At 41.1% G+C, this 288,358-nt stretch overlaps 3 protein-coding genes and 2 pseudogenes across 5 annotated transcripts; 3 read left to right on the top strand and 2 right to left on the bottom strand.

The window, feature by feature from the left end:
- Nucleotides 1-26,667: 26,667 nt before the first annotated feature.
- Amotl2 (angiomotin like 2) lies at nucleotides 26,668-44,269 on the top strand. 2 transcript variants are annotated; one of them, XM_004834265.4, is made up of 10 exons: nucleotides 26,668-26,948; nucleotides 29,454-30,246; nucleotides 33,162-33,435; nucleotides 34,546-34,690; nucleotides 35,067-35,159; nucleotides 38,851-39,146; nucleotides 39,746-40,053; nucleotides 40,503-40,720; nucleotides 41,527-41,703; nucleotides 42,467-44,269. In XM_004834265.4, exons 2-10 carry the CDS (start codon nucleotides 29,516-29,518, stop codon nucleotides 42,523-42,525), a joined length of 2,301 nt encoding a protein of 766 aa, XP_004834322.1. In that variant the 5' UTR covers nucleotides 26,668-26,948; nucleotides 29,454-29,515; the 3' UTR covers nucleotides 42,526-44,269. The 2 variants fall into 2 exon arrangements, with proteins under 2 accessions (XP_004834322.1, XP_021100965.1); XM_021245306.2 differs by lacking the exon at nucleotides 26,668-26,948 and adding an exon at nucleotides 27,576-27,702.
- Nucleotides 44,270-54,690: 10,421 nt separating this feature from the next.
- LOC147825244 (U2 spliceosomal RNA) lies at nucleotides 54,691-54,810 on the top strand (annotated as a pseudogene).
- A 113,104-nt stretch (nucleotides 54,811-167,914) lies between these two features.
- LOC101722683 (large ribosomal subunit protein uL6-like) lies at nucleotides 167,915-168,554 on the bottom strand (annotated as a pseudogene).
- A 2,262-nt stretch (nucleotides 168,555-170,816) lies between these two features.
- Nucleotides 170,817-174,242, bottom strand: LOC147825243 (uncharacterized). Its single transcript, XM_087186171.1, has 2 exons — nucleotides 173,699-174,242; nucleotides 170,817-171,599 (listed from the first exon to the last, which is right to left on the bottom strand). The coding sequence occupies exon 1, from the start codon at nucleotides 174,240-174,242 to the stop codon at nucleotides 173,706-173,708; it is 537 nt and encodes a 178-aa protein (XP_087042297.1). The 3' UTR covers nucleotides 170,817-171,599; nucleotides 173,699-173,705.
- Ryk (receptor like tyrosine kinase) lies at nucleotides 174,241-279,652 on the top strand. Of its 2 annotated transcripts, none has more exons than XM_004834262.3 (15): nucleotides 174,241-174,463; nucleotides 204,836-204,957; nucleotides 223,560-223,659; nucleotides 225,754-225,888; nucleotides 228,129-228,182; nucleotides 229,136-229,280; nucleotides 235,888-235,988; nucleotides 238,654-238,779; nucleotides 241,513-241,599; nucleotides 246,324-246,393; nucleotides 263,255-263,387; nucleotides 264,603-264,712; nucleotides 264,876-265,035; nucleotides 277,575-277,711; nucleotides 278,575-279,652. In XM_004834262.3, the coding sequence occupies exons 1-15, from the start codon at nucleotides 174,241-174,243 to the stop codon at nucleotides 278,684-278,686; spliced, it is 1,815 nt and encodes a 604-aa protein (XP_004834319.1). In that variant the 3' UTR covers nucleotides 278,687-279,652. The 2 variants fall into 2 exon arrangements, with proteins under 2 accessions (XP_004834319.1, XP_087042296.1); XM_087186170.1 differs by having other exon boundaries at nucleotides 235,888-235,989; nucleotides 238,646-238,779.
- Nucleotides 279,653-288,358: the final 8,706 nt, after the last annotated feature.

The raw sequence follows: 288,358 nt of genomic DNA, 5'->3' as shown, positions 1-288,358 counted from the left end.
ACCACTAAAAAAAAAAAAAAGGCTCTTCTGGGCTTTAAGTAAAGCTATCTGGTCTAACCTTTCCTGTATGAGAAAACAGACCAAGAAAAGCTCAGAAGCCTGTGAAGTGCAGATAAACACCTCAGACTATTAACAAGGAATAAGAGGATTTTCTTTTCTCTCATGTTTCTTGTTTATTTGAAAAATTATTTTCCTTTTTAAAAAAAATTTGTAATATAGGGGTTTTAAAAAATTCCCTTTTCTTAATTTCTATCTTTTACTTTAAAAGTAGGATCCAATTTTTTTTACGTCTTTTAGTTTATTTCACTTTTCTATTTTGTAAAATGGATATTTAGTTCCTTTATTTTTCATTTACTTAAGTAATGAAAACATTTTAAGCTTTAAAATTTCTTCTACTTGTAGCATTCATTTTGTCCCATTGGTTTCGTGTGACTTAAATATATTATTGCTTTCTAGGTTGTTTGTGAGATAACTTTTTATCCAAGAGCTCTGTGTGTGTGTGTGTGTGTGTGTGTGTGTGTGTGTGTGTGTGTGACATCAGTTTTGGATTCAGAGCCAAGTTCAGACAAGAATACAGAATCCTCATATACCTACCATAACCTCCCATAGACACAGCCTCCCCCTTTATCAATATTCTACACCAGTGTTATACTTGTTAATGACTGAACTTAAAACATATTGTTATCACCTTCAGTTTACATTAGGGTTCTCTCTTGGTGGTATACATTCCATGAATTTGGCAAATGTATAGTGACATGTATTCTCCATTCTTGTGTCATACAGAGTGGTCTCACAACCTAAAAACTATCTGAGCTCTTCCCATTCATCTCTCCCTCCCCAGTCGTTTCTGGAAATCATTGTTCTATTCACTGTCTTCAGAGTTTTCTCTTTTCTATAATCATATAGTTGAAATTATACAGTATATGGCCCTTTTAGATTAGCTTCTTTCACTTAGGAACATGCATTTCCTCTTTGTCTCCCTATGCCTTTGGAGATTATTTCTTTTTAGCACTGAATAATATTCCATTGTCTGGATGCACCACAGTTTATTTATCCATTCACATACTAAGTGTATCTTGGTTGCTTTCAAATTTTGACAAACACGAGTAAACCTGCTATAAACATCCATGTGCAAGTTTCTGTGTGGACATAAATTTTCAGCTCATTTAAGTGTTAAAGAACACAGCTACTGAATTATACTGAATTGTACTGAGTTTAATAAGAAACTGCCAAATTGTCTTTCAAAGTGACTGTACCGTTTTTTCTTTGCCACCAGAAATGAATAAGACAGTTCCTGTTGCTCTAGATCCTTGCCAGTATTTTCAGTGTTACAGTCATTCTAATGGGTATGTACTTGTGTCTTCTCATTGCTTTAATTTCCTATTGATGTCCAAGTATTTTCAAAGAGCATGTTTCCACATTTTCCAGTGGATTAGATATTTTGGTCTCCTCTTAGTTTTTTTTTGTTTTGTTTTTGTTTTTTGGGGTTTTTTTTGGTTTTCAAAACTATTTTAGGTTTATAGGGAATTTCAGCAGATAGTATAGACAGTTTCCTCCTCCCATGACCTCATCCCTCATCATTTCTCCTATTATTAACACCCTACTATGGTACATTTGTTATAACTAATGAGCCAATATTGATACATTACTATTTATGTATGCTATTTACTATCTACTTAGATTTTCTTTTAAATTAATTTTCTTGGTACATTTTAGGTATACAATTTGTTTACATTTATCATTGGGTGTTTGTACCTATACATAATATATCTTAGTTCTTATTTTTTTCCCCCATTACCTGTGCACCCTTCACCCCCTCTGCCCTTACCTATTTACATAGATTTCATTTCCTTATTTTTTCTTTTCTCATAGTTTTCCCCTTCTCTCTTTTCCTTTCCCCTTCCCCTCCCTTCACTCCTTCATCTTTGGACCTTTTTTTCCTATTTCCTCTCAGTTATTTATGACTGATTTTATTGAATTTTGATCATAGAATGTAGTGAGTAACCCTAGCACTTATCAAAATTTGTTAAGGTTTTCATCAAGTCCATGATGAATTTTGGTACTTGTTTCATGAACTTGGGTATTCTTAGTAAGTTTGTTTGTTTTTTGGTATCGGGGATCGAACTCGGGACCTTGCGCTTGCAAGGCAGGCACTGGAACCACTGAGCTAAATCCCTGGCCTGAACTTGGGTATTCTTAAGAAAAGAAGGTTCTATTTGGCTACTGAATCAAGGTTATTAAAGACATTAATTGATTACTCTATGTTAATAAGTATACAATTAATGATGACACAATTTACAAGTTTTTGAGTTGATGGTGTGAAAAAAATATGTATTTAGCAGAAACCATTCAGAATTTGAATTTTGATCTTTTCCCGGGTTAGCTATATGTAATGTGATAGCTCCCTTGCAACACTGGGTAGTGGCAGTGAGTGCAGCTCCCAGGCAGCTGCATGTTCACCGGGAAACCAGCAATGCTCTATAGTGTGGTGTAGGGCTGGGCCACGATGGTCACTGATGGTTAGGAGGATTAACTCATGTATTTTCAACTTATAATGGACTTATTGGGATATTGTAAGCCACAAAGCCTCTAAAGAATTTTCAAAAAGTTGTAAGTGTGACTCATACAAATATAGAATAGATAGCTGTTGAAAATTATATTCAATTCCTCAATTAATAATTAGTAAAATAGTAAGATGGCTCAAAGGAAATTTGAAGGCTGGATATTTATAGGGACTTTGATAGAGAAATGTTAGAATAAGATTGCCAGATTAGATGGCAAAACTGGTTAATGTCCTATAAGGCAATAAATCATAACCTTTGGGGTTATCTTTTCCAAAAGTCAGAAATTATTGTTATACTTACTGGACAAAAATCTACAAGTTAATCTGTAACTACACTATGTATAGGAGTTTTGTTTTTAATTTTGTTTTGTGCTACAGGGGATTGAAACCAGGAGTATTCTACCACTTAGTTACATCCCTAGCTCCTCAACCTTTTTTTTTTTTTTTTTTTTAACTTTTTGAGACATGGCCCAGGTGGGACTCAAATTTGCAATCTTCCTGCCTCAGCCTCTCAAGTATTAGAATTACAAGCATGTACCACCATGCCTTGCTTGTGTAGGAGCTTTAATCAATAGTAAATAGTGAGTCAAATATTCTCCTAAATAATAATCTTTAGATGATTTTTGTGCCCTTTGACTTTGAAAAGACATGTCACCCAAATTTTTCCCTTATTTCCAAGTTTTGGCTAATTTTTTAAACAATGTCATTATCAGATTTTCTATCTGATCTGTATTTTTATATCTGATTTAATGCATCTTAAAGCCTCTTATAAGAATTATATTTTTCAGGCCGGGGGTTTAGCTTGGTGGTTTCGTCACCTGCTATGCAAGCGCAAGGACCCGAGTTCAATCCCCGGTACCAAAAAAAAAAAGAATTATATTTTTATCATATTCTCCCTTTATTTCTAACAATTTTGATTTATCTATTTAGTTGTCATGCTGTTCATTACATACAAGTTTACATTTATTTTACTACTTTATTCATGACACAGTTTCTCTCCTTATCCTATTTAGGCTTTTGATCTTAAATTCCAACTTGTCTAATTAATATTGTTAACTAATTAACATTGTCTACTATATTCTTTATCTCTTTTGGAGAAAATCTCTTTATCAATATTCTTATCTTTAATGAATGTAAGATCACATTGTTTTGGGCATTTCTTGTAAACATTATATGCTCTTAAAAAATCTAGAAATTGTCTCTTCATTTCAGTCACATTTAAAGTAGTTGTACAGACAAGTCTCATTAGTCAGAGAAGTCATGGTATATGAAGTCTCTGGAACTTCACTGAACCAGTGAACCAGGGAAACACAGAGTTAGTTTCCCATGATCCTCTGGGCACAACATTTCATCAATTGATACTTAACTCTGCTTTATGTGTATTTCTGCTTAAAGACACCTGGTTTAATACACATTTGTTGGTTCATAAGCACTGAACTCACAGCTGACAGCGCTGTAACTCATGGCTGAATGGAACTTGTCTGACATGATTTTCTCACTTTTTAAAATCTTATTTTGAGACAAGATCTTACTAAGTTGCCCAGGCTAGCCTCAAATTTGCATCCTCCTGCCTCACCGTCTCAAGTATACATTCATATAATTGAATCTACAGATAAAGAATTCACACAGAGGACTAATTGCTTGGGCCTTCCTTGTAATATTTTCTCTTTATCCCTAAAGTTCAGGAATAGGCCTAGGCATTTTTCTTGTCAACTCAACCTGTTAAGTCAGAAAGACCTTTTTATCTATAGATTCAATCCTTTTCTATAGATTCAATCCTTTCTTCAATGCTGAGCATTCTATTATGCTTATTATTTTTGTCTATTCCTATTTTTCTTTTCTGGAAGTCTTGGTCATGTCTTCAGATCTACCCTCCCAGACAGACCTTTTCTCTAATTTCCACCTCTATTGTTTTGTTTTCTGTCTTCAACAGAACTGGATTATTAACCCTACTTTTTATGCTACTTACCTGAATCTCTTCAAACACCATTTTCTTTTTAAATTCATCTGATGGCCCATTTAGTTGGGAAATCACATATTTTTAGCTCCATATTCTTTTTGCTCTATTTAAGTATCTGCAGGTGCTTGCCACTACTTTTTTTTCTTTTTTAGGTTTGTGTTGTCATCTGCCTCTTTTAGCTGCCCTGTTTCACTGAGTAGGTGCTGTGTTTGTCTCTCCTGACTTCCCTTTCTCTGCCAGCTCTCTGGGGCCCAGGTCTGAGTACTGTAGCATCCTAACAGCTGTATTTTCTACCGATGGAAAGGGAGACAAAAGGCTCTGTCCTAACCAGGGCAGCTGCAGGCTTGCAGAGCTGCATGGGGGAAGTGGGCAAACTGCTACCCATCTCCTGCAGAGGCATCTGGAAAACGTTTCCCTGGTCTGGGCTCTGTAGAGTCCCCCACCCTCGGGAACAAGAGAACTCGGCTCTCTGGTTCAACAGCTTACTTCTGGAATGGGAACCAGAGATCAGATATCTTCATCTAACACAATGTCAAACTTCCTCTAGAGGCCCCCAGGTCTGAGGTCCAAACTTTCCCCCAAGATTTATGTCTCAGCCCTTGCTGAACTAATGGTACAGAACAGCCAGCCCTGTTCCTCCCGCTCATCTCTATGACTGTTTCACTTGAGAGGGACAGAAATTCATTGGGAAGTAGAAGGAAAGGAAACCATGGTAAAGTTACTATGTTCCCAGAATCACTCCTAAAGTTTCCTTTTAAAGAGAATTTAAAATAAGGATTAAAATGATTTAAATGAATAATTGATAATTTGAAATAGGAAGAAATAGAAAGAATTGATAATTTGAAATAATTGATCATTTGAAATAGGAAGACATAGGGGAGGGGGCTGGGAGGGGAAGGGGAAAGGAAAGAAGGGAAAGGAAAAATTATGAGAAAAGAAAAAAAATGGAAATGAAGTCTACGTAAATAGGGAAGGGAGGACAGGGAATGGGGAAAAAATAAGAACCAAGATACATCATGTACAGGTACAAATACCCAATGATAAATGTAAATGTATTGTATACCTAAAATGTACCAATAAAGGAATTTAAGGAAAAAAAATAAAAAATAAATAAATGTGGCCTAACATTTGGGAAAAAAATAAAAAACAAAAGGAATTTAAGTTTAAAAAGAAGATTTGCAGAAAAACACAAAGTGAATAACATAACAGATGGCACTTGATATGACAGACAACACAAAGGCAGTGTGAACCACAAAGCCTGAGAGACAGCACCAGAGCAAAGCTGGGTTCCCCTTCCACGCTTGGTCTATTTTTCCCAGCAGTTATTAGAAAGTTCTAACAGGATGTGATGTGTTTGCGGCTGTAAAGAAAGAAAAAGAGGGCCCTTTTTTCATGATTAAGCTAGTTAAATGATGGGGTTAGTGACTTCTTCCTGGTCAGATGAGCCATGCATATGTACCACAGGTATACCCTATGCACAGACAGACCTCAAAGTGAAGGAGATAATTAAAGAAAGCAAAAGGATGAGAATTACAATGTTTTAGAAATAGTCCAGTTGAGTGATTTAGCAAGGACACCAAACTCTAGGACTATTAGGAAAAGGCAGGCAGGAGTCCTGACCATCATTAGGACCCCTGCTCATAGGGCTCCTTCTCTTTATAAGAGTCTCAGTTAGGGAGACTGACATGACTACAGAGGGAGACATTTTTTTTCCAAAATAAGAACCTCAGGGTCGGGGATGCGGCTCAGTGATGTCATGCCTGTCTGGCAAGCGCAAGGTCCTGAGTCCAATTTCAAAAAAAGAAGAACCTCACCTGTTTCTTCTGTTGTGTCATATTTATTTTTACTTGTCAACACCATGTGGGGACTTGGAGGAGGTAGTTCACTGTGGCACCTCCTAAAGCGCAGCTGGCACACACGTCCTTCTCAAAGCCACAGTCATATAGGTACTGTAAAAGGTCAGAGCCCCCCAGTCCCATTAGCGCTTCAGTAAAAAAAGTCCCAGCCCATGATATGGGTGGCCCCTGCCTGCATCTGCAATGCACCTGCCCAACTGGTCAATGTAACTCCAGAATTAAGCAAGTTCCTTTAAGCACTGAGCCTAACACTCAGATGGGGTTTGTAAAAATGCACTCCAGGCCTCCAGAAAGCTTCAGTCCTGAGGGCCTGGTCAGAAAGCACTGCTTTCAAGGACCCCTGCTTTGCCATTTGCTGTCATTTTGTTTGAGATGGAACAGAAAGCACTGGGTGGGGACAGAGCCCATCCTAGTGGTAGGGAAGGGGGCCTACCAGCTTGGCATCCCCCTACCACCATGTGGCAGAGCCATGGCCTGGATGCAGCACCCCAACTCTACTCAGGAATCCGTCTCTGTCCCTAACTTGCCTGAGGCTCCCAAGCTTCTGTGGCTTATGACACAGAACTCATTACTCAAAATCAAACATTATTTCTTTGGGCAGTGTGCCGTGGGCCAGGGAAGAAAACTATTTCCTAGTGCGGTTCGGATCGCCACACCTGGGACTTTTTCAAGAACTCAAAGCCCAAGGTAAGTGTGCGTTGAGTGTGTGTGTGTGTGTGTGTGTGTGTGTGTGTGTATCCGAGCGCACACGAGCCTTTGGCCCACACGCAAGCCCAGGTCTCTTGGGGGGAGCGCTGGGTGCACAGGGGCGCCAGGCTCAGCCAACTCGCAAAATGGTCTGCTCTCCGCGGCTGGCGCGTGGCCGAGCCCGGGGGAAGGAGGTCGGTCGCTTTGGAGAAGTCCCTTATTGTTGGCGAGGCGAGGCTGCCGCCGCCTGCAGCCAGTGGGCCGCAGATCTATTCACCCGACAGCCTGGCGTCCTGCGCCGCGTCTCCCCCGCGCACCTGCCCGCGCCCCCAGCCCTCCCGCCCGCCATCTGTCGTCTGAGCGCCATTGTCAGACCGCGCCTGGCGTCCTGGACGATACCCAAGGGGACCCGGGGCTTAGGTCCAGCGAGAGGCAAACAAGGAGGGTTTATTCCAGTCTCGTTTGGAGGTGACCTGGAGCAAAATAGCCAGACCCGGGGCATCCGCCCGCTCCCGCCCTCAAGCTTCTTGTGCAGCTTTTCTTTGGGGGCTTCTCTTGATCCCAGCGCCGAGGGTCCGCAGTCTAAGCCCGATGCTTCTGCTAGGCTCCCTGGGATGTTACCCTCTCCTGGAGGAGCCCTGGGAGCAGATCCCGCCTCACGCCTGCTCGAAGAGCTCCCAGGAGCGCGTTTCAAATGCAGATGTTGTGTCAGCCTGCGCTTCTGATCCCGGAGTGTATCCCAGCTGTCCGCTCCCGTTGGGAGTCTGGGTTGAAAGAAGAGCTTCTTTTCTGCGACCGCAAATGCAGCCCTTTCAAGTCCCACCAGCCAGTCTGTTTCCCCCGCAATTTGTTTTTTACACCCCTCCCCTTTTTAAAAATTATCTCATCCTCCTTTACTATTAGTGGAGATTTCAAAAGCCTTGTGGTATCCCGACCAAAAGAAAACAACAAAAACAAAACAAAGCTGTGGACACTGTGGGGATGGTGAAATTTCCCTCTGAAACTATAGCCTTGTCTCCAAAATCTCCTAATCTGCCCCCTCCCTCCTGTGCATCTCCACACCCCAGTTTAGGGATCGAGCACCCCTCCCCACACACACACACACAACAAGCAATTACCTCTACTTAGATGGGGAAACAGCCCAAAAGACAGGACACGTTATGGCAGCTGTGCACTTCTCTGTACATGTAGAACAAAAGGGACCGGCACCCAATTTGGACTCTTACTAACAGGCAAAGAAAGGAATCAGGGCTCAAGCCAGGACACTTAAGGCTAGTTTCTCCAGGCTGACACCTCCGTGGGCCAGTGGCTCCCCAACTGCTCCTCTCCCCCACCCCCTCTTTCTTTGGCTTTATTGGGGGGGGTACTGGGGATTGAACCCAGGGTCTTCACACCATGCTACATCCTCAGCCCTTTTTTTTTTTTTTTTTTTTTTTGGTACCGGGCATCAAACTCAAGACCTTGTGCTTGCGAGGCAGGTGACAGAACCACTGAGCTAAATCCCCGGCCCAGCCCTTTTTATTTTTAAAGACAGGGTCTTACTAAGTCACTGTTAGCCCAGGCCCCACTTGAACTTGCCATCTCCTGCCTCAGCCTCCCAGAGTGCTGGGATTACAGGGGTGCACCACCGCACCCCGCTCTTTCTCCTCTTGACTTGGCTGCTAAGAAAGGGGAGCACTGGGACCACCGAAGTTCCACACCCCCCAGAAAAAACTCACTCACACAGGCCCTGCAGACTCCCAGGGAAGCTGGGGCCTTCCCCTTACAGAACTATGGTCATATGGGTGAATTTGGACACGGAGCTCAGAAATGAGAATGCAGAAGCCTCAGGGTACATGATATCACAGATCTCCCTCTTGGGCAGAGCTGAAAGGGAAAGAAATACTTCCCAGAATCCCTTCTTCTGCCACTTTCAGTTCACAGATGGCTTTTCTCTACATGTGTTATTCCTGGGCTGTGTGGGTTTGTGTGTTTGTGCACACAGCTAACACACTTGGCACAGAATTCAAAAGGAACACACACAGCTGTTCGATGAGCAAAACGCTTCCCTCCAGTCGTGTTCCCACATGGCAGTGTTTTCTTTTCTGCTCCTTGGTAGCCCCAAGAAGGCCTCTGGTTCCATCTCTGTCCCTGAGATCCTGTCTCACCTCCAGCCATGGGACTTGGGGGATACTCTCTCTTTGAACCTGGGCTGCCTTCTCAGTCAAACAAGGATAAGAAAATCTACTACCGTGGCTTTAGGACCAAATAAGAAAGTGTTGATTAGAAGGTCTGTGCACTCTTGTGTTAACACTGTTTGAGACAAAGGTCTGATCTCTGACTGAAACTGTGAGTGAAAAGAAAATCTCTCCTCTTTTAAGTGGTAGGTATCAGGTATTTTGTCTCAGCAATGGGAAAGTGACTGAGACACCTTTTTTGAGCACCATCAAACACATGATACATATGTGTATCTAAACACATGTTAGTAGCTTATTTTGTGTATTTTGCACCTCCAGTGGGAATAATGTATGCTCTGTGTATGGTAATCATCCCAGTTTACCCAAGGTGGTACCCATTTTAGCAAGGAACTTAGCATGTCCCAGGAAAAACTGAGATGGTTGGTTACCCATCCCTACATCCTCTCAGAGAAGGCAGAGGCATTTCTGTTTTCTTCACTATTCTATATCTATTCTTGGTGCTCGGTGCATTGCACGATACTCAATAAATATTTAAATAATGGTTGAATGAATACATGAACAATTTAAATGATTATCTAAGAATTTAAACCAGATCATCTTTCTCCCTTGCTAAAATTTTTTCCATAGCTCCACATTGCACTTAAAACAAAATCCAACTCCTGACCATGGCCTCTGAAGTCTGCCCTTTCTGGCCCCTTCCTGCTGCATCTGATACATTTTTTCCCTCTGCTCACTGGGCTCAGGATAGCCTGACCCTTTTTCAGCCTCCTCAAGTGCACCCAATCCTTCTCTATCTCCACTTTTGTTGTTGCTGTTTGCTTGGCTTCCCTTGGAGCCCTCCTGTTTCAAGTTTCAGATCAAAGAGTGTCTCCTCAGAAAGGGCCTTCCAAGGAAGGCGTCTGCCAAAGAGACTTCCTCCAGGTACTCCAGCCCTTGGTCCCATTAATTTCCTGCATGCCACTCAACACTAAGTATAATTACACCTATTTGTGTGTTTGTCACTTGTCGCCCATAATCTCAGGAGCCCTGTCTGCCTTGTTCTCTACCACACACCTTCACCTAGAATACCATAGTTGCTCTTCTGTGTCTGCTAAGTCAGTGTTTTGTGGTCAGGAAAGGAGGAAGAAGAATTGGACAGATTTCATGCACAGAAAAAGAAGCTAATTTCAACATGGACCAAATGGGCTCTTGACCAATAAAGGCGTTTCCTTGGGTCTTGTCAAGGAAGATACTAATCTTAATGGAAAAAAAAATATATATATATATATATATCTTTTATTGGATACTTAACATGGGCCAAATATGCTACTAAGCACCCTCTGTACATCACCTCATTTAATCCCCATGATACCTTCTTCTAATCTCCACTTTCAGGTAAAAAAAAAAACAAACTAAGTGTGAATGCCACCATCTATTGACTACCTTATATTCATTCTCCACATCTTTGCTAATAAGATCTATGTTTTGTGTAGGGTGAGAATATATGCAGCCCTAGGTTTCTCACTGGTTAAGAAACCACAGGCTGGAAGGAGTCCTTTGTAAAGATTAACAATGTATATTCAGAACACACAAAGAATTCCTAAACTAAAAATAAAACAAAACAACAACAGCAAAACAATTTAAAAGATGAGGGGATTAAAACATTTGAACAGATACTTCACCAAGAAGATATAAAGTTAGCATATGAAACATTAGTCACTAAGGAAATTTAAATTAAAATCACAACAATATACTACTCCATGCCATTTGGAATGGTTGAAACAAACAATTGGCCACTCCAAGCTCTAGTCCGTACATGGAGGAGGTGACATTCTCATACATATGGGTGAGTGTACAAACCACTTTGGAAAACTGGCAATTTCTTTAAAAGTCAGCCATATGCCTAATGCATTAACCAACTATTTTTCTCATATGTCACAAGACAGAAGGGAATACATGTCCATAAAAATGTTTGTACATAAATGTTCATAGAAGCTTTATTTGTTTATCAAAGGATGAATGGATAATGGATAAAGAAATAGAAGTACATCCATATAATGGAATACCACTTAGCAATAAAAAGAAACAAACTATTGATACACATATTGTGGATGACTCTCAAGGGACTTTTGCTAAGTGAAAAACAACAACACAAAAATCACCTACTTGGTGATTCCATTTATATAAAATTTTGAAAAAATAAAATAATCTATTAACAGAAAGCAGATCAAGGATTGTCTGGTATGAGTGGGTGGGGATGTACAAAGGGATGAAAGGAAGAGTTACATGGGGCACAAAAAAACTGGAATGGTGGATATGCTCGCTGCTTTGATTGTTGTGTTAGTTTTCCATTGCTGTAACAAATACCCGAGATGATCAATTTACGATACATTTATTGTGCTTCAGTCTTAGAGGTTGAATGCTTGGGCCATTGCTTTTGGGACTGAGGAAAATCATCACATTATTGCAGGAGCATGTGGTGGAGCACAACCACTTACCTCATGACTAGGAAGCAAAAGAGAGTAAGGAAGAGATTTCCATCAGTCTCCTTGGAGAGCACATCTCTAGTGACCTCTAGACTTCCCAGTAGGCCCCACCCCTTAAAGGTTCCACTACCTCCCAAGAGCATCCCTTGGGGACCAAGTCCTCCATGGGCCTTTGAGGGAATTCAAGGCTCAACCTATGGCAATTGTGGTGATGATGTCATCTTGTACATTAAGGCAAAACTTAGATTGTGAAGTGTAGTTTACTATATGCCAATCGTATCTCAGTAAAATTGCTTTTACAAAATACCCAAGAGCACACAAGGAATCAGAGAGAAAGTCAGGACCCTTACCAAATTTTCAGGGCTCTGGAGGTCAAGCTCACACCACCCCGAGATAGCCAAAGTCTGTTGTTGGCAAGAATACACATATGAAAATTATGGTAAAAATATCTGGAATTCATATAAAGTCCAGGAAATCCAGGGGATTCTGGACAGCATATGAAAATGTAAAAGGGAAACAGTGGCTTTTTTTCTAAGAAGGAAGCATATCTTGTAGGATCATTGGAGCTTCTGAAACATCACATCTCCAGCTCTCTTCCTTGGCACTTAGGATTGGGATGGGTACTGAGAAGAGAAAACCCCAGTTCCACATGCTATTTTCAGCAAGGGTCTCATGCAGGTGTGGGCATGGTGTGCAATGAAGCTAGCAGGGGAGGAATAGAGACAGCTCCTACAGGTAACCCGGGAAGTGGGGGAAGGCTGGCACAGGGCTCTAGGCTGTCAGAAGCCCCAAATACAAAGACATGAGAAGTTAAAGTGGTGGGAGGAGTCCAAGCAGAGGCCCTTGTATGATTTAAAGGAAGCCTTTGCCACCTGTAGTTTTTTCTGGTACCCAGGCAGAGGTGCGGGGTGTTCCTAGCAAGAGCAAGTTCCGCTCTGTAGGTAACACACACATAACTCATGCAGCTACCCTAGCTGTGGACAAGACAGCAAATCAACTACTGCAGTTCTCTTGGGCAGATCAAACTCAATTAGCAGAGCTTGTCAGTTTGTAGCTAGGCCTTGATCATATTATTACACCTTCTTTTGTACAATAGATACGGACTGCTCGCTATATACCAGGCACTTTTGTAGTCTCTTGGAGTTCTGATCTTGTGTTCCAGTGGAGAAACAAGATTATACACAGGACAAATACATGTACGTACAATGTGTTTGATGTTGATAAATGCAGTGAAGAAAAACAGCAGGGACAGGGGACAAGAAGAGAGGAAGGAGTGTGAGCAGAGCTGGAAGGAAGAGGGGATGAAGTCACACAGTGCTAACATGACCCTGCTTTTGGTTTCTTATGATGGTTTTTCCCCCATGATCTTACAATAGACCGCAAAGAATCAGGGTGAGCTTTTTTGTTCCCCTGGCAGCTGTATCTAAGGCCCTGTCGTATTCTCAGCAGCTTCTCCCGGTCAAGAGAATACATCCTGTCAGCCTCCACCACTGCCCCATCACAGGCTACAGCTGCGGACTTCTGGCAGGAACGAGCTGATTGCCCCCCAGACGTGCGTATTTTCCTCATCTCCCTTCCAAAGACCTGTCCCACTAATGTTACCTCCTACACTTTGAAAGGTCCTGCCCCAAAGTCTATTTTCTGAGTCCTTGACACACACCTTCCATTTATTTAGGTTTGTTGCTCCAACATGTACATGCTGTGACAGTTACAATTTTCCTCTTGCCCCAATCCCCATTGTCTCTTCTGCACTGTTCCTCACCTAAAATGTCTTCCTCCAACTCAAAGGAGGAGAAGCCTACTGATTTCCAGAATCCCTCCCTACCCATGTCAGCCCCCAGAATCCCTCTTCTTTTTTTTTGGTGTCAGAGATAGAACTTAGATCCTTGCGCTTGCGAGGCAGGCAGTGGCACCACTGAGCTAAATCCCCAGCCCTAAATGAAATTAGGTTGGCTTTTTTTTGGTTCCGGGGATCGAACTCTGGACCTTGCACTTGCGAGGCAGGCGGTGGCACCACTGAGCTAAATCCCTGGCCCCAGAATCCCTCCTCTTGATCTCCATATCTACACCTCATAATGATGCAGCAGTATCTTTGTGCTCTCCTATCTGTTAGTCTCTGGTCCCTCCACCCATCTCAGGGGTTCTGCATGTCTTTATTTCTTTTGTATTCCTGAATTGCAAGTTCATGCTGAGCATGCAAAAGCTACCCCACAGAGTTCATTCCTCCCCTAAGAACAAGGTCCTGCTTTGTCCAGATGTTCTCCTTTTCACTTGAGACAGAAAAGGTTTGGAAAATTCCAGTTAGGGAATATTCAACTCTATTTGAGTTGTACAAGTGGGAAAAAATGTACTTTTCCAAAATTTTAAAAATTCCCCAGCCTTTCCTCTGAAAGCAACTCATAAATCTCTGAGCCCAGTATGTAAGTTCCCCAGTTTCTTCATCTCTCTGAGGAATGAATTGTCCTCCTGTTTACATGTTGTGTGTACACATGCATTTGTGGGCAAATGAGGGGAATGGAATTAGAGTGGGTGTTAACAAATCTTGAAAATGAAGCATGTGACAAGTGGAAAGTGACAAACTCTTCAATGCCTATAGCCTCTGTTTTTCAGTGTACAAAGAAAACCATTTTTTGAGAGCAGTATGCCCTTCCTGTCTCTACTCTTCCTCTCCATCTGCCCATGTTCACTCATTCATTCATTCATTCACTGAACAAACATTAACTGAATGTCAACTGTGATTGGCAGCCTCTCTAATGACTACCAGTAATTTTCCATTTCCTGGGATTTAGACCTTGTGCAGTCCTTTCCTTTTGAGTGTGCCCCGAACTTCCTAACTGGTGTCTCATCAACAGAATAATGTGAAAGTGATGAGATACCATGGACACCATTGTTACAAAGGGTGGTAATTCCTTCTTTCCCCTCTGTGGTTCTTGCTCACACGCTCTGATGAAGCCAGCTGCCATGTGTGAGCCACTCTATGAAGAAACCTCTATCCCAAGGGACTGAGGGTAGACTCCAGCTCACAGATAGTGAGGAACTGAGGTCTCAGTTCAACAGCCTGCAGGAAACCTAAATCCTGCCCATTCTATGTGAGTTTGGGAGAAGATTGCTGTGGTTTAGATGTGTGCCCCAAATCCATGCATTGGAAGTGTAATCCCCAATGCAGTGTGGCATTGGGAGACTGAGTCATGAGGGTGAAGCCTTTGTGAATGGATTAACACCATTATTGCAGGGTTGGGTTAGTTATCATAAGAGCAAGTTATTATAAAATTAATCTTTCCCTGCTGCTTTCTTTTTTGCACACCTTCAGCTAGGTACTATTATGATGCTTTACTCATTCTACACATGAGAGTGAGGCTTATTTTCTTTCAAAGTAACAAAGCCAGTAAGCAGGGTGGGAAGCTCTTGTGATAGGTGCCCTCGCACCTTGCACAGCCACCCCTCCTGTCTCCAGCTACCGCCTCACACTCAGGGAATGGCAGAAGCTGAAGAAGCACTTCAGCTTACAAACAGGAAGATAGGACCCCAAGAAAGATTCGGCTTCTCTTGAAATCTGGGCTGAGAATTTCCCTCCTCCTCTATGATATTGAGAGGGACTTTGGAGGTCCTGGAGGCTGGTGGCAGCTGTAGGTGTTGGGGTCAATTGGCCAGTTGGGCCTCAGCATTAAGGGCTGTGCAGTTACAGAGATCAGGGGCTCCCCTCTTCCCCACCCAGTGCTGACTCCCTTCTTAGCACTTTCCTCCTTTTCTCATAGTTCCTCATGAAAAGAAGGTAATAGCTTTCTTGGTGGCATCTCCAAAAGGAAGTGGGCTGGAATGTGCTGGGGATAGTAGGTTTTCCAGGGAACCAGCTAAAATCAGAACCCATCAGCCCTGCCAGTCTGCTCACTATAAACAAGACACTGGGCCACCAGGACAGGGACAGGGACTGGACCTGCATGTGCTGGGATGTGAACACACATGATCAGGGCTGACCCCAGGTTTCAGACACTTGTCAGGGTTCCACTCCTCTGAATGGCAGGGAGCGGGGAGGAGCAAATGAATTTCCCAGTTAGTGTGCAAGGAGGAGACCCAAAGTCCTTTTTTTCTCTTTCTAGCTATTGTGTGATTCTTCAGTGCCAGGGACCGTGGTAGCACTTTTAATCCTCACAAGAGCATTGTGAGAGTAAACTTATCCCAGGGCTTTCCTTGAGGTAAGGAAATTAAGTGACCACAACTGAGGTAATAACCCTGTCTCCTCCCCACTGTAATACAGTCTTTCTCTTTCCTCTCTCCCTCTCCATTTTTCTCTTTCTGTTCTTTTATTCCTCCTCCTTTTCTTCTTTTTCTTTCTTCTTTATAGTGATTAATCCAATAAATATTTATAAGTTAACTATTTTATCCTTTGGTTCCATGCTTGGCCCTTGGAATAAAGTAGTGGAGAAAGATAGTCTCTCCCCACCCAGTTTACACTCAATTGGGAGTAGACTTATAGTAAAGAAACAATCAGCCAGACACCATGGCACATGCCTGTAATTCCAGATGCTTTGGGAGACTGAAGTAGGAACATTGCAAGTTCAAGCCTAGCCTGGGCAAGTTAGTGAGACTCTGTCTCAAAATAAAAACTGAGAAACAGTTGGGGATGTAGCTCAGTGCAAAGGCCCTGAGTTTAAGTCCCAGTACTGGGTGGGGGGCAGGGAGAAGGAAAGAAAGAAGGAAGGAAGGAAGGAAAGAAGACTGAGAAGAACTCTACTTTGAGCAACTGGGGGGGAGCATACTCCAATGTAGGGATCCAGACTGACTCATTCATGGAAGAACCAGGGCAGCTTTTATGAATGAACTGATATAGGCCAAGAACCAATAGATCATCATCTCGGTTTTGGTCTCCTAGCGGCAGAGGATTCCCTATGGCTTCAGGGGTAATTCAGTTCTCATAGGATGACTGTTCTTACTTGGGGTGGGGGGGTTGATCTCATCCTGGGGCGGTCTGCAAAACTGTGCTTTTCCTGGAATCTGAAGTGATTGTGGATTTGGAGATTTCTAGACATTTCTTGAAGGGAAAAGGTCAGGAACTGGACATTGTAAGAACTTACAATTTGATATCCCTGAAAACCCTGAAAGTTAGTTACTCTTATCTTGGTGTCCTCAGTCTTGAAGGGGGATGAGATAGACTAGGTAAATTTAGAGCTAATAAACCTTGTAATTAGTCCTTAAAGGATTAACATGTGTATGTGCAGAGGTGAGAAGGGATGTGACTCAAAATTTTAAGGGAATAAGGGAGACAAAAATTGAGGGTTTTTTGTATTATTTTTACCTGACTGTATTTCTTCTATCTTATCTCAGTATGTTACAATGTTACACATATGTTTACCACTTGCTGGCAATTTTATTTCTAGCTATTCACCAGAAGAAATTAAAATATATGTCTACATAAAGACTTGTATATGAATGCTCATAACAGCTTTGTTTATAATTATCAAAAACTAGAAATAATCCAAATATTAGTCCAAGTATCTATTGGCTAGCAAGAGGACAGACTGCATGCAGCATACCCATACTATGGAATACTACTCAGTGATTCAAAGATACTGAAATTTTTGTTTTGTTTTGTTTTTTGGTACCAGGGATCAAACTCGGGACCTTGTGCTTGCAAGGCAGGTGGCAAAACCACTGAACTAAATCCCCAGCTACACACAATAACTGGAATGAATCTGAAAAGAGTAACACTATGTGAAAGAAATCACCGTACATACAAGAGACTGCATATTTGGCACACTCCTAAAATCCCAGCACTCTCAGAGCTGGATTGCAAGTTCAAGACCAGTTTGAGCAACTTAGCCACTTAGTGACACCCTGTCTCAAAGTGAAAAACAGAAAAGGGCTGGAGATGTAGCTCAGTTCAAAGGCTCTGTACTAAAACAAAAACATTACATGTTGTATAACTAATAATTCTATTCATAAAAAATGTTAGAAAAGGCAACATTGTAGTGTGAGAAAGCAAATTAGTGGTTATCTAGAGTGGGGGTCAAGGGAGGTAATTGGTCATTGCCTACAAAGTCACTCAGAAATGTTTTAAATAGATAGAAATTATTTAAATCTTTATTAGCATTGTGGTTATGCAACTGTATACAATTACCAAAATTCATCAAACGCTGTACTAAAAAGGTTGGATTTGGTTATATATTATCTACCATAATATACTTTCATATTAAATTGTTATCTTATTTAAAATGCAGGTTTGACACTGTCCAAAGGTCATAATAACTAATCTGTCTCGTTTCCTGGGTCTTAGTGACCCCGACTCCTACCCTCTCCTTCCTTCCTAGCCTGGGAACCTCTGCTACTTCTCTCTGACCTCTAAAGAAAATTGCCCTGTGGCTCTCCAGGGTTAACTCCTTTGTCCAAAGTCCAGATTCCACAGTGTCCTCCTGCTCCAGCCACTTGGGATCCAGGCTGAGGTTGGGCAAAGGCCTGCCAAAAGGGTCTGACAAAGCAGCCTGGGGAGCCAGGACCCACCAGACCTCTGACAGAGTTTAGCCAAGGCCCAGCATACATATGGGCTGCATTACGCACAGTCTCCAACTCTGGTGCCATATTAAATCTCCACTAGGATGTTAGAGTCTATAGTCCAGTTTGTCTACCACCTGATACTTTTTGAGGGCAGTCTGATTTCTTTGTGCCTGTCTCCACTTATGTGGATGCCTTAAACTAAATATATGGCTTTTTCCCTGTGGGTATTTGCAGACTCCTTGAACAGCCAGGTCAATAGTGGTGTTAATCTGTAAAGGACCTCTGCTGATGGTGACTCCCTAACATATCTCACCCATGCTCATGCCACACACCTTGACAGCCTCTACGCAAAAGCTGAGTGTAATCATGTCTCCCAAGAGACACTCCAGCTCCAGCCTTGCCTGGCAAAGTCCTCTTTCCCTACCTCTCCTGCCTGCTCCCAGGAGGGAATGGGCAGGACACAGAGCAGAGGCTCACTGACCAGCTTGCTACTGCATCACCACCAGCTTTGAGGAAAACAAGGTGTGTTGAAGGGAGTACCAGGAGCCTTCTGAATTGCAAGGTCAGCCCTGGGCTTGTAAAGCCCTAAGCCTTGGGTCTACAAAGTGTTATTTTTTTAAAAACTATGGTGAATATTTACATTTTTAAAATAAATTATTATAGTAAAAGACACATTGCCATTAACCCTCCTCCCTCAAAATATTCCCCCTCTCTTCAAACACACTATCAAGAAAAGGGTTAAAATAATAAGTGAGCCAAATGCATGTGTTCACTAGGTCAACTCAGCTATGTGCCACTTCTTACAAGGAGGGGCTGGCTACCCTGCCTTGGGAAAGAAATGTTATTTACAGATAGCCTTGAGTGTACTATCAGTGTGTGTGTCCTTGATTCTAACCAAGGGTGGGAACGATCCTTTCAGCTGTGCAGGTCTATTGGTACCAAGTCACTTTTGTCTGAACACAGTATTTAAGAGACTGAGTGTGGTGTGGCATTTTCTCTTCCACCTGCTGAAGGCTCCATCTTTCAAGATCCTTCATCTTTGGTGCTGTCTCCTCCCTCATTGTGTGGCAATACATTTTTTGATTATGCTCATATCTGCTGTACTTTTGTAATAAAATTACTTTCATCTTTTTAAAATCACTATGTGGCTCTTCTCTGTTCATGCAGACGTGAACCTCAAATTTCTGTGGCCACAGCCTATATGTGGCTCCTTGCTGTGACACACACTTATCCCATCATTCTTGCCACTTTCTGAAGCAGTTCTGAAAGTTCTCTTGAATGTTTTTAATTATGCTGTTGAAGCTGCCTCCATGTCCTGAATCATTCAAAAATGTTTACCTTTCATGGTCATTTTGACTTTGGGGAAGAGCCAGAGGTCACATAGTGGCAGATGTGGTGGATAAGGTGGACGAGGACACACTAGTATTTTTATGAGCCTGCCTTTCTGTTGGATGGCACTGGGCAGCAGCATTCACCGTGTTTTTGATCACACCTCAGAAAGACAGTCATGAAAGAGGACTTCCAGAGCTGCTTCAGAAAGTGGTAGGAATGTGAGATAAGTGTGTTCAGTGCCGGGGGAGTATTTTGAGGGGGATTGATGGTAATGTGTCTCTTAGGGTAATAAATCTTTCAGTGTACATATTCACACCAAATGTCTTTCCAAGGTCTCGGCTGTGGCCCTGGAGAACTGGAGTGGGAGAGTGAGCGCTATGCCAAGCGCCCTGCCCCTGGGCTTATCCTTGGCAGATGGATGAGAACACAGCCCACAGAGAAAAGCAATCCCTGAAGTGGTAGAACCAGCAGAACAACCCTGAGCTTGCCAGCTTCCTGCCCCAGGTGTCCACACCAGCCCTGACAAGGCCTGCAATGAGCCACCAGAGTGGGAAAAAGGAAGAGGATGTGAGAGGCTAAGCATACACAGCACCTTCGCCTGGTTCTGCCCCCAAGCCCCGCCCACCGGAAGAGATGCATTGAACCAAAAACCCCCGAGGCCCAAGTGCCTGGAGCCTGAGAGGAGCACTGGACTGCAGTGGCAGCGCAGTTCTGGAGGGTGGAAAGCAAATTGATGAGACTTTCACTTTCTCCCACAACGGAAGGTTTGGGGAAGGGGAAGAAGCAAGCTCAGCAGAGCTTCAGACAGTCTCAGGAAAAGGAGGCACCAGATTTCTCTAGGACAGGCTGACCGTGAGGCTGACCCGGGAAGGCTGATTGAAACGCTCCAAGATGCCCTCCCTCCTCACATTAGGGAAGGTGGGCACTGTAGCCCAGATCATATGCTGCTATATGGAGAGGCTGAAGGTGGCACGGGAGTAAGTTGCCAAACCTGTCATCTTCCCTTCTTGTTAGCCTCTTCAACCTGGCAGCCAGGATTCCAGCCGGAAGTCAAAGGCTCTTTCACCGAGAATCTGAATGGCCCAAGGGAAATGACCTACATATGCCGCTACTTGGGGGTCTCCAGAAAACCCTACCCCATCCTCTCCCTATGAGACCAGCCAAGAAGCCAATTCTCCCCCAGTCACAGGGCTTCCGTTGGCTGCTAAACACACCTCTCACTTAAAGGGGAGCAGACAGCCAGTAATCAGTCATTTGAGGGAAGATGTGACCATGAAAAACAGAGACCAAAACAAACAAAAAAGACAAACTCCAAGGAAACAGATAATTCGGAGATCAGAACAAGAAAACAATTTTCATTTGAATTACTTCTCCCAGAGGAATGAGGGAAGGTAATTAATTCATGAAACAAGAAAATGATAATAGAAAAAGAACCCTGAACAAGGGGCAGCTCTTGAAAATTAAAAATGATAACAAGAATTTACAAAGGTTGAGATAAAACATGAAGAAAATTGCCCAGGAAAAACAAAATACTGTACTGTAATCGAAAAAAAAGAAATATTAGAGAATCATTTTGGGATTTCTAACATCCAAATAGCTGAAATTCCAAAAGACTGAACAGACAAACTGAAGAAAAACAACAAAAATCTCATGAGAAGACCCCAGAGCTTAGAGGCATGAGGTGCCAGATGGAAAGGCCCATCAAGGGCTCAGAACAAAGGACAAAAACATATGAAAACACATCACATGTATTTGGGACACCAGGCATGCAGAGGAAATCCTAGGAGCCTCCAGAGAAAACAGTTTATAAGCAGGGATCAGCACTCATAATTGCATCATTTTTTCTCAATAGCAGCACAAGAGGCAAAAAGACAATGAAACAACTCTTTCAAAATTCAGAAGGAAAATTATTTCTAACCTAGAACTTTATACCTAGCCAAGTATCAATACAGTGTGTGAGGGTCAAATAAAGACACTTTGAGACAGGAATAATTTTTTTTTTTAAATCTGCCTTCCATAGATCCATTCTTGGGAAGATGAGAAATAGCAAATCAAAAAGAAAGGGCCAAAGAAGTCAGTAAACAAGGGACCAAACAGAAGGGAGTGGAGGGGAAGCTCTGCAATGAAGAGGAAAGGAGATGTCAAGAGGAAAACTATTTGCTGAGACCAGACAGCAGCCACTGTCCCACTCTGCAGGAGGGATGCCACCAAGACTGAGATGGAGCTAATGGAATACTAGTAGGTCTGCATTCATGGAGGGGAATTTTAGAGTTCTGTGTATTTGGGCACAAAATAATGCTAAGTACAGAGAACACCAAGCAAATGGAAAATGAGGCAAAACTTAATTTTAATAAAAACAAAAGTTGGATAAGAAAGAAAACTGTAGTCCTGGCATAGTAATGTGAGTCAGCTATGAACACTGTTTATATAGTCACAATAATATAAACACTGGAGATTAATTTAACAAAAAATGTCATTTAGCCATGTCAAGAGAATGGAGAAGTATGTGTATGTGTGATCCTAATCTTTTGTGGTGGGAAGTGGATAGATAATACTTAAAATAGAGACCAGCAATAGAAGAAGAAAATATTTTTAGAAATCTAGGTGTAAATACAGGCTATCTAAAAGAATTTAAAGTGATTGTCTCATTTAGTGGAGCTCAGTGGAGGGAGCAGAGTGGGGTGATATTTTCTCATATAGTACTATCTGATTTTTGAAAATGTTTTTTTAATATATAACAAAGCACACCTACTTAAAGAGCATAATTTGGTAAGTTTTATCATATGAATACCACAATCTAAATAGTAAATATATCCAACACCCCAAGTTTCCTCATGCCCTTTAGGATGCTTCCCTCTCAGTATTACTCCTGAGAAGGGACATATGGGTGGCTGAAAGTCAGTTGCCTCCTAGAAATAGCCAATACTTCCTGCTTTGGTTTTAGTGCACCAAGGAATTTGTGCTGTTTCTGCAGGTTCTGCAAATGCCAGCCTGGGGAAGACTCCGCCCAGTCCAACCTGGCCTTTGGCACTCGGCTTGAGAAGCACTTCCTCAGGGAAGCCTGCCGTGGCTGTACCCCCTTCCTTCACTCTGTAGTGTGCTTGTGTCTTTCTCCCTTGCTCCCAGAGACCTGTGAGCCGCAGCTGGGTGGAGATCGTCTTAGACTCAGAGGGGCTGGCTCAGAGTGGGGACTCAGGAAATATTTGTGTCGAATGACCGTATGAAATACGGAACAGAAGAGATGTGTGGAGGGTGAATGGGGTGAATGCAAAGTGTTTCCCAGTGTCAGTGACACAAAGCTGTGGTGATAAAGTCTCTTTAAAGGCCAGGTGATAAACCCAGGAAAGGCTGAAGGGTGGGGGGATGCAGACACGGGACTCAGAAACACACCTGGAGCCACCAGTTTACTCCTGGAGGGGTCTCAGAGACATCCGCTCCAGGACGAAACCTTTTCCCAAATGTCTCATTCTTCCCTCTCCTCTCCACTCCCATCCCCATTCCCAACCCCAGGACCCAGGACCAGGGAGTCTCTTGCTGAACTGACCCCAGCAGCTGGGGATGCGGTTCACTAGGGGGCACTCTTCCATCTTACTGGCCCTACACCCAACAGGCACAAAATCCTTCCCTGGGCTCTTTCTTATCTGACTGCAAACCGGGGGGGCCACCTCACATTTCCTGCAGTCTTTACCCAGAGCAGAGGGTCTTTCAGGGCAGCAGCGGCACATCCACTAAATCAGTATTCACAGTACAAGGCAGCTTTGCAGAAAAGGCAATTGCTGGGGGCTACACTGATATTCCCTAATGACCTTCCTTCATCCATTGGTCCAAAGCTATCAGTTCTTAGATTCCCGCCCCAGCCCTTTCTCCAGCATAATGGCTGCCCATACAGGAATAAACTGAGGGGTATCCTGCTGTTTCTCCATTTACTCACCATTGTCCACACAGGACTGAGACATATGTTCCACGAAGGACTGAGAGTCATGGACTTTCTGGGCACTCAGAGACCCCAGAAGAAGGGAAGGAAATGGGGACAGGGATTGGCTCCCTCCATATTCTGTATTCTGTCACCTCACCTTTTGCAAGAATCATCCCAGTCCTGGCCTGCAGAAGCACCAGAAGCAAAGGACCACAAGAAAGACCAGAGGCTCAAGGGGTGTGAAGAGTTTCATTTTTCTTCTTCTTCTTCCTCCTCTTCTCCTTCTCCTTCTCCTTCTCCTTCTCCTTCTTCCCCTAAGCCTATGTAGCCCAGGCTGGCCTCAAACTCTCAGCAATACTCTTGCCTCAGCCTCCTGAGTACTAGGATTACAAACATGTGCCACCATGCCCAGCTTAGTTTCCTTCATTTTTAAGAAAAGTACTCTCATGGCCGGGGATTTAGCTCAGTGGCACCATGCCTGCCACTCAAGTGCAAGGTCGTGAGTTCGATCCCCTGTACCAAAAAAAAAAAAAAGAAAGAAAATCACCCTCTTACCTCAACTATTATGGGGCCTCAATTCACAAATGTTCTACCTTTGGAGGATTTAACTTCCAAAGACACAGATCCTGTGAGCCAACTTGTGCCTGATGGAGATTCCAGGCCTGAGGCCTGGGACTGAAAGGGAAAAGGGGCAACTGTGAAAGCGGAGGACTGGGGAGATTAAAGCTAGAAGCAGTTGTAAAGGGAGAGGCGTGAGAGGGAGGGAAGAGGGAACAGTTTTTTGCAGAAGGGCAAATGGAAGGAGGCATTCTCTTGGCTTTTATTCTGCTCTTAGAGCTGGAGCATGGGCACTTCCACCCCAATGTCCAGACTCTTCCTGTGATTTGCTTCCTGCTCCAGATTTTGGAAGGCTTCCCGTTCCCATAAGCTGTCAAAGAGGAGGCTGGAAGGGGGAATTTCACAACTGAAAAGCAGACTTCCTTTGACATTGCCACCTGGGCCTTGGAGTCCTTCTTCCTCCAGTCAACCATTTGGAAAATGATGGGGATCATTCCTTTCCCAACCGGGGCTGTGAAAGGGAAGGGATCCACTAAGAACTCTTCATATTCCAGTCTGAGATGCAACTGCATGGCCAGGCTGGGGCTGTGTCACAGCACAGGCATAGACTCAGGCTAGGGGATGAGGGTGCGGTTGCCTGATCTCTCACTGAGCCCTGTACACACCTATGATGCAGCCATGCCCCTGTTAGCTGCACACTCCAGAGTAAAGGCCTGGAGCCTGGCTTAGTCTGAGAATTGGCTCACCTCTGCATCTTTCCTGGGCAGGATTCCAGAAACAGTGAGCAATACTGTCATCTGGGAAGAATCATTACTTGTGCTGGAGGGGAGTGGATAAGAGAGAGGGAACAAGGCTGGCTGAAAAAGACAAAGGTAAGAGGGAGAAATCCCTGGCTCACCAGGCCAGTCTCTTACCCTGCTGTCCATGAAAACTGGCACGCAAGCAGGCTGGCCAGCCAAATGCCCACCTGTGCACGTCTCCCTCTGGCACCTTTCACCATTGTCACCCTCTCACCCACCCAGCCATCCTGCAAGCCAGGTGGGGCTGCAGCTCAGGCAGGCTCTGCTGAGACCCCTGGCTTTGCCCTCCATTATTTTACAAACGGAAGAGAAAAAAAAAAACCCCATACTGATACTGGAATGGCACTCCCTTTTCTGCCCCCTTAGGATGCAGAGATGAGCAGTCAAGGGGCCTGACTTGGCCTGCAGCAGGCTTGCTTACCCCAAGATGTTTCTCTTTGACCCCAGCTGCCTCAAACAGACCTGGTTCTGCAACCATCTCAAGAATGTCTGTGAAACATTTTCTTAGGTGTCCCCTTAAAAGCCCCTGAAAAACAGAACTGTACCATGTGGCCTTTCCCCTGATTTTGCAACCGCAGAGTGCGCAAGCCTACACCCACTCTCATACCTCTATCAAGTGTTTCCAAGAAGAATGCTGTCCATAAGGTGAGGCCATCTGGGAACTTCTCTCTTCCTTTTCATTCATAAGATTCCTACCTACCAAGTTTAGTTAGGACACTGGTATCCTGGCCATAGCTTCTCCTTGTAAGGTGACCTCTTTGTTTGGCCCAGGTGGCCTATTTTCTCATTTGTATTGGTTCTGGTCACTATTTGAAATGCAATATTTGGTTTCCAAGTAAACCACATGCACACACACACGAACTTTTAGGAGGTCTTTATTAAAAATTAACAATGTTGGGCTGGGGATTTAGCTCAGTGGTTCCAGTGCCCGCCTTGCAAGCACAAGGTCCCGAGTTCGATCCCCGGTACCAAAAAAAAAAAAAAAAAAAAAAAAAAATTAGTGTCCTCAGCCATTGAATTTGCAAACTTTCCTTGGCCCTGGTTGCCTCCAGCAAATCTAGGAATTGCAAACTCCAGGCTGAAGAGAGGGGGAAGGGTACAGCCAGGGGTAGAAATCAGCCCGACTCTCCCTGAGTGGAAGGACCCTGACCACCCACTCCCGTACTCCTGCCCCATGATCTGCAGAGGCCCTGTGTGCCCAAGTCTCAGGAAGGGCATAGAGAGCTGTGAGGGCGGCGTGAGGAGGCGTGGTGCGGTAGAGCGTCAGAGCAGGCGTCCACCTGGGAAGAGGCGGACCAGGCGCCCAGTGGAGGGCGATTCGGTTGGGTAGGTGAGGCAAATTCTGCAGATTTTTCCAACCCAGATTCACACTTCCTGTGGGGACAGTTCTTTTGAACGGCTGTAAGGTGTTTGTAAACAATAAAAGTGCAATTTTCGATCCCCGGTACCAAAAAAAAAAAGTGCAATTCAAAGGTTGCCGCTGGGAGTGAAAACGGCGGGGTTTAGGGGAGAGGCTCCGCAGCTCTTGACCAGGGAAGGGGTCCTAGGGGGAATAATACGGGTGTCTTTGCAGTCGTCCACCCAGATCCCTCGCGCAGCAAGACCCGGGCGCGCGGTGCTCGCCTCCAGGCGCCCAGCCGCCCGTAGGTTTGGGGATGACAGGTGAGAGCGAGGCAGGGATGGGGAGTGGCAGTCATGCGTCGAGTTGGATTAAAGCTTCCCCAGTGGCTCCGACGTCGAGGCTGGGGGAGGGGGCACCTCGCGACAGCGAGCCCGAGCGGCAGAGGACGGAGCTCCGGCCGGGCCCAGGGCAACCAGCGCCGCCTCCCGGGGAAAGGCGGGGGCCAGAGGGGGAGCGGGAGGAGGCGGAGGGCGGAGGGCGGAGGGCGGCGGAGGGCGGAGGAGGGCGGCGCGTCGAGAGGTTATTTGTGGTTCGCTTTGATCCCGAGGGGGAACCTGAAACTCTCACATTCCTGGCATAGCTGCCGCCTCCACAGCGGACCGACCTAGGGGCTGCGCGCTGGGGCGCGAGCGGCCAGAGCGTCGGCGCCGCCGCCGAGTGCGCACCTCTGCAGCTGAGCAGAGCCGGGCGAGCCGGCCTGGGACATCGGGGCTGAGAGCGCCAGGCACCCGCAACCCTCAGCGGTAAGCAGCGCCGCTCCGTGCTCCACAGGGACGAGCCCCGCGAGAGTCCGGGTACCCGCGCCCTGCTTTCTCCAGGATCCGGAGCACTACGCCGAGCGTTCGTCCCCCGGGTGCAGTGTGCTTTTTCGAGGCGGTCGCTGAGCCGGGCAAGGGCTGCTAGCCCAGGGAGCAGTGCGCTTGGAGCGGGGTCTGGAAGGCTCGCGGATCCCCCGGGGCTGGAGGAGGGGGCAAATTTTGAGAGCGCAGGGAGGTTTCGGATTGTGGGTTGCGGTTGGGGGGCATGGAACGTGGCTGCAGGCGCCTCAGGCTGTAGGGCCCTAGTGGCAGATTTGGCTAGGCGGGGGATACAGGTGTCATTGTCCCCCACTAGCCCAAGAATTCCTCTTTGTCTTCCTTGGAAAATCCTCTCTGGAGCCACGAACTGGCTCTCACTTAGAAAGAATGCAGCCTGCTGTCCAGCCCGGTGACGTCAGCGCTGGAGTATTTGGAAAACAAAGAGGCCTGGAAGGGAGCGAGGGAGGCGGACCTGCGAAGCTTAAGGACCTCTCCGGGCCGCGGAGTATCCTCTCCAGCTCTCCCGAAGTGCACTGGGGTCTGCCAGGGTTCGGATCCGCCCCGCTGTGATCTGATTTGGACACTAGCTGTGGTTCTTTCGGAGAGTGTGAGCCCTGGCGAGGCTGGAGGTGCGCGCTTGCTTGGCAAGGTGGCTCTCAGAGGGCGCAGTGCGCTACCTCGGTAGAGGCGCTCTGCTCTGGTAAGGGAAACCGAGTTTAGTAACAGCTCAGACATTTGGTATCCGAAAGGTTGTGCATCTCAGGCTTGACTGGGACAAATTTGCGATGAGAGGCCTCGGAGATGTGCCTATCTCACGGTCCTGGAACACTGTTGGCGCGCCTGGAATCTCTGGAAGGTTTCTGCATTCTTTCTCACCGCTCCCGGATCCTCCTCAGCAGGAGTCAGCCCAGACAGTGATTAACTTGGGAAATGCCCTGCAGATGAAACTCCATACGAATTGATTCCTGCTTGCTTGTTTTGCCCCTGGTACTGGAGTCTTGGGGGTGTGGACGATGATTGGGTGCACGCTCACCCCTCCTCCCAATCTAGGAGGCCTGGGAGTGGGGAGTGGATTGGGAATGGCTGCTATGCCAACATGACAAGCCTGAGGCAGGGCACCAGGGCTGGTTTTGTGGTGGAGGAGAGGCCACATTCCGCTCTCCCTCCACCCCCCATACACACAGCCTGTGGCAGCGTGGAGTTTCCTTGTTTTTCCCTGGATCTCAGTTTAGAGGTTTGTGTTGGAGGAGGTTGTGGAAATGAAGCTGGGTGAGGGCGGCAGGCAGCTTCCCAGGCCCTGAGCCATTGGGAGGCCAGTCACAAAAGGGACCCACTTCCTTGGATACGATCTCCTCAAACCTTTGACTCACAGTTCCTATCCTTCAGACCTATAAGGTTGTTACTGATGTCAAGAACGATACTGAGTGTCCTAGTGGGCTTTTCCAGTAGCAAATGTGTGCAGAGAGGGGATGATCATAATTAGGAGGACCTGCAGTTCTTTCTTTCCCCTGGCTCCCATGCTGTTTCTGTGAGCACTCACTAGGTGGCTGGCCTGCTAACCTTTTTGCCCCATCTCACAAAACCATTGTCCCATTGTATTCGGTCTTTCTTTTGTCATCCCTTTTCCCCAATTCAGAGGTGGTTTCTCCCTCTTCTTGTTCACTTTGCACAGTGATTGCCAAGGTCATCCATGACAAGGGTTCTCAGATTCGTTTTATCAGCAGCCTTTGATGAAGCAGAGCCCAGGATCTGTCCTCCAGGAGTTGCGAGGTTCAGCAAGAGTTAGGGAAGCCTGTATATGGCTTATGGGGGTAGACGGGAGTACCTTGTGCCAGGGCTGGCCACAAGGCGTCTTCATTCTAGGGGTACCTGGGAACTGTCGCCCAGGCTCCTATGGGGTCAGTTCATTCTTTAAACAGGAGTCCTGTTGATTTCTGGTCTGGGCAGCTAAGTGGTTAGATCTGAGCTAAGCTGGCCAGAGGGTCATCCATGAAGATGTTTGCTGGGTGGCTGACTTCAGAGGGCTGCTGTTTCTGTTGGATTACTTTCTGGTCTGCTGTCATATTTCTCTAGGGTTAATAAGTCTCTGTGAATGTCATTACAATGGTAATCATTTGCCAAGGATTTACAGTGTTCCAGGAGCTCAGCGGTTATTGTCTCTCTTAAATCCCAACCGTGTGGCAAGCAGTATTCATTCATTTCATTTTTTAAATGAAAAAACTGAGGCTTGGAGGTTAAGTAATTTGCTTTAATCAATTGGGAACAGCACTGGCAGTTGAACCCAGGCTTGTGTGAAACTCACCTACCCCAGTATTGCTGTTTACCATTATGCTTGCAACCAGACTGTAATAGAATGTTGTCCCCTTTCTCATGTGATCTCTCTCTCTCTCTCTCTCTCTCTCTCTCTCTCTCTCTCTCTCTCTCGCTCTCTCGCTCTCTCTCTCTCTCCAGGTGCTCTGGGGTCAGGTGCCTGCTGGCCATTGTCTAGGCAGGTGTGTGTAAGCCAAACAATCATGAGGACCCTGGAAGACTCCTCTGGGACAGTCCTGCACCGCCTCATCCAGGAGCAGCTCCGCTATGGCAACCTGACGGAAACACGTACACTGTTGGCCATCCAGCAGCAGGCCCTTAGGGGTGGGGCTGGAGCTGGGGGCACAGGGAGCCCCCAGGCCTCTCTGGAGATCTTGCCACCCGAGGACAGTCAGGTGCTGCAGCAGGCCACCAGACAGGAGCCCCAGGGCCAGGAGCACCAGGGTGGTGAGACCCACCTGGCAGAGAATACCCTCTACCGGCTGTGCCCACAGCCCAGCAAGGGTGAGGAGCTGCCTACCTATGAGGAGGCCAAAGCCCACTCGCAGTACTATGCAGCCCAGCAGGCAGGGCCACGGCCACACGTCAGCGAACGGGATCCTCGTGGGGCCCCTGGAGGCAGCCGCCGGCAAGATGAGGCCTTACGGGAGCTGAGGCATGGGCACGTGCGCTCGCTGAGTGAACGGCTTCTGCAGCTTTCCCTGGAGAGGAATGGTGCCCGAGTCCCCAGCCACATGAGCTCCTCTCACAGCTTCCCACAGCTGGCTCGAAGCCAGCAGGGCCCTCTACCCCGGGGCCCTCCTGCTGAGGGCCCAGAGACCCGTGGACCCCCACCACAGTACCCCCATGTTATAACCTCTCATGAGACTACTGCTGTCACTGACCCGAGGTACCGCGCCAGAGGTAGCCCGCACTTCCAGCATGCTGAAGTCAGGTAACTACACCCATTGTGGCCTTTCAAGCTCCTCGATTTCTTCCAGTGTAGTCTCCCAGGGAGGAGAGCTTCAGTGTCCTCTCCTGGCCAGGAGTCTGAGCTGATAAGATCACTAGCCCGCTCTACCCCTTCCAGCTCCAGAGGCTGCCTGATGTAACCCCCTCCTTCCTTGAAGAGAGAAGGCAGACTCAAAGGCTGGAGGAGAGGAGAATTTAGCCAAGGTCACATAAGTTAGCATCATTGCTTTGGTTCAGAGATAGATACCACTGTCTGCTTAGCAGTAGCAGTCAACTAACTAAGGTTCCCAGGGGTTAGGAAATGTAGCAAGGGTTAGAGGCAAGATTGCAGAAAGAACCTCCTAAGGACAAAGAATGAGAGTCATTGGCAAATTGTTCTCAAGAAGAAAGAAGATGGGACTTCCCCTGGAGGTTTTGTTTTTGTTTCGGTGGAGAGCTTGCTTTCTGTGTCAGGAGAGAGGTGTTCCTAATGAGACTGAAAGATCCAGGTGGCCACCCTAAAGACCACTTTGTCAGAGCTGTCCTGTCACTGTGTTCATTTCCTTTTAAGCTTTTCCATGTGCCTATAGCTAGTAGTAGGACAGGAGTCTGGAGATGAGTTCCTTTCTGTGGAGGCTCAGAAGGGATTGTTAGAGTTTGACTAAGTATGAAGGAAAGCCACGAGAGGATGTGCTTTGATTAAGCTTCAAAAGCTGAATCCATGGGTAACACATGTCTGCATGTAGAGAAAAGGAGCATAAGGGCCAGAATGGAAGGGAGGGACCTGGGAGGCAGGAAGCCAGATAATTGCAGAAATGAGTGTTCCTGGAAATGAGGGTCTGCCTCAGTGATCTCAGCTGGCTCAGCGCCTTCTCCAGAGAGGCAGACACATCCATCACTGTTGCATCATCCCTTTGGGACATCCAGGGAATGCCACCAGAGGGGCCTGTGGATTTATGAACTCCCCGTGGTGGCTCAGGGTCAAAGTCTGATTCTCTTCACACCTGCTGAGTCTTCATTTAGTCACTCACTTTCCCATCATTTGGTCTACTGGGGAAGATGCCTTTCCTTGCTCTCAAGAAATGAGTAAGTAGTGTGACAGCATTGGTGTGGAGGAACCATGGGATGAAGCCTCATGGGCTTTCTCCAGCTCCAACCCCTCCAGACTCCCACTTTATCTCCCTTCTCAGGGCTGGTCAGGAAGAGTTTCGGAAGCTGAGTCGTGGTTTCTTCTTTTGGACTAGCCCTATTGAACCATGTCAGGAAATGATAATATCATAGCAGGGAAGTAGACCGAAGGAGAACAAAAAGGGAAGGGGGAGAGCAAGGGGAAGGGAAAGCAAGTGTGGCGGGAAAGGAGACACTATTCTTTCTTGCAGCTAAGTCATCCCCAAAGAATGCTACTGTGTCTGCCTGCTCCCATGCAGAGGCAGCAGGTTTCAGGAGCCACCCTGAGAATGGCCACATTATCAGAGAAAGCGGAGTTTGGACATTCCATGGGGCATGGGGCTCTGCTCAGCTGTCACTGGAAGCCTCACTTTAGGTAGCAGGGAAATGCACCTGCTGCTTTCTCTTTTCAGCTGACAAATGAAGACTGTTGGGTGTTGGGGACAGGGACTTGAGCCTAGGGTCTAATAAGAGCCAAGGGAGCCCTGGGCTGTACGAGTGGAATGGGTATAGGTGTTGAGCAGATGGATCCAGGAGTGGAATTCAGTTTTTATGTGCTTCTAAAACTTGAAAATTTCTTTATGAATGGAAGCAGTTGTGATGCTTGGAGTCACAAGGCCTTTGAAAGGCCCTGTGACTTCCCATGCCTCTCTTTGCTCCTTCCTTCAACACAGAGCCCTGAGGGTGATGTTATACCAGTAGAACATTATCCCTCTGCAGCCTCCTAACCCAAAGGCAGTCCTCAGACTTTAAACTTAGAGGAGGCTAAGGTCCCTCCTGGGAAAGCTGAGATGACCTGCCATTAAGGGAGTGCTTGCTATCTCCCAGCAACTACCAGTTCTTACCTGTGAGGCCGGAGACCCTCCTGATACAGCAGAGAAATAGCCACACTGTGGGCCTGTGGCACTTGCCCAAGATCTAACAGCTGGAGCTGAGATTTGAACCCTATGTATCACACTCTTACCCTGACATCTGTCTTACTGATGTCACCTTAAGCAAAGCCCTCTAGGAATGTTCTAGGAGTTGAGAGGATGGGTACTAAGACCTGACATAGGAAGAAGAAAACTTGAGTGTGCCACTTCAGTGGACCTGAAACTGAGGACTTGTAACAAACACAGGGTAGCTGCTGGGCCCAGCTACTCAACTGCCCTGGGGTCTTGGAAGACTATCTGTTTTGTTATGAACCATGTGACCTCTAGAACCAAAACGAAACTTCTATTGATTAGAAAGCTCAAGGGTGCATTTTCTTTTTTGAGGCAGGGTCTCGCTCTGTAGTTCAGGCTGGCCCTTGAACTCACTATATACCCCAGGCTGGCCTCAATTCTCGATGATCCTCTTGCCTCAGCCCCTCGAGTGCTAGAATTATGAATGTGCACCACCACACCTGGCCCAAGGGTGCATATTGGGGGGGGGGGGTACCGGGTCCTTGTGCTTTCGAGGCAGGCGGTGGAACCACTGAGCTAAATCCCCGGCCCTCAAGGGTGCATTTTTAACAAAACCTTATCGGAGCACTAGTTCCTGTGAGGCCTAGGATGGCTTAGGGTGATCCTTAAGGCCTTGGCCCTAGTGAGGCAAGGCATGACATCCTGGCATTCATCCCCTCCAGCCCTGCTCTCTGGCTCAGCCACCATTTGGGAAGGACCCTCCCTACTGGTCACTGCCTAACGCGGGAGATGCTGTGTAGTTAACAGTTTATTAGTATTAGCAGTGGGGAATCTGAGGTCTCTGAGTGTCATGTCTTCTATTCCCCAGGATCCTGCAGGCCCAAGTACCTCCTGTGTTCCTCCAGCAGCAGCAGCAGTACCAGTACCTGCAACAGCCCCAGGAGCACCCTGCACCCCCACATCCGGCTGTTCTCGGTCATGGGACTCATGGTCTGGGAGTGGAGGGATCAGCAAGTGTCCAGGCCTCCTCAGCCACCGTGGGGAGTCCCCATCTGGCCCAGATGGAAGCTGTGTTGAGGGAGAATGCCAGGCTCCAGAGGGAGCTGGAGAGCTCAGTAGAAAAGGCGAGCTGCATTGAAAAGGTAGGCTTGCTGGGATCTCAGGGTAGGAAAGGTAGGGCCCTCCAGGGTCTGATGAGGGAGTGGGCAGGGTAAAGGGAGGCAGAGGAGTCTGAGAGCCTACATCTGGCTGGATTTTTGTGTTTCTGGCCCCTATCCCCCCTTCACTCCTCATGCACCTCCCCAGCTGACTCCAGACAGCTGGGGAACAGCCGAGAGGCCAGCAGAGCAGGCCTGGAGCATGAGCAGTTGCTGGCCAGTGGCAGTTAGAAAGACCTCATTCACGAGCTCCTTGCTCACTCACACCCTGCCTCTGCACACACCGCCTCCCTTGGACACCTCCCACAGAGAGCTCTTTGTGTCCCCCACACAACAGCTAGTCTGTTCCAGGCCAAAGAGAAAGTCCCTCCTCTTGGAAAAAAAAAACGACTTGTTGGCATGGCAAGCCAGCTAGGAGCACGTGCTGGACCTGTGGCCGCAAAGTGGGAGGGGCAGTTGGGACCAGGGTGGCCCTCTTTGTGGATAATGGCAAAGGGTGAAGCAGAGACTCCAGAGAGGTTCAGGCTCAGGTCTGGTGCCCCCTTCTTTAGTGAAGGCTTAGAGTTGTGAGCTAAGGTCCAGCTTCAGCAGATAGCCTCAGGCCCGCCTGTCATGTTTGGTTGAATCAGACCACCCAGAACATGCCCATCCTAGCCCCCTTGTCCTCAGATTTCTCAGCAGACACCAGCCAAAGGACAATGGGAATAGAAAAGCTGTATTTAGGTGCCTTGGAAGTGGTCCCTTGCTGAGTTCCTGGCCCAGGATACAGTCAGCATCTGGTCCTTTGGGCACCAGGTGGGACCCTTGGTGCTGGTCCCAGCAGTCTGGCCCTCCTTAGGAAGTTGCAGGCTTCTGACTATCCCACTAGAGCCACTTAGGTTTTTTGCTTGCTTTTTGTCTTTTTTGGTACTGGGGCTCGAACTCGGGACCTTGTGCTTTCAAGGCAGGCGGCGAAACCACTGAGCTAAACCCCCGGCTTTTGCTTGCTTTTTATCTTCTCCTCTCTCCCTTTTTCTGGTGTAAAGTGGGAGGTCTGCCGAGGATCAGTACCTGGGAGCCCTGTCCTTCCTTCAGCTCTGCTTGTGCCTCTTGCAGCTGGAGAATGAAATCCAGCGGCTCTCTGAAGCCCATGAGAGCCTGACAAGGGCCTCTTCCAAGCGTGAGGCCCTGGAGAAGACCATGCGGAATAAGATGGACAGTGAAATGAGGCGGTTGCAGGACTTCAACCGTGATCTTAGAGGTGAGAACCAGGCACACAGTGGAAGAGCCGGGGAGCATCTGCAGAGCTTTGCTGTTCTGGGGGAAAATCCCTAATCTCTGTTCTCTGCAAACCTAAGTGCAAGTTGACTCCAAAGCCAGGCTGAGACTCTTTGGGGGACACCCTGATGGAGAGATGCTTGTCTCTTGTGTTCTGGGCCTTGGAGCGCCTCATGGGTCCCCAGCATGTGGTCCCAACAAAGGATGTTTCCTCCTAGGTGGCTGAGTTGGGCCTCCCCTCCTCGAGCTTAGAGGAGGCAGCTTAGAGGAGGCAGCGGCATCAATAGAGCCCCAGGGAAAATCCCAGGCAGGCAGCATTGCCTGACACTAGAACATCTGTCTTTCTTCATTTGAAACAGAGAGATTGGAATCTGCAAACCGCCGCCTGGCAAGCAAGACCCAGGAGGCCCAGGCGGGCAGTCAAGACATGGTGGCCAAGCTGCTTGCTCAGAGTGAGTAGGGGGTCCCACTAAGAAGCCTGGCCAGGTGTGCAAATAATGATACCACAATGGCCCCTCTGGATGGTGAGGTGGCCCTCTCCCTTGCAAAGTGGTACTTTAGGTAGAGGTTTACTAAATGGGTACTTTATGCCCAACACAGGACCAGACCTCAGTGAAGGGGTGGCTTCCAAAGAGGAATAAGGTCTGGTTCTATATTTGTTGGGAAGAGCAATCAGTACCTGTGAGAAAGCTGGGCAACAGTGATGCTCTGAGCTGTGATACTGACCATCAGTGTAGGGTTGTCCAAAACAGGGACATGGCAGGGGGAGATGGGGCAGGGAAGCCCTGGCAACCAGGAATGAAGAATCAGAGTTTCCTGGGGACTTCCAAGCAACAGAAAGCCTTGAAATGGGAATATGAGAAGCTTCTAAGCCTAGTGGACCTGGGCCATAGCAAAGCTGCCAACAATCTATAAAGAAGGGGTTCAGGAAGCTTCTCTCTAAAGGGGGATGTGTGGTCATCCTTGAAGGACAGATCATTGCCCGGTCCGCCCCTTCCTCCCTCCCTCCCTTCCTTCACTCATTTGTTCATTAGCAGAATTGGGCTAAGCATCTGGCAGGTATTTTAGCAGAGGGAGAAAACAGGCCCAAGAAATGGGAAGGTCACAAAAGGTGCGATGAGCATGAAACAGAAGCATGAGACCAAGAGTGTTCCTGATCCCGGAGACTAATAATGAGGAGGTCCCTGGTGGACTGGGCAACCTGTGGGACCAGCAGGGATGGAGATGCAATTAGATGGCTCCAGTGAAGGTGCATGGAGGGGCTGGGGGCCAGAGAGGGAACCCTGAGCTCAGCGGTGGAAAGAGGCTCAGAGTCCCACAGGGATGAGAATGGCTGGTTTCTGGGTAAGGTGGCTTGGAGGAAGGAACCCATCAGAAAACCTACTGTGAGTGGTAGAGTGCCCAGAAGCAACATGAGGGCTGTCTGCCTGGCAGCACCCCTTTCAAGACCACTCAGCCCTGGACAGCGCCTCCCGCTGTATCCCAGTCCAATGCCAGGTTGGGAATAGGAAAACAAAGGCTAAGGGGATTGACGAGATTGGCAGGAGGTAGGCTAGCCTGTTCTGGCCTGGCTAAGGGTCTCTGGAAGGGAGTATGGGGGAAAGCGGTACAGACCTGGGGGTTACCTTGGGAGTCTGGAGAGCTGGAGCTGGTAGGCAAGGCAGATGGGGGTGCTCTGTGGGGGAGGGAGGGCTTTTAGAGCCTGACTCTCCCAAAGAAAGGAAGTGGAGGGGGGCGGTTGCTGGAAGGCTGCGAAGGGGAGAGGAGGGGGAGGCTGCCCGGGAGGCGTTTCCGCTCCCTGGGGAGTGAGCGAGCGCCAGGCTGTTCTTGGCTTCGCGCTGGAGCCATTAATCTCGCAGGCAGCCGCGGGTGACCTGAATGCCTGGCATTCCTGAGCCGCTGGGCTGTTCCGCTCCCGCCCCGCTTCCCCCTCCCGCTCGCTTCCCCCTCCCGCTCGCTTCCCCCTCCCGCTCGCGCTCGCGAGTGCCAGAGCCTGGCGCCCTTCGGCCCTCCGGGCTTTGGGAGGCTGGGAGGAGGCAGGGAGGAAGCAGGGCGAGCACAAAGGCAGACTGGGCCTGGCAGTGGGGAGACTCTTGGCTCAAGGCTCACCTGCATCTCCCTGTCCTGTCCCTTTTTTTTTTTTGGTACCAGGGATCGAACTCGGGTCCTTGCCCTTGCGGCTAAACCACTGAGCTAAATCCCCGGCCCCAGTCCCTTTGGCAAGGGCACATTTCTCACTAGCCCACTCACACACTGTCTTCAAGGTGCCTGCTGGCAGCAGACCACGGTTTTATTAGGTCCTCTTGGCCCCTAAGGGCCAGCCTCCCAGCCCCCACCAGGGCACCTTAGAGGTTGTACAAAGCTGCAGGAAGTTTCTGGAAGCAGAAGGCTGGATCCCCTGCCTCCACCACTCCAAGCAGTTCTCTGGGAGGATGTCTGGTCGACCGTTTTTGTTCATGGTGTCAGGCAGCACTAGCACAGAGTGTAGCCATCACATACATTCCTATCTGCTTTTCCCCCTAAGCAAGCTGTGCAGCCCTCAGCACCCTCCCTGGGCATCCTGAAGTCTGCTTGCTCTGCTCCCTTGTCTTCTCACCCAGAGCCTCAGATTCCTGGACTTTAAGATGGAACAGTGTTCTACTCCCTGGTCATGCCGAGGTTGGGATGAGATACAGGCTTTTTTCCGTTTCCAAGCTGTAGGGAACACCATCTGAGTCCAAACCTGCCTGCTCCCTCCCCGCACCGACTGAATGTTAAGGCAGGAGAATGTGAAGGGTTCCATTTCTTTATCATCACCCTTCTACATCTTTTCCCTCCATGCCAAAGAATGAAACCAGCCAGCCTTCAGAATTCCAGAGTAAGCCAGGATTGCCTGTGTCCCCTTTCCTGCCCTGAGTCAGTGAATGCCCTTTCTGTGTGCTAAGGGCACTGTTCAATATGACAGGTTCAAACATGGCCCAAAGATTAAAATAAATGAGAAATAAAGTTAACATCCAGGTTCCCCATCTTGCCACATTTCAAGTGCCCAGTAGCCACATGTGGCCTAGTGGCTACTGTTTGGATGGCACAGTATAGAATAATTCCACTGTAACAGAAGAGTCTACTAGATCAGAGTGCTGCTCCAGAGGCAGTGCTTTGGGTTCATTAGGCAGGCCCCACAGCCTGTTCTTTCCTTCTCTCCAGCAGGGTAGGCATCTACTCCTCAGGAGACTAGTCTGACACGTCCAGAGGGCAAGGCACAGAAGTGGACTTAGCTTAGAGGATGGACTGAAGACCCAGTGATTTGGTCAGGGTCTCATTTGGGCCAGCTATTTGGAGAAAGTCTTTAAGCATAGTGCCCCTGGGCAATTAACAAGATGATTTAAAAGTCAAGATAGCTGGAACTTCAGGCACAAATCTTTGGACCAGAGTCATTTTCACTGTGCTGTAGAGTTTGCATTCCTTTGTGAGCTTGGTTGCCTACATCTAGATTGGAAAACCATGAACAGAAGTGTGGCACTTAATAGGAGAGGCCTGGGTTTACAGAATAAGCCCTGGGGCACACATTGGGAGGGAGCCCTTTAAGGGCAAGTGTCTCACACTACAGCCAGACAGCCAGCCAGGACCTTTGGAATCAGTGCAACTTGGGTTCCCATTTGGCAGTACCATTCTCTTCTTATATTTCTTCCTCTATAAGGGGGAGGGGGCAAAAATCCTACCTGGAGAGGCTGGAGGATTCAGTGAAATAAGATGTGGGGCAGCAAATGGTGTTTTTCTTCTTCCTTCCTTGTCCTCCCACTTGAACACTGACCATGCCACAGTCCTCTTGAGCCTTCATTTTCTCATCTGTAAATGGGAATAACAGACCTGTCTTACCATCTCTAGTCATCCCGAGGCTCAAGAGAAATGGTGGCTGTGTTTTGGAGATGGTGACATCTGGCACAATTGGAAGTGTCTTAGCAGAGAGATAGTGTGGCATAGTTGTTACCTCAAGGGTCCCGCTGCCTGCCGTGTCCTCCTCTCCTGTGAAATAGGGTTGATCACCCGACCTAACTCCTAGGCTTCTTGAGAGGGTGAGAAGCAGTTGCCAACACACAGCCTAACAGGCAGTGGAGGCAGTGAGGGTCCTCACCATCCCTGACCAAGCCCCTCTCCTCCCTGCAGGCTATGAGCAGCAGCAGGAGCAAGAGAAGCTGGAGCGTGAGATGGCACTGCTGCGCAGTGCAATCGAGGACCAGCGGCGACGGGCCGAGCTGCTCGAGCAGGCTCTGGGCAATGCACAGGGCCGTGCAGCACGAGCGGAGGAAGAGCTGCGAAAGAAGCAGGCCTATGTGGAGAAGGTTGAGCGGCTGCAGCAGGCACTTGGGCAGCTGCAGGCTGCCTGCGAGAAGCGAGAGCAGCTGGAACTACGTCTGCGGACACGCCTGGAGCAAGAACTTAAGGCCCTGCGTGCACAGCAGGTGAGCTGGGCAGGCCAGTGAGGAAAACAGAGCTAGAGCAGCATCTGAGGTGCCAGCTCCCCAACTACCTCCCCAGTTCTAGGTTTGGAGGCCAGGTCTGAGGGCCCTGGGAACCCCTGGCCTAAACGCAGGCCCCGAAAAGCAAGGGCAGTTGATCTGTGTCCTAACTTTGCTGCATGCTTCTGTTCATCCACTTGTCACAGCAAAGACTGCCACTTGGCCTGTGTCCAGGCTTGGGAGTCACCTTTCCTCGGCAATAGCACAGGTTGGCATCAGTGATAGGTAGAGAAAGTAGGCTGCTATTAACCTTCATGTAGAAGACTGGCCAACTCTCATCTACCTCCCCAAGATAGAAAGGAAGTTGGTCTCCCAGGTCCTGGATCTTTATTTTCACTTGGGCTTCTGTGTAAACATTTCTCAGTGTTTACAAACCAGATAGTTCTGTCTCCACTCCCATCCTTACCTTACCCACAGAGGTAATTATTGATAGCACTCCTGGTCCAGTCCAGAGAATTTATTATATAAACTCTTATGTCCACAAGGACCCATAACCACCATACCCCAACCTCCACCTTGACGTGATGCTCCTTGTTCTGCAGAGACAGGCAGGCACCCCCAGTGGGGGCAGCAGTAATGGTGGGTCCCCTGAGCTCAGTGCCCTGCGACTGTCAGAACAACTGCGGGAGAAGGAGGAGCAGATCCTTGCACTGGAGGCCGACATGACCAAGTGGGAGCAGAAGTATTTGGAGGAACGTGCCATGAGACAGTTTGCCATGGATGCAGCCGCCACTGCAGCTGCCCAGCGTGACACCACTCTCATCCGACACTCCCCCCAGCCCTCTCCCAGCAGCAGCTTCAATGAGGGCCTACTCACCAGTGGCCACAGGCATCAGGAGATGGAAAGCAGGTTCGGCATTGCAGACAGGCCAGGGCACTTAAGACACAGGGTACAGTCTCTGCCCTGTCCTTGATCCCTGGTAAACAGGTCCCTGTCCCTACTCAGCTCAGCAATCCCTCTGCTTCTAGGCTGACCCTGCATGTTTGGCACACCAGGAATTGTAAGCATGGTCTGACTGTGCAGGTGCTGGGGCATCCAGGCTGTGCACCCCAATCCCCAGTGTTGCCCTCCAGGATGAGGGTCATGTCCCTCATGACCTGCTTAGACAATGTGAGAAGGGCCCAGCACCTCACGTGCCCTGGCTCTAAGAGCATCAGCTCCACTCCAGGTCCGAACTGTAAGGGCAAGACGGTCCCATGTGGCTTTAGGGAGGGCTTTCTCACCACCTTCCACAAGGTGGGAAGTCTAGAGTTTCTTGACTGTGGGTCTGATCATGTGGACATGGTCTCCTTTCCTAGGCTAAAGGTGCTCCATGCCCAGATCCTGGAGAAGGATGCTGTGATCAAGGTCCTTCAGCAGCGCTCCAGGAAGGACCCTGGCAAAGCTGCCCAGGGGTCCCTGCGGCCAGCCAAGTCAGTGCCATCCATCTTCCCGGCTGCAGTGGCAGGGACCCAGGGCTGGCAAGGGCTCTCATCAAGTGAGCGGCAAGCAGATGCTCCTGCCCGGTTGACGATAGGTAAGAAGAGGCTGATAGTGTGTAAAGAAAGGAGTTGCTATTGGGCATGGGCACAGATTATCAGACCTTTCCTCTCAGAACCAAGGCTCCTAGGAACCAGAGCTTCCTGACTCCTACTGAGACTGGCTCAGTGACCCTACAGCCTCTCTCTTGCTTGTGTCAAGAGGAGTGTCAGGCCCATCTCCATGCATTCCATCATCATAGGCCCCAGCCACCTAACCAGCCAAGCAAAAATGAAGTTTTCTGTATAGATACACCTTCTAGGCAAGCCCTTTCTCCTCTTCCTCCTTAGCAGATACCACAGAAATTCTAGATTTCATTTACATAGAAATGTTCTACCACTCTAAACACTTGGAAACTAATCCAACCTGATAGTTACTCCCTTTTTAAAACAAGTGTTCGCTGGATGTGGTGTCACATGTCTGTAGTACCAGCTACTCAGGAAGCTGAGGCAGGAGTTGAAGACCACCCTGGGAAAATTAGCAAGATCCTGTCTGAAAAGAAAAAAAGCCTAAGGGTGTAGCTCAGTGCTCCGTAGATTCAATCCCCAGCATAAGGGGCTGGGGTATGGGGATAGAAGCATTTAGCCTTACCAGAGTTGTTGCAGATCAAGAGATGCCCTGGGCGGGGGATTTAGCTCAGTGGTACCACCTGCCTGGCAAGCACAAGGTCCTGAGTTCAATCCCCAGTACCAAAAAGCAAAAAGAAAAAGAGATACCGAGTAGGTCAAGTTCATTGAGATGTTCTTCACTGGGGCTACATATTTAAGCCAGGTATTAACCACCAAACTCCTTCCTTGCCTACAGACAGGGCACCCATGGAAGAGCCAGTGGTTGCAGCTCCCCTCCCGACCCATGCCAAACATGGGAGTAGAGATGGGAGCACACAGACCGATGGCCCTTCGGAGAGCACCTCTGCTTACCTGACATCAGAGCCCGACAGCCTTCCCAGCTGCAGCAGTGGCCAGAGGGCAGCCTCTCTGGGTGAGCCCCCACTCCCTCCTGACTTCAGTGCTGAGCTGTCTGAGTGTGTGCTGGGGTGTGAGCTGGGATGCCAAGACCCCCTCTTCCCAAATGCTTCCTGGTCACTGCCCACCCTCCACGGGGAGCTCTACATGGTGAAAAGTGAGGAGAGGTCTGGCTTACTCCAGTGTGAGGATGAGGCCTGTTGGTGCATGAGTAGAGGAATTGGAAACCCCGAATGGAGATAGATCCGGAATTCAGAAGCACAGCGGCCCAGTGGAAAGCACTGTCTCTCCTCCTCCATCCTTTCCTTACATATTTCACTGCCAGTCTGCGTACCTAAGATACTGGAGCTTGTCAGGTTATCCTGATGGCACTCACAAGTTGGAAACTGTGTAAAAGGAGTCTGGGAAGGAGAAACTTAAGAAGAGGGCCTTTCTTCTCTTGCTCACTCCCCTTTCACATTAGCTTCTGCATATTTGCCTGGGCCTCATGATCTCAGAAAGCCACAGGCATGAAAAGAATGTTGCAGCCTCCCTCCCTCGGGGCTCTCCATGGCTTCTTTCAAGCCCTCTAACCAGTTCAAAATCACAAACACGTCATCCAGGCTAGAGGGTGGTCTGGTCCGAGAGAGTTGGGAAGAAGCAGAGCATTGTGCCTGGTTGACCAGACTGTGGGAACCTGGGTACCTGGTCTTAAAAGTTTTTAAAGGGCAAAGATTTTAAAAAGAGCAGTCTAGTGACACTCATGGCATGTACCTGTGTTCTTGTCCCTCTCTCTCCAGACTCTATAGTTACATCCAGAGTCCAGGACTTGTCGGATATGGTGGAGATACTGATCTAAAGAAGGTGGTTCCTTGGAGACCCTGAATCATGCCCTCCCTTCTTCTGCCACTCTCGGCCATTCCAGTGTCCCCTAACTCCAGCTTCCCTACTTTCCCTACCCACTGACCGTCTGATCCCAGGAGCTCAGAGAGGAGTGCTGCAAGGCAGAGGGAGCTGAGAGAAACCAGCACCCCAGGAGGTTCCACTTAAGCTACATTCTACCTGTGCCAATGGAGAATGCTGATTCACCCTTTACCTGCTGCTGGGGTAGCACCAGAAAACCCAGAAGGGATCTGAGCCCCCTCTGCCCTGCCAGTTGGCATTTAGGCAAGAAATGAGAGGGGATATGTTGGTTTGGGGAGCAGATTCCCAAGGGTGGTTGCCCATGGCACCAAGCAGGGTAACCAGGCCAACCATGTTTCTCTCTGGCTAAATGTAGTTCCAGCCAGCCTCATCTGCTCTTCAGCTCCTCACTGCCTTCTTGGGAACACAAGACTTGAATCTTTTAGGGACTGTTGAGGATGTGAATCTTGCAGAAGTCACAGCTTCACCCCTCACTTGGAATGGATTAAGGCCCATTCAGTGGACTGGGGGGACAATATGTGGTTTGTATATAATTCCCTTTCTTATGGAACAGAACATTGTGGCATGTTGGTTCAGGTTGGTCTCCATGGGCCATGCTCATTGTCCCTGCCACCATGATGTCTGAAACTTCTGACTGACTGCCCAGTTATTCCTCCTTCTTGACTTCTTGGTCCATGGTGTTTGACGTGGGTTGATTCACAGGATGTTGGTTCTTTTTGGCTGTTTAGATCTTGTCTTAAATACGATCCCCATCACCAGCCTTTTGAAAGTTCTATCCCTGGGACAACCTATCAGTTTGATTATAAACTCTGAGCCAGATGAAATGAGCCGCCACACACAGACATCTGCCATGCCCACCGGTGCACATGGGTGGCCCTGTCCAGTACAAGTTCTCTCTGAGGAAACTGGAGAAGTTGTCTTGTTCTCATAAATCTCTTTGTTCCCACCTGGAGGGACTGGGAAAGGGAACTCTGCTGTCCAAAACGAGTCAATTAGCTACAATGTGTAACTCAGATCGTCCTCTTAAGTGGAGTCTCTCCCCCGTGAGGCTGGCCCCTCAAGCTCCCCATCCCAAGCGCTGAAGCTGGGCCAGATACTTGGAATTAAGGTAAAAGCATCCCACCTGGCAGCCTACAGCAACAGTGACTGACTTCTGGTCTTAAAGTCCCCCAATTCAGCCATAGGAGCTATTGGTGGGTTTTAGCAATTTTGTCCTTTCTCTTTTCAGTTTTCCTTAAAACTTGTTGTTGTATTTTTCTTCACTGTTTTTAGATTCAATATGTCTTGTTTTATTTCCATGAATTTCTTTTTTAAACATTTGCATTTGCTGGACAATTGCATATTTTTTTTAATTCCCCCACCCCTGTTTAAAGCTGAAAAATACATTTGGTTCATGTGCATTGTTTACAAAGCAAAAAGAAGGAAAAAAAAAAGGCAAAAAAATATTGTGAAAGGTGAAAAAAAAAACTTAATATATTTTGGATTAATATTTGGTATTTCTTTTAAAGTATTTTTTGTGCTGTGAACGTTTTCTGCCAAAGACCATGATGTGTGTATATGTTTAAGTTATCATAAATATTTAAAATGTAAACATGGCTGTTTTGTTATGCCACCCTTTACCAGGACTGCTGCTGCATTCCACTGGGTATAACAGTATTTTAATAAAAAAATTATTGGCATGGGTGAGACTTTTTGCACTGATAGGAAAGGGGGTGAGGATCAGGACACTATAGTCCTAGACGTTTGTGAAGCTGCTTTAAGGAGAGTTGGAATGATGGCATGGTTCTTTTTCCTACTCTTACAAAGAACATTTCTCAAAGGTTATGTGGTAAGTAGCAGCCTCCCAGCCTCATCAACTTTGGCCAAACACTGGCTGCCTACTACATAGTGTGAGTGGATGTCCAAACATGCCATTATCCTTACCTTGGTCCTACCCACCCCCAGCACACAGCCTCCTTGTCCCTGACCACCCAAGCATCTAGGTACCATGCCTGTTCTGCTGGGACATGTGCAGAGGACATCCAAGTGTGTGGCATGTTCTTGGGCACCATCTCCTTGCCTATAGCATCACCACTCTTTCCTAATGCTTAGGAAGGTATATTGCTTCAATTCAAAGGAGAAAATGATTCTCAATCTTGCACATCTCATCAGGAGAAGGCGGGTAGAAAACTGACCATGAAGCAGCAGGCTATGGCGCAAGTATTAGTAAACCACCCCATGGGTGTAGGCAAGTATCTTCAGGGCAGCAGCCCCATTACTGACTGATCAAGGTGGGATCCTAGAGAAAGTGACCCCTATGACAGCCTACCTGCCCACAGAAATGGAAGCTAAGAGATGGAAGACTTGCAGCAACTTTGCAGATGACCATGGGCCCTACTAAGTGGGGAGCTCAGCCAGTCCCCCAGCCTGCCTCCTGCTACCTTGGCAGCTCCCATTGAGCCCTGGACTGGGGGTTCAGCTGAGATTCAGGATGGTTCCGGGACACAGCCTGAACCCCCAGGGCTCTTGTTCCTATTCTCTAATGCTCCTATGCTAGGATCTGGTATCCAAAACAAAATGCAGTGACTATGGCAGAGGACTCCAAAAAAAAACAGTAGGAGGGCCGGTGATTTAGCTCAGTGGTTTCGCCGCCTGCTGCACAAGCGCAAGGACCCAAGTTCGATCCCCGGTACCAAAAAACAAACAAACAAAAAAAACAGTAGGTAAAAGAGGTTCCTGTTCAGCTCCACCTGAATCCGAGAGCCATGGGAGAGAGGGACATCACAAACCCCGGAACAGTAAGCTCTGACAAGAGCTCCATCCCACACCAGCGCTTTTGGCCAATGGCTTTCAAAGCCTCTGTACATTCTGTGCCATTTAGTCTATTAAGAGCCACCTCAATATAGTTTCTTGGCACAGAACAAGGTGTGAAGAAATTGATTCCATTGTGCCTTTCATATGTACATGGTCACACATTTGTGTGTGCACATGTGTGTACATGCCTCACCATGTGTCCTAGTAAAAGGTTCAAGGGATACCAATATGTTCTGGCCAGCGTCCCTATAATGGACAGAGGCTCTTCAATCACATGCATCTCAGGAAAAGACTGAGCTGGCTGCTCCATGCACTTGGAAATGCAGTCTAACCATGCTTCAGGACTGGTGGAGCTACAGACTGGCAGGGCTGGACAGGCCCTGGTGAGGGAGATGTTTGTCCCAGATAGCTGAACACCTGTGAGAGATGGGGCCCACACCTGAGCCTGGATGTTTCTGATGAGCCCCTTGGAGGCCAAGTTCTTCTCTGAGGGAAGGGGAAGTAACCCTAACCTGCCTGCTCCTCCCTCACCCAGTGCTGCCACCAGGAGGGCTGGGAGTGTGGCTGGGGGGGGGGGGCAGCACAGGGCTCTAGGGCGCAAGTGCAGCCCCTGAGCTCTGAGTTGCTGCCCCAGCTTCTCTCCTTTCTCTCACTGCCTGGTTAATTGTTAATTCTTCCCCTGGTTTTCACAAGTGCCAGACTCATAGAGCTTGTTAAAAATATGCCAAGATAAGGGGAGCGAATCAGGGCCCAATCACCCAGAGATAACCAAAGCCACTTCACTGCCCCCAAGGACTTCACCTGCCTTGTCTCCTAGCAAAAGTGAATACTTGTCCCTGAATAGCCCTTGATATGTGCAACTAAGCTCTCTGGAGACGGTGCGGAAACCCCAGCAACACATAGTGCCTTCTTGGACCCACCATGCCAGTATCCAATACCTGCAAAAAGTGTCACAGCAACAGAGCTCTCTGCATCCTGCTGTAAAAGAGATAGGATTCACATGCCTTAGATTCGCCCTTCCCAAATGTGTGATTGATTGAGTAGTATTTTATATCACAGCACCACTCTAAGCCAGTGGCCAATCATGGGTTATTACCAAATGCCCCCCTGGTGGGTCATATGGACACCACTCTCAGTGTATTTGACCTGGCATGTTCACACTTGCCATTTCCTGGGCTGACACTGAACTAACTTTCTGTAGCTGCAGTCTCCTTCCACTCCAGTGCCCAATGGCTCCAGTGCATCTCTGCTGGGCTGCAGTGAGAACATCATCTGTTTTGAGCTGAAGGCTTCCAGCATCCAACCCCCAGAGCTGTCTGGCAAGGGTCCTGATCAAAAGTTTGGAAAGGAGGCCAATGAACACTGGGCCCCAAGGTACCCACTCTCTGCTCACAGTTTTCCAGTCAAGGATAACAGGGGTGGGTCCAGCTTTGTGAGGCTGAAACTTACAAATGGCGGCAGGGGTGGGGGGGACAACTATAAAAGAAAGAATGCAAAATATGGAACTTAAAATTAGGTCTAGAGTCTTAGGAGACGCTTGTTCAAGAGAGAGCTCCAAGGCCTAAGGTTTGTTAAGCTTCACAGTAAATCTGCATCTGGGTATTGAGCATCACAGCTCACCAGAGGAATGAAGCTCCAGGAGGTGCCCATGACTTGGTGGCATCCTCTTTCTTCCAGGTGAAGTTGATGCTGCAGTTCAGTGAAGCTGCAGTTTTCTTCCTGGGGGCCTGGTAGGAGGAGGTCACCACAGAGCCTGGACAGCAGGGCTGCCCAGCTTGCAAAGGCCCAGACCTGCTCCTGGCATGTGCCTGCACCCTGCCTTCACCTACCAAGCAAACCTCCAGCCCCCAGCAGAAGTGAGTGGGAATCACATGGACAGACACCATTCAGCTGTGGTAGGAATGGTTCTCCCCTCTGACAGCCATCAGCTTTCCATTCTGAGCAAACCAGATGTCATGATCTGTCCTCATTAAATGCCTCCTGCAAGTCCAAAGGCTCCTACCTGGGGACATATCCCACGCGTGTTGGGAAATATGGCCGTTTCCCTGCTCAGGTTTGCCTCTTGCAATCATTCTGGCCTTCTTTCCTAGCTCTGATGGCCCTGCCCAGATTCTCAGCCGCAGCCTGTGCTTGCTCAACACTATGTGCTGTGAAAGCCTCATAGCATATTGCAACAGAGGCAAAAACACCAAAATTCCTACTATAGAGTGATTAACTGCACAAGCCACAGTGAAGGTCTGTCCTGAAAACTACAGTAACTTTTCTTTAATTTAAAAAGAAAGAAAAATAAGCCTTTTCCCCCAAGGGCTTTTGCCTAAGGTTTGGGTTCTCTGCCTCAGCACAGCTAACTTCTTTTTCCTTCTCTCTCTTTCTCTTCAAGTGGCCATGCCATCTCTTCATTCATACATTCCTATTCATCCATTGTCTATTTGTGTTACAGATTTCTACTGAGTGTCTTTCATGTGCCCAGGACTGTGGCACTAACCAAGGACATGGTAACAAATAAGGCAAATTATATGTTCAAATATCTTTATAACCCTATTGTCTGTTTGATCTTTACACCCTATCCCAAGCCAAGCACAGCAGTACTGGAAGTGTTGGACAAATGAATATTCTTTTCCTCCATCTCTTTCTCTGGTTCCAAATTCCATCACCCTCCTGCCCACAACCAGCCATACAAATAACTGGTGGATTGCTCTGAGCACACTGAGGTCCTCCCTGCCAAGTCCTTGTGCATGACAACCTTTTGCTCTAGAATGACTTTCTCCTCTTGTTTCTTCTCCACCTTGAAGACCGCTTCCTCTTGGCAGCCTTCCCTCCTCAGCTTCCTTAATGTTCCCAGAGACCGTGAGAGGGAAGAAAGATGGCACTTGCTGGCTAAGTCCTTTGTAAATGGATATTAATCTGTGGCTCTGCTCAGTTGAAAAGGAGCCACAGGTAAGAAGACATAACTAACCTTTTCGGTTGTACTGAGGTTTAGTTCCTGTCCCTGTGCTGGAGTCACAGGTGGCTCTGAACACCACCTGGACAGTAGCCCCTGCGGATATTTTGACTAGAGGCCCCAAGCCCCTCCTCCTTAGGCAGACTCCACCATTCCCCAGAGGTAAAACGGGATGAAAGGGACTCTGGGTGGAGTCTTTGGTCAGAAAAGGAGAAGCTGAGCTGGAGGCCTAGGTTAAGGCGAAAAGGAGTGGATAAACAGGTGGCTGTGGATGTGTGAGCTCAGAACCGGCCCTGCAGCATGACTGGCCCCTGAATCAGGCCCAGGCGCTGACAGCCATGTGGGTCTGGGCCAGGCCAGCCATGGGAACAGCAGGCGGAACCAGAACTCCCTCTACCCTAAGAAAGCCACTCCTGCTGGGCCCTGCCAGCCCCGGCCAGGAGCAGGGGCAAGGGTGGGGTAGGTTCAGGCAGGGGCAGAACACTTTTTATCAGGGCAGCAGTTCCCTATGGGACTTGGGTCCCCAGATTCAGAGGAATTTAGACCAAGAGCCCAGGGCTCAGAGCCAGACAGGACCAAGCTCCATCCTCTGCAGCCTCCAGTTAACCCCAGGTGCCAATCTCTCTTTCCTTCCTCCCTGGAAGCAGAAGCCCCACAATCACAGGAGGGAGAGGAAGCTGTTGGTGCTCTCCAAGGGACAGTGGAAGAGTTCATCTCCCAGCCTATGTCCCTCCTATTCCCAAGTCCCCAGGAAAGTGGGACCCCTCCTGTACCACGAGAGAGACTCCAGCCTTCCCATCTGTTAGCATCATTCTGGTCTGGCAGCCTCATTAAGACTTGTGTCCAAGGCTGGCTCCACTTTCTTAGCCCCAACACTGGTACCCCAAGGCCTAGATCCAGAGAACAATGGGGCCAGGACAGGTACAACGTGGTTGAACTTTGATGCCCTCCCATCCCATGTCCAGCCACAAATATTCTCCCTCTCAGATAGTCTCTTCTGCGTGCACTCATTCAACAAATACTCACTGAACACCCACTCTGCACCAGACACTACTCTAGGTGCTGGGGAGACAGTGGGGAATAAAGCAGACACAGTCCCTGATGGCTCTGTGGAAATTACATTCAAGCAGGGGGTGGGATTGAGGGGCAAATAACCAGGAGATTAAAGAAACTCCACAGAGAATATCAAATCAATGCTCCTGTGGTGAAAAGCCAGTTGATTTTTTTTTTTCCATTTTTGGGACATGTCAAATTGCAGGAGAAGACTCTGTAGTGTCTATAAACACTATATTATGGAACCTTCGGTTTCTATCCTCATGTGTCCTTGTGGTGCTGGTCACACTCCTGACAAGCTAAGAGCTTCAGGTAAGCAGGAGAGCACAAGAGACAAGGAGTTTAAAGCAAGCTGGCAGGGCTGGGGCATGAGTTGCAATATTTATTTACTTACTTACTTACTTACTTACTTACTAGGGTTTGAGTCCAGGACCTTCACACTGAGCTACATTCCTAGTCCTTTTTAATTTTATGGCAATCTTGCTAAGTCATGAAATAGCCCAGTTTGGACTAGAATTTGTGATCCTCTGGCCTCAGCCTCCAGGAGTACTTGGATCAGAGGGAGGGGCCACTGTGCCTAGCTGAGTTGCAGTTTTAAAGGGTAGTTATTGCTGTTTGCATGATAATTTGAAGGAGTTAAGGGAGTGAGCCACAGGCACTGAGAAAAGTGCATTCCAGATAGGCGCTTCAACAAAAGGAAAGAGAATGTATTAACTTGCCCTCCTCCAGAAGCCATGGGGAGGGGCAGGAAGTGAGGGAACATGGTAAGGAGCGGTGGGAATGGGAGGCCCCAAAGACAGCCATTCTGAATCCTGCAACTCCCAAGGTGGCTCTTGTACCCTGGGCAAGCCAGGGATGATACAAATCCCCTAAGGGTCCATGCAGCATCGCCAAGCCCAGACGGGACTTCCTCGAGCCACTGACATCCTAAATTGGAGTCTGGTTACCCTCTACCCATCTCCTCCCTCTTCTCAGATTCTTCCCCATTCCTGAGCCAGCCCTCAGCACCTGATACTGGGGGTATCCAGAACACCAGACCTGGGCCATTTTCTCCAGGAGATGACCTTGCTTGCTGTGCTCACTGCATCCCCTTCCAACTGTGAATAAAAGAGGTGCATCTAGCCCAGGGGGTGGTTTGAGTACTATTCCTGTGTCCTCATAGGTGCAGAGCTATAATGGTAGAGAAGGACCCATCAGTCTAACTCCTGCATCTGATCCCAGGTTATGGGGCACAGGGTACATGTGGCAATATGGAGATTCCTTCCCCCATTCCACGCCTGCATATGTGCAACCCAATCCCATGCACACACTTCATGCCAAATACACATACCTGGGAAGTGCCCAAGGGCTTGGGCACAGGCACCTGCCCACAGACCTCCTTCACAAGCCCTGCACACACAATATGAGCATGCACACTATGCACACATATGTGTAGTGCACATACATGTTTGCATGGGTCTGTACTGATACCCACACCAAACACACACACCCTAGACACGCACACATGTGCCCCTAAGCACAAGCTCACTCCCTACAAGAGAGTTTCTACTCTAAGCAAACATCAGCATCTGCAGTGAGCAGCAAACAGGTGGACGAGATAAAGTTCACCCACAAGTCCAGGGGGCCCCACCATTATAGCCATGAAGGAGCAGGCCCGTCCCCTCTCCACTGGCCTCTGGGAGGGCAATGATAGGGTGGGGCCAGGTTCGGTCAGGAGTAGGGTCAGAGCTCCTGGGTGCTGACTCAAGGCCAGGAGCAGACAGCCTTGTGCATTCTTAATAAGCAGGTCACCATGACTGGCCTCCATGCAGGGACGTAAGGTTGACTAGGAAAGACTTGGGGAAAACCCAGTTGTTGTGAAGCAGCAGATGCTAAATAGGCATAGGTGTTGCCTTCCCATTCTAGCCTGGGTTGGGTTAGTTCTGTGCAGACTTGGAGCTGGAGAGTGTGTGTCCAAGTCAGGTGCTATGACTCAGACCTAGAAGGGGCGAGGCAAGTGGGCACGTTGCTGATATTGTGACTTGGCATAGGAGCAAGTCTGTGTGCTGGGCATGGTGCTGGGCATTCTTTGTGGTTATCTTACAGGACACAGCCCTGCAAATTAGCTTGCATGGCCTCCATTTTAGAGATGGGGAAACTGAAGCTCGGAGTGATTTTCTCTAGGTCCCCAGCTAATCCAGGTGGAGCAGGGATGAGTCACAATACTTTCTGCATCTTCAGGATCATAGCAGGATTTTCTCCCCCCACCCCAGCCCAGTACTACAGTTTGAACCCAAGGCTTTTGCATTGAGCAATATCCCCAGCGCTTTTCTTAAAATTCTTTGTTTTTTATTTTTGAGATGGGGTCTTCCTAAGTCATTACATTGCCCAGTCTGGGCTTGAACTTGTCATACTCCTGCTTAGCTTTCCAGAGTGCTGGGATTAAAGGTGTGGGTCACCACAACTATTTTAGAATTTGCATTTTAAACTGACTAGCAAGTGGAGCCCATGGAGACACCACATCTAAATGTAACATGGTATCCTGGAAGAGAAAAAGGACACCAGGGAAAACAGAGTGACTGCTTAAAGCATGGACTTTAGTGGATGACGGTGTATCATTATTGGTTCATTCATTGTGACAAATATATCATATGAACACAAAATGTTAATAATAGGGAAACTAGGGTCATATAGGTTACAGGCGATAGGCCTAAACATCACACAACTTCTAAGCAGGTTCCTTCAGCTTGTCCTGAAAACAAGATTTAACGTGAACCCTGGGGGCTGATGCAAGGGTTAAATGAGATGATACATGAAGACCCCTTAGCAAGATGCTTAGCCTAGAACAAGGGTTCCGGAAATTAGGACATTATTATTTTGATGCTAATTGTTATTTTTACAATTATTCTACATGTAAAACCACTGACAGACAGACTCCTTTGTAGCTTCATTTTATTCATAAATTTTAAAACCTGGGAATCTCACCTAGTAGGTGCCACTTGGGCTAATCCAAGACCCAAAGAGCATAACATACCCCTCCCCGGGGAAAGCTGACAGGACACCACCTGTACCTCCTACCTGGACATACATGAGGGCTTCTTCAGAACAAGCAGGAAAAAAAGTTTGCCATTGCCTCCCTTAGGGACAAAGAAAGCTGCCTTCCTTCTCCTCCACTTAGTCCTCCACCAATATCAGTCTGGATTTTGACTCTCAGTGAGGACAATCCAGTCCCAACACAAAGGTAGTGGCACAGAAGGACACCATAGGAGGAAAGGTATGCATGGCCAGAGAGCTGTGGCAATTGGCCTGCCTGTTGGCTCTAGGAGGAGACCCAAGCTTACCCCTCCCCTCATGGGGGTATTCCTGTCTGGAGTCCAGCACCAAGGTCTAGTCCCTTGTCTCCTCCAGACCAGTGTGAGAGGAGCAAGGCTGTGTAGGCACCAAGGATGCATTCACTACCCTGTGAGCGATGGACCTGTCCCTCCCAGGAAGCGGACCAGTGGAGCTCGTGAAAGTCCCCAAAGACCAAGAGCAGCTGTGCCTTCAGGGGAGAGCCTGGAACCTTCTGTGGGACACAACCAGATAGAGTCCTTACTAATCATGTGACTCCAGCATGGCCACAGCTGGCATTGAAGAAGACCTTGAAAGAAACTGAAAAGAACTGAAGGAAAAAGAAGAGAACCAGGGTATCAGGGGGCCACAAAGGACTATGGAGGGTGAAAGAGACAGGCCTGGACAGGACATAGGATCTGCAGTTGAGAGATCACAGTGGCCATCTGGAGCAAACTTCCATAGCTAGAGAAGATGTCAAGATTGTACAAAACTGTTTGTTGCAGCATTGTTCATAACAGTGAACAATGGGAAATAATGTCAAAGTCCAGCCATAAAAGACAGACAGATATACTGGGTGTGGTGGTGCATGCCTGTTATCCCAGCACTCGGGAAGCTGAGGCAGGAGGATGGTGGTGAGTTTAAGGCCAGCCTGGGCTTCATAGTGAGTTCAAGGGGGCCATACTGAACTTAGTAGTGAGACTCTGTCTCAAAAAGGGGGGTGTTGGGGTGTTGCTCAGCAAGAAGACCCTGGGTTGAATTCCTACTACTGAGACAGAGAGAGAGAGAGAGAGATGAATCACAATTTAGCCATGTACAGATGGCTTTTGCTCAGTGTTTAGAGACAATGGTATTACTTGCTGATATTAAAAAGATTGAGAAGTTTTATGGAAGAAAAAAAAAGTGACCAGCTTCTCTTGAGCACCAGAAACTATGGGAACACTGGCCTTCATTTTCAATTGAAGTGATTTTTTTTTCCACTACTGGGGATTGAAGCCAGGGTCTTCACACTGCGCTCCATCCCCCCGCCCTTTTTAATATTTTATTTTGAGACAGGGTCTAGCTCAGCCACTAAGTTGCCCAGACTAGGTTTGAACTTGCAATCTTCCTGCCTCCACTGGCATGACTTTGACTGGAACAAGAGCAGCTGCCTCCTTCAAATGTCGAACCCTTATTGGGGAGCCCAAGGTTTCTAACCTACCAAAGTCACCCATGCAATCTCATCTGTCTCTAGCAGCTATGAGTGTGACATTTTGTGTGTTCTTCTCCCTGTGCCTGGAACATTCTCTCCATTCATTCCAGCCCTGTGTCCTGATAAATCTTTTGGATCCTCTAGGAGCCAGCATAAATGTTACCTCTTCAGGGACAATTTCCCTGACTCTCTCAGACTGAGTTATATCACCCTGTATTCATATTCTTACTTCACCCTCATAAAATTCTTCACTGCTGTCACTAGAGAACTATTTGTGATAGCTTTCCCTTACGGGGAACTGTACTTAATAAACACAAAAGGAATGAGGAAATACAAAGTCATCATCAAGATACCAGATCTCCAAGGCAGGATCCACCCATGGATATTAAGCTCAGTGAGGGAAAGTTTAGGGAACATGGAATTGCATAGTCTCAATATGTTCTCCTCAAAACAATTTTTATTACAATAAGCCCCTGATTAAAAAATGAGTTCCATTCAGGAGAATGTTCATCAAATGTCAGATTTGTTTGTAAGTCCAGCAAAGTGAATCTTATATACCTTTGACACAAATGTACAATGTATATTTGCTTCGTGCTTCTTAACTGTCCCCTCCACATCACCACTGCTTTTCCTCTTGCTTCAGGACCTCCTGGGCTCTGACTGAGCACTGTACTACTATACACTGTCGCATTCTACAGTAAGCACACAGCAGCACAACTGTGACACTGTCAGGCAGACATGTAAGCTACTTTCATAATTTGTTCACGTCTATGAATGTTCATAATTCAAGGCCTGTTCATATCTGTGAAAGTGTTGCTTCTCAGCCTTTTGGCTAAGATCAAGTGTAGTATCATATCTGTGAAAGTCCACAACTTGAATGTTCTTAAAATGGGGACTTACTGTAGTTACAGAAGGGTAAAATAGTAACTTTAGAAATGAAAAACCACACCGGTGCCTTAGCAAAGTGGCCAAGGTTAATGTCACTAGTAAAAGACATATTAACATCATGGACCGTGGATTGAACACCTTAAGCAAAGTAGGTCACATCAGTGGTATTCTTTTTTTTTTTTTCTCCAGTGGTATTCTTCCCATCCAGGCACAACCTCAAACTGTGAGAAAATATTAGAGGAACCCAAACTGAGGGACATTTTACAGAATAACTAACCAGTACTCTTAAAAAAGTCTTAAAGTCCTATGTCCACAGATACAAAGTAGCCCCCGGGATAGAATCAACAAACTGAGCCAGCAGCACAAGACCCCAGGAAAAGCCCATGGCTGTTGTAAACTACAAAAACAGTGCAGGATTTTACTCCAAAAGTGACTCCTTCTGCACTGCAGGCTAGATTTGGAGAAGAAATCCAGTGCAGCATCAGCCTTATTGCCAAAGTGTTTAGTCAGAAGCCATTTTGGGGAAGGGCTGATTGTTTAAGATTGAGCCACAGAGCAATTGAAAAACAACATTTCAGGGCTGGGGATTTAGCTCAGTGGTTCCGGCGCCTGCCTTGCAAGCACAAGGTCCTGAGTTTGATCCCCGGTACCAAAACAAAAACAAAAACAAACAAACAAACAAAAAAAAAAAACACAAAGAAAAACAACATTTCAGGGTTTCGAGTGTTACCATGCCACAGTGACTGGGTGAAAGATAGCATAGGAGACAGTTATAAGTGGGAGCAGGCTGTATATAGAACCCCTGAGAAGTATAAGCTCAGAGGCTCTGTTCTCCATGATGAAAAACCAGGCTGAGTGTGTGTAGCTTTTAGTGGTGTCTGGGTCTGAGAACTGGCATTAAGTCCAGTGGTCTGCTTGAATGCCCACTCTGCTGCCTATATCCAGCACAGATTCGTGGTTTAATTGCTTTTCTCCTCTATTAATATGAGTAAGGACACAGCTTAGCTTGAGACTGAGGTATATGGACAGAGGGGCCTCTGGAGCATCGAGGGTGGGTGTCACCCCTCACAAACCCATACGCCATAATGCTAGGCAAAGAAAATCATGACTTGCTGGATTCTTTTTTTTTTTTTTTGGTACTGGTTATCGAACTCAGGTCCTTGCGCTTCCGCAGCAGGCGGTGAAACCACTGAGCTAAATCCCCGGCCCGACTTGCTGGATTCTAAGACTGCAGATATTGGGAAGAAATCAATCCTTTACAAAGACAGAGGGAATTTTTTTTTTTTACTCATTCCCCCACCCCCCCCACCCCCACGCACACTGGTTTGGGGGGTTTTCCTTCTTTTTTTCTTTTTTTTTTCCTTTTAATTTTCTTTTCTTTCTTCTTTTTAAATTTTTTCCCCCTTTTCTTGTTTGTTCTTTTCTGTGACCTTTATGTAATTCTATTCTTTACTCCTTAATAGGATCTTTTATCTCACTTTTCTCTCCTTCTCATCTTCCATTGCTTAATTTTTCAAATTTTGCTTTTTTCGTTCTCCCATTTCTCTACCCCCTCTATCTTTACTAGTATAACCATTAAGCTTTATTAATCTTTAGATGGTTAGTTAACTCTTTGTTACTACTGTTGAATTCTTTTCTATTGTTAGTGGAGGTATAGCTGTTATATTTAGTAGATATTTACTGTATGTCAATATTAGGTTTGTCTTAGTGTTTATACTGTAGTTACAGATAGATCTCTTTTCTATAGTTAAGGGTGGTACATTATTGGGTTTTGTGGTATGTAATTTTCCATTTTGTCTTTGATGCTATTATTGTTGCTGATTCAGTTGCTTTTGCCAGCACGGCCCAGTTGTTGCTATTAATTGATTTTATCTCTATGCCAATATCTGAATTGCCTTTGCATCATTAACAATACAGTAAGTCCCCAACTTATGAACAAGTTCCATTTCAGAAGAATTGTTCATACAATTCACTGTATCTTCTCCTCCCTAATGGAGGTGGTCAGATCTTGGGACAGAGGCAAAGGCCCATAATTAGTCATGCCCAGAGTGTACCACTGAAAAGCAGACATTAACTAAGGAGATCTCCACCATTAGCAACAAAGTCTTTCTACTTATAAGCACCTGCAAACCTCAACACACACACACACACACACACACACACACACACACACACACACAAAACCAAAATAGAAACATGAGAAGACAAGACATTAAAATACCTCCAAAATCTCCCAACTCCCCCAAAGCTGATCCCTAGGGCAGCAAGGGGGAGGAAATCAAAAGCCACACAGCTGAATTATTTGAAATGATAAAAGAGGAGATAAAAATAACAGATCAATAAGGTGCTCATGACCTCAAAGAACATATAACTAAACAGATAATGGATAAAAACAATCACCAAATTTATAGAAGACACCAATAAAAAACTAGCTGAGCTAAACATAATGATACAAAACATGAATGACCAGTTTAACAAAGAATTGGAGTCCATGAAAAGGTACCAAACAGAAATCCAGGAGTTTAAAAACTTTATTGGAATTATGGGCACCAAAAGTGACCAGTGTGAGGAGAGAGTGTCAGAACTAGAAGGTAGGACTGATGTTAGAGACCAATTATTTAGAGATACCTTGAGAACAACAAGAGATGAAAAATAGATTCAACAGCTGCTAGACACAAAGAAGGCTAATCTAAGATTATTGGAATTAGTGAAAAATCAGAGGACAGAACAAATGGCATAAAAAACCCTGTTTATTGGAAAAAATAGCAAAAACTTTTCCAAATACGGGGGAAGAATTTAACATACAGACTAATGAGGCAGATAGAAGCCTATATAGCCACTATCAGAAAAGAACCTCTACATGACATATTATAGGAAAAATCCAAGAAGTCCAACACAAGGACAGAATCTTAAAAGATGTTAGAGAAGAGCAACAAATCACTATAAAGATAAACCCACTAGAATTACAGCAGAATTCTCAACACAAGCCTCAAAGGACAGGAGAGCTTGGAGTAAAATGTTTCAAGTCCTAAAAGAAAACAACTTCCAACCCAGATTGATATATCCTGAAAAACTATCTTTCAAAATTGATGAAGAAATAAAATCTTTCTATGACAAAGAGCATCTTAAGAATTCATGACCACCGAAGCAACACTACAAAAAATTCTCAAGGATATCCCAGAAATAGACAGTGAAGCCAACAATGCCAAAAAGTCTAATAGAAAGACTGTACCAGGCAGGGGGAGCAGTTAAGCCAAAAGGAAAAAAAAAAAAAAGGCAATCAGCAACAGGAAAATAATGCAATAACAGGAATAAGCCAATATCTTTCTGTAATAACTCTCAACATGAATGATCTCAAATACTCAATCAAAAAACACAGATTGATATAGACATAAAATCCTCAACAAGATACTGGTGATCAGAATGGAAGAAATTACCAAAAAGATCATACACTATGACCAAGTAGGCTCCATTCCAGGAATGCAGAAATAGTTCAACATATGCAAATCAGTTTATGTAATACATCACACAAACAGAAGCAAAGAAAAAAATTATATGATCATATAAATCGATGAAGAAAAAGGCTTTGAAAAAAATTGAACATCCATTCACAATTAAAAAAAGAACCAACCCTGAGGAAAATAGGTGTCGAAGACTTTGTTTCAATCTTATGAAAGCCGTTTATGATTACCAGCATCAAGTGAGGAAAAGCTGAAAGCTTTCCCTCTAAAATCAGGAAAAAGACAAAAATGACCACTATTACCCCTCCTATTATTAATATAGTACTTGAAACTTAGCCAGAAGAAATCAGGCAAGAGAAAAAAAAAAAAAAAAAAGGAAATATACAGGAAAGGAAGAAGTAAAATTGTCATTATTTGCATATGATGATAGTCATTATACACAAGACCAAAAAAGCTCCACAAAAAGACTCCTAGAATTGATAACCAAATTCAATAGCATAGTGGATAAAAAATCAACACACAAAAATCAATAGCATTCCAGTACGCCAATAATGAACTCACTGAGTGAGAAATTAGGAAAACAATACTATTCATGATAGCATCGAGCAAAATTAAATACTTAGGAATTAATCTAACCAAAGAACTTTAAAACCTCTACAATGAAAACTACAGTACTTTGAGAAAGGATGTCAAGGGGACACCAGAAAATGGAAAGATATCTCCTATTTTTGGATAGGCAGAACCAATGTTGTCCAAATAGCCATTTTTCCAAAACTGATACACAGATTTAATGCAATCCCAATCAAAATACCAATAACATTCTTCACAGAACTAGAGAAAACAATTCTAAACTTTATATGGTACCAGAAGAGACTCAGAATAGCAAAAGCAATCCTAGGCAACAAGAGCAAAGCAGGAGGCATCATAATCCCAGAATTCAAGTTATACTACAAAGCTACAGTGATAAAAACATTGTGGCACTGGCACAAAAATAGACATGTGGATCAATGGAACAGAATAGAGGACATAGAAACAATTTCAGCCACATTCATCTATCCGATCTTTGACAAAGGGGTCAAAAACGTACTTGGTAAGAAAGATAGGCTCTTGAACAATGGTGCTGAGAAAGCTGGGTATCCATATGCAGAAGATAAAATCTAGATCCATATAGCACAATGTACTAAACTAAAATCAAAATGGATCAAAGATCTAAATGTTAAAACAGCTGGAAGATAAAGTAGGTAAAACTCTTTTTTTTTTTTGGTACTGGGGATCGAACTCAGGTCCTTGCACTTGCAAGGCAGGCGGTGGAACCACTGAGCTAAATCCCCGGCCCAAGTAGGTAAAACTCTTAAAGACATAGGTATAGGCAAGGATTTTCTGAACAGAGCCCCACTTGCACAAGAAATAGCACCAAAAATCAACAAATGGGATCATATCAAATTAAAAAGCTTCTGTGCAGCAAAGGAAATAACCAAAAGAGTGAAGAGACAATGTACAAAATGGGAAAAGAATTTTGCCAGCTATTTATGAGATAGAGGACTAACATCTGGAATATGAAAAAAACTCAAAAAATAGACTCCCCAAAATAAAAGAACCAATCAAAAAATGGGAAACTGCAATGAATAGACACTTCTCAGAAGAAGTACAAATGGTCAATAAATACATGTAAAAATGTTCGACATCTCTGGCCATTAGAGAAGTACAAATGGAAAGAAAACAGAGATTCCATCCAGAAAGAATGGCTATCACCAAAACATCAAATAACAACAAATGCTGGTGAGGCTTCAGGGAAAAAAGGAAGCCATATATATTGTTAGTGGGAATGTAAACTGGTACAACCACTATGGAAATCGGTATAGAGATTCCTCAAAAAATTAAAACTAGAAATTCCAGTCCACTTAACCATTCCCCTTCTAGGTATCTTCCCTGCAAAGTTAAAGACATCATATTACAGTGATATATGCATACCTATTTTTATAGCAGCACAATTTATAATAGCTACATCTTGGAAACAGTCTATATGCCCATCACCAGATGAATGAGTAAAGAAAATGTTGTCTTTATATACAGTGGAGTACTACTGTGCCATAAATAGGATAAAGTTGAGTCATTTGTGGGAAAATGGATACACCTTGAGACCATAATGTTAAGTGAAATAAATGAGACGCACAGCTTAAATATCACATGGTTTCCCTTATATGAGAGACCAAAAATACAAATAAAGAGCAAAGTAAAAGATAGATAATAGGAGATACAGAGGTAGATGTTTTGCAAAAGGGAAGGGAGCGGGGAGAGAGAAAGGGGAAAGAGAAGTAAGAAGGATTAAGATGTGATATGTGCATGCACCAAGTTTCCACAAGGAATGTAATCATTATGTACTGCAAGCATGTACAAACAAAAAAAGGTCTGAAGTTCATGAGAGACAAGAAAAGCAAAGGCTGTCACAGATTGGAGCAGACTCAGGAAACATGACAACCAAATGCAATGTGAGACATGAGATCAGATCCAAGGGCAGATATAAAAGTGGAACAGCAAGTACTAACTAAACAGTGTGTTACCAGGGTGCGTTTCTTAGTTTCATCAATGCAGTATGATGAAATTATAATATGTGAGATGTTCATCTGAGGGAAGCTGGATGAAAGTTATATGAGAAGTGTGCTTCAGTTTTGCAAGTCTTCTGTAAATCTAAAAGAGTCTCAGAATCTTCCACAGCAAGATGCTATTGGTGTAATTACTTTGCTTAATGTTTATGTCCTCTGCTAGGCTGTAAGCTTCATGAAGACAGGGACTATGAGTGCACTGTCTTTTCATCATTGCTTCCTGGCATTATGTAGCAGACACACAGTGAGCTTTCAATTAAAATGTGCTGAACAAACAGACCCATAGTAACAGACACGGATCAATGTCCATGATGTCTTGTTATGTGAAAAACATAGGGCACAAGACAGCCCACATGTCATGATCCCACTTGTAGCTTTGAAAAAGTATATGTAAATATTTGTATAAAAAACATGCAAAGATTACTTCTTTCCTCTCCCTCCTTTTCTCTTCCTCTTCCTATATTTTCTTCTCTCTCTCTTTCTCCCTCTCTCTCTCTCCCTGAATTGAATCTAGGGCCTTCACATTGAGCTATACCTTTTTATTTCTTATTTTTGAGACAGAGTCTCATTAAGTCATTAAGCTTCCCAGACTAGGCTCAAACTTGCTATCCTCCTGCCTTGGCCTCCGGAATGCTTCAGATTGCAGGTGTACACCACCATGCCCAGCTGACTACAAGGATTCAAAAGCAATATGTTGGCAGTGGCTATGACTAGAAGATAAGGGCATAGGTAATTTTTCTTTACTTTTTTTCATGTAGTGTGTGTGTGTATGTTTGTGTGTGTGTGCTGTGGATTGAACCCAATATGTTATGCATTATGCATACTAGGCAAGTGCTCTACCACAGAGCTACATCACCAGATCTACTTGGTATATTTTCTAAGCATATTTAAAGTTTCATAAACTACTTTTATGTGCAGAAAAAAGTATACACACACACACATACAAGCATCACTTCAAAGAAAGCCCTGAGTAGTACACTTGGGTTCCTTGGCACAGACCTGGGTTCTGGTGTGGGCACAGACCTGGAGCCAGTCAGTAGGGCCATGTCACTAAGTCACTAAGTTGCCCAAGATGGTCTTAAACTTGTGACCTTCCTGCCTTGGTCTCCCAGAGCGCTGGAACTATAGGTGTGCAACACCACACCCAGCTCAGTATGACCTCATCTTAACTTGATTATATCTGCGAGGACCCTATTTCCAAATAAGGTCACATTCAATGGTGCTAGATTTAGAATTTGAACATTTCTTTTTGGGAGACACAATTTAACCTATCACAGCTAGGAACTGCCCTGTACTCATTGTCTCTGACTGCCTAACACACCACTTCCAAACTTAGCTACTTAAAATAGCGACCATTTTATTTGCTCACAGTTCCATGGATCAGCAATCAGAGCAGGGCTCAGCGGGGAGGTTTTCTGCTGGTCTCAGTTGAGGTCATTAGTGTGGCTGTAGTGTTCTCGTGTCTTGACTGGGCCTGGAGGGCCTAACATAGCTTTATTCATGTGTGTGGCTCTTGATGCTGGCTGTCATCAGTCAGTCTGGTGAGCCTGGACTGGGATCACACCTGTTCATTCCACATGACCCCTCTTGCCAGAGCAGGCTAGCCCAGGAATACTCACCTGCAGCTGAGCAGACTCAGGGAGGACAAGAGCAAAGCTGCAAGGTCTCTGAAGGACTGGGCTGCTTCATTCTAGCAGTCAGAGCAAGTCACAGGCAAGCCTAGATTCAAGAGATATAGACATAGACTTGACTTCCTCATGGAAAAAGTAACAGAGTCAGGCTGCAAAGTGGCAGACAGTGAGGAGACACTGAAGTCACCTTTGAAAACCATTATAAGGCCATAGTTCTCAGAGGGTGTATGAGTAGATGCAGGCCAGTGTAGCAACTGATCAAGATACACTGGGGACAGTGCCACAAATTAGAGTAAAGGTACAGGAAAAATCAGGGGATTCCCTGGTGTATGTCACAGTGAGTGGGAGGTAGAGACTGAGTTAAGCTTCAAATCAAGGGCTCTCTCTTTTATGCCTGATTCTAGACACTGACCCCCATGTCCTGATCCCTATGTCCCCAGTCACAAGCTAAGATAATCATTTCTGGGATCATAGTTTAATTCTACAACTATTCCAAATCCCAAAGGAAGTAGCTAGGTTCTTATGTGCAGTGCTGACAAGAGAATATTTGCCAAAAATTGGTGCAGAATGCATTGGGAGTTAGCCCTCAGGAAAGGATCTTTCCTTCTCTCACAGGTGATCACTTCACTTGCCCTTTTCTCCCATGGCTGCCCCCCCCCCCATACTAGGGATCAAACTCAGGACCTTGCACTTGTGAGGCAGCACCACAGAGCTAAATCCCCAGCCCCTGGATGCCCACTCTTGTGTGGGAGGAAAACCTCCAAGGACATGCATCTAGTGCTAGGAGGTCAAATCCTGGCTGTGTGATTCACCATGTGACTTTGAGCCTCTTCCTCAAAGTGGGCTCAAGGGGCTTTTGTAAGAACTGATGAGAACAAACACTCCATCATCTGTATGGACATGCACGTCCCTGGCTCACTCATTCATTCATATATTACTCATGCAGTGGTCAGCATTGTTTTGTCTGCCCAGAGCACCCACTCTGTCCTAGGATCCTTCTTTATCCTTCTCCAACCATCTCTAAGCATGCACTTTGAATAGAAGCTGCCATCTCCTTCATTACCTTCCTCGTAGTGGGTGCATGGCTGGGCAACTAGCTCAAGATGAGACAATTCGTATGCTGAGGATGGAAGCCAGGGTCTCATCCATGCAAGGCAAATGTTCTACAACTGAGCTACACCTCCAGCCCTTCCTTAAGATTTTTCAATATGTGAATGTAAAAAGGTAGATCCATTCCCCTCTGGACTGGAAAGTAGAAAGCTCTGTAGCTATTGGTGGTCATGTCTTTCACCATGAGGAGGAAATGAAACAGGGGAAAAGGTCCTGGTGCTGTGTCACACCTTCATTCCAGCTGTCTCTGAGTCTCACCCACATCTTCCTCTTCCTGTACTTATCAGACTCTTCCCAAAGAAACTTTTTTTTGCCCAAACTTGTAACAAAAGGAATTTTGATGATGACAGTTGATTTGTCTATTGAGGAATTCCATCTGCCAAGTCCTGGAGACAAAACAGAGAAGACCCATATCCTGTCCTCTGAAGAGCCATGATGAGAGAGAAGACCATGGGCAGTGTGATTGGGCTGTCACAGTCACAGCACAGAGTAGGCAAGCTTTGCTTTGCCTACGGCTATCTGAGAAGGTCTAACAGTGGAGGCTTCTGCCCTGGGCCTTAGGACTGTGCGTAAATCTCCCTGGAGTGTGGGTCATGGGAGGGATCACAGAGGACTGGAAGCATTTTAAACAAAGCTGTAACAATTGGTATGAAGGCACGGGATGGGTCTCAACAGAGTCCTGTTGGGGAATAGAGGCATTTCCTGGGACTAGGGCCCAGGTGGAGAAGGAAGCAGAGTCAGATAGAAGAGCCTGTGGTCCAAGCTTGAAAGCATGATGGTAGCAGCCAGTTTCTGGAGAGCTGAGTGTGGTAAGGGCCATCTGTCTGTAGAGGAGGCACACCAGTACTGGTACTGGGGCTGTCAGGACTTCTTCAGCACACTAGTGTGGCAGCCCAGTTTAACCCTATAGCATGCATCCCACACCTTGGGTACTCACCTGGAGGGGGCCAGCAGGTGAGAAGGGAGCTCAGCCATGCAGACAAGCTCAGCTTCTCAAGCATCTCATGCCTGGGTTCTTTTGCCAAGATCAGTCCCTTTGCACATCCTGAGTGTGACACCCAGCAGCAGGCATAGCCGACAATTTCATGGCAGGCTGGCTTCACTGTAGGTGCCATGCTCTCTGCTCCCAGCTTCCAGAATCAAGAGTGGATGGCCTGGCTACAAACATATTTGCTTACAACTTTAAAGGCTATAAGTGAGCCATTTGGTTCACATGGGGAGAAGGTAGAGAATTTGGAGGGAAGGACCTCCATGGAGGCCTCAGCCACCCAGGACCAGAGAGGTAGCCTCCTTCTGGAGGTCAGAGCCCTTCTTTCTCATGCAGTCATTGAGCACCAGGCACCAGGCTGGGAGCTCAGTGCACCCAACAGAAGGGCCCTCCATCCAGGGCAGCCAAGAGGTCATGTGGAGTTCATGATGAGAAAAAAGAGCAGGAGGTCAGCTCCAGACAGAGAGGCTGTCTGGACTCATGCTCCCAAAGATATGTTCAGTGACCAACAGATATCACAGAGGTCATCAGGGGAGGGTGTGGGCAAATGAAAGGTAGAGGTCAAATAGCCAGAGAATCTGCAAAGGCCCTGCTACATCCTCCTGGACATATGGAATCCATTTGCCCACCAGCCCCAAAGCACCTTGCTCAGCCTCCTTCAATAAAGGGCAATGATGAATATAAGATTTTGAAAGTTGTTTGTCAAGACTGTGATACTCCTGAGATGAGGGCTTGGTTTGTCCATGCTACAGCCCCAGCTCCAGCCTTGGCTTGCTGTGGAGCGGAGGCTGGGAGTAAGAACTGTTAGTATACAAATGTCCACTCACACCAGCTTTCACAAGAACCTTTGAGAGAGCCAGGAGCAAGAGAGCAGGGTGGGCCTGGACCACCCCAGACACTGGAAGGCAGGATCATATAAAAGAGCCACAGGATGCACAGCAAGCCCAGATCAGGACAGCTTGATCTGAGACGGGTTCAGAAAGAGGGAAGAGATGGGTCAGGCCAGGAGGAGTATCCCAGCAGAGGAGGCCAGAGCAAGGAGATGCACGGAGGTGATGGTCCTGGGGTAGGAGGAACCCACAGGTGAATGAGGACTCAGAAGACTGGACCCCCATAGAAGAGCCTAATAGGAACAGTATGAAACTCTCAGCTCTAGCTCTGCAATACACAGAGTGATCAAGTCCTCACATCTAGGCCCACCAAGCCCCCAGAGCAGGGCAGCCAGCACCTATACTTAGGAAGCTGGGTGACCTGGTACCTGGCACAGCAAATGAACCTTGCAGTCAGGTGAGCAGGGAATTGCTAGGCAGAGGCCATTGCCACAGGCTCTGCTGTGACTTGTCACAGTGGTGCATCTGGGCTCCTCCAGCAGGGTACTATGGGCAGAGGAGAGGTGGCAGGAGCTTCAAGGCTGCAGGAAGGGTGGAGCTTCCAGCCTGGATGAAGGCCACAGCACTCTCCTGTTGGATTAGCAAGTGCCAGGTGAACAGGATTTAGGTGGCCACTAGCATGGCCTTTGAGTACCACAGCCAAATGCTTAAGTGCTTGGGACAGGGAATGAGTGAGAAGTATGGCTGGAAAGGGAGTCAAGACTATCATGGAGGACCAAGTAGGTTGAAGTCAGAGTTGATGCTGTCCTGCTGTCTGCAGGACACCGGGGCAGGGTTGCAGGCAGTGAGTGGCAAGGTCAGGTTGCATTTTCAGAAGAGCTGTAGACTTATCCTCCCTGCCCCACACCCCCACTTGAAGGCCCACACTGCTACCCTATGTCTTTGGCAGCTTTGGCCTCAGGATCTCAATGGGGACCAACAGGAGGGCTAGTTGAAGCAGCCAGAGACACAAGCAAGAAGTTGCCCATGGGCAGCTTTGCCCCTGGAGAACCCACCCCTGCAGATTCCCATGGGAATTCCCATGGGCAGTAATCATGGGAGGGATCACACCCAGGCTTGGCCAGATTCAGAATCTCAGGATATCAGACACATGGCCATCAAGTCTTGGGCCTGTCCCATTGGCTTCTCAAGGTTCTGGGCCTGGGCTGCAGGCCTTTTCCACCCTGCCTAGCCCTTCCAGCCTGGCATCCCATTGGGCTGGTCCTGACAAGCTAGAAGGCCCCAGGGCCACATTTTGGGCCCGGCCCTGCCCTGTACCTGCGTCAATGTTTCTGCCTGCCTCCTACCTCCATTTTAAGGAGGGTGCTCACCCTGAGCTTGGCTCCTCCTCAGATACCCAAAGTTCCCCTGTGCCTATCACCTGCCAGGCAGTCTGAGCTAGGCTGTACCTCTGAGCCAAGGCCTGCCCTATCTTTGCCACTGCTTAGCTCAGCACCTGCCAGTGATGCCTAGGTTCCCAGGCCTGCTTCAGCTGAGTTACACCACCACTGCCTGCACAACTCCAGCTGGCAGAAAACAAAAAGATGCATGAGGCAGGAGGGTGGGACTCCCCAGCCCTGCTCCTTGTATAGCACCCTGCCACTCCTCACTTGGTCCTTGTGGCAGTGCCAAACCACAGTCTATCACATTCTCTGTGCTCCCAAGAGAATATTTGTATGATGTGGGGACTTGAAGACAGGGCACTTATCATTTTCAGTGGCAGAAGGATGTCATAATCTGTAGTCCCCCATAGGAGGAGAGCAAGAGGTCACATCAGGGACAGGCCCAGAGGGGCAAAAGAGAACAGGAAGCAGATGCCCCAGCACCACTGTCAGCCCCTCCTCTAAAATCTTGTACGGTGCCGCCGTTAGTGCTGCAGCTCTGCCCTGGAGGAGCTCAAGTCTGCTGCAGGTGGACAGTAAAACGCTGACTGTGCCAAGAGGCAGAGGTTCCATAGGAACTCAGAGCTGGCACTGGGGATCCTGGAAGAGCCCTAAAGTCTCACAGCAGAAGAGCATCCAGTGGAGAACACAATGAGCTCGCCAGGGAGAAAGGGGAGTGAGGATAGAAGGAGCTGGGCCAGGGTGAGGGAAGGATAGGCAAGGGAAGGGAGAAACAGGTAAGAATTCAGTATGGCTGGAGAGAGGGTGGCCCAAACAGGCAGACCCCTCAAGTTCCTGCTGCCTGAAAGGGGGCTCTTTGGTCAGCTGACCTTTGGGAGGGTAAAGGGGTCATGGCTCCTGCTGGGCTCCTGGCCATGCTCCTAGGGTGAACCTCCCACGCGCTCACTCCTGCTTCTGTCCCATGAGCCCTAGACCATAACCGAAATTTTAGAACCACAGGAGTGTGAAGTGGGAGCTCTTCTGGTCCAGGGACTCTCAGCAAAAGGTGCACTTCACTTTCTTCACCACATAAGCAACTTATTTTGCAAACAGTGTCTGAGATTCAGAGTGGCTCAGTTATTTGACTGAAGTCATGTGGCACATCAGCCAGAGAGGAGGTTCAAGCCTGTCCAATGGCCAAGCTCTGAGCAATGTAAACAGTTGTCATACACATGTCCTACACACACGGAACAGATTCCCTGCAGGTAAGCTTGAGAAGTGCTAGGTTCAATGAACTTAAACAGATACTTCCAGCAGGACTTTCCATAGCCTTTAATGTGCTCATGGGTATGAGGCATATATAGCACGGAGAAATGCATTTGGATGTGGGTTCCTTTTGTCCCTGATGGAGCTGCTGTCTTCAAAGATCCCACTCTGGGACCTACTGATCTGGACTGGGAGGAGGCCTCCCTGGTTTATGCTATTTGTATCTTCAATTTAGAGCTGCTCTTTCCTGGTTTTCTTTGCATTTGGAAGGGTTAGCTTCTCCTGGAACATGTTGCCAGAGCTTGGGCAGATGAGAACAAGGGAGCCAAGCTCCCATGATCCAATCACCTTCCAAAAGTCCCACCTCTGAACTGGTGACTTTTGGGGGACATTTTAGATTTAAATCATAACAAGTCCAATCCCTTGTTGTCTATGAGCTCTCCACCATCAATAGCAGCTCCTTTCCTGGCTTTTCCTAGTCCTGGATCCCCAGAGCCCCTGCTCTTCCCACAGCTGTGGCTCCTGTCTTTGTCCTTAGCCCCTGATCTTTGCTCTTCTGCCTATGCTTCACAATAAAATGGCACTGCCTCCTGGAGGCCTTCCCCAAATGCACTGGTGCCCTGGGTGCCCAGAATGGGTCCTTCATCTGGGAACAGCCCTTGTAGAACCACACACACATCAACACAGGTGGTTGAAGCTTCTGGCTTGAGACAGGGGATTTGACCAGATTCACAAATGGTTGTAGCCTGGATTCCTTTTTGGCAGGATTCCAGGCATCCCTTCCTCCTGTGAGCTCCCAGGACCGGCCCCACTCCCTTCATCCCTCCACCTACTGCCTATTCCCGTGCCAGCTCTGACCCAGCCCATGCCACCTCCTGCCTTGGCCTCCCTCTGCAGAGTCCTAGGCCCAGAGTCTTGGTCACCACAGCTTCTGCTGGGCCTCTGTAGATGGCCTCACACTGCCCTAGACACAAACCTAGCACTGGACTGTTTTCATCTGCTTGTGCCACCTCTCTGTTCACCAGGGAAGGAGGACTGAGCTCGGGGCCAATCACCAGGATGGCAGGAAAATGCAAGCAGGAGGTTGACTACTCCAGGCAGCACAGATGACATTCCTTGGCCCAGTCTGCTTCCATGCTTCCAACTCTTCTGGAGCCCATCCCCACTCTCTGGAAGAGGGCCTCATCAATCAGCCCACAGACTGGCTAAGGCACACACAAGGCAAGCTCGATCCTTGTTTCACTGCCAATAGGCAAGTACCAAAATCTGCCCAGAAGGGAGTCAGAAGAAAGGGGCTGAGCACAAAATAATCTTCGGCCCCTACCCAAGGTGGTACTGTACTGGTTGTTGCCAGGGCTCTGACTGACACATAATTTCTTTGATGGATCAACCCTTTGATGTCATTGTCCTCTGGCTTCAGAGAAGTGGGTTTTCTCATCTCTGCTAGGCTCCTGGGGATCAACTTGCCTGGCCAGCTAATGAGATTCTCAAGCAGACTGATGTTACCAGGACCTCTTTCTGCACAAGCCTCTTTCCCCAAATACCTGATGCACTATACATTTTCCCGGAATTCTCTCTCCCATGGCTTACAGGAAGGAGCAGGGGCCTGAGAACCTCCTGAATCTGTTGTCTGCCTTCCTGCTGGCATGCTAGGTATTTTTACAATTGTTCTAAATCCCATCATCTCCGCCTCTGGGTGTGTTTAGTGGCTCTTGCTGACTGATACGTGCCTGGCCACCAACCATTCCTTGCTGCCTTCCCTCCAGGGAATGCCAGGGACAGAGCCTTGGGCTGAAGGCCCACCATCAAAGTCCTCTCCTCTCCTGAGGCCTCGGCCACAGGAAAAGCATGATGATGACAAAAATGAGAGGAATAATCTTGGCCATATAGGACAATTGTCAACACTGAACACTGTTTCAAAGAAAAACAAAAGTAAAATGATAGAATTGGGCTGAGAGGACCTCAGAGTTCATTTTATTCATTCTCTAAATCCATTTTACTCATTCTCTGAATCCAGCACTTACCACAAGAATAATTCTACCCTTATCTGTGTTATTATTTGCTCGATTCATTCAACAAATACTGATCAAACACTCACTACATGCCTGACACTATTCTAAATGCTCCTACATCCAGAAGCAAAGCAAAGCTCCTATTTTCCCAAGGGCTTGCACTCCAGGGAGGGACCCAGAGACTGGTGGGAAACAATAGACACCATAAATAAGGAAATGACAGGAAATGTCAGAAGATGGTAAGTGCCAGGGGAAACAGAGGCAGAAGAAAGAATAGGGTAAAGTGGAGCTGGAGGGGGTGGTTGTAGCCACTAACAGTGAGCTGGGCCCCACAGAAGGAACATTCCCAAGGGAGCAGCTAGAGCACAGGCTGTGGAGTAGGCAGAGTGGCACTAGGAGCTGGTAGAAGAGGCCAGGAGCTCAGGGCCCTGGTCACTGACTCTGGGTTTATGAGAATGAATAGGGAGCACTGCCAGGGGTGGAGTGGCATGATCATCTTTCTTGGCCATGGGAGCCCCAGGAGGGCAGGATCAGTCTGCAGCTCCATGCCTACCTCAGGGCCTGGCAAGAGCTCCAAAATTCCATTGGGATGAAAGAATAAATGAATGGACAAATGAAGTAACCCAAGTGGGAGACTCTGCTCACACTTTCCCAGAGAGATAGGACCTTCTGGATGAATGTACACTAATCTGGTCAATGGATCTGGATCAGACATTCATGCCCATATTGCCTGGGGAGCTTTCATAGTCCTCAAACCCAGACCCCATCCCCCCAAATCCTGATTCAGGGTGGGATCCAGAATGAGTCTCTTCTTTCTCTTCTCTTCTCTCTCCTTTCCTGCTCCCCTCCCTTCTTTTTTTCCTTCTTTCTCTTCTTCTCCTCCTCCTCCTCCTCTTCTCCTCCTCCTTCTCTTTCCTCTCCTTCTCCTCCTCTCAATCTGTCTCTCTCTCTCTGCTGTGGATTAAAACCAGGGCCTCATCCTCATGCATTCTAGGCAAGTACTCTACCTGTGAGTTACATCCTCAGCCCTTTTGAGACAAGTTCTTGCTAAATCATCTAGGCTGACCTCAAACTTGCAATCCTCATACCTCAGCCTACTGAGTAGCTGGGATTACAGGCCCTATAAACCATCCTGTCCTACCATAGTATGTGATTCTTGTGGATATTCACTCCCTAGTGAGAAACATCAATCTAGACATTCTCAGATACTTCCAAATAGGACCTGATATCATACCCAGCCCCAAGGCTCACTAATAATAAATGAATAAATATTTGTTGACTGAATTCAGAGATGTATAAATCCATGAGTAGAACTGATTGTTCTTTTCCATTTTCAACTCAGATATTTGGAATTTTATGAACAAGAGAACAAGAAGCCTCAAGCTGTTATCCCCTGCCCCTAAAACTGCCACCAACCTGTGCCATGAGCTCTTATCTGCGTCTCTTCTGATTTATTGACTTTGACTTTATCTGCCTTAACTAAAATGGAACACAGAGATTTCGGGAATTCTGAAAACAGTTTTGCTAGTATAACCCATGTGTTTCTGCAGAGCTCTGAGCTGGCAGGATCCCTCCTCAAATGAAAAGGCTGCTAAGGAAGAGGCGCTGCTGTACAACCTTCTGCCTCCAAAACAAAAGGGTGCCTAGGAGCAGAGGCTGAGCTGTCAGCGGGTGGAGGAGACTGCTGTCCACTTCCCTTTCCAGGGAGAAGGCGCCACCCACATTCCAGGGCAAGGCCAAAGGCTGCCTGCGGAAGTGCTGGGGCTGTGAGCACCATCTTGACCTCCTCTTCCTGTCTCAGTTCGCCCCACCTCAGCCCTGCTGGCCCCAGCCTGGGGCTCCAACTCTCAGCTGGCATCTGGATCTCACAGATTCTTGGCCTTTGGCTTGCAGGTGCTGGCTGCCAGAGATTTCTTCTTTTGTATGTAAACAGTAAAGAGCCTCTGATTGTCTTGACATACTTGGAATAAGCATAACCTCTTCTCCCTACTCCCTTTCTCTCCCCCCATCCCCAGAATTTGATAAAGGCCAGAGATTCCATATGCAGAAGGCATCTGACTCAACTCTATTTCCTCCTTCCTCTTGCTTTTCCACCCTTGTGACCTTGAAAAGCAGCACATAATCCTGGGCTCTGCAGCCAGAGTCCCCTCACCCTGGTGGAGTCAGGGACCCACCTGATACATCCCACCAAGTGGACAGCTCAACTCCAGGAATGTGAGCTATAGGTAAAGATCCAGCACAAAAGTTAAGCACTCAGGGTTCAAATTCTGGCTCCTCCTTTTCCCAACTATGTGATAAACAAGTTAATCTCTGTGAACCTTAGCTCCCTCTTGTATAAAACGGGAATGTCACTAGTTTCTTTCTCTTAGGGTGGCTGTGAGAATTGAATGAGAACTTCATAAGCAATAGCTATAATTATTGTACTTCTATTAGTACTGAACAGAAACCATTGCAATAGGAGTTCCAGTATCCTGCGTTAAATAAGATATATTCCAGGTAAGGAGATAGACAAGGGAAAAGGAGCTCTGGATGATGTGTGATTGAATGTGGAATTTGATTAAATGTGTCTTTTAAAACAGAGGGGAAGATGGGATTAGCCGATTACCAAACAAATTAAGACTCACAGAAGAAGTCCCTGAAAAGGTTTCAGATAGGCAAGAGAGGGTGGGCATCACAGGGATAGGAGACAACACATCCCAAGACTCAGAAGCCCAGCCAATAGGCTGGATTTGGAAGTCTGGGTGTAGGAATATAAAATGGGAAGAGGGATAAGGAAACAAAGTTGGTGGAGCCATCCTGGAGGGATTTTCAGGCTTTTCCAAGGAGAGATCCAGCTTTGGCCAGGGGCCATCCAGTGTCTCAGTGTCTCTCTCCCTCTCTCTCTCTCTCTCTCTCTCCCTCTCTGGGAATTGAACCCAGGGCCTTACTGATGAGCTGTACCCCCAGCCCTTTTTATTTTGAGACAGGTTCTCACTAATTCATTAAGATGCCCAGGCTGGGCTTAAATTTGTGATCCTGCTGGAATTATAGGCACGAGCCACCCCACCCAGTTAACATTTCTCTTTATGCTAGTTCTTTCTTTAAGTTTCATGTAACTTCACTGTATCAGCAAAGCTTTCATTCATATTTACCCAATACACACAGAAATGCTGTGCTCTGGAAAAATATAGGTCCTCTTGCCGCTGGAAGTCACCTCTTCCCCAACCAGTGCCATGGACTCAGGCTTGGGGGCCACTGGTCCTAATAGTGACAAAGAGGCCTGATGTTGGTGGGAGCTTGGGAAGATGTTGGCCAAAGAACACAGAATTCAGTTCACAGGAATAAGTTCAAGAGACCTATTGTACAACACTGTGACTGGTCTATCACAACATATCATATACTTGAAAATCACTAGGAGAGTAGCAATTTTCTCACCACAAAATAATGATTAAGTATGTGAGGTAATCCATGATAATTCTCTCCTCAATTTAGCTGCAATATGTGTGTGTGTGTGTGTGTATATATATGTATGTATATATATGTATGTATATATATGTATGTATATATATATAAAACTATTGTGTTTTACTTCATAAACATAAACAAATTTTATTTGTTGATTGAAAAGAAAAGAAAAAAAGAGGGCCTGAGGCAAGGCCATTGCCACAGAGTTGCTGCTCAGTGTATAGCAGTGGTGACAAACCTATGGCACATGTGCCACAGAGGGCTGCTAGTATCATTGAAAGCTCTAAAAGGTTTGCCATCACTGGTGCATAGTGTTGGCTAGGCTGGCTCCCAGATATTAGCCACCCTGTTCTTCAACTCTGAGAGAATTCATGAGTTTGCCTGGAGCATGAAAGACAAACCATTGCTGCCACTCTGAGGGAGGACAAGGGGCACCTCAGCAACTGTGGAAGCTGCCACCTGGCTCCTCTTCTCCAATTCCTGGCTCCAGCTCTGCTCAGGTTCCAATAGGCAAATGCTCCTCCCCTACAGGAGAGAACTATAGCAGACAACAGGAAGGCTCAGCTGAGGAATCTTGTGGATAACTGGATTATACTTCTTAGTGAAAAATATGCAGGGGAAGGGAGGAAGAGGAGAAAGGAAGGCAAAAGGGAAGGAAATGTACTGTCTGATATGATCATAAGAATCTGGTGAAGCAGGAATTACTGTTTTACAGATGAGGAACCAATTGCATTAAGCTACTAGATAAGCTCATTTCCAGTAAGAAATAGAGCTAAGCCATTAGTCCAGACATTTTGGACTTTCTTTTAAAAGAGCAAGGTCCCTAAATCAATTCTGTGTGTGCTTGTGCGTGTGCGTGTGTGTGTGTGCATGTGCGTGTGTGCTGGGAATCAAACCCAGGGCCTTTTTGAGACACAGTCTCACTAAATTGCCCAGGCTGGCCTCAAACTTGCAATCTTCCTACCCTCTGCTTCCTGAATGGCAGGATTATAGGCATGCTCCACTGAAGTAAGATAGAAGAAATAAAAAGTAGAAGGATGACAAAGAAATCATAACTGAAAAAATAGTACTTTAAGAAGACTGCAACTTCTGGGACCCAGTTGAAGTTACCCAAGGCAACTCATGTCAGCATTCCCCTGGCTTTCCTTTCAGACTCATCACATCCAAAATTCTCAGGAGTACAGAAAGTCCATAAACTGACTTAACTGAGAAAACAAAGAACAGAAACTTTATCCTAAGTAAATAACAGGTTGAGAGAATTCAAAGAATGCTTAAATTATTCATCTTTTAAAAATTGGGTTCATACCTGCAATATGGGTTCATACCTGCAATATGGGCCAGTACCTTCTGGGGGGCAACCTTCCCTGAGTTTTCCTCAAGAGAACCATAAATATTCCCACATCCAAGAAATAAGACACTTCTTTCTCTCAAGAGCCTGCACTCTATTTCTTTGATTGCATAATAAATTTCTGCCTAGTAAATCCCTGACTGTGCCTTGTACTGATAGTACCTAAAATTCTTTTTCTGTGACTGGAGTCAGCAAAACTGTAAACTTATTCTACAGGTCAGATGGGTTAGGTTCCTCATCTCAGAGTCAGGAACTGTCTCAGACCCATTCAGTGACACTTTCTCTTGGTGAGCCAACCAGGAGGTAAAAGAAGTACTGAGGCTACTCTTCTCTCAACTCCTTGCCCTCTGAAGTGCAGCTTATCCCCCCCCCACACACACAGATTTTTTTCTGTCTCCCTTTCTGCAAACCCCTGCAGTGCAGTCCTAGGGTTTTTTTGTTTTGTTCTTTTCAACAGGACTAGAGGCTCTCAAGTCCCTAGAAAAATGGGTGCTTAAATTTAAAGCACCAAAGATAAGAGGCACTACTTCCGTCTAACCAGATATGGAAAGAGTTGTTGAGAGGTATTCATTATGATGTATAGCAGCCTCATTAGGAATTCCTTTAGGTCAACACTCCTGGGTCAGAAGGAAATGAAAGTTTGCTCACTAAAGATACACATATAAGGATGGATCCATCCAGTGTCTCAACATTGGCTTAGACACTGGAGAAAACCAGCTCTGGTGTGGCAGTGCGGAAGCAATCTCCTTAAAATATGCACATCTTTGAATCCTAAACACATCAGGTAAAAGGAGATCTCTAAACTGCTCCCTTAATCCTCTCTATTGCCCTCATTTCTCTCGCTCTCAAAAACTGAAGGGCATAGGGCTGGGGGTTTAGCTCAGTGGTTTCCCTGCCTGCTGCGCAAGTGCAAGGACCCGAGTTCAATCCCGGGTACCAAAACAAAACAAAACACTGAAGGGCATAAACTCAATCTACCTGATGCCATAGCTTCCTTTTTGGGTGGCTAGGAACATGTCCTAAGAAGTGCAGATTAATGTGCTCATTCGTGTGACATTAGCTTTGGGACCTAGTAGAGTCTGTGGACTCAAACAAAAAGAACCCACTGGGGTTGTGTTTTTTTTTTTCTCCTCTCTTTCCTGAAAAACTCCAATCCCTTTCTTGTCCCTTCTCCTCTCTTACTCTGAGGCTTTCATGTGTCAGAAAACTCAAATCCTTTAACTCTTTCTGATATTAATTAGCAGGCAGGGTGTTGGGTGGAGGGTATCAGTGGGGCCTGGGAAACTCAAGAAACTTCCTCAGGGCTCCAGGAACGGCTCCTACAGTGTCCCACCTCGGGGCAGGGGCAGGGAGAGAGGAGCCTTGTGGTCTCTGTGTTCGCCTGCTGGTAGCAGAGGCTCCGTTTCAGCCCTTCACAGCTGTCATGATCTCCCTAGGTCCTAGCCCTGCTTATAGGTACTTTTCTGAGGGCCCCATGGGGTCACTTCTCTAATGCAAGCTAGTTTTAGCCTTACATTTATCTCCCTGTCTACATTGATATGAGATTTATGGTTGCTAAGTGGCCTCTCCAAACTTTTTAAAGCCTCTGTGAGTTCTTCGCATGTGTTATAGATCCCTAAATATAAAGACCTTTGGGATGAATTATTGAGTAAAGCGCAACTCTTGTGTATAACTTTTTTTCCTGCCTTTCTGATCTGTTGTTGAAGGTTGGAGCATCTGTGTGCCAGGAACGAGAACTCTTGTCTTGCACATGAGCAATCAATTTCTCCACGACCAGCAGAGGTGCCTAGACTAATCATGAGACAAAACAGGGCCCAGCTGCCACTTGCAGGCAGTTCCCACCTGGGGTAACTAGGCATGCTTCCATTTGGGAAATCTGATGCTGGGATTCTGTCCTTTCTCTTTCTCTCTCTTTTTTTCTTTTTTTTTTCTCTGTACCTCTTTCCAAAACTACCGAAGGTAAGTCTTAAATGTGTGCAGTGTATTTTAAATGATTACAGGTGACTCAATGTTTGTCCTCAAAATGTCACCTTTAGGCTGTATTTTACAAACTTGGAACCATGTTGTAAAATGGAGGATTTTAAAAGTTTGATTTTCCTCTAAACGTAAGTAAAAAAGTAAAGAGACAGGCCCTCAAACTTGGTTTTATAATAAAGAAGGAAAATGAACAAGAATCCCATCTAGCAATCTATATTTTTTATCTTTTTTCCTTTCTGACTCTTATTGATTAAAAGTCTAGAGTTAACTAATAGGAAAAAGGTATTCAGAGTAGCATAAAATACTCAAAAAAAAATACTGTTATGACTTGTATAAGAAAAATGGAGTGCTAGTTTGTGATAGCTAAAACTTGGAAGCAGCCCAAATGCCCATCAACTGGAGACTGGATTAAAAAAATATGGTTTTTTAATAAAATGGAGTACTACTCAGCCATAAAAAACGAGAAATTAGAGACATTTATAGCTAAGTGGATGCACATTGAGGTGATACTCTTAAGTGAAATAAATAGGATGCATGTGTATAAATACTGAATAGTTTCTCTCGTGTCAGAAACTGAAAGCGTAAATAAGCACTAAAAGGTATAATAGGTAATGTGAAATAGGAAGAAAAGGGGCAAAGGGGAAGGAAGTGGGAGGGCTAGGGGAAAGGATAGAAGGGAATGGGATTAATATGAGAAAATGGAAAAATAGGAACAAAATCTTTGTAAATAGAGAGGAATGGAGTGGTTGAAGGGAGGGCTGGGCAAGGGTGAAAAATAAGAACCAAGAGAGATTATGTAAAGGTGCAAATTTCCAATGATGAATGTCATTATATTGTATACCTAAAATGTACCAATGATTAGAATGAATAATCGATAATGCAAAATAGGAAGAAAAGGTCCAAGGGGTAGGGGTAATGGGAAAGGCAGGGGAAAGAAAAGAAGGGAAAGGAAAAATGCTGAGAAATGGAAAAAATGGAAATAAAGTCTTTGTAAATAGGGAAGGGAGGAGGGGGTGAAGGGGAGCCTAGGAATGGGGAAAAAATAAGAACCAAGATGCATTATGTAAAGGTACAATTCCCAATGAGAAATGTAATTGTATTGTATACCTAAAATGTACCAATAAAAGAATTTAACAAAAAAAAAAAAGAAAAATGGAGTGCTAAGTGATAATACCTGAGGAAAATTCTAACCAACTAGTTTATCCATAGTTATAAACCTAAAACTAAGAAAAGAATTGTTGTAATTCAGCATGGCTAAAGCATCTAAAAGTGCACTCAGATTTAATGTAATTGTTTTATGTGTTGTAAATGTTTTCTTGTCTGCCTGCTTGTTAATTTGTTTTTTTGTTTGTTTGTTTGTTTTTTATTAAATTATTTTACTGGTACATTGTAGGTATACAACACAATTACAGTTCTCATTGGGAATTGTACCTTTACATAATGCATCTTGGATCTTATTTTTTCCCTATTCCTAGCCCTCCCTTCACCCTCTCCACCCTTCCCTATTTACAAAGACTTTATTTCAATTTTTTCCATTTCTTAGCATTTTTCCTTTCCCTTCTTTCTTTTCCCCTGCTCCTCCCACTACCCCTACCCCTTTGGACCTTTTCTTCCTATTTTACATTATCGATTATTCATTCTAATCATTGGTACATGTTAGGTATACAGTATAATGACATTCATCATTGGAAATTTGCACCTTTACATAGTCTCTCTTGGTTCTTATTTTTCACCCTTGCCCAGCCCTCCCTTCAACCCCTCCAGTCCTCCCTATTTACAAAGATTTTGTTCCTATTTTTCCATTTTCTCATATTAATCCCATTCCCTTCTATCCTTTCCCCTAGCCCTCCCACTTCCTTCCCCTTTGCCCCTTTTCTTCCTATTTCACATTACCTATTATACATTTGGTCCTTATTTACACTTTCAGTTTCTCACACCAGAGAAACTATTCAGTATTTATACATGTGTGTCCTATTTATTTCACTTAAGAGTATTGCCTCAATGTACATCCACTTAGCTATAAATGTCTCTATTTTCTCATTTTTTATGGCTGAGTAGTACTCCATTTTATTAAAAAAAACACATTTTTTTAATCCAGTCTCCAGTTGATAGGCATTTGGGCTGTTTCCAAGTTTTAGCTATTATAAACTGTGCTGCTATGAACATGGGCACACATATATCACTGTGGTATGATTCTTTTAATTCTTTGGGGAAGATCCCCAGCAGTGGAATAGCGGGGTCAAATGGGACTTCCAGTCCTAGTTCTTTGAGGTATCTCCATACTGATTTCCACAGTGCTTGCACCAGTCTACACTCCCACCAGCAGTGGAGAAGGGTTCCTCTTTCCCCACAGCCCCGCCAGCATTTGTTATTGGTTGATTTCATGATAGCAGCCATTCTTTCTGCAGTGAAGTGGAATCTCAGTGTTGTTTTCATTTGCATCTCTCCAATGACCAGTGATGTTGAACATTTTTTCATGTATTTATTTACTATTTCCACTTCTTTGTCTGAGAAATGTCTGTTCATTTCAGATGCCCATTTTTGGATTGGGTCTTTAAATTTGGGAGGTCTGATCTTTTTAAGTTCTTTATAGATTCGAGATAGTAGACCTTTGTCTGAGGAAGAGCAGCTGAAGATTTTTTCCCACATTGTGGGTTGTCTCTTCACACTGCTGGTGGTGTCTCTTGCTGTGCAGAAGCTTTTTAATAGGAAGAGATCCCATTTGTTGATTTTTTGTCCTAGTTCACGAGCAACTGAGGTTTTGTTCATAAAATCTTTTCCTACACTGATGTCTTCAAGGGTTCTACCTAACCTCTGTTCCAACTGGTTCAGAGTTTCTATTTTAATATTTAGATCTTTAATCCATTTTGATTTTAGTCTAGTGCACGGTGAGAGATACAGGTCTAGTTTTAATCTTTGGCAAGTTGAAGCCCAATTTTTCCAGCACCATTTATTAAAGAGGCTATCATTCCTCCAGTGAGGGTGTTTGGCTCCTTAATCAAAGATGAGATGGCTGAGTGTGTCTGGCATTGTTTCTGCATCTTCTAATCTGTTCCACGGGGCCTCAGGTCTGTTTCTTTGCCAGTACCATGCTGTTTTTATCACAGTAGCTTTGTAGTGTAGTTGCAGGTTGGGGATTGTGATACCCCCTGCCATGTCTCTGTTACCTAAAATTGCTTTTGCTATTCTGGGTCTCTTCTTGCTCCAAATGAATTTTTGGATTATTTTCTGAAGGTCCATGAAGTATGCTGTTGGAATCTTAATTGGAATTGCATTAAATCTATATAGCAGTTTGGGAATTATGGCCATTTTCACTCTATTAATCCTTCCTACCCAGGAGCAGGGGATGTCTGTCCATTTTCTGATATCATCTTCAATCTCTCTTTTCAGAGTGCCATAGTTTTCAGAGAAGAGGTCTTTGATTTCTTTCATTAGGATGATTCCTAGGTAGTTCAGTTTTTTGGATGCTATTGTGAAAGGAATTATCTGCCCTATTTCTCTCTCAGTGAGTCTGTCATTGGTGTAGAGGAAAGCTATTGATTTTTGTGTGTTGACCTTGTAACCAGCTACTTGACTGAATTTGGTTATTAAGTCTAGAAGACTTTTGGTGGAGTTCTTGGGGTCTTCTACATAGAGTATCATGTCATCTGCAAAAAATGACAATTTGACTTCTTCATTTCCTATCTTTATTCCTTTTATTTCTTTCTCTTGTTTAATTACCGTGGCTAATGTTTCCAGAACTATATTGAACAAGAGTGGTGATAGTGGACATCCTTGTCTTGTTCCTGATTTGAGTGTGAAGGATTTCAGTTTTTGACCACTTAGTATGATATTGGCTGTTGGTTTTTCATAGATGGCTTCTATCAGTTTGAGGTAGAGACCATCTATTCCAATTTTTTATAGGGTTTTTGTGGGGGGCCTTGCCCCCCCGCTAGAACTCTTGAGTGCCTTTTACGGGCATATCCGGGCCTGCTGCAAATCTACCCGGCAACAAGGAAGTAGCCCCAGTGCCCTCCTCTTGCTCCTCCCCTCTAGCCCTACGGTATATATGTTGTAGCAGCTTCCGCAATAAACAAGACTCGATCAGAAACCTGTCTTGTCTCCATCTCTCGTGTCCCCTGTCCTTTGTCATTCTCACTCCCCCTCTAGGGTCTCCGTTGACTTACCCACAGGCCGGGACAAGTTTTTATCATAAATGCATGTTGGATTTTGTCAAATGCTTTTTCTGCATCTATGGAGATAATCATATGGTTTTTGTCCTTGGCTCTGTTGATATAGTGTATGACATTGATTGATTTGCATATGTTGAACCATCCCTGCATCCCTGGGATGAATCCCACTTGATCAGAGTGTATGATCTTCTTGATGATCTTCTGTATTCTGTTTGCCATTATCTTACTAAGGATTTTTGCATCTATGTTCATTAGTGAGATTGGCCTATAGTTCTCCTTTTTGCTTGGGTCTTTCTCTGCTTTGGTGATCAAGGTGATGCTTGCTTCCAGGAATGAATTTGGGAGTATTGCTTCCCTTTCAATTTCATTGAAGAGTTTAAACAGTAGTGGCAGCAGTTCCTCTCTAAATGTCTTGTAGAATTCAGCAGTGGAGCCATCAGGGCCCAGGCTTTTCTTAGTTGATAAGTTTTTAATTACATTTTCAATTTCATTGGTTGATATTGGGTTGTTCAGAAGTTTTAGGTCTTCTTCATTCAACTTTGGTAATTCATATGTATCTGGGAATCTGTCCATTTCTTCTGTGTTGTCCATCTTATTGGTGTATAGGTTCTGGAAGTAGGTATTGATGATCCTCTGGATTTCTGCTGGGCCTGTTGTAATTTCACCCTTTTCATTCCTAGTTGCATGGATTTGGGCCTTTTCTTTCCTTTTTCTGACAAAGTTGGCTAAGGGTTTGTCAATTTTGTTGATTCTTTCGAAGAACCAACTCTTGGTTTCATTTATTTTTTGTATCATTCTCTTAGTCTCCATTGCACTGATTTCTCCTCTGATCTTTATAATTTCCTCCCTTGTATGAGCTTTGGGGTTGTCCTGCTCTTCTTTTTCTAGAAGCTTGAGGTGCAGCATCAGGTTGTTTAATTGGGCTCGTTCTGTTTTCCTAATATGCATATTCACTGCTATGAATTTCCCTCATAAGACTGCTTTCATTGTGTCCCATAGATTCCGATATGTTGTATTGTCATTGTCATTTTATTGAAGGAACTGTCTGATTTCTTCTTTAATTTCCTCTGTGACCCATTGGTTATTCAGAAGTGTGTTGTTCAATTTCCACGTGTTTATGAAATTTTTCCAGTTTCTTTTGCTATGGATCTCCAATTTTATTGCTTTATGGTCTGATAATATACTGGGGATAACTTCAGTTCCTTTGCACTTACTTAAACATGTTCTATGCATGAGTATGTGGTCTATTTTGGAGAATGACCCATGTGCAGCTGAGAAGAATGTGTATTCTGATTTTGTGGGGTGGAAGACTCTGTAAACATCTGTTAAGTTCATTTGTTCAAGAGTTCGATTGAGTTCTAGTATTTCATTACTTATTTTTAGTCTAGTTGATCTATCTATTTGTGACAGTGGGGTGTTGAGGTCCCCCACTACAATTGTATTAGTGCATATATGGCTTTTCATGTCCGTTAGTATTTGTTTTATATAGTTGGGTGCACTAGAGTTTGGTGCATAGATATTTATGATTGTCATCTCTTCCTCTTGGATTCTTCCCTTTACAAGGATGTAGTGTCCTTCTTCATCTCTCTTAATCAGTGTTGGTTTGAAATCTACTTGATCTGCAAAGAGGATAGCTACTCCTGCTTTTTTTCGGGTTCCTATTGCATGGAGTATTGTTTTCCACCCTTTACCTGTCAGTCTATGAGTTTCCTTTCAAATTAAGTGTGTTTCTTGTATGCAGAATGTTGTTGGATTTTGCTTCTTGACCCATTCTGCCAGTCTATTTCTTTTGATTGGTGAATTGAGACCATTAACGTTGATGGTTATAACTGAAACGTATTGACTTGTCATTGCCATGACTTTTTCTTTTTGTTGGGTTCTCCCCCTTTCCATTTAATTTCTTGTCATGCCAGATGAGTTCATTCTGCTTTGCTTCCTGGGGTTGTGATCCTCAATGTCTGTTCCTAGGCTATTGTGTAAAATTCTTTGGAGTGCTGGTTTGGTATTCACGAAGTTCCTAAGGTGCTCTTCATCATGAAAGTATCTTATTTCTCCATCCATTTTGAAAGATAGTTTTGCAGGGTACATGAATCTGGGTTGGAGGCTGTTTTCTTTTAGGGCTTGGAATATGTCACTCCAAGGTCTTCTTGCCTTGATGGTTTGTGTTGAGAAGTCTGCTGTGATTCTGATGGGCTTTTCTTTGTATGTGATTTGTTTCTTTTCTCTAACTGCTTGTACAACTTTGTTCTTCTGTTGTGTTTCTGGAATCTTAACAATTATATGCCTATATGTAGATTTTTTTTGATCAAGGCTATTTGGAGTCCTATATGCCTCACTTATCTGTAGGTCAAGCTCTTTTCCCCTGCTTGGGAAGTTTTCTGCCATTATTTCTGTGAAGAGATTTTTATATCATCTGCACTCTCTCCTGTTTCTTCATTGACTCTAATCAGTCTTATGTTATTCTTCTTTGCATCATCTAGCAGCTGCTGGATTGATTTCTCATGTTCCCTTATAATTTTGAAGCAATTTTTCTTTTCCTGGTCACTAATTGCAATCTTATCTTGTATATCTGAAATTCTGTCCTCACATTGGCTCATTCTGCTGTGTAGACTTTCAATGGAGTTTTTCATGTCCTGGAAATCCATTTGCATCTGTTTTATGGATTTCATTTGTTTCCTATTTTGGGATTCCATCATGTTCCTGAGCTCTTCTCTAGATTTATTAATCATGTCTTGCACTAGGGGCACAATTTCTCCTGTTATCTGAGAAATATTTCTGATTTCATTTTTTCCAGATCGTCTTTTGTTGCCAGTTCAGTGGGTCCAGGTGGTTGGGTATCAGAGTGTTCCATCTCATTTCCCTTTGGGGTTGCTGTAGGTGATCTGGAAGTCTGGTTTTGAGACTTATTGACGTGTTTTCTCGTTTCAACTTGGGGGAGGCTGTTGGTGCCTGCACGGATTACCTCCTCTGAGCTGGGAGAGGTTGGACAGGGGCCGGGAGCAGCGGTAGGGATGGTGGCCCAAAAGCCCTTTCCTGTGGGCTGGGAGCAGCGGGAGGGATGGTGGCCGGAAGCCCCTTCCTCTGGTCCAGGAGCAGTGGGATGGCAGCTCAGCAGCCCCTACCTCTGGGCCGGGAGCAGCAGGGCTCAGTACTGTGGTCTGGTGGTCCGGTGTCCTCTGCATCTTTGTAGTGTGGAACCAGGTGGCTGTACAGAGGAGCAGGGGGTGTGGGGGTGGGGGGGATCCAGTCTTGTTAATTTGTTTTTTATAATTGGTTAAAGTACCTCTGAATGCCTCATTGTAAAAATAGTTTTTGAGCTCAAATCAATTTTAATTTTTAATTTTTGCCCTTGCAGATTTCTGGCTTTTAAGACCTTCCATAAAACAAATGAAAATATTTAAAAATTTGGTTACATACAGTAGATATTCAAGGGTTACCACACTCACATAAACATTAGAGAGCAAAACAAAACAAAACAAAACAAAAAACTGCTAGGCCCAAGGCTTACATAAGACTTACAAATAAGAACCTTAAAGTTTGGTAATATAAAGGTTATATGATTTAGGTTAATATGTATGTTTTTGTATGTTGATTTTAAGGTATATGTCACCCTCCAAAAGTTCTATGTAAGTAGGCTTATAGATAAATGGATACTCATGATACTAGCCCAAATACTTTTTGTTTGCATGGCTTCTAGTGGCTAATTTAAATTGATTGGTAAGATAAGAGCACAGACATCTTTAAAGTTGGTGACATATTTTTGCCCAGGTTGTTAGTCAACTAAGATAATATTTATCTTAAAAATCAGTTTTACAAACACAATATCTATTGTTTTTTCTATATAACTTAAAATGGTTTTTTCTTGATTAAAAATTGTACATATATAGTACATTAAGATTATATGTTATATATCTTAAGATTATATATTCTATGCCTTAAGAATGTTAACTATACTATGTTTTGGGTCTCATGAGCAATCTAAAGTAACTCTTAAAATAAATAAGTAAATATATGTTTTGTTTTGTTTTTGGTACCGGAGATCAAACTCGGGTACTTGTGCTTTCGAGGAAGGTGGTGGAAGCACTGAGCTAAATCCCCGGCCCTAAATAAGTAAATATAAATGGGACTAATGCTTATAAATGTTCATAGCATCTGAGTCATCAGATGCTAAATATAAATTCAAGTGTTGACTTCTTAAAGTTTATAAAAATATAATATGTTTGTTAAATGTTTTTATAAATTACTAATACATATAAAAGTTTAAGGTTTTTTTTCTAAGTTTACTAAAAGTTAAGTATCTAATAATAATTCTATATTAAAATAATATTTAAAACTTTTTTTTCTCAAAGTGGAGGCCCGCCAGGCCTGGGGCGCTACCAGGCAAAACTCCTCTCTTTGGCCAAACAAGCCTTAGCCAGTTTGACTCAGTTTTCTCCCCTGATGAGTGACTTCTCCAGTTTTCCCCAGTCTTATTATGCCACACCTCCAACAAATGTTATTTAAAATTTTTATTACTATGATATGTAATTAAAGATTTTCTTGATATTAAAATTCTGTTGATTAAACTTATAAAAACTAGATAAAAAAACAAAGTTTTGTGTTTTTCAAGGTAACTTCTTGTGTTTTCTGTTAGCCTTTTGATTACTTAAAAAAATGAACTTTTATATGTATTAATAAGAGTTGAAGTTTATTCAAATGTTGGTAAAATGTTTCCAATAATCAGCTTATAAGTGGCTAAATGAATAACTATTAACTCAGGTTATAACATGCCATGTATATTTGAGACATATTTTAAAATATGCTGAGTCTGAGCTTCACCTACTGTTAAAAAGTTTAGAGAGTTAAGACTATGTAAGTGTAGGGGCCGGGGATTTAGCTCAGTGGTTTTGCTGCCTGCTGCGCAAGTGCAAGGACCCAAGTTTGATCCCCAGTACCAAAAAAAAGACTATAGGGCTGGGGATTCAGCTCAGTGGTTCTGCTGCCTGCTTCACAAGTGCAAGGACCCCAGTTCAATGCCCAGTACAGAAAAAAAAAAAAAAAAAAAAAGACTATGTAAGTGTAATACATTATACATTGTATCTAGACCTCAAACATATAAAATGATCAAAATTTTCTGACATCTCTTTAAATTTGACATTGCCATTTAAAACTTGATCTGTATCTATTGACTTTCACTAAACAAGTATTCTGTTATTAAACAAATTAGATATGCTTGTACTCTGAGTAATAAGTCTATTTATGGTCATTAACGCTGTTTCCTGAAGTATTAGGGAGTGTAAAAATAGTTTTAAATTCCTGTTAATGCAATTTGTAAACCTGTTAAAAGAATCTTAATTCCACCTTAAGAGTAAAAACTAAGTTAATATATATAAAAGATTTCTACATAGCTGGGGTGCTAGTTATTGCTAACCTCTTTGTATTTTATATGCATTTATGTTCTCCAAGTGTACAAGCCCTGTGCAATATAAAACTTAGGGACCTTGACATACTGGTGTCCTCAAGCAAAGTTGTTTGTGATAGAGTTTTTTAGGCTTATGTTTATGTGACTGTAATGTAATTGTACTATGATAGTCAGATGTGTTTAAGCAATACACAGGCTGGGCATGGTGGCACATGCTTATAATCCAAGCACTTGGGAGTCTGAGGCCATCCTGGGCTATGCAGTCCAAGGCAAGACTGAACTAAAAAACAAGACCCTGTCTCAAAAAAAATGCAGTCCAGACTGTCACTGTAAAGAGCAAAGATTGGGCATTAGTTATTTATAAAGCACATCTGTAAGCAAGTAAATTCTACTTAGGAACTTAAGTTTTTTTTAAAAAAAAATGTTAGCAAATTTAGATGAGAATTTATCCATATCATTAAATATATTGTAATTGGGTAAGGGTACCTTCTATAAGTTAGGTCATACTAAAATGGGAATTTAAATGTATTTTAGAGATAATAAAAGGAACCTAATGGTTCTGTTATAACAATGACATTATAATTGTTATCCCAAACTGCTATATTTGCTGTCTTTCTTTTTCTTTTTCTTTTTTGTTATCTGTTAACATTCTTCAGGAATCTGACCTCTAAAGAACAACCTAAACAGTATGTTAAAATAATAGGCCACCACCTACAGCACAGATGAATAATAGTTAAGGTTTTACTTACTGCTCCCTCTTTTAATCCTATTATAGTCTTTTCTGAATAACAGGCATTTTGAAATATAAAGTATGACTAGAAATATAAAGTATGTCTAGAAATATAAAGTATGACTAGAGAAGTATGACTTGTCTATATAGAGATAAATTAGTTTTGATTGATACAGGTCTGACTTTGTCTTAAACACCAAGGAGAGAGAGAGAGAGAGAGAGAGAGAGAGAGAGAGAGAGAGACAAATTCAGAGATAGAGAGCCAGAGAGCCAGAGAAATAGTAATATTAAACAAAAAGCTAGGCTAGATATAAAAAGAAACTCCAAACACTGTACTAGCCAGCACTGGTAGTCACCAGCTGCATTTATAACTTATTGTCATAAAAAGTTTTGATTCCCAGTTTCACTAGCTATTCCAAAAAGTGTCCCTCTGCCTCTCTTATTATATTCCCATCATGTTATTTTAATATACTTTCGAGTACCATTCAGGTAAAGATTTAACTTCTTATATAGGTGTGCCTACAGAACAAATGGCAATATAAATATTCTACCTACTAAGCTTTGTTACCCTTGTGGTGTAAACTAACTTTCTGTTATTTTCTTTAGACTTTATATGTTTATATTACCTAGAGCCAGTCATTGAGAAAAATCTTCATGTGTTTAAAATAGACCCCTATGTTAAAAAAAAATTAATGACCCAATGGTCACAAAAACACAGATATCTTTATTTAAGTGTATTCATTCACCATTGTTATAATTAAAATAAGAAAAAATTAGATTTCTTTAACAAGCAGGAGAGTCTGTATGCTCTTTAACTCCACCTGTTATATTTAGGTAAATGCCTCAAAATAAATAGAGGTTAATATTAACCTTAATAGTAGCTTATGCCAAATTCTACTAACTTCAACCATTGCCCGCCCCCCTCCCCCCACCAGGGATCAAACTCAGGACCTTGTGCCTGCAAGGCAGATGCGGTGCCACTGAACTAAATCTCCAGTTCAACCAGCTTTTTGAAGCCACTGTTCATCAATGTTCTATTTTTGATATTTAATTCCTGCTTATTAACAAGGTTATACAATGAAGCTTAAGCATCAGTGATTTGTTATTGCCCTTGTTCTTTTTTCTAGACTATCAAAAGATGATAGTTCATCAAACAACATAACCCATCTTCCTTTGTCTCCTTTGGATCATTTGGAGCAAGACTTTTGAGCCCTGGCCAGGCAAGATCAATGCCTGAAGCTGTTAAAAGAAGGCAGACCCTGGACACTTTTGTGGCCCTTAAGATTAAGAGATTGGAGTGGCAGGGGGGCAAAGTAGAATGGAAGAAAATAAAAGACAGGTAGAGAGTAGAAAAGGAAATCACAACTAAAATAAATGTCCTTTAGGGGAGTTATGAGACCTAGTCAAAGTTACCCAAGATGATCTGTATCAGCATTCCCTTGGTTAAATTCAAGTTCCTTTCTTTCAGACTCAACACACCCAAAATACCTCAGGAATACTGAAAGTCCATAAATTGGCTTAGCTGAGAAAGTAAAGAGCAGAAACCTGATCATAAGATAAAGGAACAGGTTAAGAGAATCCAAAGAATGTTTAAATTATTAATCTTTTTTTAAAAAGTGGGCTTGCATATATAATATGGGCCAGTACCCTTCTGGAGGGTGGGCCACCTTTTCCCTGGGGTTTCCATCCCCTCAAGAGAAGCGGGAATGTTCCTAGTTCCAAGAAATAAGACATTTCTTTCTCTCAAGGGCTTGTACTCTATTTCTTTGAATGCGTAATAAATTTTTGCCTAATAAAACCCGGCCTGTGCCTTTTACTGATAGTCCTGAAAATTCTTTTTCCTTGATAAGAGTCAGTGAACATGCAAACGTATTCTACAGGTAGGGTGGGTTAGGTTCCTATCTCAGCCCCGGTGATCTCTTCAGACCCTGACCAGTGATATCACCATGCCCAGCCCAACTTTTTTGTGGGGTGGGTGGGTACTGGGGGTTGAATTCAGAGCCCTCACACTGAGCTACATCCCAGGCCTTTTTTAAAATTTTGAGACAGGGCCTCACTAAACCATTAAGTTGTCCAGTCTGGGCTTGAATTTGTGATCCTCCTGTCCCAGCCTCCAGAGTGCTGGGATTATAGGCATGTGCCACCCAAACTCAGCCAATTATTATTTTTTAAAATCCCTTTCCGGAATAATAGATAATGTGAAATAGGAAGAAAAGGTCCAAAGGGGAAGGGGAAGTGGGAGGGGTAGGGGAAAGGAAAGAAGGGAATGGAATTAATATGAGAAAAGGAAAAAATGGAAACAAAGGCTTTATAAATAGGGAGGGGTAAAAGGGTTGAAGGGAGGGCAGGGGAATGGGGAAAAAATAAGAGATTATATAAAGGTACACATTTTCAATGATGAATGTCATTATATCGTATACCTAAAATGTACCAATAAAATTAATTTTTTAAAACAATCTCTTTCTGGTCTCCTCATTCAGGTGCCAAAAAAAATCATGTAATTTTCTTTTCTTCACTAATATCATACCATAAACATTTGTAATGTTGCTAAAGAGTCTTTATAATAATCACTTTGACATAACATTCTGCCCCGTGGACATGTAGTGACTCACTCACTCGACACTAAACATTTAGGTGGTTTCAATGTCTCAGGATTATAAATCCTCTCCACACCTAGCCTTCCCCCAGACTGGCTCCTTGCCAGGGCTCCTACCTTCCTCAGGTCTGGGAGATTATGTAGGTCACTAGGACCTGATTGGGCCTGCTGTCATACAGCATGGCATTGGAGAGTCCCTCACAAGCCTAGTGCGGCTCAAAAAGTTGTGTCCTCTGCTTCCCTGGTCCCTCCCTCTGCCAGACCTGGCATGGACTCCCTGTGCCACTGCCCCTACCCAGTCAGGCCACAAAATCAGAGGTGGCCAAAGGCTGGCTGAGTGCTAGGCCCAGAGATCTCGGGGCCAAAGGGTACATGCATGACCTCAAGGACTGGCTGTTGATAATTTCAGCACTGGGCTAGGAGCCAGATCCCTGCAAAGGGACTGGGCACTGCTCGGTCCCCATTTCCTCGAGAAAGCTCTTCCAGAGAGTCCTGTTTCCTCCCCACATCCCAGACTGGACCCTCAAGTTGAACCCTGGAAGCAAAAACACTCCTGGGAGGCAGGCACAATCGCCTAAGGTGACCGGGCTGAAGATCACATTTTCAGGATGCTTCTCTGCTTTGTGTGTTTGCAAAGCAGATATTTGGGGAGGTTGGGCTAGGAATTGCTTCATGGTTGCCAGCCCCATGGGAAATGGTTCGCATTCCCCGAATAGTTGGAGGGCTGTGGAGCAACAAAGAGTGGACTGTTCAGAGGCCTCTGGGGAGCAGGGAAGATGAGCCAGTGCCTAGGCATCTTCCCTCCTTGGATGGGTCCTGGGAGGGTCACAGTGGATGTTCTTTCCAAGCAGGCAGGGTGGAGAAGGCAGAGTCTCTGGAGGGGCGCTTGGTAAGAGTCACCACACTGCTGATGCAAGCCTAGGCCCAAGAGTCCCAAGGCCAAATCAGCCAGGGCTGTGCTCAGAGAAGCAGGCATGCCGGTGCCAGGAGAAATGGCTCCGCAGATGCTCCCAAAGCAGGAAAGCCACTCAGTTTTCCCATGCAGTGAGACTTCAGTTTCTCCTAGGTGCATCGCTACTTCATTTTTCATTTAAGAAACAGTGCGTGTCATTTTAAATCAAAATCAACGGGTTACTTTTGAGTACATATCCAAATTAAAAAAGCCCGAGACAGGCCATTTTATCTCTTGTTGCCATAGTAACCCTGGCTTCAGCAAGCTCTCCTGTCAGAAAATCATGTCAACCCTTCCCTCAGCTTCACTCATGCCCTGGTAAAGGGGAGAAGGTCAAACCTGTGACAGGTGCACTGTTGCCTTTGGGCACACTGGCTGGTGGTCAAAAGCCACACCTATTAGAATTCCCTGAAATGAGGAACAGCATTCCTGAGTCCACAGGCAGATAGCCTCAAAGGGCAAGTTGGAATTTACTCAGGTCCTGCTCAATGCCAGGAAATGGTGCGAGAGAAAATCTCTTTCCGGCACCACCTCTATGGCCGGCACTCAGGTTCCCTGCCCAGATGGCATATGTGACTGTGCTTTCAGGAAGCTCACCCAAGGCCCTCTGGAAATGGCCACAGCTGGGCCACAGGGGCCCTGTCCACTGAGCCCTCAGGTTCTCAGGAAGGTGCCAGAAGAGAGGCACTGACAGTGGGGAGGAGAGGCAGCTTAGAGCTGGTGACTCCCTGCCTATTACCCAGACCGAGGAGGAAACCTGGATGCCTGAGAGTGGCCACGGTCCAGAAAAAGTGAATGAACTGAAGGGCTGACTCGGAGAAAGCATCCTCACTGATGAATTTCCTGTATAGCAGAGGTTTTCATCTCTGGGCAGACATCAGCCCAGGTCAGTTATCACCAGGAGAACTTTTAAAATCCCAGTGTCCATGCCGTAACCCAGACTAATTGCTCTTCAGGTGGGGCACCCATGGATCTGTATTTGTAAACTTCCCAGGTAATGACAATTTTTCACCAGGCTTGAAAAACAGTGCTTTGAAAAATATCTGATCTTTCTCAGGCTCACCAAACAAAATGAGCAGGGCTTCTTCCAAGTGCTTCATCAAACCACCTTCTCTCTGGAGGACCCCTCATCTCTCTAGTGTCTCCAACTCTTTCACCCTCCAGAACCCACCTCATGCCTTCTGCTGATGGAAGCCCACCTTGGCTGCCTGGCTACACTGAGCACCTTCCTCCAAGCTGTCCTCCCACTCAGAACCTGTGCTTGCTGCTTACCATGCGTAACCATCAGCTGATAGGTATTTACCTGTCACATTGGGCAATCTGCTTCCACAGAAGCAGATATGACGTTCTCTCTTTTTCTTTCTTTTCTGGAAGATGGGATTGATGTATATGAGAGAGAGAGAGAGAGAGAGAGAGAGAGAGAGCGAGAGCGACTTGGTAAGTTGCCCAGGCTGGCCTCAAACTTGCAGTCCTCCTGCCTAAGCCTCCCAGAGTGCTGGGACTACACGTGTGTGCCACCACACCTGACTCCTTATGCTTTCCTATAACCTGCTGACCTATGTACTTCCTATTACCATACATTAGAAGCTCAGTGATTTCTGGCTGATGTACATCGTAGCACATTTCAACATTTCAAGCAATCCTGATGAGAGGTTGAAACAATGTCTGCTCCAAATGAGTGGTTTTATTATTGATCAGTGATTCTAGTCATGGAGGTATGGCAGGAATGGAGGCGGCAGTACCCGGCTGGAGGAAAAATGGCCAAGGAATGTCTCTTTAGGTGTCTCCTAGAAATATACATGTGAGCCCTTAACTCAAACCTCAGGTGGCCCAGCATCTGCACTGACACTTTCAAAGACATGGCAGTTCCACAAGGTAGCAGGTGATAAGGGGTATTTCCTATTAAAAGCACTTGGACATATGCTACCGTCCCTTGAGTAATCTTGAGTATGGCCCACCAAATGCGTACACTTATCTCTACTCTCCTTCCTCTTCCGAAAGCTTTCTCTGTTAGCTGGTCTTTGAAAGTTGGGAGAAACAGGGTTTTCCAGGCAGAGAGACCAGTTATGATGGGGCAAATGAATGCAGGGCCTACCTGGTTCCCAGACACAGTGGTCATGCATGTAAAGTGTAGGGAGGGAGAGAGGAGTGTGCTTAAAGAGACAGAAAGGGGCAGAAGATCAGTCAGGACACTACAGCAAAAGCTGGGAAAGAAGGCTAAGAGATGAGGGCTGGTACCATCAGGCCCACCTGTGGCTGCCAGAGAAGACACCTTGGAGCCCCATGCCCTGTGGGGAGTGCTCTTAGGCCTGGGGCCACTATAAAAGGTGCTCTTGTGACCTTGCTCAAGACACACTTCTGAGAGGTCCCAGGCCTGCCTGGCCAATCACTCCAGCTCCATACTGCTGAACCACTGAACTGAGATCAGAATCCTCAGCATCACTGGGAGGACCTCCCTCAGCTGCCGCTGCACACAGGCCAATATTCTCATTTTACATCTAAGCCAAAGAAGGCCAGGGATTTAGCTCCGTAGCACCACACCTGCCCTGCAAGTGCAAGGGCCTGAGTTCGATCCCCGGTACCAAAAAACAAACAAACATCTAAGCTAAAGGACATTTATAGTTACCACTAAGTAGAAAACTAGCAAAATAATTTTTTGTGTGTGCCGGGAATCGAACTCAGGACCCTGCATTAGCAGGGCAGGCGCAGTGCCACTGAGCTAAATCCCAGCCCCAAAAGAATTTTTTCTAGTGCTGGGAATTGAACCCAGAGCCTCACCTGTACTAGGCAACTATGGAAAAAAAAATTCCAACAATATGAAATATTTTTTATCAAAAGCTCTTGAGTCAGCTGCTTGGGTTTTCCAGATATTGAGATGCAGTTAGAAATACATGATAGTGGGGCTGGGGATTTAGCTCAGTTGAGCCGCCCCTGCCTCTCAAGCTCAAGTTCCTGAGTTTGATCCCCAGTACCGAAGGAAAAAAAAAAAAGAAATTCATGCTAGCTTGTGAGAAGAGGGTAACACCTTCAATGGAAGAGGATGAAAGCAACATTGGAGTCTTCAGACCCCACAGACCCTCTGATGGTCTCTGCTACTCTCCAGGGAGCTTGGGGTTCTCCTGTTAGGGACTTCTGTGTTGAGTGGAAATGTGGAGATAGCTGGGCCTTTGTACCAACATCTTGCTTAGTTATTGGCCAGGGCCACCCAAGAAGAGCAAAAACCTGGTCCAAAAGCTGAGTGAACCCTAAAGGGGCCAACAGCTGCAGGCTACCAGCTGACCACAGCCTCATGGTGCTAATCTCTTCTCAGAGCAATGCCTCTGTTGGATGCATCTTAGAGCAATGGATCTGAGCAATGCATCTTCACGTCTGTGGTAGGGTCCCTTCTCCCAGACTGCACTCCTTGGGCCACACCTGGTGTGCTAAGCCCTCCAGGCTGTCTCCATAAGGAATCCTCTTCAAGCCTCCATCAGCTTCCTTTCCCCCACCTCACTAGGCAGAAAATGCTTCTCCCTAGGCATCTGTTCTATCTTCTCTCTCCCTCCACTTCACAGCACTGAAACCTTTCTCCTTTGTTTATCTCTTCATAATACTCTGCCTAAAACCCAGCATGAGCCAAACCAAAAGCTAAATGACTGCACATGAATCACCAAGGGTTAATCTTCCTAAGACATGAACGGCTCAGTACAAGACACAGACTTAAACCAAGTAGAAAAATGACCAAAGAGTACTAACATTTGTAGAAAAGAAAGTACAGATGATCCTTAGATGAAAAGATACTCAACCTGACTCATAGTAAAAGAAATTCAAGTTAAAACTACACCAAGGTACCATTTTTACCTCACAAATTGCCAAAGATGAAAAAGTTTGACTCAGCTCAGTACTGGCAGGGAACAAGCATGCTCCCAGGCTGCTGACAGGAATGCGAATCATTAAAGCTGTGTAGAGGGCAATTTAGTCACATTCTTCTAAGCTACAAATTCCCACGATCTTCTAAAGACAGAAGAATGCAATGGCTCAGAGCACAGACTGGTTTGGTTTGAATTGCAGCTCTACAAGTCACTTAACCTCTCTGCCTCAGTTTTTCTCATCTGCAAAATGGGATGATAATCATTCCTAGCCCTGGAGATTACTGTAAAGATCAAAACACATTAATTATTATGAAGTACAACAGTTCTCAGCACTTAGTAAATACCATGCAAATGTTAACTGTCATTATTATTAACTAACCTAGCAATTCTACCAGTAGGAATTTATCCTACAGATATCCTTTCACATAGGCTACGTGTACAATGTTATTCATTGCAGCATTGCTGTAACTGAGGGGACTGGAAACAATCTAAATAAATGCCCATACACAGACTAAATTAGTTATGCTGCATGTGTATACCACAATACACTATGAGGATATAAAAGAAATAACAAAGAACCTCTGTAGCACTGATCCAACTTGCACGGAATGCTGCCACAGCTTTTACATCAGGAGAGTAGTATAATATAGTCTACATTCTCTTATCCACAAATATGAGATGAAAAAATCTCTGAAAAAGAAGTTTTCTTTAAAAAAATTAAAAGGATCAATAAAAATTTGGTAGCAAAATCTGAACTGAATGACTCAAGGTTGATTATAGCTTTATTTATTCTACTTGGTGCAGAAATATTAGCACAGTTTATCCCAGACCTTGCTGGGAGTGTGGAATGAACAACACACATGACTTTACTACACTCCTTGAAATCTAAATTCCAAAATACACCTGCCCTCAAGGGTTCCAGATAAGGGATGTGGAAAATAAGTAAATGAGATGATTTATTTTTCTTTTTGCCAAATACTTCTTGAAGTACACGCAAGGAACTATCGCTAGCTGTCTCCAATGAAAGAGTCCCATGCCTGGGCAACAGGATCAAGGGGAGAATTTTCACCGTATTTCAATTCAAGAATTTAAAGATGATACAGATATTTTACTTATTAAAAAAGCAATAAATACTATTCAAATGCTCCTTGGCTGCTGGGCCATGCTAAAGCCCTATCACCCTTTGCCTAGCTCTGAGCATAGCAGGCTACCTGGGCAGTTGGTCTTGGGAAATAGGGCTGGAGGGTGGGGGCAGGCAAGTGGGAGCCTCATCTCTGAGTCACTGTGCTCCCCGCAGCATGGTGGCAAGGTCTCCTCCCCAGAAAAGTAGAGATAATGAGGGTGACTCAGGGGCAAGCATCCATGGGCCCAATGAAGAAAGCCTGGTCCCCTATCAACTGCCTTCTGTATACCTTTCCTGGAAGGGGTGAAAGCTGTCCTTGTGCATCTCTCCCACAGAGAATCAGGGTAAGGGCATCAGATTCCAGAACCAAAGGACATATTCTAAGTGCCTAGCAAGTTCCCAGCACAATAAACAGGGCAAGACAGGTGGTGGAGAGATTGCAGATGCCTGGCACGAATGAAAGATTTAAAGGCCAGCAGGAAGAGAACAGGTCATGTGAGGGAAACAGGAATCAAACTGGGAAGGATACAGGTGTCATCAGTGAAGGGGGCAAACTCAGGAAATCTCTCTCTCTCTCTCTCCCTCCCTCCCTCCTTCCTTCCGTTCTTTTCTTCATTTTTATTTTTGGTACTGGGGATCAAACTCAGGTCCTTGCATTTGCGCAGCAGGTGGTGAAACCACTGAGCTAAATCCCTGGCCATTTCCTTCCTTTCTTGACACATGATCTTGCTATGTTTCCCAAGTTGATCTTAAATTCAAAACCTTCCTGTCTCAGCTTCCTGAATAATGAGGACTATAGGCACACTCATCACACTGGCTAGGAATTCACTTTTCAAACATGGTAGAATTAACATGCTTTTCAGGTGTTGGATAGGCAGTTGAATTTAGGACTTTGGAATTTTAGGGGGTTTTACAGAAGCTTTTTCTTGTTTGTAGGATTCCCTTCCCCTATAACCTATTTATGTTTCCCTCCACACTTTTCTTTATGCCTGTATATGAACATATATACACATAAACATACCTGTTTATGCAGGATTATATACATATATGTATATAAAATGTCCACATGTCTATACAACATCTATGTATACAAAAACTTACACACAAGTATATGAATATATCAGAATATGTCACAACCTCAGATATATATTTTAGATACATATATATGTGATATATAAAACATACATATATATTGTAATTCCAGCACTCTAGGAGGCTGAGGCAGGAAGATCACAAGTTTGAGAACAGCTTGGGCAAATTAGCATCTTAATAAGACCCTTTCTCAAAGGTCAAAGGTTTAACAAAGGCAAGGCAAGAGGCATGACAATCCCTGACTTGAAGTTATATTACAAAGCTACAGTGATAAAAACAGCATGGTACTGGAAAAAAACTTAGCTGAGGATTAATATAACAGACTAGAAGATGCAGAAACAACTCCAAACATACTCAGCCACCTTATCTTTGACAAAAGGTTCACTTTCACTGGAAGAAAGATAGAAGGTGCAAGAAAAGCTGGCTTTCCACATGCCAAAGATTGAACCTAGACCCATATCTCTCAACAGGCACTAAACTAAAATCAAAATGGATCAAAGATCTAAGTGTTAGAACAGAAACACTAAATCCACTGGAAGAGAGAATAGGTAGACCTCTTGAAGACATAGGTTTTATGAACAAAACCCCAATCACATAGGAAATATCACAAAGAATCAACAACTGGAATCTTATTAAAAAGCTTTCCCACAACAAAAGAAACCACCAATAGAGTGAAGAGACAATCCACAGAGTGGGAAAAAAAACTTGCCAGCTGTTCCTCAAAGGACTACTACTGAGAATATATAAAACCAACCTCCCCAAATTTAAAGACTCAATCCAAAAATTGGCACCTGAAATGAATAGATATTTCTTAGATGAAGAAGTAGAAACAGCAAATAAAAACATGAAAAAATGCTCAACATCACTGGTTATTCAAGAGATGCAAAATAAAACAATACTGAGATTCCATCTCACTCCAGAAAGAATGGCCTTTATCAAGAAATTGACAAATAATGCTTGTTCACTGTTGATGGGAGTGTAGACAGGTGCAACCTCTGTGAAATTCTCTAAAAACTAAAACTAGTGGTTCCATTTGACCCAGCTATTCCCCTTCTTGATATCTTTCCAAAAGAATTAAAATTATCATACCACAGTGATACATGCATACCCATGTTTATAACAGCACAGTTGTATAGCTAAATCTTGGAAACAGCCCAAATGCCCATCAATTGATGAATGGATAAAGATGATGTGATTTTTAAAATATACAATGGAGTACTACTCTGCCAAAACAAAGGATAAACTTGAGACATTTCTAGGAAAATGGATGCACTGTCAGACCATATTATTACATGAAATAAATTGGACACATATCTTCAAATATTGCATTGTTTCTCTGGTGTGAGAAACTGAAAGTCTAAATAAGGGCCAAAATGTATAATAGACATTGTAAAATAAAAAGAAAATGTTCAAATGGGAAGAGGAAGTGTGGCAGGGAGAGAAATGGCAAAAGGAAAATAGAAGGAAAACTGGAAACAAAGCTTTTGTAAATAAAGAGGGGAAGAGGAGTTGAGGGTGGGAGAAGAGAGAAAAAAAGAATCAGGATGTCTTATGTGTAAATATAAATTCTATATGGTGAATGTTATCATTATGTATATCTAAGATGTACCAATAAAATTAATCTTAAAAAAGGTTGAGGGTTCAATCCTCAGTCCTACAATATATATAAACATACATATATATGTTTATATATATATATATATATATATATATATATATGGCTTTTGAAATCAATGTTTTACCTAAATACTGTATATGCTTATTTTTCTTACTGATATTCAGTGAAGATTCATTACGATTTTAAACTCCATGTCATTCTTTTTTCATGGTACTGATGATTGAAGGCAGAGCCTTCACATTGAGCTATATCCCTAGTATTGCCAGTCCTTTCTTAATTCTTTGAGACAGGGTCTCACTGAATTGATAAATTGCCTGTGCTGGGCTTGAACCTGCTATCCTCTTGCCTTGGCTTTCCAGATTGCTGGGAATGCAGATGTGCTCCATCATACTCTGCTCATAATGCTCTTAAATATGAATGTAACATAATTGTTTTGGCCATTTGCCTCAAGTGGAGATTTGTTTTGATTCTAATTTTGGATATTATAAATAATACTGCAATAATTATTGTCTTGTACAGATATTTGAGAACAGATTATAACCATGGATTTGTATCAAATGTCCTTAAGTATACATGTAAGTTATAAAAAATTACTAATTTCCATTAACATTGGATGTGAATACCTTTCTCTGTATGTTCACTAGCAGCAAGTATTGCCAATCCTTTTCATTTTTTTCAAGCTGAACTATTTCACAAACTATGAGCAATTTTTTAATATTTTTTGGAAAACAGCTGTTCTATTTTGCTGATGTTTCTATTGAGTAGTTTATCTTTATCACATCTACTTGTAAGTGTTCTTTGTACCCTTAGTCCTCTGATTCACAAATACAATTTCCATATCTGGTTATAAATTATCTTTACTATCTTTTGTTACAAAAATTATAAACTTTAATTTAGTAAAATAATCTATCATTTCTTTTGTAGCTTCTGGGTTTCTGATATTTGTGAAGCCTTCTCCCTACCCTAAGTCCTCATGGTCCAAGAAGGCTGCTAGAACTCTAGCCATCACATCTGTATTGCAACCAGCAGGATGAAGAAAGGGACATGAAGAGTACTCCACCTTCCTTTGAAGGCATCTTTCTATAAGTTTCCACATAATAATCCCTTGTATACGTCATTAGCACAACTTAATTACATGGCCAATAGTTAGCCGCATATTGTCACAGACACCTTTGAGAAATGAAATCTGTTGTGTCCACATTTACACCCAAGAACCATCTGACCTCTTGGCATTTAACAGAGAGGCTGAGATCACACATGCTAAGGGCTAGTTGGATCCTGGGGACCCACCTCCCACCTCCCACAGGCATACTGGTGAAGACAGGAGGCCTAGAGAGCCATAGACCTGCCACTCAGGAGGCCTTCAGAGCTAAGGCCTAAGTGGCCAAAAGCCCAGAGCATTGGCAGGCTCCTCTCCCTCAGTGTCCTCCAGGGAATGGCAAGAGGCCTGTGGCCGGTGTGGGTAGCTAAGCCTGCTGATAGGCATAGCTAATGGCTTCTGAACCGTGGGAAATAGCAGCCAGCATTTCCAGGCAGATGAGGGTTTCAGGGAATTACTTATGATTCATGCCAGTCTGAGGGGTGTGTCCAGGCCAGAGAGAAAAACATAACATTGAAAATGCTCCCTAACCAGAATTAGTGACTCCCCTTGAAGTCACTCACAAGCCCGCCTGTCACTTGCTGAGGGCCCAGAGAGGGACCAGGCATATCTGCCTCCAGTTCTGCTCTCCAGGAAGGGCCATGGGAGGGGAGAGACAGAGGGCTCTGCTTCAGGTGGCAGTGAGGGACCCATGTGCTGGGCTGCAGAGAAACTGGATTCTGAGGACAGGGACAGGCCTGCATTCAAGGGCCAGGTCCTACTGCATCTCTGAGCCAAGCAGGAATTGATGGGGGGGCGTCCTTCAGAAGGTCTGATCATCCATGATTTAGCTCTGCTCCAATTCTCTTTTCATTTTTAACATATCTTTAAAGAATATTATTTGTGGGCCGGGGATTTAGCTCAGTGGTTCCGTCACCTGCCTCCCAAGTGCAAGGTCCTGAGTTCGATAACCCATATCAAAAAAAAAAAAGAATAATATTTGTATTGTTACAGTTAGAACAGCCGTGAATACACATACAGCTTGTGGACATGCTAAGAGGATGAACTAAGTGAAGAAAGCAGAGGTGGGTGTTTATTTTCCACGATCCCATCTGTATTTAAAATTTTGACTTAAAATTTGCTTACCATGGATTAATTTTTAAAAATTTTAAAGTATGTCATGTTAAAATATAATCTTTTTTTTTTTTTTGGTACCAGGAATCGAACTCGGGTCCTTGCGCTTGTGCAGCAGGCGGCGAAACCACTGAACTAAATCCCTGGCCAAAATATAATCTTTCGGGCCAGGGATTTAGCTCAGTGGTTTCGTCGCCTGCTGCGCAAGTGCAAGGACCTGAGTTCAATCCCCAACACCAAAAAAAAATATATATATATAATCTGTCCTTGGTGCAACCACTGTGGAAATCAGTATGGAGATACCTCAAAGAACTAGGACTGGAAGTCCCATTTGACCAAGCTATTCCCCTGCTGGGCATCTTCCCCAAAGAATTAAAAGAATCATACCACAGTGATATATGGGCACCCATGTTCATAGCAGCAGAATTTGTAATAGCTAAAACTTGGAAACAGCCCAAATGCCCATCAACTGGAGACTGCATAAAGGAGGTGTGGGGTTTTTTTAATGGAGCCATAAAAAATGAGAAATTAGACATTTATAGCTCAATGGATGCACATTGAGGCGATACTCTTAAGTGAAATAAATAGGACACACATATAAATACCAAATAGTTTCTCTGGTGTGAGAAACTGAAAGTGTAAATAAGGACTAAAAAGTATAACAGATAATGTGAAATACAAAGAAAAGGGGCAAAGGAGAAGGGGAAGTGGAAGGGGTAGGAGAAAGGAAATAAGGGAATGGAATTAATACGAGAAAATGAAAAAATGGAAACAAAATCTTTGTAAATAGGGAGGGATGGAGGGAGTGAAGGGAGGGCAGGGGAAGAGGGAAAAATAAGAACCAAGAGAGATTATGTAAAGGTGCAAATTTCCAATGATGAATGTCATTATATTGTATACCAAAATTTTACCAATAAAGTAAAATTTAAAAAATACATAATCTGTCTTGATGATGGCGCTTTTTTAGTACTTCTACTTTCCTTGTCTCCTCCTACTGTAGCCCTGTAATATATGAGTACTCCAGGCTATAGGTCACTAATTGTCAGGAACCCTACATTGTTGCCAATCTTTCTAATTTATCTATCTCTGTATCTTCAGCACCCAGTATGATGCCTGGCACTTGGTAGGGACTCCATAAATATTTGTTGGATGAAAGAATGAATGGAAAGAATTGGTGAGGGCAGGAAACACTACACTAATGGTTTTATGGCTAAGTCTTTTTATAGACCCCTGAAGAGGCAGTGGAGATTGGAAAGTGGGTGGAGGGCACAGTGGAAAGTGAAGCTCTGCACCATGTGTCTGTACCAGCCTTAGTGGGGGGGAGGGGTACAGGTGCCCCTCTGGATGCCTCTGTTTCTCAGTGGAGCCATCACTATTACTCTGGCCTGGACCTGGCCCAGACAGCTGGATACAAAATGCTGCTGTGTGCCCACCATGGGGCTGGCACGAGTTCCCTCAGAGACACACATGCCCAGGCTGGAGACCCCCCACCACCACCGGCTGACTCAGGAGCTCTGGAGACCGGGCTCTGGTCTGCTGGCCAGGACGCTTCTCCAGGGCGCCCAGATCTGAGCTTCCCGTGTGCAGAGCTGTCTCCCCACAGCAATGGCAATGGGATTTTCCCAGCCTCAACCAACATGTGGAATGTTAAAATAACAAAGGCAGACTCCAAGAGAGGAAATACTAAGAACATGAACTAAGTCTGGAGAGCAGAGGGGGGTGTTTATTTTCCATGGGAGCCTGGTGCTCCGCCTCCCTCCCCCAACTGGCTGCTAAGACTGGGGCAAGGGTCCAGATTCAGATGTCAGCATCACAGAGCTAAAGGAAACCCATCTTCCTGTGTCAGCCAGGGAACAATGCTGGAGAGGCCATTCCAAGGCCTGCACTTTTCCTCTGCACACAAGAATTCAGGTCCCCATGCATTCTTGGAAGAAGGCTCAACAAGGAATTTCTGGGTATAAACATTTCTGTTCCATCCCTCAGGACATCTGGGATGCACACAGGCCCCATCAACGCTGTGCTCAGATCTACACCAACCGGTGCCCTGAGCGTGCTCCAGGACCCTTCTGATGACCAAACCACACTGTCTCATCTGCATGCCACCCCCCCCCAAACCAGGGAGGGACAAAAAAACACAAGGCTTCCACAGCCAGACCCCCTCTGCCAGGCACCTCTGTAGGGATGAAGGGCTGGATAGCTGCTTTGACAGGCAGAGGGGGAACAGGTGTCCCTAATCCATGCACAGTGTGGAAGGACCAGGCCTTCCTGGGCACCAGGCCCCATGCCAGGTGCTGTATGGCATGATCTCTTAGTCCCTCAGTACTCCCAAAGCAGCAAGCTGAAGTCTTAATCCTCATTACACTCTCAGGCCATGACTGGCTCCTGCAGAGGGGAGACTCCATAAACCAGTCAACAGGGCAGCTAGACTGACCTGGATGCCTGATCCTTTCTGTAACTCAGTAGGCCTTGTGGCAGGTCCCCCCTGCTCCTTGGATCCTGCTCAGACCACCTGTTCCCCCCACCACCACCACCAAGGTTCCTCCTTATAAAGCACTCTGGCCTTTCAGGTCCCTTTGCAGCTTCTCCCAGGAAGCCTTCTTGGATCTCTGCCCCCAATCCAGGTTATTCTGTGTTTCCTGACACCGGAGTGCATTTCAGAGACTGATTCCAGGATCAGAATGTCAGTCCCTTGAGGACAGGAAATGACTTTACCTCTGTGCTTCTAGAATTAAACTCAGGGAATGGTAAATATTTGCTGAATGAATTCAATGCGTAGTCTTGTGTACTCAGGCACTCCCTGGCTACTCAGAGAGCTCTGATCCCAAACTGGATCGACTGCTTTCTCCCTTCCTCTCCCTGACTTTGCCATCCACAATATCCCCCCAAAGATGGGCAAATCTCGGGATCTGAGCCCCGTGTGCCCTTGAGGCTGGCGGCCAAGAAGGGCAAATGTCTTCTCCCCTTCTAGTTATTGGCTTGCTTCTTCGGAGCCTGGCCGCTCTGACTTTTCTCCTTTCTGAATCCACAACCTGCCTAGGCCGGTGCCGAGCACCCCGACGGCCGGACACGGTCAGGGCCCCGACCCCACCAGGATGGACAGCGCCCTCCGAGCCGATGCCAGCCACGCGTTCTCCAGGCTGAGGAGCGCGAGCTTGTGAGTCCCGGGCGCACAGTGAACACCCTGTTCACATTCCTGCGCCGGCCGGAATGCAGGCCCGGGAGGAGCCAAAGGCCGCATTCCTCGGCCGGGCCGAGCGCAGCCTCGGCACCCCCACCCCACCCCTACCCCGCCTCTGTCCGGCCCAGCCCCACTGCGAGTCCTGAGCCTCACGGGCGCCCCCCGGCGGCAAGGGAGCCGGAGGCACGGCTCCTAGGCCCCCGCAGGCCCGCCTCTGCTCCAGTGCTCCGGAGCCAGCACAGCGTGTTGTTTGAATCCTAGACCCACCTCCCTCCTCCTCGGGCCCCGGAAGCCTCCAGCTTCGGGACACTTTTGCTCCCATCTCTTCAACTCCAGTCCTCTGTCGATTTTAGTTTTGGGGTTTTGCTTCCAATCAAATCAGGTAAAACCTTTAATGGTTCTGCAGGGTCCTGGGGACGAAATCCGAACTCCAAGGTGGCTTCCTCTCCAGGCTTCCTGTCCTGTACTCAGCGAGTGGCCTTGGCCTTTTCTATCACCCTACGAGTCCTTCTCCTGAGCCAGACCCAGTGTCCCACCCTTGCGTGTCACTTCTAGCCGATGCCTACAGCTCCAGAGACCCAAATGAGTGAGCACACGCACGTCTTACTCTGGCTCAGTCACCCTGTCCCCGAAGAGTGACTTTTCCCAAGGCTCCACTGAGGGATTAGAAGAACACGAGGCAAGGCGTTCCTGGACTCTGTGGCCTGGGTTCATGGGTGTGTGCACTGGCCTGGGCTGGAGTGAGCACCGTTGCCCAGGAAAGACCGCTGCAGACGAATGAGAGTTGAGGCTCTGGGAAAGCCCAGAGCCACTGGACTAAGGGTTTCTACAGTGGTCTGAAATCCACAGTCGTCACAGCAACATACACACACACACACACACACACACACACACACACACACACGTCTGTGCAACATGACAATACTGCTGAAACAAGTAAGCCAAAGATCATGTTTACCTAAAACCAGGACTAGGCAGTACCTCTGACGACACTGCCATCCTGCGGGGACTTGGGGGACCCAGGAGTGTCTAATTTACCTGCTCTGGGCCGAGGAAGACTCGCTCACATTCCTGGTCACCATGAATGTTGGACAGTGCCTGCAAAGCATAGGTTCCCACTATTTTTCCCAGCTCGTTGACATGCATCTCTTTTGGTGGGAAAGAGCTGCTGCCTAATACTGTTTGCATGGGGAAATTTGCAGGAAACTTACAGGCCTGTAGAGGACTCGACCTGCTGATCAGTGACACCTGGAACCCAGCAATGAAGAAAGGCATGCCTGGAACTTGCATCACTCACCATCCAGGAGGGGTGTTGCCAGGAAAGGTGGAAAAGCAGAAGCCAAACTCTCATTGGCCAACACCTTGGCTTCGAGAAAGGATGGGGAGTTAGCAGGGCTGGACCGGAAGTCAGGCTTGATGGGTGGCTTACCTTGCTTGCTTGGTTTCTTGACCTCTAGGAGGAGGAAAATAAAGTGGCCTCTTCGTACCTGGCCTTAGGTGTTGCCTACCAGGTCTGGAGGTAGGTCCAGAGTGACAAGTAGCCATGCAGTCCTAGTTTGAGGCTCCAGCCCTTACTGAGGTCCACTTCTTCCCCCATAACACAGAAAATGAACACTCTGATTTTCATAGCACCTCAACAATTCACCAATCCCATGCCAAGATACTGTCTCTGTAGGGTGTGAGGCACTTGAGGTGATGGTGACTAAGTCAGACCCAAGAGAGGCCCCATGATGAGCCTCTTCATTTAGAAATATTTACCAAACCCAGGCTCTAGCCCCCCCCCCCAAGAGATTCAGTGTCCCCTGTCATTATATTGCAGTGTGATAACTGAAAGATAGAGGCAGGCCCAGAATTGGTAGGGATGCTGAAAGGGGTACCAGACCAGACTGGGGCAGAGCAAGGGTAAGTGAGGCCTTCTAGAAGGGGCTGCTTTCTGTCTCACCCCTACTCTAGAGTCCTCTTTAGTATAAGAACTCCATGAACTTCCTGGTCCTTGTGTTCTGGAGTCACTTCTGAAGATGCATGGGATAAAATAATCCCGGCTGGCTCCAAGCAGAAACTTGGTTTCAGGTAGGAATTAGCACGAGGAATTCAGCCAGTTCCATCAAGCCAAGGCCCTCCTCACTGGTGTGTGGGGTTTTCTCACTCCCACCCCTGCATGCACCTGGTGTGTGCAGAACAGAGTAGGTGGGGCTCAGCATCACAGGAGGACCAGCCCCTTGTGTACACTGGGGGTGACTGACCTTCCCCCACCTCTCTCCATCCTTGTGCCTACAATGAATAGGAAACTACCAGGCCTCACCTACTCCACATTAAGAAAAACAAACTGAGACAATAAGCTCTGTGAAAAACTGGAGCTTTCCAAAGTATCATCATATAATGTTTCTCAAATGTTATTGCGTTTCAGAATCACAAGTTTGTGGGAGATGGGAGAAGGCTGGTCTAAAGTGCATTTTCCTGGGCCCACCATAGATTCTGAGTTAGGAGGTCTTTAGTGGGCCCCAGAACTCTGCATATTTAAAATTCATTCTAAGGAATCCTTATGCCTGGTGCTTTGTTAAGAACTTTACATTAGGATGGGACGAATCTTGAGATCTTATTTCTCTCCAATACTGGATATTGAACCCAGGGAGTTATATACCCTATGCAAGTGCTCTATCACTGAGGTATGTCTCCAGCTTTAAAAAAAAAAATTATTATCTTGAGACAGGGCCTCACCAGGTTGGCTGGACTGGGTTTGAACTTGCATTTTTCCTGCCAGCCTCCTGAGTAGCTGGGATTGCAGGTACATGCCACCATGCCTGGCTTCCCATGAGGTCTTTTTATCCTCTGCCTGCCAGGAAGCATTCGGGGAATGAAGTCTAGAGGGAGGTCCCTACATCCCTACATCATTCAGAATGGAAAAATGCATAGTCCACCTAGGGTGGACCCTGGAGATTCCCTCAAAGCCCACAGTCACACTCCAGGGAACAACATGGAGAGCCACACAGTGGAAGGCCAACACCCACCTCCTCTTCCTAGCCTTCCTCTTCCTCTTCTTTATGTTACAGGAATCAAATACTCATGAAATAGACAAAAACAAACAATCACCTGGTTTTGTAGGCATCAGCCAGAATTAGAACCAACGTCTCCCCAGTCATAGTTCCAGCATCTGGCACTTAAGCAAAATCTCCACAAAATCCACCAGCTCAGCCCATGGCCCACACAGGCTCCAAGAATTAAGAACGGAATGCTGACCTGTTGGCTGTGGCACATATATGGATCTCTGAGCTCATTTGCCCAGGTCCTCAGCCCCTAGATATGTTTCTCCTTGCACTCATGATGTGCTATGGATGTTACTTCTGTCACAACTACTTTTGATACCAAAGCACAGTGATGCCAAGCCCCACTGTTCATGATGAGAGGTATTTCAAACAGTGTGACAGGTGTGAATTTGGGAGACATGCCTTGTCGGGTCTGTTGAGACTGTTGTTGGTTTCATGTCGTAACCCAGCCAAGAGTTCAGGTAGGCAGGAAGTGACAGCTCCATGTCTTACCCTGGTCGACACACGTGCAGGTACTAAGAGCATCACCTTCAGAATGGTTTCTGAAGGGCACCTGTCTGGAAAGAATTACTTGAGATAAAAATGCACTCTATAAATCCGGCCCACTAGGAACTTGAAGCTGTGTGGGGTCCTGATCCCGGGTGGTGGCTCTGCTTTTCTCAGCTCTCCACCCATACTTTGCTAACGCAAGACTGCTTTTTCACACAATCCTTCGAGGTTGTCAGCACCAGTCTGGACATTAAAGATAACGAAGCCACATTCTTATGTTAGACTAAAACTATAAATACATAAATGAGTGTTCTAGAATCTTCTTTCTGCACCTCTAAGAGATCACCTTACATACCCCAATTTGAAGACCACTGACTAACCAGGATCCTTCCATCTCAGGTGCCCACATCTCTGAAAGCCAATCTTCCTCTCTCAGGAAGGGGACCCAGTAGTTAACAAAGCCCTGAAAACCAGGTGGCCAGGCATTTTCCACACAGAGAAATTCTGCCAGAGCAGAAGAATCACATGTTCCAGTTCAGGGTTCTGCATCTGCTGCCACCAACTTCTCGGTGCTCTTGTAGTGGGTTTTGGAGAGGTGGGTTGAAGATTGTGTAGGGGATACGTCAGATGGGCACCACTGAGTCTGAGTCCGTGGGACTCCCTCAGGTTCGCACGGCCACACTCAGAACTGCATTCCTGAGACCGTCTGTGGGGACAGTGAGTGGCTCGGTCTGGCCCGAGCATGGTGAAACAGCGGCCTCTAGTGGCTCTGACACGCGGTGCCTAGGAAGCCCCGTTCCCTCCCGCTTTAATGTTTACTGAGCCCTCCCTGCGAAGCTCCAGAATGGTGACTCTTGAATAGACAAGTGTAGGGAAGACCTGGGCTCGTATCTAAGCTCTTCTGTGTGATCCAGGGAAAATTAAGTTGTCTGAGTCTTCATGTTCCCGGCATTAAAATGGAATAACCAGATCTACCTGGTAGGGTAGTTCCTCGAAGTAAACGACAGAGTGAGCGAAAAGCGGTAATCAGTGCTAGCACCTAGGAAGGACGAGTGCTGTGGTGGCGGCTGTGACCGAACTCGATGCCCCCAGACATCTGAAAGGACCCGCAAACTGTCTCTGGGCACAGCCCAGAGGGAGCATGAAGGTCATGGGCAGGAACTCTTGCTAACTAACACATAGAGGATCTGTGACTGTCCCAGACAGGTATGATGAGTCTGAGCCTGTGTGGGTGTGTGTATGCAGGTGTGTATGTGTGCACGCAAGCACACTCACAGTAAAATTTCAGAGTACCCCGGAAGAGGCTTAGTACCCATCAAAGAGGGAGTAATGATGGTTACAGGGAAACCATTGTAACTTATTTCTCTGATCACATCATAGACATCAACTCTGAGAAAGGATAAGAGTTTATTAATCCATACAATTATTTATTGATCACCTACTATGTGCTAGGCAGTGTTAACAAAGCTGAACAAATACCCACCCAAGGCTGAGGGCGGGGAACTGAATAACAGAGCTGATTTTGACCCAGTGGGGTTGTGGGTCTTGTGGGAACTAACAATTGGATTCCCATGAGCCCCTCGGATAGAATAATTGAAAGTACACAAATACAAATGCAGGTGGAGTAAACACTCCGTTGCTCATATGGCCTGCCAAAGTGTCACTACCAGCTTGCTGGACTATCCTTGGGTGTGCACTGTCCAGATGAAGCCAGCACAAGGCATGGAGGAAGCTCTCTGTGCTCACCCCTGCCCACTGTGGAGCTTCGAGCAACTGAAACACAGTTCTCTAGAAAGGTACTAACCTCTGGGTGTTCTCCCAGCTCTCCCTCTTGTTGCCTGCAGACAGAGACAGGGGCCTTGCCTATGCTTTGTGATGGAGAAAGAGGAGGATCTGTTCCTCAGAGAGACACACAGGATCTGCCAAGCCCTGGTAGGACCCTAATGAAACCTGAGGTCCTTCCACTGCCTGGAACAATTTGCATATTTGCCCAGATAAACTGAAAAATCAAAATGACTGCAACATTTGTTGCTGTTCTCTCCACTAGATGCTAAATCACAGACCTGTGGCTTACAGATATCTATCTTCATAGCCTTGAGAGGCACTAATGGACTGCTTTCTGACCTGCGTCTGTCTCCACTAAGCACAAACCACCAGTACTCCCTCATTCCCCAGCACTGCCTTTCAAATAAATAAATGAAAAATTGTTGTTACTTCAAAGCTTTCGTTTTATTGCTAACTTGAAAAAAAGAAAAAAGTAGCATTGCTACTTATAGTATTACAACTTTCCTGGAAAGGTCCAATTCAGATATTCAACTTAGGAGTGGGCTAGAGTGGGAGATGGATTGGAAACCACTCATCATGGAAAACACTGTTCCTGTAGAGACATTCTGAAGTCAAACAACTGACCCCTAAAGTTTCAGTGCCTGGATGGCCATGGATATCTTTTCCTGTTTCCAGGCTGGGAGCCTGAAAACATTTCACCCTTTTCCTGCCTCTCTTCTCTCTCTGAGACCCTGATTTCTTTCTTAGCTTTGTCCTTGCACCTCAGGAAGGAGAGAAACAAAGAGCAGATATATGCACCAGGACTCTTCCAAATTGAAAAGTGTTTTCCAATTCCTTTTGGAGGGTTAGGAGGCTTTAATTGGAAGAACACAGAAAACTAAGAAAAGAAGTTAAACAACGACCCCAGGAAAAATAAAAGGAAATTGTAATCATAATAATGAGTTCTTTGATTCAACCATGAACTACATTCACATATTTATATGAAAATAAAGTGAGTAATAATTTAACAAAAAACTAGGACATAACTAATGCAGCAGAATGAAGAAAATGGTAGTGTGGACACTATAGAGATAGTATTAGCACCAAGTCATCATCTTGCAGGATAGGAAGTTAAAAAGGCAACATCTAGGGCTGAGAAAAACTGAAGTATCAGAAGAAATCATTTAAAAGTTTAGGGCAGAGAATCAGGAATAAGAAATTGTGGTCAGTGAAATTTGTACTATAAATTATACAAGCTGCATTTCGCTTATAAGAAGAGCCCTCACATACTACTTTGATCTTCAAAAATAGTAATTCAGAATTTAAAAACAAACTAAATGGGATATGATGTTGAAAACTATCTCATTTGAGGAAGAGTGAAAAGATCAACCAATAGGAAATATGGGATAAAAATAAAAGGCCTCAAGGACAAATTCATGTGTCTGGATTCAGGAAAAAAGGAAAAGAGGATAAAGGGGAGAGACAAGGAGGAAGTAACCAAAGGACATTTTCCCAAGGCTAAGACAAACACAGGGCATCAGAGAAAAGATCCTCTAAGGGCAAGATGAACAGGGAAGTCAGGAAAAAGAAATACTGATGGTCAATAAATGTAGGAAACAAAATTAAGCCACACATCCACCTAAAGAAATACATATTAAGAACACCAAAGTCACTGGGGATGTGGTTCAATAGTAGAAGCCTTGTCTAGCATGTGTAAGGATCTGGGTTTGATTCCTGGTACCACAAAATAATAATACTATCAAATAAAAACACTAAAGCTTTGGGGTTGGGGGTGTAGTTTAGTAATAGAGCACACATTAGCATGCATGGGGTCCTGAGTTTAATCCCCAATACCAAAAAACAAAACAAAACACACATTTTATTTTATTTTATTTATTTGGTACCAGGGATCGAACTTGAGTCCTTGCACTTATGAGGCAGGAGCCGGAACCACTGAGCTAAATCCCCGGCCTCTAAAACACACATTTTATTTATTTATTTATTTATTTATTTTAAACACACATTGTAAAAAGCAAAGTTTCACTTATCCAGACTGGCAAAAACTTTGAAAGCTTATAATATCCAATATTAGTAAATAAATGGAGAATCAGATACTCTGATAATCTGTTATTGAGAATGTAATGGTGCAACTTTTTGCAGGGTAAATTAGCAAAAAAATCAAACTTTCAAATGACATTACTTTTTATTTCAGCATGTCAAGACATCTTTAGGTCACAATAAAGATAAGTGTGCTTGCCTACACTATATGTAGGGACATCAAACTTGAAACAATCAGCTTGGTGGGCTGGCTCATGCCAGTAATCCCAGCACTTTGGAGGCCAAGGCAGGAGGATTGCCTAGAGTTCCAGACCAGCCTATGCTACATGGTGAGCTCAAGGCCAACCTGCCTACATAACAAGACCCTGTCTCAGAAAACAGACAAACAAATGGGCTGGGGATTTAGCTCAGTGGTTCTGCCACCTACCTCCCAAGCAGAAGGTCCGGAGTTCAATCTCCGGTACCAAAAACAAACAAACAAACAAACAAACAAAAACTTGAAATGATCAGATATCCATCAACAAGACCTTAGACTGATCTATTTTGATGCATCCATAGAATGAGGGAAAGCTGACTGTGTGCCCGTCTCTAGTGCTCTCTAAGAGATGATAAATGCATGGGATGTGTACTTTTAAAAGTGAATATTATATGCCAGTGTAAACACTTTTTCCTCTCTGGGTGCCTAATAAACCAGTGAATATGGTACTCTTTTTGGGGGGGGCGGTGATGTGAGCAAGGTCTGAGGAGAATTGGACTTTCCATTTTATACTGTACAGAATTACTTCACTCTTTGCATGATATTTTGTATTATTTTGTGCTTTATAAATTTTTTTTTTGTGTGTACTGGAGATCGAACTCGATACCTTGAACTTGCGAGGCAGGTACCGGAACCACTGAGCTAAATCCCCAGCCCTGTACTTTATAAAATGTTAACTGAAGTTACTTGGGTGGTGGTCTTATGAGTCCTCTTTGGTTTTTTTCTGAATATTTTTGACATTAACTCAAATGTTTTGTTTGGGTTTTGTTCAATGAAGATGAGTAAAGAAACACCACATTTATGTACACTTGGGTACTTTCAGAGCTTAAAAGATAAAGGAGAAAATCACATAGGCTTCCAGGGCAGGAAAGAGGTTATGTATAAAGAAATGAGATTTGTATTGACATCAGATTTTATTACACCAGCTTGATACTACAAGGCAACAGTATTTTCCAAATTTTGGAGGAAGCTTGTATTTCAAATTCTATAGCTAGCCAAAATGCAATCCAAAGTGAAGACCAAGTAGGGACATTTTCTGAAATTACATGAGTCAGAAAATGTACTACTCATGTCCTATATGTGAAGAAATTACTAAAAAGGATATCTTCCCCAAATAGAGTAATTTTTAAAAGAACAAGTAAGTTTTGCTTTGTTTAGGGTGTGTGTGTGTGTGTGTGTGTGTGTGTGTTACTAGGGATTGAATCTAGGGCCTTTGCACTGAGCTACATCCCCAGTCCTTTTAATGTTCCCAGACAAGGTCTCGCTAAAGTTGTTTAGGAGAAGCTCAAAGGTGCAATTCTCTTGCCTCAGCATCCCAGAGTCCTGGGGCTCCAGGTGAGTGCCGTCACATCTGGTGAGATTTTATTAGAGAATGGAAGCCGAGTGTACGAGGAAATATAAATATGGGGAAAAAATAAGAAAATACTAGTTTAGATTGTGATGCTTGAGACTTTCTCTTTTGACCAGCATATACCTAACAAAATCTAAAGTGACTTTTTAAAAGAATTTCAATCATACTACTCAATTTCACAGTAAACAATATTTATTCAATATAACATCATACTTGAAGATTATATTGGGGTTAATGTCTTAGAATCAATCTGTAAACAAAACATGTAACAAAATGAACAGAATAGAATGGAGATATTACAAACCTTGACAAGTAAAGTAGGAAATAGTGCTGACAGTCAGGCAGCTAAATTCTCTAAATTCATTTAGCAGTAACTGCTATAGTATATCAGAAGTCAGGCCAATTGATTAGACTTTAGAGTTCTGTTAGATGCGACATTGAGGAAGTGTCCAGGCCAGGAAGTAAAGGAAGGGACCCCTGTGATGTACTGGAGCTGTTTTTAACGTCTCCTTAGAGGCAATAGTCTTCATCTCTTCCATTAACTCGAATTTGACCACAGTAGGAATTAACCATAGTAGGAATACCTCAGAAATGAGCACAGGCCATGCACCAGGAATGTTTTTCCTCCCAGAGAGCCAGCTGCTAAATATTTACCAGCCTAACTCTGGGAAAGTTCAACCCTTTTGACCTAAAGAATTATGAGACGATGAAGGTGACAAAAACAAGTAAAACCCACACCGGTACATGGGATTATAGGGAACTCAGGGTATTCTTGGAGGCTTGAAGTTCTCTGAGATACAAGTCAATAAACTTTTAATTAAAGAGCCAAATAGTAACTATCTGTCAACCACTCAATTGTGCTGTCATAGCTCAAAAGCAGCTATAAGCAATAAATGTATGAGTGGGCCTGTGTGCTGGTATGAAGACATGTACCAACCCCAGGTCACAGTTTGCAGATTCCTGATCGGAGACAAATTCCACAGAAAGCTTCAGATATGGCAAGAACATCACAGCCACAGTTGGAGGCACTGGATAGCTAGATACTTGAACCAGAGATCTCCTTCCTGACTCCCTTGGCCACCAAGTGGCTTGTAGAGAGATCCAGAAATTCCTGTGTCCCAGGTGAGGTGACACAACGGTGCTAGATCATATAGAATTAAGTTTGGCTTTACAGTTGCCTAAAAGCACACAATTTAATCATGGGTTAGAACAAACATACAGATTTATTCTCTCACATAAAAGCCTGGAGGGTGAGCGTCCAAGGCTGGGAACAGGTGAGACACCCATGTCTTTGGCCATCACCACTCTCCATATAAGCGTATAGTGTTTGCAATCTCCTGGAGGCACAGAATTCCAGTGGACCCACAATGTGTAGGATTTCACCTTGTAGTTGCTTTGAATTTTACAAGAGTCTATGGAAAGCAGCCACACGGGGGAGTTCAACTCTAAACATACTGAATATTCAGACCCAAGGATGTTGTTCAAGGGGAGAGAGGGGCCTATTGTTACAAGACAAGCCGAGGCTCCCTACTGCACAGTAGGGTGAGGCTGTTAAGGAAGCTCCTAATCTTCTTCGAAGATCTAAATAGAGTGTGCACTATTGCAAGCCTGCTGCCCTTAGATCCACAGCATTTTCTGTCTGAAATGCCCTTCTTTCTGCATCTACTACCCTCCCTACATCCCCTAGTTCTGTAACCCTTTGTTACCTGGGCAGGTGACTTCTCACCTTTCTACACTAAGTTCAGGTCTCTCCTCCCCCAAGAAGCCTTCCTAGCCCCCTCCCTTACTGTCCCCACTCTGGGTGCTCACTGAAACCTGCACACGTCCAGTTTCAGAGAACAGTTTAAGTGACAACAGGCATCACACTGGAGGGGGCCACAGGACTAGCATGGAGGCCTTCCTGCTACTCACTTATTCCTTGGGGTTTTTTGTGACACATGGAAAATAGGGTAATAATACCAGACCCATCTACCTTATAGAATTTTTTAAAACTTTGATTTTGAATAAGCACTATATGCCCATAGTCTGCAATTCAAAAAGTATATGAGAGTATATAATGAAAAGGAATGACACTCCACCCTGCCCGCCTCCAGACTCCTAATTGTCTTTTCCAAAGACAATCACTAATACCAGGTTTTTTGTTTTGTTTTGTTGGTATTGAGGATTGAACCCAAGACTTTTGCTCTGAGCTATATTCTGAACCCTGATTTTATTTTAATTTAATTTAATTTTATTCTATGAGACAGGGTCCTGATAAGTCACTAAGTTGCTCAGGCTGGAATCATACTTGTGATCCTTCTACCTCAGCATCCAGAGTGCTGGGATTCTAGACATGTACCACCATACCTGGCTTGTAAACAGCTTCTTTAACTCCTTTCATAGATATTCCATATGTTTTGCTTTGTTTTATTGTATTTTTTATTAATTAATTTTATTGGTACAATTTAAATATACATAATGATAACATTCATCAGAGGGAGTTTGTACTTGTACATGATATAGCTTGATTCCTCTTTTTCTTCCATTCTCGTTCCCTCCTTTCAACCTCCCCTCTCCCTCTTGTTTCAAAAGTTTTGTTTTGGGCTGGGGATTTAGCTCAGTGGTTTTGCCACCTGCTGTGCAAGTGCAAGGACCTGAGTTCAATCCCCCGTACCAAAAAAAGAAAGTTTTGTTTCAATTTTTTCCTTCTTTTACTGATTTTTTTCTTTTTTCTTCCCCTCCCCCTTTCACAGATTCCCTTTCCTTTTGAACAGTTTCTTCCTATTTCATATTATCTATTATACATTTTGGTCCTTATTTACCCTTTCAGTTTCAGTAAATATGATATTTACACGTATCTGTCTGATTTATTTCACTTAAGAGTATAGTCTTAGGGGCCAGGGATTTAGCTCAGTGGCACCTAACTTGCCTCATAAGTGCGAGGTCCTGAGTTCCATCCCCTAGTACCAAAAGAAAAAAGAAAAAAAAAAGAGTATAGTCTCAAGTTCCATCCATTTAGCTATAAATGTCTCAAGTTTATCTTTCTTTATGGCTGAGTAGTACTCCATTGTATAAAAGACCACATCTTTTTATCCATTCATCAGTTGATGGGCATTTGGGTTGTTTCCAAGATTTAGCTATTACAAACTGTGCCGCTATAAATGTGGGTGCACATATATCATTGTGGAATGATGCTTTTAATTCTTTTGGGAAGATACCCAGTAAGGGTATCTTCTAATCTAATTTTTTTTCTTTTTTTCTTTCTTTCTTTTTTTTTTTTTTTTTTGGTACTGGGGATCGAACTCGGGACCTTGAGCTTGCAAGCCAGGCACCAGAACCACTGAGCTAAATCCCTGGCTTTAATCCTAATTTTTTGAGGCATCTCCACTATGATTTCCACCATAGTTGCACTAGTCTGCATTCCCACCAACAGTGGAGAAGGAGGTTAGGGATTTAGCTCAGTAGTACCACACGTGCATGGCAAGCACAAAGTCCTAAGTTCAATTCCCAGTACCAAAAACAAAACAAAACAATGGAGAAGGGTTCCTTTTCCCCACAGTCTTACCAGCATTTGTTGTTGTTGGATTTCTTGATAATAGCCATTTTTTCTGAAGTGAGATGGAATCTCAACATTGTTTTAATTTGCATCTCTCAGATGACCAGTGATGTTGAACAAGAAACAGACTGGCAGAATGGATCAAGAAACAAGATCCAACAATATGCTACATACAAGAAACACATTTAACTCAAAAAGAAACTCATAGACTGAGAATCAATTGATGGAAAACAATTTTCCATGTGACAGGAACCCAGAAAAAGGCAGGGGTAGCTATCCTATTTTCAGACAACATGAACTTCAAGCCAAAACAAAGAGATCAAAAGAGACAACAAAGATCAAAAGAGACTACATACTTGTTAAAAGAAAAATACAACAAGAAGAGATAACAATTATAAATATACATGCTCCAAATATCGGTGCACCCAACTATATGAAGCAAATGTTAACAAACCTAACAAATCTAATAAGCAGAAATACAATTGTAATGGGGGTGGCAGTGGTTCTTCTGTCTGCCTCACAAGTGGAACAACCCAAGTTTGATCCCCGGTATCAAAAAAAAAACCCCCAAAAACAAAAAAACAAAAACAAACAACAAAAAATACAGTTGTAATGGGGGACCTTAACATCCCACTGTCACAAAGAGACAGATCATCTAGACAAAAAAATCTACAAAGAATTATCAGAACTGAAACAAACTTGTGAACAAATGGACTTAGTAGGTACCTACAGTGTTCCATCCCAAAGCATCAGACTACACATTCTTCTCAGTGACACATGGGATGTTATCCAAAATAGACCACATACTACACCATAGAACATACTTAAGAAAATGCAAAAGAATTAAAATTATCCCACACATATTATCTGACCATAGTGCACTGAAAATGGAAATTAACAGCAAAAGAAACCACAAACACTCCATAAACACATGGAAATTAAATAACACCCTCTTGAACAACCAATGGGACACAGATGAAATTAAAGAAGAAATTAAACAGTATCTACCATTAAATGACAATGATGATGCAACATACTGCAACTTATGGGATGCAATGAAAGCAGTCCTAAGAGGGAAATTTATAATGGTGAACTCTTACATCAGGAAAACAGAGTGAGCTCAAATGAACAACCTAATATTAAACCTCAAAATTCTAAAAAAAGAAGAACAAGTCAACCCCAAGCTGGCACAAGAGAGGAAATTTTAAAAATTAGAGAAGAAATTAATGCAATTGAGACTAAGAAAATGATACAAAGAATAAATGAATCGAAGAGTTGGTTCTTTGAAAGAGTAAATAAAATTGATAAACCCTTAGCCAACCTTATCCAAAAAAGAAAAAAAAACCTCCATATGTTTTAAAACAAATAGATTTTACATAATTATCCATGGAATATTACAGAGAAAAATGCATAACCTGAATCTAACCACAAAGAAGCATCAGAAAAACCAAAAATGAAGAACATTCCACATTACAGCTTATATCTAGATGTCCCTCCAGAGCCTCATGCATTTATAGATAGGGATTGGGGAAGTGACTGGATCATGAATTTGTGATACTGGATTAGTCCACTGATTGGTTTAACATAGTCCTGAGTGTGTATGATGGATTTACTAAAGAGGGTAGACTTGTCTAGGTATGAACTCCACATCAGGTCACATTGAACCTCATGGGGAAATTTGATTCAGTTAGCGACCAATTTGATCCATGACCAGAATCATGGAATGAATTAAATTCATGAAGCTAGGTACTGCTCTACTTCAAAGTACCAATATCACTAAAAACAAAGAAAAGCTATGCATGTGTTCTAGAATTAACAAGAATGGTAGATTAATGCATTTCATGAATATTAATTTTACCAAAATTGAGAAGTATAATATGGTTATATGAGGACTGTCCTTTTTTTTAGGAAATACATATTGATAAGGATGGGGTAATGGGCCATGATGTATATAACTTAACCCTCACGTTGTACGGGAAAACAAAACAGTGTGTGTGAGTGTTGTGTGTGTGTGTGTGTGTGTGTACAGACATTGGAAGGAAAATAAGGGCACAAATGATAAAGCAAGTGAGTCAAAATGTTAAGGATAGGTGAATCTGGATATAAGGTTCATGAATATTCTTGTACTATTTTCATTTTTGCAATTTATGTCTAAATTTGAGATTATTTTCAGAAGAAATTGATCTTCATTATTCATGGATTTACAAATTTGCCTAATCACTAGACTTTATTTGTAATCCCCAAATCAATACTCAAAGCACCTTCACAGTCATTCACAGACATGGGCAGAGTGGAGAAAAACTGATGCACCTGATATACATGTTCCCAGCTGAGGTGGAGCAAGACAATCCTCTGCCTTCTCTCTTCAGCTCTCATGTTATAAACAATTATTATTTTGTGATCTGTTTAGCTCCATGTGTTTCATATTTTTTTGTTTTGTTTTGTTTTTTGGTACCGGGGATCGAACTTGGGTCCTTGCGCTTGTGCAGCAGGCGGTGAAACCAATGAGCTAAATCCCCAGCCCAAAATTTTATTTTCTTCTTTTTTTTTTTTCTTTGGTACCGGGGATTGAACTCGGGTCCCTGCGCTTGAGCAGCAGGTGGTGAAACCACTGAGCTAAATACTCGGCCTTTGTTTCATATTTTTGTACTTTTTGTTAGTGTTTCTGCTTTTTTAAATGGCCTATAGGCATAGTGCTGAGGTGCTGTCTAGAAGCCTGTGATGTGCCTTACAGAAAAAATCTGTGTTAGATGAAGTTTGCAAGTTACAGTACTCCTGCCCATGAGTTTAGTGTTAATGAATGAATATATATATATACTAAATATCTGAATCAACAATATATTAATATACTCATAGCCAAGCATGGTGTGCATGCCTGTAATCTCAGCCCTCTGGGAGGTTGAGGCAGGAAGATTACAAGTTAGAGCCCAGCCTGGACAATTTAGCAAGACTCTGTCTCAAAATAAAATATAAAAAAAGGGCCAGGGATGTAGCTCAGTGTGAAGACCATGGGCTCATCCCCAATACAAAACAATATATATATACTTATAAAATAAGATTGGGTATTGGTGAGTTGACAAAAATATAGTGACTAGAGGGGTCATAGGAATCTAATTTCTATATCCCATAGGAGCAAATGGTTCAATATTCATAATTTAGTATTCTTAGCAACTGTATAGAATAGGACTATTACAAATAATGACTGACTGCTTATATTATAAATCTCCTGCACAAAAGATAGCATATAGTACACACTGTACCTTATATATTTTAGCAATTTTTCTTAGAGATCATTTTACTAGTTTATACTCATTCCTTTGAATTGATCTCTGGTATTTCCCATATGAGTATACGCTAATTGATCTAACTAGTCAATTAAGCATACCAATAGGAGATGCTTTGACATTAATTTTGATACATCAATATGATTGAACTAAAAAATGCCTAGCAGATTAATAAAGCATGCTCCTGGGGCTGGGGATTTAGCTCAGTGGTTCTGCAACCTGCCTTGTAAGCACAAGGTCCTGTATTCGATCCCCCATTCCAAAAAAAAAAAAAAGCATGCTCCTGGATCTGTCTAGGTGGGTCTTAGAGGCATGACTTTGGTTACTGTATATGGTCCCTGTCATCTTTCCTCTCTGGTGCCATTCCCTTGCTCTGCTTCCTGGTCATCATGAACTAAGCATCTTTCCTTCACCATGCCCTTCTTCCACGATGTTCCCCTACTTGAACCAACCAACGATGGACTGAATCCCTTGAAACCATGAGCCAAATTAACTCTCTCCTCCTTTAAGTTATAGATGTCAGGTATTGTAGCTCAGTGGTGGGAAAGCTAACTAACAGAGGCCTCAAATTTAGTAACAGATATTTTGGTATTTATTTTATTTTATTGGATACAAGAAAGTTCATTTTTTCCATTTTCATTTGGTAATGACTTTTCTTGGTACCAGGAATTGAACTCAGGACCTTGCACTTGCCAGGTGGGTGCAAAGTCACTGAGCTACATTCCCAGCCCTAGTTATAACTTTTAGTATATGTGCTGCTGAAGCGAGCACAGATGGCTTTTTATTTAATAAAGCAATTCACCATTATAACAATTTAAAATAAACTATAAGGGGCCGGGGATTTAGCTCAGTGGTTCCACTGCCTGCCTCGCAAGCACAAGGTCCCACATTTGATCCCCAGTACCGAAAAGAAACTATCAAATAGTTCTGGACACATCACTATTGAAATCTTTTTAAACTACAAGTATTTATTTTCACTTATTTACTTATTTTTGCAGTGTTAGAAATATTTATTTATTTATTTATTTTCACAGCACTGGAAATTGAAGCCAAGGTCTTGCATGTGCTAAGCAAGTGCTCTCCCACTGAGTTACAACTCAGCCTATTTTTATATTTTAATTGACAAAAGTGTATATATATATATATTTATCATGTACACTTTTTGAAATGTATGCAACACAGAATTGTTAAATCAACACAATTATCACATACATTATGTGACATATTTATTATTTTTGGTGGTGTGAACACCTAAAATTTATTCTTTCAGCAATTTTCAAAAATACAATACAAGCTGGGTGTGGTGGTGCATGCCTATAATCCCAGCACTTGGGAGGGTGAGGCAGGAGGATGGATCACTGTAAGTCTGAGGCTAGCCTGGGATAAACAATGAGTTCAAGGCAATCCTGGTCTACATAATGAGACCCTGTCTCAAAAAAATACAATATGTTATCATTAACTATGGTCATCATATTACTCAAAAGATCTCTTGAAATTATTACTCCTGTTTAACTGAAAATTTGTATTTTTGACCAACATCTCCCAAACCCTCTCTTTTCAGCCACTGATAACTGTCATTCTATTGTACTTCTAGGAGTTTAAACTTTTCTAGGTTCCATATATAAGTGAGGTCATATTTATCTTTTTGTGCCTTAGTATGTTTTCCAAGTTCATCCATGTTATTGCAAATGGCAGAATTTGCTTCATTTTATTTTTAAATTAATTTTATTGGTACATTTTAGTTATACATAATTATCACATTCACTATGGGGAATTTGTACTTGTACATAATATATCTTGATTCTTTTTCTTCTGGAATCCCCTCACCTCCCTTCAACTCCTCTTCCCCTCTTTATTTCCAAGAACTTTGTTTTCTGTTTTTCTTCTGTTCTCTTTTTGACATTTCCCTTCCTTCCTTTCCCCCTCCCCCTTCCCTACTTCCCCTTGCCATTTGAACATTTTCTTTCTATTTCACAATGTCTATTATACATTTTGGTCCTTATTTCCTCTTTTGGTTTCTCACACCAGAGAAACAATGTGATATTTAAACATGTGTGTCCAATTTATTTCATGATAGAATATGGTCTCAGGTTGTATCCATTTATCTAGAAATGTCTCAAGTTTATCCTTTATGACAGAGTAGTACTCCAGTGTATAACAAAACCAACATCTTTTTTTTTTTTTTAAACTAACATCTTTATCCATTCATTGGTTGAGTCATCAGCTGATGGGCATTTGGGCTGTTCCAAGATCTAACTATTACAAACTGTGCTACCATAAACATGGGTATGCATATATCAGATGATGCTTTTAATTCTTTCAGGAATATACCACGAAGGAGAATAACTGGGTCAAATGGAACCTCTAGTTTTAGTTTTTTGAGGAATTGCCACACTGATTTTCACAGTGGTTGTGCCAGTCTACCTCCACTTCCACCAGCAGTGGTATTCCTTTGTGTGTGTGTGTGTGTGCGTGCGTGCATGCACACACACATGTATGCACACACATGCTGTGTATCTTATATTTTATCCATTCATCCACTGATGGATACTGATTTCATATCTTGGCTATTGTGAATAATGCTGCAATAACATGAGAGTGCAGCTATTTCTTCTTTTATTTCTTTTGAATATATATACCCAGTATTGGGATTTCTGGATCACACAACAGTGTGCAAAGGTGCCCTTTCTCCACATTTTCTCTTACACTTGTCTTTTATCTTTTGATAATAGCCATTCCAACAGGTGTAAAATGATATCTCGCTACAATTTTAATTTTCATTTATCTGATTATTAATATTGAGAATTTTTAATACATTTGTTGCCTTTTGTGTCTCCTTTTGAAAAATATCTGTTCAGATCCTTTGACTGTATTTTTTACTATTGAGTTCTTGAAATATTTTGGATATGTCTTCTCAGAAATATAGTTTGCAAAAATTTTTTCCTATGCTGTTGGTTGTCTCTTCACTCTGTTGACTGTTTGATTAGCTGTGCATGCAATGGATACTCTTTTGCTCATTGTGTGTTCTTGACATCTTTGTCAAAAATCAATTGACCATAAATGTGTGGATTTATTTCTGAGTTCTCTAGTCTGTTCACTGGGTTTTCTGTCTTTATACTGGTACCATGTTGTTTTGATTACTATGGCTTTGTAGTATATTTTGAAGTCAGGTAAAGTGTTGCCTTCAGCTTTTTTTCTCTTCTGTTTAAGATTTCTTGGGCTCTTCAGAGTCTGTTGTGGTTTTATATAAATTTTAGGGTTGTTCTTTCTGTTTACATGAAAAATTTTATTGAAATTTTTATAGGGATTACATTGAATCCATAAATTGTTTTGAGTAGTAGGACATTTTAACAACATTAATTCTTCCAGTCCATGAACATGGTATATCTTTCCATTTATTTGCATCTTCTTCAATTTCTTTCATTAATGTTTTATAGTTTTCAGTGCATAGGACTTTCACCTCTTAGTTTAATTCACTTTTAGTTATTTTTATTTTTATAGCCCATTGTAAATATGACATTTTCTTGATTTCTTCTTTGGGGTAGTTCATTGTTAATGTATGGAAACCCCATTGACTTCATGTGTTGATTTTATATCCTGCAACTTAACTGAATTTATTAGTTCTAACAGGGTTTTTTAAGGGTTTTCTACCTATATAAGACTTCTGGCTTTTATATTTTCAAAATGCAAATCTAATTTTATCTCAAGCCTCCCTAAAATACTTACATGGCATCTCCTTGCTCTTGGGATATAAATAGAAGTCCTTAACATAACCCACCAGATGCGGTCCTGTATCTGCATGTCTCTTCTCTGTTCTTCTTACAGTCTCTGGAATTATCCACAGTCCCTGCTGTGTCAGAGCATTTATACAAGCTTTCCTCCTAGAATATCTTCTATCTCTCTCTCTTTTTTTAATCTTCTCTATCTTTTGCATTTAACCTAAGTTGCTTTTGATTTCAAACCCTAACTTCACAGCTCAGGTTTTGCTCACCAATGTATCCTTGGGCTTAGCATAAAGTCTGATATATGGAAAGTGTTCAGTATATTTTAGGAGAACAATTGAATGGATGAGGTGGGAGGCAGGCAGGGAGAGAAATCAGATGGTGAGGATTGTTTATGTAGGTCACTTTTGACCAAACATTTTGTCTTAAACCCTCAGTGGAATAAAAATTGTACAGCTAGCTATCTTCTCTTCTCTATCCAGGTTCTCAATTCATTAGCACTAAAGTGATTTTTGTTGAACTAGACATTTGATGATGATGGGAAAACAGATAAATCCTGCAAAGTGACCCTGAGGAGGGTCGCTATACTTGCCTTTGCTGGTTCCTCAACCTTGGAAAGGGGCTAATAACATCAGCATTTGTCTTGCGAACAACCCACCTGCTGGCACTTAACACACTGTTACAAGAACTCAAGTATCCCCTCATTTCCAACAATCTGCAAGATGTTGACCCTGTCCTCTAAGAATTTTCAGAAAATTGGCCCAGAAAGAAAGATCTGAACACTAAGATACAGTTACAAGTTACCATTTCCTCAACAAGCTCCTCCTACTCTTCCTCCAGCCAAAAGATCTCTGTCGGCACCAAAGTAAGGTGAAGGTGCCAAAAAGGAAAGTGTCACAGCCTGCATTTCTCCCGTCACTCCCCAAGGGCTGATCATCATGTCCCTGAGCAGGCAGGAGAAGAGCTTTCTTCAGGTTGTCCTTTGACCTTCTATCTTTGGGTGATTGATTCTATTCTCATGATTTCTCTAAAACAACATGAAACTTGTGGTGCAACCCACATCCCACATCCTTCCTCTTATGCCAAAAGGTTCCCACTCACATCCTCCACATTAACATCCCCTTTTCTCTACTTTTGATGACAAAATGAATCAAATTAGCTCACATAAAAGATGAGAGGGGAGAGAGAGAAAGAGAGAGAGAGAGAAAGAGAGAGAGAACACAGCCAAATCTTATACAAGAATCTAATTTTCCTGCTTTCATTTTTGTCTTAAATCTTTCTCCATGTATACAATTTGCCAGATAAATGCAGGGCATTCAATTAAATTTACATTTTAGATAAATAAGGAATGTTTTTTCCTATAAATGTGTCACAATTATCTCAGGGGATATACTTATTTTAAATGTTTATTTATCTGAAATTCATATTTAACTTTTTTTGTTAATCCTGACAACTCTCTCCTGTAGTAACCAGAATCATCCTTTAAAAATGTAAATTAACTCATGTCACCCCTCTGCTCAAAATCCATCAATAGCTTCCCATCCCTGAGTACAGTCCTTACAAGGCTGTTCTGAGGATGATCTTCCCTCCTCAGTACTTCCTGCCTATCACCTCCTGTAGCCATACTGGCTTCCATATATATATATATATATATATATTGGTGCCAGGGATCGAACTTGGGTCCTTGTACTTGCGCAGCAGGCGGCGAAACCACTGAGCTAAATCCCCAGCCCACTGGCTTCCTTCTTTGCTCTTCTTCCAGAAAGCTGATTACTAGCTCCTTCTCCTTCGGGTTTTTGCTCAGATGATATTCTTTCTCAGGAAGGTGTTCTCTGACACCCCTTTAAGAACTGTAGCCACCCTACTTTCCACCTCTCTCCCATTTTTTTTCTCTACAACACATATCACCTATAACAGACCACTTTGTGCATATTGACTGGTTTGCTGTCTGTCTTCCTACTAAAGTATGTGGTCCAGGAGGACATACTGTGTTTCGTTCAAGCGGAATCTCCAAACCAGAGATTTGTGCACAGAAAACATTCAATAAACATTCCTTGGACCAGTGATGAAACCCAAGGGCAGTCAAGAAAGTCCAGGAAGTAGGGGGTTTGGTTTGGCCTGTTTGGCAAGCTTGCTCTAAGCTCTCTCCACTTACTCATCTTGTTCAAGGCTCTCCCTCCACCACGCTCCCAGTTCTTACTAGGACTTTCAGCGGTGCTATCAAAACAGGGATGATCTGATTGGTTAAGCTCCTCCTTTCTTCCTCTCCTGCTATCTCTTTTCCCTCTGTCCCTATTTTCCTTCCCATGGCCATTTTTAATTTTATAAATAAATGAATAACATTTCTAGAAATACACTTTATTTGTTTATGCTGAGACTGGAATGGAGTGTTTTACGGGTTCTGACAGCCAAGGATACACTCTACTAAGTACTTCTCTTCCTAGGTTTGGGTTCTGTGGAGAGAATCATGAGTTTTCTTGTTTGTATTAACCAAGAGTGAACTGGCTTTGTTTTAGGAGCAACCGTTCTCACATCTCTTGTCAGTTTAAAACCGGACTTTATTTCCTGCTCATGCTTCATCTCCAGAATGAATGGGTGAGGGCTGGGCAGTTCAAAGTCGTAGACACCCAGACTGACAGAGACTCTTCTGATGTGTGGCTGGTCTTCTGCTCACCTCTTCTGAACAGGGAAAAAGACAAGGATGAACATATGCTGGTTCTTAACTGCAGCAGCCAGAAGTCAAGCCCCTCCTGTTGTCCATAGTTGCTAGGATAGCTCCCCATAACAGCAGAAGTGAATGCCTCTTCCCAGGCACAATCTTGAGGGAGGGGTAGAGAGGCACTAGTGGGTGAGGGGTCTGTTCAGACACAGATGTGCATCCACATGCCCATCTCACCTCCTGGGCAGCAGCAGGGAGTCAGGATGATCCATTTTGCCTACCTCTTCATTCCTAATCCCAAACTCATTGTAGAAAATACCAGTACCTTTCGTCTGTTTAGGGCTGACACTCTTCAAATAGATTTTCCTTCCATTTGGACTTTGCAAAAAGTAGACAGAATTTATTTCCTTTTAACAGAGGAAAAACTCAAGGCTTGGAAAAATTAAGAGAATCGCCTGAGGTCACAGAGCTTGGAAGAAGCACTGCGGCATCGCCTGCCTCTGGTGCAGAGCTCCTCCTCACACCATGCTTCCTCCAGGACCTGGAGAGTGGGGAGGGAAGAACACAGCTGATCCCACACATCTCATCAGCTATATCCCACACTGCTGCCTCCTGTAAATTTGCTCTTCTCAGGAAACAAAACTCATGTTATCATGTGTGTGTGGCTGTGGGGAGTGTAGGATGTTTCAAGCAGAAAAATTAGGAAATTTTCAAAAAATTGCGTTTCTGTCAGCTCTCACAGTGAGATGAGTTGTAAAGCTGACCAGACTGGTTCCAAGGAAGAACATCCTAGGTTTGAATCTTGGCTCTGCCACTGTCACAGAACCTTGTACAATTGTCCCCTTCACTGAATCACAATCCCCACCCCCATAGAGAGGTTACTGTAGCATCTACTTGACAGAGCGTTTGTGTGGACATAGTGTGTAGTGAAGTTATATGGAGCCCAGTACACAGCTGGCCTTCAAATAAAGGGTGCTGTTAAGAGGTGTTGAGGGGATTGAGGGGAAGCTAGGAAGACCACAAGACTCGGCAGGAAGTGCAAAAGAAGCTGGAGAGCACAGGCTTCCCAAAACTTCTTCCCTTCCTCTCTCTCTTCCTCCTTCTTTCATATTATTTTTTTAAATTTTTGTTGCACTGAAAAAAAGTTTAAGTTAAAAAAACAGAGAAGAAAAAAACAGAGAAGAAACACCCACAATCTCACTATGTAATCAAACATCTTGCTTTGTCCATACTTATCAGCAAGTTTCCTTTCTCTAATTATTGTTTTAAGACTTCTATGTTGCTCTCTAGGTAGAAGATAGGCTATGCTTCAGTACCAAACAACCTCTAAATCTCAGAGGATTGATGTAATAGAGGCTCATTTCTCAGTAACCATATGGCCCATTTTGAAGTTACAGTTCTTCCAGTGATTTCAGCTTGAAATAATCAATGTGTCACTTTGGCACATTTTGAAATGTTCATCCTTAATCCCTTCACCCTAATCTTTCTCTTTCCTAGATACCAATTACTCATTCTTCAACCAAAACCCCTAAACTGTCCTGCACATCAACAGGCACAACATCTACTTGCGGAGAGGGGTATCTCCTAATGCCATTCACTAGGAGCACTGTAGGCTCAGGGCCAGGCCATCAAGAACCTCTACAATATCACTAACACTCAATATTCCCAAGAAAAGTGACTTCCTTCCTTTAGATGATTTCCCTGGGATAAATTCCCTGGGGTGGAATAACTGGGTCCAAACATAAAAGTACAGCTTACACCTCTGAGATTTTACTTGACAAATTGCTTTCTTGGACTTGTGTGGTGGATAAGCACTGGTTAGAATATCTGTTCCTTGAACAGTTAGCAGGTTTAGGAATTGAGATCATTTAAAATTTTCTCATTGTGATGGACAGAAATCACATTCTTCCTTGTTTTAATTTGTATTTCTGTGATTACCATAGGTTTTAATCTTTTGCCATATTTGTTTATAACAATGTTCTCACCCGGGTGATTTCTGAGCACTAATGTCAAGCCTTAGTTTCTTAAACCAATTTTTGTAAGTTCTTTATAGAATAAAGATGTAAATCATCAGTCTATAATAATAGCATCTTTGAGCTTCCACCCCTGTCCTCCCTTCTTGTCTTTTTATTTTCATTGTTTTTGTTGTAAGGCAGAAGTCTTAAGTTTTTGTTTACTAAAATTTGTCAGTTTTTTCTTTCGTGGCTTCTTCTTTTTTTATTTCTTTTCTGTTTTCACATCAAAACTTACAGATATATTTCCTGTCTAGAAATTTGACTGAACTTTGATTCTATTTTCTTCCAGTTTGTCTTCCATGATTAGTTGGGGTTTTTTGTTTTCTTTTTTACTTTTTTTCAGGGTCTTACTATGTAGTCCAGGCTGGTGTTGAACTTACTATGAAGCCCAAGGTGGCCTTGAACATACAGTAACCCTCCTGCCTCAGCCTCCCAAGTGCTGGAATTACAGGCATATGCCACAATGCCTGGCAGTTATTTTACATCTACATCTTTCATCCAAATGAATCTATAGAATTATGCTAATTCTACCCCCCAAATAATAAAGATAAGAAGGATAATACTTCCTGCAGTTCCTCAAACTAAATGAATAAATGAATGCATGAATGAGTGAAGAATGAATGAATGGGAAGTCTGACAAAAAACATCTCACAATGTATGAGAACTGGAGATGGGTCCTGAAAAGTAGAACTTTTCTTTAGTTTCCCTTTCCATTGAATGAACAGGATTGAGAATAGCTCATCCTGTGAATGAACCTCATTTCCATTAGATCTCTTTCAGGATGAACACCAGGAGAGAATGGAGATGTTGAGTTTTTTAAAGTAAGAATAATCTCTTCAAAAAAAAAAGAAGAATCTCTGCAGGCAGGAGCTCTACAGTACAGAGAAGTGAGGGGCGAATTTGCCCCTACCCTGAGCAGAGCATCTAAGAGCTCAACCTGAGGGTCTCCTACCACCATCCGCATGTCAGGGTCCTGACTGGGTAGACAAGCCCTTGGAGCAGGCTGCTTTCAGATGGAGCGGGCTGGGATGCTTTCCCCCTTAGAATTTTGTGAGTACTGCCCTGATATCTCTTACCTTCTCACAGGAGTGAAGCCAGAATGTCCCTAATGGCTCCAGTCCCCTTTGAGAGCTCCTCCTCTCACCCACAGTGGGGCAGCTGGGAAGCAGCTCCTTGTCACTCCTCTCTCCTCTCCCTTCCCTCCCTCCCACTAGATTCTTCAGGACAGGTGGATGGAAGGACCAATAAACATCACCTTAAAAAGTCAGGAGGGCTGGGGTGTAGCTCAGTAGTAGAACATTTGCCAAGCATGTGTGAGGTCCTGTGTTTGATCCTTACCACCAAAAAGATTTTTTTTTTTTTGGTACCAAGGATCGAACTTGGGTGCTTTCACTTTTGAGGCAGGTGGTGGAACCACTGAGCTAAATCCCTGGCCCCCAAAAAGAATTTTTAAAAATAAAAATAAAAAGTCACCAGCCTCACCTTTCCTCACCACTTGATTTTAACTAGCCTTAGCAAGGGAAACTGTCTGCTCTGAAAGTAAAGAAATGTATTTTGAATTCTAAACCCAAGGTACCAAGTATTAACTTCTCTATCATCATTTGTTTGAGGGAATTAGGGAAACTGTGCTACTTGTTGTGAGCAAACTGTGCTAGACAATGTAGACACTTCCCTGATTTCTTTTGGTCAACATGCTTGCTCGGTCCATCTGGCTTTAAATTTCCTCCTCAGGCTTTAGGCAGGGACGACTCAGACAAGCCTTAGGTTCTGTTTTTAGGGAAATGAGATATTTGTTTAAAGAGCAAATGTGGCTGCTCTGAGGCCACACTTGGCCCAGTGAGGCATCCAGAACAAACACAAATCCATCTTTAAAAGCTTGTAGAGTTAAGACAGCTTTTGCTGAATGTTTTTTCAAAAGGTGCAATAAAGGGAAATTTATGCCACCCAACATGGCAATTTCTCCCAGTCCCCCCTCTTGGGAAGCAGGGAAGTCTGCCAAAATTCCTCCTGCTTCCCCTTCCCTCTTCCATGCATTCTCAGAAGAGCAGCCTGGCTCACTATGGACTTCTGCCACTTTCCTCTGCACTCCACATTCCCACAGACCTGACTGATCCGGACAAGATGTTTCTTGCTCCTGAATGTTAACAGTCGAAAGAGCCACATGGGCCCCCTTTCCCCACTGAGAGGACTTCTGTGTTAATCACTGGAGCCTTTAGAGTTTGTACTACTTTCCTACTGCCGCTGTAACAGATTACCACGTATTGAGGATCTTAAAATAACATTAATGTGGTATCTTATTGTTCTGTAGTTCAGAAGCCCAAAGTGGGTCTAATGGGGCTGAAATCAAGGTGTTAGCAAGGCTGCATTCTTTTCTGGAGGCTCCCAAGTTGAATCTCTCTTCCTGGCCTTTCTGGCTTCCGCAAGCTCCCTGCATTCCTTGACTCATGCCCTTCTTCCACCATGAAAGCCAGCAACTGCATCACTCCAACCTCTGCTTTCACTGCCATAGCACCTTATCTTCTTCGGCCTCCCTCTTCCACATTTAAGGAAACTTTTAATTTTATTGGGACTATCTCTCACCCTGCACAAAAATCAATTCAAAATGGATCAAAGACCTAAGTATAAGACCTCACACTTTGAAACTGCTGAAAGAATATAGGAGAAATGCCATGGTCCACATGGCTGAAGGGCTCATGGAGTGAAAAACGATGGTGAGAGATTAAGAAAGACCGACAAAGAGATTTAATAAGGTATAGGTGGGGCCAGATGGGGCTCTTAACTCCTGATGTGAGGAAAAGACCACCAAGCAAATGGCCAAATGAAGGCACATTTATTTACAGTGGTAGAGGTAAAAAGGGCTGGGCTGCTACTGGAGCCAGGAGAGTAGCTAAGATCTGCAGGACATCATGCCTGGTTTTCTGGCAAACGGATGGGAAGGAAGTCCTCTTCTTGGCCAGGCCTTGCTCCACCATGCCCTCTTGTCACCTGTTCTCCGCCTTTGGGCCCCTGCCTCATCCACAGGAGGAGGTGAGTTGGGCCTGGCCATAGTGATCTACAGCACATCATCACTCCCAGCAGAGATATACTTCAAGTTATAGGCACAAGCAACACCTTCCTGAATAATCTCTTTATTGACCTTAATGGCATCTACAAACTTAATTCCTTTTTGCCACATGATATAACTATTCACATTTTCTGGAGATTAGGGTACAAACACCTTGGAGGAGCTATTACTTAGTCTACTACAGTGTTCAGAGCTTTATGTGGCTGGGGGTAGTTGGAGGAGGATGGTCTCCTCTTCCAAAAGTGATGCAAGACAAAGACCATGTCTGGCCCTAAGCTAACTCCAACAGGTGGCTAAGGAGCTAAGGAAACCCTTCCTCCAAATTTAGCACCATACATCCTTTTCTAATTTCAGTTCTGCTCTAATCCTTGACTTTAATCTCCATATGGGTGGACAAAGATGGGTAGTGAGTGATTTTCTGCACAGAGATGATCAGGCACTTTTATCTCCAATTCAAAGAAATTGGTTCTCCATGATCTCTTCAATTCTGCCTGGAAAAGTCTTGGCTCACAAGCACTGAGCCATCCAGATTGTGGTGGACATCTGGGACATCTCTCCCGTTCCTAGGTTAATGCCAGAATAATGTTGAAACTCCCTTGTTTACTCAGTCACTATCTCTCTGGGACTCTGATTTATAGGTGAGGAAATACAGAATGGTCACCTATTTTGATCTGAGAACAGCCATAACTCCAGATCTCCATGCTTCCAAGGTATGGTGAGGTAGCCTCCAACGTCACCAATTTCCTCACCTTGAGAGATGGCATCTAATTTCCCTCCCTAGACTGACCTTATTGACTTGCTTTGACCAATGAAATGTGGGAAAAGTGAAGTTCTAGGCCTTCTGGGGCTAAGTCACAGGCTTTTTCATGCTCCATCTGAGTATCCTTTCTTGGAATCCAGCATAATTCTGTGAGAATCCCAAGACACATGGCGGGGCCAACTGTAAGTACTCTGGTTGATGAGCTCCCAGACAGCACCAACGCAAGCTGCTAGCCATATGAGTGAGCATCTCAGCATTCAGCTGACTCCAGCCCCAGTTGTTATCAGACTGCAAATTCATGCAAGGCCATAAATGAGAACCATCCAACTGGTCTCAACTAACTCTCAGAAATGTGAATGATAAAAATAAATTGGAGGTATAGCTCAGTGGTAGAGCACTTGCTTAGCATGCACAGGGCTCTGGGTTCAATTGCCAGCACCCCCCCAAAAATGTTGTTTTAAGCAGCAAAGTTGCAGGGTGAATTTATTATAAGGCAATGGATAACGTATACCCTTTGGGAAGACATAACAAAGTCTATAATGTATACTAGGTTCTGGGCAGGTTAAGGAAAAATGCAAAATACTGGCACAGAAGATATTAAAAGTATTATCAATAAACAATAGAGATGGTTCTACAGGATTATGGAGGAAGGAGATGTGCTTTCTTGGGAGCTGGTCAAGGAAGGTTTGTTTGGAGAAAGTGAGATTTAGTCTGTGTTTTAAAGGCTGGGTAGGCTTTACTAGGTAGAGTAGGGATGAGAGTTTTTATATAAAAGAAGTAACATGGACAAAAAAGCAAACCAAAATAATAATGGCTGGAGCAGAAATGTGGGCAGAGTTAGTTGGAAACACTCACCTTGCCAGCTCGAGGTTGAAGGTGTCCTACACTAGGCAGCCTGCTCCTTCTCCTTCCATTTCTCCACATTCTCCCTTGCTTGTGTTAATTTTCCCACTTGTTTCATAGCAGCGGAACACTTTGGGATACTATTGCTTTTTCTTTTAAAAAGTATTCCTGCTGGGGGCCGAGGATTTAGCTCAGTGGTTCTAGCGTCTGCCTCGAAAGCGCAAGGACCTGAATTCAATCCCTGTCACCAGAAAAACAGAAAAAAAGTATTCCTGTTGTACTTAAGGAAAAAGGTAAGTGTCTATAGCAAAGAGTTCCTATGATACAATTGCTTAAACTATGTAGATGTTTATTTTTCTCTCCTATCTAAGAGTAATGGAATGAGAACTGTTCCATGTGGTCATTCAGGGAACCAGATCCTTCTAAGTCATTGCTTTGCTATCCCTTTGAGCAATGTGATCAATTACATAATAGAAACTCAGTCACCACCTGGAACCTTGGCTGGGTTCTAGCCAGCCTAAACGAGGAAAAGGAGGGAGAGGAGGCAGGTCTGATGTCCCAGATCTAGAAGGGGCCACATAGCTTCCTTCACATGTCTTTGCCACAAACTTGGTAACATGGCCAAGTGCAAAGGAGGCTGGGGAAATGTAGGAGGTGTGATTAAAAAATACAGAATGTGTCTAAATTTTTAAAAATTTGTTACAGTGAAAGACACATTGCCATCAATCCCGCTCAATATACTATCCCTTTCTTCAAACTCATTTATCCTATCATTCTTGCCATTTTCTGGAAGTCCCTTTTCATGTCTTTAATTGCACTGTCATGGCTGTTTCAATGTCCTTAATCAATTCAAAACGTTTACCATTCATGGTCATTTTGACTTTGGGGGAAGCCAGAGGTCACACAGTGCCAGATCTGGGGAATAAGGAAGATGAAGACACACGGTGATATTTTTACAAGCCTCCATTTCCATTGGATGACACTTGGCAGCAGCATTCATCACATTTTTTAAAATCACAGCTTATAAATACAGTCATGAAAGAGGACTTCCAGAACTGCTTCAGAAAGTGGTAAGAATAATAAGTGTGTGTGTCAAGTGCAGGGAAATATTTTTAGGGGGATTAATGACCATGTGCCTTTTAGCATGATAAATTTTTAAAATATAAGTATTCACTGTATGCTTCCATCACCCAGATAGAACAGGAATCCAATTATTATAGACAGCTAAGTTAGGTAGAAATATTATAGGCAGTCAGATAGGGCTGGGCCCTTGAGAGAGTCAGTGCAAAAGATAAAATCACATTACAACTGTGGCCAGAGGCACATCTCCTAGAACCCAGGCCTCAAGATAAAGACAAAATGACCAGGTCTACATACTTCCCCAAGGGATAAGTGGTAACACCTGGTCTAATGAAGTCTAGAGAAACATCAGTCACCTTGGTAGGTGATCAAGACCCTCAGACCCATCATTTTGCTGAAAAGTTTTTTGTTCTTTCCATGTGTACTTGCCACATGACTTGCTTCCCCATTGGATCACTATTACCTAAGCAACTATACTTGTAACTTTATTGGTTGATTATAGCTTTAACCCACATTGTACCATGTGGTTGTGCTTTACAAAAACTTCCCCTGTAAAGTGGGGTCCCCAGTAACTCATTTAGGACCCCTCCTACATCTAAGGAGCTATATCTCTCAATAAATATATTCTTATTGAGATATAAATATATCTCAATAAGGGCTAGGGATTTAGCTCATTGGTTCCATCACTTGCCTCGCAAGCATAAGGACTCAAGTTCAATCCCCGGTACCCCCCCCAAAAAATATATAATATATATATATATATATATATATATCTCAATAAATATTTCCTACTCTTAATCTCTGTTGTACCTTAGACTTCATTCTTTGATATTGGTGAACACAAACTCAGAGTATCTGACATCTAAATAGTAGGTTGGGAGTTATACTATTTCCCCTATATCATTTGGAGGTCCAGTATCATTCCTATATCATTCCAAGATAATTGGAAGGAACTTTTTTTGTATGGATTTTGGATTGTGACTCATTTAGGTAATCAAAAATTGTCATCCTTGTTTGTCAGTTGCTTATACCTTAAATTTTATTCCTTCTCTCTTATATGTATTATTTGTTAAAATGATGGTAAATTTAAGTTGAGATCATGGGAAGATTATGATTTTTTTTTGATGAGATATTTTACTTTTTTAGGCAACATCTTGTACTCCTGTTTTGTAGTTACTGAATTTATTGGTGTTCCTTCCTTGACCTATTTGCTGTGGTTTGTTATCTTATCTTAGCACTAAGAAAAAGTAATGTTAGGGCCAGGGATTTAGTTCAGTGGTTCTGCCACCTGCCTCATAAGTGCAAGGTCCCAAGTTCGATCCCCAGTACCAAAAAAGTAAAAATATAAATAAAATTTTATGAAAAAATGTTCAACATCACTGGTCATTCAAGAGATGCAAATGAAAATAATGCTAAGATTCCACCTCACCCCAGAAAGAATGGCTGCTATCATGAAATCAACCAATAACAAATGCTGGTGGGGCTGTGGGGAAAGAGGAACACTTCTCCACTGCTGGTGGGAGTGTAGACTGGTGCAACCACTGTGGAAATCAGCATGGAGATACCTCAAAGAACTAGGACTGGAAGTCCCATCTGACCCAGCTATTCTCTTGCTGGGTATCTTCCCCAAAGAATTAAAAGAATCATACCACAGTGATATATGGGCACCCATGTTCATAGCAGCAGAATTTGTAATAGCTAAAACTTGGAAACAGCCCAATTGCCCATCAACTGGAGACTGGATAAAGAAAATGTGTTTTTTTAAATAAAATGGAGTACTACTCAGCCATAAAAAATGAGAAATTAGAGACATTTATAGCTAAATAGATGCACATTGAGGCGATACTCTTAAGTGAAATAAATAGGACACACATGTGTAAATACTGAATAGTTTCTCTGGTGTGAGAAACTAAAAGTGTAAATAAGGACTAAAAGGTATATTAGATAATGTGAAATAGGAAGGAAAGGGGCAAAGGGGAAGGGAAAGTGGGAGGGGTAGGGGAAAGAAAAGAAGGGAATGGAATTAATATGAGAAAAAGAAAAAATGGAAACAAAGTCTTTATAAATAGGGAGGGGTGGAGGGGTTGAAGGGAGGGCAGGGGAATGGGGAAAAAATAAGAACCAAGAGAGATTATGTAAAGGTGCAAATTTCCAATGATGACTGTCTTTATATTGTATACCTAAAATGTACCAATAAAATTACTTTAAAAAAAGAAAAGAAAAAGTGATGTTAGAGCATCACCTAGTGGATTTTGATGCTAACTAAAATGTGAATTTATGAAATACTGTAAAATAGGTCTTTTTATGATACCTAGTTTACATTTAGGAAATGTACATGCCTATTAATAAATCACAGTACCCAAATTGCCAGTTAAAAGACAATAGGTTGGTAACCATTCTTAAGACAGGGGACAGGTTGTCTGAGGAGTTAGCTCAGTGGTTCCACTGCCTGCCTCGCAAGTGCGAGGTCCTGAGTTCAATCCCCGGTACCAAAAAAAAAGACAGGGGACAGGTTTCACTGGGACTGACTGGCCCCGATCCCCCTCTGTGACTCTAGAGGGAATATTGAGCTTGTTCTACCTCAGTTTCCTTTCTAGTCTGATCTTCTGCTGGTGAGGAGGCAATCTTAGCTCTTGAGATTTCCCCATTCTTGCCTCTCCAGGCTGAGAATGATGACTTATGAGCAAGTTGTCTTAATAACTCACCATGAGCATGAGAAGAAAAGATTTTCTTTTTCTGATCTCATTTCTGATTTTTTCCTGCCACTTTTGTGTTTTCCTTTTTTTTTTTTAGAGGCATATAAGATTAGAGAAAAGAACCCTGAAGATTTCCAATCTTTTCCTCCTAAGAACCTTTAAGTTGAGCCCAAAGAAGATGAGCATTTGTTAACAACAAAGGCAGGGAAGTCATTTTAGATAAAGACAGCTCATTTTATCTGTCCCTTATACAACTCTAACAAACAGTGGTTACTCTGCCAGCTAGTTAAATATTCTTAGAGCAGCTGCCACTCTTAAAGCAGAGGACATGTTTCTCCAGCACCTTCTGGCCAATCACCATTGAACCCAACAGAATATTGACTGAACAGGCAGCTGGATTCCTTTCTAGAGACAAATCTCTGGTTGCATGGAACCAGTGAAAACTGAGAAGACAACTGAGATGTCATATCCAGGGCAATTCTCTGGTGGATACCCAAAGGTTCCTCAGTGGAAGCTGGGTCCAGACAGTCAGACTGGGTAATCAGCAGACATCTGCACTTATCTATCATCCCTACCTGCACTCCTCAGTGAAGTGAGAGATAACTCTTAGAAATCTTCTTGTCTTTGTCCCAGAGTGACCAGAGATGGTGCTGTCAGAGCCCCCTCTTAAGCTTCCATTAAGAGTTGAGCTACAGGTTTGGACTTTTTTCTCTGTGCTAGTAAGGTAGACAGATAAAAACAATAACTCTCTAGATAGCCTGACAAACCTTTGCTAAGAAAAAGGTTTAAGTTAAAAATAACTTCCCCCTAAGCTTTTTTTCCCATCCCAACTCCCTGGGAATTAATTTTAGAACTCCTTGGCTACCTTAACACCAGACTGCACCTCTCTACCAGAGGTCTCTGGCTGAGACAGCTTGCAACAACTGTATTTAACAGAGGAGAACAGCTATCAAGAGCAATTTACACTTGTGCTTTACATATGCTAAGAGTAGAGAAAAGAGGTTTTAGTCAGCCTATCTCTTCTTTCATGTGCATGTAGAAAACTGATGTGCTTTTACTAACATGTGAATTATAGTTGCTAGGCAATGGGTATAAGTTTAATTTACGAGTTTCAGAGACTTAGAAATTTTAAAATGTATTTTGAATAAAACTTAACCTTGTCTTGTTCCTAAGAAAGATTGCCTAGGTAATTAGGTAGATAGCACAAATGTCTCAGAGACTTCTCCACCCTAGGGTCCAGGATGGGATTTCTCCAAGTCATTTACTTCACTGTATCTGTCTCTAGAGGTGATTTCTTGCAGGCTGAGAAGGGCTCCAATTTGCCTTTTGATCTATTTTCTTCACTCTCTTTCAAAGAATTGGAAAGCAGTGGTTTAGACCTCTTCATTATTAGTTTTATTAGCAATGCTTCCTTCTTTATACATGACTGTTACTGCTGGAATCAGTTGTAGCTTGCGCTTTTTAAAAACACCTGCTACTTGAGATTCAACATGGCTGAATAGAAAAGGAGTCACATTGGAGCTGCTCAGAGAAAATAAACTAAAAGCATAGACAATTGGGAGAAAGGGAGAAAAATACTTCCTGATGCCAAAATCAATCTGAAATATGAGGATTGTAGATCAAACAAAATATAGGTATAGGACTTTATTAAACAGATATCCAACCCTTAGGGCTGCCTGTGGGTCTACTGCCAGTGGGCAGAGCAGGAACTGCCATTCCTGGAATGTTCCCCCCAAAATGGAGAAACTGCAAATGTGTGGCAAACTCAATCCACACAGGATAGATCTGGAATATAAGAGCCCTTACCTCTTTTGATTTCCTACAAACAGAAGACACTTTAGCCTGGCAAAAAAATTTGCTGGTACACACAGGGGTGAGTGACCAGGAAGCTGTGCCCTCTCCAATGGGTTGCCAGCTTTTTTTTCTTTTTCTGTTACATACCATAGTGGCTAACTGGAACCTCTAGAATAAGGTTATAGGCCAGCAGTGACATTGAGGGTAGCAAGTGGAACAACTCCTCCTACCCTACAACCAGTGAGAGAGAGGGATTCAGACTGTGGACAAGCTGCGACCAGTGGTGCCAGCAGCCTCAGACTCAGAAGGTCAGCACTCTCTCTGACTTGTGACCCAGAGCACAAGCAGCTTTGGGCCTCAGCATGGAACAAGAAGAGTAGTGTGTGAGAGGAGCCAGCAGTGTGGAACACAGGAGGTTGTGCAAGGTTCAGTAGGGACCAACTGTACGCAGGACTGGGAGCAGCCTTGGGCTATCTCTGTTTGAGGGTGCCATAGCAAGTGGGAGAGCAATACAGAGACAAAGAAGGTAAGGAAATGTGAGTGTGATACTGAAAAGTTTTAGATAACTTAATAGATTGAATATTAAGGTAGTTGTAGAAGCAAAATAAGTAATGTGTTCTTTTAAGATTTGCTTTTCCCATAACTCCTTGTTTAAGGTGAGGATTATCTTAACTTCATTAACCTAACAAAGTTACCATGCCAGGGTGAATTTACAATATATATGGCCTATCTTATGTCTGTGACTTGTAAATAGGAACTGGAACTGTATTTACATATCAAAGACCACTAGAGATGAGATAATGGCTAAAAAGATATAAAAAGGGAAATGCTGAACAAAGGAGGTGTGGATACTGACCAGACTGGTTTCTGGCATTCCTGCCTGCTGGTGAGAAGAAATTTTATTATTTTATCCAAATTCTGTGTCTCTGTGTATTTCTTTCCGAGATTTTTGTAACAAGTGAGCCATCCAGACAGCTTCTGTCTAAACCCTGGCCACAGCCCCTATATCTGGAAGCTAAGATCAGCCCTACATCCATCACTAATCCTACTGAAGACTTGGCAGGGTTACCCAGCAGAGATTTGGGCTCTGACTTGGACAGTACCACAGAACTGCGAGCACCAGAGGAATTTTTTGTTGTTTCCTTCTTTGTTTATTAATTTGTTTTATTTTCCTACAGCCCCAGACCTCTAGCCCACCCAGAAAAAATCCAGGGGACAATGAGATAGAGGAAATCAAACCCTACTCACTGGAATTTTCTGAAATGATAGCAGGTGAAATAAATAAATAAATAAATGAGGCTATAGAGAAAATCAGAGAAGAAACAATCTCTCAGGTTAAAAAAAAGACATGACAATCATATTGAAGGACCTGCTCAGCAAATCTAGAGTTGACATAGATTAAAATAATAATGATGATGATGATGATGATAAAGGAGCTAAGGAAAATAATGGAAATCATGTGCCTATATAGGAATGAAATGGAATACATGAAACAGATTCAAACAGATATCCAGGAAATTAAAAATTCCATTGAGTCTGCAAAGCCAAATAAATGAAAGCAAAGACAAAGTGTCAGACCTAGAAGATAGGATTGGAGTCAGCAATCACAAAAATAAAGATCTCTTAAAAATAGCAAAGGACCATGAAAAAACAATCCAAGATGAAAAAAGACCTTCAAGATGATAAAAAGCAGAACAAAACCAAGAATGATCAGAGTCAGTGAAAAAACAGGAGTTAGCACAAAGGACATAAAAAACCTGTTCACAGAAGTAATGGCAGAAAACTTTCCAAGCATGGAAAAAGAACTGGACACACAGATAAGTGAGGACTATAAAACTCCAATCAACTATGAAAAAATAAATCTACACTAAGGCACATAATAATCAAGATCTCAGAAATTCAGCACAAGAACAAAATATTAAAAGCTGTTAGAGGAAAGAAACAAATCGTCTATACAGGAAAGGCCATGAAAATCACAGCAGACTTCTCAACAGAAACCCTTAGGTCAAGGTGAGCTTGGAGTGAAGTATTTCAAGTCCTGAAAGAAAACAACCACCAACCCAGATTGATGTACCCTGAAAATCTATCTTTAAGAAGCAATGGAGAAATAAGATCCTTCTATGACAAAGAACAACTGAAGAAATTCATGACTACCAAACCAGCACTCCAAAATATTCTGAAAAATAATTTAGAAACAGATAATGAAGACCATAATTCTAAGAACACCAGTAGAAATAAGCCACCAGGCAAGGCAAGCAATTAAACAGAGGGGAAATACAGGGAACCAACAACAGGAAAATAATATGAGAAAGATAAACCAATACATATCAGTAATAACCATCAATGTAAATGGTCTCAGTTCAGCAACCAAAGGAAATAGATTGGCAGAACAGATCAAGATAAGATCCAACAATTTACTACATATAGAAAACACATTTAACTCAAAAAGAAATTCATAGACTGAAACTCAAAGGATAGAAAACAATACTTCATGTGACAGGAAGCTGGAAAAAAGCAAAGGTAGCTATTCTATTTGCAGACAAAGTGAACTTCAAGCCAAGACTGATCAAAAGAGACAAAGAAAGTCCTATATACTTGTTAAGGGAAACTCCAAGAAGAAGAGATAACAATCATAAATATATATGCACCAAAAACCAGTGCATCCAACTTTATAAAACAAATATTAAAAGACATGAAAAATCAACTAAGTGTTAACACAATTGTAATGAGGGACTGTCACAAATAGACAGATCAACTAGACAAAAAAATCAACAAACAAATATCAGAACTGAACCAAACCTGTGAACAAATGGACTTAGTGTTCCACCCCACAATATCAGAATACACATTCATCTCAGTTGTGCATGGGATGTTCTCCAAAATAGACCACATAGTAGCTCAGAGAACATGCTTAAGTAAACCCAAAGGAAATGAAACTAACCCATGCATATTATCAGACCATAGTGCAATGAAAGTGGCAATCAATGGCAAAAGAAAACCACAAAAACTTCATAAACACATGAAAATTAAACAATGAACAACCAATAGGTCACAAACAAAATTAAAGAAGAAATTAGACATTTTCTACAATTAAATGATAATGCAGATACAACATACCAGAACTTATGGAACACAATGAAAGTAGTCCTACAGGGGAAATTTTTAGCAGTAAATGCTCACATTAGGAAAACAGAATGAGTTCAAATAAACAACCTAATGTTGAACCTCAAACTTCTAGAAAAAGCAGAACAAGGCCAAAGCTCATACAAAGGAGGAAATTATAAAGATTAGAGTAGAAATTAGTGCAATTGATACTAAGAAAATAATAAAAAGAATTAATGAATCAAAGAAGAGTTGGCTCTTTGAAAGGTTAATAAAATTGATAAACCCCTAGCCAACCTTATCAAAAGCAGGAAAGACTCAAATTTATACAATTAGGAATGAAAAGGGTGAAATCACAGAAATCCAGAAGATCATCAATACCTATTTAATAAGATGGAAAACACAGAATAAAAGGACAGTTTCCTAGATACATATGAATTACCAATGTTGAATCAAGATGATATAAAAATTCAAAATAATCCAATATTAGTCAATGTAATTGAAGAGGTAATTAAAAACCTACCAATAAAGAAAAGCCTAGGTCCTGATGGATTCACTGTTGAATTCTACAAGAAATTTAGAGAAGATCTAATGACACTACTCCTCAAACTCTTTAATGAAATTAAAAAGGAAGCAATACTTCCAAAGTCATTCCTAGAAGCAAACATTACCCTGATATCAAAAGCAGAGATGGATCCAACCAAAAAAGAGAACTGTAGGCCAATCTCTCTAATGAACATAAATGCAAAAATCTTCATTGAGATACTGGCAAACAGAATACAGTAAGTCATCAAGAAGATTATACACCACAACCAAGTACAATTTATCCCAGGAATGCAGGGATGGTTCAACACATGAAAAATCAATAAATATAATACACCATATTTTGATGGAGCCAAGGACAAAAATCATATGATTGTGTCAGTAAGTGCAGAAAAAGCATTTGACAAAGTCCAATACCCTTTCATGATAAAAACTCTACAGAAAATTGGAATAAATGGTCTTTAAATCAATCTGATAAAAGCCATCTATGATAAACCAACAGGCAACATCATACTAAATGGACAAAAGCTGAAAGCTTTCACTCCAAAATCAGGAACAAAGATGTCCACTGTCACCACCTCTATTCAATATAGTTCTGGAAACATTAGCTGGAGCAATTAGACAAGAGAAAGAAATAAAAGGAATAAAGATAGGAAAGGAAGAAGAAGTTAAACTATCATTATTTACAGATGACAAGATACTCTATATAGAAGACCCCAAAAACTTCACCAAAAGACTTCTAGATTTAATAACCAAATTCAGTCATGTAGCTGGACACAAACTCAACACTCAAAAATCAATTACTGGGGCCAGGGATTTAGCTTAGTGGTTTTTCCACCTGCCTCACAAGCACAAGGACCCAAGTTCAATCCCTGGTACCCCACCCCACCCCAAAAATCAGTCACCTTCCTGTACACAAATAACAAACTTACTGAGAGAGAAATTAGGGAAACCACACCTTTCACAATATCATCCAAAAAATGAAGTACTTTGGAATCAATCTAACAAAGGAAGTAAAAGATCTTTGCATTGAAAACTACAGTACTCTGAAAAAGGAGATCAAAGAGGATATCAGAAAATGGAAAGATATACCTTGCTTGTGGGTAGGAAGAACCAATATAGTAAAAATGGTTATACTCCCAAAATTGTTATACAGATTTAATGCACTCTTAATCAAAATACCAATCACATACCTCACAAAACTAAAGAAAACACTCCTAAAATTCATTTGGAACCTAGAACAGCAAAAACAATTCTGAGCAACAAAGGCAAGACATTACAATTTCTGACTTGAAACTACACTGCAGAGCTACTGTGATAAAAACAGCACAGTACTGGTAACAAAAAAAAAAACCAAACAGATCTGAGGATCAGTGGAACAGACTAGAAAATTCAGTAACAACTCCAAACACACAGCCACCTTATCACTGACAAAGGGGTCAAACACCTTTCCTGGAAGAAAGATAACTTCTTTAATAAATGGTTCTGGGGAAACTGGCATTCCACATGCTGAAGACTAAAATTAGACCCATGTCTTTCACCATGCACTAAACTAAAATCAAAATGGATAAAAGATCTAAATATTAAAACAGAAACACTAAATCTGGTGGAAGAGAGAACAGGTAGAACTCTTGAAGACATAGATGTAGGCAGAGACTTTATAAACAAACCCCAATTGTAAAGGAAATATTACAAAGAATCAACAACTGGAATCTCATCTTTTAAAAAAGCTTTTGTGCAGCAAAAGAAATCACCAACAGAGTAAAGAGACAACAGAGTGGGAAAAAAAATTTTGCCAGCTATTCTGCAGACAAAGGACTACTATCAAGAATAAAGAACTCAAAAAACTCAGATCTCCAAATTAAAATACCCAACCCAAAACTGCGCGTCTTAAATGAATAGATACTTCTCAGATGAAGAATTAGAAATGGCAAATAAGTATATGAAAAAATGTTCAACATCACTGGTCATTCAAGAGATGGAAATTAAAACAATGCTGAAATTCCATCTCACTCCAGAAAGAACAGCTATTAATCAAGAAATCAACCAATAACAAATGCTGGCGGGGCCATGAGGAAAACTCCCATTGTTGTTGGGAGTGTAGACTGGTGCAACCACTGTGGAAATCAGGGTGGAGATTCCTCAAAAAACTAGGACTAAAGGTTCCATTTGACCTTGCTATCCTCCTTTTCAGTATCTTCCTGAAAGAATTAAAAGCATCATACCACAGTGATATATGCACACCTATGTTTGTAGCAGCACAGTTTGTAATAGCTAAACCTTGGAAACAACACTAAAAGGAATAGATCCTAAGTCTGATTCTTGGGGCTCCAAGAAAAGTTTGATGGCTAAACTGCTACTGCTGCAGAAAGCCAGGCCACCTTAAGAGGGATAAGAACCATCACAAGAAGTGCCACTCTCTGCCTTCTCCCTCTGGCCAGACTGTCATCTCCACAGAGGAGCCCTGAATAGTCATGACAACAAAGAGAAAAAAAATCACCCTATTGCTGGAAACTGGCATGTGCCTCTCAGTCCTTCTTTTCAACCCTAGCCTTCCTTCAGCTATCATACCTCAGTGAAAGGAGTCACTGGAGAGGAGATAACTCGCTATTTTTTACAACCCTTGGGCATAACTAGAACAGCTTTCTCTTCACTCATTCCTTTTTAATTTTGCCTGAAAGTCCAGTTCCCCTCCTGGGGAGAGATATCTTATCTTGCTTAAATACTGTAATATACATACACTCAGGTCAGGTATGCTGCCTCCCACTCATGGAATCAGAAATAAACTCTGAAATATGGGCAACTAAAGTTAGAATAGGTAGAGCAATAAGGGTTGCCTGGTGCAAATTCATCTCAAAGATTCTACTATAGGGGCCAAGGATTTAGCTCAGTGGTTTCAACACCTGCTACGCAAGCGCAAGGACCCGAGTTTGATCCCCAGTACAAAAAAAAAAAAAAGATTCTACTATTTTTCCTCACTGGAGACAATAGACTCTAAGGTCTGAAGTTAAAAGAAGATTGTTGTCTATAATGGATAGCTTAAAGTTGGGAGTTATAATATCTCCCCTATATTATTTGGAGGTCCAATATCATTCCTATATCACTATTGCCAGGGAAGAAAGGGATTTGGGCAGAGCAGTGTCAGTCTGTGTCACAGTCCTTATCTTCTCATTCTGGGAACTCTTTGAGGATAAGAATCCCATTTTCTTCATCTCTGTGCCCCCAGCACTGAGCCTGTTTCCTAACCCAGGTGGTGCTCAGCCCATACCTGCTCAATGGATGAAATTAAAGTGTAAGCCAGTGTGGGGACCTGAGATGGGAAAGAGAAGAAGAAAAATGTGGAAAAATTTAGTAGGGAAAGCAAAGGGCTTGATGACTCTTGCCAGAGCAGAGAGCTGTTAATGTTATGATTTTTTTATGTTCTAGTTTGACAGCTCTTTGGCACAAGCTTAAAGAACTTGAGCTGAATATTTCACTTCACAGAAATTGATTGAACACATTCCAAAAATCAAGAAATTCCTCAACTGTTTCAAAATCATGTCAGGAAGAAACATGCCTTGAGCTGAAAGGCTTCTGGGGTTCTGATTCAGTATGTGTCCCTGTCACTGTCAGTGGATCAGAGCACGGAGTGCACATCAGGCTCTCACCTGGCTGCCTCCCTGCACCATGGGTCATGCCTGCCTGGCTGCAGCCACAGGTTTTAGGAATGCTAACAAAACCCTGAAAGTGCATGAAACAGTCTCACTGATTGCCTACACTAGCTGCTTTCCAGAACACCAGGCTTTGTGGCTGAGCACAGTTTGGACATGTCATTCCTCTAAGTCAGTACCGGTTTTGGAATCTGTACAGATTGAGTCTGAATTCTGGTCCAACAACTTATTACCTACTTTGGTCAAGTTATTTCACTTATTTAAACCCCAGCTCCTTTGCCTGTAAAATGGGGACCTTACTGGGGATACTTCACTGAATATGTGAGAATTAAAGGAGATTCAGCATATAATGCACTCAGCCAGAGTAATTAACAATTAATAGTGAACAATAGCTCAGAGTATTAGGCGAGCTAGGTTTTCAGGCCCCTGTGACTTCTCAGGTCAAAGGACAATAACAAGTATGCCAGGCACAGCTGACTACAGCCATTTATAAAACTTGAGGGTGTAAAAATGAAATGCTGTTAATTTCTTTTTTTGTTTGTTTGTTTGTTTCATTATTTTGGTGCTGGGGATTGAACTCAGGACCTTATGCTTGCTAAGCAGGTGGCGGAACCACTGAGCTAAATCTCCAGCCCTGCTGTTAATTTCTTGAACTGGTTTTAATTTCTCTGGTCCTGTGATTCTGGGCTGGCCCCTGGTAGGCACAGTCCCACCCCACAACTTCTCAGACAAATTTTGGGTACTTTTTGAATTGGAGCTCAGAATTTCACCTCCATATCCTTTGCACTCTTCCCTGGTTGGTGTAATCTAAGAATTGCCCACCAAGCATAGGCAACTAGAGAAGGGAGACGTAGGTCTGTGTGTGTGTGTGTGTGTGTGTTTGTGTGTGTGTGTGTGTGTGTGTGTGTGATTGGTGATTGAATCAAAGATGCTCTACTACTGAGCTCCATCTCCAGCCTCTTCCCCCCTTTGAGACAGGATATCACTAAGTTTCCTACGCTGGCCCCAATCTTATGATCCTCCTGCTTCAGCCTACTGAGTAGCTGGGATCAAAGGAATGTGCTATTGTGCCTGTCAAGTGGGTCCCTTTTTAGGTGTCCCGTGCTCCAGGGATGAATGCTGTTGTCAGCTACTAACTCCCTGTGGCCTGGGGTTCTCTCAGAGATGACTGCTGTGATCTCTGGGCAGTGCACATTGTGCTCCATCCAACAGAGCCCAGTCTTGTTCTTCCCTCACTTTCAGGGATCAGACCTCTCCACCCTTACTTCTGGGGTCAGGCCAAGCTTATCTCTCTATGGGGTGCTCTCAGTCCTCAATCCAGGTCATCTTGGCCCCTATACCCAGATAACTTGTGGCTTACTATGCCCTCACAGAAGCCCTCCCAGTCACATTTGGGCCTGTAAAAAACTGCGGTTCACTATGTCTAAGGGCACCATGCTGTCATTCCTCTTGCTTCACCTTCCCAGAAAACACAAGACCTGGCTAAGCAACAGCAGCTGGGAAACAGCTTGTACCTCTTCCTTCCTCTTAGATATCCCTGCCCTCCCCTGGCGAAGCCCCCAGACTTTTCTCCTGCCATCAGGGCTCAGATTGATGAAGAGGAATGTTCAACACATATCACTCTATTCTTCCTCTCTACTCCCCAAGTCTGTGCATACCTTCCAGGCTGTTTTGTCTCCCATTCACCTGAGAACAGAACTTCTTTGAAATGATAAGCTAAGGATTCTGTCATTCTTATTCTTAGTAGGCCATTCATGGAGAAGGGTGGGTGTGTCAGTCACTTTTCTCTCCTTGCTGAGACAAAATAACCAACACCCAAAGCTAAAGGGGGAAAGGTTTATGGCTTACAGTTCATAGAGGTTTCAGTCCATAATCAGCTGGCTCCAAGGCAGGGTGGCAGATGGACAACTGTTCATGGGAGCATAAGCAGCATAAACAACAGGAAAAGGGCAGGCGAGGGACCCTCAACAGTGTCTCTCTGTCCCTCTTATCTTGTGTAGATTACTTAGAACAGGTAGCATTCACACCCTCAATCCTAGTGCCCTTGAGCCTAGCATTGCACCATGAATCAATTCCAGAAAAAACTCCACTTTTACGACCACATGAGACTTTGAGAGGACATCAAGACAGGAACCATAATAGTGGGTGAACATACTATTTGATGGCTTGGCTATTAGCTGCTATAAATTAACAATTCATGTTCTATCCTATTTCATAAGTTACAAGGATTTTTATGGAGCTAATGTTAGAAAGAGATCTACCAGGCTACTCAGTCCATGGATTGGGCAGAATCTCCTTCATCATGCTCAACCTGACCTCTTTATATTCCATTCTAGTCTTTTTAATTTTTATCTTCATCAAACTTATGCACACACAGAGTTTAATAAATCAAATAATTCTCTAAAATGTTAGAAAACAGCAGTGCTCTGGCCTCTCCTAACCTACCCTTCTATTCTTGCTTTACTCCAGCTGATTGTTTTGATATTTTCTTCATATCACCAAGGAATGGGGTTATATTGCTACTTCTTGAGTGTTCATTTTTAGACCTTTTTTTCCAATTTCCTAAAAAAGATTTAGGTCTTTCAAATAAATATGAAGATCTAGTTTTTTAAGACTCTACCACATACTAGCTTCTTTCACTAATATTTAGTGTTTACAATATTTTGATAGCATAAATACTAATTGCAAGTGAGCCATGTAGCATTTATTATTCCCTTTCTTATTTTGAAGTTTTTTGTTCTCCCTGGAGTTAATAATTGCCTTTTTTTCCTTTTTAGTTTTCTGTGCTCTTGTCTCTAAATCAATATTATCTTCTTGGTGACTTTGCCCCAGGATCCCTCTTTCTAATGTGAGATCAGAATGACTCCATTTTGCTTATGTGAGACCAGAATGACTCCATTTTGCCCAAAATGGAGTAGTCTCCTTTGTCCTCTCACATTAATGAGTAAATGTGCTTGAACTGGGACAAAAGACGTAATCCACAACTCAGGATTCCTAAGTTTATTACTCAGACATCTGTTTGCCCTAGAAACAAATGTCCCGGGCCCACTATCTATAGGACAATCTGTTAACGTGCTGAATGTCTACACAGGGTGGTCGTGACCATTAGTCAGGATGTCTGCTGACCATCAGTACGTGACAGTAGACCACTAACCTTTGTCCCCATTTTTCTTGTAAGAACCTATACATAATCCCCTTCAACCCCCAATGAGCCTAGCCAATCAGAAATCTACACTTCATATTTGCTAAATGTTAACCAATCACATGGCTGCTAATGACCAAAGCTTGCTGTAATCTCAATAAAAACCCTGCTAATTTAGAATTCAGGGCTCTCAATCTCGATCTGCTGTGTCGGTGACAATTGAGAGTCCTTGCTTAAGCTTGAATAAATGACCCTCATGTGCTTACATCGGAAACGGCCTCCTGGTGGTCTTTGGGACTTCACAAACTGGGCACAACATTTGGGGGCTCATCCGGGATCCCAAGACCCTCAGGAATATCTGCTACATCAAAAAGGGGCCCCTCCTGACCCTGACATGGAACAATGGCTCGCCATGTTCCTGCAGGCATGGGCAGAGACTGGGGGCATGGGACTGGCTGGGCACAGACCACCAGTGTTTGTAGAGATAAAACTGGGAGTGGACCCTGTGCGGGTCTGCCAATACCCTATGCCCCTAGAGGCCCATAAGGGAATAACTCCACACATCAGAAGGTTGCTCGCTCAGGGGATTCTAAGGCCTTGTCAATCAGCCTGGAACACCCCCTTGTTGCCAGTACGGAAACCTCATTCAAATGACTATTGGCCAGTGCAGGACCTCTGTGAAGTAAACAAGACGGTTATGGATATCCACCCTATGGTGCCTAATCCATACACCCTTCTGAGTTCACTTCCCCCAAGCCATCAATGGTACACGGTCCTGGACCCCAAAGATGCCTTCTTTAGCCTTCCACTGGCACCCAAAAGCCAACACATCTTTGCATTTGAATGGAATGACCCGGAACAAGGCCTCAACGGACAGCTGACATGGACCCGATTACCTCAAGGGTTCAAGAATTCTCCCACCATCTTTGATGAGGCCCTACATGAAGACCTGGGTGAGTTTCACCTCCAAAACCCCCAATTGACTCTGTTACAATATGTAGATGATCTCCTCATAGCAGCTGAGATGCGGGAAGACTGCCTAAATGGAACCAAGAAACTCTTGACGGTCATAGGGGAACCAGGGTACTGGGCATCTGCCAAAAAGGCCCAGATCTGCAAACCCGAGGTAAGCTACTTGGGGTACATGCTTAAAGAGGGGCAAAGATGGCTGTCGGATGCTAGGAAAAAGACAGTTCTTAAGATACCCACACCAGATTCCCCTCGGAAAGTTAGAGAGTACTTGGGATCGGCTGGCTTCTGCCGCCTATGGATACCGGGGTTCACGGATCTAGCAAGGCCCCTTTATGAGGCAACTAAAGACAATCAAGCCTTTCTATGGACAGAAAAACTGCAAAAGTCCTTCTACCAAGTTAAGGCAGCCTTGTTGTCGGCACCGGCCTTGGGCTTGCCTGATATTACTAAGCCCTTCCACCTTTACATTGATGAAAACAAAGGAGTCGCCAAGGGTGTCCTAGTCCAGTATCTAGGGCCATGGCACCGCCCAGTGGCATACCTGTCAAAAAGACTCAATCCAGTTGCATCAGGATGGCCCCCATGTTTAAGAATGATTGCGGCAGTGGCCCTGATGGTCAAAGATGTCAACAAGTTAACATTGGGCCAAGAACTGTACGTAACCACCCCTCACGCTATTGAGGGAGTCCTGAAACAGCCTCTGGATCGATGGCTCAGTAACGCCCGCCTGACCCACTACCAGAGTTTACTCCTAAATCCAGCCCGAGTTGTTTTTCAGACCCCAGCTGCCTTAAACCCAGCCACATTGTTGCCAGACCCGGACTTAGAGGCTCCACTTCATGACTGTGCAGACATCCTGGCTCAGGTGCATGGGACTCGAGCTGATCTGAGAGACCAACCGTGGCCAGATGCAGATAATACTTGGTTCACTGATGGGAGCAGCTTTGTCCAGGATGGCCACAGGTACACCGGGGCAGCTGTGGTGACAGAGACTGAGGTCATTTGGGCAGAACCACTGCCCACCGGGACCTCAGCACAACGGGCGGAGCTCATAGCTCTGACCAAAGCATTGACTCTAGGACAGGGCCAAAAGTTAAACATATACACAGACAGCCGGTATGCCTTTACCACCGCACATGTCCATGGGGCCATCTACAGGGAAAGGGGGCTACTGATGGCTGAAGGAAAGACTATTAAAAACAAAGAAGAGATCCTTGCCCTCTTAACAGCCCTCTGGCTACCTAAAATATTGGCCATTATTCATTGCCCAGGACACCAGAAAGGTGACACTCCAATTGCCAGAGGAAATAACCTAGCTGACCAAACGGCCCGAAAAATAGCCCTAAAGATTAATCTGGTACTAGCCACTCAGCTGCCCGATCCAGGAAGTGCTGCCTTGCCAGAAAAACCCCAGTACACTGAGAAAGATTTAAAATGGATAAAACAATTGCCTATGCCTCAGTGCCTCAATGGGTGGTGGAAATCTTCTGATTGTAAAGTCATCCTGCCTGAAATACTGGGAGAACAAGTTCTCTCCAAAATGCACAGAGCCACCCATATGGGCACTTGAAAAATGCAAGACCTCCTGAGACATGCTGAAATAAAGATTTGAGATGCTAATTCCAAAATTGAACGTATTGTTGCCACCTGCAAAGCCTGTCAATTGACAAATGCTACCCACAATAAAGCCAACCCAGGCAATAGACTGAGAGGGAACTGACCTGGTGCATATTGGGAATTGGACTTCACCAAGGTAAAACCTGGAAGGTATGGTTATAAGTACCTGCTAGTTTTTGTAGATACTTTTTCAGGATGGACAGAAGCTTTTCCTACCAAACATGAAACGGCATGGAATGTGACCAAAAAACTGCTAGAAGACATCCTGCCAAGGTATGGTTTTCCAGTAATGTTAGGATCAGATAATAGACCTGCCTTCATTTCCAAGGTGAGTCAAACTTTAGCACAGATCTTGGGGACAGACTGGAAATTACATTGTGCATATAGACCCCAAAGTTCAGGACAAGTAGAGAGGATGAATAGAACTTTAAAAGAGACCTTAACTAAATTAACCTTAGAGACTGGCGGTGACTGGGTGACTCTCCTTCCCTTTGCCCTCTATAGGGTATGGAATACACCCTATAAGATGGGACTAACTCCCTTTGAGATTATGTTTGGAATTCCCCCTCCCATTGCTCCCAACCTTCAGTCAAATGTGCTTGTTGAATTTGATGACCAAAAATTGTTATTTTCTTTAAAAAGCCTCCAGTATGTACATGAAGATGTCTGGCCTAAATCAAAAGCCCTGTACGAGACTGGACCTCCTCCTGAGCCCCATCGCTATCGACCGGGAGACTGGGTCTTCGTCCAGAGACATCGACAGAAAGGCCTTGAGCCTCATTGGAAAGGACCCTACGTCACAGTCCTGACCATGCCCACTGCTCTCAAGGTCGATGGGATTGCCTCGTGGGTGCACTACACCCACGTCCGCCCCACAGATCCGCACGCTGTCCTAGAAGACTTTGTTCCATCATGGCAGGTGTCCAAGGACCAAGACAATCCTCTCAAACTCAAGCTGCACTGTCGACGGTTATGATCATGGTAACTGTACTTTTAACACCAATATTGGGAGGACAAAACCCACATGCTCCCCTAAATCTAACTTGGATGATCATTAGTACCTCCACGGGTGACATTATTAACAGTTCATCCAAAGTGGGCCCACCGTTGACCTGGTGGCCTGCCCTAGAGTTTGATCTTTGTCGGCTGGCCACTGGCAGCTGGGATATCGGACACTGGAGCCTAGAGTCGAGGGAAAGGCCAGAATGTGGGGAGACAGGAAAGGGATGTACGCTCCCCCCAGTCAATTCACAAAAACCGGGTTGCAACCATGTAATTCGCAGGGCAATATTGCAAGATACCCCCTTCTACGTCTGTCCAGGAGGGGGGCGTACTAGAAGTCAAATTGTAACTTATGGGGATGCTGAACAGTTCTTTTGCAAAAGTTGGGGTTGTGAGTCAACGGGGTCCATAACTTGGGAGCCCCCCATTACAACTGATTTTATTTCGGTCAACAAGATTCCCCAACAGAAGTTGGCACACAACCCTCTCTACGGCCACTGTGCCAAACAATTTCTATGTAACCCCATCCATATTACTTTTACGGACCCAGGCAAAAAGTTCACGAATTGGGAGGCAGGCCGTAGTTGGGGGTTATGATTATATGAAAATGGATATGATAATGGGTTACTTTTTACTATAAAACTAAAAATGGAGCCACTCGCCATAGGGCCTCCCCAATTGATAGGGCCAAATCTGGCACTAGTCCCTATAGCCCCTCCCAGACCTACCAAGCCCCCTCCCCAGGAGAGCTTGCCTGTACCACCAGAAACAAATACCTCCATACAGGCACCAAACCTAACCTCCACTTCCATATTCCTGCCCTCCGCTCGAATGGCCACCCAGGCCAAAAAAGTCGACCGTAGCCAGGACCAAGACCCCCTTTGGGGACTGATGGTCCACACCTTTAAGGCCCTAAATGCATCTAGGCCAGACCTAACTCAGTCCTGCTGGTTATGCTATGATATCAAGCCCCCTTATTATGAGGCAATAGCTTATCTAGACAATTTCACTAAATCAGACAGTCCAACTCAGTGCAGATGGCAACAAAAAGGGACAGCTAGGCTGACCCTACAATTGGTAACTGGACAAGGAACTTGTGTCGGCAGTGTCTCGGCCTCCCACCAACACCTTTGTAACAAAACCTCTCGGCCTAAATCAAAAAAGTATCTCATTCCCCCTTTTGACGGATGGTGGGCCTGCTCCTCTGGACTCACCCCCTGTGTACATGGAGAAGTGCTCAGGTGGACTAGGGATTTCTGTGTACTGGTACAATTAGTCCCCCGGCTATTATATCACTCAGAAAAAGACATCCTCAGTCGCCTGACTGAGACCCAAGTCAGGGTTAAAGGAGAACCTGTAACGGCCATCACTCTGACCATTCTCCTAGGTTTGGGACTAGCCGGGGCAGGAACGGGAATTTCATCACTAGTGCTACACAATAAACATTACAATGATTTAAGGGCAGCCATAGATATAGATATTGAGAGACTAGAGAGTTCCATCTCCCACCTCCAAGAGTCTCTAACTTCCCTGGCAGAGGTAGTCCTCCAAAACCGAACGGGCTAGATTTAATTTTTCTTCAACAGGGAGGACTCTGCGTTGCCTTAGGTGAAGAATGTTGTTTCTATGTAGATCATTCAGGGGTGGTCAAAGAATCTATGGCCAAAGTTAGAGAGGGCATCGCCAAACGCAAACGAGAAAGGGAACAATCTCAAAATTGGTTCGAATCCTGGTTTAATTCCTCCCCATGGCTAACTACCCTAATCTCTACCCTACTTGGCCCCTTGCTTATCCTGTTACTACTGTTAACCTTTGGACCTTGTATACTCAATAGACTAGTTTCATTCATCAGAGAACGAATTAACACTGTTCAGTTGATGGTACTCAGGTCTCGATACCAGCCAGTTCCCACCGATCTAATAGAATTAACCCCCAGAGGCCCATGATTGGCCCTCGATAGCATCATGAGAAGGGGGGAATGTGAGACCAGAATGACTCCATTTTGCCCAAAATGGAGTAGTCTCCTTTGTCCTCTCACATTAATGAGTAAATGTGCTTGAACTGGGACAAAAGACGTAATCCACAACTCAGGATTCCTAAGTTTATTACTCAGACATCTGTTTGCCCTAGAAACAAATGTCCTGGGCCCACTATCTATAGGACAATCTGTTAACGTGCTGAATGTCCACACAGGGTGGTTGTGACCATTAGTCAGGATGTCTGCTGACCATCAGTACGTGACAGTAGACCACTAACCTTTGTCCCCATTTTTCTTGTAAGAACCTACACATAATCCCCTTCAACCCCCAATGAGCCTAGCCAATCAGAAATCTACACTTCATATTTGCTAAATGTTAACCAATCACATGGCTAATGACCAAAGCTTGCTGTAATCTCAATAAAAACCCTGCTAATTTAGAATTCAGGGCTCTCAATCTCGATCCGCTGTGTCGGTGACAATTGAGAGTCCTTGCTTAAGCTTGAATAAACGACCCTTGTGTGCTTACATCGGAAACGGCCTCCTGGTGGTCTTTGGGACTTCGCAAACTGGGCACAACACTAACACTCTGGGTTGATAGTTCTCTTGTTCTGCAGCAACTCAGCAGTCATCCTGTGATAACCCCTTATCATCTTCCTGAGGATTTTTTTTGTCTTTCTTATTTGTCAAATTTCCTGTTTTCTGGAACTTATGAATCAATTTGGCTACCCTACATCTTCTAGATTCTTTTGGTAAATACCCATAGCTTTTGGAATAAATCACTTCCCATAACCTTGCTACTCAAGAGAAATATTGGAACAAATTCTGGCAAATATTCAAATATTTATTAACAAAAGGAGTCATAGAAACTCTTCCTGCAATCTAGGGAATATTTTCAGCTTCTAGCCATGGGTGTTCCAACAAGTATCGTGATGAGAAAGGTCATTCTAAGGCAGATACAATGAAGTGTGCGTGTGTGTGTGTGTGTGTGTGTGTGTGTGTGTGTGTGTATACCAATAGGATTGTGGGCTTCAAGGGCTTCTTGGAAGGTGTTAGACTACTGGACTTTCTAGATTCTTGTACTTCATTTGTGCAAGAGTAGTAGATTTCAACAGGTATACTAAAAATATTTATGTCACGACTCAAGGTAAAAATACTTCATTGGCTTGTTTGAAATGCTAACTCACTTTCCCTACAAGGTAGATTGAAGTTGATTGACATACACTTATTATATATCATACTGTTCATAGTGAAACCTTTTTAGTAAATTTTCTCACAGACAATATAAAATATTATATCTTCCTTTTCTTGGTTTTATACCCTGATCGTAAGGGAACATATCCTCCAAAAGCTTCCTGAGAAATGGTTCATAGGAGATAATATCTTTGAGGTTTTATAATCTTATCTTAGTCATTTTCTTCATTGGTGGGACAAAATAACTAACACCCAAAAGGAGGTGAGATTTATTTTGGCTCACGTTTTAGAAGTTTCAGTCTATGTATGGTTGGTGACTTGGTGCAAGGGCCTGGGTAGAGGAAAGCTGCTCATCTCATGGCAGACAAGAAGCAGAGAGATAAGAGAGGATCCAAAAAGGGAGATACACCCTGCCAAGTCATGGCCTGAGACTTCCCCTTCCAACCAGGGCCCCACCTTCTAACAGTAAACCAGCTATACCATTTCCATCATCCAATCACTTTGCAAAAGCCCCACCTTTGAGCACATGAGGCTTTGCGGGGCGGGGGTAGGGGGTGGGGAAAATGTACAGATATAACCATAATAGACACATTTTAAAATACTGCTTGAAAATATCTTTATTCTATTTCACACAGGTGAATAGTTTGGCTGGGGATTGTATTCCAAATTGATTTTCCTTTAAGGTTTTGAAGGCATTCCTTCATTGTCTTAAAGTTCTTGGTATTTTTATTGAAAAAGAACTTATTTTTTAGAATTCTTGCCCTGGTGTTTTGAAGTTTCATGATATGTATTGATATGTGATCTTACATATATCCATTTTGCTAAGCATTTGACAAGACATTTCATTCTATAAAATCATATCCTTCAGTTTGGGGCAATTTTCTTGAATAATTTTGTGATAAATTTCTCTCTTACTTTCCTCTTTTCTCTAGAGCTCCTATTACTGTATTTGGATTACTCACCTCTTTGATTCTTTCTATGTTTATTCTCTTATCTTTTTTTCTTATGTTTTCTCTATATTATTATTATTTTACTTTCTAGGAGATTAACTTTACATTCCAACTTTAATATTGACTTTTTAGTCTTTATTTTCATACTGTACTTTTCTACTTTTTAAGAGCATTCTTTCCTTTTTGTCCTTCAGTAACTTGTTCTTGTTTTATTGGTTCTGTATTATTTCTAGTTTTACATATTACTAATTATATTGTATTTCTTTTATTCTCTGTCTTGTCTTTATACAACTTTTTAATAAAAATTTTCATTTTTATACTTATTTTGGCTTTTGCCTTTCATGTTAAAGAATTGCCTTAGGGCAGGGGATTTAGCTCAGTGGTTTCATCGCCTGCTGCCAAGTGCAAGGACCTGAGTTCGATTCCCAGTACCAAAAAAATGAAAAAGAAATGCCTTAAATGTCTGGTGATCTTTGGCTTTCCTTATGAGTTTAGGATTGTAGTGGTGAAGACTGGTGGTTGGCTGGGGATATTTACCTAGAATAATAAAGATGAAGGGGCCACCAAATATATCTTTAGGTATCTTCTCTCTTGGATGGATCAGATTTCCTGGAGAAAAAATCTTCTTCTATTCTTCTGTGTGGCTGCTAGCATCCTGACAACTAAATGTAAGAAGAGGGCTAGAAGTGGGAGTGGGGGTAGGAGGGCTTTTCTATTCATTATATAGACTTTCACCCAATCTTCCTATTTTTAGGTATTCAGCTTTCATTGATGATTTATGCCCTTCAATTCAATGCTCTCTGTTTCATCCTTTCCAGAACACAAACATCTTGTTTTGTGATTGGGTCAGGGTGAGTAACTGGCAATCTATGTTTCTCAAAAAGACAATCAGGGCCGGGGATTTAGCTCAGTGGTTCCAGCGCCTGCCTTGCAAGCGGAAGATCCCAAGTTAGATCCTAGTACCCAAAAAAAAGAAAAAAAAAAATCAACAAGACAATCAATCTTCCTATTCTTGGGAAGGCTCCTATACCTGGTGCCTCTAATTCCTGAATTAAATTTCAGCTAACTCAATTGCTGTTGTTCATCTGCTTACAGCTCCAAAAATGTAGTTACTGTTGTCTCTACTTCATTTCCCTTTGTTCTTTGGATATAGCTCTTAAAAAAAAACAGTCCACTAGCCAGGTGTGGTGGTGCACACCTAAAATCCCAGCACTCAGGTGGTTGAAGCGGAGTTCACCTTAAATTCAAGGCCAGCCTAGGCTACATAGTAAGTTCAAGGATAGCCTGTCTCAAAAAACAAACAAACAAACAAACAAAACACCAGTCCCTTTCCTGTTGTTTTGGGATGGTTTATTGCAGAGATAAAAGATAAAAGGTTTATTGCTATTTTTAAGCAAAAGTTCTCATTCTATTTTAGCCCCTTCAGGTTTAATTTGGGAACAATCCAATCCAGATGATTGATGTATCACTTTAAATATCTCCTACAGCCTTGTACCTTTGTCCTTTCACTGCTCTAGATCTGCATGCAGATATGACTGATCCCTCAGGCCATCTTCTTCCCTCTTGCTGACAGTCCAGTCTGCTCAACACATAGATTGGGGTTACCTTGGAGACTTCACTTATCAGATCAGTTTTGCTCTCAACAATTTCCAGAACCTGACGATCTCTGGTCAATATCATCCTCCAGCCATTTCACCAGGAACTGCAAACATTCAATCTTGTTATCAAGCCCCAGTCTATACACTATTCCTTTCCACTTTAACCCAGAAATGACCTTCCTTCATATTTCAGAGAAAAAAGAACCAACCACATGTGGATTACTTTACCTTGCTTCTCCTTCTCCCTACCCCATGAAGATGGTTAAGTCTGAACCCATCCTGGCCTCCCTCTTCTGCAAACTCTGGACTCATCTCTGTAATGGACTCTGAAACCAGCAGAGGTATCCTTTCCACTACTCATATCACCCTGTAGCTTTCAGTTCCAGCCTTTCCAGCCTTTTGGGGGATATTGTCCCACTAGTTATTTCCTCTTGTTCTTTGTATCTTTGACCTCTCTGCTTTGGCACATTCCTTTCAGGTTAGAAACTGTTTGGATATTTCCATTTTAGAAGAATCGCTCTAAATTCTTACTGGAATACTGGTCTGTCTATTCTTACTCTTATACTAGGCTTCTTGAACTCTTATACTAGGCATCTTTTGTACTCATTGTCTCCACTTCTTGCCTCTCCCTTGTGCTACAACCTTTGCAGTCAGCTTTCTGTCTCCCATAGAGTCCTCTTTGTCAGGTAAAAGGCCAAAAACCAAGACCAGACCAGGCCACAACAAGCCTTTATTAGGGCAACAGATCTACTGGACTGTCTCTGAACAAAGGAGAGACAAAGGCAATATGGCAGGGGCAGGGAGTGTCTTTTATAGAGACTGGGGTAGGGTTTGTAGGAGCTGAGGTGGGGTTGAGTGAGGTAGTGACTAGGGAATGAAGGAGCTGGTGATGTCACTAGGTGGTAGGCGGTAAGCGAGTATTAGGTTACTCTCTAGGTGGGAACAGGGGCATGCTGGGAAGAGTTTCTTCTTTGGTGGGAGCAACCATCTTGGCATGACGTCACACAGGGGAGGGGGCAAGGCACAATAGGAAGAGGGCAGCTACTATACATAATAGCTGCTGAGGTAGTGGGAGACCTATCACTCTTCACCAATGCCCCTTTGGCCAACAGATATGCATAAGCATGCTTTGCTTGCTCCCTTGCAGCATTTGGCATAACTGGCTGCCAACTCCCTCACACACTCCTTTTACTAGACCTCACTACCATGGTTCTGCTTTGCCTACACTGCAGGAGTGACTACTCCTTTTCTGTAGTTTCTCTTCCTTTCTTGTCTCCTAGATTTTGGTCTATGTCTTAGTTACTTTCTCATTGCTGGCACAAAATACCTGGCACCAACAAGTTAAAGAAGGAGAGGTTTATTTTGACTCACAGTCTATAGAGATTTCAGTCAATAGTCAGATGGTTCCAAGTTAGGTTGGCATGGCAGAGGAGAAACAGTAAAAGGAAGGGCAAGCAGGAAGCAGTGAGCCATCAAGGAAGGAAGAAGGATCCTTCCGAACCATTCCCACGGTGACCCACCTCTTCCTAACAGGCTTCACCTCCTAACATCACACCCAGCTATAAATCCATCAGTGGACAAATCCAGTATCACACACCCATGATCCAGTATCATACACATATGATCCAGTCACCTCCCCAAAGCCTCACTTAGGAGAACATGAGGTTTTGGTGTAAGCTATAACTGTGTATCCATCATTCTATCTCAGATATCTTTTCTTCTTGTTGTATATAAGCTTCCTGATGGATCTCATACCAGTTCCCAGGCCTCTCCTTCCACCTCCGTATGGATAACTATCTCAAGCCCAGTTTTCTCTGTTGAGCTCAGATAGGCATTTCTATTTGCTAGTGGGTCACTTCTACCGGGACATTCTACCAAAGCCTGAAACTCCTGTGTCCCAAACTGGAATCACTATTTCAGTATCTAAATCTGTACAATTTGCTTTTTGTTATCTAGGGATAACTAGGGAAAATTACTGCATTCCCATCTGGAAAATTGGAGGATTAACACCTCCCTCATAGGAGTAAATGGTCTCATTATGCCTCATGATGCATGCTACTATGGGTTAAATATGTCCCCCAAAGTTCATGTGTTGAGAGATTGATCCCCAATATTGGCAGTATTGGGAAATGAAGACTGATGGAAGATGTCTGAGTCATGGGCACACTACCCTATGAATAGATTAATGTGATTATTTATTACAGGAGTTTGTTGCTTGTTTGTTTGTTTAGTACCAGGGATTGAACTCGGACCTTGCGCTTGCGAGGCAGATGGCGGAACCACTGAGCTAAATCCCCGGCCCATAGGAGTGTGTTCTTTATACAACGAGTTTGGACTCTTCTTGTCTCTCACTCTCTCTTTTCCCTTCCATTAAAGGGAAGGGGGAGAAGAAAGATCTCTTTAGATGTCAACACCATGCTCATGACTTCCCAGCCTGTAAAACCATGAGCCAGTACGTTTCTATTCATTATAAATTACCCAGACTGCAGAATTCTGTTACAGAGCACAACATGCACTAAAACACCATATTGGGGGCCGGGGATCTAGCTCAGTGGTTTCACTGCCTGGCTCAAAAGGACCTGAGTTCAATCCCCGGTACCAAAAAAAAAAAAGAAAAGAAAAGAAAGTAAAACAGCATATTGGACATTCACTGAGTGTCTGACGTACTGTCCATGATCAACAAATGGCTCCAATTATCATTAGTAGTAGTAAAAAGAAGAGGAGGGGAAGGTTAACATTAATATTGCTTTATTCTGTCTACCAAAATGGTGGCATCAGCATCTCTTCCCAGTCCAAGCAGTTAGGATTCTTCCTTGGTCCCTGCTTTTCACTGTTTGCTCCCCATCTCCAACATTATTCAACCTACCATCAAGCCTATTGATTCTATTCCATGAATAGTTCTCCTATCAGCCCTCTCCTTTCCATCCTCACTGCCCTCCCTGTTTGGTCCCAATCCTTGCTCACCTTTTCTGTTGGGAAAGCTATACTGCCTGGTTTCCCAATCTCTGGTCTTACTATTTTTTCTCAAATGCATCCTTTAATCTTCACCAAAAATCTTCATCCCTTTAATCTTCACCCCTCTAACATGCTTGTCAGTGTCCTATCTTTCTTCAGCATCTTTTAGTAGTAATTATAATCATAGCAGGGAGGAGGGAGAACTAATATTTAAAATCCTAACAGACTGCAGCTGCATCTTCCCTAAGGCAGACATTCCTCCAGAGAGCAAGGCTCTTTGTTTGGCAAAACACCTGTGTGGACACAAAAGGGGAATGGTTGAGAATATAAAACAAAGAAATAGTTAGGGGAAATAAGTAGGCATTTAGGGGTCAGGAGGCATCTAGAAAAGAAGGAACTTGAGAAAAACCTTCAGGAAGAAATACCACCTCACCATCTCAGTGAGAGGCTGGAGGGAACGAGGTAGGAGTGGAAGTGGACTCTTATAGAAAGAACACAGATGTCTAGTATGGACTCTCAAGATCTGGACCATTTTGTGCTGCTTTATAACTCCTCCCACTTGCCCTCAATCCTATGTCTTTAATAAAGTTTATCATAAAATATTGTCATGTATGATCCAGCAAATAGTGGGAAAGGGGTTATATTTTGTCCAGAGGTGCTGGAAGCAGAGAACTGAGAGGTGAGAGGGTACCTCTGTGACTCTGGGAATTCTAAGTATGATAGGCTGAAATTGGAGCCTACTTACTGTGGGAACACAGGCATGGAGAGGGGTGAGCCTGATGTAATCAAAGGTAGAGTGTCAAGTTAATTATATTTAAATTTTATAGTGTTGCCAGCTCTCTTCTGCATGGCATCATCACCATGGCAACATATCACAGCTATGTTCCCTAGGGGCCAGGCTGTAGGTTGAGTGCTTTGCACTCACACTCTCATGTTATCCTCTCCTGAGGCCTGAGGCAGAGTTGGCATTATTAACTGCTTTACAACTTAGAACCTATAGTGTTCCTGGAATCACAGAGCTGGAGTAGGTCAGGTTGTTGGGGTTTGAATCCACATCTCTCTAATAGTGAAGGGAACTGCTATTCAGTGCCCTGACTCCTTACTCTTGGATAAACTCTCAGTCCCTCTCCATAGGCCTTAATATTTGAATTTTTCAAATAAAAATTCACATTCAGTCTCAGTTCCAAATAAAAACATCAGGCCTATCAATTCTGTACCTAGGAAAAGATTGCTCTAAAAGAGTATAGTGATTGGGTCAAGGAGGTTATGTGGACTGCGACAAAGTTTTTTCATCTTCAGCCTAGTGCTCCTTCCAGTGCCCCAGTTTCCTGTCAGCAGAACTGACAATGTTGATAAGTGTGATGTGAGCAAAGTGTCCTGCAGTGAAATGAACACAGAAATTATTGAATTAAACACTGATTTACAGGACTTCTCACAATCTTCCATGTATTAATGTGTATTTGATTGTCTAAAACAGGCATTGATAGGCCATGTTTCCTAAACTCAGTGGACAAAGAGTTTCATGGAACTTTGGAAATTTGGGTTTCCATGCAGAGAAGTAAGTCCTTGTTTTGAGGAAATGCAGGCATTGCAATAAGCAGACGTTTCAGATAATGTAAAATGAGCACCATGAAGATTATATTTTCTGAAGAATGAATGAGGAATCTCTGGAGTCTTCGTATATTTCCTAATAGATGGATAGACAGATTCCAAGGAGAAGGATATTGGGTAAAGAAGTAATTCCAGAGGACAGTCTGTGAAGGAAAGAATAGAATCTAGCAGCAAGTCTGAGAATGAGGCCAGATCTAAAAGAACACGTGGAGAGGTATATATATGAGTTAGGACAAAAGTGACTTCATCCCAGCTGGAATGTACCTGGTTTATCTTAAACTAATATCAAAGAGTCAAGTACAAGTGCCAGAGTCTGGCTGTAAAGCTCCACATACCACTCTGCTGTTTTGTCTATTTATAGTTTGTTGTGAAACTATGCAGGCAAAACTGACCAGGGTTACTCTGAGCAAGCACGGCTGTTAGGACTCAAAATGGTCACACTCATGTCAAGGTGAGTCCATATGACAAGAAAGCCAGCAAAGGGAAATTTACTTCATTGAAAGTCCTTGTTCCTGTGGCCCATCCTTTTATTTAGGCTTGGGACAACCTTGGAGATTCTGACACATGAGTGAAAATGACACCCTTAAAATCTCCATTGTAGCACTGGTGCCTGGGAAACGTGCAGTTTAGCACAGGAGTCAACATATTGTAAACTTATTTGATGTCAACAACAATAAATAACATAAATAACTATCAGCAGTTACAGGGAGGCTGGCTGTGTGCACACTTAGCTATGCTATGGTGTCCAGTTGTTTGGTAAATAACACTCTGGATATTGCTATGAAAGTATTTTTAGATGTAATTACACATTTGAATGGGTAGACTTTGAGTAAAGCAGATCTTTCATAATGTGGATGGGCCAAATCTGGTTAGTCATAGACCTTCACAAAAAATACCAATTTGTAGACAATATAGAAACCCTGAGGGCCTGGGATTTAGCTCAGTGGGTTTGCCACCTGCTGTGCAAGTGCAAAGACCCAAGTTCGATGCCCGGTACCAAAAAGAAACCCCGAGCCTCAAGATTGAAATATTAACTCTTCCCTTAATTTCTAACTGGTTGGGCAGCCCTATAGATTTCAGCCTTGTGAGAATCCACAAACCCAACACAGGAGTTAATTCTCCCTTCCTTTCCCTTCCCTTTCTTTCCCCTCCCTTCCCATCTCTCCTCCTCCTTCTTCTCCATCTTCATCGTCTTCTTTTTGTCCTTCTCCTCCCTCTCCTTCTTCTTCCTTCTCTTCCTCCTCATCCTTGCTCTTTCTCTCTTCCTCTGAAATATTTGTCTTATTCTGAGCATGATATCATCCAACAGAGATTAAGAATGAAAGGTGGGGGCCAGGGATTTAGCTCAGTGGTTCCACCGCCTGCCTCACAAGTGCAAGGCCCCAAGTTCGATCCTGGTACCAAAACAAAAAAAAAGAAAGAAAAGAAAGACAGGAGAATGGAACCAGGTAGCAAACTAGTTATATGTAACTACTGTCCTTTCCACCTTCAATCTCATGAAGTCAGGGACAACATGTGAAAGAGGAAGAATGAGGAAATGGAGGAGGAAGGAAGAGGAAGACCTGTAATAACAGAAGAAAAGGAAGAGTCTAATGAATGCTACATCATTTTTGGTTTTTTAGGAGAATAAAACAAATTGTTGAGGAGGAAAAAATATATTCATCTGATACTAAAAAGTATCCAAGCATCTACAATGAAAACTTTTCTTCTCATCACTGTCCCTGTTCTTCTCTCCAGCCAATCAGCATTAATATGTGGAGGTGGTGGTGGTGTCGGTGGATATACTACTTGGAAGACAGGCACTTAAGTTGTATTTTGGTCCCCTTTTCTGTGCAAACAGTAGCATGCTCCACTTACTACTCTGCACTTGGTCTTACTCACTTGTACAAAATGGAGCTGACTCCTTATCCATAAACAAACAGCTTTTTCTTATTTTCCTTTATAGTCACATAGCCAGGTGGACATACCATAGCTTTTTAAACCATTGCACTATTGATCAGCAAATGTTTTCCAGCCATTTTTGTGATCATATTACAAAATAATGCAGCGAATCTCTTTGTACACGTAGCATTTCTTGTGTGTAAATGTGTCTTTTAAGATAAAATACTAGATAAAAAATTAAAATTAAAATTAAAAAATAAAACAAGTTTTAAAAAAATAAAGTACTAGAAGTGGAACAGCTGGGTCATAGGATATGTGCATTTATAAATTTGATAGATAATTGCCAAAATATCTGTGTTTAGAGACCTTAGTGATTTTCATTCCATTCCTGTTAGCTATGAATGAAACCACTTGTTTCCCCACATGAAGACACATACCATCATATTAAACTGAGACTGGCCAATCTCATTGGTTAAAATATAGCATCTCCATGTATTTTTTTCACTGTCATGTTTATTTCAACACACTAAATGAAAACATAACAACTCATAATAATTTTCTCTGGGAAAAATATGAATTGGGTACATGCAGAATTGGCTTGATGGACCTTAATGTATTTTAGCAAAAAATAAAAAAATTGGGGCTGGGGATTTAGCTCAGTGCTTCCAAAGCCTGCCTCGCAAGTGCAAGGTCCTGAGTTTGATCCCTGGTACAGAAAAAATAAAAATAAAATAAAAATAAAAAATTTAGGCACACCATCTATGTAGTTGTAATTTGCATTTCTCTTATTAAGACTAAGATTAACCATTTTAATATATTTCCAGACTATTTGTATCTTACTGTGAATTGTCTATTTCTTTTTTTTTTTTGGTACTGGGGATCAAACTCGGGTCCTTGCGCTTCCACAGCAGGCAGCGAAATTTTTCTTTACCCATTTTTGTTACTGTTGAATTGTAGGTATTTGGGGTGTGTGTGTGTGTGTGTGCGTGTGTTTATATTAGCTGGCAAAAGTTCTTCATATGGCACAAGTCTTTGTGGTGAGAATTGCAAAAAATTTTCCTTGGTTTGCCTTTTGCTTTTTGACTTAGCTTATAGTTGTTTTCTCATGCAGAAATATTTCATTTCTTATGAATGGATCAGAAGAATTGAGAATCCCCCTAAAAGACAGAAAGCAGATGGTATTAAATTAAGAGTGAAATGAAATCAGAGAAAACCACAGGCTAAAATACCCTCCAGGAAACTTCTGCTTTAGGGATGGCAGTGATTTGGAACAGCTCCAAGTTCAGGGTCAATGGACCAAAGGAAAGGGAAGATACCCTAGGGCAATTACAGGCATATTTAATTTGGAACAACTGGCTGGGGAATCTCATCTTGTTCCTCTTGTGCCCAGAAGGGTTCTCAGTGGCACTGTCCCCCTGGGGGAGTGACTGGGTTGGGGTGGGGGCGGGAGCAGAGGCAGAGTGATGTCCTGGCAGCAAGTAACCCCAAGAGAGAGCAGGAAACTAAACTGTCTGAAATCAATTTCCAGCTCTCCCATTTTCTAGATGCAAGGATAGCACTGGTAAATATGGATGTTAGTGAACTTCTGGCTTTTTGCCAAACTGATGAGAAGTGATTTTTCAATGTAGTTTGAATATACCTTCCAACTTAGCGAAGATCTCCAGCTATCTTTGAGGAGGATAAACAGGCTTTTCCAGGCTTCCAGGCCAATATGCCAAATGAAATGTTTCTCATGTCTTAAATAACAATGTATTTATTTTGATGACAGATTTATCATTTTACAGAATTTCTTTTTTTCACATTGGGATGATGGAAAATTTGCATTTTTGAGCCAAACAAATCTATTTTGATGTTTGTGGTTTTTTAAAAAATTGCTCGTGAAAGATGAAGATCACCTATGATGTTGTGGCTTTTCAGAGGATCACATGCTTATTTTAATTTCAGTTACTGTTGCTGTTGCAATTGGCCGATTGTTTAAAGTGCTGTGAAAGAAAACGTAATTCTCTTTTCTTTTCAATAGAGGTCTTTTATATATTTATTTATTTTTAAATATCTTTTTGTATTCTCCCAGTGGGCCAGTATTCTGCACTCAAATACTAAATAAAAGTTCAAAGAAACAAGAATCACATGACAGGCATTTGAATTCTCATGAGACACAAATGAAGCCCTATGCTTCTCTGCAGTTCCTTGGAAGCTCACTTTCTCAATGGAATGGATTTGATGAAAGAGTGGTGTGAGAAGCCCACAAGGCTGAAAAGGGCACTTCAGGTCAACTAATCCAACTCCCCACACCCCCACTGTACAGATGGGAAAACTGAGATTTTAACTATAAAGTCTTATGGTATACGGTGAGACACAGGACGAGTGAGCAACAATTTCTATCCCAGTGCCCTGTGCCCTGTCCTGTGCCTATTAAGCATATTTACTCTATTAAGCATAGTAAATCAGACACTAAGCCAGAGAACTCAGAGATCTCTAAGCAAAATAAAATAAACTGTTCAACTCTGACCTTCAACCCTCAGGGCAGGGGAAGTAATTGAAGGAAAAGTGCTCCAGGCCCATGTCAGGAAACCTGGCACTTTCAATATGATTCCTTCCTTGCTGGTGTGTGAGGCTGAGTGAGCCCTCACTCTCTACACTCAGTTTCCTCTCTTGCTGTAGGGGGAGAGAATTTGGGCAGAATTTGAAGGAGCTGATGGCTAAGGTCTCTGAAATCCAATGGCTACATGGGGGTTATTGAACATTTCATTAAATCCCTAAGATTAAGTCCACAGGGATTACAGAGAATTTGAAGGCCACAAGGTCAACAACCCATCTGCAGACTCCAAATTCAGGCTGATGAACTGGGGACTCCAGCTGAACATATCCTTTCCAGCTTGACTCCGGATAAAAAATAGAACGGAAATACACACTGTCACCTCTCTGGATACCACGAAGGAAGGTGGAGAGCCCCCTCACATCTGACAGTCCTCTTCCCCTCAAAGAACCAGATCCTCTTTCCTTTGTTCTCTGTAATCCTCTTCATTTTTTTTTTTTTTTTTTTTTTTTGGTACCGGGGATCGAACTTGGGTCCTTGAGCTTGCGAGGCAGGCGGCGGAACCACTGAGCTAAATCCCCGGCCCTCCTCTCCATTGTTTTACTGATGAGAAAACCAAACCTGCCAAGAGCTGCATCCAGGCGCAGATCCAGTAGGGCTGGATGAAGACCACCACGTTGATGATGGCGAAGCAGATGGTGAAGATGGCCCACAGCACGCTAATGACCCGCGAGTTGGGCATGTAGTGCTTGTGGTACAGCTTGGAGGCCTCCTGCGAGGGCAGCATGGTGACGGGGCGGGACCGGCTGCCAGCCCCTGGTGCGAGCTGGGCCGGGCGGGCAGCGGTCCGAATGGCTTGGCCTAGGCGCCGCAGGGGCTCGGCGATACCGGCCCGGTGGCTGCCCGGGCCCAGGCGACGGCCTCAGAGCGGCCTCCGTCTTGCTTGGCCAGAGGTCTTTTATTAAATCATTAAAATATTTTAAAAATATTAAAATTGAGGTCTTATAATCCAGAATCTTACTTCTGTAGCTGGATAACTTTTGTATCTTATTCATCGGGCTGAACTGTTCCCTTTTCAAAAACATAGATACCACCTCAAATTTTTCTGATAACTTTGTTTTTAACTGTTGTGGCTTGCTGAGTCAAAGTAGCTGAATTTGAAACACGTTCAATATCATTTTCTTTTTTTTTTTTCTTTTCTTTTTTTTTGTACCGGGGATCGAACTCCAGTCCTTGAGGTTGCGCAGTAGGCAGCGTCAATATCATTTTCTTCAAGGATTAATTCACCTTTCTGGGCTTGAGATACTGAACAAGCAACACCTGTCCTCGTCCAAACCAGGGAGATGTCATTTTTCACCCAATAAATTCCAGATTTTGACATGAGACCCATTCTCCTGAATAAGGACGTTGTCAGGGAAGTGAGAGTGAGCATCCACAGACCTCATTGTGTACCTGAAGGCCACTGTGACACCCCTGTTCTGTACTTGAATACAGTCTGTTTCCCCACCATTTGTCAACCCGGAACCTCTTCTTTTTCTTTTCAGGGAGACTAAGCTCTCCATTGACGTGGTTGAAGTCCCTCCACAGGATTCACGTGGGGCCCTTCACAGCAACTGTTGTGTCCCTTCAGAGTGAGGTCAACACTTTCTGGAATGTCAACGGTCTGATTGCCGAGAATGGTCTTCATTCTCACAAGAGATGTGGCAAAGAGCTACTTCTTCAACATAAAATACTGAACAATCTGGAACTAATATCTAGATCAGCACTGCTCAATAAAATATAATGTAAGCCATATATGTAACTTGCTATTAGTTAAGTGAAAAAAATGAAAAAAAACCATGTGTAACAAATTTCAATACTATGTTTTAACAAAATATTATCACTTTGATGTGCGATCATTATAAAAATGTTAATGAGACATCATTTTACATTCTTCCAAGTCCAGCATATATTTTACACTTACAGCACCTCTCAGTTTCCCCAGGCCATAATTTGAGCACATGGCAGCCACACATGGCCAGCGTCTGCTGTACTGGCCGCCTGTGACATCTGGATGGACTTGACATGGGAGGTGCGTGAGGGAGGAGGGAAGTAAAGGTAGGTGAGTGTTCATGTTTTGTTAAAGTTTGATGCAGCCACTAAGGGTGAAATGTTCAGTAAATACAATAAGTAATGTTTTGGACAAATGACTCCCCATATGCAAAAAATAAAATTGTGCTATATGCCATACATAAATATAAATTCCAGGTGGATTGAGGAGATAATTTTTTCGAAAAGAAAAGTGCAAAGCATTAGAAAAATACAAAAATTATTGTGAGGTCCTTTTGAAAGAAAACACAAAATGCAGAAACTACAAAGGAAAAAATTATCAGAATTACCTAAAATATAAATCCATAATGTAAATTAAGAAAAATAATAAAGTTAAATGACAAGGGATGCGGTAAAGTAAAATACCTAAAAAATCAATAAAGAGTCGAAGAAACCAACAAAACAACAGGCAAAAGATGTGGGCACATACTTCAAAACATAAATTTAATGGCAGTAAACATATAAGATGCTTAAATTCACTCTCAATTAGGGCAATGCAGATTAAATAACAGTGAGTTACTTTTCTTTTCCCAGATTATCAAAAACAAAATGAAAAGCACTGACATACTACCTTGTCTCTGTCTTTATGCACAAATGTATATTGGTAAAATATTTTGCACAGTAATTCAGCAGATCTACCAAAATTAAAACATAACTTTTGACACAGAGATTTCCTTTCATAGAATCTACCCTTTTAAATATCTACTATGTGCACAAAGATGCATGTGCAAAGATATGCAGTCTATTTCCAGAACTAGTAAAATCAAACAAAAGAACAACCTGAAGGTGCCTCTGGATACCCTGTTGTTTAAGAATCCGCAAGATCTCAACTTATTTTCATTAGTTAAGAAAGTAAATTGTGTAGAAGAGCATGATTATGTGTATGACTCCATTTCCTAAAACTGAATAAGCCCCCCCCCACACACACCCCAGGATGTGTGTTTAAATATGTATGTATGTAAGTAAATGCCTAGAGAAAGAGCTATAAGAATATACACCAAACTGGGTAGTGGGGAAGAGAGATGAGGGTGTACGTGGAGAATTTGTATTTCACTGCATGTACTTCTTTGCTGTTTGTGGGTTAATATACTATTTGTAGAGGGAAGGTTTACAGAGAGAGCAGCATTCCCAAATGTTCCTTGCAGAGGAAGGGGTCCTTTTCAGAATTTAGAGCCACACTTCTACTTCCCCAGCCAACTGGGCACAGTACAGTCCATGTTGGAGAATTGTCCCCCAGCTCTGGGAACTCTAGGGAAGAACGGGGTCTATCCTGCAGGTACCAGCCAGTAGGTACATGAGCCTGCCCCAGAGTGCGTGCATGGAACACCTGTCATTTCCATTGCCTCCATGGTCTTGCTCCCACACTGCTCCTGAGAAGCCTGCACAGTGTTCCCACCCCCTCACCCTATGGTATCTCAAGCCCAAGGCTGGCCTATTTTAGAAGAGCGAAATAACAGTTCTGATTGTAAGGTGAACCACTATGACAAGCAAAAACAAGAGTGACAGTAGTGTGTGGAGTGTGGTCATAGTTGTTGCCTTCATTTCTCCCAGGCCAACAAACCTCAGGAGGTTAAGGTCAGGGTTTCCTAGCATTTTCACTCTTAGGCTTCCTGGGAAATGTCAAAAGCTGCCACCCACACCTGGGAAGGGGAGAGAGAGGACACTTCTTCTGCAGGGATGGATTGGGGGGTGTGTGAAAACCAGGTGCTCTGCAGAAACACGAGAGAGAGCTCTGGAGCAGGTTCCTTCTCAGAGGGTTTAACTAAAGGGTTAACTTCTTAACTAAGAAGATTGCAACTTCAATCTTATTCAGAAGATAACATTTGAGTATCGATGTGAAAGAGATGAGAGATGAAGCTGTGTGGATGTCAGAGGGAAGAACAACTCCAGGCTCAGGGAATTGAAGGAGACAAGGTCAGAGGGAAGGAAGGAAGGTGAAGAGCAAGAACTGTCTCGACAGCTCATAGGAGCCTTGCCTTTTATTCTGGATAAACTGAAGTACCATTGACACTCTGAAAACCAATGATCAGGCTGATGTTTAACAGGATGGCTCTGGGGGCTGCACTGGAACAGATTGAAGGAGAAAGGGAGGAAGCAGGAAAACCAGGGAGGAAGTACCTGCACAGACCAAAGGAGAAATAAGAGGTGAGCATTTCTAAATTGAATGGCCAGCATCAGAAGCCCTTGGAGAGTTTATGAAAGCACAGATCCCTGTCCACCTCTGTAGGGAACAGGGGAAGGGGACGTTACCAGAACCTCTGCAGTGAGTCCTGGTCTCCTGTGAGCCACGGCAGCACACGGCGAATTACAGGAAAGGTAGAAAAATGAGACTGAGAAGAAGCTGAGCTTTGGGTCTGCTCAGTGCTGCTCAGGGCAGCAAAGACAAGAGTCCCCAGCTTACCACACCTTTTATTCAGTACATCTGGAGAAACAAATGTAACAAATGACTTGCAGAGAGTTCAGTGCATCCTGGGTAAATAAGATGTTAACAGTCCAAGAACAATGAGGAACTGAGTAGATGTTTGTTCTCCCAGGATGTTTTCAGCTCCCAGGATGTTTCTTGTCCTGGAGAATCACAGCATCACGGGATCATTGAAGTCTCAGTTGTGACGGGAGGCCAAATTGGAGTTATTCTGTAGCTGGGCTGTAAGCAAGAGAACTAGGCTAACCAAATGATTTTACCCTAAAATTATGCAGCATTGCTCCCGACACACCTCCAGTCCCAGTTTCTACTTCTGTTAGAGTAGTGCTTGAGGGCTGGGGATTTAGCTCAATGGTTCCAACACCTGCCTTGCAAGCGGAAGGTCCCGAGTTTGATCCCCGCCACCAAAAAAAAAAAAAAAAAGAGTAAGGCTTGAGAATTTGGATTTATAAAATCCTCTGGTGATCATAATACTGGGAACCACACTTTGAGAACCACTAATTTTCCTTTCATAGCACTGATGAAAATGTGCAATAAACATGTTTATTGTATATCCTCAAGGAAGCACTTTGCTCACTCCTGTGTCCCAATGCCTAGTATGATGCCCAGTATGAATGTGTATTGAGGATAGGCTCTGGGCCAAGTATGGCATTAGTGAATGAAGTTCTTGAGGAGCCCTAGTTGAACTGCTGGAGGTAAGTGGTGGTGAAACTTTCAGAGGAAGTGGTCATTGGAGGGGAGGGATTCATTTTAATAACAATAATAACAGGTGTGACACCCTCCCAGTGTATCTTCAGGTGTTTTATTTAGCTTCTCCAATTAAATCCTGTAAAAGCCTTGCAAGTCTGGCATTAACATCCTTATTTTATGAATGAAGAAACCAAGGAGAGGAGAGTTTTAAGTGATTTTTCCCATGGTCACATAATGAATAGGTACCAGAATCTAGCCAGGCCCGAGAGCTCTGAGCTGTTTATATCACAGAGCACCTGAAGAAATCATTGGCCAAAGGAGATCTAGAAGTATCAAAAGGACCTCCAGAAGACAGGAACTTCCCAAGTTGGAGACTATTAACCTTCTTCAAGAATCCAGGGAACATGCCATCTTTTTTTAAAATGTCTCCTGACAACCCTGTTCACACAGGATATTCCCAGCCCCAAGTCCTTCCTGTCAGAGCCCTGGCCTCATACTAGGTAGCAATGGTGTCCACCAGAAGTGTTTCTGCTGACTTTTGTGGTTTTTATCATTCTTAGATGGTGCAGTTTTCTTTATCCTTCAATCTCTTCCTAGCTTCCTCCCTGAGGATGAGGGACGCTGTATTCTGTGTCCCAGAGCTGATGCTTGATAAATCAGGCCAGCTAATCTCTAAACAGAATCTCTCTCTCTCTATAGGAGAAAACCAAGTTTCACCATTTCCCTCATCAGTCCAACTCTTTCCCTATCCTTCCCAGAGGATAAAAATAGCTGCCTTGCAGGGCCTCACTGCTGGTGCAACAACTGCATGCTGAAGCTGGGTGTGCAGGAGAACAGCTGCTTTCCATAGACCAGGCTGGGGGCAGGGGCGGTGGTGGCGTGGGGTGGGGATCTGGTCAGGGTGTAGACCTATCCACAGGCCTGCAGAGGAGAAACTCCTTCAGTGAGGGGTTCCTGGAGCAACTCTGCCATGGTGGGAGTCTCACAAAAAATACAATACTTCAAAGCCGGTCACAGTGGTCCCTGCCTGTAATTCCAGCTCTCTAGAAGGCTTAGGCAGGAAGATCTCAAATTCAAGTCCAGCCTGGGCAACTTAGTGAGACTATGTCCCAAAATCAATAAATAAAAATTAAAAAGGGTTGGAGATGTAGCCCAGTATGAAGGCCCTGGGTTCAATCCCCAGTACTGCAAAACAAAACGCAACTTCACTGGCTGCGGCTGCTCAGAGGTGTGTACCTCTTGATTCTTAACCTCTTGATGGAAGAGGGGTGAGCCTCCCTTAGTAGTGATGCAGTGTACACATTTCTGTGTGGGTGCTCAAGCAGACACACAGATGTACATAAATGCAAACACACTGGCAAACAGACACATACACACTTTTGCACGTTATTTAATACGGTGGTGCTGGTGGGGCTGTTGAAACCTAGCATGGGCCATAGATGAACAATCCCAGGTGCAGAAGGAGTACAGAAGGAGTAAGAAATAAAAATTTGTAATATGTAAAGAAAAAGTTTATTAAAGGTCTTTCTGGAAAGTAAACATATAAAGTATAAAACCCATGAGACTGGGTATGAAAATGCTTAAGGTTATCTCCAATTGTGGGATAAAGGTTAATGTCTATTTATACGCACTTTCTTACTAAACAAGAAAGACTGCTTCTCTTTCGCAACCAGCGTGGTTGCTTGCAGGTTGGTCGGTGGGGAGGCGTCCACTGGGCAGCACGGGCGGCCGTGGTTGTTCTCCTTCGGGCCTGCGACGGGGAAAGAAGCGCAAGACAACTGACCAGCACATGCCAGACACTGCGGGGACACGGGGAGGGCCAGATGCTCTCAGAAAGGTACCCGGAGATGCCTTCGCCCCGCCTGGCCATATTAAAACCCCAAACCGAGGCCCAGCCACACGCAGCAGTGAGCGGGCGGCGCGTGCGTGCGCGCTCCCGGGGAGGCGACGCGCACGGGCGCGCCTCCGCGGACAGCCCCCAGCCGTGGACGATGCCGCCGAGAAGGCGGCGGCGGCGGCGCGCACTGGCGGTCTGAAGCGGCGGCTGGCTGCCACGGGCCGGCGGCGCGATGAGCTGGGTGACCGCCCCCGGCTCGGGGCTGTGAGGGGCTCGGAGCCGGGGGTGGGTGGCGGCACGGCGGGCGGCGGGCTCTCCTCCGCGGCGGCGGCGGCCATGCGCAGGGCGGCGCGGCTCGGGCGGCTGGGCCGGGGCCGCCTCTCCAGAGCCCGCGGCCTGGGGGTCCCGCCGCCGCTGCTGCTGCTCGCGCTGCTACCTTTGCTGCCCACGCCCGGTGCCGCCGCCGCCCCCGCCCCGCCACCCCTGGCCCTGCAGCCTGCGGCGGCAGGGCCCAGCGTGAGCCTCTACCTGAGCGAGGACGAGGTGCGCCGGCTCATCGGTGAGTGCGCCGCTTCCGGGCCCTCCCGCCCTGGGCTCGCCATCCCCTCTCGGCGCCTGGCCCCGAGGACACGGCCTCTGCCTGCCGCGCTGGCCGGGAGGTGTGGCCCCTGCCGCCCCCGCTCCTGCTCAGCCTGCCCACTTGACCCTAGCTGCCCCGGCGCCCCTAGCACCCCTCGACCACGAGGGTCGTGGGTCAGTCCCTTTTACCCTCCTGCAGCCTCCGAGTTCCCCCTCGCCTCCTGGGGTCAAGGCCCTTTGCAGCTTTCCATGTTTCCTCGACCCTCCTTGGGCCTGTCACACGAGGGCCCTGGAGTTTGGCTACTTCGAGGTTCGAATTTTAGACTAAACTGGCAAACCGGTTTTGATACCCCACTAGGCCATGACGGCGTGGTCCTACTTTCATTTACCCCTTACATACTTTTACCCCCTGCCCCCCAAAAAAGGTGATAGGGAAAGGTTATAAACCGCACAGAATGTTTCTGGCGGCCTCCAAATCTTGGGGCCGATAAGCATATTTTTATTTTTATTTATTTTTTTGGTATCGGGGATCGAACTTGGGTCCTTGTCCTTGCGAGGCAGGCGGCGGAACCACTGAGCTAAATCCCAGGCCTCAGCATATTTTTAAATAGCGGATCAAAAGCCAGGTAGTAGATCCTTTTGCTTCTTCAGTACCTTTCTGGTGTTTGTGGGTTCGTTGTAGTTTGGACTGATTTTACATTTCCAGGCCACTCACCACTGGCCTGCTTTAAATACGTTTAAACGGGAACAGAGAACATAGCTTTGGTCAGTTGGAGATTCTTTTTACCTGTTTAGCTTAATTTGGAGAATTATTTTGAAAAATGATCTTATTCTCCAGTTTGGACTTTTGTGGATTCCAGAAGTAACCCTTTGGAAGAAGGTCTGGATCCCAGAGGGAATTCTTTGCTAGTTGCAGATACCTAGACATTAGTTTCCTTTGGTGTGTTACGGCAGTGCCTTCAATTCCTCTCAAGAGTGTGGTGCTGCTGAGTGTTTGAGGGAAAAGTTACTCTTTTAAGCATCCATTCGCTGTCAGTTTTTAGGTTTTTTAAAGTTAGGGAACTTTTTTGAGGTCTATTGAGATCAGCTCAATGTTGAAATGATATTGCTTTTAGTAGACTGTTTAGATATCGTTGCATGTATGGATTTGTAGTCTTCAACCAAAGAATTGTGTGTTTGTGTAATGGGCCGTTCTTAATCCTCTTTTTGGTCTAGATGAACTGGCTGAGTTTAGTCTAGCAGAATTAAAACTGTAAATTGGGTTAGTCTTGGAACATAAGGCTGAGGAGAAATAATGTCTATAAGTTTTTATAATATTAATTAAAAATATTAGTGTATTCATGCTTTTGTAGAGTTTTTTGTTGTTGTTGTTGCTAAAAGAACTTACATCGTTTGTAACTTTCTTCACATGTGTTTCTTCTGTTTTCCCAACCATGGGTGGGTAGAGGACAGAAGACAACTAGAGGCTGCCATTGGTTGACTGTATATACCTGTCTCTGTATGCTTTATACATGTTATTTCTACTTTTCTGACCCAGTGAGGTAGGTGTTATTATTTCCATTTCAGAGGTGAGAAAAGTGAGGCTTTAAGTAAATTGCTCATTTTCACACAGTTCTTTTAAAAAAATGAAACCTAGTGTTGACATAGGGCAAAGAATCAAGTTTCATTGAATGTATTAGGTATATACAAGTTGGATTATGGCATAGTGGGAAATAAATCATTGCTGATTAGTAGTTGAAATGATGTATTTGTAAACCAGGAACTCATTTTTTATTTGAAGCCAAGGAAGCCCCTGATTGTTGAGCATTCACTTTTTTGCTCAGAAATGGGTTGTGTGTGGAGTAGAGCGGGGAGCATTGTCTGGCCAACTCCCTTATCCACCCCTGGGGTAAGAGGGACCTCTAGCAGTAGTTTCTGATTTTTTTTTGGTACCGGGGATTGAACTCAGGTCCTTGTACTTGCGCAGCAGGCGGTGAAACCACTGAGCTAAATCCCAGGCCCTAGCAGCAGTTTCTATACTGCACAAAGAGTTAACAGGGGTCTCTAGACTTACCATTCTGCCAGATCTAGGTCCTCTTTCTATCCCTTCCCATCGCCCTCACAGTCTACCTTTAAAAGACTCCTCTGTGGGGAACAGAAGGGGGTAAGATGTTTACCAGGCATCCTGAATTCTCAGAATACACTTTTTCATGGAAACTTGTGGTGTTTAAAACTTCTTGAAATAGTATTTTTGTTCCATAGTTTTGAATTGCTCTGGGTTGAATGCCTCCTGAAAGGTGCTATGGAAACTAACCATTTTATATTTCTGAGACAGTGAGTTTAGAATTCCCAGTAAGGAACTTATAAATTGACAGTGACACCTTTATTAATGAAGTAATTGTGCTTGACATGAGAATAAATTGTTTTAATCCAATTAATACATGGGCATAGTTTTAAAAAAAGTCAAATTAAGCATTAAAAGGCTTAATAGAAAATGGAATAGTGTCCTGCCTTTGGCTTTTTTAATCCTCCAAGCCCTATTTTTCAGAGTTCACTGCTATGTTAACTAATTCTTCTGTTTTTTCCCCTTGTTTTTTACTTTCATATTTCTAAACCAGTGTAGAATAGGCATCTGACTTCGTTGTATCATAATTGAGCTATTGCTCTAAGAGATGTGCTAAATGCTATTTGGTTTTCTCTTTGAAAGTAACACATTAAACCATCTGTTAGTTCCATTGAGTTTCCTCTTACACTTCTTAGTCTGGAGCCTTCCATCCACTTGCTAAAATCTGGACAGTAGAATTTCCCATCTCCTGTCTTAGATCTTCTTTTTGCCAGTATGTATATTCAGTAGCTTCCTAAGAAGGGCCACGTGGAAAATAATTATCTGAAGCCTTGGGTGTCTGAAGATACTTATGCTGTCCTCATATTTTATAGATGGCTTGGCTGAATTTAGAAATTAGGATGAAAATAATTTTTCTTCAATTAGGATTGCATCTTCACTGTTTTCTGCCCTAAGGGTTTTGGATAAAAAATCCAAAGCGATTCTGGTTCTCCTTGTTTTGAAGATTAATGTCTTTCCCTCTGCGTTTTCAAGTTGTAAAGCTTTGGTGTGGGTGTGTAGTTTGTTTCTTTTCTTTTTTGTTTTGTCTTACTGGATACTTAATCTAGAAGCTCAGAGCCTTCAGTTTTCAGAAATGCCCATTATTTCTTTGATAACATCCTACTCTTCATTTTTCCTGTTTTGTTCTTTCTTACACTTTTGTTGGTTTGGTTATTGAATCTCTTGGAATTGAACTTCAGATTTCCTTACCTTGCTTTTTATTTATTTCTTTATATTGAAAGGAATGGACCAGGAGAGAATTTCTCAATTTTGTCTTCCAGGCTTTTATTTTTAAGTGTTAATTATCGTATTTTTAAATTTTGGAATCTCTGTTGTTTCCATTTCGTTGCATTTTATGGGTGTATTATCATTATCTCTGAGGTGTGTGTGTATTGTTTTTCATTTTCTGATGTTTAATATATTTTTAATGTTTCTTTTGATTCCTCTAGTGTACTGTACCTGTTCATTTCAGGATTCTTTTCCACATTTGTGTAGATCATAAAATCTGGTGATCCCTGGCTATGTGTAATGCAGAGTGAGATGCTGAGACATTGATTGGGGGAACAGAGCATGTGTGCTGGTGATGGTGACTTTATTTCGATTGTGGAGAGACTTTTCATTGGGAGTCTGCCCCAAATGGCAGTACCTTTACATCTTCTTTCATGCTGGTCTGCAGAAAAGAAACCTCCAGACTCCTGCCTCTGGCGTGCTTGGTGATACACTGGCTACCAGGGTTTGAGTTACATGGTTGGGGGAGGAATGGAGGGGTGTCACCCTTCAGGTTGTAGACTTTGACAGTTCTCTCCGCTCTGTGATTCAGTTTTCTCAGAAAAAGCTTCAGGACTCTCCTGGACCTGAGCAGCCAGCTGTTGAATACTTGCCCAGTAGCTCCTCCCTGGTCAAGCATGAGCTTCAGGTCAGCCTTTAGTAGTCCTTTTTTTTTTTTTGGTACCGGAGATTGAACTCGGGACCTTGTGCTTGAGAGGCAGGCTGTGGAACCACTGAGCTAAATCCCTGGCCCTTTAGTAGTCCTTTTGTGCCTTCAGAGCTTAGCCTCTTAGGGGTCCTGAAGGACAGTGACCTATCCTGTAACTGCTTTTTATGTCTTAGGAAAGTTGGTTGGAATGTATGCTTTGTTGCCTTACCCTTTCTTTTGAAAAGGTTCTTGTGGTTTAATATCTTTGTGATTTCATTACTATCCCCTCAGACGAGTTTTAGAAGGAAACAAGGATAAAGGTTGTGGTCATGGAATGGGAAGCCTGGGTTTTAACTACTGAAGATGTGCAGCAGTTTTTTTGGTAAGAGTAATTTTCGGAGTAGTAGTGATGGTTGCAGTTGTAGTTGATAGTACTATTGATGTGTGGTAATGTTTTGCCTCTGTCAGACACAAAACTAATTCCTTTGTTAGGTATATTATTTTCATTTTATAGATGAATGTCATAGTCTGTTTGGGTTACTGTAAAAAAAAAACTCATAGGGCCGGGAATTTAGCTCAGCGGTTTCGCCGCCTGCTGCGCAAGCTCAAGGACCCAAGTTTGATCCCCAGTACCAAAAAATACCCCTCATAAACTAGGTACTTATAAACAACAGAAATTTTTCATTGTTCTGGAGGCTGGGAGGGATCAAAGAGATCAAAGCACTGGTAGATTTGGTATCTGGTAGGGGCCTGCTTTCTGGCCCCTAGATGGTCCTCACACTGTGTTTTCACATGCTGTAGAGGCCAGATAAGCTCCCTTGGGCATCTTTTATAAGTGCACTAATCCCGTTCATGAGGATCCTCCTCTTAGGATCTAATAACCTTCCAAAAGTCCTTACCTCTCATGCCATCATCACATCACGTTGGTAGTTAGGATTTCAACATAAGAATTTTGGAGAGAGACAGAGACTCAGAGGAAACAGATTTGGAGTAGGTCTATAACTGGCTAAGTTCCTTGGTGGTAGGGTGTGAGATCCTGACAGAAGTCCAGCTGTTCAGAAGTCTCCCAAAGTTTTCTGTGTCTCTAGGCCCCGCTTCATTGCTATCTGTTCTTAACAGACTACAGTGTAGGCACTCAGTTTCCCGTTTTAATGATGAGGACCTTGACTCAGACCCATTGGACAGTGAGTAGAAGCCAGGCTTTGGCTCAGTCCTGCCTGAGTCTAATCCATACTGGCTTCCTGTGAGCTCTGGAGGAGCTACAGTTACCAGTATTCTCAAGGTGAGGAAACTGCAAGCCTGCTGCCAGGTTTGTTTGTGGTCTTGATTGCTATCTGTGTCCTTCCATATTCTCCTATCTAATTGATAATTTTGGTAGCACTGAGCTCCATATTAACTGATGCAGGGCCAATGGTTTGGGAATAAAATGCTGGTGAAAGGTAATGTATAAGCTGGTTGTGGCCACCGTGGTGTGGTGGTGGTGATAGAGAATGTGTGATGATGGGGATATGTAGATTTCTGAGAATAGACCACATCTCTTAGCACTTAGAATTTCATTTTGGATAACTTGCATCTCCTTTTAAAATAAATACTTTCTGGCTCGGCATGATAGCACACAGCCATTAATCCCAGCACTCTGGGAGGCTGAGGCAGAAGGATCACAAATTTGAATCCAGCAGGGGAATTTTGTAACTTAGGGAAACACTGTCTCAAAATAAAAAATTAAAAGGGCTGGGGATGTGGCTCAGTGCTAAGGCTCTAGGTTCAATCCTCAGTATCACAATAAATAAGTAAGTACATACGTTCTGAAGAGTTATGGTTGGTCAGATCTTATTTAAAATCAGTTTGTAGATCATTGTTCTCCAAAGCAATCGAGAAAAAAATTTGTTTTAAACCAAACCATGAATGATATATTGTGGTGCAAAATAATGACTTAGATTTCTTTCTTTGAGGAACTGAGAATTTTGTGTAAGGAGCTGTTATTAGCTATGACTGTAACACTGAAATAAGAGTTATATTACTAATTGTTATATTATTATAGTGGTTACTTTTCATTTTCTTTAAAATTTTTTTTTCCCTTTGGAACTGGGGATTGAACCCAGGGCCTTTCAACTGAACTACATTTCCAGCCCTTTGGAAAAAAATTATTTATTTATTTATTTATTTGTGAGACAAGGTCCCAGTAAGGCACTCAGTTGCCCAGGGTAAGCTCCATCTTGTGACTCCTGCCTCAGCTTCCCAGAATACTGAGATTATAGGCATAGGCCACCATACCTAGCTAGTAGTGGTTACCACTGACAGTGATAAAAGTATTTTTGTAGAAGGGAAGAAAGGCTTAGAGTTTAGAGAAGATGTCCCAGAAGAGAAAACATTTGAGCCTTATCTTTCTTCTATTTTTGGTTCTTTTGAAACAGGGTCTTGCTATGTAGTGCAGGCTGGCCTTGAACTTGTGATTTGCCTGCCTCAGACTTGAGATGATGAATGGAAATCTTTGAAGGGGTGGTATGATTTGTGATGTTACTCCAGGGTTTGGAGAAGACTTAATGGGGAAGACCTGAGGGCTAAAGGAAAGGGAGGATTCACAGAGGAATCCAGGTTTCAGATTTGGGCATTGGAGCCAAAGGAGCCTTTTTTTTGGGGAGAAGTGGTTGAGGGATAAATAAAAGATGAGCCACGTGTTTTCACCCCAGGACCTCTCTTTCCCCTTAGGTCTCAGGGCAGATACTTGGTGGGGAAAGGTGGTGAGGGTGCCCCCTCTGCTGATGGATTGGCATTACCTGCTGCAGGCCCAGGCCCTGGGATGCTGAGGGTGGGTGTTATTGGAGGTGGGTGAACACTTAGGTTAGAGTTGGCGGTGTTGACGCAGCATTAATTTGAGTCCATGTGTTCCTCATTGGGAGAGTGGGGCTGAGACATTGTGTAATTGTGGGTTTGAGGTTTGGCAGAGTTTTTTGTTTGTTTGTTTGTGGTGTGTTTTTTTTGTACACATGTGGAGAGAATTGTATGCAATTATGGCTAAATCTGTCTCCTGTGAGTCACATCCTGAACTGACAAATCAGTTCTGAAGGTATTGCCTAAAATGCTATTTGTATTTTAAGGCTTACTTTTAGGAACAAATAAAATATGGATATATATTCAAGCACTCAGAATTGAGAAGTTCTACGGCATTATTTCTATGGTTTTGATGCACTTATTCTGAAAAGTCTTGCCGGCTGTACTTCTTAAAAACTTACAGATAAAAAGAACCATTAGCTACTCTGAAATTATATTAAAAGTATACTTTTTGTGTTATCCTTGTTGATGTAAATCAAGTATATATTTTCAAATCAAAATATTGTTAAATAGATTTCATTCATGTAGTAACTTTTAAAACATGTACCAAGACAAATGTGTGAATATTGCTGAATTACATTATAAACTTATTGAATGGTTAATTTTTTTGTTCCGAGCAATGACAGTGCTGAGTGAATTTCATAGATCCCACTCTCATCCTCCATCAGTATGAAGCTGGGATAGAAAGCACATAGGTCTGTAGGGATCACCTGTGTTTAGAGATGAGGATGGACACAACTTGCTGTGTTCCAGGTACTTCATGTTCATGTGTTCTTTTCGAGTTCAGCAACTGTAGGAAATAGGTAGCATTGACATTTTTCCTTTTTTTTTTAAATTTCGGCACTGGGGATTTCTTTTTTTTTCTTTTTTAGCAAGCACGTTTGAGGCTCTGGAAAGTTACAGAATTTTCTGGAAGTGTCAGATGTATGGGTGATGTGACTCCAAAGTACATGCTTTCTCTACTGTGCTGTATGTGAAGATTAGCAGCACCCTTTGTCCTAAAGGAGAATCAAAGGAGGAACTTAAACAAAATACAGATTCCTAGATGTATCCTGAACAATGTCAGTTGATCTGAGATGGCATTCTGCTAAATTTACCTTTTTTTATTTTTAATTTTTATTTTATTTATTTTTTTTGGTACCAGGGATCGAACTCAGGTCCTTGCGCTTGCGCAGCAGGCAGCGAAACCACTGAGCTAAATCCCCGGCTAAATTTACGTTTTGAATGGTGTACATAGTTGGTTATATAGTTTTTCCACAGTTGAACATCTCTGAAATTGGAATTACTTTATAATCAGTGGTGAGTCATCAGCTATTTGACAACTTTTTTTCCCTTAGTGGCATGAAAATAAGGCTATATTTTAGATTAAACCAGATGGGATTGTCAAAAAATACTCTTGTAACAGGAACTTAGATATGACTTGCCATTTTTCTTTTTTCTTTTCTTTTTTTTAGTCTATTTATGACTGTCAGCTTTCAGAGTTGTAAAATTCACTGGTGGTATTTATTGTCACTAGCGGTAATGGCTGTGTAGTAGCGTTCTTGTAGGTGTTCCATATGATGGGTGAGATAATGCGTTTAGGTTAACAGCAATAGCAGTTCACTTTCAGCATCTTAAGTTACTACCAAGGAGAAATTTTGGTGGTTCTCAACTTTTTCTGTGCAGTCTCGGGCCCTTTCCTTAGACAAAGGCATGAATAACCACATGTACTAAGGTTCTGTGCCAGGGTTCTTAGACTTTTGGGGACCCCTGATAAAAAGATTTTTAGGTGTCTCTGAGTCCCACAACAACTGGCATCTGTCACATTTTGCATTCTGATCTACATGAATTTTTAAACATTTAAAAAATTTTTCAATTTTAATTAAAAAAATTTTTTTTCAAAAACAGTTTCAAGATAAACTGTGTTGTAAAGTTACGGGCTTTGAAAAGTGGACAGTGGCATGTGTTCCTGTGGTATCACACAGAATAATTTTACCTCCCTAAGATATCCTATGAAGGGAGCATTTATACTTATAAATATTCCCCTTTAGATTTTGAATATATTTATTATGGAAATTTTCAAACATTCAAAAATAGAATAGTACAGTGAAGCTAAATGTATCCATCATTTGGTTTCAGCAGTCACCAACTCAAGGCCAGTTTTGTTTCATCTCTACCAGCCCCCCACTCCACCCTTTGCTTTCAATATCCCCAATCTCTTTTTTTTTGGTACCGGGGATCGAACTCGGGTCCTTGCGCTTGCGAGGCAGGTGACAGAACCACTGAGCTAAATCCCCGGCCCCCCCATCTCTTGTTTGTATGAACCAGACATAAAATTTCATAAAAATTTTTCAGCATGTGCATCTTAAAGGTAGACTTGTAAAAAAAATTACAATAACTATTATAGTCAAGGAAATGAACAGTAATATGAAATATTTAATCTGCTTAGGTTTTACTGATTTATAAAGAAACATACATTTAAAGACTTTCTTGCTACCTGGATCTTCTCTGATCCTTGCCTCCCTGCAGTACTATCTGCTTAGTTCCCTTGGTGCCAGACGCTCTCTCAGCCAAGGGTCTGCATTAGATGCTTGCTCTGCCTCACATGCTTTTCACAGATCTTCGCATGGCTGGAGCCTTCTAGATCTCAACTTTAATGTCACTTTCTCAGAAAGCTTTGTCTTCCAGTTTGTCTTTTTTTGTTTTTTGTGGGGTTTTTTTGGTACCAGGCATCAAACTCGGGACCTTGTGCTTGTGAGGCAGATGGCAGAATCACTGAAACCCCGGCTAAACCGCTAAAGCCCCGGCCCTCTTCTTCCAGTTTGTCAAAAGTTTGTTGTTGTTTGTTGATACCAGTGTACTCTGCCTTATGACTTTTAAGTATCTGATATCTGTGTGTGTGTGTGTGTGTGTGTGTGTGTGTGTGTGTCTCCCCTGTAGGAAAGTTCTGTTTGAGTAGAGATCTGATGTTGTTCCACTCCATATGTCAAGCACGTAAAACAGTATTTGGCATATAGTCAATGTACAGTAAAAGTTGAATAAATTAATAGATGAATGATTTATTTTTTGATTCCCTACTCTGTACCTTATTGGGCTCTTGATCATTGCCTGTTGTGTTCTAAATTAGCCAAAATGGTAATTGAACTAAACTTACGCTTATCAATGGAAGTTTAAATATTTTTGAGTATTTATTTCCTTTGAAGTTGCCTACTTTTCCTAAATCTGTGTCTTATTGTACCCCTCTTAGGTAATGTGCATCCCATGTTGGCTTCTATAACTCCATACCCTCTGTGAACAGACCTGTCTGTATTGTCTTTCCCATCACTTTCTGTCTGTCCTTCACTGCACTGAGCATATAGCCTGACACATAACAATCTTTCAGTAGACTGTTGGTCCATAGTACAAGTGAAGAATGTGAAATATTAAAAAACGATTCTGACAAAAATTTTTGCAATAATTAAAAACTGGAGAATAAAGTTTCCAGTCTTTTTTTCCCCTGAAGTGCCTAACCAGCTGTTAATCCTATCCAATGCATTTTCTTGTCTAATATGTTGTCGTTTTCATCTTTAGAAATTTGATTTGGATCTTTTTATACTTTCCATATTTCTACTTTTTTTTTTTTGGTACTGGGGATCGAACTCGGGTCCTTGTGCTTGCACAGCAGGCGGCGAAACCACTGAGCTAAATCCCTGGTCCCATATTTCTACTTTTTGAACATACAGAATTCAGTTATGTTTGTTATTTATGTGTCTTTGTTAATTCTAACATCTATGCCTGTTCTGGGTTGATTTCAGTTGATTTACCTATCTGTATATCTATATATATATATATTGTTGTTGTTGTTTCTTTGCATGTCTTGTGATTTTTTTTTTTTACTGGATGGCAGGCATTATGAATTTTACTTTTTAGGGAGCTGAATATTTTTGTATTCCTATAAATATTCTTGGGTTTTGTTCCAGGGTGCACTTAAGTCACTCGGAAATAGTTTGGTCCAGTCTTGTCTTCCATTCTGGCTGGTAGAATGGTTGCAAACCTATGTGAGTGCTAGGCACTGTTGCCTTTTATACTGGTTTATTCTTGTGTTCTTTCCTTACATGCATGTGCTGACCAGTACTCAGCTGAGTAACTGGAAGTCAATCCCCTGCAAATCTTGAGCCTTTCTCTGTTCAGCTGTCCATTCTGGTAATTTGTGCTGCTTACTCTGGTTGTCTTTATCTTTCTGGGCTTTCATCTTTGTCTTCTCAATACTCTGCACTGCAGTAGTAGAACTCACTGGTTACAGTCTCTTCTTTCAGGGTTCACTCTTTGTTGTTGTGTTTTAAACAATTGTTTAATACATTTTGTTTGTTTTTTGATTATTTTAGATGATAGGATTATTCTGCTCCCTGTTATTTTTATCTTGTCTGGAAGTAGATATGACCAAGAATTATTTTTATTGTTTACATCTTCCCTCAAGTTGTTTAACTTATTAGATTATATGTTAAAAGAGAAAACAGTCTAATCTAAAGAAACGTGTTTAAGGTTTCTATATGTGTTTGGATACAGATACTTATGGGCATGTAGTAGGTAATATAGTGTAGAACAGTATTGGATTTGGAATCTGCATAATTGAGTTTTCTGTCTTCTCCGTGTGGATAGACATGTAATGTTTCTGAGTGTTCATTTCTTCATGTGTAAAATAGGATGTTTTTCATTGTACATCATGATTGCTATCAGCACAGATACTATGATACATATGAAAATCCTAAAAACAATACATATAATCCTAAAAACAATTTAGTCAGTGGTGATTTGCCCATTTATGGATTAAAAACCAAAATCACAGCATATTAGGTCATTTAGCTATTATCTGGTTAGTTAATTGCCTTCAATAAGTAGCATCATTTATTCACTTTTTGAACAGTTGTTCTTGTGTGTACAGGATCTTATTTTAGGGGGTTGGGGCATATTTTTGGTGAATAAAGCAAATAAAGATGCCTGCCATCTTGGAACTAACATCTGGAAGAAAGCAAAGTGATTTGCCTCCGAAAAGAATTCAGGTAGCCTTGAAACTGTATTCCCAACATAGCACTTTGCAATGCATCCTGTTGCTGGTGGGGAGAAGTGATATTTGTGAGTTCTCCAACTCTTAAGTTACTGGTGTCCTCTTAGGGTAGGTGAAGTAGAGTATGCTCCTCTTAGGAGTTGGCTGTGAAAGAAGTTGAATAATATTCATGATGTCACACTGTGAGTAAATTACTCCGTCTGTTACAGAGCTGTACCTGTGGTACATGTATAAGCTAGTCAAATCTTTTTTTTTTTTTTTTTTTTAGTACTGGGGATTGAACTCAAGTCTTTTGTAGTGAGCTGCATTCCCAGCTCTTTTTCATCTTTTATCTTGAGACAGAATCTCACTGAATCACAAAGTTATGCAGGCTGGGCTTGATCTTGAGATCTTCTTGCCTCCTCAGCTTTCCAGAGTGCTAGGATTACAGGCATGCACCACCATACTTGGGTATACATTACATCCTTGAGGAAATTCTTTCATGAATTTTTTTTTCTTTCATAAATTTTTTAAGGTGACATGTATATTCATTGTTTATGAAGTCTTGTTCCCTGACCCTGTGTTATGTCTACCTCTCTTTAAAAATTATTAGCCAGGGCTGGGAATGTGACTCAGTGACGCCGCACCTGCCTGGCAAGCGCAAGGTCCTGAGTTTGATCCCCGGTACAAAAAAATATATATATACATATATATATATATATGTATATATATAAAAATAAATAAATATAGGCCATCTGCTACTGTATTTTCAGTTGGAGGAGTGTGACTGTGGATTTATCTGAGTCACCCATTTAAAGTCATGTATGACCATTCTCTTTCCTAATTCTACACACCTTCTTCCAAAGGTACTAGTGGAAGCAAATCTGAGCACAGGTTTTGTGATGGATAGCTTTGGCTTTTCAATTTCAGAGATCCAGAATTGTTGTCAAAGATAAGTTCTGAGGTGGAATCTCTGGAGGATTGGGAAGAAGATCACATAGTAAATGGATCTTGCACCTCATAGCTTGGTCTATCAGGGCAGTGCTGTTAGCAACTCTAGTGAATTATTTTTAAGAGGACTATTGATTTTGATCACATATATTTTCTTCTTGAAGTGACAGTGTGGGGAAACGTGCTCACAGAGCACAGATGCCTGGCTTTTCCTCTGGAGGATTAGGAGAGTCCTTTCCATGTCTCCTTGCAGCTGATTCCCAAACCTCTTCTCAGGACTGAAAGGATGGGCCTGCCAGCTTTTCCTTAGCAGAGGACCCAGCCTGAAAGAAAAGGCATGTAGAGTGGGTGTATCCACACTGTAGTTGATCATGAGTGTCTCCTTTCTCTTAAGAACTCTTTTTAGTCCTTATATTCTCTATGTGCAAATATCTACTCTCAGTAGATCAAGACACTTAAGGTTGTAGGAGAAATGTCTAAAGAAAATGCTGAGTGTGGCAGAGTAGTGCATGAAAAAATCTTAGGTCATTTGCAAGATAATTAAGCAGCTTTGAGGCTTGAAGATGTAGGTACATTTTTAAATTGTGATGAAAATCCTTTCCTGTAGTCTAGCATTTGTAATTCCTTGCCTTAATGTAGTTAAATATTAGGTCTCAGCCAATTTTCTAGGTGTAGTCTGACTGTATAGCCTGATTTATTAGATTCTGATGAATAAACTGCTATTTTATTTATGCTTATTTCTATAAATTAGAAATATTTGAAATAAGAATTCCTTATTTTCTTTTAGCATCTTTTAAAGTATATTCAGTGGTTTAATACAATTTATATGATTTTTTTCCCCCTCTCGTTAATGGTTACATACCACTGAACCTAAAATATCTTGACTAAATGCATTTTTAAAGTTTTGACTGGCATGTGTAATAAACTGAATGATATCATAGGATAATTGTGTTTTGGTTGACATTTGGAAACCACGATGATATCATAGAAAATTAGAATTTTGTGGCCGAGGAGGGACATTAACATCAACTTGGCTCTTTTGCCTCATAGTTGAGAAAATTGATGTCTACAGAGGGTGATTAAGTAATTGATTGGGAAAGGTCACTTAGCTACAGTACTTAATAGAGAAACAAGGAAGAGAAGTTGGAACCTTGAACTCTGCTATAGTTCTGTCTCCACATTACTTATTATTTTCTTGTCTTAACTGATTTCTGACTTTTTCTTTAAAATATAATTTTCTTTAGGGCTGGGGATTTAGCTTAGTGGTTCCACCACCTGCCTCGCAAGTGCAAGGTCCTGAGTTCGATCCCTGGTACCAAAAAAAAAATCATTTTCTTTGAAATCCATCTTTGCATAAAGCTAGCCATCCATGGGTCATACATACACGCATATATTTGAATTGTAGTTATTCAAATACAATGAGGCCCTAGTCCTGTGTGTGATGTGTGAGAGGTAGTAAATGAGGAGACACACATGTGAACAACTTCCTGAAATACATTTTGCTAAGTGCTATAAAAGTGACTTTTTTATAAGGCGAGATGATTTGCTGATTTGGCAATAATCAACCATAATTGCAACCTTAGAAAAACAATAGTTAAATTTTTTAAACACTTGGAAAATTTTTTAAACTATTGAATTATTACAACTTGAGCTAGAAAGGCCAGGTCGTGAAGAACCCAGGTTTTGAATTAAATTTGGACTTGAGACTAGGGAAAATGGATTTTTCCTGATGAGTCTTCAGAGTTTTGCAGGAATAACTTTAGTTTTTCATTGTGGGATTTGCATTGTTTAAAAATAAAATTATGAGTGGGCATGATGACTCCTGCCTGTAATTCCAGCACTCTGGGACGCTGAGGCAGGAGGATTGCAAGTTTGAGCCCAGCCTGGGCAACTTAGTGACTTAGTGAAACTGTCTCAAAAACAAAGAAGGGCTGGGGATGTGGCTCAGTGCAAAGGCCCTTGAGTTCAACTTCCAGTACCATAGTCAGTAATCAGTAAATCAATCGATCAAATTATGAACACATGTCATACTTACTAACAATAGAGCAAAATGCTACTTTGCTGAATTGGCAGTGATAAATTTAAGTCTGGTAATTAAACAACTGAAGTGTTTTTCATCCTGCCAGAATAAAAATATTCTATGCATCCTAGTGACACAGTGCTACTTATTTAATGTATAACTGTCAGCTATCATTTTTTCCCACCTTCCAGCAGAGCCCTTTCCACTCTACTGACTTTATGTGCTTCATCCTTTTTTTCTGTTGGCCTTCTTTTCAGTTTTGCTTGTGTAAGTCCACTTCTGTTTGAAAGTCTTCTCTGACTCTTTTCATAGTGCTTTAAAAAAATTAAAAAAAAAATCTCTTTAGGTTCACTGAAACCAATTTTCTCTTTTGGTAATTTCCTTATAATCCTTTCCAGTCACTGGAAGCCATTTTTGTTATACTCCTTTCCCCTTATGGCACAGAGACCAGCCCCCCTCCCCCTTTTAAAGACTGCATCTCATTCTGTTTTATGACTGGCCTCCAACACCAAGGCTCAACCAATCCTCTGCAGTCCTCCTGCCTCAGCCTCCCAGATTGCTGGAACTACAGGTGTGCACCACACCATCTGGTTTTTTAAAAAATAATATTTGTTGAAGTGAAATTTATATAATGTAAAATTAACCACTTACTATATTGTGCAAATACTATACCACTTCTATCTAGTTCTAAAATATTTCCATTACACCATTATTCCTTAAAACCCATTATTTCTCTTAAACAATTTCTTTTCATTTTTCTCTCCCCTCAGTCCTGGCAACTGTGTTCTGTCTTTATGGAATTGTCTATTCTGGATATTTTGTGTAAGTGGATTCATAGAGTAGGTGACCTTTCTTTTTTCTTTCTTTTTTTTTTTTTGGTACCAGGGATCGAACTTGGGTCCTTGCACTTGCAGAGCAGGTAGCGGAACCACTCAGCTAAATCCCCGGCCCCTAGGTGACCTTTCTTGTGTGGGTACTTTTATTTAGAACAGTACAGTGTTCTGAAAATTGATCTGCATTGTATTATCAATACTTCATTTTTTAATAGCTAAATAATATTTCATTTTGTATTTATACCACACTTTCTTTATTCACCTGTTCACAGACATTTGGGCTATGTGCATATTTTGGCTATTATGAGTAATGCTGCTCTGTACACAAAAATAGTTGTACTTGAGTACCTGTTTTCAATTTGTATGTATATCTAAAATGGAATTCTGGATCAGATAGTAATATTCTGTTTAACTTTTTTAAGCAACACCAAAATATTTTGTGCAATGACTGACCTATTCTGTATTCTTACCAGAATGTATAAGGGCTCCAGTTTCTCAGTGTCCTTATCAGTACTTGTTATTTTCTGCATTTTTGATTATGTCTATACTAGTAGGTATAAAGTGATACTTCGTTTTGGTTTTGATTTGCCTTTCCCTAATGACAGATAGGGTTGAGCATCTTTTTCATGTATTTTTCATTTGTATATTTTCTTTGGAGAAATATCTACTCAAGTCCCTTGCCCATTTTTAAATTGGGTTGGGTGTCTTTTGTGGGTGAATTGTAAGATTTCTTTATATATTCCAGACACTAGACTCTGATCAGAATTTGATTTGCAAATATTTCCTTTCTTCCATTTTGTTGGTTCTTTTTTTTTCTAGGCTCTTTCATATTCTTTATAACAGTTTTTATTGTGCAGAATTTTAAATTTTTTATGAAGTCCACTTGTCTTGGTTACTTTTTTCATTGCTGAGACAAAATGCCCAACATCCAAAGTTAAAGAAGGAAAGGTTTATTTCAGCTTGCAGTTTGTAGAGGTTTCACTCCATAGTCAGCTGGCTCCAAGGCTGGGTGGCATGGCAGGGAGCATCACAGAAAAGAAACAGTCCATGACAATGAGGGTAGCCAGAAGACAGCAAGGCAATGGCGGCAGCAGCAGCAGCAGGCCAAGTAGCAAGAGAAGTATCAAGTGAGGGCAGCAGCCTTCTTTCGTCTCTTACATTTCAACCAGAAATTCCATTGCATTCATATCCAGGGTGGGGTACCCTTAATCCCAGCATTGCACTATTAATCCTAGCATCACATCCTTAATCCAGCGTCACACACCCTAGATCCAGCCACCTCTGAAAAGCCCCACATATGACCTCATGAGGCTTTGGAGGGACATCTAGGTATAACCACAACACCATCTTACCTACTTTTTTCCAATCTTTTGTTCATATTTTTGGTGTCCTAAGAATGGATTGTCAAATCCAAGGTCATGAAGATTTATTCCTGTGTTTTCTTCTAAGAATTTTATGGTTTGCACCTTATATTTAGGTTGTTCATCACTTTGATTGAATATAGTATGAGATAAGCATCTAATTTCATTCTTTTTGCATGTGGATATCCAGTTGTCTCAGATGCACCATGTTAAAGTGACTATTCTCTCTCTCTTAACTGATCTTGGTACCCTTGTCAAAACTTGATTAGTCAGAAAAATAGGACTTTATTTCTGTAGTCTCAATTCTGTTCTACTGGTCTATATGCCTGTCATGTCAGTACCATAGTGTTTTGATTAAAGTAGATTTGTAGTGACTTCTGAGCCTGGGCAGTGTCAGTCCCTCAACTATATTCTTTTTAAAGATTATTTTTGCTGTTTAGGGCTGCTTTGTAATTCCATGTTAATTTGAGGATCTACTTTTCCATTTCTGCAAAAAGTACAGAATTTTGATAGTGTAAATCACTTTGGATATTATTGCTATGTTAACAATATTAAGTCTTCCTGTCTATGAATTTGGGATGCTTTCTATTTATTTGACTTCTGTAGTTCTTTAAATAATGTTTTATAACTTTCAGGGTACATGCATTTCATTTTTTTGGTTACATATTTATTCCTAAGTCTTTTTTTTTGGATGCTATTGTAAATGGAATAATTTTCTTAATTTCTATTTTGTATTGTTCATGGAAGAACTGGCTCATAAACATTTTATCTTTCCTTTTTTGATTGTTTTGTCCCAAGGTAGTGACTCAGCATCCTCTTCTCTTGATTTATATGATAATTTACTATATGACCTTAGTAACCAGACTCTAGAAAATGATCTTCAGTGACTTTAGCCCCTGACTCTGGTTTTCATGTTTTCCCTCCTTTTAACCCAAAGGGATATCAGAACCTACACTGATTTTCTCTCAGCTAATACTGCTTGTTCCATACTGGTTCTAGTTTCCAAGAATCTTTCCAATTGAAGCACTCATTGGAGTGACCACCTTAGATTTGATCCTCTTCTCAGCCTTTTTTCTAGTCACTCTTATTCTTACTATAACCAGGCTCTGTTTCTTGGTCTCATCAGGAGTTTATTACCCCTGACTTGCTATAGAACTCACTGGCTCAGTAAATCATTACTGAGTAAGTTGTTCCCCTCACTGCCTCTCTAACCAACCCTCATTGTCCATTTTACTCCTGTGATGCCTGTCACACCAGTCCCTGGTATTAACTCTTACTGTCCGTTGCCCCCGTTTTCAGTCTGTATTTGAGTGCTGTTGATACACTCAGAGCACTAATAAAAACACTAATAATTAGTAACAGTTAGAAAGGAGTAATTATTTGTATCTTCTCCTCACTTGTCTTTTACTTTTTTTAAAGATAATTTTTTTGAACATATGATGAAGAAGGAAAAAAGATGAAATTCAGGAATAAAGTATGCTATTCTCTGTAGATTTCCTCTCTTCAAAAAATAAATTTATTCAAAATTGTTTATTTTATTTACTGATTGTCAAGGTAAAGCATTTTCGTTACAGACTTCAGAAAATACACAAGACCGTGAAATAAAATGTTATACATTATTTAAATGTGCATCGCCAATTTTTGGTAAATAATTTTCCAATTCTTTCCCCTCATATTCTTGTTTTTCTTTATGTATTTGAAATCTGTTAGGATTAAGAGTATAGGTTATTCTTTGAGATAGATGGTACTTCAGACTCCAGATGCTAAATTTTTCCTGTCTACCTGCCTCCTTTCCATTGCCCCATGGTCAGGTTGTGGCCTACACATTTTCTGCTTTAAGAAACTGATGTGCTTTCCTTATAGCTGATTACTTTTTATTATTATCTTATGGTTGATTGGAAGAAGGCGCATTTCCTGTAGATTACCATGTTGATGTGTGTATTCATTATTATCATATTAATTATGGGTATAAATAACTTCCTCTATGTGCTAGTTTTGAACCATAGTTGTGCTTAACATTAGGTTCCCTTTATATTTTTACCATGTTTTATAGGCTTTACATTTTGATTTAGAGCAATAAAGATTCGTGATTATTATACCTTCATCATGATACAAACTTCGTCTCTTTATAAAATGAATCTTTGTTCCCTGTTGAAAGCAGAAGTTTTATTTACCTCAGTATGGTTTGGAGTAATTTTGTTTGGGGAAGAATACTTAATTGGTGTGTTTTCTGAGGCCGTCTAAGAATCTTTTCTTTGCATACCATCAGGATTTGTCTGAAAATATAATTTTTTTGCCTTCTTCCTGTTCCCTCCAAAACTGTATCTTCATTCCGTTTCCTGTCATTTTAAGGGTTTCTATGTCACTCTCATTCTGAATAGTGAGCACGGGAATCCAAAAATTATCTTCTCATTTCGGCTTCATTTGTCAGTGTTGCATGTGGAGATTCTTTCTTAAGTTTGCCTTTTTAAATCTCTCTTTTCAGGTCAAAATTTTGCTTTAAAAAAAATGTATCTGAATGTTTTAAGGGAAAATTGGAGGGATAAGGTTTCAGTCACTAATAATTTACCATTACTAGTATTAACTTTGGTATACAAAAGATAACGTCTTTAGAAGATGTGGTTTTTTTAAAATTGAGTTTTATATTTTTTTAAGAGAGTGAGGTTTTTCTCCAGCCCTTATCAGGCTTCATGGATTTTTGGGGGCAGTAATTTAATTTTTGTTTTAGTGAATTGCTGCAAACTGTATGCATATTTCTTTAAACATGTGTTTGAAAGCACATTTTTTTTTTCTGGTTATACTTCATGGAAAATTTATGAGAAGAAAAAGAATAAAACCATACAGTAAAAACCACCCATAAGCCACTAGTTTTTTTGTTTTTTGTTTTTTGTTTTTCCACTAGAAATCTTTTATTTATGACAGTTACACCCAAGATAGGTTAAAAATCAGTCCTCACCCCCTTTTATTAACACTGAAGGAAAAAGACAAAGCTATTGCTGTACCACTGTAATGAATCCAGAAACAACTTATCTGTTTCAAAGGTTTCAATTCTTGTAACTACAAGGTGAACTTATTAACAGGTATTCTGGGGTTCTTTTTTGGCTGTGCTTGACAACTAAGAAAGGCAGCAAGAACTTATAAAACTACTGTAGACAGAATCACTTAAAAGAGTTTACTTACAGTTTTTCTCCAGGCATTAAAATGCCGTCCAAGGTAAAGTAATAAAACTTTAAGCAAAAATTAAATTTAAGTGATTTCACATAAGACCAAAATAATTACTGGAGAAATAACCTTTACAAATATATCAAAATATCACATTTACTCTAAAGTTCATTTTTTTCACTTAATATAGTCAATTCTCATACTTATTTTTCATATTTTTAGAAAAACCACTTCATCAATTTTTATCTTCCAGCTTTTGTATATCACAAATAAAAATAACTCACTTAACATAACTCAGCATAAACATCTATTTTTCAGACTAAAACTTACTCCCAAACTGTTTAAGACTATGTTCCATAAACATTATCTACTCTTCACAGCATAATGTAAAAAGTCACTTCAAATCTTCTTCTAGAAATAGGCACAGAATTTAAAAAACCAATTATTCCCTTTCCCATTCAAACTAAACTATGCCCTATTTTGGTTAGAGGAAAGACAATCTTAAGAGATATTTCACTTAAGCTAGCTAATACATAAACTATTTTATTTGATTAATCACTCTAAAATAAGATGGTTTTAAAGTTTCATTAAAGCCAATACAAAATTAAGTCTGAATTATACATAGATCTAGGATAAGTCAATACTTAACAAAGATGATCTTTTGAAAGTACAATAGTTTTACGATAATAAGCAAACATCAGAAATATAAGGAAAAATATGTAAATCAAAATATTCATGGTTTATTGTCCTTTTCTGTTTGAATATTGTTAAGTGGAAGTGAGATTAGCCACCTCCTGTCCTAACTTTAAATGAAAAGGAAAATTAAAGTCTTATTTCTTTAGACACTTGCATTTGACATTTCATAGTTATTTGTGCAACATCCAAACACAAATCTAAAATGACCACAGAGACCCCAGTGCCCTAGGACAGCAGTGAAATGCACAAAGAGATTCTTGCAGATATGTCTTGTGTGCTTTTCTACCAGTGCATACCATAATAGTGCATGAAGAACGCAAGTCTGCCATGAACTGAACTGCAGAAGTTTTTCTAAATTTCATTGAGCTGAGAACCTTTACTTTGCTTTCATTTGCTGCAGTTCATAGTTTATTCCTAAATATCAAAAAAGCATGCGATGGGCCGGGGAAGCCATTAGTTTTAATTAACTACTCTTAATACTTTTTGGTATTCCTTTTTTTTAAAATACAACATAAATATTTAACTTTAATTCACTAGACATTTATTGAACGCCTGAATTATGCATGAACTATTTTAGGTACTAGACATTTTTGAAGATGTGTTGTATGTAGTTTGTACTTGCCTATTTTCATTTAATGTTACACACTAGGCAAAACTCAATTCATTATTTATTTGTGACAGCTCCTCTAGTGGCTTTAGTGGCTTTTTTTCAGCACTTATTTTGGTCATTAAAACCTGTCTAGCAGAGGGGTGCCCAGCATGTTACATAAACTTGATGGAAAGGGTGTAATTGCTTGGTGGGGATATTGCCTCTTTCTCCTTCTGTAAAGAAAGAGAAAATGTTGAAAATTATTGTTCTCTGTCATGAGTGTATTATAGTTTATTAATTGCTGCTTTATTGCTGATAATTTATTTTGTTGAGTTTTATTTTTTTCTTCTTTTTTTTTGGTATCAGGAATTGAACCTAGGGCCTCACGCTTACCAGGCAGGAGCTTTGTTGCTGGTAATTTATTTATTTTGTTGAGTTTTAATTTTTTTTTTCATTTTTCTTCTTTTTTTGGGGGGAGGGTATCAGGAATCGAACTCAGGGCCTCACACTTAACAGGCAGGCACTGTGCCGCTGAGCTATGGCCCTGACCCTTAATTATTTTCCTTAATTACTTTAATTAATGTCATTTTGTAGGAAGTTAGTGTCTGTTTGATTTCCCTATAATGGATTTTTAGTGTAATTGCTAAGTCATAGAGTGTAAATAGCTGGATGTGTAGCTAATGCCTGTATTCCCAGCTGCTCTGAAGGCTGAGGTGGGAGGATAGCATGGGCAGCTTAGCAAGACTGTCACAAAATAAAAACAGAGGGCTGAGGATCTGGCTCAGTGGTAGACCTTCCGTAGGTTCAATCCCCAGTGTTGCCAAGAAAAAAATAAGTAAATAGTGTATTTCTGAATATAGTATGCTTGCCATATGCTGCCCAACATTTAGTGTTATGTTTAAAGAATTAAAGCATTTCTGTAATAATATCAAATGCACTCCTAAAAACTTCAGGATTGCTTATTCACTAAAAATAACAGGATTTATGGGAAAAATGAGGTTAAAGGCAGACCACTCAAGACCTCTGCAGTTTTTAAACCAGAGTACTAACAAAAGCATAATTGGTACCTTATAACTTGGGTAGTCTAGTCAAAACACTAAGTGAAGAGAGTTAAAGTTATTAAAATCTAAGAAAATGGAGCCTCAAGGGCCGGGGATTTAGCTCAGTGGTTATGCTGCCTGCCTTGCTACCGCAAGGACCTGAGTTCAATCCCCGGTACCAGAAAAGAAAAGAAGAGGGCAGGGGAGGGGAGGAGAGGAAAAGAAAATGGAGCCACCTGCCTCGCAAGTGCAAGGTCCTGAGTTTGATTCCCGCCCCCCCCAAAGTAAAGTTTCCATAAATTAATGGAATTAATATGAGAAAATGGAAACAAAGTCTTTGTAAATAGGGAGGGGTGGAGGTGTTGAAGGGAGGGCAGGGGAATGGGGAAAAAAATAAGCAAGATAGACTATGTTGAAGTACAAATTTCCAATGATGAATGTCATTGTATTGTATACCAGAGGTGTACCAATAAAATTAATTTAAAAATCTAAGAAAATGGAAATCACAGGCCTGCAAATCACAGTGCAAATGAAAGTAACTTTGTAAGCCAGTGGGGCGGCCATAGCGGTGGGCACAGAAGGAAGTGCAGCTTTCTGGAGTGCTGGAACCACACCTCTGAGGAGAGACAATGAGTGCAAATGATCATTTTTAGAACTCTTGCAATAAACCTGAAAGGGCTCTTGCTTGGCAGTAGTTGAGCCAAGTGAGGGTCTTTTCCTTTTCTTCCTTTCTTTTCCTGCACTTCCAATTCCTCTTGTCTGGAAAAATTCATATGTGAACTGACAGAACTCCCATGTTATACTGGCACTATTACTTACTGACCACTTACAAGCTAATCAGTGTTAGAGGAACATCTCTTACAACAGAATAGACTGTGTTCCCAAATTTGATATGTGAAAATCTGAATATAATTTGAATGGTTCCTTTGAAGTTCAAACCCTTTCATACTGGGAATACTAATAAAGAAATGTCTCTTTTAAAACAAATGTTTTCAAAACCTGTAGTCAGGAAACAACAACCCTGTTTAATGATTGTATTCTAACTTCAATCTCAAGCTTAGAGTATTGAATTTTAAATTTAGTTTATTTTGGTGGCCAGTAGGTATTTGTAGAGATTTAGATCACAGGGCTCCAAACTGTCAACAATTTATAAATATTAATTTATTTGTTGATAATAGATGCATCATTTTGTAATACAGTAACTAATTTGTGGAAGTAGCTTCATTCAGGATTATTCAGCCTTCAGTTATGGCACCAGAGAAGACAGAATAGGGGTGTTAGTTCAAGATCAGTTGTTTTCTGAATTCAGGTGAGTATGTCTGATACAGAGTAGTGGGAGAAAGATGAGGGTACTGATGGTAGAAAAGTAATGAAGTGGGGCCTGTGAGAAGAACGTGAGGAAATGATTGGTATTAAAGAATAGGAGAAGTAAGAGGATTACAGATACTGGGGATGGTATGAGCTCAGAGAACAGCTGTTGCAGAAATAATGAACCAGCTGAAGAGCTGTGAGCGATTGAGATTTTACAGTTCAAGACTTTGGTTTTACGGTTCAAGTCTTTGCATATTGCTGCAGTCCCTAGAATGGATTGTTTGGGTATGAATGAAGGTTGTTGGAGTTGAGGAATTGAAGGAACATTAAAGGGCAAGTGGATTGGTTTCAAGGACATTGGGAGTCTGCCATGAGGCGTCATCGGAGATGGATGTATAGAAATTTTATAAATTGGCCCCATATCCTCAATGAATGGAGTAACTGAGAGACTGGGAAGAATAGAGAGTGACAGTTTGATGGCTTGATCCTAAAGAAAACAGAACTTTTGATAAAATGCTCAAGTATTTGAAGTGGTCACGGATTCAGGTTAGTGTCCACTGAAGGTGGGAGAATCAGCTATTTGGGCTCCACAAGGCCAGGGAAAAGTTATACTTCAGGAATGAGAGGAAGTTTCTGAAGGTTAGAGATTTATTAGGGAAAGACAGTGGAGAAGGAGAAGAGGGTCATTTATGGGGGATCAGGGGTGGATAGCCAGGGTGATAAGCATGCCAGCACACATTGAAGTGCAGGTAGGGTATAGAAGCCTGAATCAGTTAGCTGACTGCAGTTTTGCTCAGCCTTCGGTTGGTATTTTGTGAAGTTGCTCTGGTGTGTTCCAAGAGGATATGGAGTTTGGGTTGATAGTGCTACAGAAATCAGGCCAGGAGCAATATGGAGAGCACTAATGGGAAGAAATTTGGCTGTATCCTTCAGACTCATTTTATGAAAGAACAATTTAGAGAATTTCTGGTAGGATTAAGCCACAAATTATTAAAATGACTGGATGCATGGCTTGAGAATGTTTTTGTGTTTTTTTCTTTATTTCTTGTCTGATTCCTTACAATTATTTTTCATCTGGCTCTATAGTGGGTTGAATTTGTAGACCCTCTAGATATTTTTTTTTTTTTTTTTTTTTGGTACTGGGGATGGAACTCAGGTTCTTGTGCTTGCTTGCGCAACAGGTGGTGAAACCACTGAGCTAAATCCCCGGCCCTAGATATTCTTGATATTTTTGAACTATTTTGTGGAAAACCTAAGTGCTTACACAAAATGTGTTATTAGAACAGATTTTTTTTATTTCGCATGGAAGGTGTTTGAAGTTTAAATTTGGAAGTTGCTAACCACTTAAGATTAACCTTTTTCCTAAAGCTTTTTGAGCCAATTCTAGTGCTATGTTATGATTTACAAGATTTTTTTTGAGATAAAAGAGGAAAAACTATTGTGTTAATAATTCATTTTTTCCCTTCTTTTAAAAGATTTAGATGAACTTTACATGTAATGAAATGAACAGATTCTAAATGGTCAGTTGAGGTTTGAAAATTGTATACCCAGGACTCCAGTCCAGTTGTCTATAATGTTGCCATCACTCCAGGAAATTCCCTGGTAACTTTCTGCAATTTGTTATTCTCTCTCTTCACAGGCTACCATAGATTTGAGTTCTATGGTAATTTGTCTGTTCTAGAATTTTATGTAAATAGTATGTACTTTGAATTTTCTTAGTCTAGTTTCTTTCACTCTGAGAGTTCATCCTTGTTACAAAGTCTTAACAGTTATTGTCATTGCTGAGTAGTAGTAGTATATTGTGTGAATAAAGCACAATTGCTTGTCCATTCATGTCTGTTCAGTGTTTATTGATGGATGTTTGTGTTGTTTCCAGTTTTGACTACTATGAATAAAAGGTCTGTGAACATTTATGCGCAAATCTTTTTGTGGACATGATGTTTTCTTTTTGGGGGCTAATTACCTAGAGTGGAATTGCTGGCTCATAGAGTAGGTATATGTTTAACTTCATAAAAAACGGCCAGCTTTTCTAAGTAGTTGAATATTTTTACCTTCCCAGGAATGTATGAGTGTTAGAATTATTCCGTACCCTTACCAACGTTGAATTTTAGTTACTTTCTTGGGTGCTCATGGTTCTCAATTATAGTGTGTGTTTCTCTAATGACTGATGTTTATTGTAACATCTTTTCATATGTTTATTGTCTATTTATATATCTTATTGTGAAATATCTGCCCGCATCATAATATATTCTGGAAGCAAGTCACACACACACACACACACACACACACACACACACACACACACACACACGGTGCTTAGAATCATATCCAGGGCCTCATGCATGCTAGGCAAGTGTTACACCAATGAGCTACATTGCCAGCCCCTAAACAGTCTTTCTTAAAAAAAAAAAAAAAATTAACCATTTCCTTTTAAACAAATTCTTTTTTTTTTTTTGGTACCAGGGATGGAACTTGGGACCTTGCACTTGCGAGGCAGGCGCTGGAACCACTGAGCTGAATCCCTGGCCCAACAAATTCTTTTTTAAATATGTGTGTTGTGAATATTTTTCTCCCAGGTTGTATCTTGAATTTTAATTTTCTAACTATCTTTTGAGGTTCAGAAGTTTGTAATTATGATAAAGTTGAATTTATCAATTTTATCTCATTTAGTCTATGTTGTATATGAAGAAACCTCTTACCCTAGTTGGTGAAGATTTTCTGTGTACATTTTTTTCTAGAATCTTTATAGTTTTAGCTTTTACATTCAGGTTTATATCTCAGTCAGATGTGTGATATGTAAGATAAGGGTCTAGATTTAATTTTTTGTATGTTTATCCATCAGTTGCTGTAGTACCATTTTAATTGAATTGCCTTGATCCCTTTGTTGAAATTCCATTGGCTCTGTATTTATAGGTCTATTTTTGGATTCTCTTCTGTTGGTAACTGTCTTCACATCAGTACAACAATGTCTTGATTACTATAGATTTTCAATATATTGTTGTATCGGGTAATGTAAATCTGCCAGTGTTATTTTTATATTTCATTTTAGAATGAGTTTGGTTTTTTCTTTAAAAATCTTTCAGAAGACAGGTGTGGTGGCATGCACTTGTAATAACAGCACTCTGAGGGAGACTCAGGCAGGAGGATGACAAGTTCCAGCTCAGCCTGGGCAACTTAACTATTTAGCTTGACACTGTCTCAAAATAAGAAAGGTGGGAGAAGTAGCTCAGTGTGAAAGCACTGGGTTTAGTCTCCAGTACTGAACAGAATTGGTTAGAATTACGATTAGGTTTACTTTGAATCTGCAGATCAGTTTGAGAAACTTAACATCTTAATTGTATTGATCCTTATCGAAGACAATAGTACAATCTCTCCATTTATTTAGGTCTCTAATTTTTCTTAGCTATCTTTGGTGGTTTTCTTTTTTTTTTTTTGGTAATGGGGATCGAACTCAGATCCTTGTGCTTGCGCAGCAGGCGGCAAAACCACTCAGCCCATCTTTGGTGGTTTTCAGTGTATGTCTAGTTATTGGCAGGAACCTCCAGTACCAGACTGAATAGAAGTGGTAGAACATATCCTAGCTTTATTTATGATTTTAGGAATAAGAATGTAATAATTCACCACTGAGCTTGATAGCTGTAGGGCTTTTGTAAATGCTCTTTAACAAACTAAGAATTTCTGTCTATGCCTTGTTTGCCTAAGTTTTTATTATTGATAATGGCTTTGAATTTGAGATGTCCTAAGTTTTCTTATAATATGGTAAATTATTGAGATTTTAAAAAGGCCAACCTTTTCTCTAAACTTGATCATGATATATTTATTATCCTTTTTATGTGGTAGTCAATTTGCTAATGTTTTGTGGAAAATGTTTGAGTATGTTCATGAGGGATATTGGTTTGTAATCTTTTCCATTAATATTGTAGGTAGATTTTTAGTATCAATGTGATGTTGGCCTTATAAAGTGAGATAGGAAATGTTCTCTTCTGTTATTTTCTGACTGAGTTTATGTAAGATTGGTGTTTTAACTTCCTTGAATGTTAGATAGAATTCACAGTTGAAGTTATCTGGACCTGGAGCTTTCTCTGTGAATAGGTTTTTGCTTGAAATTTTTTTCTTGTCAGTTTTAATAAAGGGATTTTTCTATTTCATTTGAATTATCAAATTTATCATAAAATTGTTCATAATCTTAACATCTGTAAGTTTTGTAGTAATATTCCCTCTTTTATTTCTGAAATTGAATAATACATATTTGGTGTTGCTCTCTCCTCAAAGGATTTAACTATTAATCTTTTCAAATTCTTTTAGTAGGTCTGTGTTTGGGGAGCGATATTGGTTATTACACCCAGGGCTTTCACAGTGAACTATATCCCAGCGGTCTTCTTATTTTTTAATTTTGGAACAGTGTCTTTCTAAGACACTAAATTGCCTAGGTTGGGCTCAAACTTGTAATCCTCCTGTCTCAGCTCTCAGAGTGCTGGAATTATAGGTATGCCCTACCACTTGTCTTATACTTAATTTTTTTTATTACTATATTTGATCAGAGAATATAGCCTATATGATTTTTGGTTAAGAATCTTTTTTTTTTTTTTTAAATATGTGGATGGTCTAATTCAGTTGCTCCCATTCTTTCATGTCCCGTAATTATACTGTTTAAGTCGTGAATCTACCTAATTTTTTTTAATCTGTTTTAATCTTGATTTCTGAGAGAATATCAGTTTGCAACTGTGATTGTGGATTTGTTTTGTTTCTTCTTGTTATTTTTTTCCTGTCACTTTTTGCTTCCTATATTTGAAACTTTTTTGTTAGTTGTACTGCAGAATCTTGTAGTTATTGATATGAAACCTTATTTGTTAATGTTTTATATTACCTAATGAATTTATTAATGTGAAATTTTATTACCTTAAGTCACTATTGTCTCATATGCTTCTTTATCTTATTTTACCTTGTATATATTTTTAAATTTGGTGTGACTTTTGTAAAATATTTTACACTCAGGCTTTTTATTTAAACAAATTTAAACTGTTACTGTAATAACATATTCATATCCAGCTTTCTTACATTTCTCTCCTATCTCCATTCTCCCACTTTCCACCTCTCCTTCCATTTCCATTCTTTCCTCCTTTCTCCAGCACCACCAATCCTACCAAATGTTTTCAAGTGTTGCTGTCCCACAAGCAGAGATAAATCCTTTTACATAAGGATCATTGCATTTGGTAACCTCTGTGGAATAAATAAAGCAGTGCTACTCAGTAAAACAGCTTTTCCCCTTGTAAGCCTCACATCTCATCCTTGTATTAGACCCAATTCAGAAATGAAAAAACTAATTTTATGAGTGAAATACCTGTAACAGAGGTATTTGTTTTGGTATCTATGTACTTTGGAAGTATGAAGTCCCTATCCTGACCTCTTGTAGTCCATGAGGTTCCTGACCCATAATGCAGGCTCAGTAAATGTGAAATTTAAATTTGTCTCCCCTGTACCTTTTCCTCTCTGCAGTGGTGGGATATATATGCCATGCATTACTAGAGGACCATCTGGACAGAACTTTAATCAATTCAAGAGAAAGATACTCTCTGCCTTTATTCTTTCAGTGGTTTCCATTATCAAGGAGAACAAAAATCTCTGTGTGGTTCTTCACTTCTCTATAGCACTTGCTAATAGTTCTTCCTCCCCTTTTGTAAATAGTGAGCTGGGGTCAAGTTCACTGTGTTGGTAGCAACAGTATTTATCTAGAATTTTTGTTTTGTTTTCCTGTTACTTTTTTGTTATCTTGTATTTTTTCATAATTTGATTTTTCATTTCAAGGTAAGAATAATATTAAATATAGGTAGGGTTAAGTGGTTTGATAGAATAAACAGTCAAGAAGGTAGTGTGGAGTGAGTGAAATATGGGAGTCCCTTTTGTAGCATTTTCAGTCATTCCTATTTTGTCTGCCGTATTATTTAACAAGTTCTAACCAAGTGTTTACAGAGGTGTACTTTGTGCTGAGAACTGCATCCTGAGGCTACAATGAGATCTGTGGTACTCTGAACCTAGTCTAGGCAGGGAGAAGAACTTGAACTCACCTGGTGTGAGTGTACTGAGGCAAATGCTGTCTGTCAGAGTACCAAGGACATTAGTCTGATGGAGGAAGCAGAGGCCACCTCTGGGTTGTAATTTTTGTAATTAGCTGCTGGTTTCCCTTTTATTTGAATCTCTGTTCCTAAATTCATGTCAGTGTTTTGAAGGAAAGGGCCTTTCTTTGTAGGTGCTACTCTCAAAAGCACTGTGCCCAGAGAGAACCATGTCATATTGGCACTGAGAAAACAGGGTGGCTGGTAGAGTTCTGGGGTTAGAGAACCACTGCCTTGAGTCCCAGTTTCTTCATCTTTGTCAGTGATGATAAGACTCAGTGCCCTCCTGCTTCATCAGACTGCACATGCGTGAGCAATTGGTAATATACATTTGTACATCAGTACTGTATTATCTTCACTCTGTTACTAGTTTTAAAAACCTAATGGGTCTGATTTTGAAGATATTGTAGATGTTTAATTATTTCCCCCCCCTTTTTTTTTTAGGTCTTGATGCAGAACTTTATTATGTGAGAAACGACCTTATTAGTCACTACGCTCTGTCCTTTAACCTGTTAGTACCCAGTGAGACAAATTTCCTGCACTTCACTTGGTATGCAAAGTCCAAGGTAAGAGTGGTCAGCAGACATCAAGACAGGGTCACCCAGGTGCCAGAGGAAAGGGTGGTGTGTAAGGAGTGAGCTGTCATCTATGAAAGGGTCAGTGGGTGGTGTGCTATAACTATCTGTTCTTTTCAGATTTATATTTTTAAAAATATAGCTCATTCCTCTAAAATTTCTCAAATCCTTTCCAGTGAAGGTGGCATCATTTAGGTAATCAACACATGATAGAATACTTGCATCCTTTCAGACTTTTCCAGTGGGATCTGCATCTAGAAAAGACAGTTGTTAGTGACCATGCTGTTGTGGTGAAGCCTCTAATGGTTTTGTAATGTGATGTTGAATTGATAGGTGATATATCTTTTTTTTTTTTTTTTTTTTTTTTTTAAGAGAAGTTCCTACTATGTAGCCTAGGCTTTCCTTGAACTCACGGCAATCTTTCTGCCCCAGGCTTCTGAGTGCTGGAATTATAGACGTGGGCCACCACACCTGGCTTTATATCATTATTTGTTAACTTCCTTGTTGATGGATATAGATTCTCAGTAGAATTTTACTATTTAAAACAATGCTTCCCTTCACTGCTGTACAGTAGTTTCCTTCACTTCATTTGCCTGGGAAGATTTAATGTTAAGGGGATGGTGAGACTAACTGGCAGTTCATCTTTTGTTGATGTTTCTACTTTTTCAAAGAATTTTTATTAAGAAGTTTTTGTACTTTTGCTATTGATGAACATAGAAACAGAAAAAAACGGTATGTATATGAATGTATTGAGAACATCTTTGTTCAGGAAGCTTGTGAACTTAAAATATTTTTTTAAACAGTGAATTACCACTAAGAAGTGAAACGACTCTATGAAAGAATTTTTGTGTTTAAAATTTTAACAGATATTGCCAAATCGTTTCTCTCTTTTCTCTCCCAAGATGGGACCAGTGAGTCAGCTTCCCTTACAAAGTGAGTAAGGATGCATATTTTTTTTCTGTTCACTTCCTAACATTGAGTACTTTAAGTATTCAGTCAGATAAGTAAAAGTGGTTATATAAATAAACATATTCACATTATTGTTATATATACTCACATATACATTACAGAAATACTATACATACACACTGAAACATAATTGCAGGAATGATATGATTACAGATGAGTTTGCTGGAATCTTGGGTCCACCCTGTGTGTTGTACAGTCTGGAGGATCTCACCTGTTCAGCACTTGTTGCTCAGGGTATCTAGCTATGAGGGATGTTCATCAGTAGATCTCTTTAGGGCAAAAACTGCAAAAAAAGAGGGCAAGAGAAAATTCTGAGAAACAATTAAGAGCATTTAGTAAATGTTAACCTGGATATGTGAAGTACCAGGATAAATGAAGAGATAATTCGAAAAAGGTTCACTTGAGATATGTTAAACCAATATAGGTCAGTTTTAATATGCAGCCACCTGAACTCTGAAAGGAAACTGGATTAACACATTTTTAGTATTGTTATATACTACTGTATGAACCTATCTTTTCAGTAGCTTTTCATTTTGATAAAATTTCAAGCATAATGAAAAGTTACAAGAATAGTACAAAGAACTCTTATAAACTTTTACCCAGATTTACCAGTTGTTTCTGGTTTGCTCTGTTTGTGTATGTGTGCTGTCTCTGCCTCTGTTCCTTCTCACCTTCTCTCCTCCTTCCCTCCCTCCTTCCCTCTCTCTTTCACACACACTTTCCCCTTGAACTGTTGTAAGAGCGAGCAATCTCTTTATTCCTAAATACTTCAGTGTGTATTTTCTAAAAATAGGGGCATTCTTTATTACCACCAGAGTACAGTATTCAAAATTAGGAAATTTAACATTTTTACCTAATCTGTAGTATTCACATTTCATCAGTTATCTCAATAATGTTCTTTAGAGCTAAGTTTTCACTACTTGATGTCTCTTTAGTTTCCTGTTCATCTGAAAGAGTTCTGTAGCCTTGTGTTTTTTGATTATGACATTTTTGAAACATACAAACTAATCATTTTGTTGAATACCCTCAATTTGAGTTGTCTGAGGTTTTCTCTTGATTAGATTCAGAAATATTTTTTTGGCAGTAACAGCACAGAAGAGCTGTTCTCCAATGTGCAATGATGTCCGTTTGTCTTGTTGCTGGTCTTCTTAACTCTGAGTACCCAGGTCACCAAGCTTCTCAGTAAAGTTACTCGCTTTATAACTGATAAGTAATTTGTGGAAACATGATTTTTTGTTTTTGCCTTCAACACCTTAGATTTTATTTCCGTGTGTAAAACAAGTCTAGAAATAGAAGTTTCCACTACTATGATAAAAACGACATGGTACTGGCAAAAGAACAGACCTGAGAATCAACGGAACAGACTAAGGATGCAGAAACAACTTCAAACACACACAGCCACCTTATCTTTGAGAAAGGGGCCAAACACCTTTGCTGGAAGAATGGTAGCCTCTTTTTTTTTTTTTTGGTACCAGGGATTGAACTTGGGTCCTTCCACTTGTGAGGCAGGTGGCGGAACCACTGAGCTAAATCCCTGGCCCTAATGGTAGCCTCTTTAATAAATGGTGCTGGGAAAACTGGATTTCCACATGCCAAAGATTGAAACTAGACCCATATCTTTTACCACACACTAACCTAAAATCTAAATGGATCAAAGATCTAAATATTAAACCAAAAACACTAAATCTGCTGGAAGAGGGAATAGGCAGAATGCTTGAGGACATAGGTGTGGGCGAAGACTTCATGAATAAAAGCTAGACTGCTGGGGGAAATACTATAAAGAATCAACAGCCGAGACCTCATCTTATTAAAAAGCTTTTGCACAGCATGAGAAACCACCAGCAGAGTGAAGAGACACACAGCATGGAAAAAAATTTTACCGGCTAATCTAGACTATATAAAGAACTCAAAGAAATCAAACCCCCAAATTTAAACACCCATTCCAAAAATGGGCATCTGAAATGAAAAGATGAAAAATTAGAAACAGCAGATAAATATTTGAAAAAATGTTTGGGGCCAGGGCTGTAGCTCAGTGGTGCTACACCTGCCTGGCAAACACAAGATCCTGAGTTCAATCCCCGGTACAAAAAAAAGAAAAGAAAAAAGAAAAAATGTTCAACGTCACCGATCATTCATGAAATAAAAATTAAAACAACTCTGAGATTCCATATCATTCTGGGAAGAATGACTATTAATCAAGAAATCAACCAATAACATGCTGGTGGGGCTGTGGGGAAAAAGGAACCCTTCTATACTGTTGGTGGGAGTGTAGACTGGTGCAGCAACTGTGGAAATCACTGTGGAGATTTCTCAAAAAACTAAAACTAGAGGTTCCATTTGACTCACTATACCGCTTCTTGGAATCTTCCTGAAAGAATTAAAAGCATCATACTACAGCGATATATGCACACCCATGTTTATAGTAGCACAGTGTATAATAGCTGGATCTTGAAAATAGCCCATATGCCCATCAACTGACAAGTAGATAAAGAAAATGTGGGGTCTTTTTATACAATGAAATACTACTCTGCCATAAAGAAGGATGAGCTTCAGACATTCATAGCTAAATAGATGGACCTTAAGACCAAATTCCTAAATGAAATAAATCGGACCCACATGTTTAAATACCGCATTGTTTCTCTGGTGTGAGAAACTGAAAGTGGAAATAAGAACTGAAATGTATAGTGGATGTTGGGAAATGAGAAGAAAGTGTTCTAATGGGAAGGGGAACAAGGGAGGAGGGAGGGAGAAAGGAAAGAAGCGACAAGAAAAAAAGTGAAAATGGAAAAAATGAAAAGAAAGCTTCTGTACATAGGGGAAGGGGCTGGGGGGGATGGGGTAAAATAAAATTTATATATATATAAAGTCTAGAAATAGAAGTCTCCTTGTAGCCCTACTTTCCATCATTCTAAGGGTTTATCAGTTGTTCCTGTGGTTGACAGTGGCTGCCAAAGCTTTAGCCATCACATCTGTCCAGGCAGGAAGACAGCTAAAGGGCAAGAAAAAGTCTTGCCTCCTTAAAAATGAGACTCCCTGAAAATAGTACATAATGTTTCTTACATCTCATGACCAAAACTTAGTTACATGACCACAGCTATCTGCAAAGGAGGTGAAATACTGCCATCTTAGCTTGATGGAAATGTGTCCAACAAAAAATTAACATTCTGCTATTAAACAGGATATTGGGTGGGAACTAGCAGTCTCCAACTTCCTTCATCAAGAGGGAACATAAGTCCTCAGTTCAATTAAAAAAAAATTACAAGTTAGTACCCCATAGGTCTGGTTCCTTGGTTCCTTGTTGTAGAGACTCATCTTTTCTATTTTATTTAACAGTATTAGTTCTAAGGAGAATAAATATTTATTCATCTATTGTTGTTATGGTTTAGATCTATAATGTCCCCCCAAAATCTTATGTTTGGAAGGTGATTGGATCGTGAGGACATTATACTCATCAGCAGGTTCATCCATGAGGTCACTGAGGCCACTGAACTGGAAGGGTGTATTCTCATTCCAACTCCTACTCCTCTCCTCTGTTCCCTGGCTGCCATGTGAACAGCTTTCCTCCACCATGTGTTCTGCCATACTATTTCTCCTTGGAGCCAGCCAAGCATGGACTGAATTTACTGAGACCAAGAGCCAAAATAAGCCTATCCTCAGGTATCAGATATTTTGTCCTAGTGACAGAAAAGCTATTACACCCACTAAGCCAATAAAAATTCTTAACATTCCATGTAAACCATAATACTCAATTTAAGTGAGCTTGAAAAAGCATGGGCCTGGATCTGATAGACCTGGGATTGCCATATACTGGGATTGTCATATACTCCCTGTTCACACCAGAATGAAGTTCTGATTTCTTAGGAAACCATTATGATTTTGTCTCTGCCCCCCCCCCCTTTTTTGCTGCTTTTGCAGCCATTTGCTGAGTGCCATTTTTTCTACCTTGTAATATTTTGAATGCCCTGTGTCCTGTCACTTTGCTGCTGTGTGCTCTGCTAGAAATGCCCTTTACCCAACTAACTCCTCTTATCTCATAAAACTGGTGTCACCTCTCCTTTAGTTGCCCCAGAAGGCTGCAGGTACCTTTTCTGTGTCCATAATGTCCTTCTCTCTCTTGGCTTTTGTCATACTTGAAGAATATTATGAGTTGATTTTCTTTTCTCTTCCCTCCCAAATGTTGAGCTATTCAAAGCTGTCCTCCGAGGTGGCTATAATACTGGTGCAGACTGCAGAGGAAATGGAGAAGTGGCAGCCACAGGGCACAGCTCCACAAAGGGAGCTTCTGAAAGTTGGAGTGATTTAGACTTGCAATATGTTGCTTTAGGGGAAGGGACTTTCCCTCTTTCTGAAGTGCAAGACATAGGCTGGGTACATCCAATAGTGGGTTCACACATGTGATTTTTCAGGCATTTTACTCAGAGCTAGAGTGAGGTTGTAAGGTTGGAAAAATGATTGGAATTCATAGATTGAATATATAACGAATTTGACAAGTTCATTTGTAACATTTAAAGATTTAGGGGAAAATAACCATCTTATGTTACAGTGTTTTTTAGTAAAAAACTAAAATATGTATGTGTTAATCTAGTTTCAGCTTTCATTCACCATTGCAGCTCATAATTCTAGTTGTAGGCTGTGGTATCTGGTGATTTTAGCATAGTTGATTAATTGAAATTTATTCACTTTAAAAATTAATCTTATGGGCTAGGGATTTAGCTCAGTGGTTCTGCCACCTGCCTCACAAGCACAAGGACCCGGGTTCGATCCCTGGTACCACACAAAAAAATAAAATAAAATTTGTATTTAAAAAAACATTAATCTTATGAGTAGGCATTGTATGGGCATGGTACAAATTTAAAAGGCACAAAGGGTATACAGTGAAACCTGTCTTTTCTGTCGTCTTGATGCTGTCTCTAAGCCTTCTAGCCACCCATTCCTCCTTGCCTGAGTTAACGACTGTTGTCTGGTTCTAGTCTCCTCTTGTGAAGACAGTTTGTACATTAGTAAACATCTGAGTGTGCTTGGATACATGCATGTTTTAAATACCATACTGTGTACTCTTATGCTGTTTGCATAGCAGTGTTTCCTGGTAAGGGTTCTCTGCTCCTTCATATAGAATTGCATATTTCTTCCCTTCAGATGGCTGAATCACTTTCTTACATCGTTATTATACTTTGGTTTATTGATCAATTTGTATGAGAGGAAACTTAAGACCCAGGTTGGGGAAGAGACTTGTTTAAACTAGTATAGGGGCAGCAGAAGCAAGAGGTAGAGATGACCTGAAATGGGAAAGTCATCCAAGAAGGATGAGCTCTTCTCTAGATTATTTGGCTTTGAGATGCAGTGATGAATTTTCAGAAAAAAGGCCGCAGCTCCCAAGCTCCAACACTTTATCAGAAACTCTCAGTTCTTGTCTTTTAAAATCTTGCCAGAAGATGAAATATTTGCTTCCAAAGATCTCCAGACTATGCAATGAATGTCAGTTCAATATTGTAGATATTCTAACATTACTTTTCACACATCAAAGCTTTTGCTAATAGTGTTGTTTTCCAGTGTTTACATGACTTTTTCTTGCCAAATAGATTGCAGTTCTTTGAGAAGCTGGAGCTGTGATGTCTTACCCTTAACATATATGTCATGCATGCTTTAGTGAGTGGCCAGAAAGGACCATTGTGTTAATTGCATTTTAAGCCAGGGGTAGAACTTTGGTATTGATTCTCTTTCACAAGGCTATACTTTTTTTTTTTTTTTAAAGCATACTACTAGATATTTTTGACAGATAATTAGGTTCTTCTGTATTTCTTCTATCTTCTTCAATGTCCCTGAAAGAAATATACAACTCCATATAAGTATTAGTAGATATTTTCTATGGCTAAAAGGCAAAAATATGCTAAGATGTAGCAGAATACCCCCACTACCCTTGATTATCCCATTCCTATTCTCTGCTTTCTGTAATGCTTAGTTATTGTCAAAGAGAGTCTTCAGGGAGCTTGTCAGAGTTCTGACAGATACCTGGAGAGTAGACTGCTGTGTCTGCCCCCTGTGGAGTGAGGTTTCTATAAGAAAGGCAGTACTCTGAGAATTTCAGAGAAGCTGGCTGCCAGCAAGTGTATTCATTTTAAATATGTGCTGTCTGTGTTCCAGAAGGAAATAGCTTTACTCATCAGCTGCCTGTTTGCAATTGTAATTTATTTCCAAGTCAGGGAGGATTACAAAAAAATGTTTATTTTTTAGCTTATTCAAATATTTATATTTTCTCTAGTTTCTTTTCTGAAGTGTTTTGGCTCATTCCTTTTTTCTGTTAAACAGCTGTTGTTCAATTTTTTTTATTCTAGTAGGTTATAAATTTAGCCTGTGAATACATGTTTCTTCAGGGGGTAATTGGTGAGCTGCCTTAAAGATCAATACATGATAAATTAGAAAAAAAGTGGACTTCAGTAATTTGCAGTTTCTTTTTTCATCCCAAAAACTGCAGTTTAAAAATTAATATCCTAAGAACTGCTGTGGGACAAGACAACTGCCTTGTAAATGCCCCATGCTGAGACAGTCTCTCAGAGAGGGCGCCTTGGGAAAAGGGCAGGCTTCCATGCACTCATACCTTTACATTCCTCCAGCTGCTGGTGTGGTCAAGGTTACCTTCTCAAACCTCCTGCTCAGCCCCTTTGCCCCACACCCATGTCCCTCTTGTCTGCTGGACTCCACCCATAACCTCATCTCCTCCCTTTCTGGTTGCTACATTGAGATGCTCTGGTGCCAGTCTTGTCTGCTGCCTTTAGCACTGCAGCGAGAGCCCTCGACTCCTTTGTAGCACCCTCTCTCTGCTCTCTTAGGGGTTCTGGTCTGTGGGCAGCTGCTCCTCTGGTTGCAGTAATTGAGACCTAGAATAAGAGAGACTCTAGAGCAGGTTTTGGGAAATGTAATAAATTTGACTCTGAATCTGTTAAGTTTGAGGGCTGCAGGATTATCAGTCAAAAATGTCTAGCAGGTAATTGGACAGATGGGGGAGATTAAAGGTAAAGGAGAATAAGAGGTTGATGATGAGATCTATTCAGTAGTTATGGCTAGAACCTTGTCTTCTAGGAGGAAAGGATTTGTCATTTAAAAGGGAGAATGAAACTTACCTTGGGACTGGAGTGCAAAAGATGGTTGCTCTAACAGATCTTACTGGTGTTTTTTAAAAAAGAAAAATGAACAGAAAGAACATGGCTATGTGTAAGCTGAAAGGAACAAGAGCATTGTCTGAAGTGAGGCGCAGTAGGTAGTGAATCAGTAAGGCCTAGGAGGTTTGGACTGGGAAAGAGTATAGAGAAGAGGACTCTGAGGAAGAGACTGGTGAGCAGAACTGAGGACCTGCCATAAGTCTGAAGGTCACCATGGAAGAGCACCTCCAAGATGTGATCTCCTCCAGGGTCTAAACAGCAGAGGTAGAGTAAGGGGCAGTCATGATGATGGTGTTTCCTTCCAAGGGTATGAAAGAGGGAGAAAACCAGTTGAAAGCATCTGTATGACTGTGTCAATAATGTTCTCTTTGGGGCACAGGCTGTGGAAATGTGAAAACAAGTGGCCCTGGCTGGGCTGGAAAGGAAGAAAGTAGTTTAATTGGTCACTGCATCCCACCTACAAGCATAGCCCTGACTCATAAATGTGCCTCACAGTGGTTGATGGAGAGTACTGGTTTTGTAGGAAGCAGAGGTGGGTGGTCGGGGTAGTGATGGCATCTTTTGTAGAATGGCATTTCTTTTGGTTGTAGGGTATTTCTTTGGCATGTAGGAATGAATGCAGAGTATTGAAAGTAGCAGAAAGATAACAGAGGACAAAGTGAGCCAAGGTCCAAGGCCTCTGCTAAGTCCTGTGTGGCACGAGATACAGTTGTGGATGGCGCAAGATACAGATGAGCATCAGAGTACAGGGGATTTTACATTAGGAAGGGATGTTTGGGAAGGGCATTATGATCCTTAAAGAATGGTCACCCTTCAGTGTAGGTCCTGGGTCAGGTGTTATAGAAACTGAATGGTAGGCAGAGAGATCACTTTTGAGGAAAGCCAGGTTGTGGGAGAGGGTACAGAGGCTAAGAGTAATAGTAAGGTCCCCAGGTGGGGAACAAAACAGAAGGTCTACAATAATGTTCTTGCCAGAGTACAGGAGGGTTTGTGTCAGAATCCTGGGGTTGGCCATAGGCTGGTGATGATGGAGAAGTGCAGCATGGCAGGAGTGCCAGTGCCACTGGGGCATGTGTTTATCAGAGGGCACACATGGCAGTCTAGCAGGTGTATTGCATTAATTATCCTTTGATCCTCCATTTTTATTATCCTCTCACTTTACAAAAACTGAAACATGGCCATTTTCACTATGTTGATTCTTCCTACCCAGGAGCAAGGGATGTCTTTCCATTTTCTGATGTTATCTTCAATCTCTCTTTTCAGAGTGCTATAGTTTTCAGAGAAGAGGTCTTTGATTTCTTTTGTTAGGTTGATTCCTAGGCATTTCATTTTTTGGATGCAATTGTGAAAGGAATTGTTTGCCCTATTTCTCTCTCAGTGAGTCTGTTGTTCATGTAGAGGAAAGCTATTGATTTTTGTGTGTTAAGCTACTTCACTGAATTTGGTTATTAAGTCTAGAAGACTTTTGGTGGAGTTCTTGGGGTCTTTGGTATAGAGTATCATGTCATCTGCAAATAATGACAATTTGACTTCTTCATTTCCTATCTTTATTCTTTTTATTTCTTTCTCTTGTCTAATTGCTGTGGCTAATGTTTCCAAGACAGTATTGAACAGGAGTGGTGATAGTAGACATTCCTTGCCTTGTTCCTGATTTTAGTGTGAAAGATTTCAGTTTTTGACCATTTAGTATGATATTGGCTGTTGGTTTTTTGTAGATGGCTTTTATGAGATTGAGGTAGACACCATCTATTCCAATTTTTTGTAGGGTTTTTATCATAAATGCATGTTGGATTTGTTGAATGCTTTTTCTGCATCTATTGAGATGATCATATGGTTTTGTCCTTGGCTTTATTGATACAGTGTATTACATTGATTGATTTGCATATGGTGAACCATCCCTGCATCCCTGGGATGAATCCAACTTGGTCAGGGTATATGATCTTCTTGATGATCTTCTGCATTCTATTTGCCAGTATCTTCATAAGGATTTTTGCATCTGTGTTCATTAGTGAAATTGGCCTATAGTTCTCTTTTACGGTTGGGTCTTTCCCTGCTTTGGAGATCAAGGTGATGCTTGCTTCCAGGAATGAATTTGGGAGTATTGCTTCCCTTTCAGTTTCATTGAAGCATTTAAAGAGTAGTGGCAGTAGTTCCTCTCTAAATGTCTTGTAGAATTCAGCAGTGAAGCCATCAGGACTTGGGCTTTTCTTAGTTGTTAAGTTTTTAATTACGTTTTTAATTTCATTGGTTGATATTGGGTTGTTTAGAATTTTTAAGTCTTCTTCTTTCAACTTTGGTAATTAATATGTATGTAGGAATCTGTCCATTTCTTCTGTGTTTTCCATCTTATTGGCTTATAGGTTCTCGAAGTAGATATTGATGATCATCTGGATTTCTGCTGGTTCCATAATTTCATCATTTTCATTCCTAATTGTATGGATTTGGGCCTTTTCTTTCCTTTTTCTGATAAGGTTGTCTAAGGGTTTGTCAATTTTGTTGATTCTTTCGAAGAACTAATTCTTGGCTTCATTGATTTTTTTGTATCATTCTCTTAGTCTCCATTGAATTGATTTCTGTTCTGATCGTTATAATTTCCTCCCTTGTATGAGCTTTGGGTTTGTCCTGCTCTTCTTTTTCTAGAAGCTTGAGGTTCAGCATCAGGTTGTTTAATTGGGCTTGCTGTTTTCCTAATATGAGTATTCACTGCTATGAATTTCCCTCGTAAGACTGCTTTCATTGTGTCCCATAGATTCCGATATGTTGTATTGTCATTGTCATTTAATTGTAGGAACTGTCTGATTTCTTCTTTAATTTCCTCTGTGACCCATTGGTTATTCAGAAGTGTGTTGTTCAGTTTCCATGTGTTTATGAAATTCTTGCGGTTTCTTTTGCTGTTGATCTCCAATTTCATCGCACTATTGATATAGGGGGAAGAGATGTAACTCCCAAACCTACTAGATATCCAAAATGTGAGTTTGTGTTCTCTAAAATTGAAGAATGAATTCTAGGAACAATGGAGTTCCTAGAATTCTCCTTAGGAGTTTCCTACTCCTAAGAGTAGGAAAAATTTATTGGGAGAAAGAAAGGGTCTGCTTAAGAGACAGAAGGGGGACCATACAATGGGTTGCTTGCTCACCCCACTTTTCAAAGATGTTTTATACAGCAAAGCCATGTGGTGAGGAGGGTACAAAGTGGGACAGAAGTATAAGACCCAATGGAAATTTACAAGGTGGGCATGAGGTGGGACAAAACCATGACCAACCAATAAGATTACAAGTACAGTCACCCAGATCCCCATTGATTAAATGGGGATCAAATGGGAAGACAAGTCACGTACAAGGAATTTCCCATTTAGAATATCAATCACTGCTATCTATCTGTAGAGGAAGTAGTACTTCTTTTCCTTTTTATAATGCTAACCAGTGAATGTGCCTCACTTCTTCTCCATGTTGGATCCTTGCTGTGTTGGCTCCTGGAGGGCTGGCGCCTTAAGGGAGGCCCTGCCTACCTGCCAACAAGATATCTAAATAACTTACCTATCTATAGTACTGTGGTCTGATAATATGCAGGGGGTTTCTTCGGCTCCTTGGCACTTACTTAAACATGTTCTGTGAGCGAGTATATGGTCTATTTTGGAGAACGACCCGTGTGTAGCTGAAAAGAATGTGTATTCTGATTTTGTGGGTGCAATACTCTGTAAACATCTGATAAGTTCATTTGTTCAAGAGTTTGATTGAGTTCTAGTATTTTGATTGTTTATTTTTTGTCTAGTTGATCTATCTATTTGTGACAGTGGGGTATTGAGGTCCCCCACTACTACCATATTAGTGCTTATTTCATTTTTCATGTCTGTTATTTGTTTTATATAGTTGGGTGCACTAGTATTTGGTGCATATATATTTATGATTATCATCTCTTCCTCTTGGATTGTTCCCTTTACCAAGGATGTACTGTCCTTCTTTGTCTCTCTTAATCAGTGTTCATTTGAAATCCACTTGATCTGCAAATCAGAGAGCTACTCCTGCTTTTTGGGGGGTTCCTGTCACATGGAGTATTGTTTTCCACCTTTTAACTTTCAGTCTGTGAGTTTCTTTTTGAATGAAGTGTGTTTCTTGTATGTAGCATATTGTTGGATATCTTGCTTCTTGACCCCTTCTGCCAGTCTGTTTCTTTTGATTGGTGAATTGAGACCATTAACATTGATAGTTATAACTGATATGTATTGACTTATCCTTATCATGACTTTTTCTTTCTGTTGGATTCTCCCCCTTTGCATTTAATTTCTTGTCATGCTTGATGGATTGATTCTTCTGGGCTTCCTGGGGTTGTGATCTTTGTTGTCTTTTCCTAGGAGAGTGTATAAAATTTTTTGGAGTGCTGGTTTGGTATTCATGAAGGTCCTAAGGTGCTGTTTGTCATGAAAGTATCTCATTTCTTCATCAATTTTGAAAGATAGTTTTGCAGGGTACATCAATCTGGGTTGGAGACGGTTTTCCATTAGGGCTTGAAATACATCACTCCAAGCTCATCTTGCCTTGAGGGTTTGCATTGAGAAGTCTCCTGTGATACTGATGGGCTTTCCTTTGTATGTGATTTGTTTCTTTTCTCTCACTGCTTATAGAATTTTGTTCTTCTGTTGGGTTTCTGGAATCTTAACTATAATATGCCTATGTGTAGATTTTTTTTGATCAAGGCTAGTTGGAGTCCTATATGCCTCACTTATCTGTACGTCAAGTTCTTTTCCCCTACTTGGGAAGTTTTCTGTCATGACTTCTGTGAACAGTTTTTTTTATGTTGTATGCATTCTCTCCTGTTTCTTCATTGACTCCAGTCAGTCCTACGTTATTCTTTTTTGCATCATCTAGCAGCTGCTGGATTGATTTTTCGTGGTCCCTTACTTTTTTAAAGAAATTTGTCTTTTCCTCACCACTAATTGCAGTCTTTTCTTCTACATCTGAAATCCTGTCCTCACATTGGCTCATCCTACTGTGTAAACTTTCAGTGGAGTTTTTAATCTTCTGGAAATCTGTTTGCATGTGTTTTATGGATTCCTTTTGTTTCCTATGTTGGGGTTCCATCCTATTCCTCAGCTCCTCTATTATTTTTTATCTGTGTCCTCTCCAGATTTATTAATCATGTCTTACACTATGGGTAGAATCTCTGCTGTTATCTGAGAAATTATTCCTGAATTCGTTTTTCCAGGTCCCCCCGCTTTTTTTTTTTGGTACTGAGAATCAAAATTCGGGTCCTTGCGCTTGCGCTTGCACTTGCGCAGCAGATGGCAAAACCACTGAGCTATATCCCCGGCCCTCAGATCCTCTTTTGTTGCCAGTTCAGGGAATCCAGGTGGTTGAGTATCAGATTGTTCCATCTGGTTTCCCTTTGGGATTGCTTTAGGTGATCTGGAAGTCTGGTTTTGAGATATGTTTACATGTCTTCTCATTTCAGCAGGGTGTGTGTGTGTTTGTGTGTGTGCTGTTGGTGCCTGCGCAGCTCACCTCCTCGGTACTGGGGGCAGTGGTACGGCAGCCTAGAAGGCTTCTCCTGGGTGCTGGCACTGGGGGCAGTGGTACGGTGGCACAGAAAGCTCCTCCTCCATGCTGGGGGCGGCTCTCAAAAATTTTCATATGATCAAGAAGTTGCAGGTATCAGTATTGGCTGGCAAGACTCTTCTTGGAAGTCACACAGCACTCAGGCTGCTCCTTGTTTCACCATCCTTGGCCCATGTCTTTTATCCTCATCCGACAGCTTTCAGCCTTGTTATCTCAAGATAGCTCATACTTATAAAACTGCTATATAAATTCAATGCAATCCCAATTGCAATTCCAGCAGCATACTTTCACGGACCTTGAGAAAACAGTCCAAAAATTCATTTGCAGCAAGGAGAGACCTAGAATAACAAAAGCAATTCTAGACAACAGATACGTGGCAGAGAGTATCACAACCCCCAACTTGAAAGTATACTACAAAGCTACTGTGATAAAAACAGCATGGTACTGGCAAAGAAACAGACCTAAGGACCAGTAGAACAGATTAGAAGAGGCAGAAACAACTCCAGACACACTCAGGCACCTCATCTTTGACAGAGGAGCCAAACACCCTCACTGGAGGAAAGATAGCCTCTTTAATAAATAGTGCTGGAAAAATTGGGTTTCAACTTGCAAAGATTAGAACTAGAGAACGGGGTATTTAGCTCAGTGGTTCTGCCGCCCGCCATGCAAGCAGAAGGACCTGAGTTCAATCCCCAGTACCAAAAAAAAATCAAAAAACTAGACCTATATCTCTCACCATTCACTAAACTAAAATCGAAATGGATTAAAGATCTAAATATTAAAACAGAAATGCTGAACTGGCTAGAACAGAGGTTAGGTAGAACTCTTGAAGACATTGGTGTAGGAAAAGATTTTATGAGCAAAACCTCAGTTGCCCATGAACTAGCACAAACAATCAACAAGTGGGATCTCTTCTTACTAAAAAGCTTCTGCACAGCAAGAGAAACCACCAGCAGTGTGAAGAGACAACCCACAATGTGAGAAAAAATTTTCACCTGCTGTTCCTCAGACAAAGGCCTACTATCTAGAAGGTATAAAGAACTTAAAAAAATCAGACCTCCCAAATTTAAAGACCCAGTCCAAAAATGGGCATCTGAAACGAACAGGCATTTCTTAGACAAAGAAGTAGAAATAGCAAATAAACAAATGAAAAAATGTTCAACATCACTGGTCATTCGAGAAATGCAAATGAAAACAACGCTGAGATTCCTCCTCACCCCGGAAAGAATGGCTGCCATCATGAAATCAACCATAACAAATGCTGGCAGGGCTGTGGGGGAAGAGGAATACTGCTCCACTGCTGGTAGGAGTGTAGACTGGTGCAATCACTGTGGAAATCAGTATGGAGATACCGCAAAGAACTAGGACTGGAAGTCCCATCTGACCCAGCTATTCCCCTGGTGGGTATCTTCCCCAAAGAATTAAAAGAATCATATCATAGTGATATATGTGCACCCATGGTCATAGCAGCACCATTTGTAATAGCTAAAACTTGGAAGCAGCTCAGTTGCCCATCAACTGGAGACTGGATAAAGAAAATGTGTTTTTAAAAATAAAATGGAGTACTACTCAGCCATAAAAAATGAGAGATTACAGACGTTTATAGCTAAATGGATGCACACTAAGGCCATACTCTTAAGTGAAATAAATAGGACACACATGTAGATACTGAATAGTTTCTCCAGTTTGAGAAACTGAAAGTGTAAATAAGGACTAAAAGGTATAACAGATAATGTGAAATAGGAAGAAGAGTGCCAGAGGGGAAGTGGAAGTGGCAGAGATAGGGGAAAGGACAGAAGGGAATGAAATTAATATGAGAAAATGAAAAAATGGAAACAACCTCTTTCTAAATAGGGATGGAGGGGTTGATAAGGAAGGTGGAGTAATGCAGAAAAAATAAGAACCAAGAGAGATTATGTAAAGGTGCAGATTTCCAGTGATCAGTGTCATTATATTGTATACCTAAAATGTACCAATAAAATTAATTTTAAAAATCCAAAAACTGAAAGACAGAAAAGTTGCCAATTTATGGGAAAGGTCTCATGGTTCCAAATCCATTTCTTGATAACTGCACATTTGTTTTGTGCATCTTCTCTTGATATGTGGGCCTGTTCAGAGATAGGATGACCATAAAGATGAGTCCATGCATTCTCTTGATGTTTTACTGCTAGAACACCTACTCAGTCCCGCCCAAACTTGCTTGACTGTAGCTCTATAGCACCCCCTGGATGCCGCTTCTATTGAGCTGTTGAAAACACTTCCAGTTAAGTTGCCCCTAGTTACTGATGTGCTAAAGGAAGAATATGTATTTCCTTTGTTGTGAATATACTCTCAAATACATCTTTCAACAGTTGTTTATGTACCTAACTGCAAAGGAGAGTTTAATGTTCACACACCCCTGTGATATTTAGCTCAGGGTCAGATAGAGTGTGAAAGGAGAAATGTAAAGGATAATCAAGCTTAGTATGTTGAACCCTCCTTCCTGTCTACGGGAAAAAGTACTCTGTGCCTGAGCCCAGGCCATCCCTTCTTGATAGTGTTGAGATGATACTCTTTTTCTTCTGTATTTTCTTCTTTATTATGTACTATTTTATTGGCTTTTTTGATAGCATATACACATATCTTAATATTTTCCATTGAAAGAGAAAAGCTGTGAGACCCTCATTTTTAAAAAAATTAAATTAATTTTAATTGATGCATAAAAACATAAAAATTGTACCTATTTTGGGGGTACCATGTGATGTTTAGATATGTGCATACAATTGTGTAATATTTATATCAGTGTAAACATACCTGTCTTCTCAAATGTTTACCATTTGTGTATGGTAAAACATTAAAATTTTTTCCTGTTAGCTTTTTGACATATATAGTACATTATCATTACTGTACAATAGCACATCAGAACTAACCCTTACCTAACTACAGCTTAGTACCCATGAGTAGTCTTTCCCTCACCTCCCTCCCTACTCTCCCCAGCCTCTGGTAGTGATCATTCTATTTTCAATGTCTATGAGATCAACTCTTTTAGATTCCACATATGAGTGAGATCATGCTGTACTTGTCTTTCTGTGTCTGGCTTATTTCACTTAATGTATTGATCTCCAGTTCCATCCATGTTGCAAATGACAGGATTTTTTTATGTTTTAAAATGGCTGAGTATTCCATCGTGTGTGTGGATACCACATTTTCTGTATTGGTCAGTTGATGGAAGTGTGTATTGTTTCCATTTTTGCCTTTGTCAAAGTCCTGCAATGAATATGGGAGTGGAGTGCATATGTTTCTTTGTAAGTTTCTTTAAGAATGCTTTTCTGTACCTCTTTTCTCCTACTGTTTTCCCATCTTACTGCCCTATGGCTCTGCCAGTCCTAGTCCTCTGTTAAAACTACCCTGTGAACACTGGGAGAAAGCTACTACAGATATTCCTTGTTTAATGACCTACCTGCTTAATGACTGTTTGGATTTACAACTGAGTCGCACTGTTCAGACTTATGACCCATTGCTTGGACATATGACCATTTTTATCTTTGTATAGTTCTGTACATCTTGTTAATAGAGCCTCAGTGTCTTTTTGTGCAGTATATCTTGTTTATACAGTACTGTAATTTTTACTGATTGTACTGTACAGTATAGTACCGTAGTTTTATGTTCTGTTATATAATACAATACTGCACATAAGATTTATGCAAATAAAAGCAAAGTCATCAAGTTGGAGTTTTCTTTGATCGCTTCTTTGTTCTGAATTTTTTAATGTACATACTATATACAGTTCCTCATTTAGTGACCAATTCATTTAACAACCTACTTGTAGGACCATGACTTGGTCATTAAACAAGGAATGTCTGTATATTTAATCAAGTTTGCATGGCAGGACAGAGAATGTTAGGAAACATTGAAGATCTTGGTGGAGATAGCTATTCTGAATTTGTTATTGCTTTATAGTTCAGGCTGTTTCTCCCATGAATCCCCAGTAGCAAAGGGTCATGTTTATTGATTTTGTTTGGGTCTAGTAAGGTATACTGAGTAGGCAGGTATTGATAGTTAATATTGGTGTTCCAGGATGTCTTAGAGGTCCTTCCTAGATTCTGAATCACTTAAGAAATAAAGGTCTGAACAGGATCCAAACATGAACATTTTTAGTAGTTGTGTTAGTCAGCTTTCTGTTACTATAATACAATACCCGAGATAATCAACTTACAGAGAAAAAAGGTTTATTTTGGCTCAGTTTTAGAGGTTCTGGGCTATGAGGCTGTGGCCTATGACTGATTGGCCCCCTTGCTTTGGATCTGTGGCAGCACATCATGCCAGGAGCAACCATTCACCTCATGGGGAGGAAGCAAAGAGGAAAGGGAAGGGGGCTAGGTTCCCATAATCCTTTTGGGAGGGACACCCAAAGGACCTTTCACTAGGCTCTACCTTGTAAGGGTTCCCCCACCTCCCAATAGTGCTACCATGGGGACCAAGCCTTTAACACATGGGCCTTTGGAGGACAATCAATACCCAAATTATAGCTGTTGTGATTGTTGGACTAGGGAAATGGCTTAGATATTCTGTGATACATTCATACCTTAGAATGTACTTATTAGTGTGGGTCTGCAGAGCAGACATCCATCTACGGTCCACATGATGTCCCTTGGTTTTTATCAACTAGAAGCAGTATTCCCAAATAATTATGATCTGTAAATTGTATATCTCAACTTCTTGGTTCTTCATATCTGACTAACTGGGGTTTCTGCCTCAAGCATGCTAGATAAATGCTCTACCTCTGAGTACTTCCCTATCCCCTGGACTTTTTTGATAGCTGTATTATTTATATGTGTGAAAGGTTCATGCATTTATTAATGACCTAATTAGTCAAACTATTAGTGTCCTTTCTGTTATCACATATCCATTTTGTTTATTTCCCTCCATTGTACAGGTTGAATATAAACTTGGATTCCAAGTAGACAATTTTGTGGCCATGGACATGCCCCAGGTCAACATTTCTGTTCAGGGGGAAGTTCCACGCACTTTATCAGGTAAGATTCTCAAGTCTCAAAGCACAGTTAGCACACTCTTTTCAATTGTGTCTCCTTCATCTTGTTTTATAAAGGAAAGTTTACTGATGTGTAGTGTGTCTTCATAGATACAAAATGTGTAAGTACTGTGGAAAGTAATTTTTTGGGGAGGGGCAGTTCAATCCAGGGCCTTTTCACTGAACTACATCCCGAATCCTTTTCTTCATTTTTTAATTTTGAGGAAGGGTCTTGTTAAGTTTCTAAGTTCCCAGGCTGGGCTTGAACTTGACAATCCTCTTGCCTCAGCCTCCCAGAGTGCTGGGATTATAGGTTTGTACTACTGTGCCCATCTGTGAAAACTAATATTTATAAATACTGATTTTTTTTGTAGCATGTTTTTAGACTATTTCCTCCTTCCCATCGTTAGAACTGTGTCAGTTGTCTCTTTTTCTGCATTGCTGGCACTGACCTCCACACAAGTTCCTGTGTCTGGTGTTACTCCTCTTTGATTAATTTCCACATCCCACACTGTGGCCCAGATGGTCATTGCACACTCACATCTGACCACAGGCATCCAGCCCCTCACTGCTTTCTCCTTCCTCAACTGAGTACATTCCAGACTCCTTAGCCTATGTGCTGGATCCTTTATTATGTAACCCTTCCTGCTGCACTTGGCCCAGCAGTTTCAGATTACATGCAGTTTTCAAATCCGTGCCTTTGCATGTGCTAGTTTCTGTATTTGTAACTATCTTTTCTTTTTTTCTGATTATGAACTATCCATCCCACTCATTCTACATGACACAAAATGTGCACTGCCCTCTTCCTGCCTTCTTCTCTCCCTCAGATTATTAACATTTTCTTAAGTTTTTCCTGCCCCGTAGAACCTTGCATTTAACTGTCTTTGAACCAATTACATCAGTGATGGTGAACCTTTTAGAGCTTTCAGTGATACAAATAGCCAGCTGTGGCACGTGTGCCTTAGGTTCACCATCACTGGATTACATTATCTGATAATTCCCTTGGTGCTTAGAATAGCAGTTCTTATGGGATAGGAACTCAGTACTTGTCTGAATGAATAAAATAAGTGTCTTATTTATATCAATTTAACTACTGTTGAGATAATTTTTTAGGAGTGGTCTTGAAGACAGGAGATTTTAAATAAATGGAAATTTTTAAAAAATTGAAAGTCTAAACCACAGCAGTGTTGTGGGACTTTTCCTGGCATTCTTACCACTGTTATTAGTGACATGTGTTAATCTAAGCATTCAGGAAGCTCAGGAATGCTAGTTAATTTTTATAGGTTAGTAAAGAAACTCAGAAATGTCTGAGTCTCTGATACATTCACACAGATGATAGAATGATATATTCTGAATTTATAGGAAAAGAATCTTAAACTGAAAGATTAAGAATATACACTAGGACCAGGGCTCAGTGGCACCGCACCTGCCTCGCAAACACAAGGTCCTGAGTTCAATCCCCAGTACAAAAAAAAATATACACTAAAGTTTATTATCCACTTGTTTCCGTTTTTGATTAAAACCAGTTTCTATTTCTAAAGGTAATGTTTTCAGTTCATAGTTGAGAATTTTAGAAGATTTGTTTATAGATGTATACTTATTTATTTATACATATTTATACTTGTTTACAGGTTGTACTCCCATTTTCTTTAACCTGTAATCTTTTCATTAAGATAGTACATTATTGCGCTTTGGTACTGCTATCTTTTCTTATCATGTAATTTTTGTTACTGTGCTGATGTAACAGAAGGTCAGCAGGGTTTGCCTTAGGATTCTGTAGCTTCAGTGTATTGGAATAGCAGGATTTAAGAGACAAATTGATATATTAAGATAATAAGTAAAATTTGAAAATAATTGTCTTTATTTTTGTCTTGTTTGTTCTCCAGCACTTTTATATCTGTAATGAGTGAAATACTTAATGTCTAGAACTCATAATGATATAAAGATGTGTGCTCTGAAAGCTAATTTATTTATTTAAATGTATTTTTGGTTTATTGCAGCAAAAATCAATCTAAAATGGTCAGTAAGAGCTATTTTGGGGGGCATTAAAGTTGATTTTCAGAAAATTAAAGTATTTTTTCTTATTCCTTTTAAACAGTGTTTCGGGTCGAGCTTTCCTGTACTGGCAAAGTAGATTCTGAAGTTATGATACTAATGCAGCTCAACTTGACAGTAAATTCTTCAAAAAATTTTACAGTCCTAAATTTTAAACGAAGGAAAATGTGCTACAAAAGTAAGGAATTTATTTAATGAAATGTGTTTTATGCAGATGTGACAGGACCAGTGATAGATTTATTGTTTTATAGATTTAATTATGACCAAATCTTGATTCTAGTTGCAAAGGAGAAAAGAAAGCTCTAGCAGCTGAAATTCTGAGTTCATTTCCAGAGAGTTTATAGCAGGGCTGTCATACAGGCTCTAAGACCTTGCTTTCTCAGATCTTTTGGCGGAATTGCTGGGATATTTTCTGTTAGGAACATGAAATAATTCTGAAATGACTGAAGAGTTAAAGAAGTAAGATAAATCTGTCAGGGCCTCCAAGTAACCTGAGTATTAACTGTATTTTCCTTGTAAGTTACTTTTATGCAGAGTTGCTGTCCTGCGTTAGATGGACTTTGGCTGGAAGGACAGTCCTGCTCTTTTCAGAATATTAAGGCAGTTACTTCACTTCTCTTGGGGTTAGGTTTTCCATCTGTAAAATGGCTGTCATACCTGTTTCAGAGTATTTTTTTAAAGGTTAATTAAAGCTAGCCTAAAACTTAGAATATTATATGTGGATACTTAGTAAATATTACTCATTTGTGGTTTTCAGTAAATCACAGTGTGTATGAAAGGATTCCAGCACCTTAGATCATAGATCAGAAAATTTAAGAGTTCTCCTCACCCTAAGGTGCACAGAGATAAAGTAACCTAGTTCATAAGGTAGAACTGGTTATTATCTAAGATAGGGGAAAAAAAACCCTAAACGTACTGAATGCTTGCCACGTTCTACTTGCTGAACCTGCATTGACTCCATTTACTCCTTAGTAATAACCCCAGGCAATAGGTTCTCTCATATCTCCATTTGCAGAAGAGGAAACTGAGGTTCAGATAATCTTACTGACTTGCCCAGGTCAGATAGCTAAGCCATGTGGCTAGTTTGTAGACTGTGCTTCTTTGTTAAACTGCCCATTAGCAGATTTCCAAGTTGAAATTTGTGCTGAGTGTTATGAAAACATCTGAGGCTAGCTAGCAAGTGGGTTATAATGACTAATGTCTAGATACACGTCAGTGAAAAAGCTGTACTGCTTTTAAATAGACATTTTAAAAATAAAGTTAGGATCTTTAGCTTTAGGGTTTTGATACATTTTCAGTTTTAGTATATTGTTATGTACTTGTTTTCCTGTAATTTTAAAGCTAAAGGAGACTGTAGAGACTCTTTATTATAACCTAGTCATTATATAATTGATATGAGGAGACCAAAGCCTAGAGAAGCCACCTAAGTTTGCATGGCCAGTCAATGAGAATGTAGGGCATCCAGTTCCTAATCCCCAGGGAAGTGGGCAGTGGCTATATTGTAGTGTTTCATTGCTGACTTACAGGCAGAATGATGGCTAAATGTGTGTGGTCTGTGGATCCTGCCAAACACTGCTACTGTCTACAAAGGGTAATGATCAACTGATATTTAGAATGATCCTGTACCTTCTTTTTAAAATTTTTATTTATTTATTTATTTTTGGTACCAGGGATCGAACTCGGGACCTTGCGCTTGTGAGGCAGGTGGTGGAACCACTGAGCTATATCCCCGGCCCCCTTCTCTTTTTTAATGTGCACATGAAAATTAATATTAAAATTCTCTGTTGGTATAGTTTACCATTCTATTTTAGATTTAAGTTTTAATATAGTAACACCCTTTTTATTTGATGATCTGCTTTTAGTCACTCCAGTCATCCAGTTTATGTTTATGACTCTTATTTTAGCATGTGATTCTAAAATATTTACTTATGTGGTTTCTCAGACTATTATGTTTAAAAAGTTGTCTACAATAGAAAATAATATCTGTGGTGTAAGGAACATTAATAGGTATTACTGCCTAGAAAAAGTTATTTTATCATACGAAGGTGGAAATTATGAATTAGATTAGTTTTGTTGCTCTGCAGCTCCCTAGAGCCTCTGAATTCTGCTAAATTCATCGAGACAGTATAAGATAAGGATTTTTCCAGGCTTCTTGACCACAGAAACTTTTTCATTGAGCATGTATAAGCAGTATCCTTTGGCTAAGACTGGCATTGATTGATTATTGATTGATGACTGTACTGATGATTATTAGAATACCAAAGTTTTCATTATTTGAACAAATATCTTTTTACTTAATTTAGGTATTGTTCTGTTAGAACACAAAACTATTAGAGAAAATTCAGAAAATATCATAGTATTTAAGGATTTTTTGGGAAAAGACTCTCCAAAGTATCTTTTACCTCTTTTTTAATTCAGAACTTGAAGAAGTAAAAACTTCAGCATTGGACAAAAACACTAGCAGAACTATTTGTAAGTGTTACTCTATTACCTTTCTCCATTACTAAGGATTAAAAAAAATGGTTAATTGCCTATGATCATGATTGGATGAAGCTTGCAGGCCTTATAATTTCTAGGTTGTAAAATGATAACACCTTGCTATTTATTTTGCTCATACTTTATGTGTTATATAGGTCAAATGAAACTATTAGAATATTGACTATTTTGAGAAATAAAATTAGTATGTATTTTATGACAAGTTAGTGAAAAAACTTTTAGAAGCAAGAGTTTATATCATGCCTTTTTGACTGGTAATAGTTAAAGGATGAACAGGAAAGTATGTGTAAGATCTTTATTCACAAAAGGTTGGAAAACCCGAACTGTAGCCTGGTTCTATCCTATGATAATTTCACCTAGGTGAAAGTGCAAGTTTAAAAATAGTATATTATTTAAACCCACAGAACAGAATCTCAAAGTGGAGTTTTATTTTTTGGTATTGGTTGTGTTTAGACCCTATAACAGGCTCTTCTTTTCCTTTTCTGACATGAATGCATCATGGGATCATATTCTTCTGAGATAGTACTAATAGCAGTATCTCAAAAGGATACTAAATCCTTCTCTTCATGGAAGTTGACGTAAACATTTTTTAAGGGGAGAATTTCAGGTGTGTACAGAAGTTCATTGTATGCTCTGATGAACCCATGAGACGCACCCATCATTTGATTTCAGTGGCAGTCATTTTGCCAGTGTTCTTCCTTTGTTTACTTCCTCTTTAGGTTAGCTAGGAAGGGTTAGAGTATTATATTTTATTTATTTATTTATTTATTTATTTATTTATTTTTGTTAAATTCTTTTATTGGTACATTTTAGGTGTACAACACCATTACATTTCACAAAAAACAGGATACTCAGTGTGTATTTTAAATCAGAAAGCAATCAATCTTATTTGTTTAAAAAGCTTAATGTGCTTTTCATTTTTATTTCAGATGATCCTGTACATGCAGCTCCAACCACTTCTACGCGTGTATTTTATATCAGTGTAGGGGTTTGTTGTGCAGTAATATTTCTTGTAGCAATAATACTAGCTGTTTTGCACCTTCACAGTATGAAAAGAATTGAACTGGATGACAGGTATTGTACATTTTTGGGAAGGGAAGAAATAAAAGTTATTCGCATGTATATGAAAGCCCAGACACAAGCACACCGCTACAGGAGAAGGGGGGAGGGTAATAAGGAAAGATAAGATATCACAATCACTGTCTTTGTGTTTGTCTGATTTTATTTTTTATTTTTTAAAGTTTGTGAAGTCAGAGTTTCTCATGTCTTTCTTCTTAGGGAAGAATGGAGATGAAATATACATTTCTATCCCCAAAGATATAACTATACTCCAGACTCCTATTGCCTTTTAAAAATAATCCTTTTTTTTCTTTCTAGTTCCTCTCGCCAACATTCTGTAACTGTTGGAAATACAAAAATTAATGATACAGTTCACAGTGTCAAGGATTTTATTTTATTTTTTTAAAATTAATTTTATTGGTACTTTTTAGGTATACACTTGACATTTATCATTGGAAATTTGCACCTTACTCTCTCTTGCTTCTTATTTTTTCCCCATTCCCCTGCCCTCCATTCAACTCCTCCATCCCTCCCTATTTACCAACACTTTGTTTCTATTTTTTCTTTTTCTCATATTAATTCCATTCCCCTCTTTCCTTTTCCCTATCCCTCCCACTGCTCCTTAGCCTCTTTTCTTCCTATTTCACATTATCTGTTATAGCTTTTAGTCCTTATGTACACTTTCAGTTTATCACACTAGAGAAACTAGTCATTATTTACACATGTGTGTCCTATTTATTTCACTTAAGAGTATGGCCTTAGTGTGCATCCATTTAGCTATAAATGTCTCTAATCTCTCATTTTTTATGGCTGAGTAATACTCCATTTTATTTAAAAAAACACATTTTCTTTATCCAGTCTCCAGTTGATGGGCAATTGGGCTGTTTCCAAGTTTTAGCTATTACAAATTCTGCTGCTATGAACATGGGTGCCCATATATCACTGTGGTATGATTCTTTTAATTCTTTGGGGAAGATACCCAGCAAGGGAATAGCTGGGTCAGATGGGACTTCCAGTCCTAGTTCTTTGCGGTATCTCCATACTGATTTCCACAGTGGTTGCACCAGTCTACACTCCCACCAACAATGGAGAAGGGTTCCTTTCCCTGTATTTTTATCACTCCAAATCAAGTCTCCCTGCCATCCATTTCTTTTTCCTCTCCATCTTTCTGTTTTGGTGGCAATTGTGCTTTTTCTATTTGTAACTTATTGTGCACTTGTCTTCTACCTCCTACTAGCTTGTAAGCTCTTTGCAACTAGGGAGAAGAGTGTCTTACTCCTTGTGCAGTCCTCAGTCTTACCACAGTTATACAGTTATACACACAGTAGATAAACATATTTGTGGCATAAATAAGAACCTAGGCACTCTCTGTCTCCATTGTGTTAACTTGCCTTCCTTGAGAGAGAAGAGAAAAGAAGAATGTGAGAGGAAGTACTCTGGTGATGTGTTTCAAAATATATTTTGTGTGCTTGGTGTTGTTGAAATTAGATTTAGATTTTACAGGGTAAGAAATGGCATTTGGAAACAACTATGGGGAAAAAAGAAGTAGGAGAAATATATTTATAGGAATTTGAGAAAGGATACAAGTAGAATGCAAATCACTAAGGGACATAACATTAGAAGTCAGTCTCAATACACCCAGAGAGTTGCATTTTCCTTGAATGCTGGTTTTTGTGTGTGTATGTGTGTGTTAGGCCTGTGAACTTATATGGGCCAAAATTGTGTAGAAATTTTTTTCAGATTACATGGGACATATACTTCTGCCTGTTGAAATAGTCACCACCTGTGAATTGGTATTACAGTTCTCTCTAGGTTTCAGGAAAGGGGTTTCTAGACATTGTCTCAGTAAAAGCGACTTGTATTATCACTTTTTCTCAGAGCACAGCTCACTGTAAAGAGCGTAACTTGTGGAGCTATATATGTTTCTGTGTGAAGTCTTCTTTTTCTTATGAGCTTTATGGACTAGATAGAGCAAGTAACATAGCCTCTCTCTGTTTCAAATCTCTGCATTTATAACGTAGAGGAACATACCTTCTTAGGGACATTGTTAGGTTTTAATGAAATTATACTGAGAGCTTTTAGAATGTAGACCTACATTTAGTAAGTGCCATTATTAACAATTTTTCTTTTCAGGAAGTTGCACTGTGCTAGTTATGATTTCTTCTTTACTTCTTTCCTATCCTACTAGCAGTTATTTATTATGTACCAAGCAAGCTAATGGTGGTGACCAAAAGCTTCCCATCCAGTAATCTAATAGCATTTAAGAAATAGCTGCTGCTTCGCATTCTGCATGGGGCCACTTAATGTTCTTCTTTTAAAGATGAAGAAACAGGCTTACAGAGATTAAATAACTTTTTCAGGACTGCACTATTAGGACCAGGCCAGAGCCAGAGGGATGCATTATTGTAATAGTTGTACTGTAATAACCTACTATTGTAATTGATGAAGCATCTGTAAGACTCTGTTCCATGTGTCTTATAGTCATTAACTCCATTTATCTTCCCAGCAGCTCTGTGAGGTTTAATGGAACACACACACGGTTCCATGGAATTCCTTAGTAGAGGCCTCTTCCATTGTAGGCACTCAGGAACCAGGCTACAGTTATACAGAGAGCTCCTTTAGAGTCAGAATAAAATTGTCTGTGATGTGTTCATGCCAGGGACATTTGGAACCCATGTGTTTGGCTTTCCCTCTCCCAACACTACAAATTGATCTTTTCAGGCTCTTTTTCAAGCCAGTGTCATCTGTCTTAGGCAGAGCTTCTCTTCATATTCGCCCTAAAATCCTCTCATGGAGAGGTTGATCTCCAGTGTATCCACACTGTTTGTGACTGGGAAAATTCACTCCTTTTTTGTGTGTTGCTTGAATTTGTTCTTTGGAAGGATCTCTATTTTCTTTTTCTGTTTCTATTATCTTTACCACCTGACTACCACTGCCATTACTGGTGACAAAAACCCATTTATTTCTCTTTTTTCAATACTCAGTGTCTAACAGTATCTGACATATAGTGAGATGCTCAGTAATTATTTGTTGAATGAATGGCTGCAGGGAAGCAAAAGACTGTTTTGTTATACCAGTAACTCTTTGTCTTTTTCTGCATATATTAGTAACTCATGTCTAGTTTGTTTTTTTCTTCCATGAAAGTATGGTTTTCTCTAGATGATTAATTCCTTGTTTTCCGAGCTCTCAGTATCACTCAGTTGGACCCACTTGGGACTTTTTTTGCCACACTGGCTAAGGGCTGGGAAGGAGGAGTAAACAAACATGCTCTTCCTGCCCTCCTAGAGTTTATAGTCTTTTTAGGGATTAAACTTGAAATCCCAACTGCAGTGTAGAGTAGGAAACTTTGTTGTGTTCACTGCTACATATCCAGCACCTAACACAGTACATGGCATGTAGTAGAAACTTAGTAGTTATTGAATGAATGAGCAAATAAATGAATTACACAGAAAAATACAAATTGTAATTTAGCATTTTGAAAGAAAATCACGATCTTTGCCTAAAATCCTACCTTGATTCTAAAGCAGGCTTAATATCTCCATAACTAATCTTATTTTCTTATGAAAACCAAATTTACTTAGGCAGGTCTTAAACTAGAAAATGTTAACATATACATTTTAAACTCATTTCCTACCTCCTGTGATGTATCAGTGAAGGTAAGGTTTTAATAGGTGTTGGGTGGGTTCCCTGACTGCTCCTTGCTTCTCTTACAGCAGTAAGACTTGGTTTCCAAAGAAAGTTTTTTGTGCATACTTAGCATAGTGCTTTGCTTATTACTGTTTTTATCCTCCCTCTTCACTTGATATCTGTTGAATCAATGAAATTGTCATAAATAAACCCATGACTCTTCTGACTGTACTCACAATCTTCTGAATAATTCTGACGTGGCACAAGAGTGCCACCTGCTGTTCAGTTGATGGGAAGAAATGAGGTCTGCATTTATTCAGGCGTCAGTGAAATTAGTTGCAGATAGTACTTAAGCTATGCTTTCACATACCTCATGAATTTGAATCTCCCAAAAGTCTCCTGAGATAGGCTTTCTTAATTTATGGGTAAGCCACCTGAAGTCCTCTATTTCCTCCCACTTTGAGGATGGTAAAGCTTCTCTCCCATCACTGAATACTGGACTTTTAACAACTTTGATTGCTAGTCTGACCCTTGAGTACTACTCAGACCTGGAAAATTTACCCTCTATAGTTAATATATTATAAGGATTGCAGATGCATAATTGTAATGAAAACAATTAGTAATAATTTATATGTCTGAGGGCTAGGCGCTATGCTGAATGCTTCACTTTTAATTATATTTCACATAATCTTCTTAGTCTTATTAGGGTTTAATATCATACTCCTCTGTACATGAGGAATTTGAGGCCCCAAAGGGGTGGAATAATTTGCATATGGTCATGCAGCTAGTATTGGTGGTGCTGGAAGTCATTATTTCAAGATTTACATTTTCTGTCTGTAATGCACTGTCCCATGCCTACTACATGTGTACACTCAGATCAATTCATGAGTAACTGCAGCTTTAAAGGCTCTTCCAGAACTCATCAAAGGATGCTCTTTGTGTTCTCAGTGTTGCAAAATATCTTCAGCAGAGGAGATAGGGCTTACTAGTCTCAGAGGAAAAATTAGATAATCTGAAGTTACAGACAGTTTTACAGGAAGCTGTGTTAAACATTTCATTAGACATATAGGCATTTTCAGATACATGGTATGCTAAGCAGAATGGCTTATGTATAGGTGTGCTCCATATATTTATTAGAGGACATTCATGTCCTAATTTTTACTGTGACTTCTCCAGAAGTGTTTTAGTTATAATCACAAATGATAGATTGTGTTATTAATGATAAAGATGACATAAGGGCTTACAGTGTTCATTGCCTGGATGTTATATATTTACATTTTTCAGTTGTAAGTATGGGCTCTTGAAATTGCTAAAATATAGATTCATATATAAGTGTTGCAGATTACATAGATGCCTTTGTCATTATGTATTTTTAAGATCAGATTTTAGAAACATAGAGAGCTGTCTTGTGGATAATGGTCCGTTAAAAGATTTTGCATACTTAGGAAAGTTGGAGCTCTAGGCTGTACTGATTTTGAAACTGGGTTCTGGACCCAGGGCTTTTGCACTGAGCTACAGCCTTAGCTTTTTTTTTTTTTTTTTTAAATTTTTATTTTGAGGCAGGTTCTTGCCAAATTGCATAGGCTGAGCTCAAACTTGCAATCCTCCTCGTGCTTCAGTCTCCTGGAATACTGGGATTACAGGCTGCACCACTTATGCCCAACTTCTGATTTCATTCTTTGTGCTAAATTTTTGTGCTTCACTTCTCCACTACTGCAAAATTACAAGGGCTAAGTCATTGAGACTGGAGCATGCCTAATGGTGACCTTGGACAAGTTTGCTATCCACTGAAAAGAGACAGAATATGTTTGGAAACCATTAATTTGTAGTAGACTCAAGTACAGGATTAGTTATTTGAGTCTACTGTCTTTTGAATCTTCTGGTTTATTTAGAGAACATGGTATAATCTGTTTCAAGTACTAGAGACTTTGGAGAATATTTGTAAAGTTTTTTTCAATTTTTGTTTTTATTAGTACATGTTTCCAGTACATAATGATCACATCCCTTGTGGGAGTTGGTACATGTACATAACACATTTTAATTCTTTTTTCATCCTTTCCCCTCCCCAACTTTCCTACTCCCTCCATCTCTTGGTTCCCTTCCCATTTGCAGCTATCTTCCTAATTTCTATTATCTGTTTTTTTATTTATATTTTGGGTTTCTCGTATAAGAGAAACCATCTGATATTTTAGCTTATATATGTCTTATTTCATAACATGATGGTCTCAAGGTGCCTCCATTTTTCTATAAATGTTGCAAGTTCATCCTTTTTTATGGCAGAGTAGTACTGCATTGTGTATAAATATCACATTTTCTTTATCCATTCATCTGTTGATGGTCATATTGGCTGCTTCCAAGATTTAGCTATTATGAATTGGACTGCTATAAACATGGTTATGCATGTATCAGTAATATGAGAACATCCATAAATTCTTTAAGAGTTTAGAAAGTAGAAAAAGCAAAATATATGTGACTAAACAAACTTGAACTAGATATACTTCTCAGGATTTGAGCATGTTGTCATTTGATTTGGTTTGATATCCCTTATCTTTTGGCCATTTGATTTGGAGCCGTTAGTAAAAGTGGCCTGTTACTCTATTTTCTAAAAGGCAGTTTAGTTGAATTGGACGGATTTTTTTCTTGAGAGGTGATGCATATTGTAGGTGATCCGTATTGTAGGTGATCCTACAATATCTTTGAGTGAGGTTCAGGCCTGCTGTCTGAGGACTAGCACCTATATTTCTGAATGAGTTTGGTAAAATGAACTGCCCTAATGAGTTTGGAGATAGAAATGAAAGAAAAAATAGAACTCTACACAGTGGGGGAGATTGAAGTTTCAATATGGAGCACTGTGATACAGAGATCCATGAATTATTATGACCTCCATCAGGATTTTCAGCAGGTTATAATGCTGTACACATTTTATATGTATGAAAAAGAAGTTTCTCATTGAAGCCAATTTGTGAAATATTTTTCTCTTAAAAATCATTTGCAGCATCAGTGCCAGCAGTAGTTCCCAGGGGCTGTCCCAGCCATCCACCCAGACAACTCAGTACCTGAGGGCTGACACACCCAACAATGCAACTCCCATCACCAGTAAGAGTTAATTTAATTCTAATGCAATTACCAGTTTCCTGTGGCTGGTCAGTGGCCCTTCATACTTAATGTATTTGTAGGACTTGTGTACTATTGTGTGTTAATATCCAACTTGTGCAAATTAGATGGGATCTGCAGGTTTTATTAGAGCAGTGAATAAAATATTCTAAAATTGGAATATTAATATTAAAATTTAAATTGCAAGAATTTAGTTTTGCCTTGAGATGTCCATGATTATATTAAAGCCTTATAAAATTAATTCTGTAGACATTTAGAAGGTTTTCAAACAGTTCTATAAAATAAGCTATTCAGCTATATAAACACAGAAACTTTAGGTTTTAGTGAATTGTTTGATAGTCTGATGGACCATGTAAAAATTTTACAGTTTTTGATTTGTTTGGTGTTCTACCACCAAACTGTATCACCAGCCCTCTACAGTGATTTCTAATCATATTGGGAAGCTAGCTACCATTGGAAGATTGAGAACATGAGACCTAATTTCCTTTTATGTTTTCACACACTTCATTATGCACATTATACACGACGAGATTGTCTTAGTTACTTTTCTTGTTGCTGAGACAAAATACCCAGCACCTAAAATTAAAGGAGAAGAGGTTTATTTGGCTCATGGTTTGTAAAGGTTTCAGTCCATAGTCAGCTGGCTCCAAGGTAGGGTGGCATCAGAGAGGAGGAACAGTCCATCACAAAGCAGGGAAGGCACAAGGCAGCCAGCAGTGAAGTAGCAAGCAGGAAGCAACAATAGCAGCCTTCTTTCTGTCCGTTATATTCTGTCTGGGTGGGCTCACATCCAGGTTGGGCTTCCCCATTATCCACACCCAGAACTATGCCTAACCTATCAGTGGATTAATTTAGTAATCACACATCCTTGATCCCAACATCACATGCTTAATTCTAGTATCACACACTCTAGATCCAGCCACCTTGGAAAAGGCCCACCTATGACCACGTGAGGCTTTGGTGGGGCATCTAGGTAGCCCTAACAGTTATGCTATATGTATACACTTGATCTTAGCCAGAAGGCTGAGAAGTGGTGATGATATATGTATACAATATGGAATAAAACAATTCATAGAATATAATTTACACATGAAAAATCATTTACATACAAATACAAACATAACATAATTAGGATAGAGTAGGCCAGAGAGCCAAAGATTATGCCTTGATTCAGAGGTACCATTGATTAATTAGGATTTTACAGGCAAGTAACTATCTTCCTTGAGCTGACATTTACTCTAAATAAAATAAGGTTAGGAATATCTGCCTTCTACCCAGTGCCCTGTTGTGATTCTCAGTACTGTTTCCCATTCAAAAGAACAAGAATTCTTTGGACAAATGGCTGATACCAGGTCTGGGACAAGCTACTAAAGACTGGAAGAATTCTCACTGGCCAAAGATGGAACCATCAAAGAAAAAGAATAGTAACTACAATAGATGGAAACATAAAATGTATTATTTTATACATTTGTATAAATATAAATTTCTAATACACTTAAAAAATTGTTCATTATGAACAACTAAAGCTCTAATAATACCTCATTCTAACAACTGACTATATGAACTATATTTCTAGGAAACAAGTTGGTGCTAATTGATGAGGGACAGTCTTTCTTTACAGGAGATTCCTACCTACTAAATGTAGAAGGAATGATAGAATTAGAAAATCACATTTGCAACCCCTAACAAAATACTTCATTTGGGAAAGATCATGAGTGATTAAAACTTTAAGAATAAAGGGATATGAGAAACTTTACCATTGAAGAATCAGCTCACTCCCTGAATCCACTAATAAAACAGCATTGCTAAAAGCATGGCAGCCAGATGTTTTGTACCCTAGGCTGGAATGTGCAGCCTGTGGAGTGTTCTTGTTTCTCTTTTTTCCCAGCCCTCTGGCAGCCAGTGATGATCATTGCATAGGTACATTAGTTCTTTAGACATTTTTCTTCCCATAATCTACCAAAGCTCATAAATCATTGGACCGCATCTGCCTGGCAAGCAGAAAGTCCTGAGTTTGATCTCCACTACTGGGGAAAAAAAAATCATTGGAGATACCATTTGAATTTGTTTGCTAACCTGGATCTTCCTTTTATTCAAACTTTTTCTCTTGGATTAAAAACTTTAATTTGAAAGTATATATTTTATTTTTGCTGTTATTAAGAACAAATGGGAATTAAAGGAACTTAAGTTTTAATCTCACAATGGTGTGACTAGGCTGTGGGGATACTAGAGTAAATCTATTGATAGTGTATTTTGTTAGAAAAGATGTTTTTTTCAAACATCTCTTCATTTGAAAAATACTTTTGTTATATGACTATAGTTAAACATCTTTGGAGAGAAAAACTACCCTGGGGGATTAAATTACATTCTCTGAATCAAAGCTTGTTTCATTTGGCTGAGAGGCATTTGAAGTGCTGACCGTAGTAGTAGTATTTTTATCATTTTGTTTTAATTGTATATTTGAACATTTGAGGGTAGTATTGTAGGTGGCAGAGCATTTAAAATTTAGTGTCTTTTATATGTAGCTCTCTGATTCATGTATCCACCTGCTTCCTTTCATGATTTTAAGGTTCTGGCTGGACTGGTTGATCCTGGTACCATAGTAAGGGTATTTATATTGCTTGGTTTGGCTTTGTTGGCTCCTCAGGTTATCCAACCTTGCGGATAGAGAAGAACGACCTGAGAAGTGTCACTCTTTTGGAAGCCAAAGCCAAGGTGAAGGATATAGCAATATCCAGGGAGAGGATAACACTAAAAGATGTTCTCCAAGAAGGTATTTATTATCTCAAAATCATTTTTTAAAAAGAATGATTTTTATTTTCCCTTTCTTTAGATTTTTAACATGCCTTATACATCTTTGGTGAAATTCTTCATTTTCAAATATAGTAAAGCATATATATATGTGTTTGATACCTTTAAGGTGTATTTTCTATTTTGTTCTTATTTAAAATGATCACTACTTAGAAGATCTCTTTGAAATATTTTAAGCTTTTTCTCTGATGGATCATGTGGGGGTTCTAGCAGGTGGAATGGAGCTTTGTAGTTAGACTCAAGTTCTAGTTCTAGGATTTATTTACCTGTATGACCTTAGAGAAATTATTTAATGTCATAGATTTCTAGTTTCCTCTTCTAAAATGTAGACTATTATTATAGTCTAAATAGTCTTCATAAGTTTTAGACTGGTTATGAAGATTAGATGAAATTATGTATATTACATGAGTTAACACATAATAGTATTTCATAGATAATAGTACCCCTCCCCCTCTTGGTGCTCCTTGCCTTGATTTTTGAGTGGTTTTTTTCTTGTTTGTTTCTTTGTTTGTTTTTGGCTTTTTGAGTCAGGATCTCACTATAGTTCAGGTTGCCCTCGAACTCAAGAGGTCCTCCTGCAGCAGCCTCTCAAGTGCTGGGATTACAGGCATGCACCATCATGCCGGGCTGATTTTTGAGTTTTAAAGTATTGATTAGGCAGATGCTCAAAGATTTGGACAGAAATTAATGAAATACTGCACTGAGCTCTTCACATTCAATAGAGGATTACTTTGTTTGCCTCTGTTATAATTCAGTTTATATTTTGGGTACTTAGAAGTCCTTCTGTAGTCATCTGTTGTTTGTGATAATCATAGCTAAATGAGGGACTTAAACCCTCCCCAGTGGCAAATGGTCATTACTGGAAGCAGAACTTTTTTTTGGCCTGGTTTTCAGTGTATAAATGCCACTTCTGTTTTCTAAATGAAACTAGTGTTTGGATCTGTCTGCAGTCTGAAGAGAGAAAGTAAATCAGATAGCATTTCCTAAAGATTCAAAGAAATGAAAGACAACCATTGAATAATGATATGTTTACAGCTTCTTTTGGTCTTTAAATAGGATAATATAAGTAATCTATTTTGGTGGTATAACTTGAGGAAAAGAGGAAATTCAGAAACAGTTTTTCTTGATGTTTTCAGGGCTATAATAGTTTACTTTTAAACTCCGCTTATTTCAGAAAAGAGAACATGGCTAATTAACATCTTAAAAAGTATTGAGGTTCACTGAACATCTGATAAGTACAAATCAAACAGTACTTTTATACTACTTGTCATCTGTCAGATGGAAAAAATTAAAGAGATAGATAATATCCAGGCTGACGGGGTTATGAGGAGCAAGCTGTCATACCCATCGCTGGTAGAAATATGAATTCCTGTGACATTGTGATAAAGTAAAATAGGTCCAGAATGTACTTCAGTATATATTCCCACCTCCATAATAGTTGCTTTTAAGCATGTGTAAATTAATATTGGAGAATATTTTCAATGGGATGAGGTACGGGGAAGAGACTGGATAGGAGCATTTGCAGTGCTGCTGTGAGAGTTTGAAGAAGCTCAATCAAAGCAGGTAGATGTGAATGGGACAGAGGGGAAGAACCTTTTGTAGAGGAAAGCACTGCCAGGTCAAGGTATCAGCTCTGACAGTGGACTGACTAGAATGTTTGATGTTTGCTCAGCTCAAGCAGATTATCTTAAGTAAAGATTGTCTGAAGCTTTTCTCCCTCAAGCATCCAAGTTACTGTGTCTCTTTGCCATAATGAGACTTGATAGATGGACACCAGCAACTTCAGCATTGGATGTGGTGGGCAATAAAGCAAGGCTCTGTGTATGTGTGGTATCTGTAATGAAGCAGGCTTTTTAAAAAAACTTTGTAAAGGAAGGAAAGTTGGAATTACCTTGTGAGAAAGAGTGGCACAAGATTAATTTTCAATGACTATCTCACTAAGAAACTTTTTAAAGCAATTAAGAAATTGCTAATAAAGTCTGTATGGATTTTCATAGTTTTTGTTGTTATTGTTGTGTTTTGTTTTGTGTTGCTGGGAATTGAACCCCTTGCCTTTGCACTGAATCACATCTCCAGCCCTTTTTTAAAATTATTTTGAGACAGTGTCTCACTAAGTTGCTAAGTTGCCCAGTATAGTTCATTTTTTAACCACTCCTTTGCCTCCAAAAAGGTCATTGATTCTTTTCTTACTCTTAAGAGTTTTTAGGAACACATTTTACCAGTAACCTGAGAGGACAAGCAACTTATGAGACCTTTTAAGTAGAGAGCAGTAGAAAGATTGGAAACCAGGATGCCTAAATCCAACACTGTACCCCAAGGGCTTCTCTGCAAGTTACTTTTTAAAGCAGAGAGGAGAACCCATTTTTTTCCATCATTGGTCTGAGTCTGATCTTAGAAATTCACATGACTATTGAGCTCCAGTGTTCCTGGCTACATTATTGGTTTATTTAGGATAATTGAGAAAAAATTCTTCTAAACTTGGTTTTGATATGATATTTCTAAGAGCAGGTTAAGACATTTCATAGTTAGAAAGGACTTCTAACAGTTCTTAAATATCAACAATTTGTGTCCTTGTGCTCTAGGGCTAGAATAATGTTGATCTCATATATTCTTGTGTTGGTAAGTTTTATCATGCTAGAATGTTTTATACTGGAAGGCTATTATATGATCTCATTAATTATTGTTTTCCTTTTAGGTACCTTTGGGCGTATTTTCCATGGAATTTTAGTGGATGAAAAAGATCCAAATAAAGAAAAACATACATTTGTAAAAACAGTTAAAGGTAGGGGTTTTTTTTCCTGTACTATTTCTATAATGCTTTCCTATACCAGTGAAATTAGCCAATTAGCCACAGTGTGTTCTGGACCTTATAAATTAGTCCACTAATTACTTTAGCTCAGATGAGGCTAATTTTTGAGGAGATTTGGGTTGTCCTCATTAGGTATAGAAAAGAGAAGGCTTTATAAATTAAGATGTTAGGGGCCGGGGATTTAGCTCAGTGGTGCCGTCACCTGCCTTGCAAGCACGAGGTCCCAAGTTCGATCCCCAGTACCAAAAAAAAAAAAAAAAATTAAGATGTTAAACCATTGGTTTATCTCAACTTCCAATTAAATTGCATCTACTTGACTTAATTGTTTCTCTAATTTTGGGTTTTTTCTGTGTTAAAACTTTGGAGTAGGGCATGTTGGCGCATGTTTGTAATCCCAGCACTCAAGTGGCTGAGACAGGAAGATTTTTGTGAGTTCAAGGCCAGCCTGAACTACATAGTGAGACCCTATCTCAAAAAAAACCAATAAACAAAAAACAACAAAAATAGAAAAGTCTTTGTACCATCTTTTTCCCCCCTTAAAAGACTGTCATTTGTTTTTACCTCCCAACATTGCAGTCTATAAAGAAAAAATTAAAATGACGCTTAGACCCACAGTACTGTATGTAGATTAGATAGGCGCTGCTACCTTTCATTCCTCCTCCCCTCTTTTCTCTTATACACTGTATGATGTTTCAGAAAATGTGCATACATGTGTATATTTCTTGTTATAATTTTGCAGGTATATAGCATAGTTGGAATTGCTGGCCCAAACAATATATACATTTAAATTTTTGATAGAACTTGTCAGATTGTTCGCTAAAAAGCACTGATTTATATTTTCATGACCAGAATCTGTTTTCACATATACTTCTTTGGCACTACTTTTTGGAATGTGATGCCTTATTTTTTGTTTGTTGATTTATGCAAATTACTCAACTAGTAATTCCCCATCAAAATACTACAGTATTCTTTGTATATGGCTTCTTCCCTAGTACTGATAAATTAGTAAGACTCTTAAAAAATTTTAGAATCTTAATTACTTAGCTGATATTTGAAGGCTTAAATAATTCTTAATTTCTTTCTTTTTTTTTTAGTACTTGTAAAGATTAAACCTAGGGCTTCATTTGTGCTAGGCAAATGTTCTACCACTGAGCTATATCCCCAGTTAGTTAATTCTTTTTATTTGTTCGTTTTGAGAGTAAGAAAAATGTGGTAATACATAGGGTGCTTAATGTCTGTCAATGTCTGATACAGTTTGAGATGACAAGATGCTAATTTCTGAAAAGCAAATTTAGTACTTAAAATACAGAGATGGAGGGAAAAATTAAGTTTAGTTTTATGAGTAAGAGGTAACATTTAAAAAAGTTTATAAATAAGAACGTGCTTCTGAGTTAAAGGAATACTTGGAAAGTATGAAGGGTTTATGTTTATTGTTTGTAAAATGTTGGGTTGTACCAATCTAAAAAATTCTTTGGAATTTAATTGCCTATAATTTAGCAAATTGCTTATTTTAAGGCTTCTATAAAAATATACTCACATATATACAATCCTTCATCTTTTCTAAGCAAATGATTTAACATACATCATTTGATATTTGTTTTATTCACCCACCCCTTCACAACCTTCCAAATACTTTTAAAAGTTAATGTTTAAGGTAGATCCTAGTAAGCTTTCCAACTTTTTTTTTTTTTTTTTTGGATACTGGGGATCGAACTCAGGACCTTGCGCTTGCAAGGCAGGCAGCAGAACCACTGAGCCAAATCCCCAGCTTTCCAACTAATTTTGAAGGACAGTTTACATATTTCCTTTTGTAAATGTAAAATTTGAACCATAAACAACTGCCTTGGTTTTCCCATTTTTAAAAGAAGCCTTTCCCCGTAACTCTAATATTTCTTCTAGGATTGTTAAATATTCTTTGGATGGCTTTGAACTGAGTGAGCTGTTTCTAGTTTGTTCTATATGAATTGTAAATTCACAAAAGAGAATTCCTTACAGAATTGGGCTGATTTAACACTAGAAGGAGGAGAAAAAGAAATAGAAGTGATAAGAAAATAAAATGTAGATACAGGAACTCTTTCACAAGATAAGGTTTCTCCTTCCTTGTATACTTGAGTTATAGTTTCTTGGCTATTTTTCTGCCTTACCGTTTTAATTATAATGTTCTCTCTGAGCTGACAGAAATGAGAGAAAGTGTATAATCACTGTTTGAATGGGGATAGAGAGAGGAAGTGCACCAGAGCTCTGGCTCAGAATTGTTAAGAGATAACTCCATATGATTGTCCCTGAGATTTGTTATTTTGGAATGTTATTTTTATTTTTTTTAATTGAAGCTACTAGGGCTGAGTTGCTTCACAAATCTGTATGCTTTACTACTTACTGCGTGATTAGTTCTTTAGTTCTTTGTAAAATGCAAAAGAAAAGTCTTTCAAAGAGCCTTGATTTTTGCCCTCAGGCATAAGCAGCAAAGTGATTTGCTTTTTAAATTTTGTTCAGATTTAATGAATATTTCAACATAAATTTCCAAAGATTGAAATTTGAAACTTGAGTCTTATGTAAGTATTGTGAAAATGAATTCCATGAAATAATTGAATCAATTTGGGGTTATTGGCTTTAAGTTCTTATTTTCTTTAATAGTTGCTAAATTTTTGCTATTTTGGAAATAAGCCCTTTTCTTTGTCTTTTTGTGCTTCTTTGTAAAATTTTTAGAACTTAAATTATTTTTTAGTAACTCTTTTGAATGTTCAGGATGGACCTTTCACTATTTAAAATTAAAAGGCTAAGACTAGATTGGGAAATGGAACCAGAAAAATCAATTTTTCTTAATAAATAGATAAAATTATTTTTTCCATTGTTGAAAAATTCCTTAGATCACCCAGTTCAATTGAGCCTTACTTAATAGACCATCCTTAGCAAAATTAAAAACTGGAAAAAAAAGCATGTATAACATACCATATCCTGAAATTAACCTTTTGTTTTACTTGAATCTCCTTACTGGTTGAGAAGGTAAACTCATAAGTGGGTGAAGCTCTCCAGCTGTTACTAGTTTTCAATGCTCAAAAGATCCCCCCAGCTCCCAATACTTTTGACCATAATTTTATTAAAAATTATTCATAGACCATCAAAGGCACAGTCTGTCACTTAAAAAAGATTTCAAATTTTATGCAGATTTTAGACAACTAGAGTTTATTCCAGTATACAGATGGTGATGGAAAGTGTGAGGCTCCTTTTCCTAAAAAGTAGTTCAAATTCATGGCTTCAGTCTACCCATTTTGCATTCCTACAGGATTTACCTAAAAAGTTGTCTATAAAGGCAGCACAGATAACAAGTGATGGACGAGGGAATGAGGCAAGGAGTGAGATTCCAGTAGATTTGGAGGTGGATGAAATTTGAGACTTCTTAACCTTGACAATCCCAGCTTTTAAGGAGTGTGACAGTCACAGTGCCTGATCTCAGCAGTGTTTATTGTTGTTGATTCAACATTTTACTAAGTGGGTCTGGAATGTGTGGATCTTACCTTTGCCCATCTTTTGAATTGGTTTCTCACAAGTATAATTATTATATTTACTGTTGACATAAATTTTAGTTACTGGTTTCTTTGAAAGTGTTTTTTTTTTTTGGTACTGGGGATTGAACTGGGGACCTTGCACTTACGAGGCAGGCAGCGAAACCACTGAGCTAAAGCCCCGGCCCTCTTTGAAAGTGTTTTTAAGGATACATTACACTCAAGTTTGTGTTCAGTATTTAAAAGCTATTTTTTAAAATTCAAACCCATTTTCATTTTCATAATGGAAATATACTGCAGCCCACTTCTACCTCAGTTTTAAAAAGGAACCATAGAATATTCCAGTGTACCAGTGTAATTAGGTTCTATTGATGTTACTTTAGTTGTTTTGAGTTTTCCAGTGGGATTGATGGTGCAAAGTGTATATGCTTTTTTTTTTTTGGTACCAGGGATCAAACTTGGGACCTTGTGCTTGCAAGGCATGCACCAGAAGCACTGAGCTAGATCCCGACCCTTTATATGCTTTTTAAAGATTGTTAACATGGTACTTCCCTACCTACCCAGGGTGCTCTTGATGAGCCTGTTTCAATAAACTCTTGCCCATCTGCTAGTTTAATTTATATTTCTTTACTTAGGAGTAAAGCTGAAAATCATTTTGTAATTTTGTTGGTCATTTGTTTTTTCTTCTCTCAGGAACATGTTTATATCTTTTAGCTCTGTTACTTTTCTTTTTTTGTTTGTTTTGTTTTTTTGAGATAGGGTCTCACTGTGCAGTTCAGGCTGGCCTCCAACTCATGGTGATTCTCCTTCCTCACCCTTCCCAGTGCTGGGATTATAGGCATATGTCACCATTCCTGGCCTCTTTTTTTTTTTTTTTCATTGGATGAGCTCTGTAAGGGAGAAAAAAGGAGCCCTTTTTATGCCTGGTATGTTGTAGATATTCTTCCAATCTATTATTGCTTCTACTTTGTTGAATTTATAATATTTATGTAAAAATTTCTTTGCAAGTTGAGCTATTTAATGTGACTCTTACTACTGCAGTAGTTTAGGCTAAATCTGTTTAGATTTACCTGTAATTTGTAATGAGAATTTACCTTAAAATCCCAGGTAGTAATCATTTGCTGAGAACATATCTATAATGTTATATATATGTTTATGGCATGGCCATTCAGACCGTTTCTTTTCTGGACACAGATCATGCCTCTGAGATCCAGATAACCATGATGCTGACGGAAAGCTGTAAGCTGCGAGGTCTTCACCACAGGTGAGAGCAGAACCCAGCATTCCAGGGTTAGCCTGGTAATATTTATGCTGAGTCTTTATTTGAAGAACACTGCAATGAGTTCTGAATTGAAAGCTTTTGGAATAGCTTAATTTTTTTCTAAATATAAAAGTTAATATCCATGCTTTTTGCACAAATTTTGCAAACAATAAAGTACAAAGAAGAAAATAGAGAACAAATTTGTGAGAGTGCATCTGCATAATCATACCAAAGCTTTCCCAAAATTATTTATACCTATTGTGTGCACACATCTCTTTTTTAAAAAATAGATAGATGATAGACATACATTAAAATATATTTGTTATGAAATTTTAAAATGTATAAATCACCAAAGACAAGAATAATAAACACCAGTAAACCCACCTCTTAGACGCAGTGACAGTTAACATTTTGCTGTATTTGCTTTTTGTGTATGTGCATGTGTGTATCAGTGTGTATCTATCTATCTCTTTGTATGTCTATGGAAATATTTTATGGTCGGTTAGACATCTGTCTCAACACTGAGTATATTTCCAGCAGGTGTTTTAAAAAAATACGACATTTTCATATAAAATCATAATCTTATCTTTAACAAAGTTAACATGCTTAACTTAACAAAACAGTATTTCTAGCTTTTTATTGTCAGTAACTGAATCCTTGTCCCATTTAAGAAAGCTACATAGTTTCAATCCCACCAAAGCGAGGGGGCTATAATAGTTCATTGAATGGCTATATAACATTTTATTTAGCTAATCCCTTATATATGAGCATTAGATCATAGTTATGATTTTAAAAGTACATGTAGTTCTAGTTCTATACAAAGAGCTTTTATTTTAAGCTTCTTATTGCTTCTATCTACAGAATTATAGTGAAAACTACCTTCAAACCAAGAGATCCTTAAATATAGTATCATGATATACAGCAATATCAGTGTCAAGCCAAAGGTTCTTTTTAATACACACTGTATAGAGACAGCTTAATTTGTATACTGAGAGAAAATTTGATAACATGTTTAAAAAATGGAAAAATAACTCATAGAAAGATGTTCATGGACTTCTGAAAAAAACAGATACAAAATGATGCATGCAAAAGCATCATATATTTTAATTTCCCTGTACTTTTGGTAGTTACTTGAGCTCAGCTAAAAAGTAAAATGAATACATGGAGCTTTATTTTTGAACTTTGTTTAGATTTTGGCTTTTGAGCTTCTAAAAGGCCGGTGGCTACATTTAGATCAATAAATTGCTAATAAAAAATGAAGCTGATTTATTTGGCATTGTGGTCATAGAAAAGAAAAGCTAACAGTAAGGAGACAATTTTTGCTGTGATTAAATATAAAATAACTTAGCATCTGGCCAACCAAAGGTGCAGGAACATTAAAAATTGATAAATCTCAGTAGCAAAAGAAAAAAAACAAAGTTGTCAAGGAAGAACAGAAAGTTTTCCTAGCTACAAATTCTAAGGCAGATGTCTCAATATGTTTATCATACACTCTAGTCACTGATTAATGTAATGAACAGATACTCAGACTTTCTAGTTTCATTGAAAATTTTTTAAAAAGAGAAGATATTTGAAAACATTGAACACGCAGTGTTGAGGAACTGTGAAGATGTTTCTTTGAAAGACTAACATCATGCGATTCAGGAATATTGCCTTCCATTGGCCTGATTCACCCCAAGAACAGAACTCATCATTTGCAGAGGAATGGATAGACAAACCATCCCTTAGGCTATATTTTCTAAAAGTCACGTTTCGTTTCCCTTAGGCTTCTGACAAGAAATGGAAAATGATCAGTTGGAAATGTCCCTTTGGCAGAACTGGGAGAACTTTATGTTCGTTATGCTGACTGTAGGAGAAAGCACCCAGAGTACTTCATATTAGTATATCATACTAACTTACACCCAGCCAGTATTTACTATTAAAGGTTTTCACTATATTAAGCACAGAAGTGTGCAGCAGGAATAAATATGGACAAAGCTAGTTTTTTTCCAAGAAGCAGAGCAAGCGTCTGCAACATTCTCTGATGCAGGCTATGAGGGTTTCCAACATCCTACCAAGATGAACAGTCCCAGGCTCCTCTTAGGATATGAAGTGGAGTGACTTTTTGAATTGGGGTTGCTACTGGACGTTGAGTGAATGAGAAAAGGCTTCTAAGGCAAGCTGTCAAGCTTGGTCACAATTCATTGTTCATCTTGGCTATGTAGTGAATTGGGACTCCAAGCTGTAATGAACAGAATACATCATCAGTACAAAGAAAGTAATTTTTTATATTCACTGTAGCTGTTCATCTCATTTTTTGTAAGCAGACCAATGTCTAACACATATTTCTTTTTGACCCTTGATGTCTATAGACTAGTAGTTGGTGACAAACCTATGGCACATGTGCCACAGTGGGCTGTTATCGTTGAAAGCTCTAAAAGGCTCACCATCACTGCTATAAACTATTCATAGCTGTGTGTGTTTGTTCATTCTTTCATTCTGATTCACTGACCACCCATTTTCTTCTGGGCACAAAGAATAAAAAATGAAATGATAATCTTCAGAGATTATATTATGGAGTTAACTGAGTAAACTCAGGACACTCAGAAAGAAATGTCATCTAATTTCAGATTTTACCTTTTAAACTGATTGTGATATGTAATTCAGAATGTTTACTTCATGTTTGGATATTTTGAGGTTGAGGGTTGTACAAGTATTGAAATATTTTAAAGCATTTTTTAATCTTTCCACTCCTTTGCCATTGGAATTTGTGAGAATAGTTTTAAAATAAATTTTATCCCATTCCCCCCATCAAGCCCCCTCCCCTCCCTATGTACAAGTACTTTGTTTCCATTTTTTCCTTCTCTTCACTTTTTTTTTTTCTTTTGTACCGGGGATTGAACTTGGGTCCTTGTCCTTGCGCAGCAGGTGGCAAAACCACTGAGCTAAATCCCAAGCTCTTTCTCTTCACTTTTTGTCTTGTCCCTTCCTTCCTTTCTCCCTCCCTTCTCCCTTGTTCCCCTTTCCATTTGAACACTTTCTTCCCATTTCCCGACACCCATTATACATCTCAGTCCTTATTTCAACTTTTGGTTTCTCACGCCAGAGAAACAATGTGGTATTTAAACATGTGTGTCCAGTTTATTTCGCTTGAGTGGTCTCAAGGTCCATCCATTTAGCTATAAATGTCTGAAGCTCACCCTTCTTTATGGCAGAGTAGTACTCCATTGTATAAAAAACCCCACATCTTTTTCCACTCGTCAGTTGATAGGCATTTGGGCTGTTTCCAAGATTTAGCTATTACACATTATGCAGCTATAAACATAGGTGTACATATATTACTCTGGTATGATGTTTTTAATTCTTTGGGAAAGATACCAAGAAAGAGGTATAGCTGGGTCAAATGGAACCTTTAGTATCAGTTTTTTGAGAAATCTCCACACTGATTTCCACAGTGGTTGTACCAATCTACACTCCCACCAACAGTAGAGAAAGGTTCCTTTTTCCCCACAGCCCCACTAGCATTTGTTATTGATTGATTTCTTGATAGCAGCCATTCTTTCTGGAATGAGATGGAATTGCAAGAGTTGTTTTATTTTGCATTTCTCGAATGACCAGTGATATTGAACATTTTTTCTTATATTTATTTGCCATTTCTAATTCTTTATCTGAGAAGTACCTTTTTATTTCAGATGCCCATTTTTACATTGGGTCTTTAAATTTGGGGGGTCTGATATTTTTAGTTTTTTATAGATTCTAGATAATAGTCCTTTATCTGAATAGCTGGTAAAATTTTTTTCCCACTCTGTGGATTGTCTTTTTGCTTTCTTGGTGGTTTTTCTTGCTGTGCAAAAGCTTTTTAATAAGATGAGACCCCAATTGTTGATTCTTTGTAATATTTCTCATGCAGTATAGGTTTTATTCATGAAGTCTTTGCCTACTCCTATGTCCTCAAGCATTCTGCCTGTTTTCTCTTCCAGCAGATACAGTGTTTCTGTTTTAATATTCAGATCTTTGATCCATTTCAATTTTAGGTTAGTGCGTGGTGAAAGATATGGGTCTAGTTTCAGTCTTCAGCCCGTGGAAAGCCACTTTTTTTTAGCACCACTTATTAAAGAGGCTATCTTTCTTCCAGTGAAGGTATTTGGCTCCTTTGTCAAAGATAAGGTAGCTGAGTATGTCTGGAGTTGTTTCTGTATCTTCTAGTCTGTTCCTTTGATTCTCAGGTCTGTTCTTTTGCCAGTACCATGCTCTTTTTATCACCATAGCTTTGTAGTACAATTTAGTCAGGGATTGTGATTCCCCCTGCTTTGCCTTTGTTGCCCAGAATTACCTTTGCTGTTCTAGGTCTCTTCTGGTTCCAAATGAATTTTAGGATTGTTTTTTTCTAATTTTGTGAGATATGCTGTTGGGATTTTGATTGGGATTGCATTGAGTCTGTATAACAATTTTGGAAGTGTGGCCATTTTCATTATATTGGTTCTTCCTATCCAAGAACAAGGGATATCTTTCCATTTTCTGGTATTTTCTTCAGTCTCCCTTTTCAGAGTACTATAGTTTTCAGTTTAGAAATTCCTAGGTATTTCATTTTTTGGGACCTCGGTAGGGCGTGGGCAGACCCGCCTGTCTGCAGCGGGGTGTTTCGGCATCTTCCATGCGACTCGGGACCTCGGTCGGGCGTGCATAGACCTGCCTGTCTGCAGCGGACTGATACTGCGTGTTCCATGCGACTGGGGACCTCCGGTATTTCATTTTTTTAGATACTGTTGTGAAAGGGGTTGTTTCTCTAATTTCTCTCTCCGTGAGTCTGTTACTTGCGTACAGGAAGCCTATTGACTTCTGAGTGTTGACTTTGTATCCAGTGAATTTGGTTATCAAATCTAAAAGTCTTTTGGAAGAAAGTAGAGAATCATGTCATCTGCAAATAATGATAATTTAAATTCTTCCTTTCTTTTTATTTCTTTATCCTTTTATTTCTTTCTCTTGTCTAATTGCTTTGGCTAATGTTTCCAGAACTGTGTTGAACAAGAGTCGTGACAGTAGACATCCTTGTCTTGTTCCTGATTTTAGAGTGATAGTTTTCAGTTTTTTTCCATTTAATATGATGTTGGCTGTTGATTTGTCATAGATAGTTTTTTTTTGGTTTTTTTTGTTGTTGTTTTGGTACCGGGGATCAAACTCAGGTCCTTGTGCTTGGCAGGCGGCGGAATCCCTGGCCTCTATATCTTCTTGATACAGCTTTGGTAATTCATATATATCTAGGAATCTGTCCCTTTCTTCTGTACTTTCCATCTTATTAGAGTACAGGTTCTTGAAGTAGGTATTTATGACCTTCTGGATAGCTGCAAGATCTGTTGTGATTTCACTCTTTTCATTCCTAATTGCATAGATTTGAGTGTTTCCTTTTTTTGATAAGATTGTCTAAGGGTTTATCAATTTTATTTAATCATTTCAAAGAACCATCTCTTCAATTCACTGATTCTTTGTATTGTATTCTTCATTTCCATTGCATTCTTCTCTGATTTTTATAATTTCCTCCCTCAGTCAAGCTTTGGACTTAACTTGCTCTTTTTCTAGAAGCTTGTGGTTCAACATTAGGTTGTTTATTTGAGCCTGCTCTGTCTTCCTGATATAGGAATTCACCACTATCAATTTCCTATGTAGGACTGCTTTCAGTGCATCCCATAAGTTCTGGTATGTTGTATTGTCATTATCATTTAATTGTAGAAATTGTCTCATTTCTTCTTTTTTTTTCATCCTTAAATTCTTTTATTATTTTAGGTATACAATACATTTACATTTCTCATTGGGAATGAGTACCTTTACATGATGTCTCTTGGTTCTTAGTTTTTACCCATTCCCTGCCCTCCCCTCACCCCCCAACCCTTCCCTATTTACACAGACTTTGTTTCCATTTTTTCCATTTCTCATAATTTTTCCTTTCCTTTCTTTCTTTTCCCCTACCCCTCCCACTTCCCCTACCCCTTTGGACCTTTTCTTCCTCTTTCATATTATCAATTATTCATTTTAGTCATTGGTACATTTTAGGTATGCATTATATTGACATTCATCATTGGAAATTTGCACCTTTACATAATCTCTCTTGGTTCTTCTTTTTCCCCCTTCCACTGCCCTCCTTATTTACAAAGACTTTGTTTCCATTTTTTCGTTTTCTCATATTAATTCCATTCCCTTCTTTCCTTTCCCCCACCCCTCCCACTTCCCCTTCCCCTTTGCCCCTTTTCTTCCTATTTCACACTATCCATTTTAGCTTTTAGTCCTTATTTACATTTTTAGTTTCTCACAGTAGAGAAACTGTTTGGTATTTACACATGTCCTATTTATTTCACTTAAGAGTATCGCCTCAATGTGCATACATTTAGCTATAAATGTCTCTAATTTATCATTCTTTATGGCTGAGTAGTACTCCATCTTACAAAAAACCCTCATTTTCCTTATCCAGTCTCCAGTTGATGGACATCTGGGCTGCTTCCAAGTTTTAGCTATTACAAATTGTGCTACTATGAACATGGGTGCACATACATCACTGTGGTATGATTCTTTTAGTTCTTTGGGGAAGATATCCAGCAAGGGAATAGCTGGGCCAAATGGGACTTCCAGTCCTAGTTCTTTGAGGTATCTCCATACTGATTTCCATAGTAGTTGTACCAGTCTACAGGTACAAAGGGATCCTCTTTCCCTACAGCCCCGCCAGCATTTGTTATTGGTTGATTTCATGATAGCACCTATTCTTTCTGGAGTGAGGTGGAATCTCAGTGTTGTTTTCATTTTGAATCTCTCGAATGACCAGTGATGTTGAACATTTTTTCATATGTTTATTTGCTGTTTCGATTTCTTTGTCTGAGAAATGTCTGTTCATTTCAGATGCCCATTTTCGGATTGGGTCTTTAAATTTAGGAGGTCTGATCTTTTTAACTTCTTTATAGATTCGAGATAGTAGGCAGTTGTCTGAGAAACAGCAGGTGAAGATTTTTCCCCACATTGTGGGTTGTCTCTTCACACTACTGGTGGTTTCTCTTGCTGTTCAGAAGCTTTTTAATAAGAAGAGATCCCACTTGTTGATTATTTGTGCTAGTTCGTGAGCAACTGTGGTTTTGTTCATAATCTTTTCCTACACCAGTGTCTTCAAGAGTTCTACCTAACTTCTGTTCCAGCCGGTTCAGCATTTCTATGTTAATATTTAGATCTTTAATCCATTTTGATTTTAGTTTAGTGCATGATGAGAGATATAGGTCTAGTTTTAATCTTTGGCAAGTTGAAACCCAATTTTTCCAGCACCATTTATTAAAGAGGCTATCGTTCCTCCAGTGAGGGTGTTTGGCTCCTTTGTTGAAGATGAGATGGCTGAGTGTGTCTGGCGTTGTTTCTGCATCTTCTAATCTGTTCCACTGGTCCTCAGGTTTGTTTCTTTGCCAGTACCATGCAGTTTTGATCACAGTAGCTTTGTAGTATAGTTTCAAGTTGGGGATTGTGATACCCCCTGCCATGTGTCTGTTACCTAGAACTACTTTTGCTATTCTGGGTCTCTTCTTGCTCCAAATGAATTTTTGGATTGTTTTCTTTCTGGGTCTCTTCTTGCTCCAAATGAATTTTTGGATTGTTTTCTTAAGGTCTGTTAAGTATGCTGCTGGGATTTCAATTGGGATTGCATTTAATTTCAATTGGGATTGCATGGAAGTATGGCCATTTTCACTGTATTGATCCCTCCTACCCAAGAGCGACCCAGTTGATGTCTTTCCATTTTTTATATCATCTTCAGTCTCTCTTTTCAGAGTTCTATAGTTTTCAGAGAAGAGGTCTTTGATTTCTTTCATTAGGTTGATTCCTAGGTATTTCAGTTTTTTGGATGCTATTGTGAAAGGAATTGTTTGCTCTATTTCTGACTCAGTCAGTTCGTGTAGAGGAAAGCTATTGATTTTTGTGTTGACCTTGTATCCAGCTTTCTGCTGAATTTGGTTATTAAGTCTAGAAGACTTTTGGTGGAGTTCTTGGGGTCTTCTATATAGAGTATCATGTCATCTGCAAATAATGATAATTTGACTTCATTTCCTATCTTTATTCCTTTTATTTCTTTCTCTTGTCTAATTGCCGTGGCTAATGTTTGTCAAACTATATTGAACAAAGTGTTGATAGTGGACATCCTTGTCTTGTTCCTGATTTTAGTGTGAAGGATTTCAGTTTTTGACCATTTAGTATGATATTGGCTGTTGGTTTTTCATAGATGGCTTTCATCAGATTGAGGTAGACGCCATCTATTCCAATTTTTTGTAGGGTTTTTATCATAAATGCGTGTTGGATTTTGTCAAATGCTTTTTTTTGCATCTATGGAGATAATCACATGGTTTTTGTTCTTGGCTCTATTGATATAGTGTATTACATTGATTGATTAGCGTATGTTAAACCATCCCTGCATCCCTGGGATGAATCCCACTTGGTCAGGGTCTATGATCTTCTTGATGATCTTCTGCATTCTATTTGCCAGTATCTTATTAAGGATTTGTGCATCTATGTTCATTAGTGAGATTGGCCTATAGTTCTCCTTTTCAGTTGGGTCTCTCTCCGCTTTGGGGATCAAGGTGATGCTTGCTTCCAGGAATGAATTTGGGAGTATTGCTTCCCTTTCAATTTCATTGAAGAGTTTAAAGAGTAGTGGCCATAGTTCCTCTCTAAATGTCTTGTAGAATTCATCAGTGAAGCTATCAGGACCTGGGCTTTTCTTCATTGGTAAGTTTTTAATTATGTTTTTTATTTCATTGATTGATATTGGGTTGTTTAGAATTTTTAGATCTTCTTCTTTCAACTTTGGTAATTCATATGTATCTAGGAATCTGTCCATTTCTTCTGTGTTTTCCATCTTATTGTTGTATAGGTTCTCCAAGTAGGTATTGATGATCCTCTGGGTTTCTGCTGGGTATGTTGTAATTTCACTGTTTTCATTCCTAATTGCATGGATTTGGGCATTTTCTTGCCTTTTTCTGATAAGGTTGTCTAAGGGTTTGTCAATTTTGTTGATTCTTTTGAAGAACCAACTCTTGGTTTCATTTATTTTTTGTATCATTCTCTTAGTCTCCATTGAATTGATTTCTGTTCTGATCTTTATAATTTCCTCCCTTGTATGAGCTTTGGGTTTGTCCTGCTCTTCTTTTTCTAGAAGCTTGAGGTTCAGCATCAGGTTGTTTAATTGGATTTGCTCTATTTTCCTAATGTGCGTATTCACTGCTATGAATTTCCCTCGTAAGACTGCTTTCATTGTGTCCCATACATTCTAATATGTTGTATTGTCATTGTCATTTATTTGAAGGAACTGTTTGATTTCTTCTTTAATTTCCTCTGTGACCCATTGGTTATTCAGTAGTGTGTTGTTCAATTTCCACGTGTTTATGAAATTTTTCAAGTTTCTTTTGCAATTGATGTCCAATTTCTTTTGTTTTCTTTTTTTTTTTTTTTTTGGTACCGGGGATTGAACTCAGGACCTTGTGCTTGCGAGGCAGGCACTGGAACCACTGAGCTAAATCTCCAGCCCCTTGATCTCCAATTTCATTGCACTGTGGTCCGATAATATACAGGGGATAATTTCAATTCCTTTGCACTTACTTAAACATGTTCTATGAGCAAGTATGTGGTCTATTTTGGAGAACGACCCATGTGAAGCTGAAAAGAATGTATGTTCTGATTTTGTGGGGTGGAGTACTCTGTAAACATCTGTTAAGTTCTTTTGTTCAAGATTTTGATTGAGTTCTAGTATTTTGATTGTTTATTTTTTGTCTAGTTGATCTATCTATTTGTGACAGTTGGGTAGTGAGGTCCCCCACCAGTATTGTATTAGTGCATATATGACTTTTCATGGCCGTTAGTATTTGTTTTATATAGTTGGGCACTCGAGTGTTTGGTGCATAAATATTTATGACTGTCACCTCTTCCTCTTGGATTGTTACCTTTACAGGCATATAGTGTCCTTCTTTGTCTCTCTTAATCAGTGTTGGTTTGAAATCTACTTGATCTGCAAAGAGGATAGCTATTGATGCTTTTTTTTGGATTCCTGTCACATGGAGTATTGTTTTCCACCCTTTAACTTTCAGTCTATGAGTTTCCTTTTGAATTAAGTGTGTTTCTTGTGTGCAGCATATTGTTGGATATTGCTTCTTGATGCATTCTGCCAGTCTGTTTCTTTTGATTGGTGAATTGAGACCATTAACATTGATGGTTATAACTGATACATATTTTCTTATCATTGTCATGATTTTTTTCTTTTCGATGGATTCTCCCCCTTTGCATTTAATTTCTTGTCACGCCGGATGGGTTCATTCTGCTGTGCTTCCTCATTGTGAAGTTGTGATCCTCATTGTCTGTTCCTAGGATATTGTCTAAAAGTTTTTGGAGTGCTGGTTTGGTATTCATGAAGTTCCTAAGGTGCTCTTTGTTGTGAAAATCTCTCATTTCTCCATCAATTTTGAAAGATAGTTTTGCAGGATAGATCAGTCTGGGTTGGAGGCTGTTTTCCTTTAGGGCTTGGAATACGTCACTCCTAGCTCTGCTTGCCTTCAAGGTTTGTGTTGGTAAGTCTGCTGTGATTGTGATGGGTTTTCCTTTGTATGTGCTTTGTTTCTTTAACTGCTTGTAGAACTTTATTTTTCTGTTGCGTTTCTGGAATCTTACCAATTATATGCCTATGTGTAGATTTCTTTTGATTAAGGCTATTTGGAGTCATATGCCTCACTTATTTGTATGTCAAGTTCTTTTCCCCTCCTTCGGAAGTTTTCTGCCATTACTTCTGTGAACAGTTTTTTTATGCCGTCTGCAGTCTCTCCTGTTTCTTCGTTGACTCCAGTCAGCCTTATGTTATTGCTCTTTGCATCGTCTAGTAGCTGCTGGATTGATTTCTCATGGTCCCTTACAAACAATTTTGAAGGAATTTTTCTTTTCCTGGTCACTAATTGCAATCTTCTATGTCTGAAATTCTGTCCTCACATTGGCTCATTCTGCTGTTTAGACTTTCAGTGGAGTTTTTGATCTCCTGGAAATCTGTTTACATCTGTTTTATGGATTCCATTTGTTTCCTATGTTGGGATTCCATCATGTTCCTCAGCTCCTCTCTAGATTTATTGATCATGTCTTGCACTATAAGCACAATCTCTGCTGTTATCTGAGAAATTATTTCTGATTTCATTTTTGCTAGATCCTCTTTTGTCGCCAGCTCAAGGAGTCCAGGTGGTTGAGTATCAGAGTGTTCCATCTCATTTCCCTTTAGGGTTGCTGTAGGTGATCTGGAAGTCTGTTCTTGAGAGTTGTTTATGTGTCTTCTCATTTCGACAGGGTGAGGGAGGAATGGTGTGGTGCTGTTGGGGCCCCCATGGCTCACCTCCTCTGAGCTGGGAGTGGTAGAACGGTGGCCTGGAAGCCCTTACCTCGGGGCTGGGAGCGGTGGAATGGCGGGCCTGGAAGCCACTTCCTCTGGGGTGGGGTTGGTGGAATTGCAGCCTGGAAGCCCCGTCCTCAGGGCTGGAGGGGTGGAACGATGGCCTGGAAGCCCCTACCTTTATTTCTTCTTTAATTTCATCTTTGACCCATTGGTTGTTCAGGAGCATGTTATTTAGTTTCCATGTGGTTTTTTTTGTGGTTGATTTCCAATTTCATTGCACTATGGCCTGATAATATGCATGGGATTATTTGATTTCCTTTGCATTTACTTAACCATGTTCTATGAGCTAGAATATAGTCTGTTTTGGAGAAAGTCCCATAGTCAGCTGAGAAGAATGTGTATTCTGATATTGTGGGGTGGAACACTCTGTAGACATCTACTAAGTCCATTTGTTCAAAAGTGTGGTTTAATTCTACTATTTCATCGTTCAGTTTTTGACTAGTTGATCTGTTTGTGACAGTGGGGTATTGAGTCCCCCCCCCCATAATAGTATTAGTGATTGTATGATCTTTCATGTCATTAATATTTGTTTTTTATGGTCAGGTGCATTGCTATTTGGTGCATATATATTTAGGATTGTTTCCTTTACCAAGATGTAGTGACCTTTTTTGTCTCTTTTAATCTGTCTTGACTTGAAAGCCACTTTGTCTGCAAATAGAATAGCTACCCTTGCTTTTTTCTGTTTTCCTGTCACATGGAATACAGTTTTCCATCCCTTGACTTTCAGTCTGTGAATTTCTTTTTCAATTAAATGTGTTTCTTGTATGCAGCATATTGTTGGATCTTACTTCTTCATTCATTCTGCCAGTCTGTTTCTTTTGATTGATGAATTGAGAACATTAACATTGATGGTTATAACTGATATATATTACCTTATCACTGTCATGTTATTTTCCTTCTGTTGGCCTTCCTTCTCTTCTTTTCTGTTTAATTTCTTGCCTGGTGGGTTCATTCTGTTGGCATTCATGGAGTTGTAATCCTTATTGTCTCTTTCTAGAATCTCTTTCAGAACACTTTGGAGTGCTGATTTGGTGTTCATGAGTTTATTCAAGTGTTTTTTGTTGTGGAAGTATCTTATTTCTCCATCAGTTTTGAAAGATAGTTTGGCAAGGTACATCAATCTGGGTTGGAGGTTTTTTCCTTTAGGGCGTGAAATACTTTACTCCAAGCTCTCCTTGACTTGAGAGTTTGTGTTCAGAAGTCTGCTGTGATTGTGTTGGGCTTTCTTTTGTAGGTGATTTGTTTGTTTTTCTCTAACACCTTTTAATATTCTGTCCTTGTGTTGAATTTCTGAAATCTTGACTATTATATGCCTTGAGGAAGTTTGTTTTTGTCATGGCTAATTGGAGAGCTATATGCCTTACTTATCTCTATGTCAAATTCTTTTTCCCTGTTTATGAAGTTTTCTGCCATTACTTCTCTTCTGAGAACAAGTTTTTTATGTCATTTGAGCTATCTCCTGCGTTTTCATTGACTCTAATCAATCTTACATTATTCTTTGCATCATCTTGCAGCTTCTGGATTGATTTCTCATGGTCTCTTGCTATTTTTAACAAATCTCTCTTTTCCTGATCGCTAACTGCAATCCTGTCTTCTATATCCGGTATTTTGTCCTCACATTGGCTCATTCTGTTGCATATACTTTGAGTGGAGTTTTTAATGTGGATATCTATTTGAATCTGTTTCATGGATTCCATTTCTTTCCTATTCTGGGCATTCATGACTTCCATCATGTTCCTGAGCTCCTCTAGTTTTTTATCTGTATCTTTTATTCTGGTCACCATCTCTATAGTTATCTAGGAAATTGTTTCTGCTTTGAGTTTTTTCTAGAGCCTCATTCATCTGCTTTGTTACTTCTGCTTTTGCCTCTTTAGAGAGTCCAAGTGGGTGGCTTTCAGATTGTTCCATTTCTTTTTTCTTTTTGGTACCAGGGATCGAACTTGGGTCCTTGCGCTTGTGCAGCAGGCAGAGAAACCACTGAGCTAAATCCCTGGCCCCAGATTGTTCCATTTCATTGCCCCCAGGGTTTGCCTTTGGTGAGCTGAAAGTCTGTGGGGTTGCATCTTAAAGTGTCTTCTTGGTTTTGGTTTTGGTTTTGAAATTTGATTCCTGAGTTGATACTTGTAAATAGCTTTATTGCCAGTATTCAGAAACCTTAGGAAATAACTACTTCTCAGAAGTGTCTTCCAGGTGTAGCTGGGTTTTGGGTTTTGAGTCTGTTGCAAGATCCTACCTCTTCAATTTATTGGTGGGGAGAAGTTTTTGCCTACTTGGCCCAGCTGCCAGTTCTTTGGCACAGGCCTGTAGGGTTTTTTTAAAGACAAATCTCAGTCTTGGTATACCAGGAGGAACAACTGATTAGCACAATTATGTCACCTTGGCTAAAGTAACATAATCAACAATAACAATAGCATCAAATACAGCCTAGTAAATGACAAATTGTGGGCCTTAATATGGCTTTTTTACCCTTGGGGAGAAGATTTAAAACAGGTTAGGAGATAAAATAAATAAATAAATAAAAGAAGAGGAAGTGATCAGAACCAAGGATGGAGGACAAACTTTGGGAAACTGGTGATGAAGACAGGTGGGAAGTGGAAAAGGAAAAAATAAAAACCAGAACAGAAAGGCAAAAAACTAGAGACTGTGTTCAAACAATCAAGAAAAAAAAAACCCCTAAAAACAAGAACTAGAAAAGAGGAAAAACAGAAAGAAAAAAGATAACCCAAAAATGTTCAGTTCAAGGTGTGTCTCTGCTGTCACTGTTAGGCAGTGTGGGCAAACAGAGTCCAGAGCCAAATTGATTAATCCCAGCAAGCTAGATGCAGCTTCACAGTGGGGTAGTGGATAATCCCAGCCAACCTGCCCCTTTAGTTCCTCTGAAGTTCAGGCCAGTTTCTGGCTATGAGGCCGGAACCCTATTCTTTGAGCCTACAACAGTCTATGTGTCTCCTGCTGGCTTGAACTCTGATCCCATACCAAGGCACCAGGAGCCAGTAGGTGGAGTCTGCCTGAAGTTTTTCTGAGTTCCAAGCTCAGTTGGCCCCTCTCCAAGATGGCTACCAGCCAATCACCCTCTCTTGGGTGAGGTCTGTTTCTGGATAGCTGCTGCAGTCCGGTCCGTCCACTGGTGTGTTTCTCTGTGGAGGCCTCTGGGGTCATAAGTAGTCACTGTGTGTCTGCAGTTTTGGCCCGCTATTCCCTCAGGGAGAGTCCAGCCTCAGGAGAGAACACTGCTTGGTACCTCCCTTCTCTTCATTAAAGTCTATCTCTTCACTCTCCCTGTAGACTTCAATTCAATATCATATCAGATCCTTCTTGGGTTCCAGGGACCCACTTCCCTCCTCCTTCTCCTCCTTGTGCTGCTGTATTCCAGTGTAAGGACACCAAATCTCGGAGAAGCTCTTCTCTGCTACTCACCACTCTGCCATCTTCCCAGAAGTGACCTGTGAAAATAATTTTTATCATAGGTTGAAACACCTATATAAATAAAAAGTAACAGTCTGTTTTAATTACCTCAGAAGTACCTCATATTAAAATACTCCAGCTATTTCTTCTTGTGGTTAACTCCTCTATTTGCCAAAGATCCCACTGATGGGCAGTTGTTTTGTTGAATGTCTTGAAGTTCTTTGTGAGGGCCCTCAGGAAAATGAGTAGATATTTGTGTGGTGAAACATTTTCATGAAATTGTTACTCTCTCAGAGGGTTTTTAATCCTCTGAAGGTAGAATAAAAGATTTGGCCTCATCTGCTGTATTTGTTGTGTCAGGATGAAGTGCTGTTAACTCCTAAATAAATTTTAATTATGAAGAAAGGAAGAGAGACAAATCTTTGGAAGTTAAAGAGATGGGGCATCTCATCATATCCATTCTGAAATCCTTGTATACTGCAGTTAACTGGTTCTGCATGTAAACCTGGTCATTTTGGTGTTCATGGAAGTTGGCAAAAATGAATCTCTAATTTTTCTTACATTCCTCTGTTCTTCCTAGGAGGAAATGTCCTGTGGTACAGGGGAAAACACAAAGGTTTTGGATTCAGGTGGAGATCTGACTTTCTTTTCTCCATGTACTTGGTCTTTGTCCTTCGTATAAGCTGTCTGTTATGTGTTTCTTTGCCAGTAATGTTGGACAGTGACCACTCCCACTCTTCAGCTGAAGTGTAAGCAGAAGCCCTCAAAGAAGTTCCCTCATGCAGGTCTAATGATCTTTGAGTCCTCATTTTCCAAGCTCCTCAGGGTCAGTGCTTTTCCAGTTAGTAACTCTTAAAAAGTATGAGCAGAACCCACAGCTTTGCCACGTGTGCAGTGGTGATCATGCCACAACTTCCTGACTGGTTTTAAAAGTGATACATGGTCAGTTGAGACAATTTTTAGGAAAGAGAAAAAACAAAGTAGAAATTAATGTATCTATAGTTACACAAGTCAAAGACAACTCTTAATTCTATATTTCTGCAGTTTTATTTTTTCTCCAAACTTGTAATTATCCTGCAAATATGTGAATTTTATATCTGGCTTTCTTATAAGCTTTTACTCTTATTCTTATAAATATCTCTGTGAGCATTTAATTGTTATGTAATATCCTGTTCTTTGATTTCTTTTGGGCATTCAAGTCAGCAACTTTTTCCTGTTATCATATTAACTATCCATGTTCATGTAACTTTTTATGTTTGATATTTTTATTTTTATTTAATTAAATGTTTTTTTCTGAGGCAGAGTCTCACGTAATTCAGGCTGGCACTCACTACCTATGTAGTCCAGACTGGCCTTGAACTTGTGGCAATTCTCCTGCCTCAGCTTCCTGAGTGCTGAGATTACTGGTGTACACCACTACACTTGACTACTTCTCCTTTTTAAACATACATTCTTAGAAGCAGAATTTACTAAGGATGGAAATGTTTTTAAGGCTATTGTTGTTTGTATTTATCAAATATTTATTAAATGTTTTTATATATGGCACAGAACACAAAGCATTAAATGGTTGGTGGGTTATAAGTATGAAAACCAAGGCTGACAGAGAGTCAAGTCACACAGATAATAAATGATAAATCTAGTTGTCAGAAATTTAATTCTAATTTTCATTTGATCAGCTAAAAATTTCTCAGTTTTTGTGGCAGTTTCAGCTTCTTAAGGCTATCATATTCTTGTCCACCTTCTGAACTGTTGTTTTTTTTTTAAACATGGCTTTCGGCATTATGGACTACATGGGATATTATACTGTACTCATGGTCGTGTCTTTGATTACACTTTGGAGTAAAGATTTAGTATGGTGGAGTGTGTCTTTAGAGAATCCAATATACAGGACAGGGTATAATTTTACATTTTTAATGTTTCTAATTATATTTTGAATTTTGTTTTAATTCATCTTTATTACTTTTTAAATAAGATAATAAGTTCCTAAGGTTTTAGGTTCCATTTGTCTTTCTTCCAATTTCTTACCTTTTTTTTTAATAGAAATCTTCTTCCTATTACTCACGTGTGTATAGAAGAAGGAGAAAAGCCCATGGTGATGCTGCCTTACATGAATTGGGGGAATCTTAAATTGTTTTTACGGCAATGCAAATTAGTAGAGGCCAATAACCCACAGGTGAGAAAATTTTGCCCAAATAAGCAATTACTTACCAGTAATTTATGGTAGTCTCTTATGTATAAACTGTTTAACGACCTGCACAGAGAAACTCAAAATGAATCAGAAGAACTTTACTTGTTGATTTAGAAGAAAATGAAGATGGCTTATGATTTCTATCTTGAGGCTTATACTTGGCTAATGCTAAAGTTTTTCCTTATATTTTTGTTGTGTGTTTGTTCATAATTACCTTACATTTTCTACACTTGTCTCAGTCATTTTCCTGATAACTCTTTGAAAGCACTTATCCTAGATCTCCCTTTAGGAATGGAAACAAATTTTACAGAGCCATTTGGTCCATATTGTACTAAAAACGGGTGATGACTGGAAGTCTGGATTATGGGACACAATTAGGTATATTCCTGGTATGTGTGGCTGTGAGATGACAGTTGTCCAAGTGTTTCTTTCTGCACTTCACTGTGAAGCATTGATCAAGTTCCAAACATTTTAGGAGGGTAATGGTAGTAAAGCCTACTGGGTTCTGCTGTCTGTTGGATTTTGGAGGCTCCTTTTATTTGGTTGGGTTTTTTTTTCCTTTTATTTGGTTTTAAGAATTCTAATAATGGACTGACTTACTGAAGTTGCTGTGAGAACATGAGTTCAAAGGCTGCATTGAATGTGTGGCTTAATCTGTGTGATGTTTGTAAATTGACAGGATTAAAGCTCCGACAATTGGTTAGAGGTGATGGCCCATCAGTGTCACCTAAGAACTTCATGCCTCAGGCCACAATACTGGCATACAGCTAGAGGAGGTATCAATAGAGAGAGAGCTGTAGACTAGTATTAGTTTGAAAATGATTACTTAGGGGATAATCTAATAAAACTATTGTTTTTTCACAAAAGATAACTTAAAAATTCGAAACATTACCTTGAGAATTTAGCATTCATTGAACACCTACTTACTGAGTAGCTACTCTGTATGTTAGAAGTCAGGGAGATACATGTAATAGATAAGAGGAGAGGGTCAAATAAAAAATCATTGTACAAAATTACTGTAGTTGATATAAGCATAAAATAGGGAACTGTGGGAACATATTCTTGGTTAAGAAATAGCTTTTAAAAACTATATATGTGTAAAGAAGTATTTTTCAATGAAGTAGGATTGTGGAATAAAATAAGTAGCTACATCGCAAGTTTTGTGTTATCTGAAACCTTGTCATTTTTCTGTTTCTGCAGGCAATCTCTCAGCAAGACCTGGTACATATGGCTATTCAGATTGCCTGTGGAATGAGCTACCTGGCAAGAAGGGAAGTCATCCACAAAGACCTGGCTGCTAGAAACTGTGTGTAGGTGCCATGAGCTCATCACTGTTACTTGATGGGTAGTGCTTCCTGGATTTGGGGTTCTCTCTAGCAGTCACACTGGAACTTGTGTTGTACTTAATAGTAAAGGTGATCTATACCTCTTCACGCCCTGATGGCATTTGATGTTCATGTTTTTACTTTTCAGCATTGATGACACACTTCAAGTTAAGATCACAGACAATGCCCTCTCCAGAGACTTGTTCCCCATGGACTATCACTGTCTGGGGGACAATGAAAACAGGCCAGTTCGATGGATGGCTCTTGAAAGTCTGGTTAATAATGAGTTCTCTAGCGCTAGTGATGTGGTAAGTGCCGGGACTTCTGATCTCAACAAAAGGGAGAAGCAGCATTCTGTTTAAAATGTTTTGCTATTTCAGGCCTTTTTCTTAATCTAGTAACTTCCCTGAATTTTTTATTTGGAAAGTGAGTATAGTTAGTTCTCAGTCAACTAGTTTATGGAAAGAAGCTGTGACCCTAATTGTGGGCCAGCACTCTGTAATCTTCTTTCATCTTCACATACATTATGAAGGGAACACTATTGATGCTCTGAGGTAGGTTCTTCCTGTTTTGAAGATGAAGATATAGAGAGAATAGTAGCTGATTATTTTTATTTTCTTATGTAAGTCTTAAAATGACTAAGTGGTCACCAGATTATAAAGGTGTAATTTTTTTTTTTAAATGGCCCCTTGCAAGTATTAGGGCCTATATAATTTATAATTCTGGATGTCACACTAGTCCTTTTATCAGTTTTTGAGTAATTCTGCCTACTCAAGCACAGCATATAATTGGGCTCTTTATACTTAGTGATGTATCCTTTCTGAAGCTACATCTACTTGGAGATATTTTGCAGCTGTTTTTCACTTCGGTTACTTGATAGTCTTGTTCAAATTAAGCTTAATTTAATAATTTTCCTATCTTTGCCTACCATACTTTATTATTGTAGCTCTATATTTAGAAATTAGATAAAATTTTGTTTGTAAGGTTCTCCTATACAGTCACTCAGTGATAATCTATTTGTATTGCTTGTAAAATCTTGTTACTTCAAAGTATCAACTTTAAGGATTAAGCTCACTGTGTAATTATATCTTATGTCTTGGTATATTTTATTTGTACAGTAATTTTGTGTTAGTCTTTTATTACAAAGTGTGTATGCTTTAAGGATTTCTCTTTTAGTAGTGTATTACTAAATATTAATTAGTTACATTAATAAGTAAAGTCCTTTCCTGAGTGTATTAGTTTTCCTTGGCTGCTCTGCTAAATTGTTTTAAAACAGTGGTGAATTATTTTCTCACAGTTCAGATCAGGAGGCTAAATGTTTGAAATCAAAGTGTGGCCAGGATCCCTCCAGAGGCTCTGGGTAGAAACTTTCCTTGGCTTTTCCACTTTCACAAGGCTGTCGCCATTCGTTGGCTTGTGGTTGCATCTCTTTCGGTTCTGTGTTTTTATTACCTTATTTATGTGTTTTTTAAAACTGCTTCTGTTTCTCTTATAAAGATGACAATGAGGACATTTAAAATCTGCCTACATAATCTAGAATAAACTCCTCAAGGTCTTTAACTTAATCAGATCTTTTGCCATGTTATATTTATATATTTTCCATATTTTATATATTTTATAATGTACATTTTATTATATACATTTTGCCAAGGTGATATTACAGCTTTCGTGGATTAATACATGGACCTATCTTCAAAGCTACCCTTCAGCTCACCATACTCAATAATTGAAATTATCTAAGATTTCTTTATTAAATATTAATACTCCAATTTAAAATCCATGAAATAAGAATAATTTGATAAGGGAGGAATTCGCTCATTAATTTCAGTTAAGTTTTTCCTTCTTCATAAGCAAAATGCTATGTAATATGTTACTTCTTTTACATACCAAGAGTCTTAATAAAATGTGTTGAATTGATGTGAATAAACAATTTAGGTTTTTTCTGATAATTAAGGTCTTTCATTGTATCTTCAAAGTAATTTGTTTTTACTTAATATAAAATCAGCTATTTTTTGTATTAAAAAAACTTGATGCTTACAGTGGGCAGAGTAAATATGAATGATTATGAGAAAGGCTGTTACCTGCTTCATGGAATACCACAGAGATTAACATGAGATGGAAACCTGCTTCGTGTTGCCCACAAGGTCTCTCAGGCAGAGAGGCATGGGCATGTCAGGGAATGGGTGGCTGGGTGAAGTAAATATATCCAGATTCTTAGGCACAGGACTGTAAGGCTTCAGCTTGTATGGAAGTGGCAAGCTAATCTTAGTCTTTTTTTCTGGAGCTTTGATGATAAAACTTACTTAACATTAACACCTGGAAGGTAAAACAAGTAAAGTAATTCAAATATGCAAAACAACTTAGAGTTCTGATTATTATCCAAAGTGAATCTAGGCTTTTTTTGGGGGGGTACATTTTTTGTTTTGATTTTTATATTCCTATATAATATCCAAAGGGAGTTTGATTTTGGCTAGTATACTACTGCTATATTGAATGACAGTACGAAGTAATTATATTGTCTGATAAGATGCTTGGTTTTATAGTTGCCATATTTTTATTAAGAAATTCTCAATTGTAGCTGGAATTGTTTAATAGTTTCTATATTAAAGTTTTCATGGGAAATGTATTTAACTTTCATTTTAGGAACATAGTTTTAAAACATATCAATTGAATTAGAGCTGTGTGGTTTTCAAGTCTATCCCTTTAGCCTGAATCTAAACAATTTTGAATGCAAAAAAATAAAAGAAACTTTTCTCAGTGTTTATTTTGTTTTTGGGCCTTTTGGATTTTTGTTTTGTTTTTCTTAGAGACAGGGTCCTACTTTGTAGTGCAGGCTGGACTTGAACTCTCTGTGTAGCCAAGGCTGGCCTCAAACTCACAGCGATCCTCCTGCCTCAGCCCCCCAAGTGCTAGCTCAGTGTTTATTTTGAAAATATCATTCCATCGTTTATTTAAAATATGAATTTTCTTATCTCTTTATAATATTGTGATTTTTCCAGTGGTGGACTGAAATTTGTGATGTAATTTTGTTATTTATTAAAATATAGTGTAATTGCATTACATAAATGAGATGGCAGCTGTGGTGAACCAAAAAATATTTGATGGAAAGGAAAAAGAAGAGATTTCTTAGGTGACAATCTGTAAATATGTCATATCATTTTAAGATGTAACTTCAACAGATTAGGAGTTTTTATTAATTATTCCCTTAGAAAAAGGAGCATCAACAGGTAATATTTTAGAGTTGTGCAAGATGGCCAGTATGTGCTGTTTGTTTGCACAAAGGACATTCCCAGTGTATGCATTGCTTAATTAATGTGTGTGTGTTTCTGTGTAGGTAATCTGTTATATAATTTTAAAATGGTAGGAGTTATCATAACACAAATGATTAAATATTTTTTAGGAACTCCAGAGTGAAAATCAAATTAGATCTTACACTTTCAACAAATGAGACTATGGTTAATAATGCATATTTAAGAAGTGTGAATGAATGTCTCTTCAGCTGAGTAGACTGCTCTGTGTTAGCATAACATCCATGTTGGTGATACATGTTTTTTTTTTGGTACCAGGGATTGAACTTGGGACCTTGCACTTCTGAGGCAGGCAGCAAAACCACTGAGCTAAATCCCCAGCCCAATGATACATGTTTTAATTAAGCAGAGCATTTCAAAATCATACTTAGAATTTTTATGGTTATATTTTATGCATTTTATAAGAGTTCATACGTTTTATGTAAGAATCTGCTTTGTTAAGATGCAGTACTATCAAATGCTTTGTTGCTCCTTCTTTGACAGCTTTATTTTTTTAACAATGGCCATGAATTAATGATGAACAACGTAAGAGAATTCTTTAAATTCGTAATTACTTTTAGCATGTTTTGACTGAATTTACGTGAATGTCTGTGTGACCCACATTCTTCTGAGGTATATTTAATTTGCATGCAATGGCAAAAATACCCCTCGGTTTACATTTAATGTGATTAACTCTTAAGATGTTCAGATTTTTCTTTTTTTAAATTATTGTGAGTTTATTTCATCACAGATAAGTATCTTTTGCTTTGGATAATTGGGATTAAAAGGACTAGTTGTGTCTTTCTGTTTCTTAGAACTATGATGTGACTGTTAGTACAGAAGTCCTACCCTTCAATTTTGGGATTGAATATATTTTGAATTCTTAAATTATGTTTTAAACACATATATTAAAGATTGCATTTTAACATTCAGGTGAACATATGAACATTTCAATAAACTTAATCATTATGCTTTGTTCTCACTTTGCCTTATGGGTAGAATTAGGGGTTTAAAAGCTGCATATGGTATTCTGTTTTGGGGCTGAACAACCTTTACAGTCATATATAAAATAAGAAATGTGACCCCAATCCTGCCAGAGTGTTACTATGCACAAGTAAAATATATCCTTTTAGGTATAAGTACAGCATCCAGCTAATGGAATTGAGTCTTGGAAAGAACATTTTCTCTGTCCTTTAAAGACTCAACATTTTTGCATTTCTTTGTAGTTTAGAAATACATTACTATTTCCTATCTTAAAAATAACACATTGCATGGTTTTTTTTCATGATTTTTACTAGAAGGAGTCAATATTTCACATGTCAAGATTCTCATACTGTTAACATCAACTTTTAAATATTGAATTGAGGAAATATGTGCAACTAGATTTGACTAGTTGTAAATATCTTTCTAATATTCCAAGATATGACATCATCATGGGCATTCTTGAGAACGTCTGGATATTGTTTTTATTCTGTTTTCATTGGATGTGGGCACCATCATACTTTTTATGTGACTTTTCCTTTATTTGAAAATAGATTTCTTGATTTATATCTTCTTTAAATTATTTTGCTAGTTACAGTAGTTAACATACTTAAGATACTAGCTCCTATTAAGAGACTAAATGCAATCAGGAGTACACAGTTAAGAGTTTCTTGTTGATTTTCTTCTCTTTATGGTATTACATTGTGTTTAAAAAGCATTTTCTTAAAAACAAGTCAAGGAAATGACTTCCATGCCAATCTTATCAGGGTGATTTATGGCAACAAGGAGATCCTTTTCGAAGTTTGAGCAGTTTTAGGGTATAGGGCAAATAAAAGTGTGTCCTTTACACCTTTACATTGTTTATTTTGTGGACACCAATGATTACCCAGGAGAGAAGTCTGTAAAATTATCTAGAGACTGCATCTGTAACACATTGCTTTATATGACTGTTTTCCCAGTGTTGTTGGAAGGTCTTCGCCATCCCCTGAGCAGACTTAATCAAGAGACCTTCACATTTATAATATACCCATGAAGAGTGGTCTGTTGAAGTACTATGGTATCAAAGAGAAAGCTAGAGTTATCAGAGGATGTTTATTATTTTTAATAGTGCAGAAAAATTTGTTTTATACCTTTATCACTCATTTACAATAATGCTTAAATTCCCAGTTGTTATTTGTTTCCTTTGTGGTTGCAGACTTTACGTATCAGCAATCTTTAATCCACTCTTTAAGTATTAACTTTACATTAAGAGGAATTAATATTAAAGACATTTAAGAAATATCTAGTGGTAAAAGAATAATTTTAGACCTTAGTTTAGGAAATAAAGATTTAACATTTAATGTTAATGTTAACATATTTAGTTTTATCAAGTAATAATATTTTAATTGTCCTAATTACATGGATTTACTTAATGTGTTTTCAGAAATGAGCAGTTACTGTTTTGTGACTTAAGTAGTTCCCTTGGGTATATTTTCTGTAGTTGTCCTTTAGAATGTTATACTCATGAGATTTTGTGAATATCTCTTTCTTTTCATTCCTTCAGGGTCTTATTATTGTGTTTAAGATTCTCTTAGGAATAGCTCTGGTGTTCTGATAGAGTAGTGCCTAAGCTTTTGTGTAATGCAGAAAAGTGCCATAAATAACCTGTACCTGTGAGAGTCCAGCGAGCACTCAATACTGTACTGGTTCCTCTGCATTTCCTAATTACAAATCCTAGGCCAGATTCGTAGCAGAAATAATCTTCAGTTTGTGTCTCACACTCTTTGCTTAAAGACTGCTGATTTTTGAAGTTGAGGTAGTATTTTAATGCCTTTTGTCTGTTGTAACAAACTGGCATAGGTTGAGTGGCTCAAGCAACACATTAATTTCTCACAATTGTCTGGGAAGTCCAGAATCATGGTGTTAGTCAACTGTCTGATGAGAATTCCCTTCTATCAGAGCATCCATCTCTGTGTCCTCACATGGCATAAGGAACAAGGAAGCTCTCTGTGGTAACTTTTATAAAGCTAGTCTTAGGAGGGCTCCATCCTCATGTCCTAATCGGCTCCCAAAGATCCCCAATTCCAATACCATCACATTGGGGTTAGGATTCAGCACATGGCGGGGCATGTAAATTTGCGGGGCACATTCAGTCTCTTATATTCTGTCACTGGCCTCCAAAAATTTACATCCTTTTCAAATTCAGACTACCTCTATTTCTTCCAGTAGCCCTAAAAATCTTAACTCATTCCAGCACTAGTAATGAAGTCTAAAATCCAAAGTCTTATTTAAATCAGATATGAGTGAGCCTTAAGGTACAATTATCTTGAGACAAATTCTTCTCCCAGATAGAGTAGTGGGACAGGTTTAAGAGAGACAGATCTATCCCCAAGATAGAAATAGAGAAAAAGAAAGAGTTGATGCATCCCACTTAAATGTAAAACTTAAACAGGGGAAACAACATTAAACCTTAAGACTCAAAAATAATTCTCTTGGGCTGGAATTGTAGCTCAGTGATAGAGCACTCATCTCTTATGGACAAGGCCCTGGGTTTGATCCCCAGTACCACCAAAGATAATAATAGTAATGACTTTTCTTTGGCTCAATACTTTGTCTTCCAGGTCCCTTGGGTGGCAACATCACCCCTACAGCTAGTCAGGAAGGCTCCTGGTGGCTCTTGACCAAGGCTCCCACCTAGGGAGAACAGAAAGCCTATTTCATCACATTACTGTTCCATTTAATATTTTTCAGGCCATTGTTAACTAAGAGTAACTGACTAGATCGGCTGTACTAAAATCAGCCTTGCACTGTAAGTTGCTATAGTAATAAAGTAGAAATCTCTTAATTCAGTGGCCCAAACTTTAGCTAATATTAAACTAAAAATAAAGAACTTTGGTTATATACTTTTTAACAAACTACATCAATATATGTTGTTAGTGAAAAATATATTTTATATCCTGTATCTTTAAAAGCTACAGAATAACACTGTTTGTTGAGGGGAGCAGAATAAGATGAATAGAACATTGCTGTACTCTAAATGGAAACGGCCACAAATTTTTATAAACTGGAAAAAACATCCTGACCTTCTTTCCAACTACGTCAAACAAAAGGAAATTATAGAATAAGTCTGTCTAAATTTTAAATGGTTTAGGTATCAGAAGACTTCAGAGAGCAAGTTTTCCACAAATCATCCTGTGCCATTTGGTTTTGATTTTATTTTTTAAGGGTTGGTTAGCCAACATGTAATTAATCACTTCTGTTGGTTTTTAAGGAAACGAAACTGTGGTTTACCCTTTGGCTTGATTGTTCTTTTTTTATGGGTTTTTTTTTTTCATATTGCAGTATGTAATATGAGAACCTTAGGTACTGCATAGCGATAAGAATGCAGTCAAAACAATGAAAGAAGTAATTTTAAAAAGTCAGCATACACACATTGGATTGTTAATGTTACCTGTGTACAACTCCAGATCTTAAATATCAGCAGCATTACTCAGCAATCATTTATAATATACCTCCTTTGTCAGTGAATGGAGTTAATCCCTATGCGTAAAGTGGCAGTATCTATTTACTATCAATTCTTACTGTTTTTTCCGCTAAAATCTAGATAGATTGGTTGTTCCTTTTCCACAGAAATGTCACAAAAGTAAGAACAGGCCCACTTTATCACAAGTGGTTGGAAACACCCTTCTAACCAGTTTCACTTCTCTGGCTGTGTTCTGTGTTCTGTTTGTGTATTGTCATGAATTGACTTCTCTTTGGAAATTGCACACTAAAAAGTAAGCCTTATGTTTACTAATCACTATCAGTATTAAGATTTCATGTAGAATATGGTTTTAAGATAAGAAAATACCTGGATGTGAGCAGGCTGCGCTTTTATTAATTTAAAATCATTTTTACATGTTTAAGCAGAATAGATTTATCTCAGGCTTAAGGGAAATTCTACTAGGCTCCAAGGCTCTGTGAGGATTTTAAAGCTGTGCACAGATCTCCTTAACTCTCTATGCCTGTCCAAAAACACATCTCCAGGCTAGGGACTCTAGTTAATAACCACTTAATAAAAAGGATATCAGATTCTACAGGGCCAGACCACTTCGTTTTGGTATTTATAGTTAGGCTGCTCTCAAAATGATTGGGAAGTATTCCCTCCTGCGTTCTCTGAAACAGTTTGTGTTGGATTATGTAGCTCACTCCACAAGTTGAATCCCCTCCCCTAGCCTTAATCCCTAGAACCTCAGACTGTGGACCTTACTGGAAATAGGGTCACTCACTATGGATGCAATGTTCAGTGAGGTCATATTTGGTTAGGGTGGATTCTGATCCATCATGACTGTATCCTTCTAAGAAGAGGAGAAAAAGATACTAACACATGAGGGGAGAGTGTTGTGTGAAGACAGGCAGAGACTGACATGCTACTCTGCCAACCAAGGAACAGCGAGGTCTGCTGGCAGTTGGAAGAGGTGAGGAAGCCATCTCTCTGCAGGATACAGAGGGCAGGGCCCTTCCAGCCCCTTGATTATGAATTTCTAGTCTAGACGTGTGAGACAAGAAATTTCTGGTGTTTGAGCCACTGGTTTGTGATATTTTACTAGGGTAGCCTTAGAAAACTAATATTTATATTATTTCTTTAAATTTTAATAAAATGCACCAGTGAAATAGGATATCGAGTTCTCTTTGTGGAACATTTTCTAATTGTAACTTCAACTTTTTAAATGAATACAGGGCTGGCTATATGGATTGTTTGCTCTTATGTCCGTTTTGGTAATTTGTATATAAAAATAGTTTGCGTCATCTAAATTATTGAATTTATGAGTATAAAGTTGAATTTTTCATAATTTTCAAGGTGTCTTTAGAATCTGAAATGATCATCTTCTATTCCTGATGTTAATTTTGTTTTCTTTGTTCCATCTACCTCAGTGATTCTCACCTGGGGACAGTTTTGCCCTCTACCCCAAGCAGGGGACATTAACAGTTTTTGGTTGTCACAAGTTGGATAATATATTAGTGGCATCTGTTGGGAAGAGCCCAGAGATGCTGCTAAATATTCTGTAATTCACAGGACAGACCCTGTACAATGATGCTATAATGACAGAAGTGCTAAAGTTAAGAAAATGATTATAAGTTTACAATGTATACCTTTTGTTTTCAAAATATTCTACCATTTCATTTTTTAAAAAATTTTTTCTTTTATTCTTTAGGTTTATTGGTACATTTTAGGTATACAGTATGATGACATTCATTGTTGGCAATTTGTTCCTTTACATAATAAATCTTGCTTCTTATTTTTTCCCCATTCCCCTACCCTCCCTTCAACCCCTCCATCCCTCCCTATTTATAAAGACTTTGTTTTCATGTTTTCCTTTTCTCATATTAATTCCATTCCCTTCTTTCCTTTCCCTTACCCCTCCCACTTCTCCTTCTCCTTTGCCCCTTTTCTTCCTATTTCATATTATCTGTTACACATTTTGATTCTTATTTACACTTTTAGTTTCTCACACCAGAGAAACTATTCGGTATTTACACATGTGTGTCCTATTTATTTTACTTAAAGAGTATGGCCTCAATATGCATCCATTTAGCATGAATGTCTCTAGTTTCTCATTCTTTATGGCTGAGTAGTACTCCATTTTATAAAAATACCACATTTCCTTTATCTACTCTCCAGTTGATGGGCAATTGGGCTCATTCCAAGTTTTAGCCGTTACAAACTGTGCCACTATAAACATGGGTGCACATATATTGCTGTGATAATGATTCTTTTAATTCTTTTGGGGAGATACCCAGCAGGGATATAGCTGGGCCAAATGGGACCTCTAGTTCTAGTTTTGTAGGTATCTCCATTTTGATTCCCACAGTGGTTACACCAGTCTACACTCCCACCAATAAGTGGGGAAGGGTTCCTTTTTCTCCACAGCTCCACCAATATTTGTTATTGGTTGTTTTCTTGATAGCAGTCATTCTTTCTGGAGTGCGATGAAATCTCAGCATTGTTTTCATTTGCATCTTTCGAATGACCAATGATACTGAACATTTTTTTTCATATGTTTATTTGTTGTTTCTACTTCTTTGTCTGAGAAATGCCTGTTCATTTCAGATGCCCATTTTTGGATTGGGTCTTAAATTTGGGGGTCTGATTTTTTAAAGTTCTTTATATATTCTAGATAGTAGACCTTTGTCAGGAACAGCTGTCTACCACTTCATTTTTAATGTAAGCACCTTACAAATATTTCTGTTCATTCCATTCTTTCATTTATTTTATTATAGACATGTATTTTGTGTCTCTATGTATTATAAACCCCACAATACACAGCTGTTTTTTCTTTAAATAGTCTTAACGGAATTTTTTAATTGAGGGGGAAAATACTTTTACTGTTACCCATATGTTTTCAATATTCTTCATTGTTTGTGTAGATCCATATTCTCATTGGTTATTTATTTTTTTTCTACTTGAAGAGTCCTCTTGGGTCTTATAGTATGGGTCTGCTTCTGTTAAGACAATGCAGTATTGGGCCGGGGATTTAGCTCAGTGGTTCCGGCACCTGCCTCACAAGCACAAGGACCCAAGTTCCATCCCTGGTACCAAAAAAAAAAAAAACGCAGTATTTTGGCTTTCTTTTTGAAGTATATTTTGGCTTGATTTATATTTCTCAATGTATAGTTTCAAAATATTTTGGATGTGAGGGCGATCTGGCTGCGACATCTGTCACCCCATTGATTGTCTGGGTTGATTTGGCTGATCTGGCTGGCTAGGCGGGTGTCCCCTTCCTCCCTCACCACTCCATGTGCGTCCCTCCCGAAGCTGCGTGCCCGATCGAAGAGGACGACCACCCCGATAGAGGAGGACTGTTTCCTCGGTTAAGGGTATACAAGTAGCTGCGCTCCCCTGCTAGAACCTCCAAACAAGCTCTCAAAATATTTTATAAATGTCACTCCATTTTTTTCTTGTGTCATAAATGCTGGTAAGAAATGTGGCCTTTTTTGGCTAATAAAAGTTAAGCATCACATATTGGAAATGCTTGGGGCTAAAAGTCCCTTGAGTTTTAAATTCTTTTTCAGATTTTAAATTATTTGCACTTACATATTGAAATGTCTTGGTGATGGGACCCAGATTTAAACATGAAATCCTCTTATTTCTTGTGCACCTTGTAACAGCCTGAATCTTTATACAATATATACAATATATATTTTTATACAATATATAATTTTATACACTGTATTTAATGAATGTGCATGAAACAGATTCATGATGTAGAATTTTCCATTTGTGGTATCCTGTCCTCACCCAAAGAGTGTTGGATTTTGGAGCATTTCAGATTGCGGATTTGGACTAGGGATGGTCAACCTGGATAAAGCTTCTTTAAGAATGTATATTTTATAGTTTTTCTAGACTTTTTAGGGTTTTTTTAAAGATTTTGTAGTAACTTTTAAAGAAAATTTTAATGCACTATGCTTAGCATTTGTAAACAAATGTGTTTATTATTGTTTATCTATTTTCCTTTCATTTATTAAAAAATGTATACTTGGGCAAGCCATTAATCTGAATCTCAGTTTCCTCACCTTGTAAAATTGAACTACCAGTTAATTATTTTCAGGGTGCATTGTGAAAGTTTAGTGTGATAAAGATTTCAAAATCTCTAGAACTTGTAGGAACTTATAAACACACAGTGACTCACATGTATCTCTTTCCATACCCAACTTTACTTTTGACCTTGGGGTTCACATTTTGCAGTAGCTCTCTGGAAATGCCTGTCCTCCATTCCCTCTCCAGGATAGTGGGCAGTGTAGCCAGGGCTGAGCCAAATTGGGGAGCCCTGATGAGTCCATAAATAGGTACTGTTGTCACTGCTTATGATATTTGCTCCTAATGATGGTTCATATGCTGATTTTAAATAAGCTGATCTTTTACTTGCGCAAGATTGGAAGATAATTTTTAGGATATTTTTATATGTCAATTAACACCTTTAAAGTATATGGCTATAGGGGCCGGGGATTTAGCTCAGTGGTTCTACCACCTGCCTCGAAGGCACAAGGTCCCGAGTTCAATCCCTGGTACAAAAAAAAATATATATATATATATATATCGCTAGATATGTGGTTCAGTGGTAGAGCAAGTACTTTACACATATGAGGCTCCCAAATTAAATGTCTATGACTGTTTTACACAATTTTCTATATTTCTTTTTCCCAGGATGTTCTTGTTTTCATTTATGCTGAAGTCATATTCATTTTCCATTTCTCAATTGTGTAGACAGGCCACAGTTTTTAAAGTATATTTTTATATTGGGAAAATCTTAGATATAATTTGTGGTTTGGGATTATATATCTTATAATCAATAAAAGAACTTCTTTCAATAAATCTTACTACTTAGAATATATAATACTAATGTTTACATTAAAGGATGCATACACTGAAATACCCTGTTTTCTTTCCCAGCAAGAGAAGCTAACTTGATATGAGATTTCTTTTTATAAATAAATATTATTTTTCTTTCCTTACGAGTTAGTTGAACTGCTGATTTTTACTTATATCTGGCTGAAGGCAGCAGCAGCACCCAGGCAACATTTGTAAATGTTTCTTCATTGTGTTTCTGCTCCTTTCCTAGTGGGCCTTTGGAGTAACACTGTGGGAGCTTATGACTCTGGGCCAGACACCCTATGTGGACATTGACCCCTTTGAGATGGCTGCTTACCTAAAAGATGGTTACCGAATAGCCCAGCCAATCAACTGTCCTGATGAATTGTGAGTTTTTCAGAGTGTGAATACATGAATCTCATTTCATTTAGAATACTGTTATAAAAGCAAAAGAACAAGCATCCATAGTCATACAGAGATCCCTTTTGACTCCTCAGGGTTGAACCAGACTTGCAGAGAACCACAAAATTAGATTTATTCACTCTTTTCTGCACTTGACTTATTTATAGTGTGTAATCTAAGCACTGTAAATTAGTCTGAGAGACTAATGTACACAGTTAGAAGACTGAATGCTATTACCTGACTTGTGTAAACAAAAGGGTACAGTCCTTATAAAAGCCTTTCTCACGGTCACCTTGACTTGCCAGGTATCCATTGGCACATAAGGAAGATGCTCTGTGTTAGTGAGTGGCATAGTTGCTTCCTGTCTTCTGATTTTGTCATGTAGGATCTTCCATATTGTGGAAGTAGGGTGGGCAGGAGGCTCGTGGGGTAAGTGGATTGCACAGATGAGTGTAGTCTTCAGAACCCCCTGAAGGTTTCTATACAGAGCAAGGTTTGATGTAGATTCAGCGTTCTTAGGCCTTAGGTAAAACTTTCTGTGAGTTCTTCCTATCAGAACTTAAATAGAAGATAACTCAGATTATTACTTGATTGTCTTTTATGTATTTCCATGAACTTGGTATTTGCTGAAATATTTTGGTATCCTCTCATGAGGAATTGAAATCTACATGTATAATTCAAGTAACTAATTTGAGTTTTTCATTTTAGAATTGCCAATACATAGTAAAGTTAATCACGTTTAATATATTCTGCATATTTGCGTTTAAACAGAAAACAAAACTGCTGTCAAATTGACTAAAAGATAAGGCGTGTTCTTTTAGTAGCAACATTTTCCATTGTCACTACAGATTTGCTGTGATGGCCTGTTGCTGGGCCTTAGATCCGGAGGAGAGGCCCAAGTTTCAGCAGCTGGTCCAGTGTCTTACAGAGTTCCATGCCGCCCTGGGAGCCTATGTCTGAGTTCTCACAGTCCCACAGCATCAGAGGACACGGTTCCTGCCACACTGCCTCGTGTGTAACACAATGCCAGCAGAAGCACATTTGTCTTCCAGAACACCGTGCCTTAGGAATACTTCAGAATCTGAACTTTTTTAAAGATAGACTTAATAATGTTTAATATTTTCTAGGTATCACTTTTATTAAGTTGAATTAAAAGAGATTTTGTAAATTGTTGGGTCAAAAATTTTTTAAAACATAGTTACTTTGGACTAAGGGTGCATTCTGACTAAATAAATAAGCAGTTTTTAAAATTGTTTAGACACATATTTGGAATAGCTGTCTTAGTGCCAACTGCTTTTTGTGTTTTTACTTCAAGGTAATGTAGGTGGCTTACCTTTAAAGTTTTTTAATATTATTTTTATCACTACTCTTGGGAATGGTTTGTCTTCAAGATACAGTACTTTTCTTAGGAAAGAAAAAGCAGCATAAAAAGATGTCTGATTTACCTTGTACTAGAAAAGGCAATACTGGAGGGAGAAAAAAGCTAGAGAAAAAAAAAGAATTTTTAAAAATACTAGAAACTACCCTTGCATGAAAATTTAAAAATTTTTTAAATGAAAAGCAATTCTGCTTTCTTATTTTGGAAGAAACAGGAGCTGAGTTCCTTACATCTTAAATTTGTTAGAAATTAACTTTTCTGTGAGCCAGAAGTGGGTTTGAGGCAGATTAGTAGGAAGTAATGACAATTTTATTTATTTTTACTCTCTGGGAAAGGACAGAATGCAGTTCCAGAAAGTGAAACCTCATTTCTAAGGTTAAGATTCCCTTTTATTGCACCTAGAATAAGTGCTATGCACAGAGTAGGTGCTTGAGTTGTGGTTTTTTAAAAAATTGTAAACTGATAAATTTTGTGCTTATCTTCAAGGCTGTCTTAAGTGTAAAATTGTTTTTTAAGAACTTGAAAAATAAAGGATTTGTTTTATATTATGACGGTATTGAAAATATTGTTTATATTGCTGTGGCTGTGTCTGTGAACATGCAACACCTAAAGGGTCATGTTTTATTTTATGAATGTTCCACTCAGTTCCAAAACCATAAAACAATAGTTGAATCTGCTCAGCTTCCAGGATCCAGTGAAACATTGGAATCATTTCTTCAGAGCCATTAAATAAGAGGTATGTATGTATTTATACCCAGTTTTAATTGTCCTAAGATGGAGTGGAATGGAACTACAAAAGAAGCAGGTACATGCCTCTCCTTACATTGAGAATATAAGGGAGAATAATGTGTGGCAGTTGGAGGCATTTGCTGTTTTTAAATAAGCTTTTTGAATCAGTAATACATCTGGAAAAATGTACATGCAACCCAAGAGTGTGATTTTCTATGTATAGTTTATTAACACTGGTGTTTTGGTTCTATGAAATACATAGTCCCCAAATGGCTAGTTTCAAAAGAAGCTCCTTTGAGCATTTGTAGATTATAGATGTTTTTGTCTATAACCTACATTCTTTAGGAAGCATTCAGTCAACAAATAATTACTTACCATAGAGCCATTCAGTTCTCACAACTCTTCTAATATTCAGCTCATTCTTTTGCATGTTTAAAGGAGTACATAATAACAGTTAAATAGACCTGTTCAAAAGATAAAAGTGCTGACATCTGACTTGGTACCCATTTAAGAAGTGCTCTCAGTCTGCTGGAGTATTATGGTGCCTTTAAACTTGCCTTTTTGTGTTTGTAAGCTCTTCTATGTATGTATGTATGTATGTATGTTTGTTTGTTTTAGTAGATTTTTCTTGCTGAGTTAGTAGGAAACATTGACATATGAAAGAAAATAATAGTTATAAGGATTCCATAGCTGGTCCTCTTCCAGTGGTTTTGTCACAGATTGCAAATATTACTGGACAGATTTTGTAGAAAATGTAATTTTAATAGGAAAGAAAAAATTGACAAAGCAGTGATGTGATATAAGCTGGATCTTGTTATCTAAATGTCCATTATATTCTGTCCTTTCTTACAGTATTCTCATTGTGAGAGAATTTTAGATGCAAGGAAGATGGAGGTATTCATTCATTATGTCTCTTGAGTGCTCACTGTATGCCCAGTTCTCAGGATATGTAGGGAGCAAGACAGACGACATTCCTCCCTTTTAATATCTCACGTTCTATTTAGGTGAAACAGATTATGAACAAAACAAAATTTTGCCAAGTACTGAAATAGAATTCATACAGCAGTATGAGAATAATTTTAGATGTCATAGTTACCCTGGCTTCTTTGAGCAATGAGTATTTGAATTGAGAGTTGAATGACAAAAGCCAGCTGTGAGAAGATCCAGTCTAAAGGAACATAATTGCAGAAGCCTTCAAGCAGAAACAAACTACCCTCCAAGCTAAGCCCTTCCCCATCCTCCGTTTGCTGCTGTTGGAGGGAGATAAAGGAGGTTAGTGTGGCTTGAATGCAGTAGGAAAGGGAATGGGACCAGATCAAGTCTGAGAAATTCAAGAAGTAGACAGCCAGTCCTTGTAAGCCATGGGACACATTTATACTGTATTCTGAATACAATAAGAATTCATCCAAAGGTTTTTCAAATAGGAAGTGACATGATTCAATTTATCATTTTAGAAAGATTGACCTAGCTCATCTGAAGATGGAGTTGTAGTGAAGCAAGGGTAGAAATAATGACTCCTTTTAAGAAGCCTTTGGATAATCCAAGAAAGAAAAGATAGTGATTTGAACCTATTTGGGTAGTGGGGAGATGGGAAGTAGGGTTGATGGAGACACATTTTGAAAGTAACAGATATGACCTGAATGGATTGAATAAGGATGGGAAGGATAGTCAAAGATGACTAGTTGTTTTGGAATTGAGCATCCAGTTGTATGGCCAAAGCACATCCGGAGATGGGAAAAACTAGAATTTTACCTTTGCAGGGTTACCAGTAATTTGCTGTAGGGAGTGTTTGAGCTATCATTTGATTATCTAATTGGAAATTTTGGATTGATTGATGAGTGTCTCCCACTCAGGGAAGAGAGCTCATAAAATTTACAAATGTAGAGTAATATGGACCACCTCTGTGCCATGTGCTAGATGTATTTGCCTTGGGAGAGTGGGGAGCTTTTGGACTGAGTCCTTAGTACTCCATCATTTAGGGATCTAGTGAAGGAAGAAAAGAGAACAAAACATAGTACTTGGCCACAGCAATAGCAGAAACAGTAAAGTGAGTCCAGAGAAGAATATTTAAAATGAAGAGAGAAGGCTCATGGGATTTGGCAGTCCACTTGCTGACAGAAACAGCAGGGGATAGAGCAAGTTCACGTGTAGGTGCAAGGTGGGGAAGTAGAGACCCTAATGTAGGCAGCACAATCAAAAAATTGACCCAGCAATCAGAGAAGATCAAAGAGTTTGGGGTGGCACCAGGGGAAAGTGTGTTCCTGTGGAGATGAAGATGCAGCACCAGAGAATGTTCACAGGCGATGGGATGAGCTAGTAGAGGAGAAAAATCCCTTTAGGACTTGGGGCACTTCTCTTTCTTGCCATTTGGTCCACAAGCATAAAAGCCTTTAGGCTTCAGTTCCTTTGGTTGCAGTAAAGGTTGCATTTTTATTGGGGGAGGAGTGTGAGTGGTTACCTCCCTGGCTGGCCTTTGCCTTTCGTCCGTCCATCCAGCTGCTGCCAGGTAAACACTTCCTAAAACTGAGCTGCTGTCCTGGCTTATGCCCTTCAGCAGGTTCCCAAAGCCTTCAGAGTTATGAACTCCTTGATACACAGTCACCCCTCAGCCTTTGCCAACCCTCTGTTCCCTGCTGGAGTGCCTTGTGCTGTTTCATGTGTCCTTTCCTTTGCCTGTGTGGTGCCTTCTCTAGGAATGCTGTGCTCTGCTCCTTCCTAGGTTCCCAGAAGACTTCCCACACCTGGTTTCTCTCGTCCAGGCTTTGTGGTTGCTTTTCAGCCTTGTCCCCAGGAATTGCTCTCTGCCAGAGTTAAGATGGGGATTACTTTACCACCTGGTTGTGAGTTCCTTGACTCAGTCTCCCCTGCTTAAGTGGTGCTTGACACATGGTTGACTAGTTATGAATGGTTGCGCAAACATACCTAACTGCACGCAAGAGCAATTAGGCTGTTTAAAAGCTTTCTAGTTGCTTGAAAGCCTTATCTTATGTTTAAAGAGTTTGAGCTTTGTGTAAGTTAAAGCATGAAATAAAAAGGACAGCATGGTAGAGAAGACCATATCCTGTCTCAAAGCTGGTTTAAAATCCCGACTGCCCCCTCCCACCTTTCTTGTCTTTATTGCTCTTTAGTTTCAGGAATAATTAACCTGATGACAAATTCTGTTTTATACTTCCACAAGGTCAATTTTGTTGGAGTTATACATGAAAATAATTATACCAAATCAAGAAATTCATTAATTTTAATGGAGGTTGTATTCCAGTTATTCTCCCATGCCTCCTTGCCTTCATCTCATTTGATAGAAAGGAGGTGGTTTAATTTATAGGGCTAGGAAATAAAAATGTAAGGATTTGTTAATTTTTGTTTCTGCTTTCAATTTTGCCCTTAAAATTTCAGAGTAGTATGGAACATTATTGATAATTCTCTGGAACATCCTGCATACGTATACTAACTGCATTCATTTTATGTATAAACGAATTGTCTCTCCGGGGCTTGGTTTTCCTCAATGAAAGTGGTATTCTTTAAGGAATTAAGGCTAATGAGACCTATGCCTTAATGGGAGATGTCTCCTGAGCTCAAAGATCAGATGTTTATTGTACAGTTAAAAGTTTATTTTAAGAAAAAAATTGATGTTCAGAATTATTCCTCTGAGCAAATACGCCATTTGCTCCTACTTGGTGTATTAGCTTTCCCATTGCTGGAACAAAATAGCCAACACAGACTACTTTAAAAGGAAGAAAGGTTTGACTCATGATCTCGGGGGATTCAGTTCATGGTTTGCTAATTCTAAGGTAGAAATAGCATGGGAAGAAAGATAGCCAGGGAGCAGAGAGAGAAGATAGGAGCCAGAGAGGGAAATAGACCCTCCAGAGGCATCCCCAGTAACATATCTTGTCAACCAAGCCCCACCACCAGACAGAATAGTTAGCCACAAACTTATCAATGGATCAATTCATTGGTGAGTATAGTGCTCCCATGATCCCAACATCTCCCACTTCTAACTGTATCAGACAGTTGAGGGGAGGCATTCTAGATCTAAACCATAATACTGGTTAATCAGTACTTGAAAAATAAAGCATTTTGAATTATTTGTTTTTAGGGGTTAAGGACTCCTCCAGGGATATTTCAAAATTGTAAAAACATGTATGGTTTGAAAATAAGGTTAACTTCATGATGCCTGAAGGTTCCGTTTGGACTCAACTTTTTTTACATGTTTCTGAGACCACTTTTTTGCTTTTTGCTTTCTTGGCTCCAAGAAAAAGGGTGGATTGATAATAGTTCGGCTTGCATCATTAGGCGCAGCCTCTGGCTGCAAGTGACAAAGATCCAGCTATAATCTTTTAACCAAAGTGTCATCCCTCCATATCTGGGGAAGTGTCCCAGCTAAGTTCCTCATATAAAATGGCATAGTATTTTCATATAGTCTTGCATGTATAAATCATCTCTAGGTTGCCTAAAATACCTAATACAGTGTAAATGCTATGTAAATATTTCTTATACTGTATTTTTAGGGAACAGTGACAAGACAAAAATCTGTACATGTTAAGTACAGACACATTTTTTCCAAGTACTTTTGATCTGAGGTTAGTTGAATCCACAGATGTGGAACCCACAAATACAGAAGGCTAACTGTACAGCTTTATTTTCCTCCTATAACAGATGCAGAGAGGAAGGAGCCAGGCTTGGTGCAGTGATCCCATGTTGTCATCCATTACTAGTCTTCTCCCCTTTAGCTACTGTGCTATCTTTAGCATCCTGTGGTTCTTTGGGGCCCCAGGACTACACCTTGTAAAAGCATGAGTTAGTTGAGACCCTGTTTATGAAGAAGCAAGTAACTTTCCTGTAGTATATTCCCATCAACATATTAGTAGCCAAAACTGAAGCCCTAGACACTCCTAGCTATTAGACATCCCGGGAAATTAGATTTTTGTTGGAATTTTTAAAAATTTATTGAGATATAATTCATATGTCACCCATTTAAAGTGTATAATTCAGTGATTTTTTTGTTACATTTGTAGTTGGGCAATTTTCAACCACAATCTAATTCAGTTTTATTTCCCCTAAAAGAAACCTCATGCCCACTTCCAGTCACTCCTTTCCTTCCCTCAGCCCTAAGCAACCACTACTCTACTTAATGTCTCTATAGATGTGTCTGTTCTAGACTTTTCATATAAGTGGAATTACATAGTATGTGGCCTTTCATACCTGACTTCTTTCCCTTAGCATAGATTTTCAAGATTCGTCTGTGTTGTAGCATGATCAGTAAGTACTTCATTCTTTTATATTGCCCAAAAGTATTGCACTGTATGGATGTATAACTAATTTATTAGTTGATGCACACTTGATATAATTGAGCTTTTTATTTTATCACATTCTCACCTGGACAAAATAGAGCTTCCATTGGTAAGGATCGAGGAACTGCTGTTGGCAGCTAGCAATGTCTGCTGGCTGAACTAGCTGTGGTACTTGGTACTGGTACTCTCTCAGCAATATGTTTAATTTTTTAAAAGTTCTGTAGGAAGAGGGAGTACTGTGATTGTGAAGAGTGTTAGTGACTATAAGGAATGTTTGGTCAACTTGATTTTTAGATTGGTGAGTATTGCTGTTACTTGAAGAGAAAGCCTGGTAAGGATTACCACCCAAACTTTTAGCCTTTATGCCTTTGTCCAGAAAACTACTATTATGTTGTGGCTCCTATTACTTTGGCCTCTGGCCCTACTGTATTGTATCAGTCCATAATTGTGGGGCCACTTTATGATTTGTGCTTGTGAAGTCATCTTCTCTGCGCTAGGCATGCAGTATCTTCTACCACAAGGTGCCTTTGCTTTAGCTTCATGATCTCACTACCTAGGCCTTTGGACTTAAGCCAGAGATTGGCTATGTGTTGCCAGAGAAATTCTTATTTAAAGAACTTAAACATTTAATGTGTAGCACATGAATTTACTGGGTTGTATTTTATATGTCTTTAGTCAATATTTGCATTCACATGAGGTTTGTTAACCTTTAAATTAGCACTATTTGGTCATAAAATTACTTAGACACTGTCTGTGTAAATTACAGACCAAGATACTGTGCTAGAGACTTTGGTGGGCATGAAGAGGAATTGGTCCTGTGTCCTGGCTGCAGAAAATCACTAGTTGATATTCTGAATAAAGTTCTTCTACTCCAGGTTCGTTCAGCCAAAATGGATTTGATATAGCCACAATGTCTTCATCAGGAAGCACGCTACCCGGTACCTCTGTGTTGAGTTTTGTGTTGGAATCTCCAGGCAGTATCCTGGCCCACCCTGGCCTTCCTCCCCTAACGAAGTCACAGATGACTTAGCTGAAAGGAGAGGGTCAGCTGTGTTTGACCTACCAGGCATTCTTGGTCAGCTCGGCAGACTGATCTCACAGTAAGTTCTCCCTTAGGGTCCTTCTCATCTCTTCTGGGAAGGCAGGAAAAGGAAGAGACAGGAGCCTGGCCTGCCAGCCCCCCTGGAAACCTGGAGCAGCTCTACCCCAAGGAGCTCCCCTGCCTTCTCTTCCCTCCCACTCTGGCCCTCTTCACTTTCCTTAGCATACCTTTGTTGTAGCCTCACCCTCTGGCACATCTGTTGTATGTCCCTCTCCAAGGGACATTGTTCCTGTTCCACAGGATGCAACGCTTCAAGTGCATTTAAACAGTATGAGATTGAAAGTAGATATAAATGTTTTTTCCACAACCCCTTTTGTAAAATACTGCATTTTAAAGATGAAAAGATCATAACCTAATTCTTTTATTTTTACAAATTATGGAAGCTGGGCATGGGGGCATATAGCACTCAGGAGACTGAGGCAGGAGGATTGCTTTAAGTTCAAGGCCACCCTGGGCTGCACAGTGAACTCAAGCCTGACCTGTGTAGCAAGACCCTGTCTCAAAAACAAGCATGCAACAAATTATGGAAACTGAATTCAGTATAACTTCCCAGATACAAGATGGAAAATAGGCTCTAATATTGATGTGTTTTAGGAGGAGGATGTGCTTTTCCAGGAAGAGGATTTAATTTATTAATTAGAGGAATGACTAACTCCATTAGTCGATGTGTTGATATGTATCTGTCAAATGAATAAAAGTTGATTTTATTTATTTTTCAGATCTGTGAGTACTTGCTATTATTATTAGAGCACAGTAATCAATACAGAGAGGGAGGAAGGGAAGATTCTAGGGTTAAATGCGTGAAGCCTTGACACTTCCTGCTTGCCACACTAAATCATTTCTTACACACATACATACACCCTTTTGCCCTCTCATGTACTGTGTCCCCTCTGTAGTGTTGCATCATGCCCTACAACACATGAACCCAGGTGACTCCTTGTCACCTGCAGTACCCAGCTTTCAAGAGGCTGTTCTTGATTCCCAGCCTCTCACAGCCTACTCTTTCTATCTGGCTACAAGCACACGTTTTCCTCTGTTTATAGTTTATCATAAGCTTACACCTGGCCAGTTTTGGCTTCTCTAACCAACTGTACACTACATATCTGCTACTACTCGGCAGTTGCTTTATTTTCATATAAAATTTCCAAGCCATCCAATCTTATTAGCCTCATCACCTTTTCACACCAGACCATAACTAGCTAGTGTCTTAGCTTCTGTCAGTTGATCAGGTCGAAGTGCAGGAAGACCAAATGAACAGTGGATGCTCTTGCTGGGTGTAACAGCGAGGCTCCTGTAGGCACAGAGGTCTGGGAAGAAACAGCTCTTTGTTTCATCTTTCTGCCTTGGGCATAGGAGGAGTTTTGAGAGCGAGTTGGCTCTTCCATCTGACCACTCACAAACAGTAATTTTATAGTGTAGCTAAAGGATTTGATCTGCTGGTTGAGAATTTGGTCATTAGTTTATTCCTTCAACTAGAATGACTGAAGCTCTAGTAGGCTCGGAGAATGGTGAAGCCAAAGAGCCTGTCCTGTCCTCACCGAATGCTGGTGGTGGGGCACATGGCCAGCCTGTGACAGCGGTGTGTGGGAGGGGAGGTTCTGAAGCCTGCACTGAGTTGCCAGCCCCAAGAGAGCCCGCCTTAGGGACCTAGGAAACCTAGGAAGCTGGAGCATGTGGGGACCTCTCCAGTGACATCAGTGACCCTCGCCCCTGCTCCAATGGGGAACTGCTTGGGCCACTGCCCTCAAGACAGGAATGTTGCCAGCGTTTGTGTGGGGCAATTGGATGTAAGTGGCCCCCTGTTTGAGTATCCATCTCTTCTGTCCTTGAATTTGGTGTTGTAATTGGTCCTGTGTTGTGGTGAGAGACAGTGTATCTCTGAGCCTCAGTCCCAGGGCATGACTGAGAGGAAGTAAACTCCTTGGGCATTGACTGGCATCAGTCAACTTTCTCCCCATTGTTATTTAAACTTTTATTTGCAAACCTGGTTCTTTTCATCTAAGAATCTGTTTCTTAGAAAACTATTTTTTTCCTCAGAGATAAAAATACCCTTCTTATGGAAAGCATTAGGTCAGGGAGGTGAATTTCTATTCTCAGGATAGTGAGGGAAGCCTGGCCAGGCCTCCGGGGAA

This window comes from Heterocephalus glaber, unplaced genomic scaffold (genome assembly GCF_053883595.1).
Source record: "Heterocephalus glaber isolate CG9 unplaced genomic scaffold, H.glaber_assembly_v1.0 deba00001504, whole genome shotgun sequence".
In the NCBI taxonomy this organism is placed as follows: domain Eukaryota; kingdom Metazoa; phylum Chordata; class Mammalia; order Rodentia; family Bathyergidae; genus Heterocephalus; species Heterocephalus glaber.
This window is presented reverse-complemented; position numbering and strand designations above follow the sequence as displayed.

Bases quoted from the DNA above. Each gene is read 5' to 3' on its own strand.
- Amotl2 (XM_004834265.4), top strand. From the start codon at position 29,516: ATGAGGACCCTGGAAGACTCCTCTGGGACAGTCCTGCACCGCCTCATC. The intron at 35,160-38,850 runs GTGAGTAGGGGG...TCCTCCCTGCAG, and splicing joins GGCCAAGCTGCTTGCTCAGA to GCTATGAGCAGCAGCAGGAG. The intron at 40,721-41,526 runs GTAAGAAGAGGC...CCTTGCCTACAG, and splicing joins TCCTGCCCGGTTGACGATAG to ACAGGGCACCCATGGAAGAG.
- LOC147825243 (XM_087186171.1), bottom strand. From the start codon at position 174,242: ATGGCCGCCGCCGCCGCGGAGGAGAGCCCGCCGCCCGCCGTGCCGCCA.
- Ryk (XM_087186170.1), top strand. From the start codon at position 174,241: ATGCGCAGGGCGGCGCGGCTCGGGCGGCTGGGCCGGGGCCGCCTCTCC. The intron at 225,889-228,128 runs GTAAGGAATTTA...TTTTTAATTCAG, and splicing joins AAGGAAAATGTGCTACAAAA to AACTTGAAGAAGTAAAAACT. The intron at 228,183-229,135 runs GTAAGTGTTACT...TTTTTATTTCAG, and splicing joins AAACACTAGCAGAACTATTT to ATGATCCTGTACATGCAGCT.